General features: G+C 36.6%; 2 protein-coding genes and 2 long non-coding RNA genes across 5 annotated transcripts; 3 read left to right on the forward strand and 1 right to left on the reverse strand.

Moving 5' to 3' along the window:
* Positions 1 to 8,746: 8,746 nt before the first annotated feature.
* MRPL1 (mitochondrial ribosomal protein L1) lies at positions 8,747 to 109,841 on the reverse strand. 2 transcript variants are annotated; one of them, XM_027058944.2, is made up of 9 exons: positions 109,817 to 109,841; positions 95,150 to 95,261; positions 83,750 to 84,008; positions 80,417 to 80,500; positions 78,967 to 79,038; positions 76,184 to 76,295; positions 54,513 to 54,619; positions 22,695 to 22,776; positions 8,747 to 12,288 (listed from the first exon to the last, which is right to left on the reverse strand). In XM_027058944.2, exons 1-9 carry the CDS (start codon positions 109,824 to 109,826, stop codon positions 12,170 to 12,172), a joined length of 957 nt encoding a protein of 318 aa, XP_026914745.1. In that variant the 5' UTR covers positions 109,827 to 109,841; the 3' UTR covers positions 8,747 to 12,169. The 2 variants fall into 2 exon arrangements, with proteins under 2 accessions (XP_026914745.1, XP_014929866.1); XM_015074380.3 differs by lacking the exon at positions 109,817 to 109,841 and adding an exon at positions 109,359 to 109,568.
* On the forward strand, positions 26,782 to 44,697 carry LOC128314525 (uncharacterized). The gene is made up of 3 exons (XR_008296268.1): positions 26,782 to 27,178; positions 28,605 to 28,718; positions 42,288 to 44,697. It is a non-coding gene; the product is annotated as an uncharacterized LOC128314525 (long non-coding RNA).
* On the forward strand, positions 109,500 to 137,151 carry LOC128314526 (uncharacterized). Its single transcript, XR_008296269.1, has 3 exons — positions 109,500 to 109,636; positions 133,167 to 133,272; positions 136,791 to 137,151. It is a non-coding gene; the product is annotated as an uncharacterized LOC128314526 (long non-coding RNA).
* An 18,892-nt stretch (positions 137,152 to 156,043) lies between these two features.
* CNOT6L (CCR4-NOT transcription complex subunit 6 like) lies at positions 156,044 to 268,406 on the forward strand. Its single transcript, XM_027058911.2, has 12 exons — positions 156,044 to 156,177; positions 199,837 to 199,958; positions 202,975 to 203,161; positions 204,384 to 204,469; positions 226,352 to 226,441; positions 237,308 to 237,376; positions 239,899 to 240,056; positions 242,098 to 242,252; positions 254,511 to 254,662; positions 258,658 to 258,885; positions 261,040 to 261,242; positions 266,240 to 268,406. The coding sequence occupies exons 2-12, from the start codon at positions 199,847 to 199,849 to the stop codon at positions 266,450 to 266,452; spliced, it is 1,653 nt and encodes a 550-aa protein (XP_026914712.1). The 5' UTR covers positions 156,044 to 156,177; positions 199,837 to 199,846; the 3' UTR covers positions 266,453 to 268,406.
* The last annotated feature ends 19,952 nt before the right edge of the window (positions 268,407 to 288,358 follow it).

Genomic DNA, 288,358 nt, shown 5'->3' on the forward strand with positions numbered 1-288,358 from the left:
TGACCACTTTGTAGACCTATTTGGTTGTTTCTTGAGAAAGTTGTCACTTACCATATGACCTAGCAGTTCCATTATTTATCCAAGGGAAATGAAAGCAAATGTCCACAGAATAAGCTTATACATGAATATTCATAGAAGTTTTATTCAGAATAGCCCCAAATGGGGAACAATACAAATACCCATCTTTTGAATACATTTGGCATATCTAAATGAGAGAATACATTTCAGCAATAAAAAAAGAACAATGTATTTGATACACACAGCAACATGAATTTCAGTATTATTCTAAGCAAAAGAAGCCAAACATAAAATATATGCATCACATCATATGATCCATTTATATGAAAATCTAGAGCAAGCATAAATACGGTGACAGAACACAAAACTATAGCAACAGAACACAAAATTACTGTTGCTTGAGGCTGAGGCAGGAATTAGTAAAAACTGCACTAAGTAAACTCTGAGGTGATGAAAATGTTCTGCGTTTTTATTTTCATCATGGTCATATGGGTATAAACTTTTGTCATACTCTGAAATGTACAGTCAGTTCTACTATCATGCTTATTTTGACAATGCCAATTTGTTGTAACACAGCACAAAAAATTTTTAATGTAACTTAAATTTTATGTATGATTTCATCTGCTAAAAAACACCAGATGAACAGAGAAACTTGTACCCAACTAAAGTAAGACATGTATATACACCCTGCCAACCTTCATACTACTATTTTCATATATGATACTTCAAACTGTTATAAACCCCACCATACAGTGTTACTACATTTGTTTTTAAAAGGTAATTTTTTTAATGATAAAAATGACAAAACATCTTCCATATTTTCCCACATATTTACCATTTCTGGCCTTCTTCCTTCATTTATATGAAATTAGGTTTGTATCTGGTATCATTTTTCTTCCTCTAGAAGAACTTCTTTTAACATTTCTCATAATTCAGGTTTGCTGGAAATAAACTCTTTGCTTTTGTCTGCCCAAAAATGTCTTTATGTCACTCTCAGTTTTAAAGGATATTTTCACTTGACATAGAATCCTAGATGAATCTTTTTTTTAAATCATGTTAAACTTATCATTCTATTCCTTGTTTTGGCTTATTTCCTGACAAGAAATCAGTAGTAATTCTTATCTTGGTACCCCTATATTTAATATTTCTTTTTTTCTCTGACTGCTTTCAAGAGCTCCACTTTATCACTGGTTCTCAACAATTCAAATAAGATAATGCCTTAGAAGAGTTTTCCTTTCTATCATCCTGCATGGAATTGGTCGAGTTTCTTAGATTTAGGAATTCTTCTTTCCATCTTGTTTGAAAAAATTAATCTATTTTTCCTTCAAATATTTTCTCTGGCTCCTCTCTCCTGCACTTTTCAGGAACTCCAATTACACCTACATTAGACCACTTGGAATATTCCTCGAGTCACTGAGAAACTGTTCTATTACAATTTTTTTTTTCTGTTGCTCAATTTGAATAGTTTCTATTTCGGTATCTTCAAGTTCACAATTCATGTCTTCTACAGTGCCTAATCAGTTGATAATCCATAGGTGAATTTCCCAGACACTGCATTTCGTAGCTCTAAAGTTCTCTTTGCTTCATTTTAATATCTTTCACTTCTCTCCTCATAATGTTCATTTTTTTTCCATTACATACTTGAACATATGTATAGTAGTTACTTTAAAGTTCCATGTTACCTGCTACTTCATTCATCTCTGTCATTTATGTTTCTATTGACTGATTTTCTTCTCTGCATGTTCCTCCTTATTTGCATGTCATAATTTTTGGGGGTACCAGATATCATAAATCCATGTTCTTGAGATTTTAGATTTTTTATTTTATTCATTTCAAGTATTGACTTTGGCAGGCAGTTACTTGCTAATCAACTTGATCCTTCTGAAGTTGTTTTTAAGCTTTGCTAGTAGTGGTCTAGAGTAGCCTTTACTCACAGCCCTTAGCCCTATTGTAAGGCATGGCTCTGGGGTATCTACTGAATGCCCAAGATTTTTAATGAGGTCTTGTCACTCTGGTGGCGAAAATTCAAATGTCTCTCACCCACATGTAAGCTCTGGGAATTGTTCAATTTACAGATTCCCAAAAGCAGCTTTTTGTCTGATTTTGTGGCATTTTATTCTAGGTATGTGCTCTTTAGCAAACAGCAAAAGATCTTTTGACATCTCTGCAGATTCCTGGAGCTTCTCTACAGAGCATCTATATCTCTGGTGCTGTGCCCCACAAACTGAAGCTGCCACAGGCCTCCCACAATCTGATTTCAGTGTCCTCTCTAAGGAAACTGCCATGCTTTCCTTGGTTTCTCCCCTCCTGCACCTCATCTGGCAAGTGACTTAGGCAGACTTAATTTGACCTATGAAGCTGTAGCAACACACTCAGAAATTTTGCCAGTCTAAACGGGAAAATTTTGGGGGATTAAATATTAAAATAGAAAGGAAAAAGAAAATCTAAAAGTAATACTAAAAGTAAGCCAGCTCCTCAGTCACTATGATTAAGTAATAGATTTAAATTACAGCTAAGAATGAGTCTCATTTCTGTTAATCTAATAGAGCTGACAAACATAGCAATATTTGAGAAAAAATTAAGAGTCAGCAAATTACCTTGTATCATGAGGCACAAGAAGAAAAAAGTGTTTGAATGTTCTACCAAACTTCTAATCAACAGCGTGACTCTGTAGAGCACCGTATTGGGGGGGGGGGGGGGGGGGCGGGGCGCGGAATCTGAGACCATGTAGAAATCAGTGGGAATGAATTCTGTGATTCACACCATCTGTCACAATTTGCCTGGTTGGAGATGGGGGATGATAGAACATAAGCCATGAATTTACAGTCCCCATTCTAGGTTGAGTAGTAATTGACATTGCATAATGTACCAGAAACAATACCTGTAAAACTTTATAGGCCTAATTTTTTAAAATGTATATTTATTTTGAGAGAGAGAGCATGCGCATGCAAGTGGGGGAAAGGCAGAGGAAAAGGGAAAAAGAGAATCCCAAGAAGGTTCTATGCTCAGCCCAGAGCCCATCACAGGGCTCAATCTAATGACCATGAGATCATGACCTGAGCTGAAATCAAGAGTCAGATGCTTAACTAAGCCACCCAAACACCCCTTTATATGCCTAATTTTATTGAATATTCAGATTCAGATTTAAGAAGGGGGTAATGTTCAAAACCAGGTTCTAGAGTCTGACAGAGAACCGTTCATTATATAGGATAATTCGAAGAAAAATAATCCCTCCCAAGGAAGCCAGTAACTTGTTAGAATTAGAAAATGATTTCTTCCACCTTTTAATTTTTAAGAAAAATTTATTTTATAAATTATGTAAAACTCTAGATCACCATGTTACAACTTTAATCTATTTAAAGTGATATTCTAAATTCCATTTCCTCTACTAACAGAATTAAAAATTCTTCATATATTATTAAAGAATGTCACAGTCAGCAAAATGGTTAAAATGAAAAACATAAACCAATTATTGGCAAGGATATGGAGCAGGATGTGGAACTCCTACATGTTGGGAGTGTATATTGGTACTATGTTGAAAAGCTGCTGAGCATCATCAACTATAAATGAGCATATACCTCACTTACAATCCAGTAAATCCACTTCTTAGGTATTTATCCAACAGAAATGCATATATGTGTTCACCAAAAGAAACAGACAAGAATGTTAATAAGCAGCATTATTTGTAACCCTAAGACTTCACCAGATGTACAAGAATGTTCATATCAGCATTATTTGTAATACCTTAAATTGTAAACAATCCACGTTATCAATAGTAGAATGGAAAACTGATACATTCATACAGTGGAATATTCTACAGCAATTAGCATATGAGAAAAATTACAACTACACACAATAATATGAATTTCATAAACATAATGACTGAATGAACCCAGACCTCCCCCTAAAATACTTATGATAATTATTATTCTATTTACATAAAGTTTAAAAATAGGTAAAACAAGTATGTGGTCTTAGAAGTCGTATTGGTCACCTTGAATAGGAGTAGTTTCCAAGAAAGGAATGAAGGGGTTTCTGGGGTGCTGGTATTATCTATTTCTTGATCTATGTGCTACGTACATACTCACTTTGGGAAAATTCATCAAGGTGTTTATATATATTTTTTAGATTTTTTTTCTACAATTTATTTTTTATAATTTACATCCAAGTTAGCACACGGTGCAACAATGATTTCAGGAGTAGATTCCTTAATGCCCTGTGCCCATTTAGCCCACCCCCCCCTCCCACAACCCCTCCAGCAACCCTCTGTTTGTTCTCCATACTTGAGTCTCTTATGTTCTGTCCCCCTCCATGTTTTTTATATTATTTTTGCTTCCCTTCCCTTATGTTCATCTGTTTTGTACCTTAAAATCCTCATGAGTGAAGTCACATATTTGTCTTTATCTAATTTGGCTTAGCATAATACCCTCTAGTTCCATCCACGTAGTTCCAAGATTTCATTCTTTTTGATTGCCAAGTAATACTCCATTGTGTGTGTGTGTATATCCTATATATATATAAATACATATATATGTATATAAATACATATATATGTATATAAATACATATATATATATATACACACACACACACATATACATGGGGCATTAAGGAATCTACTCCTGAAATCATTGTTGCACCATGTGCTAACTTGGATGTAAATGTGTATGCATATATACATATATATATATACACACACATCTATTCATCCATTGATGGACATTTGGGCTCTTTCCACACTTTGGCTATTGTTGAGAGTGCTGCTATAAATATTAGGGTGCATGTGTCCCTTTGAAACAGCATACCTGTATCCCTTGGATAAATACCTAGTAGTGCAATTGCTGGGTCATAGGGTAGTTCTATTTTTAGTTTTTTGAGGAACCTCCATACTGTTTTCCAGAGTGGCTGCAACAGTTTGCATTCCCACCAGCAGTGCAGAAGAGATCCTCTTTCTCCGCATCCTTGCCAACATCTGTTGTTGCCTGAGTTGTTAATGTTAGCCATTCTGACAGGTGTGAGGTGGTATCTCATTGTAGTTTTGATTTGTATTTCCCAGATGATGAGTGATATTGAAGGGTGTTTATATTTCTGAATTAAGGTTGTAAGTGAATGAAACTTGCCTTAAAATTACTGGGCAATAACAAACAACAATGTACAGGTTTATAGCACAGTTCGAACTTGAATCCTTATAGTTTAACTCCAGGTTTGTGATCTTAATCACTATTATTTTACCAATCTAACTTACAGAAGTACTCACTCATACTTGCAAAAAGACACACATATGTGTTCATCAAAATGATATATGTGAAATAACCTAAATATCAACCAATAGGTAATATATATATTACCATACACCTGGTAATGAATGTACCCCGATATATATTACCAGATGTATGGTATTTATGTTAGGTAATGTATATATTACCATATACCTGGTAATATTTTTCTATGATACCATATACCTGGTAATATATACATTACCTAACATAAATACCATACATCTGGTAATATATACATTACCTAACATAAATACCATACACCTGGTAAAATATATCAGGGTACATTCATATTATGGAGAAATACAAAACCTTTTAAAAAATATAATAGTCATGGAATAATGCTTGATATTATTGAGTGAAAAGTTAATTGTGAAATATTAAATACAGTACAATACAATCCATATTTATCCACATGTCAATAGGCAGATGTAGGAACAGAATTTGTAAAAGTATAGAAGATTCACATGGAAGTTAGGTGGGGGAAATCAGAAGTTTGGCTCTGATTGAACCTTTTTACCACGGGAATCTGTTCATGTGTTTATATTTGTTTAACAAAATGAAATTGACAATTCTCCCCTCCAAAAAATAAATAAGCAACTTTTTTTGCATTCAAAGAATATTTCCTATTGTATATACTTTCAGATTAATAAATATTTTGAGTTCAAAGAAATATAGTTATTGATTTCACAGAAATCATAGGAAACATTTAATAAAAATTCAAGGAATGAATGGGCCTTAGAGATTTGTTAATCCTATCAGTGCTACTAATTCTTCCTAAATATCCATCCAAGCTATAGTGAGCTAATGTAGTGGGCATCTATTGGTTTTCCTCCCCAGCACTCAACAGCTATTTCTTTTGGTAAAAGCACTTCAATATTCTCCTGTGGAATTTCTTCTATCCTACTGCACACACCTTAGGTAAGATGATCAATTCTGTTTTCTTTCGACCAAAGAGTAGGTGTGTAAACTAAACTAGGCCAACCAGACTCTCTCCCTTGAGAACTTAAATCTTGAGTGGAATGACATAAAGTCAGAAAACAGAGCTGATTCAGTACCGGAAGAAACTGTCCATTGGTTCTTGCTACTTAGATTCCATTAGCTGCTTCCTAATATTTCCCAATACCAGTTGTTTGGCTTTTCCTTAGATTCTGTGAATCATCCCATTTCCTTAGAACACATTCCTTCTCTGGTTAAGTCAGTCAATTTCCATTGACAGCAACTGAAGAATGCTGTTGATACAGCTGAATGTAAATACACTCAGTAAGAAGAATCCACAGCATCTAAGTTTTGTTTATTAACTTTGTGCCAGAATTTCCTTCTTTATAAAACCTACATTAGTTCTAACTCTACTTCTGGAGCTTCATAGTATCCAAGCTCCATCTTGCAATGGCACATATTTAAAAACTACTATCAACTATTCCTAAATACTTTCGCAGCAAAAAACTCATTTTCTCAATTAAAATATGTGTGATTACTTTAACTCACTAGAAATGGCTATAATAAAAAAGACAGACAATTCCAAATGTTGATAAGGATGTGGAGAAACTGGAACCTTCATTCCTTGCTGGAGGGAATATAAAATGGGATAGCTACTTTGTTTTTGTTTTTTAAATATTTATTTATTTTTGAGACAAAGACAGAATGAGCAGGGGAGGGGCAGAGAGAGTGGGAGACAGAGGACCAGAAGCGGGCTCTGCACTGACAGCAGTGAGCCTGATGCAGGGCTCAAACTCACGAACCACAAGATTATGACCCGAACCGGAGTCAGACACTTACCTGACTGAGCCACCCAGGTGCCCCTGGGATAGCCACTTTGGAAAGCATTTTATATAATTAACATATTTATATGATTTAGTGTTTTTAAATTGAATTTACAAATAATCACCTATTGTAATGTCATCCTAGGCAATGATACCCATGAAATCATGGGTATCTTTATATGTTAGCTATATTTTTCTATGATACATTAAAGATTACTTAACTATTAATTTAAAATGTGGTTCACTTACCATTCAAATTCATTTCTTGTGCAACTAAGTATATACTTATTGCCCTTTGGGAACCACTGGGTTTTTTTCTATTTAGAAAAACATATAAATTAATTTTCATTAAAGCAATTGCCAACTTAGTAAACAATAATATAAAATTTATGTAACATATGATGAGATACAGAAAGTGTTAGACCTTTCATATAGCAAACACTTAGTGATTGCTTTTGGTTGCCTTTTCTCAAGAGTAAGTGACTGAAGAGCTGGGAATGTGGGAAACCTCCAGAGTCAAGAAGTCTCCTGTCTACTCTGTATTCATGATCACAGCCATGCTCTTACAGGAGCAAAGGCGACTTCCACATAGGTAGAAGGGAAAAAAGGAACTACAACAAAATGTTATTTAAAGAATTATGGGTCATTGTTTTCTTTAAACTTTTCATTGTTTTTCCTTTCTCTGCCAAATTTATTTATTGCTCTTCTATTTTTTTTAAATAAAACAATACAGTAAAACTTTTTGTTCCTCAGATGAAAACTGAATATTTCATCCTTCAGATGAAAACTGAATATTATTTCAACCTATTCCTTATAATAGTTACATTTCTAATTTGATCTTTTGATTCAAAAACAAAAATGTAAGTAAAGATACCAACTTCTTCCTTATTTTTTGAAGTATTGATAGTTACATACAACCTTTGGTGGCTAATTATGTTACTATGTACATGTACTAAGTTCTCAGAGCAATGGAAATAGATATTTGCCCATTTTTACATGAAAAATATAATACTAAAAACCTGAATTACAAAAAAAAAAAACAACCCAAACTGAATTCCCTAAATGGCCAAAGTAGAACACAAAAACAATGGGTTCTGAAAAATGGACCTAAAATCTTCTTATAATTATATCTTGATTATTCTTAAAACGCTATAGGTTAAGAGATATGATATATGGAATTTTTCAGAGAGCCATCTAGCCTAATGGATAAGGTGTTGGACTCTGGATATGTAGAATTTTCTTTTATTTTTTTTTAAGTTTATTTATTTATTTTTGAGAGAGATCACAAGTACGTGAGTGTGAGTGAGGAAAAGGCAGACAAACAGAATCCCAAGTAGGCTCCACACTGTCAGTGCAGAGCCCAATGTGGGGCTCGAACTCAGAACCATGAGATCATGACCTGAGCCAAAACCAAAAGTTGGATGCTTAACTAATGGAGCCACCCAGGCACCTCAAGGGATTTGCTTTTAATTACTCTAGCAGGGATAAGGATAAACTGGGGAGTTGTGGATAGATGAAAGGGATAGATGTAAATAGCACAACTGCATAGTGCTGATAATTGCTGAAGCTGGGCGGTGAGTAAATAGGTGAGTAAATTTTTCTGTATTTTTGAAAAATTTTATAATAAAACAGAAACAAAAAAACTCTACATATGCACCATTACAATGACAACTACAGCAAACGCCATAGTATGTTCAAAATAGAATAAAATTTATTAAAAACCCGTTATAAAACAAAGCTCCAAATGGTCTATATAGTAATTTTGCTTTTTTATCTGTATACGCAAATGAAAAAACAAGTATTTATCAATACGCACAAGGCTATTTAAAAGTTGTATGAAAGGTTATGATCGCCACCTACTGGACATTCTGCGTAACTGCTTGCTACAGGAAAAACACTACTGAATTCAGTGCCCCTATCCCACGCCAAGCATCTGGTCTTTCACAAGATAATCCTATTAATACCATTAAATTTAGGTTCACGTGTGTGTTTATATTAATAATGTTAGGTTACATAACTTTTAACAACGTGAAATGCCACCTTCAAAAAGATCATAAAATTTTTTCAGAAAGTACAGTGGTGACCATCTTATGATGTCCTTATATTACAGAAGAAAGATCCCAGATTTTGAAATGTTTTCTCATAGAGTGAGAGCCAGAATTTAAATTATTTACACACAGAGATAGACCAGAAACCTATAAATTAGTCCTGGCTCTTAAATTTGGCACATTATCTTTTAATCATCCCCGTCTTTTAAAATCTCAACTTTTAAGGGGCATTAAGGAATCTACTCCTGAAATCATTGTCGCACTATATGCTAACTAATTTGGATGTAAATTTTAAAAAACATTTTTTAAAATCTCAACTTTATTGCAAATTTTGCATTTTTTATGACCTAGCTAACTGCATATACCAGTGATTCTCAACCCTAGTGCATTAGAATTAACCTGTGGAATTTTTACATAAACTGTTGCTGTTACTACAGCCAGAGATTTTTTTATCTAGCCATGATTAAAAGAGCCATTAGTAAATAACAGCGGTTCTCAAAGTGTTGTCCATAGAACAGCAACATCATCATCACCTGGGAATTTGTTAGAAATGTGAAAAGGTCAAGGTCCACCCAAAATTGCTAGGCAGAGCCCAGAAATTTGTGAGTGTGAGCCCACCAGGTAATTTGGAATGAGGCTAAAGTTTGAATAGTACTAGTACTTAATATAAAATTTTTTAAGTTTTTAATTTCTTCAAATATAAGATTTATTGTTCTCTAAGAATATAATAATATAAAAGAGAAAGATATTTACGTTCAGAGTTATCTAGTACAATTCTGTTTTTCCAGAAACATACCATAATAAATACTCAACATTAGTTGTAGTTAGCCAAAAGGAAAAATGCATAATGGAAGGGTAGGGAATAATCTGTCCATAGGCCAGTTAATTAAACCCTGGAACGTTCCTGCCGGGAGTAAGTTTTCCAACCCTATTTCCTTGTTCAGGTTTGATCTGATCACAAAGGCACCTTTCTAAGACATAATTAAGACTCCTAGCCATACCATACTTTTTAACCCAGTAATGTCACTGCAAGGAATAGAGAGGAAAATAAATTACAAATCCAAAGCATTATAAATAATAGAGGAGGGGGATCTGAAAGTGAGTTAAATGCCCAACAATTAAGAAATAATTCCATAAGTTATAGCATCAACAGGATAGGGTATTATTCAACCATTAAAATGATGCTTTCCCTATAAGACTTTAATTAATATGGAAAAATGCTTACTTTATAGCATCATGTGTATGTTCTGTCTCTCTCTGCCAACTGAAAATGGAGAGCACCAAAATATTCATGCTGGTTATCTTTGAGCAGTAGGATTATGAGTAGATTTATTTTTTATGTTTATTAGTGTTTCTAAAACTTTTAATTATAAGAGCATACTTAATCTACTAATCAGAAGAAAATCTACAAACATAGTAATAGAGCTTCTACTCTGAATTAGGATCTCTAAATAATGATTAATCAGTAAGTTTTCAAAAGACAGTAATTGGGGAAAACAAGTAAATACCTTTTTCTCTCCATCCTAACACTACTCTTTTCTCACACCACTCCTTCTAACCCTTTTATTTCTACTTTCTCACATCCACTCTGCCATAACCCCATAACTAGAGATACCAAGACACTGAAGTATAATTCTTCAATATTTTTAAAATTTTAAAGTGTTCACATAAATAGGTTGATTTATCTTTTAAGATATATAAAAAGGAGGTACCATACCCCAATGGTTAAGAGAACAGGCTTTAAAATCACACAGATCTAGGTGTGAGTCTTAGGCTAGGGGAGCTCATATAGGTTTCAATTTCCTTACCTGTGAAGTGGGAGTACCAAACCCCCCTCACCGAACCGCTATGAGGATGAAATGAGACAGTGCAGTAAAGGCATAAGATGGTAGGTGGGCACTCAACAGAAGGTAACTGCTGTTACTATTTTGTAGTTACTGTTAACTTTTGTAGTTACTGTTTTTGGTAAACAGCCTTTACATTTTAATTTTCCTGTGGGGGGAAAAAAGCTTAATGGGGTACAGTGATTGCTCATGGTCATTTGGACTTCTCTGACAACTTCCACTTCAAAAACAATTTGGGAGACCTACATGAAGCTGCCAAAATATTCTTTACAAAGTGAAGATCCCACCAATGAATTTATCAATGCTACTATTTCATGAAAGAAGCAGCATTTGAACATCCGTTAAAAATAAATAAATAAAAAAGTAGAAGATAGTCTCTGAGTGAAGGAAATCATTCCAAAGAAAGGACAGTGGGCAACTGCATGCCAAAATTATCCTTATGTTTTTTATTTTTTCACCTACCAGTAAATACTTAGAGATCAACACCAGTTTGCAAACTGACACTTGGTGAAAGACACTTAACTTTCTAGCCTGATTCTCCATTAAATGAAATTGTTCTATCTACATCATGGGATGTTCAGTCAACAAACACTAACCAAACCTATTACTTGCTATTAAGCAAAGGAATTCAGGCTCAAATGAGATTAAGTGTATGAAAACACTATACACTGCATATACAGCACAAAGCACCATAAAATTATACACTACTGTTACTACAAAAAACCACAAATATTATAAATTAATTCCTAAAAGAAAAAAAGCTTTCCCACCTACATTTTAACGTCTTAGTCATTTTCTATATGCATGCTATCACAAATGATATTTAGAATTTTTAGAAATAACACCTTCCATACTTTTTCCATAGAAAATAGACGTATTTAGGATATAGCTCATGACTCTGCCATTCTCTGTCCTATGAAAATTGAGAATATTACTTTTCCCTCAGAATGGTATGACTCTCAAGGGAAAGTTATTAAGCTAGAAATTTCTGCTACAATTACCAGCGTGCAGAATCCAACTTCTAAGGAAGACAATTTAATATAGGTTCAGACAGAGAAAATTTTTTCTTATTTTTGAAAGTGTTGTAAGATTTTTCCAAGTGTTAAAATCAAGTATGATGATTAAGAAATAACAAGACACCAAATGTAGAAATTATACAGTTTTATAATTGTCTCCATTGCTTCTTAATCCACTGAAAATAATTTCATAATGTAACATTTTTAGGCATCTTCTTTGTTATTTTCTTTGGTTTCTACTTCTTTAGGCAACAATGGCTCGATCTTTAGTAACAAACCTTCACTTGTTGAAGTACGAAGGAAAGCTCGTACCACAAAAGGTCCTGGAAACAAAGACAAGAATCAACTTTTATTTTACTCCACAGATACATAATGAGCAGATATAAACATACAACAACAAACCTTATATAACTCATGTTATATTTTCCACTTGAAAAGTACTGATATTACTGAACTAAGATTTTGAATTATAAGGAACACAAGATCATTTGTTTTCTAGAGTAGAAGACAAACTAAAGAAACTCCAGCATATTAGAGATTTACCCTTGAAACTACATAATCTATAATAATTCATTTCTCTCTTCCAGAAGATGATCACCTAGAATTTATTTTACTGCAAAGTCGAAAGTGAAGGGAGCAGGTGGTGATATTTACATGTGATGGCAATATTCTAAATATTTATTTGAAATATCACAGATGCTATCTCTGTGTTACTAAACATTTAGTAAAATTCCCTAAAAATGAAAAAGCTTTTCATAAGAACAATTAAGAGACTTCATTTAAAATGGCAAAGAAAGATAGAGACAGTTCAAGATGGCAGCATAAGAAGATCCTTAACTCACCTCTTCCCACAGACACAGCATATCTACAGCTACATATGAAATAAATCCCTCGAAAAAGTCCTGAAAACCAGATGAGCAGTATCTCCACAACAAAGGATAAAAGGGCTGCATCAAGACAAGTAGGAATGGCAGAGACAACACTGTCTGCAAAAACCCCACTCCAGGCAAGGCGACCGAAAATCGGGAGGGATCTCAAAAATACAGAACTTTTCCCTGAGGACAAGGGCTTTGTTCCCCAAACTAGGCACCCCAACCACTGTGTCCTGTATCAGACAGATGAGCTCCCAAAACATATGGCTTTGAAAACCAACAGAGTGCATCCAAGAGAACCACAGAACTGGAAAGAACAGGGAACTCAGTGTTAAAGGGCTCACACATAAACTCATTCCACAACCTGGTGCAAAAGAAGCAGTGTGAAAAGCACTAGGCCATATGTGAAGGAAACCCACTTATTAATCTTAAAACAACTGCTGGAAAGAAGAAACCTGCTGAAACTTTCTTTGGGGATAAGAGTGCATTTTTGCAATCTCATTCAACCTTGCTAATGCCAGTGCTGGCAGGAACCATGCTGGCAATCCTACTCTAACCTATCAGCGCCACCGAGCATGCTCTGCCCCCCTTCCATGCCACATCCAGAGCACAGCTGGTGGGCAACCTTGCTGTGGGGCAGCCAAACTGCAACCAACCAGGTGAGCAACCCCACCCAATAAGGCAGCCTGTTGCACAGGCAGCCAGTTGAGACCCAACCCACCCCCTCATTCCTACCATACCTGTGCCATAGACAGACAAGTACCCCACACCCATCCCCACCCTCCCCGCACACAGCTGGCAGGTGCGTGAAGCCCACACAGGGGATACCTTGAGCACCAGGCTCTGGTGGCTGGGGGATTACACTTCTAAGCCCCACAGAAAATCTTGTATACAGGCCACTCCTGATTGGGAGAGGTAGCTGTTTCAATACATAGAAACACACAGAATCAGGCCAACTTAGGAGATAGAGGAATATGTTCCAAATGAAAGAACAAGGCAGAACCTGAGAAAAAGACCTTAATGAAATGATCATAAGTAACCTGCCTGACAAAGGGAGCAAAGTAACAGTCATAAAGATGCTCACTTGGGGGAAAGCATGGATGAACACAGGAGAACTTCAATAAAAAGACAGAAAATATATGAAAGTACCAAACAAAAATCACAGAACTGAAGAATAAAATAAGTGAACTGAAAAATACATTGGAGAAGCTCAACAGCAGACTGAATGAGAAACAGATCAGCAACCTGGAAGACAAAGCAATGGACTCTCTCAGAGAAGGAAACAAAAAGAAAAAAGAATTTTAAATAGTGAAAATAGCTTAAGGAACACAGAGGACAACTTCAAGCAGAGTAATATTCTCATTATAGGGGTCCCAGAAAGAGAAGAAAGGGGCAGAAAACTTATAAAAAAGAGAAAAATAACTGAAAACCCTAACTTGAGGAAGGGAATTGACATCCAGATCCAAGGTCAGAAAGTTCTAAATAAGATGAAACTGAAGAGATTCACACTAATTAAAATGTCACAAGTTAAAGACAGAATCTTAAAAGCAGCAGGAGAAAAACAACTTGATACATACAAAGGCAGCCCCATAAGGCTATCAGAAAATTTATCAGAAGAAACTTTGCAGGTAAAAGTGACTGATAGAACATATTCAAGGTGCTTAAAGGAAAATATCTACAACCAAGAACACTGTACCTAGCAAGGTTATCATTCAAAATAGGAAAAGGGATAAAAAGTTTTTCAGATAAGAAAAAGGTAAAGGAATTCATGATCATTTAATCAACCCTACAAGAAATGTCAAATGGAATTCTTTAAGCTGAAAGGAAGTAGTACTAATGAATGACAAGAAAACATACTTAGTAAAAATGTCACTGGAAAATGTAAGTATATTGTAAAAGTAATGCATTTACTCACTTATAAAACCAGTATAAAAGTCAAAAGACAAAAGTAATAAAATTAAGCCTATATTAATTAGTTAATGACATCAAAAAGTGTTAAAATGTACATCAAAACCATAAAACACAGGGGATGGAATAAAAATGTAGAGTTTTGGAATGAGTTTCAATTAAGTTGCTACCAGATGAAAACAGACTGTTATATACACAGAATGGTATATGTGAACCTCATGGTAACCACAAAGAAAAAAACTTATAGCAATATAAAAAGAAAATGAGAAAGGGATCTAAACATAACACTAAAGAAAATTATTAAGACCAGAAGGAAAGACAGAAAGAAAAGAACAGAGAGGAACAAGGAAAAAAGCCAGAAAACAATTAACAAAATGGCCATAAGTACATACCTATCAATAATTACTTTAAACATAAATGGTCTAAATCTTTCCTTTGTTATATATTTTTTTAATGTTTATTTATTTTTGAGAGAGAGAGAGAGACAGAGTGCGAGCAGGGCAGGGGCAGAGAGAGAGGGAGACACAGAATCTGGAGCAGGGTCCAGGCTCTGAGCTGCCAGCACAGAGCCCAATGCAGGGCCGAAACCCACAAACCATGAGATCATGACCTGAGCCCAAGTTGGACTCCCAACTGAGTGAGCCACCAGGCACCCCTAAATCTTTCAATCAAAAGACACAAAGTGGCTGAATGGATTTAAAAAAACAAACAAACAAAAACAAGACTCATCTATACACTGCCTATAAGAGACTCAGCTCAAAAGTAAGGACTGAAAGTAAAGGGATGGAAAAATATGTTCTATGCAAATGGAAACAAACTGACAAAAAGCTGATGTAGCTAAATGTATTCAACAAAAAATACTTTAAAACAGACTGTAATAAAAGACAAAGAAGGGTATTACATAATGATTAAAGGGTCAAACTGGCAGGAAAATATAGCATGTATAAATATCTATGCACCCAACATAGAAGCACCAAAATATATAAAGCAAATATTAATACACCTAAAAGGAGAGACAGCAATAGTAGGGGATTTTAACACTCCACTTACATCAATAGATAGATGATCTAAACAGATAATCAAGAAGGAAACATCACCCTTAAACAACACATTAGACCAGATGGACTTAATATATTTACACAGAAAATTCCATCCAAAACAAAAACAAAAAATAAAAACCACATTCTTGTCAAGTGCACATGGGACATTCTCCAGGACATATCACAGATTAGGCCACAAAGCAACTCTCAGAGTATTGAAATAGTATCAGGCATCTTTTCTGACCACAATGTTATGAAACTAGAAATCAGTTACAAGAAGACTGGAAAAAAACACAAAAACATTAGAAATTAAATAACATGCTACTGAACAACCAATGAGTCATCAAAGAAATAAAAAGGAAAAATCAAAAATACCTAGAGACATATGAAAACAGATACAACATACAAAAACCTATGGGATAAATCAGAAACGGTTAAAGGAGAGAAGTTCATAGCAATACAGGCCTACCTCAAGAAACAAGGAAAATCTTAAATAAACAATCTAACTTTAAACAGAAAGTAACTACAAAAAGAACAACAAATGAAATGCAAAGTTAGGAGAAGGAAAGAAATAGTAAATATCAGAGGGGAAATAAATGAAATAGAGAATAAAAGGACAATAGAAAAGATCAATGAAACTAAGAGCTTGTTATTTGAAAAGATAAACAAAATTAACAAACATTAATTAGACTCACCAAGAAAAAGAGAGGGTGGGCTCAAATAAATAAAATCAGAAATGAAAGAGAATTACAACTGATACCATAGAAATACGAAGGATCATAAGAGACTACTATCAACAATTACATACCAACAAACTGGACAACTTAGAAAAAATTATTAAATACCTAGAAACAAACAACTTCCAAGATTGAATCAGGAAGAACAGAAAAATCAGAATAGACTTATAATAGCAAACAGATTGAATCAGTAATCAAAAACCTCCCAACAGACAAAAACCCAAGATTAGCCAGCTTAGCTGGTGAATTCTAACAGACATTCAAAGATTTAGTATCTAGCCTTCTCAAACTCTCCCCAAAACACTGAAGAAGATGAGAGAATGCTTCCAAACTCATTTTATGAGGCCAGTATTACCCTGATACCAAAATTAGACAAGGACACAACAAAAAAAGAAGAAAATTACAGGCCAATAATCCTGGTGAACATGTATGTGAAAACCCTCAACAAAATATTAGCAAACCAAATTCTAAAATACATAAAAAGAATCACACACCATGATCAAGTGGAATTCATTCTAGGATGAAAGGATGGTTCAATATGTGCACATCAATGTAATACAGATTAACAAAATGAAAAACAAAAATCATACAATCACTTCAATAGATGCAGAAAAAGCATCCAACAAAAGTCACATCCATTTACAATAAAAACTTTCAACATAGTGCTTAAAGAGAGAACGTACATACCCCAACGTAATAAAGGTCATATACAAACCCACAAATAATATCATAATCAATGGTGAAAAGTTGAAAGCTTTTCCTCTAAGCTCAGGAACAAGACAAGGATGTCCACTCTCCCTACTATTATTCAACATAGTATTGGAAGTTCTAGTCATAGCATTCAGGCAAGACCAAAATAAGGCATCCAAATAGAAAAGGAAGATGTAAAATTGTCACTTTTTGCAGAAGATATGATATCATATATAGGAAGAGCCATAAGACTACACCAAAAGACTGTTTGAACCAGTGAACAAATTCAATGAAGTGTCAGGGTACAAAATCAATAAACAAAAATCAGTTGTTTGTATACACTAACAACAAACTATCAGAAAGAAATTAAGAAAGCAATCCCATATATTATTGCATCAAAAATAACAAAACACCTAGGAATAAATTTAATAAAGGAGGTGAAAACTTAATACATGGAACACTATAAGATGGTGATGAAAGGAACTGAAGATGATACAAAGAAATGGATATTCCATGTTCATGGATTAGAAGAATTAATATTGTTAGAATGTACATATTACCCAAAACAGTCTACAAATTCAAAGCAACCCCTATCAAAATTCTAGTGGTATTGCTCACAGAAACAGAACGAATGATTCTAAAATTTGTATGGAACCACAAAAGACCCTGAACAGCCAAAGCAATCTTGAGAAAGAACAAAGCCAGAGATACCAAGCTTCCTGATTTCAAAACTATACTACAAAGCCACAGTAAATTAAAACCATATGGAATTAACATAAAAGACATATGGATTCATGGAACAAAATAGAGAACCCAGAAATAAAGCCACACATATATGGCCAATTTACAACATAAAAGGATACACAACAGAGGAAGGGCGGCCTCTTTAATGAATGGGGTTGGGAAAACTGAACAGCTACATGCAGAAGAAGGAAATCAATACCTCCTACCACATACAAAAATTAATTCAAATAGATTAAAGAGTTGAAGGTAAAACCTGAAACCATAAAACACGAAAACACAAGTGGTAAGCCCCTCAACATCGGTCTTAGTAGGTTTTCTGGATGACTCCAGAGGGCAACAACAACAACAAAATAAACAAATGGGACTACATTACACTAAAAAGCTCTGCACAGCAAAGGAAAGCATTCAAAACAAAAAGGCAATCTAGTGAATGGAAGAAGGTATTGGCAAATCACATATTTGATAAGGGGTTAATATCCAAAATTTTATAAAGAACTCATATAACTCAATAAAAGAATAAATAAATCCAATTTAAAATTGGGCAGAGACACTCTCACCACTGTTGTTTAACATAGTGTTGGAAGTTCTAGCATCAGCAATCAGACAATAAAAGGAAATCAAAGGCATCAAAATTGGCAAAGATGAAGTTAAGTTTTCACTTTTTGCAGATGACATGATATTATACATGGAAAATCCAATAGACTCCACCAGAAGTCTGCTAGAACTTATACATGAATTTAGCAAAGTTGCAGGATACAAAATCAATGTACAGAAATCAGTTGCATTCTTATACACTAATAATGAAGCAACAAGAAGACAAATAAAGAAACTGATCCCATTCACAATTGCACCAAGAAGCATAAAATACCTAGGAATAAATCTAACCAAAGATGTAAAAGATCTGTATGCTGAAAACTATAGAAAGCTCATGAAGGAAATTGAAGAAGATATAAAGAAATGGAAAAACATTCCATGCTCATGGATTGGAAGAATAAATATTGTCAAAATGTCAATACTACCCAAAGCTATCTACACATTCAATGCAATCCCAATCAAAATTGCACCAGCATTCTTCTCGAAACTAGAACAAGCAATCCTAAAATTCATATGGAACCACAAAAGGCCCCGAATAGCCAAAGTAATTTGGAAGAAGAAGACCAAAGCAGGAGGCATCACAATCCCAGACTTTAGCCTCTACTACAAAGCTGTCATCATCAAGACAGCATGGTATTGGCACAAAAACAGACACATAGACCAATGGAATAGAATAGAAACCCCAGAACTAGACCCACAAACGTATGGCCAACTAATTTTGACAAAGCAGGAAAGAACATCCAATGGAAAAAAGACAGCCTCTTTAACAAATGGTGCTGGGAGAACTGGACAGCAACATGCAGAAGATTGAAACTAGACCACTTTTTCACACCATGCACAAAAATAAATTCAAAATGGATAAAGGACCTGAATGTGAGGCAGGAAACCATCAAAACCCTAGAGGAGAAAGCAGGAAAAGACCTCTCTGACCTCAGCCGTAGCAATTTCTTACTTGACACATCCCCAAAGGCAAGGGAATTAAAAGCAAAAATGAACTACTGGGACCTTATGAAGATAAAAAGCTTCTGCACAGCAAAGGAAACAACCAACAAAACTAAAAGGCAACCAACGGAATGGGAAAAGATATTTGCAAATGCCATATCGGACAAAGGGCTAGTATCCAAAATCTATAAAGAGCTCACCAAACTCCACACCCGAAAAACAAATAATCCAGTGAAGAAATGGGCAGAAAACACGAACAGACACTTCTCTAAAGAAGACATCCGGATGGCCAACAGGTACATGAAAAGATGCTCAACGTCGCTCCTCATCAGGGAAATACAAATCAAAACCACACTCAGATATCACCTCACACCAGTCAGAGTGGCCAAAATGAACAAATCAGGAGACTATAGATGCTGGAGAGGATGTGGAGAAACGGGAACCCTCTTGCACTGTTGGTGGGAATGCAAACTGGTGCAGCCTGTCTGGAAAACAGTGTGGAGGTTCCTCAAAAAATTAAAAATAGACCTACCCTATGACCCAGCAGTAGCACTGCTAGGAATTTACCCAAGAGATACAGGAGTACTGATGCATAGGGGCACTTGTACCCCAATGTTTATAGTAGCACTCTCAACAATAGCCAAATTGTGGAAAGAGCCTAAATGTCCATCAACTGATGAATGGATAAAGAAATTGTGGTTTATATACACAATGGAATACTACGTGGCAATGAGAAAGAATGAAATATGGCCCTTTGTAGCAACATGGATGGAACTGGAGAGTGTGATGCTAAGTAAAATAAGCCATACAGAGAAAGACAGATACCATATGTTTTCACTCTTATGTGGATCCTGAGAAACTTCACAGAAACCCATTGGGGAGGGGAAGGAAAAAAAAAAAAAAAGAGGTTAGAGTGGGAGAGAGCCAAAGCATAAGAGACTCTTAAAAACTGAGAACAAACTGAGGGTCGATGGCGGGTGGGAGGGAGGGGAGGGTGGGTGATGGGTATTGAGGAGGGCACCTTTTGGGATGAGCACTGGGTGTTGTATGGAAACCAATCTGACAATAAACTTCATATATTGAAAAAAAAAATAAAAATAAAATTGGGCAGAGAATCTAGACATTTTCCCATTTCATGGCAAATAGGCACCAAAGATGCTCAACATCATTAATCACCAGGGAAATGAAAATTAAAATCACAATGAGTTATGACCTCATACCTGTCAGAATGGCTATTATCAAAAATAACAAGTGTTGGCAAGGATGTGGAGAAAAAGGGAACTCTCATGCACTGTTGGTGGGAATGTAAATTTGTGCAGACCCTGGAAAACAGTATGGGGATTCCTCAAAAAATTAGAAACAGACAACCATATGATCTAGCAATTCAACTTTTCAGTATCAATCTGAAGAAAATGAACACACTAGTATCAAAAGATATATGCACCCCTATGTTCCTTGTGGCATTATGTACAATAGCCAAGATACGGAAACAACCTAAGTGACCATCTATACATGAATGAATAAAGATGGGGGGTACACACATACACACACACACCACAACGGAATACTACAATACTATTCAGACATATTAAAGAATGAAATCTTACTATTTATGACATTAATGGACTTGAGAGTATTATGCTAAGTGAAATGAGTCAGAAAGACAAATATCAATGATTTCACTTATAAGTAAACTCTGAAAAAACAAAACAAACTGACAAAACCAAACCAAACCCAGTCTCATAGATACAGAGAACAGAGTGGTGGTTGCCAGGAGGGGAAGGGTATGAGGGGAGGGGGCAAAGTGGGTGAAGGGGATCAAGAGATACAAACATTCAATTATGAAATAAATAAGTCATGGGGATGTAATGTACAGCACAAGGGATACAATCAATAATGGTCTATTAACCTTGTATGGTGACAGATGGTAACTAGACTTATGTGGTGATCAATTTGCAACATATACAAATGTTGAATCACTACGTTGTACACATGAAACTAAAACAATATTGTAGGTCAATTACACTTCAATTAAAAAAATGACAAAAGAGTATACATTGGTTTTTGAGATTTACTGTCCATCATTCCACTCCTGTGACAGCCTCAGAAGATCCTATACTGAAATCAAACTGCTCCGTGCAATATAAGAATGCGTACACATACAATTACTAAGTACTATGGCCATATCTATGACAGCAGAATTAACAAATGAGGTATTTATTCACCAGTGTGTGTAACTCCCAAAGAGATAAAAAAATAGCTTAAGATTGTGTTTTAATTATACACTTGGTTATAAAACTAAACCTGACAGAGTCCTATAAGGCTAAGTCTATAAATGAAGAGTCTATAGTGTAATGAACCCTTTTTTTGGCTGCAACCAGCCAGGAGAGAAATATGCACAGACTATGCACAGCACATAATGGAATAATAAGGACACTGTAGGTGTTCCTAGCCTATTAAACAGCTTCCATATCTCAACCAAGTTTCACTGCTCTCCATGAATCACTGTTTGTAAGAAATGTCTCTCAGGACATAATTAAAAACTTTGTTCTTTTCTAATGTAAGTAAGATTAAGAAAGACAATTGCTAATGCCAGTGACAAAGTGAATGGTCTGGACTCAAAATATTTCATAAATGATTTTAGTTTCTATTTAACACTACTGTAAGTTTAAGGTGATCAGTTACAGTTTTCTTTCAAAGTTTATTACATTTAATGATAGAAATAATGTGGGAATTTACAAAGATTTCATGATATGTTTCTTATTCATGTTAAAGAGGTCTCTTATCCAAACAACTACAGCAACATGTTAATAAGGTAATTAGGAATCCTTTGGAGAATTAAATTTTATTTATTTAATCCCTGAAAATACTACTGCTGTTGTATATTGTACTTGTATATCAGCTTGATTGTTTTCTTAGTATTTTACACTTTTTTAAAGTTTATTTATCTATTTATTTTTAGAGAGAGAGAGAGAGGCAGGGGGTGGGGGCGGCGGGGTGGGGGGGGGAGAATCCCAAACAGGCTCCATGCTGTCAGTACAGAGCTCGATGAAAGGTTCAATCCCATGAACCATGAAATCATGACTTATGCCAAAATCAAGAGTCGGATGCTTAAACAACTGAGCCACCCAGGCACCCCAATATTTTACATTTCTAAAGAAACACAGAGCTATAGGGAAATCTACCCAAGCAAACCACTCACCCAAACTGAGTGGTCTGTGCTTACAAACTTCACTGATAACTGCTTGCAGATTTGCCACTATCTGGTCACTTGGCATATCGAGCTGAAAGAAAAGGATATATAACGTTAATAATGTGAAAGTGAGAAGACAATACAACTTTTAGTAACTGCATCAGTATTTATTTTAGGCAGTGTCTTTCAAATATTCAACTAATGCGAACTATCTATTAAAAGACCTTACTCTGGAAGAAAAAGTTTCTGTAACTCTTCTTTTAGAATGCTACATTCACATGTCCTTACATGTCAAGACTTAATTATCTTATGGAACATGTCATAGTAAAGTATTTTGAAGTTGTTCTACTTGAGACTCCTTAATTTCCAAGTAATTTCCCCAAAGCACATCCTGAGACAGAATATACCATCCCCTGATCCCTACTCCCAAGGAATTAGTGATATTTCCTCTTGAAGTTTTTTTATTAATTTACTTTTACAGGAAACTAAGAAAATGTTTAGAAATTCATGCTTTCAGGAATACAAAGTAAAACTACTTAACACACACACTCACACATCACATATCTGATACAGAGACATTTTCAGTATGCTATGGTAACACTCTATGCGGTAATAATTACCCCACTACTCAACAAAAATTACAGTAAGTAAATATATACTGAACAAGCACTACTCATAAAACTCCAAAACCTAGCTCCTAAATTTGTAAAGTCCCTGTGTTTATCATTCAAATTCAATGCATGTTACTCTTCTAAAATACACTACTTAAATTAGTTATATTCCATCCCAGTGTTTAAAGGATTTTAAGCTTTGTCAAATGAATCAATTTTTTAAAATTCGTGTAAAACTCATAATAGCATAACTGGCAAAAATCACATGGTAACAGTTCAAGTTCAAGCAAGGTTTCTGTTTTCCAACGACTCTGAGACCATTGCAAGAAATGTGCTGGGTAATAAGCATAAAGAGAATTCCTCATGAAAAAATTATTCTCATTACCAACAGACATTTATTTGACACTCACTTGAACATGATGCAATACCAAACTCTAAATGAGAAGGTTTGGACATTATTGGAGGAATTTTCTACTTTATGCCAATCCTTAAGTGGGAGTTCTAATAGGAAAAAAAAAATCAAGCAATGCTTAATTCACCTTCTGAAGTCCACAGAACTTGCAGATTTTAATCTGCAGTGAATCAAGTAGTTCACTGGCAGAAAGGCACCTTACATTTGCTATGTTAAAAATCAAATCAGTCATTGAAAAAAAATTAAAAGAAATGGGGTGCCTGGGTGGGTCAGTCGGTTAGGCATCTGATTTCGGCTCAGGTCATGATCTCGCCGTTCGTGAGTTCAAGCTGTGCATCTGGCTCTGTGCTGACAGCTCAGAGCCTAGAGCCTGCTTCCAATTCTGTCTCTCCCTCACTCTCTGACCCTCCCCCGCTTGTACTCTGTCTCTCTCTCTCTCAAAAATAAACATTAAAAAAAAATTTTAATCAAAACAAAAACCTTATTCTCCACATTAATCAAATTGTCCTTTTTATCATCCACTGAAGTAACAGTTACGGCTCTAGTAAGTTCGTTCACCCTTTGTTAAAGACCTACAGCTACCTTAAATTTGGGAAAGTGATACAAGAAAAAGCAAGATGTCCAACATATTTTTTTTACTATTTAATAACTATTAAGTTATGCTCTACATTGTTATACTATCTATAATACACTAAACTCAACTATACTTTCTGTAGACTTATACTGCCTACAGTAAGCTAAAATAAAATGCTACACAAATGCAACATGTGCTTTAGAAATACAAAACAAAGACTTCCTCAGCAACTTTCAGAACTAGGATACCTTCAATGATTTCATTAAGTTCTAAAATATGTAAAAAAGTTTTTAAACATAGTTTACATTTTTGTCCAAATTTTAGCACCTCTAATCTTTAGTACTGTATCCTCTGTGGAATTTTAAAATATATTTATAACCATAATACTTCATTTTACCTTTTCTTTTAGATATTACACAAAATTATGAAAAATTATATATATATTATGAAATATATATTATATATTATATATATGACTTACATAATAACTTATTTTTTTAATTTCTTTAATGTTTATTTATTTTTGAGAGAGAGACAGAGAGACAGAGCATGAGTGGGGGAGGGGCAGAGAGACCAGGGAGACACAGAATCCAAAGCAGGCTCCTGTCTTTGAGCTGTCAGCACAGAGCCCGACAAAGGGCTCGAACCCACAAACCGCAAGATCATGACCTGAACTGAAGTCAGCTTAACCAACTGAGCCACCCACGCATCCCTAACTATGATTACTTAATTGGCTACTGATGCTAAGATAATTATGGACCAAAAAAAAAAAAAAAGTATGCATGCATGAATTTTATCAAAACTTGCACAGGAAATGTACTTGGGCTGACAGTAATCTAGAGAGAACTCAGGAAAGCAACATTTGCAAGCTTCTCTACCAATATCTCAGTTACTCTGCACTTCCATGGTGCTCTCATACAGTATTCTCATGCAAAAAGGCAAGGATGAACCATTTTGAGGAGATGGTATTATCTGTTAGATTCTCAGTATCAGAGCATAAGACTTGGTACAGCAGGAAAGAAAAAAAAATGGGACTGGTGGACCTTGACTATGGTAAGCACTGTATTTGCATATGTGCATATGTGTGTATTTGAATATCTAATAGTCACAATACTATCTATGTTTAGCTAAAGACTGTTTACTATAGGGCAAGACAGTTATTCCTCATTCTGTAGCACACATGGTGTCAAGAAATGAAAATTCTGAATCCTACTTCTGCTTAACATCCCTCCCTTATTATGTCAGAAATAATTCCCTAAGCAGACTAGAAGGAAGATTTACCAAAGATGTTTGGGTGGAGGTGAACTCTGTGACTCTCTTTGCTTTAACTATCAGATTTTCATCTTTCCATGCAATTCCTAACCTGTCTTCATGAGTTTCTACAATTATGAGAAACTAAAAATCTGCTGTTCCTGACCATTTTTTAATCCCTTTGAGATGCAGATGTATGCAAGGCAAACTGTATTCATGAAAGTGTCTAAGGCAACGATTTTTTTTCCAGGTTTTTAAATTCCAATTGGTTAACATCAGTGTAATACTAGTTTCAGGTGTAGAACTTAGTGATTCATCACTTACATATAACACCCAGTGCTCATCTCAACAAGTGCCCTCACTTAATGCCCATCACTCATTTAGCCCATCCCCCCCCAACTCCAGTCCAGCAGTCCTCAGTTTGTTCTCCATAGTTAACAGTCTGTTTTCTGCATTGCCTCTCTTTTTCTTTCCCCTATGCTCATCTGTTGTTGTTCTTTTTAAATTTTTTTTTTAACATTTATTTTTGAGAAACAGGGCATGAGCAGGAAAGGGGCAGCGAGAGGGAAACACAGCATTAGCAGCAGGCTCCAGGCTCTGAGCATTCTCTACAGAGCTCAAAGTGGGGCTCGAACCCATGAACCATGAGGTCATGACCTGAGCTGAAGTCAGACACTCGACCTACTGAGCCACACAGCTGCCCCACCTGTTTTAAGTTCCACAAATGAGTGAAATCACATGTGACTGACTTATTTCACTTGGCATAATACTCTCCAGCTCCATCCACATCCTTACAAATGGCAAGATTCCATTCTTTTTGATGGCTGAGTAGTATCCCATTGAGTGTGTGTGTGTGTGTGTGTGTGTGTGTGTGTGTGTGTGTGTGTGTGTCTGTATATGTACACATCTTCTTTATCCATTCACCAGTCAATAGACATTTGGGCTCTTTCCATAACTTGGCTATTGTTGATATGCTGCTGTAAATATCCAGGTGCATGTATCCCTTCAAATCAGTATTTTTGTATCCTCTGGGTAAAACCGGCTAGTGCAATTGCTGGATCAAAGGGTAGTTCTATTTTTAACTTTCTGAGGAACCTCCATGTGTTTTTCAGAGTAGCTGCACCAGTTTGCATTCCCACCAACGGTGCAAGAGGGTTCCCCTTTTTCAGCATCCTTGTCAACATCTATTTCCTGTGTTGTTAATTTTAGCCATTCTGACAGGTGTGAGGTGATATTTCATTGTGGTATTGATTTGCATTTCCCCGACGATGAGTGATGTTGAGCATCTTTTCATGTGTCTGTTAGCCACCTGTATGTCTTCTTTGGAAAAATGTCTATTCATGTCTTCTGCTCATTTTTTAAAAAAATATTTAATTTTGAAAAAGAGAGAGAGAGAGAGAGAGTAGGGAAGGGGCAGAGAGAGAGGGAGACAGAGTATCTGAAGCGGACATCGTGCTGACAGCAGAGAGCCCAATACAGGGCTCAAACTCACAAACTGCAAGATCATGACCTAAGCCGAAGTCAGGCTTTTAACTGACTGAACCACCCAGGCACCCCATCCTCTGCCCATTTTTTAATTGGATTGTTTTTTGGATGTTGAGTTTGAGAAGTTCTTTACAGATCTTGGATACTAACCCCTTACCAGGTATATCATTTGCAAATATCTTTTTCCATTCCAAAGTTTGCCTTTTGGTTTTGTTCACAGTTTTCCTTCCTGTGCAGAAGCTTTTCATCTTGATGTAAGTCCCAGTAGTCTGTTTTTGCTTTTGTTTCCCTGGCCTCGGGAGATGTATTAGATCCCTGGCTGTGACCTTTTCTTGTTTTTTCTTTTGAAACAAATTCCTCCATCTTGGCATTTCGTCTCTGTCTTCTGTGTATTATGAAAGCCTGTAATGTTTCCTGATCCTGAGAGTAATGGCTTTATGAAGAAGAGGGAATCTAATTTTCAGGGCCTAGCACTTCAAGAAGTGTCTCTGGCGTGTGCTGCGTGCACTCTGCTGCTGTGTTATGGCTGCTCTATTCCTCAGGTCAGTCCTCTCTCTGCAGAGTTTCTCGTTGGCTGCAGTGGGGAGCATTTGGACCTTAGCCAGAAATGTGGCAAGTTTTAACTAGGTGTGCTCTAGTCAGCTTGCTAAAAGAGACCTGATGCCATTTCTACTAGACTTGAAGTTTTGCAGAACTCTATGGTCAGCAGACATAGTGGGTGTGGGGGCTTGTGCTGGTCTTCTCGGGGAGGGGTCCCGCTGGCACCAGTCGTTAGGCAAACTTACCCCAGCAGAGCACAGGGTGGGCGGGACTTGGTGTTCAACAGGTTAGGCAGCCAATGTTGGCACTGTGCTGTTTACTGAAGTTGGTTTATGCTGAGGGGTTGGGGGAGTGAAATGGTGCCCACCAGTTCTTTTGTCCCTGGACAGGCAATGCCACCTCTCACAGATGCGCTCCAAAATGTACTCACAGTCCCTCCCCACTCCTTAGGTGATCTTCAGATTGCACAGCTTGCCCTGGGTTGTTTGCCTGCCTCCACTCCAGGAGTAGGACAGCATCCTCAGGTCTTTATTACAGCCAAGCCTGGGGACCTTTGAAAACTCCAGTCTTGGAGCCCCAGTGGCTGCAAAAACTCAAAATTCAGCCCCTCTCCTTTTCCCAGCCAATGGCTTTGGGGAAGTGTTCTTGTATTTATCCCTGTGTGTTCCACTCTCTCTCTCTGGCCTTTCTCCACAACCAGGACTCCCTCCCCTCTGCAGCACCCTTGATCAGATACATTTCTCTCCTAAACCAGGTCTCCACACTTCCTACCTTCCTCCAAGCAGCCTCTTCTCTCCCTCGAATTGTGGAGTTTGTTCTATCAGTCCTCAGGTCAATTTCTTGAGTATTCAGAATGATTTCAGAATTACCTAGCTGTGTGCAAGGAGGACAAGGCAAGCCTAGGGTCCTCCTACGATGCAACCATCTTAGCTCCATCTTAACTCTGCCCCGCCCAAGCAATGACTCTTAAACTTTTTTGGGTCATGAAACCTCACTCCAGAAAACTGCACACAAGCACACAAAAAAATTACCCTATGCTTTCACAGGCTTCATGGATTATCTGATTAAAAGAAAGGGGAAGAGAGAAGAAAGGCTTCTGAAAAAAGTGTGTCAGCTAAAAGGGATCCCTAGTCACACTTTTGAGAACTGCTAGCCAAAAGGTAAGTCTTAAAATATTTTGGAAGACTAAGGACTACAGTGTAGGAAAATAATCTGACTGAATTTTTTACCTTTTACAGAGGATAAAAAGAAAATACACACACAAGCAAAATACATATACATGATTTTTAAACAATCACATGATCCTCCTAAAGTGGCCAACTACTGTCACTATAAATGTTCTGACAGCCTCTAAATGTATGATCATCTCTAAGTGGAAACTGTAAAGAGGACTGCTCCTTTGGAAAGCACTTGTTAGAACATCTGGCCTCCCAAATCTCTTCCAAATGCAATGTTCTAAGATTCTGCAGATGGGCCAATCCTCTTAATCACCATGACTCCTTACAGTCTAAACCAACGAAAGGAAGATAATCTGTGTGTCCTCTTTACAACATTAAGGAAAGTAATAATAATAATAATTGATTGATTGAGCAGCTCTATTTATTGAGTAAATTCTCTGAGCCAAGCTCTATTCTAAGCATTAAACATTCTCATTCATTTCTCCTAAGAATCCTTTTAAATAGGAACTACTGCAATTGCTCTCTTACCATTAGAAACTGAGACCTAGGGGGCTCCTGGGGAGCTCAGTCAGTGGAGTGTCTGACTCTTGACTTACGCTCAGGTCATGATCTCGTGGTTGGTGGGACTGAGTTCCACATCAGGTCTGTGCTATCAGCCTGCTTGGGATTCTCTCTCTCTCTCTCTCTCTCTCTCTCTCTCTCTCTCTCTCTCCCAAAATAAATAAAAACTTTAAGAAAAAGAAAAGAAAAGAAACAGACTTGGAAAACTTTGTTAACTTATCCAAGTGCACACACCCTGGTAAGAAGTGGCTCAGCAGCTATGTTCATGAGCTCTAAAGGCAGAGAAATGTAAATCTGAACCCCATTTCCTCTACCTTGTGACCATGGACACAGTTTTTAAGTGTTGGTAATTCTTACGAAAGATGAAGTATAAGTTTTGGGAAAATACAAAAGGAGTTTGTTATAAACTAAGAGCTGAAAAAGAGGAAACTAAGTGAAATACTTAATGGAAAAGAATATGCATTTAAGTGGGAAAAATATGAATTTTTCTTTCTGCCAAATGAATCCTTTACTACCCTCCAAGCTTTTAGGTGGTTACACCCTATCATTCAGCAACCCTTTCTTGGCCCCCACTCTGTCCATCATCATTCTGGAAGCTAGAAACAGTAAGATGAGTAAGAATCAAAACTTGCCCTCAGGGAGCTTAGAATCTGGTCACTAAAATACAACATCACAGGTGACGCTCTAACTATATGAACAACGTTCTACAAGGGCACAGAGGAAGAAGTGATGGACTTTGACAGAGAAGGCTACCCAAAGAAGGTGATACATGGGCTTAAAGATTAAGTTAGTCTTAAAAGATGAAAAGTTTTGAGGAACAATGAGGATCTTCCAGGCAGAAGGAGCAGCATGAGCTAATGTGATAACAAGGTAGAACAGGTTACCATTAAGTGACTCATTATATCTAGGCCTAGGGTTGCAAACTCAAACTCAAATGCCTACAGTGGCCAGACCAGGTAATGTGCAGGATTGAAGAGGCCTAGGTTTGAGTGCATATGTCTACAACACCTGTGTGACACAGGCTGTGCAGAGGTGGATAGCAACACTCCATATGGAGGAGATAGTAAGCTACTCGACACTAATAAACTGTTACACTGAGGGCTGTGGGTCCACTGTTACCAGAATCCCTGACTTGTCAAGAACCAGAAACCTGAAGTTCTTTGTGATATCATCTAGTTTTTAAATGCTGATTCAAGAAAACAAAACAAAACCACTATCCAGGCCCAATAAAATAAGTTTGGGGACCTAATTCAGCCTGTAAGCTGCCAATTGGTAACTCCAGACTTTAGCCTGCCTCCCTGAAAATAGCAAGAAATGCTAAATTTGAAATTGATGTAGTGATTCGAGACTACAAAGAGATGTGAATATAAAGACTTTATTTAGAACTGCGAGCAGTGAGAAGCTATACAATGTTTCTTAGCAGACAAATGGTATATCTGATCAGTCTTACAAAGAATTCTAGAGGAAGGGTATGCGTAAAACAGTTGGCAAACTTTCTCTATGAATGGTCAGATGGTAAATATTTGGGGCTTTGCAGGCCAAACAGTCTGTGTTGCAACTACTCAATTCTGCTATTTTAGCAAGAAAGAAGCCATAGACAATACACAAATGAATGACTGCACCTGTGTTCCAACAAAACGCTACTTACAAAGACACGTGGAGAGCTAGAAATGGTCCCCAGGCCAGTTTGCAAACCCCTGATGTGGAAGACAGACTGAAGGATGTTTGAGGAAGTGAATGGGCAAAAAAAGCCATTAATTTTTGTGCGATGAAAAAGATTTTTGTTTTGTTTGGTTAACAGAAAGCTTTGTTGGGTGCTGAGAGATTTTTGGTATCCTACTATGTATCCATCTACTATGCAGATGAAGCAAAAAAAAAAATGTTTTGTCAGGCTAAGAATTGCATTGCCATTTAAAGTAACAGTAGGGAAAATGCTTAGCAACTGTTTTAACAGCTGTTGTAAGCTTAGATATGTGTTTGGAAGAAGATGTTGCATGGGGCTTTTCTGGAAGTTTCTTCAGGACTGATTATCAGGTCCTAAATATGAAAGCAAAAAAAGGCATTTAATACCCTATATTCTAAAGAAAGATACCAACAATTAAGGCCGCCAAAAAGGTGCTATTATAATCAACACCTACCTAGTAGAAGCAGGCCAAGTGAGGGGAGGCAAGGCTCCAAGAAGCTACTCTGTGGAGATGGGGGGGCACCTGTCAGAAGGGGAGACTAGTGGGCTGAACATGTGGTATTAAAGACCTCAAACCAATAAGGGCTGGCCAGAGAAGCAGCAATGATCAAGTGGGGGCAACAAATTCAGGCAGATAAGCAGAGGCATGTGCCTTTCCTGCCTTAATACCCCAGGGTAGTCAGGCCTGAGAAACAGATTGGGGCAAAGTATCTCACAAGTGAATCAAGTCATTGCAGAACTCTAAGGTCTAGAGTGGGAGGTTTTGTGAGTGAAGACTTCATAAGCCCTCCTCACATCAGATCACATGAACAATAAAAACCTAGTTCCAAACTGAGCAAGGGAAATCTTTGCATGGGAGATTAGAGTTCTGAACTGCATCAGACTGCACTTGTAATTACTGACAGTCACTGGAAACTATGAGATCTATCTAATGTGCCAGGGAAGGGAACACAGAAAGGAAATCATACTCATGGCACAATAAGAAAATGGAGGAAACTATTCCATGTTTGTATTCCACTAAATTCAGACTTCAATAGTTATAAATTTATACATACTACTTCTATACATATGAAAGACATGTCAAGATTAAAAAGCAGTTAAATTGGCCTTTTTTAGGTGTACAGTTGCACACATTGTAACTCACACATACAATTGAGTAACCACCATAATACAGGATACAGAAAAAACTTCCTGATGTGATCTCTTAGCTACTGCTACCCTCGCAAACCCTGATATGTCACTATATAGTTTTGTCTTCTCAAAAATGTCATACAAATAAATAACAGTATGTAACCTTTCCTCTTTTCTTTCCTCTGTAATGTTTTAAAAACTGTGCTGAAAATACAAAAAATTTACCACTGTAATTATTTTGAAGTATACAGTTCAGTGGTATTAAGTACATTCTCATTTTTGTGCAACTCTCACCACCATCTACCTCCAGAACTTTTTCCATCTTTCTTGTCTAAAAGTAGGGCACCTGTCGATGGATGAATGGATAAAGAAGATGTGGTGTGTGTGTGTATATATATATATACACACACACACAATGGAGTATTACTTGGCAATCAAAAAGAATGAAATCTTGCCATCTGCAACTACGTGGATGCAACTAGAGGGTACTACGCTAAATGAAATTAGTCAGAGAAAGACAAAAATCATATGACTTCACTCATATGACTTTAAGATGCAAAACAGATGAACATAAGGGAAAGGAAGCAAAAATAATATAAAAACAGGGAGGGGGACAAAAACATAAGAGACTCCTAAATATGGAGAACAAACAGAGGGTTACTGGAGGGGTTGTGGGAGGGGGGATGGGCTAAATGGGAAAGGGGCATTAAGGAATCTACTCCTGAAATCATTGTTGTACTATATGCTAACTAACTTGGATTTTAAATAAATACATACATACATAGATACATACATACATAGATACATACATACATACATACATACATACATACATACATGAATAAGGGGCGCCTGTGTGGCTCAGTCAGTTGAGCAGCTAACTCTTGATTTTAGTTCAGGTCATAATCTGACAGTCGTGAGATCAAGCCCCGCGGCGGGGTCCACATTAGGCGTGGAGCCTGCTTGAGATTCTCTCTCTCCCTCTGCCCCTCTCCCACTCACGCTCTCTTTCTCTCAAAAAATTAAAACTGTGCACCCATTAAACACTATTTTCCCCATTCTCCCTTTCCCCATCCCCTGGCACACTTTAGAGACTTTGCATGTTCAGTTCCAGAACCACCACAATAAAGTGGAATATTGCAATCAAGTGAATCACCGTTCTACTGTCTGTCTCTATGAACAGGGTGGCTCTTGGTACCTCAAATAAGTGGGATCATAGAGTATCCTTTGTCAACTGGTTTACTTCACTTAGCATAATGTCTTCAAGGTTCATACATGTTACACATAGCATGTGTCAAATTTCCTTCCTTCTTAAGACTGAATAACATTCCATGGTACATACAGACATACCTCATTTTCTTAAGCTTCACTTTATTGTACTTTACAGACACTACATTTTGAAAGTTTGTGGCAACCCTATGTCGAACAAGTTAATTGGCACCATTTTTCCAACAGCATTTACTCAATTCATACCTCAGTCATATTCTGGTAATTCTCACAATAGTTCAAACTTTTTCATTATTATATTTGTTATGGAGTCAATCGATGCAGGAAACTGCATTATTGACTTGTTTTAAGAAACTGCCACAGCCATCTCAACCTTTGGCAATCACTGCCCTGATCAGTCAGCACCCATCAGCATCAAAGCAGAATGTCTTGATATCAACAGAAAGATTACAACTCGCTGAAAGCTCAGATGATGGTTAGGATTTTTTAGCAATGAACTATTTTTTAATTGTTCTTTTAGACATAATGCTGTTTCACACCTTAACAGACCACGTATAGTATAAAAATAACTTTCATATGCAGTGAGAAACCAAAAAATTCATTTGATTCACTTGATTGCAATATTCCACTTTATTGTGGTGGTTCTGGAACTGAACATGCAAAATCTCTAAAGTGTGCCTGAATATACGTTTTGTTTATCCATTCGTCTGTCATGGACACTTGGGTTGCTTCCACTTTTTGGCTATTTGAATAATGCTCTTATGAACATGGCTCTACATACACCTGAGTTCCTGCTTTCAATTCTTTTGGGTATATATAAGTAGAATCTATGGATCTACTGTAATTCTATGTTTAATTTTTTGAGGAACTGTCATGTCATTTTCCATGGCAACTGCACTATTTTATATCCCTACCAGCAATGCACAAGGGTCCCGATTTCTCTGTATCCTTGCCAACACTTATTTCTGGGGTTTTTTTGATAACAGCTATCTCAATAGGTGTGAAGTAGTATCTCACTTTGGTTTTAATTTGCATTTTCCTGTTGGTTAATGATGCCGAGCATCTTTTCATGTCTTTATTGGCCATTTGTATATCTTATTTGGAAAAATGTGTATTCAGATCGTTTGCTCACTTTTTGAATTATTTATCATTTTATTACTGAGTTACAGTGGCCCCCCTTTATCCATGGGAAACAAGACCCCCAGTGAATGCCTCAAACTGAAGATAATACCAAACCTCTAAATTATGTTTTTTCCTATACATTCATATCTGTGATAAAGTTTAACTTACAAATTAAGCACAGTTAAGAGATGAACAATAATAAAATAGAACAATTATAACAATATTCTGTAATAAAAGTTATGTGAATGTGGTCTCTCTCAAAACATGTTATTGTACTATGCTCACCCTGGTGATGATAGGGGATGATAAAATGCCTACATGATAAGGTGAAGTGAGGTGAGTGACACAGGTGTTGTGATATAGTGTTAGGCTGTCAGTGATCTCCTGACAGTGCATCAAGGGACCATCTGCCTCCAGACTGCAGTTGACCATGGAGAATTGAAACTGTGGAAAGATAAACCACGGATAAGGGGGGACTACTGTACAAGAGTTCTTCATGTATTCTAGATACAAGTCTCTTACCATATATACATGATTTGCAGATATTTTCTGCTATTCATTTGGCTGCCTTTTCACTCTGATATTGTCCTTAGATGTACAAAACTTTTAAATTTTGATGAAGTCCAATTTATCTCTTTTGTCGCCTGTGCTTTTGGTGTCAGTATATATAATCTTTTGAGACTACTTTCACTTGGGTTATAGAATGTAACCTTCTGGGATTCATTTAGGTGGTTCCATCAACAGCTCACACCCTTTTTTTTTTTTTTTCCAACGTTTATTTATTTTTGGGACAGAGAGAGACAGAGCATGAACGGGGGAGGGGCAGAGAGAGAGGGAGACACAGAATCGGAAACAGGCTCCAGGCTCTGAGCCATCAGCCCAGAGCCTGACACGGGGCTCGAACTCACGGACTGCGAGATCGTGACCTGGCTGAAGTCGGACACTTAACTGACTGCACCACCCAGGCGCCCCAAGCTCACACCCTTTTTATCACTGAGTAGTAGTCCACTGTACGATGTACCAGACAGGTTTTTTTTAATCCATTCACATATAGAAGGACAACTGAGTTTTTCCCAGCTTTTGATGATTATCAATAACAGTTCCTATAAACATGTGTTCAGATATTTGTGTGAACTTAAGTTTTGATTTTACTTTAAATGCTTCAACTCTATGGGATAAAACCCCAGAAAATTTGTGGGCTATACAATATATGTTTAGCTTTATAAGATACTACCAAACTGTTTCACAGAGTGGCTATACCACTTTGTACTTCTACCAGAGAAGTGTGAGAGTTTGTCCATAATTATATCATTATTTAAGTAATTTTCTGCATGACACTTCCTTCTTTTTGGGACACCAATAATATGAAAGTTAGATCTTTGTTACTGGCCTCTAGGACTCTAAGGCTTTATCTTTTTTTCCAATCTTTTGTCTTTGTTTCTCAGATTGGATAATTCCTATGATCTATTTTCAAGTTATATCCTCTGTCATCTCTATTAATTTCATCTCCAGTAGTTCATAAACAATTTTCATCAGGTCCCTTTCCCAGGTTGATCTTCCCAGTACTTTCTGGTTCCCTGAGGCTCTCCTTTTGGAATCCTGCCCAGAAAGCTGGGGCTTTATTTACCCCATTTTGCTACTTATTCTCTGTAACTGTTCCTGCATTGGGAGCCAACTGACAGAACAGAAAGAGAAAAAAAGCAAAGACAGTGTGCCCTATCCTCTTGTGACCTCAGATCCTCCAGTCAGAAAGGAAGGTTCCCCTGTCTCAAATTTTAGGTACCTGTATCCTCTTCGGCACCAACTGTCCTCATTAGGATGCATTATCTCTATTTCTCAAGCCTGAGGTAAAGGGCTTCTCCCGAAGCTCTGTCTGCACCAATGTCCACTTCTCAGTTTCAAACTATGTTGAGAACAGGTCATGTGACAACACAAGAGAAACATGGCAAACTCACCACCAGTAGTGAGTGGTGGTACTTCAAATTCTAGTCTTCCCTAATACACCTGCTACTATTTACTTTTCAGAGTCTTCAAATAGCTACTCCATGCATTCTGTCCAGGTTTTATGATAGTTGCATTCAGTGCGAGACAGGTTGTCATGTGATTACATCATCTCACCTGGAACCACAACTTCAGGCTTATGTATTATGTATTTATATTTTAGGGTTGGCAAACTTTTTCTGCAAAGAACCAGATGGCAAATATTTTAGGCTTTTAAGGCCACATATGATTTTTGCTGCATATTCCTTTTTTTTGACACCCCTTTTTTAAAAGACCATTCTAAGCTCACAAGTAGTACAAAAACAGACCAAAGAGCCACTGTTTGCCAACTCCTGTATTAGAATACATTATTTGTCTCCAAATATATACAAATTCATGCAAAGACAAGTTGTGATATGAGTTATGCTTTACATCACTTTAACAAATTCCTTATCTTTGCCAAAATCTAAATGGGGGAAGGAGGGTGCTCTCAGGCAAAAGCAACTTTCATCATTGCTTATAATAAAGCTACTTAGAAAATGCTTAATTTTGTCCTTCTTTCTTTCTTTTTTTTTTAAACGAGGCTCCACACCCAATGGGGGAGGTGAATTCATGACCTTGGAATCAAGAGTCAGAGGCTCTACCAACTGAGCCAGCCAGGTCCTCTTTATGTTTCTATTTAATATATTTGATAATTCACAATAGGGTCTTATTGGTGTTTTATTATTTACTGCAAATACTATATTAGTGAATGTTATTTGTTTGAAAGTAACACTAATGAAACTCACAAGGAATTATCTTTCAAATCTATTCAATTTCTTCTCCCAACATTTGAATAAAGACAGAATTCAGTAAAAGCTATCAAACTTATCACTGGCTTTTGAAATAAAGTTAACAGGGGCACCTGGGTGGCTCAGTCAGTTAAGTGTCCAACTTCAGCTAGGTCATGATCTCGTCGTTTGCACGTTCGAGCCCCCTGTCAGGCTCTGTGCTGACAGCTCAGAGCCTTGAGTCTGCTTCGGATTCTGTTCCTTCCTCTCTCTCTGTCCCTCCCCTGCTTGTGCTCTGTCTCCCTCGGTCTCAAAAATAAATAAACATAAAAAAAATTTTTTTAATGAAATAAAGTTAACAAAAGAAAGCTGTTTATGCAATATACTGACAACTACTTATTAAAAAATGAATTAACAAACAAAGGGAAGCAAGTTAGTTTACTCCCCTTTTACACGTTATCACACAAATATTTTTCAGCATGTTATTCTATTAATCAGTGATCACTACATTATTGCGTTAATACAATGAATTAAAAAGAAAAGTTAGCTATTTCTCTCAAATGTTATGGTTTTTCTTATGCTACAATTTATATCTGGTAAAAGGTGAAACTCACACTTTGAATTCCCAAAAGTTCTAGGAAATTATCTAATTTCATAACAGTATATAGGTAAGAAAACTAGAAGTGATAATAAACAATTTTTGATTTAATACTCCTACTGGGAAGAACACTGATAAATATCCATCCAAAAGATATAATGTAAAAAATACTATAAGGATTATTCATCCCAGTTAAATATGCATAGCTCTCACAATAAGGGATCAAGCAGAATGCTGGCACATATTGGGTTCTGGATAAATAGTTTCTCTTTCCTCTTTTTTAGCCTCATACGCTTGGAAATCTAAGATCTATTGCCAATCTACTTCCTTCACTTTTTTTTTTAATGTTTATTTATTTTTGAGAGACAGAAACAGAGCACGAGTGAGGAAGGAGCAGAGAGAGAGGGAGACACAGAATCCAAAGCAGGCTCCAGGCTCTGAGCTGTCAGCACAGAGCCCGATGCAGGGCTTGAACCCATGAACCTCGAGATCATGACCTGAGCTGAAGTCGGCACTTAACTGACTGAGCCACCCAGGCACCACCCCCCACCCCGACCCCGACTTCTTTCACTTTTAATATGAACAAGCACAGAATTTGACTTTACGTTCTATATTTTCTTCTCTTTTTAATTCCCTTATCTATGACACAGCATGCTGTAGTATACCACCAATAATGTAACAAAAGAGAAGTTAATTATCAACTGGAAGGAATGGAAAAAAAGGAGAGGGGAAGTAGCATTGAGCTATGAACCAATGGCCTACCACCTTTTATCCAACTGTTGCTTGTATCTAACTGCTTTAAGCAATATTCCGAGCTTGCCACTTTCTCAACTTACAGGCCTCACTGCTGTAAAACAACCCTTCAATTTCCAGGTACTATGTTATCCACACCTTGCTGTTCAACTGAACTTCAGCACATTCACTTTTCCTGTTGTAACATGTTTGCTAAAACTGGAGGCTCTGATTTCAACATAAGATTTCACTATGTTTACATTCCCTTGCCCTGAACTTGTTTATTTTTGTTATAATATACTTCAGCTTTTATCAGCTGCCACATTAACAATATTCTTGCCACAAAACAATTCACTATTACATAAGCAAAGCATAGTGATACATGCCTATGAATGAACCATGTCCACAACCTTAAAAAGGAGAGAAAAGCACATCAAAGTCATTGCCTTTATATTAAGTGTGTCAAAGATCCAAGTATTTTTGAAATCTGAACAAGAAACACCAGTTAAATCAGGTCTTGGCATGATACAGTATAAATGTAAATCTGAGCTGTCTTGCCCTGTTTTTTTCCTTTTAGAAAATGAGTATAGGTTTTATCTGCCAATACCATTAACATTTACAAGTCTTCAAAATCTGGTTATTTATGTGATTGTAAAAGGGCTACAGCTGTTTGTATTTATTTATTTATTTTTTGAATGTTTACTTATTTTTGAGAGACATAGAAAGACAGAGTGCGAGCTGGGGAGGGACAGAGAGAAAAGGAGACAGAGAATCTGAAGCAGGCTCCAGGCTCTGAACTGTCAGCACAGAGCCTGAAGCAGGCCTTGAATTCAAGCCGTGAGATCATGCACGACCTGAGCCGAAGTCAGACACTTAATTGACTGAGCCACCCAGGGGTGCCCCTACAGCTGTTTTTCTTTAATGTTATGATAACTGTGCATGTCAAAGCTGGTCTATGACATAATGTATATTTTAAAGATAGTCTTCAAATTTTCGATCATATTCAGAGAAGTTTTTAGAAGTCTTCCTCATTGCAATTTATTCAAGGTTTTATGTTCTAAGTATATATTAATTAAAAGAATAGAGGGGTGCCTGGGTGGCTCAGTTGGTTAAACCTTGGACTTCTACTCAGGTCATGATCTCACAGTTCATGAGTTCAAGCCCTGAATCGGGCTCTGTGCTGACAGCTCAGAGCCTGGAGCCTGCTTTGGATTCTGGAGTCTCTTCTGGAGTCTGCTGGAGTCTCCTTCTCTCTCTGCCCCTCTCCCACTTGTACTCTCTCTCTCTCTCTCTCTCAAAAATAACATTAAAACAAAATAAAAAAAAAAGAATAGAAATAGTTTCTAAACAGAAAAAGAGCAAATGACATACATATTTTTAAAGTACATAGTTGCTTTAGAATACTCTCCTTTTTTTACTTGATTTTTTTTTACTTGATACTAGTGGAATCTTGTCCTGTGATATAAGAAAATAAATAGGAAAAGTAGGACTCCATTCACTTAAAGGAGGAATCAGTATTTCATAATAAACTTACTAATGCCACTAACTTGGAATTAGTAATAATTCAGAGACTGTCAAATATGTTTTTAAAAAATTTATAATGTAACAATTTAACAATATAAGATTACAGAAAAACACTTAAACATCTTTAGAGAACAAACTTTTATATTAAAAGTTGTTTTTAAATAAATAATTAATTAAAGATATAGCATTATTAACTCAGGCAACATCTACCAGACAGCTTTTGATTAGATACCGTATGTAATCAAAGTTAATTAACTCACATGTCACTGAGAAACTATTCTGTGGTATTCATTTCCCACTAATTCATACTAATTTTCCCATAAATTTAATTATATTTTCATCTTCCCAACATGTAGGTGGATAGCCAAAGAGAGAGGGAAGACTAGAAATGAGGTAAGAAAAGCAAAAATAAAGACAGGGAAGAAGAAAATAAAAAAGAAAAACTTCAAAGAGCTATTAAAAGAAAAAAATAAATAAAAAAGTAAAGAGAGGGTATGGAAGAAAGAAGGGAAAGGGGAACCTGAAAATAAATCTGACTGCTAAACAGTACTACCACTACTGCTATTATTATTATTACTACTATTATTGTTGTTGTTGTTGTTGTTATTATTGAACCAAGACTCATCTAATCTCCTCCTGCCAGAGTTCTGAAAGCCAAGTCAAGGGAGAAGAGGGCAGGGGATGGGGGGAAGAATTTCTCAGCATTCGATATACATAGATTCACTTATCTCCATTTTCAATTTTAACTCCTGATCTCCCCCAGCTTAGAAACTCTCTCTTTTAATCTTTCCAACCATCTGCCAGCATGGGAAAGGGCAGTCAGCCAGTGTCATGAAGTATGTAAGAATCTTCAATAGTTTTCAACGAATCTCCCTTATTTCAGAGGTCTCTTGCCCCATTCCCAGACATGCCACTAATACCTGGTTCCAGAAGTATCTAAAGCCAGATCCTGAGCCTTTTTAAAGATTCTAAAATTTAGACTGTACTAATTTTTTGACTTTCTCCATTGTTGACTTACATTTGGCATCTTCTAATCAGTTATCACTGTGGTGTTCAATCCACTATCTTTACCTGGAAGGCTCATAATACATGCTATTTTCAAGTGTCATTGGTATACTTGAAAACAGACTATTAATGTTATGCCACAGGCCACAATGAAAGACTCAAGAAATTTTTAAAAGTAGAAACTACAAAGGGTGCATTCTTCAACAAGAAGGCAGTCAAACTAGAGTACAACAAAAAGTTAAACAAGCTAAAAAAATTTCCAAATTTTAAAATATTCTGCCAAATAAGTTTAAAAAGTACCATGACACATTATTTTAAAAATGACAAAAAAAACCCTAAATATAAAAACATATAGAGAGGCAAATTCATATTTAAACTCTTTCATTAATAAAAATAAAAACTCAAATCTCATACAAAATTTAGAAAATTAAAAAACCAACAAGAGCAAAAATCTCAGGATAACAGGATAAAGAAAAACAACAAATCAATAAATTATAAATAGAAAAAGTACCGATAAATAAATTCTAAAAGCCATATTAAAAAATAAAACTACTTTGGGGGCACCTGGGTGGCTTAGTCAGTTAAGCATCCAACTTCAGCTCACGTCATGATCTCACAGTTTGTGGGTTTGAGGCCCCCGTCGGACTCTGTGCTGACAGCTCAGAGCCTGGAGCCTGCTTTGGATTCTGTGTCTCCCTCTCCCTCTGACCCTCTCCTTGCACTCTGTCTCTCTCCCTCTGTCTCTCTCTCAAAAAACTAAATAAACATTAAAATAAAATTAAAAAAAATTACTTTGGAAAGCATATACACATAGGAGAATGTTCTAAGGTTCTACATGAGAAAATAGGGGTGAAGTGTTACGATGTCTGCAACTTAATTTTATGTGTTTCAGAAAATAAAAAGGTTATCTACTACGTTCGCTAAGCAAACTACTTTTACTACTTTTTCTAAGCAAATGCAACAAAAGTGGTGAATTTAGGTGATGAGAATATAGTATGTAGGTGTTCATGGTACTATTCTTTCAACTTTTCCATTCATTTAAATTTTTTCAAAATAAAAAACTGAAGAAAAGTATGAAGACATTGGGGGTATTTACAAATAAGAGCTTAACTAGAAGTAAGAATTTCTAAAGCAATAAATTCCAAGAAAATGTGTGGTATTTAATTTCTTTACTTTCTTACCAGAAATATAATGAATATGGTTTAATTTCCTTTCAGATTTTCTTTTCTAAAGTGCTATGAACCCAAGGAGCCTGCAGTGTTCTCCGATAAAATGAAGATAAAACACCAAGATTCCTGATTTTATGGTTTTTCATAAAATATTATAATGAAAAATCACTTTATTTTAACATTTATTTATTTATGAAAGACAGAGAGAGAGAGACAGAGCGTGAGCAGGAAAGGGGCAAAGAGAGAGGGAAACACATAATCCGAAGCAGGCTCCAGGCTCTGAGCTATCAGTACAGAGCCCAACACAGGGCTCCAACTCAGGAAAGGCAAGATCACGACCTGAGCCTAAGTTGGATGCTCAACCGACTGAGCCGCCCAGATCCCCCTGAAAAGTCATTTTAAAAATCCTCACTTTAGGGGTGACTGGGTAGCTCAGTCGGTGAGGTATATGACTCTTGATTTCGGCTGAGGTCATGTTTTCACTGTTGACAAGATTGAACCCTGTGCTGGGCTCTGTGCTGACAGCATGGGGCTTGCTTGGGATTCTCTCTCTCCCTATCTCTGCCACTCCCCAGCTCACGCTCTCTCTCTCAAAATAAATAAATAAACATTTTTTAAAAAAATCCTCACTTTAGGGGTGCTTGGGTGGCTTAGTCAATTAAGCATCTGACTCTTGATTTCAGCTCAGGTCATGATCCTGGGTCATGGGATCCTGCGTCAGTCCTGCGTCAGGCTCCACACTAAGCTTCATGAAGCCTGCTTGGGATTCTCTCTCTCACTCTCTCTCCTTTGCCCCTCTTCCCCACTAACATGCTTGCATTCTCTCTAAAATTAAAAATTTTTTTTAAATCCTCACCTTATGTACCTGTATACTAGAAAATAATTCCTTTGAAAAGTTAGAAAAAGTTAACTGAAAATATATAGTAGGCCCTCACTAACCATTCTTTTGAAGGTCAAACACATTTTATAATGTATGGAAAATTCTGACAAGTTGCTGTGCTGACAGCAAAACACTTAAGAAGCCAAAACTACAAAAACAAATTAATCTGAAACTAAGTAGATTCACAGCACACTGCACCCTTTAAAAGGTCCAGTGCTCACTACAATGCAAATCTATGTCTTTATCCTTAAACTTGATCCAACTTTGTTAATCACAAAAGATTTTTCAACTAGAATTCATTTGAAAATCAAAGCCTAAAACCTATGAAAACTATAATAAGTACTTTTACATATGTAAGATACTAATAAACTGGACTTAGACATAAAAGTTAGCTTAGTTGCTATTTGAAAACATATATACAGAAACACGGGTCTGATTTTATAGGCTCTTTTAGGAGTATGTATAATAGGCCATGAGAGGCATATAATTCATTATGATATTAAATTGTATGATAGGTTAAATACACCAAGTAAGCAACTACAAATTTTCCTTTAAACTATAGTACATGTCCTCTCTTCTGGATAAATGCTTTCTACTACAAGTCTTAATGTGCCATATTTTATAGCTCTAGTAATTTCTTCCTAATGAAAAGTTCTGTCCCTTGATCTGCACCCGTTCTCAGCACTACAACATTACCATGCTTGTTTCTGAAATATGTGAGACAGTCAACATTAATCAAAGTGAAAGGAGACAGAGAACATTTTAGTATTTGATAAATATAAAAATACTCTATGTATCTCTGTAAGATGGAAAATCCAATATTAATAGAAAATTAGAAAGAATTTTCACCTTAAAATGAGGGAAAATAAGAAATAAAGGAAAATAATAAGAGAGCATATCAACAAGGCAGCTGTCCTATAATTACACTTAGAAGTGTTCTGAAAAAGTAGGCTAGAGGCCAAGTATGTTAAATCACACAAGAAATCTATCAGTGAGAAAAAAATAAGGCATGTTCTGAAAGCCTCACAGCTAACATAAAATGGATTTGTGGTATGTTATAAAATACTAATAGGCACCCTGTGAAAAGTACTTCAAAGTCTTTATTCTGGCAGGTTTATGCTTTAATATCTGGACACAGTTTAATTTTGTTGTGTAATGTCAAAATATACACTAGGCTAAGCATTCATATAAATAGAGGACAGGATTCTTAACTCTGACTCTCATTCTGAGAAATTTGACAAATTACACTTTTTACTTTCAATATTACTCCATTAAGATTGTTTGAAAAGTTAGGTCTAAATCAGTCAAATTTTTATAATAGAAGACACTGATTCACTATCTATACATTTAAAATGGCTTTTAATTACTTCCAACTGATCTTCAATTGGCAGCAGCTTTTGTTATTCATACATTTGTACATTCATTCAACAATTACTTATTGAGCACCTATGATCTACTGGGGATACAGCAACAAACAAAATGAACAAAAATTCCTTTCATTTTCTTATTCTTTAAGGTTTCTTGGCTCCTCCTTGGCTGTACCAAAACCTTAATTGTTTCCCAAATCCAGCCAGTCTTTTTTTAAATAAAGTTTTTTCTGGGCACATGGCCACTCAGCTAGCACAGACCTTCGGCTAAAGCCATGTGAATTAGTTCTGAAGCACGGTATGCGGGCAGAACTGACGAGGTCAGTGGTTCACATGCTTGAAAGAAAGATGCTTTCTCTCCACCTCCTTCTTGCCTCCTTCACACAGGCGACACATGTTATTGGCAAGATTCAACCACACAGAATAAAAAATGCTGGGAGATGGGAAAACAGCAACAACAACAACAACAAGGGCGGGGGGGGGGGGGGGTGTGGTGCGGAAAGGGAAAGAACCTTGACCCCTGGATGACTCTGGGACAGAACAACCCTAAGCTACCCACCAACTAGCTCAAACCTGGGAGAAAAGTAAGTTTCTACAGTGGTTAAGTCACTGTTATTTGGTCCCTTAAAACAGCTGAACCAATAGAGATGTATAGCAGTCCACTTGTCATTTTGTGTATTATTATGAAAAACGATCCTTAATTTACCTGGTATATATTTTCAAACTCCTCATAGAAGCCATCCTTGACCTACTTGCTGCTATGATTACATAAATCACTGCTCTTTTTTTTTTTAATGCAACTTCTTCACATTTTATACATATTTCTATTTTTACACTTATCACACTTTCCTATAATTTATTTCCATACTTATCTCACTACTAGGTACCTTTCTTAAGAAAAAAGGTATTATTCTTTTTTTGTATCACATTGTGTCTGGCACAGAGTCAGTACTTAATATTTGTTAAATAAAATTTATACATTAAATTGGTTGTTTCTTGTTTTTATTTTTTTTATTTTTTAAATTAGGTTGTAAATGAACTAATTTTTCCTATTCAGAGATACAGTTTAAGAAAAATCAATAAATGAGGATTTTTTTTATGTACGAAGCAGTGAAAATCTCTAGTTCTTTATGGGTCAGAAAAATCAGTCCCAAACACTGGATAGAAAAGACCTTATTTTCAATAATTAGCAAATGCCAGGCAATCTCAGTGTTTGTAAACGCTTCAATTTCACAAGCAGTCAACCTTTAATGACCATAGGTCTTGTCAATTTCATTTAGTAGGCACTAGCAAGTCATGGTAGAGGTGAGTCAGACAGGGTCCACAGCAAAGGGAGCCATAGGAGCCCACACACACAAAAAGAAAGTGGTGGAGAATCAGGGCAGGCCTAGAAAAGTGAGAAAAAAGGAGCAAGAATGGGGAGGGGAGGTACATGAGGAAACTCAGAATCTTAACAAGTAGAACAGAAGACTGGAACCCAAGAAGAAACCAATGGTAATGTTTACCTTGGAATTTTTAAGCTGTTAAAAGTACACACAGACTCACACACACACCAGTAATGTATCACCTAACAAACTGATAAAGTGATTACATTTGATAATATCTAATGCTGGTGCGTGAGGCACCATAACACACCATTTGATGAATTATAGACTAGTGTAAACACTTTGGAGGGTAATTTAGCAATACTTACAATAAATTTTTGAATATACATTCTATTTCTAGAAATTTATCTTATGGGTATACTTGGCAAAAACCAGCAATATATATTTGTAAGAATGTCATTAAAGTATTAATTTGTAATAGCAAAAAATTGGACATGATCTAAATGTCCATCAATAGCAAACTGATTCTTGTACATGCACACCAGGGAATACAACTCTACACAACCATTAAAAAAAAAAAAAAACATAGCAGATCTCTTTGCATCTTTGAAGATATCCATGCTATTTTAAGTGGAAAAGAAAGGTATGGAACAGTGTGTGTGGTATAATACCTTGTACATAAGTAAATTTTTCTAAGGGTGTTTATGCTATGCTTTAACATTTCTAGAATGATAAAAAGCTATTCTTTTAAAGTTTATTTATTTTTAGTAATCTCCACACCCAACATAGGGCTCAAACTCATGACCCCGAGATCAAGAATTGCATGCTCTTCCAATTGAGCCAGACAGGTGCCCCAACAAAAAACTATTAATAAAAGTTCTAGAAGAAAACATTGCAGGGAGAGGGGCTTTAGTGTTTCCTTTTTGTAAACTGATTAAATTTAACCAAGTGTATATATTAATTTGAAAATTGTTAACTGTCAACAGAGTTGACAGAGTCCAGGCAGCAGAATTATGACTATTATGTACTGTTTTTCTATATTATAAACACATACAAATCCTTTTAAAATGATCTAATTAGTACCTGAAATCAAACTACTACTATTTAGAATATATACACTAGCCAGGTATATAATTATGTCTCAACATTTTAAAGACTCTACATTAGTTTCATTTCTTTTTCATGAAAAGAACCATAATTTTTAAAACTTAGGGCTCAGTTAAAGAAATGTGCTTTTTCTCCCCTGTGAATCTTTACTTTTAGTTTTATGCTTTAAAATCTTTCCCTTGAATTTGATCACTTAGCAGCTTACTTTTACCCCAACCAACATATTCTTCACACTATGAGAAAAGGTGACTACATGACAGTGATATAACTGACTGAAAAATTAAATATTCCAGTGATGACCTGTTGTGTTTGCATGATGTTTAACATATCATTTAAAAGGCATTGTCATTGATAGGAGCACATGATCTGATAGCACGCAGTCACAACCAATTTCATGAATATGTAAATTATAGGTACAAATGGTAGGAAAGATTAGGAAAGAAACTAATTTACCTGTAAGTAACATTGCTGACAAGTGTTAGATATTGGCTGGCTAGAAGAGCATTTGCAGTTTTGATATACAAAGGCATTAGTGTTGAGTTCTAATACCCAAGATACTAATCTTCACGTCAGATAACTAAGAAAGATCATTCAATTGATTATACTTATCACATTAATACAGAAGGAAAACCAGCTTAAACTAATCAAGATCAATTTCATGTTCCATCAATACTAGAACTGGATCTTAAAGCAATGTGGCAGTATAGACCCTTTGAGAATTGTAACAAGGGATATCAAAATGATTTAACTAATGTAAGATAATCTTTCCTCTACAGGCAAATAGAAACACAAAATTAATACATGTCACTCTTCCAAAAACACCTTTCTAGATCAAGGGTCAGCAAATCTCTTTCTCTAAAGATCCAGAATTTAAATATGTCAGGCTTTGTGGGCCACATACAATCTCTGTAGCAAATTTTTTGTTTTCTTTTTTACAACGCCTTGAAGTTGTAAAGAGCATTCTTAATCACAGGCTGTACAAAAACAATCATCAACTGTATTTGTCCCATGGGCTATAGCTTGTTGACGACCTCTGCTCTAGACACCTTCCTTCCTTCTAGATACCACATGAGGAACCCTAATAGGCATGTGATGCTGTCTGTGCTCTTTCATCTGCATACTGCATCTGAATCTAGTCCTCATATCACACAGGGGGCAAAAACGAACAAAAACCTTCACATCTTCAATATTTCCAACTATATTTCCAACATCACTCATGGAAATCTCAAACTTTTAAGGAAGATACATTACTTTGCTTAAAATCTTTTTATCTCTGATAATAGATAAAATTCATATAATAGTTATATTACATACAATTGTAAACACATTTCTATTCCTTTTTAAGTAACTATAATGAGGTATACCTGACATACTCTACATTTATTAACTTGATTGAGTTGTATTTTGCATATCATATTATTCACCATTTTCTAATTTATGTTTCCAATGACTTTTTAGTAAGCTCATCAAGTTGTGCAACAATCACCATAAATCAGTTTTAAAACATCTTCACCATCCCAATGTCACCCTCATGCACATTACTGTTAATGCCTATACTTACTGCTCCTGCCCCTGCCCAAGGCAACCCCTCATCTACTTTTCATCTTTTCATATAAATGGTATCACATAGTATGTGGTTTCTATGTCTGATTTCTTTCACCAAGCATGTTTTTGTGATTCATCCACATCAGAGCATGTATCCATAATTCATTCCTTTTTATTGCTAAACAGTATTCCTCAGGATATGTTGCACATTCTTAAAGTATCAATTAATTAAGTTTTGACATATGTATATACTCATGAACACATCACCAGTCAGGATAACAAACATGTCAATCATCCCCCAAATTCCTTGTGGTCCTTTGTAATCCCGCCTTCCCATCCTTCCCCATTTACCTATGCCCAGAGAAACTACTGGTCTGCTTTCTGTCACTACACAAATTCACATTTGCGAGCATCTTACATAAATAGAATCATACAGTGTGTACTCTTTTTGTCTGGCTTCTTTCACTCAGTATCATCTTTTCTAAATTCATCCATGTTAAAGTATGTATCAATCATGTGTTTTTTGCTAAAGAATATTCTATTCTATTGTTTATACATTCACCTATTGAGGGACATGTAGAATGTTTCCAGTTTTTAGCTATTACAAATAAATCTGTTATAAGCATTTGTTCAAAAGCCTTTGTATGGGGGTGCCTGGGTGGCTTAGTCAGTTGAGCTTTGGCTCAAGTCATGATCTCACAGTTCATGGGTTCGAACCTTGTTTGGGGCTCTGTGCCGACAGCTCGGAGCCTGGAGCCTGGAGCCTGGTTCGGATTCTGTGTCTCCCTCTCCCTCTCTGCCCCTCCCCTGCTCATGCTCTGTCGCTCTCTCAAAACTAAATAAACATTAAAAAAAAAAAGTCTTTGTATGCACATATGTTTTCATTTGTCCTGGGTAAATATCTAAAAGTGGATCATCTAGCAGGTGGATGTTAAACTTCTTAAACTGCCAAGCTGCCAAACTGTTTGCCAAAGAGGCTATATCATTTTACACTGACACAGCAGTATAGTGTTCCAATCTCTCCATACCCTTACCAATACTTGCCATGGTCAGTCTTTTTAAATTTAATGATTCCAGTAGACGTATAGTGATACCTCATTGTGGTTTTAATTTGTATTTCCATAACAACTAATAATGTGAAGCATCTTTTAGTTTGTTTGTCATCTGTTTGCCATGTGTTTGTCACACCTTGATGAGGTATGTTCAAATTTTTGCTGATTTTTATTTTTCTAAACGTTTATGTATTTATTTGAGAGACAGTACAAGCGAGGGAGGGGCAGAGAGAGAGGTAGAGAGAGAATCCCAAGCAGACTCCGCACTGAGAGTGCTACACGAGGCTCAATCCTACAACCGTGAGATCAGGACCTGAACAGAAATCAAAGAGTCGGACGCTTAACTTACTGAGCCACCCAGGTACCCTTTTTTATTGATTTTTAAAACTGGATTGTTTTATTATTGAGTTTTGAGAACTCTTTATAAATTGTGGATTTATCAGTTATATGATTTGTAAATATTTTATCCTGGTCTGTGATTTATCTTTGAATTCTCTTAACAGTGTCTTTTCAAGAGCAAACACTTAATTTTTATACAGTGCAATTTATCAATTTCTTTTATGGATCATGCTTTTCATGTCACATCTAAAAAAAAAAAAAAAACAACATTCCCTAACTCAACTTTTTCTTCCAGAAATTTTATGGTTTTAGGCTTTACATTTAAGTCTTTGATACATTCTGAGTTAATTATACATGGAACAAAGTTATAGGTCAAAATTCATTTTACTGTATACAGATACACAATTGTTCTGGTACCATTTCTTGAAAAGACTAATGTTTCTCCATTAAAAATGGCTTTGCAACTTGTTTTAAATCAGGTGTTCATATGTATGTTGTTTTGGGTTTCTTGGCACTCTGGTCTATCCCATTATCATTTTGTGTTTTTTGACATCAATATCACACTATCTTAAATACTATAGCTTTATAAATCTTGAAATCAGGTAGAACGCTAACTTTGTTCTTTGTCAAAGTTGTTTTGGCTTTTCTAGATCCTTTGTATTTCCATATGCATTTAAATCAACTTGCTAGTTTCTACAAAAATAAAAAAAAAAAGGCTAAATAGAATTTTAATGGAGAATGTGCTGAATCCATACATTACTTTGGGGACCTGATATCTTAACAATATTGGATTTACTGATCCATAAACATGGTATACCTCATCATTTATTAGATCTCCTTTAATTTCCCTCAACTATGTTTTGAAACTTGCAGTATATGGATCTTTCACATCTTTTGTCAGATTTATCCCTAAGTATTTCCTAGTTTTTGGTATTAGTATAAACTGTATTATTTTGAATTTTAATTTAAAAAAATTTTTTTTAATGTTTATTTATTTTTGAGAAAGAGAGAGAGAGCGAGAGAGAGAGAGCGAGCACAAGTCAGGGAAGGCAGACAGAGAGGGAGACACAGAATCCGAAGCAGGCTCCAGGTTCCAAACTGTCAGCACACAGCCTGACATGGGGCTTGAACCCACAAACTTTGAGATCATGACCTGAGCCGAAGCCGGTCGCTTAACCGACTGAGCTACCCAGGTAGCCTGAATTTTAATTTCTAATTGTTACTGTTATGTAGAAGCAAAATTGATTTTTGTGTATTTGTATTCTATAACCTTTCTTAACCTACTTATTTGTTTTAGTAGCTAGATCATATCATCTGCAAATAATAACTAATTTACTTTTTCCTTTCTAGTGAGGATGCCTCTTTTTTTGCCTGATTGCACTGCCTAGAATCCTTAGGTCAATGCTGAACTGAAGTAGTGACAGTGGATATCCTTGTCTTGTTCCTGATCTTAGGAGGAGAGTATTCAGTTTTTCACCACTAAGTATAATGTTAGCTGTTGTATTTTCATAGATGCCCTTTATCAGGTTGAGAACATTAACTTCTCTTCCTAGTTTGCTGAGACTTTTTAATCAGGAATGAATGTTGGATTCTGTCAAATGCTTTCTCTGTATCTACTGAGATGATCAGATGACTTTTGATTTACAGTTTGTTAATACAGTGAATTTTAATGACTGATCATCGAGTTAAACATTGAATGTTATCATTCTTAGGGTAAACCCTACATGGTGATGACATGATATCCATTCTATATTGCTAGGCCCTACTAGCTAAAATTTAGTTTATAATTTTGATATCTATGTTTATGAATGATATTAGACTGTTATTTTCTTTGCCTGGTTTTGGTATTAAGGTAATGGTGATTGTCTTAGGTGAAAAAGTAAATCAGGTCCCTGTTACTCTATGTTGGCCAAAAGCAGAAGTCTGCTTTATAGTTATTATGTCATTATTTCATCCATCCCTTCCTATTTTAAAAAGTACGTGTTATTATTAACTTCTTTTTGCATTTAGGAGAAATGGAGAATGGGGAAAAACTGAGGCTCAGAGAGCAAGGTAACATGATTCTAATCTGGAATTAGGATTCTGATTCCAGACAGTATGAATTTAAAACCCACTCTCTTAATCTTCTACTATAACATTCATGTAGTATCCAAAAAAATTCTTTTTAAACACAGAAATTAATTTCTTTTTCATTAAGAAAAAGCATTCTATCTCTAAATGATACAAGTAGTCTGACCTGGAGCTCATGTAATCACTTAATCACTATGGTATTTGTTGAGAAGAATGAATGCCAAGGTTTCTTATACACTGAGTCAGGATCCATATAAAGTATTAACTACTGAATATACTGAAAACCTTACTTAAGAAAAAGAACGGATCCAGATGGAAAGAAATAATCTTATAGATGTCCTATAGTCTCCAAAAGTCCAACCAATACAGGAAAAATAATTACTGCTACCATTTCAAGTTTTTATTTAATCTTCAAAACCACATTGTAAAATAAACATTGCTACGCAAATTCTATAGGTCAGGAAATCCAGACACAACAACATTAAGAAACTTGTTTAAAGTCTGCTATCCTGTAAGTAGTAAGACAGGTATTCAAACCTAAGTCTCTATAGCTCTAGAAAATCCTCGTAAAATTGGCATTTTTTGTTTTTTACGTTACGATGTTGTCATCCCAAACAAATATTGACAAGGGCTTTTTGGAAATACGGAAAGTGCAACATCAGATTCTAGCAGACCACAATGCCATACAAACTGGTACTAGGCTTTGATGGTAATAATGGCAATGAGGGGTTTCCCAATCCCTGATGAGATTAAACCTGTTTTGTCCTCTTTCTAAAGCAAGTTCTCCTTCCATAAAACAAGTTGAGTGCCTTTTCTCTACTTCTGATGATCTATAGTGGGCATAGCTTAATTAGCTAGACTACTAGCTTAGATTACTAGCTATAATGCAGAATTCCTCTTTTTTTTTTTTTAAGTTTATTTATTTATTTTGAGAGAGAGAATGAGAGAGCAAGCAAGCAGGGGAGGGGCAGAGAGAGAGAAAGAGAAAGGGGGAGAGAGAGAATCCCAAGCAGGCTCCACACTGCCAGTGCAGAGCCCAGTGTGGGGCTCAATCCATGAACTCTAAGATCATCACCTACACCAAAATCAAGAGTCCAACATTTAACCATCTGAGCCACCCAGGCACCCCCTAACACAGAATTCCTCTTAAGAGCAGGATGAGCAGAGGAATAACAGCTATTCAAATAATTCCAGGCATGAGGCAAGATGATTCTGGATAAAAAGCCTGGACTGAAAAGACTGCCAGTGTTCAAATATCTATTCTGCCTCATACTAGACCTTGGAAAACTTACTTGACTTCTTGGGGCTTCCATGCCTTCATCTATAAAATGGGGATGATAATTTTTCCTCTCATAGTATAGAAGATTAAAAGAAAGAATATATGAAGAGTGTTTAGAATAGTGCCTGGCACTTGCTAGGCACTTTTAAATTTTTACTTTCAATATCACCATTATTCCTATGGTTACTGAACAGGAAAAAAAATATTGAGATTCTTTAGCATAAAATAAGATATTATCAGGGCACCTGGGTGGCTCAGTCAGTTGAGAGTCCAACTCTTGGTTTTGGCTCAGGTCACAACCTCATGGTTTGTTAGTTCATGGAGCACCGGGCTCCATGCTATCGCCTGCTTGGGATTCTCTCTCTCTCTCCCTCTCTCTCTCTCTCTCTCTGCCCCTGCCACCTCCCACTTCAGCCCACACACACATTCTCTCTCTCTCAAAATAAATAAACTTAAAAATAAAGAAGATTTGAAGAAATAACTACATATCTAAAAACATAGTCCTATAAACTGGATATTATCTATAACAATGTCCTTGGGGCACCTGGGTGGCTCAGTCAGTTAAGTGTCCAACTTCGGCTCAGGTCATAATCTCATAGTCTGTGAGCTCAAGCCCCATGTCAGGCTCTGTGCTGATAGCTAGGAGCCTGGAGCCTGCTTCAGATTCTGTGTCCCCACTTTCTCTCTGCCCCTCCCCCACTCATGCTCTGTCTCACCCTCTCTCAAAAATAAATAAATGCTAAAATTTTTTTAAATAAACTTCACATGAATCCTTAATTATTTCAAAATAAAAGAAATCTTGCAGAATGTTCCCTTCAAAAAAAAAAAGCGTCCTAAAAACAGCTTTGGAAATTGAGTTCCAGGATCTTCTATAAGTAGGCAAACAGTTTTTAAAACACAAGCGGGGATAATGAAAACAATTCATAAAAATAAAGCAAATTACTCAATTCCATTAAAGTAGTATTAAATACCTACAATGCGCTCAGCATTATGCAATGTCCCACAAGGGATATATAAGATCTAACTATACTCTCAATAAGCTTAGAATGTTAGAGAGCAAAAAATACATATATAGAATAATCAAATAAGACAAAGTACAAGTAATTACCATTGAAGGGCACATGAAAGAATTCTCAAGTACTATTCAAATTTATAAGTTCAACCTATAGAATAAAAAATTATCCATCTGTATATTTAATGCTATTCTTGATACTAGTGCTAAGAACAAGTTTGAAAGACTTGTCACTTAACAGTCACATTTTAAACAATTAAAAAAAATGGTTATTTAGTAATTTCCATTGTAACTTACTGTTGCTATTTTGGTCTTGAGAAAGTTCTCCCTTTCTTCATCTACCTTAATTTCATGTCCAGTTTTAAATAATTCAAGCATTTTGGGGATGTCACGGCCAATGGACTCTGGTTAGAAAAATTAAAAATCCAAAGTTATCACTACATATAAACAAGTAACAAAAACTACTCAATAAGAGAAACATTCATCAGGTATTAAGATATAGCAAACAAGTTGTGGCAGACAGGCTTTAGAGTGGCCCCCAAGATGCCCATTTCCTGGTGTTTATGCCCTTTCATGATCTCCACCCCTGAGTGTAGATGGGTGCTGCAGCTTGCTTCTAAACCAAGAGACAGAATGCTTATATGTATTTGATTATATTACGTAAAACTGTAATGCCCATCTTGGAGGAGACTCTCTTCTTTACTAGCTTTGAAGAAACAAGCTGCAATGTTGTAAGTAGACATATGAAAAGGGCCACAAGACAAGAAAAGGAAGCCCTCAATCTAGCAACCTGCAAGGAACTGAATCCTGCCAACAATCCACATGAGTCCAAAAGCAGATCCTTCCACAGTCAAGTCTCAGATGAAACCACAGCCCTGATACTTTGAAGCTTTATGAGACACAGAAACAGAGGACCCAGCTTAGCTGTACACACATTCCTAGCAGACAGAAACCACGAGATAGAAAATGTGTGCTGTTTTAAACCATTAAATTTGTGATAATATTGTTGCACAGTAATAACCAATAGATAAGTATATGCAAGGATGATACTTATCATACTTTAAAAACATTATGGACAGGGGCACGTGGGTGGCTCAGTCAGTTGAGCATCCAACTTTGGCTCAGGTCATGATCTCTTTGTGAATTTGAGCCCCGCATTGGGCTCTGTGCTGACAACTCAGAGCCTGGAGCCTGCTTCAGATCCGGTGTCTCCCTCTCTCTCTGCCCCTCCCCCACTTATGCTTTGTCTCTCTCTCTCTCTCTCAAAAATAAAAAAAATTTTAAAGTTAAAAAAAATTATAAAAAAAAATTAAGGACAAATTAAAATCTGTAAGATTTTTTATGATAAAAAACTAACAGCAAAGTCTTGAAATCTTCTAAGAACTTTTTACTTACTGGTGCACCTAAGTGGCTCCTCTCTCCTTTCTCTCTCTCTGCCTCTCCCCAACTTGGGTTTTCTCTCTCTCTCAAAATAAATAAACTTAAAAAAAAAAAGATGGGAGATTTTATACCAAGTTTGTAAGCTGACAACAATGATTTAGGAAAGTGTCTAAGAAAACTGACAATGTAGCAGAGAGAAAGGAGAGGGGAATCCAGTGCACAAATGAAGAGGGTTGGCCTCTGGTATGAAGATAGACTCTTCATTTATAGTGACAGGAAGGAAGGTGTTGTGGTCATAGACTCAGGGTAGTCAAAATAACTCTTGAGCTCTCACTATGTGTAAGGCACTACTCTTAAGAAAGAAATGTAAGTAGAGATACAGATGATTTAACCAGGTACCTGTTTTTTTGTACACCACTATTAGCATCTTGCTGTTTATATTACACTAGTGGTCATATGGTTTAGTACTAGTTACATCAGAATGTTATATTAAAAAAGTAGCATTTTATACTAGTTTTTCCATCTGCCTGTCCCTTTTCTATCAATTACAATTAGATTGTAAGTTCCTTGTGGATAACTGCTTTCATTCACAGTGAAGTGCTCCTGAACAATTCCCCAGATGATCCTTGGAAGTTATATATGCTGAAGATATACTGTGCTCTCTATAGAATGAGATCTTCATGTTGACTTATCATGGGGAGAATTTCTGGAGACATATATGATTGGTGTGTTTTTTGGTAGTCACACATTTCTCATAATATTTATTGTTCTTAAAATAATTCACATTTTCTATGTAGAAAATTGAAAATTTTTCAAGTTATCGTGTCATGAAACATAAAAAACATGTATTTTTATATATTAAATTTGAGTTAAATGTTAATGACTAAACAGTAGGAAGGTGGAGTTTATTTTTGAAGTCTTCAGTGTGACCCTTTGAAAATTCTTAATTTTTAACTTGATTTTTTTCTCCTTTCTACATCCAGTTCTTTGTCTTTCTACCATAATGGAGGACAAAGTGACATTAGAATCCAATAAATTTAGTTTCAATTCTTAGCTCTTTTTTCATGTCAGCTTCTGTAGCCATTTGAGTAATAATGAGCTGCCTCTAGACTGTGATTATTATTTCTACTGATAAATCTTGAGATTTTCCTAGTTCCTTTCCCTTTTTTATGGTAAAGCAGGTTAAGTGAATTTCACATGAAAGCAGGTAAAAAGTGTGGGGTCCTGGGTAAGAGTCTACCTTCATTTTTGGGGGCTAGAGTAAAACCTTATTTAGGAGGCGATCCAACATGGCGGAAAAGTAGGGGGACCCAAAGTTCCCTCATCCCTCAAACACAGCAGTATTGAGGCCAAAGGACTTTGAATTCCAAAAGTCCAAGCTGCAGAGTGACAAAGATGTTTCCAGGGACCCATGGGGAGAACCCGGCAGGCCATAGGTGCAAGATTGCAAACTGGGAGAGATAAAAAGGGCAACTTAGGCACAGATAGGAGGGATCCCCTTCTGTGGAGACACAAAGGGATAAGAGAGGATGAGGAAGCATAGGACTGTATCTGGACAAGAGAAAAACAACAGACCAGGACACACAAGGATCCAGTCTCTAATTGCAGGGCTTTCTCCGCACCAGGGCCGGCTGCCATGTTCAGGCACCTGAGGAGGAGGTGAGTCAGCTCCGGGCTCGGTAACTAGTTCAGAGGCACAGTCCACAGTGGGAGAAAGCAATACATTCCCTGGAGTGCTGTGGGAAGAAGGCATATGACCTTTGAAAGGACAATGACTGCCTGTGCCCGCCAGCCAGAGGCCATATATCGGGGCACAGAGCAGCACTTCCCTGGAACTGGGGTGCACGGAGCGGGGCCCTTTAAGACAGCGGGGTTTAAATCCCAGCCAAGCGCCAGGGAGGCAAGAGAGTCAGTGGAGCAGGACAAACCGTGTGCCCAGCACTGTGAGGCAGCACAGAAGCGGCTCTTTCCCAGGATTGGGGCTCACAGGGCAGGATCCTTTAAGACATCAAGGTTTAAATTCCAGCCAAGTGCCAGGGAGGTGCGGGATTAGCAGAATGGGACAAACTGCCTCATTCACACCAGTGGCACTGTGAGGATGGCCTGTACAGAGTGATTTGGGACACCAGGTCTGTGGCGGTGAGACTGGGGTGTCGTCATTTCTCACCCCATCACCAACAAGGTGGAGCTTCAGGGAACAGACAGCGGGCCCACAGGACCGGCCTACACCAAACCACACCCCTCTGTGCCTGAGAACTGCATATGTAGTGGAGGAGGACTGACGCTGACAAACCAGACAGCCCCTTCTCCAGACCTACAAGGGTAGACACATGAGGGTAGTAGCAGACCTATCTAATGAAACTTGGCAGGCCAGAAAGGAATGGCAGGAAATTATCAATGTACTGAATAGTAAAAATGTACTGAATCGTTTATCCAGCAAACCTGTCATCCAGATAGAGGAGAGATAAAGGTTTTCCCAGACAAACAAAAACTGAAGGAGTTCATCACCACTAAATCAGCCCTACTGATTTAGGGGGAATCTGTGAGTGGAATGTTGCAAAGATCACAAAGGACCAGAGACATCACTACAAGCATGAAGCCTACAGATCACACAGTGACTCTAAATTCATACCTTTCAATAATAACACTGAATTTAAATGGACTAAATGCTCCAATCAAAAGACACAGGGTGTCAGAATGGATAAAAAAAAAAAAACGAGACCCATCTATTTGCTGTCTACAAGAGACCCATTTTAGACGTGAGGACACCTTCAGATTGAAAGTGAGGGGATGGAGAACTATCTATCATGCTACTAGAAGTCAAAAGAAAGCTGGAGTAGCCATACTTACATCAGACACACTAGATTTTACACTGAAGGTTGTAAGAAGAGACGAAGAAGGACATTATATCATAATTACAGGGTCTATTCACCAAGAAGAGCTAACAATTATAAATGTTTATGCACCGAATTCAGGGATACCCAAATATATAAAACAATTAATCACAAACATAAGCAATCTTATTGTAAGAATGTGGTAACTGCAGGGGACTTTAATATTCCACTTACAACAATGGACAGATCATCTAGACAGAAAAATCAATAAAGAAACAACAGCTCTAAATGATACACTGGACCAGATGGACTTGACAAATATATTTAGAACTTTTCATCCTAAAGCAGTAGAATACACATTCTTCTTGAGCTCACATGGAGCATTCTCCAAGACAGATCACATACTGGGTCACAAAATAGCCCTCAATAAATATAAAAGAACTGAGATCATACCATGCACACGTTCAGATCAAAATGCTATAAAACTTGAAATCGACCACAGGAAAAAGTTTGGAAAACCTCCAAATGCATGGAGGTTAAAGAACATCCTACTAAAGAATATATGGGTCAACCAGGCAATTAAAGAAGAAATTTAAAAATATATGGAAACAAATGAAAATGAAAACACAACAATCCAAAACCTTTGGGATGCAGCAAAGACAGTCCTAAGAGGAAAATACACTGCAATCCAAGCCTATCTCAAGAAACAAGAAAAATCCCAAGTATAAAGTCTAACAGCACACCTAAAGGAACTAGAAGCAGAACAGCAAAGAAACCCCAAGGCCAGCAGAGGAAGAAAAATAATAAAGATCAGAGCACAAATAAACAATATAGAATGCAAAAACACAGTAGAACAGATCAATGAAACTAAGAGCTGTTTTTTAAAAAAAAATAAACAAAACTGATAAACCCCTAGCCAGACTTCTCAAAAAGAAAAGAGAGAAGACCCAAACAGATAAAATCATGAATGAAAATGGAATTATTACAACCAATCCCTCAGAAATACAAGCAATTATCAGTGAATACTATGAAAAATTATATGCCAACAAAATGGACAACCTGGAAGAAACGGACAAATCCCTAAACTCCCACACACTTCCAAAACTCAAACGGGAAGAAATAGAAAATTTGAATAGACCCATAACTAGTGAAGAAATTGAATCAGTTATCAAAAATCACCTAACAAATAAGAATCCTTGGCCAGATGGCTTCCCAAGGTAATTCTACCAGACACTTAAAGCAGAGTTAATACTTATTATTCTCAAGCTGTTCCAAAAAATAGAAATGGAAGGAAAACTTCTGGACTCATTCTATGAAGCCAGCACTACCTTGATTCCCCAACCAGACAGAGACCCCTCAAAAAAGGAGACTTAAAGGCCAATATCCCTAGTGAACATGGATGTAAAAATTCTCAACAAGATACTAGCAAATCGAAATCAACAGCATATAAAAAGAATTATTCACCATGATCAAGTGGGATCCATTCCTAGGCTACAGGGTTGGTTCAATATTTACAAATCAATGTGATACATCACATTAATAAAAGAAAGGATAAGAACAATATGATCCTCTCAATGGATGCAGAAAAAGCATTTGACAAAATACAGCATCCTTTCTTAATAAAAACCCTCAAGAAAGTTGGGATAGAAGGAACATAACTAAACATCATAAAAGCCATATATGAAAAGCCCACAGCTAATACCATCCTCAATGGGGAAAGACTGAGAGCTTTCCCCCTGAGATCAGGAATATGACAGGGATGTCCACTCACACTACTGTTGTTTAACATAGTGTTGGAAGTCCTAGCATCAGACAACAAAATGAAATTAAAGGTATGAAAATGGGCAAAGAAGTCAAACTTTCAGTTTTCACGGACGACATGATACTCTACATATAAAACCTGAAAGACTCCACCAAAAGGCTGCTAGAACTGATATGTGAATTCAGCAATGTCACAAGGTAAAAAATCAATGTACAGAAATGGGTTGCATTTCTATACACGAATAAGAAGGAACAGAAAGAGAAATCAAGAAACTGATCCCATTTACAATTGCACCAAGAACCATAAAATACCTAGGAATAAACCTAACCAAAGATGTAAAAGTTCTATGTGCTGAAAACTATAGAAAACTTATGAAGGAAATTGAAGAAGACACAAAGAAATGGAAAAACATTCCATGCTCACGGATTGGAAGAAGAAATATTGTTAAAATGTCAATACTACCCAAAGCTATCTACACATTCAATGCAATACCAATCAAAATTGCACCAGCATTCTTCCTGAAGGTAGAACAAACAATCCTAAAATTTGTATGGAACCACAAAAGACCCCGAATAGCCAAAGTAATACTGAAGAAGAAAACCAATGCAGGAGGCATCACAATCCCAGACTTTAGCCTCTACTACAAAGCTGTAATCATCAAGACAGTGTGGTATTGGCACAAAAACAGACACACAGACCAAAGGAATAGAATAGAGAATCCAGAATTGGACCCACAAATGTATGGCCAACTAATCTTTGACAAAGCAGGAAAGAGTATCCAATGGAAAAAAGACAGTCTCTTAAGCAAATGGTGCTGGGAGAAATGAAGAGCAACATGCAGAAGAATGAAACTAGACTGCTTTCTTACACCATGCTCAAAATGGATGAAAAACCTGAATGTGAGACAGGAAACCATCAAAACCCTAGAGGAGAAAGCAGGCAACAACCTCTTTGACCTCAGCCGCAGCAATTTCTTACTTGACACATCTCCAAAGGCAAGAAAATTAAAAGCAAAAATGAACTATTGGGACCTCATCAAGATAAAAAGCTTCTGCACAGCAAAGGAAACCATCAACAAAACTCAAAGGCAACCGACTGATTGGGAAAAGATATTTCCAAATGATGTATCGGATAAAGGGTTGGTATCCAAAATCTATAAAGAACTTACCAAACTCAACACCTGAAAAACAAATGATCCAGTGAAGAAATGGGCAGAAGACATGAATACACACTTTTCCAAAGAAGACATCCAGATGGCCAACAGACACAGGAAAAGATGCACAATGTCATTCATCATCAGGGAAATACAAATCCAAGTCACACTAAGATACCACCTCACACCAGTCAGAGTGGCTAACATCAATAACTCATGAAACAGCAGATGCCAGCCAATGCTAGCCAGGATGTAGAGAAACGGGAACCACTTGCACTATTGGTGGGAATGCAAACTGGTACAGCCGCTCTGGAAAACAGTGTGGAGGATCCTCAAAAAATTAAAAATAGAACTACCCTATGACCCAGCAATAGCACTACTAGGAATTTATCCAAGGGATTCATAGGTGCACGTTTACCCCAATGTTTACAGCAGCACTTTCAACAAGTCAAATTATGGAAAGAGCTTAAATGTCCATCAACTGATGAATGGATAAAGAAGATGTGGTTTATATATACAATGGAATACTACTTAGCAATGAGAAAGAATGAAATCATGCCATTTGTAGCAACATGGATGGAACTGGAAGGCATTACGCTGAGTGAAATCAGTCAGTTAGAGAAGGACAGATATCATGTTTTCACTCATATGTGGGTCTTGAGAAACTTAACAGAAGACCATGATGGAAGGGAAGGGGAAAAAAAAATTAGTTACAAAAAGAGAGGTAGGGAGGCAAACCAAAAGAGACTCTTAAATACAGAAGACAATTTGAGGATTGTTGGCGGGGGGGAGGGGGAGAGGGGATGAGGAGAGGTGATGGGCATTGAGAAGGGCACTTGTTGGGATGAGCACTGGGTGTTATAGGTAAGCAATGAACCATGGGAATCTACCCCAAAAACCAAGGGCCCACTTTACACACTGTATATTAGCCAATTTGACAATCAATTATATTTAAAAAACAAAAACAGAAAGAAAATAGATAAAAAGTTTTTATTTTAATTTTTTTTAACATGTATTTATCTTTGAGAGACAGAGAGATAGAGCATGAGCAGGGGAGGGGCAGAGAGCGAGAGGGAGACAAAGAATGTGAAGCAAGCTCCAGGCTCTTAGCTGTCGGCACAGACACGGGGCTTGAACCCACGGACCACGAGATCATGACCTGAGCCAAAGTCACACACTTAACCGACTGAGCCACCCAGGCGCCCCTGTTCTTTTTGTTTTGTTATGTTTTTAAGTTTATTTATTTCTGAGAGAAAGAGAACGAGCATCAGCGGGGGAGAGGGGGAGAGAGACAGAGGGAAACACACAATCTGAAGCATGCTCCAGGCTCCACACACTGTCAGCACAGAGCCCAATGCAGGGCTAGAATTCATGAACTGTGAGATCATTACCTGAGTCAAAGTCAGATGTTCAACTGACTGAGCCACCAAGGCACCCCTAAGATGTCCCATCTTAAAATAAAACAAGTCTCCAACTTCATAGTACCTTCCAGCAACCATTCAATGCTTCCCTTAAAAGTTTTCCTAATAATCCAGTGAAGAAATGAGCAAAAGACATGAATAGACACTTTTCCAAAAAGATATCTACATGGTTAACAGAAACATGAAGAAATGCTCAACATCACTCACCATCAGGGAAATACAAATCAAAACCACAATGAGATACCACCTCACACTAGTCAGACTGGTTAAAATTAACAACTCAGGCAACCACAGATGTTAGCAAGAATGCGGACAAAGAGGAACCCTTTTGCACTGCTGGTGGGAATATAAACTGGTACAGCCACTCTGGGAAACAGTATGGAGGTTCCTCAAAAAATTAAAAATAGAACTACCGTATGACCCAGCAATTGCACTACTAGGTATTTATCCAAAGGATGCAGGTGTGCTGTTTCGAAGGGACACATGCACCCCAATGATTATAGCAGCACTATCAACAATAGCCAAAGTATGGAAAGAGCCCAAATGTCCATCGACAAACAAATGGATAAAGATGTGGCATACACATATACACAATGGAGTATTATTTGGCAATCAGAAAGAATGAAAACTTGCCATTTGCAACAACGTGGATATAACTAGAGTGTGTTATGCTAAGTGAAATTAGTCAGAGAAAGACAAATACCATATGACTTCACTCATATGTGGAATTTAAGATACAAAACAGACTAACATAAGGGATGGGAAGAAAAAATAATATAAAAACAAGGAGGAAGACAAAACATAAGAGATTCTTCAATATAGGGAACAAACTGAGCATTGGAAGGGTTGTGAGAGGTGGGATGGGCTAAATGGGCAAGAGGCATTAAGGAGGACACTTGTTAGGATGAGCACTGGGTGTTATATGTAGGGGATGAATCACCAGATTCTAGTCCTTAAATCATTATTGCACTATATGTTAACTAACTTGGATATAAATTAAAAAAAAAAGTATAACTTTTTGAAACAGCTGTCTCTCCTTTCTCTATTTCCTCTCCTTCTATTTTCTCTTAAACCTACTTCAATCAGGTTATCATCCACTGAAAATAGTACCGTCAAGGTCACCAATGATCTTCACAATGACAAATCCAATTATTATTTCTCAGTGCTCCTCTGACTTGACCTGTCAAGAGCATTTCACAGTATATCTCTACTTTTCCTAAAATACTCTGACTTGTTGTCTGAAACATACTCTCACTGGCTATTCCACTCAATATTGTTGGCCGAGCCACCACCCTCACCTAGGTGATATACAAAGATTAAATTACCTCAGGGCTCAGTCATTTGACTTCTCTTTCTATTCAATCACATGTGGCTTTAAAGACCATTTATCCTCTGATAACTGCCAAACTTATATATCCAGACACAACTTTTCTCATGATCTCCAATCACCTACTCGATATCTCTATCTAAATGTAGGTAGGTAATTCGTAAGGAGTACAAAAGGACAAATGTTTGCTGAAGGAATGAACAAAGGGGCTCCTGGGTGGCTCAGTCGGTTAAGCGTATGACTTTGGCTCAGTCATGATCTCATGGCTCATGGATTCAAGCCCCATGTCAGGCTCTGTGCTGACAGTTCAGAGCCTAGAGCCTGCTTTGGATTCTGTGTCTCCCTCTCTCTCTGCCCCTCCCCCATTCATGCTCTGTCTCTGTCTCTCAAAAATGAATAATTTTTTTAAAAGTTAAAAAAATGAACAAATGACTTCATAATTTTGAGTCTGATATCATAGTGATGTTTAATGATGGATGTGAAAGAATACAGCTTGAGAAGAAAACAGAAATAGTTCTGCGTTAAAACATACTGAAGTAAAGGTTCTGACAGAATATTGAAAACATATAGTGTACAGTTAGAATCAGAAACAAGAACAGAGTGATAGATTGAGGGTAATGATGCAGATTTTAGTTTTTAGGCCAATTCCATCCCAAAACAAATAAAATCTTCTTCCTTTGACCTTACATATTCCTTTTTCTCTATCTTTATCTTCTACCAAAGCTTGTTAATGTTAATTTGCATTTACCCAATGACCAAGATGTTGAGCATCATCTCAAATGAATGGCCATTTGAAGATCTTATTTTATAAGCTGCCTGTTCAGTTCTTTTGTCCCTTTTTGAAAAGGTGGGTTGATAGTCTTCTTACTGAGTTATAAGAATTCTCTGTATATTCTGGATATAAATCCTTTGTCTGATATATGCATGGCAAATATTTTACCCTCATCTGTGGCTTTTTGTTTTCTTAGTGGTGTCTTTTCATGAGCAAAGTTTTTAATTTTTATAGTCCAATTTAGCAATTTCTTCTTCTGTGGCTTATGCTTTTTGTGTCCTAAGAAATCTTTGCCTAATCCAAGACCATAAAAATTTTCTTCTAGAAATTTTTCTTCTAGAATTTCATGGCTTTAGCCCTTACAATTAGATCTATGTCCATTTTTAATTAATTTTTGTGTTTGATGTGAGGAAAAGGATTCTAGTATTTCAGAAACATTCATTGAAAACTATTCTTTCCCCATATAACCTTGGTACCTTTACCAAAAATCAGTTCTCCCTTAGGCTTGGGTCTATTTTTTTTAACTTTCAATATTTGATCTATCCTTATGCCATACCACACTTTCCTGATTACAGCAGCACTAAAAGGCAGTGCAAGTAATGCAAGTCCTCCAATTCTGTTCTTCCTTTTTAAAATCATTTTTTATTCCAAGTCCTTTGTATTTCCACTTACATATTAGAAAAAGTTTGTCAATTTCCAAAAAAAAGAAATAAAAAAGTTTTTTAAGCTTCCTGGGAGCTTGATTAGGACTGCACTAAATTTATAGAAAATCTAGGGAAAATTCCCTCTTAACAGTATCATCCTTCAAATCCATGGCAATGCCATGTCCCTTTCCTGATACTTTCAGCAACATTTAGCAGTTTTCTGTGAGAAGGGCTTGTACATCTTTTGCTAAATTTATTCCTAAGTATTTTATTTGACTTTTTTATGCTCTTATGAAAGAAGCTCTTTTATAAATTTCACTTTGACTAGCTATTGCTAATATAGAAATACAGTTGACTTTGTGTATTTATCTTATATATTGTAACCTCAACTAAATTCATTTAGTATTCACTCACTTAAGATCATAACTTCTGGGCATAAAGACAGTTTTATTTCCTCCTTTCCCATATGTAGGCCCTTTATTTCACTGATCTTCAGTACAATGTTGAACATAAGTGATGAGAGTAGAAATCTTTACCATTCCTGATTTTAGATAGAAAGCATTCAGTCTTAAAATGATCGCATCACTAAGAATGATATGAGCTGTTTGTTTTTCATAGATGTGCTTTTTCAAGTTGAAGTTCTCATCTATTCCTAATATTCTGAGTTCTTAGCATGAATGGCTGTTAGATGTTGTTAAATATTTTCCTTGCATCTACTGAGATGATCTTAAGGTCTATGTCCTTTATTAGCATGATATATATTGATGTTCAGGTGCTAAACCAACTTTGTAATCCTAGAATAAACCTTATTAGTTAATATTCACTAACCTTTATAGACATTCATACATACATACATAATACTGGACTCAATTTGCTAATATTTTGTTAAGAATTTGTGCTTCTGGGGCACCTGGATGGCTCAGTTGGTTAAGCATCCAACTCTTGATTTCAGCTCAGGTCAGATCTCACAGTCGGGGATCAAGCCCTGCATCAGGTTCCATGTTGAGTGTGGAGCCTGCTTGGTCTTTCTCCCTCCCTCTCCCTCTTTCTCTCTAAAAAAAATAAATAAATAAATACGTTTAAAAAAAAAATTGTGCTTCTATGCTCATGAGAGATATTGGTCTATAGTTTTCTTTTCTTGTGATGTCCTTGTCTACTTTTGATATCAGGGTAATGCTGAGCTCATTAGAGTTGGTTAAGTGTTCCTTCCCCACTATTTTCTTAAAAAGGTTGTGAAGGATTGGTGTTATTTTTGCATTAAATGTTGGATAGAATTCACTGGTAAGAAGTCATGTGACCCTGAACTTTTCACTGTGGGAAGCTGTAAATTACTACATGAATTTTTTTAGTTGATATAGATCTATGTAACTTTTCTATTATCTTCTCAACACTTTGGTGATTTGGGTCTTAAAAAGAATTTGCCCATTTCATTGGCATAAGGTTGTTCCTAACAGTCCTTGTCTTAAAAGTCTATTTTGTCTGGTATTAATATAGTTAATCAAAGTCACTAACGCTTAACTGTTTTCACGGTATATTTTTACCTATCATTTTACTTTCAGTCTATGTGTATGTTTGAATATAGTGTGTCTCCTGTACACACCATATAACTGAATTGTTTCTTCTTTGTTTTATAATCTCTGCCTTTTGGTTGGAGTGTTCATTCACCCTGTTTCCAATTAACAAAACTATAGGTATGGCTGGATTTGGGTCTTTATTTGGATGTGTTTTCTATTTCTCTCATCTCATATGTTCCTCTATTCTTCCTGTACTGCCTTTCCTTCTTTAAGCAAAAATATTTTAGTGTAAGTTTTTAATTTTTTATTCCTCTACTTAGTTTTAATCTTCTCTCTTTGTGTATGTTTTTTACTTGCTATAGATATTACAATGTGCACATTTATCTACCACAACCTACTTCATCTTAATAGTGACTTCCAGGAAAACAGAATAAATTTGTGCCAACCTATCTTCATCTTCCCTCTGTGACCTGATATTATGATCATACTCAAACCTGTTTCACCTCCTGTATATTTCATAATATACACTGGGCTAGTCAAGACAGAAATTAGGGAATCATTATAGATTCCTCTCTCTCCTTTACCCCCTGCATCTAATCAGTAATTCCTGTTGACTCTACCTCCTCAATATCTCACAACAGCCTTCCTCTTCTCCATCTTCATTGCCACTGCTCAGATTCTGTCCTTACTCATCTTGTACTTAGCCTACTGCATTAGCCTCCTACTGGTCTCTGTTCTTTGAGTTTCATCATTTTCCCATTCCCACATTATCACTTACACAGCTTCTACATACAGTCATTCTTATATGCAAATCTTAGACTATTCTTCTGAACAATATTTTTCAATGGCTCCCAACTGCAAAAACGATAAAATCTAATCTCCACAGTACATCACACAAAGCCTTCCAAGATCTGGTCCACTGCCTATCATTGTCTAACACCACTGACCATCGCTATCTGATAAAACATTATGTACCAAATGACAGAAAGGTATTTATAATTTCCTGAACACAACTGAATTTCTCATTCTTCTGTGCATTAGTACAAGCCATTTTCTCTACCTGGAATGTCCTCCAGGTAGAAAATACTTATTCATGCTTAACCTCTCAATTTAACTGCTATCTTCCTTATATAATTTGATTCTACAAAGTAGTCCCTCACTTCTCTCAGCACTTTGAAGAATGTGCCCTAGTACACTTTCTGCATTTTAGTGCAGCAGTTTGTTCTCGTCTCTCTCACCTCTCAATTTTTATCTCCTTCAAAATGGGAACTATCTTTTTGCTTTCAACCCTCAGTACTAAGTGCACTGCGTGGCACATAGTAGGTACTCAATTATTATGTGCTTATTCAATAAATGAGCTATGAAGGTAGAAATGATTTATGAAGGCATGAAAAATAATGAATACCCCCTAAAGTAATTACAGAGAAAAAACAACTACCTTAGGAACTGTAGGGAGCCAATTATTGAGGTTCATTTATATTACTTCTCACGGGGTACTTCTCACGGGGCCTGTGCTAAACTTGCATACATTATAACAAAAACACTACAGAAAGATGTTATCATGAAACCCATTATGCAGATGAACAGAGGCACAAAAATGTTAGGTAAACTGGTTCAAGGTCACAGCAAGTGATAAATCCAAGACTGAGAGAAGTTTATGTTAACCACTATCCTATTTTGCTTTTCAGTATAGCCCAATGTTAAATCTTCACTGCTGTTTCTAGGGCTCTGCTATCCCTTATTGCTATGTAATTGCTCTCCTCTTTTTTCATTTTCTCTTTTCTTTGTAATTTTATGTTCTTTACTTCTCTCTTTTTTCTGTCTTCTTTTCCCTTTCTCTTCCTCTAATTCTATCAATTTCCATAATGACATAATCAGAACTAAACTATATGATCAGATATTTTACCCTAATATTCTCTTTTCTTCCTGAAGAACATTATAGGGAAGAAGCAAGTAGAATAAAAGAAGACAGGGAGGACAAAGAAGGAATAGCTAGTGAGAAAGGAGGCAAGTTAAGATTGTACAGTATAAAAGAAAGTTTCAAGAAGCAAAAAAATAAAAACAGATCTGTGAATGTGGCAAAAGAAAGAATGATGATTATTATTGGCAGCAACATTTTAGCTGAATCACTGAAATCAATATTACACTGTATGTTAACTAAAATTTATATAATAAAAAATAAATAAATGTGAGACCTAAAACCATTAAACTCCCAGAAGAAAACATAGGCAGTAATCTCTTTGACATCAATCTTTGCCACATTTTTCTAGATATTTCTCCTCAGGCAAGGGAAACAAAGAAAAATAATCTAAGGGAACCACCCCCAAAAATAATAACCTTTTGCACAGTGAAGAAAATCATCAACAAAACAAAAAGGCAACCTATTGAATAGGAGAAGATATTTGCAAATGATGTAACTGCTGGTGGGTTAACATACAAAATCTATAAAGATCTTATACAAGTGAACACCAGAAAAACAACCCAATTAAAAAATGGGCAGAGGGGGTGTCTGGGTAGCTCAGTCAATTGAGCGCCAGACTCTTGATTTCAGCTCAGATCATGATCTCACAATTTGTGGGTTCGAGTCCCGCATCGGGTTCTGCACTGACAATGCAGAGCCTACCTGGGATTCTCTCTCTCCCTCCCTCCCTCTGCCCTTCCCCCTCTTGCTCTCTCTGTCACTCTCTTAAAATAAATAAACTTTAAAAAAGTAAATAAGAATAAAACTAAATTTTTAAAAAATGGGCAGAGGACCTGAGTAGACATTTTTCCAAAGAAGACATGCAGAAGGCCAAAAGATACATGAAAAGATGCTCAACATCACTAATTATAGGGAAATGCAAATCAATACCACAATGAGATATCACCTTAAACCATAAGAATGGCTAGAATCAAAAACACAGGAAATAACAAGTGCTGGGGAGGATGTGGTGAAAAAAGAACCTTTGTGCACCGTTTGTAGGAATGTGAATTGGTGCAGCCCTGTGGAAAACAGTATGGGGGTTCCTCAAAAAAACTAAAGATACAAATACCATACAATTCAGTAATTCCACTGCTGGGTATTTACCCAAAGAAAATGAAAATGCTAATTTAAAGAAATATATATGGACCTCTATGTTTACTGCCGCGTTATTTACAATAGCCAAGATATAGAAGCAACCCAAGTGTCCACCAATAGATGAATGGATAAAGAAGGTGTGGTATATAGATACAATGGAATGTTACTCAGCCATAAAAAATTATGAGATCTTGCCATTTGTGACAACATGGATGGACTAAGGGGGTATTATGCTAAGTGAAATAAGTCAAATAAAGAAAGGCAAATACCATATGATTTCATTTGTATGTGTAATCTAAAAAAACAAAACAAACAAAAAAGCAGAAACAACCCATAAATAGAGAGAACAATATGGTGGTTGCCAGAGGGGAGGAGGGAGATGGGTAAAGGGGGGGAGTGGGAGGTACAGGCTTTCAGGTGTGGAATGAGTAAGTCATAAGGATGAAAGGCACGGCATAGAGAATACAGTCAATGATACTGTAACAGAAAAAACAAAACAAAACTAAAAATGCTACTAACAGTGATGCTCTAAAAAATATAAAAACCTGTAATAATTAAAAATCCAGTGATAATGGGAAGTGGGAGGTAATAGTTTCTCTAGGATAGTCATGGAAGGCCTCTCTATTTAGGTGATATTTGAATGAGAAAGTGAGCCAGGCAAATAAGCAAAGAGCATTATAGACAGATGGGCCAGTAAGTAGTCCAAAGACCAGAGAAGAGAGAACATTCAGTGTGTGTGAGGAAGAGCAAGGAGGCTAGAGTAACGTAAATGAAAGAAAGAGTAATAGAATCAGCTGTAATATATCCAGAATTCATCTATAATTATAATTATTCCTAATCATCACTGGAGTCTTTCATACATAAATAGTTTTTAAAGTAATACGTGAGGGGGGAAATTCTGAAAAATTTCAAATTCATTACTGTGCAAAAATTTTCTATGTCTTAGCATTTTTAAAAATATAACCAAAGAGTTCTAAGTGTTTTGACAATGCAAGCAATATTCTTAAGTACAGCATGTCACTCAATGAGTTAAAAATACTTCACATTAGGTTTCAATATATTTACATCCACTATTCTCAAATATGATGCAACACCAACTTCCATACAGAAAGCAGTGTCCTACTCAGTAATATGTGAATACTCTTTGGACAAGTCTGCTGCAACATTCTTTTGTCAAGACTCCAACTGGAGCACTGATGTTCAATTCTAAGAGCAATGTGTTAAGAGGAACACACATTAGTGAGTCCAATTTCCTAATCATGTCCCTTTTCCATCTACCTGCCAATAACTTAGCATGGTTTAAAAGAACTCAACTATTTCCAATCCTCTCTCCCTCTCTCTCTGCCCCTTCCTCCTCCAGTCATGTGAGCTCAGTCTCTCAAAAATAAATTTTTAAAAAATTAAAAAAAAAAACTCAACTATTTCTATATATGCCATAATACCCCCAATGCATTAATATGTGTAATAAAAAACTAATTCCATTAAGTCAAGATATTTTTCATACTCAAATTTTTTTGTTTAGTAAGTGCTAAAAAATTGGTTAGCAATAAAAAATTTATAATATCAACAAAACAGATCTTTATTAGAGAAAGAATTCAGAGGACACTTACATTGGGGGGGGGAAGCTAGTATACAAGCAAACTGAAACCCAATTTCTTCAAGAAATTTAAAAAGCAAGTTTTAGATGTCTTTTTTTTTTTTAAATAAAAAAGAATACTAGGAATAAAAGCCAAATATGCATTTGAAAAACAGAGAACTTGCCTACAGTTACGTAAGCAATTAAAATAAAATGAATAAAAATGCAGCATTAAACATGCTGCAAAATGTGCACACTCAATCCAGCCAAGACAGTTACACCCACTCCCATTAGTAAAACAAAATGTAAGACAAAATGGGAAACTAATGAGCTCAGCTGCAGGGGCTTGTTTGTTTGTTTTTTAATTTCATCCATTTGCTCAAAACATAGTTTCTATTTTACCCTAAAGTCTTTTGTTGGATATAAGGGGAATCAAATGTTCCTAAACAAAAATAGGAATAAGCTCTGAAAATGCATAATACAAGCCTCATTTGTTCTAATGCACATCTGGTGTATTCTGTCTTAACATCTTTGACAGGTTAATCATTTGTCTTCATGTTTAAAGAACACAAGTGCTTTGCCAGTGCTGTTAAACAGATCCTGAGGGGGGCAGGGATGAAAAGAAAATGTTAGAGAAAGGTCTATTTTTTCAAGATGCTTTGTTTAAGTAAGTGGCAGTGGGGCTACATATCTAGAAAACTTGAGCGTGGTATACAGAAGCTGTAAGTCATTATGAAAGTAGGAAATAAAGTCAATTAATAAAAATAAACATTTTATAATGTTTTTATTTATTTTTGAGAGAGAGAGAGAGAGACAGAGCGTGAATGGGGGAGGGGCAGAGAAAGAGGGAGACACAGAATCTGAAGCAGGCTCTAGGCTCTGAGCTATCAGTACAGAGCCCAACGCAGGGCTCGGACCCACAAACCACAAGATCATGACCTGAGCCAAAGTGGGGTGCTCTAACCGACTGAGCCCACTCAGGTGCCCAAAAATAAACATTAGGGACGCTTTTCTTATTTGAAATAAAGAAGGTATTTGAAAACCTTCCAGGCTACAAAACAATAGTCTCAAGCTTTATGATGCAAATGGTAATATAAAAACTCAAGGCTAAAGAATAAAGAAAATAGGGGCCAAAAGGATTATTCAGAAAATGGATAAAGTAGCAAAGGTGACAAAATTAATTTCTGTGAAAAATCAGTTCACTGCCCAAAGCAAGGAGATGGCTGGATACTGATATATTTGGTATCCAGTTTCAGTTTGAATTGACTATATTTAGTATGTTTGGTTTTAGTGAGCTTGAATTAAATTAGAAACTACAAAAAAATATGAGAAATATTTTCATCCAATTCAACTATGATTCTGGTTTAAATTTTAAAATAACATTCAGTTTCAAGTCTTACTTAGGAAAGAACAGAAGTCTGATTCCATGACAACAAACACTACTGTAATGGATATCCCTAATAAAAACAACCAAATTCAGTCCGATATCTAACAAGGATGTGTTATTCAATGCAAGTTAACAAACATAAACAAACAAAACTCTAGGACAAGAAAAGAATTGGACAGTCCACTTGAATTTGCTTAAAGTACTGAACATGATCTATAATTCAGGTGTTAGTGGTTCATGTATGATGACTTTTGGAATTTTTTTTTTTAGCTCAACTTGAGTTGAAATTTGAATACAGTCTACTCAAACAATTTTAAAATATTTGTTCTATTTACACTATAAAATTTTATCCAAACTTCAGCACACCTAAAACGAACCATGTCAGAAAATGAACTCAATTTTCTTCCCAAAACTATTGTTTCCATTAATATCAACTTAGAAGATCCCAAGGCTTCAACATTTCACCATTTGACTCCTCCCTTTCTCCCCCTCAAACTGCTCATTCCTAACTATTAGCACGAAGACCTAGTGTCTTTGACATTTATCTCCTTACTCCAGGCTCATTATGAAGACTTTAAATATTACCTTTATTAGTCTCTGGCAATTGTGCCTAAACTTGTCTCCCAACTTCTAGTTTTGATTCATGCCAATACATCTTACAAACTCTTGTTAGATTATTAAAGCTCTAAGGAACTCCCCATGTTAAAAACTTCTAAGGGATTCTTGCTATATACAGAATAAAAGTCCAAGCTTATTAGGATCTTATTCAAGATCCTTCTCAGGGCTTCTGGCTGGCTCAGTCAAAACAGCGTGCAACTACTCTTGACCTTAGGGTCGTGAGTTTGAGCCTCATGTTTGGTGTAGGGATTACTGAAAACTCTAAAATAAAAAAAGATCCTTCTCAATATGGTATCAGTCTTCCTTTCCAATATAATTTCCCATTATTCTCTTTCATTTCAATGTATGGGTACTATTCACTATAAGCCAAAGAGAATTAACTGGCTTTTCATGTACATGGCCTATATAATATCTGACTTACAATGTATATGACTAATAGATTCTTTTTATTTAAAATAATATTCCCCTCGGGGTGCCTGCGTGGCTCAGTCGGTTAAGTGTCCGACTTTGGCTCAGGTCATGATCTTGCTGTTTGTGAGTTCAAGCCCTGCATGGATTTCTGTGCTGACAGCACAGAGCCTGGAGCCTGCTTTGGATTCTGTGTTTCCCTCTCTCTCTACCCCTCCCCGCTCATGGTCTGTCTCTCTCTCTTTCTCTCAAAAATAAATAAACAATTGGGAATGTAAGCTGGTGCAGCCACTCTGGAAAACAGTATGGAGGTTCCTCAAAAAACTAAAAATACAACTACCCTATGACCCAGCAATTGCACTAGTAGGCATTTATCCATGGGATACTGCTGTTTCAAAGGGACACGTGCACCCCCAAGTTTATAGCAGCACTATCAACAATAGCCAAAGTATGGAAAGAGCCCAAATGTCCATTGATGGATGTATGGATAAAGAAGATATGGTGTGTGTGTGTGTGTGTGTGTGTGTATATATATATATATATATATATATATATATATATATACACACACATACATACATACATACAATGGAGTATTACTCAGCAATCAAAAAGAATGAAATCTTGCCATTTGCAACTACGTGGATGGAACTAGAGGGTATTATGCTAAGTAAAATTAGTCAGTCAGAGAAAGACAAATATCATATGACTTCACTCATATGAGGACTTTAAGAGACAAAACAGATGAACATAAGGGAAGGGAAACAAAAATAATATAAAAACAGGGAGGGGGACAAAACATAAGAGACTCATAAATACGGAGAACAAATAGAGGGTTACTGGAAGGGGTATGGGAGGGGGGATGGGCTAAATGGGTAAGAGGCATTAAGGAATCTACTCCTGAAATCATTGTTGCACTATATGCTAATTTGGATGTAAATTTTAAAAAATAAAATTTAAAAAAAATTAAAATTTTTATTAAAACTAAAATTAAAAAAAATTAAAAAATTAAAAAATAAAATTAAAAAAATTAAAAAAATAAAATGAAAAAAAATAAATAAATATTTTAAAAAATTAAATAATATTCCCCTTAATCTACTCATCCAATTATGCAAGGTACAGTTTTTTGTTTATTTAAGTAGGCACCATGTCCAAGGTGGGGCCCGATTCACAAGCTCACGATCAAGAATCCCACACACTTTACCAACAGAGCCAGCGAGGCGCCTCTCAAGTCACAGGGTTTTTTGTTTTTTGTTTTTGTTTTTCAAGTTTATTTATTTTGAGAGACAGAGAGGGAGAGCACAAGTGGGAAAGGGGCAGACAGAGAGCGAGAGAGAACTCCAAGCAGGCTCCACACTATCAGTGCAGAGCCCGACGTGGGGCTTGAACTCATGAACTGTGAGATCATGACCAGAGCTGAGATCAAGAGTTGGACACTTAATTGACTCAGCTACCCAGACACCCCTCAAGTTACAGTTTAAATGTTACCTCCCTCAGCATGTCTTCTCTGATTTCCCTACTCCTGTATAAATTTCTCCTGTACTGAACACCTTTGGCACCTTGCAAATTTTTCATACAATACTTCACGATATGGCTATCTATGTAGCAACATTACCTCTTACTAGATTTCGTAAGAGGGAAACATCCATGAGGGGAAAGTTCTTTAAGGGAAATATCTGCAGAGTCATGCACAAAGTAAGCATTTATATATATACATATATACATATACATATATATGTATATATATATAAATGGAGAAAGAGAGAGAATGCTGAAATAAATAAGCATACATATTACATTGATAAAGAGGTATAAAATAGTATAATGAGAACATACCCAGGGGGTAATATGTGCCATTAATTTCAAACTTGAATATGGCCTAAATTTAAAGAACTGGTATTATAAAGTAACTAGGTTTTTAAATTATTAGATTACCGATATTAATGCCAAAGGAAAAAAAAGAATCAAATCTACATGTTCTTATATAACACGAAATTCAAACACCAGAACATATTATTAATTCTATGTATATATTAGGAATTTTGTTTTATAACTAAACATACATATTAGAAAGTTATTGACAGCATAAAATAACAAAAAGAATTCTCCCTTACTTCTAGTTAGTTTTGGAAATCTTTTTTTCAGTTTCTTCTTTAATGGATTAAGCTCAGGCATTATTTCTGGAACAGCTACATAAAAGTCTGATTGAATTTCATCATCCAAAATCTGAAATTCAGGGGAAAAAGATAACCTTAAATTATATGAAAAGCTTTCTCCTTCTAAAAATAAAAGTATAATGTAGTAATTTCCCTTATACTTTCCCTTAGAAAGCAGACATTAAGCAAAATTATTTTCTTCAAACACAAAGATCCTACAGACACATTTACCAATTATGAAAAACATGAGAACCAAAACATTTTCTGATGTTCTTTTAAAAACAGCCACATCCTTTAAAAGAAAGAGAAAGAAAGAAAGAAAGAAAGAAAGAAAGAAAGAAAGAAAGAAAGAAAGGTTTCTAAACATTACTAGGTTTAATGTTTCCATGGGGTTATGTTAGGCGAAAGTGTAATAAAGTAGAAGACAGGACTAATGTGTACGTGGCGCATACAATCCTACAAAGTTGAATTCATATGTCCATTAAAACTAAAGAAACAATGTTGAAAATTTTGCAATATATCACATGTAAAATTAATACCACTCAAATAACCACTAGCAACCAAATCACTAGCAACCACACTGCTTTCCTAAATTTAGAGCATCAAAAAAACTAATGTATAATTATTTTCACAAAGAACTGAAACTAAAATTCTATTTGCCTCCAATAACTAAAAATAAAAGAGGAGTAATGGTTGAAGACAAATTCACTTATAATTTATTTACCCATATTGTAATTCATTTTAATAGCAAAAAGAATAATACTTAATTTTTAAAAGAGTTTTTAATTAATTCAGGCAAACATCCAAATTAATTAGTAGACTACTACAATTAGTTGATTACAAAATGAAGCAACTTTTTAGAATAATACTGCCTAGACAATAAATATTTTACCAATGATTCTTTTTCCATGTAATATTTCACCACAATATGTCATTCCATGACTTGGTTTGGGGTTATACAGTAAACCCTAAAATCTTGAACCATGGCAAAATTAAGCAGATTCTGGCATTTTATCTTCCTATTACTATTCTTATTTTTACAAATTCTTTACTCCCTAAATAACTTACTATGGTCCCCTTAACAATAATATTTGCATTAAACAAGCACTTACCACATTTGCCAAGCATTCTGCTAAATATGTCACATGATTTAGTTCATCTAGTCTTTACAATATCCCTAAAAGGCCAGTACTAATATTGACCACACATCCCAGATCAGGAAACAGAGGGCTTAGGGAGGATTAGTCAGTCTATGCAGTCATAAAGAGCAGACCCAGATTTTAAGCACATGTAATGTGGTTCCAGAATCCAGGGCTCTCATTCATAGAAATATGAAAGCAGAGGCAATTTTGAAATGTCAAAGAACTGCATATGAAATCTCTACTCTAAGACCTTCCATACTGGAAACTAAGCTCTACTCTCTAATTCCAAAGAATTTCTGATATTGTTTATTTTTTAAAAATTAAGAGAATGTTAAAATTTTATTAAGTTAAAGTTTATGATGCATCAGAAAGAACTGGGTACCACCCTCTGACTTTGACTCAGATTATGAAAACATAATCTCTTTGTATTTTCCATTAGTGCTACTCCCAAAAATCATTCTGGAGACTCTTCCTTAAAAATCCAGAATCCTAGGGGTGCCTGGGTGGCTCAGTCAGTTGAGCGTCTGACTTCTGCTCAGATCGAGATCTCATGGTTCGAGCCTCACGTCTGACTCTGGGCTAAGAGCTCAGAGCCTGGAGCCTGCTTCAGATTCTGTCTCTCTCTCTCTCTCTGCCCCTACCTTGCTCGCACTCTCACTCTCTCTCTCTCTCTCTCTCAAAAATAAAACATTGAAAACAAAAAAAATTTTTTTTAAAAAATCCAGAATCCCTACCACATTTAGAGTACTGTTGGGGTGGGGAAAAAAACAAACTACAAGGACATCCCAAAGGAAAGGCCCAGTTCAAACTTTCCTGAAATCAAAATCTGGATATGGAACAAAGATAAGTTTTCAAATCACTTTCTCCTGTTCTAAAACCAAAAAATGTTAAATGATTAAATTTAGAAGATTTTAGAAACTGTTAAGGAAAATCGCTTGTATTTTCAGAAATAATTCCCAAAATTCAATAGACATGCCTCTTCTTCTCACCTCTTAAAAAAAAACAAAAAAAAACAAAAACAAGTTGTTCTGGTTTCAAGCCTTCTCCACAAATGCTTTACTTTCTCCAGGCAGGCTACAGAGCCACTTGGTGTCTCGTGCTGAGCCTATGCCACTCTGAAGCGGTTGAGGAGTACAAGTCAAGAGTAATGAGAAGTATCATATTACTACAGAGGTCAGATACTATTCCTTGTGATCTGTAAATTTAATCACACTTTTCACTCTAAGAAGGCAAAACAAATATCTGATCTTCAAATCATGAATAATTTAAATTTCATTTTAAATCTTGCATTCAAAATCACAGAGTCATAGCACCCTTTCCAGTCTACCCACAAAACTCTCACAAACATACAGGAAGCAAGGAAAAAAAAATCACAATATAAATCAAGCATAATTAATATCAGACTGTCTGAATAGTTTTTTCTTAGCTTGATTATGAGACTCAAAAGAGTAAGAAAATTTTTCACTGCTTTACAAAGCTTTACTAACCATTTATCAAAAGATATAAGCACAGTGGTTCTGTTCCACATGCAATAAATCAATGGATGGCAAAGATAACAGAACAATTTCTATAACTAATGAACATGAAACAACACTGTACCTTCTGAATCAGACTAGTTCCTCCGGCAAATGCAGCTCCATTTTCTTCTGCTATTTTAATCTCTGATGCATTCTATCAAAATACAATAGCTTGAACATCAATCTTTAAATAAATTCAGTCTGCTTTCAAGTATTTTGTCAGAAAAAATATCACATTTCAAAGTAAAAATTGTGGCTTTTACTCTTAATTAAAAATGTATCAACTGTGTATTAGTTGCATCAGAAATATTATATCTGGAACAAGTTTACTTTGTAGGTGATGAAGGTGTTTCTTGACTACGACATGACGAAATACATTGAAATGACATATTAGGAACCTACCAAGCCCAATCTAACTCTCCAATGCCTTCAATACATCTTATTTCAATAATAAAAGATTAAAATACATTTAGTTTTGCTAATTTAAATGGAGACATCAAACCAATATAGAAGAGGAAAAATTACGTTAAAAATGATAGTATCAAAACTATATTGTACACCTAAAACTAACATAACACTGTATGTTAACTAAGTGGAATTAAAATAAAAACTTAAAAAAATTTAGCCAGTTGTCTGAAAATCCAGAAGAAAAATATACAGTATTAGTTATTTTCTTTCTGTATGTTCCGTTTATGTCATTTGGTTTTACTTTGAAAATATATCACTGCCTTAAGTTACTCAAGTTTTGTAGCATTCCAACAGCTCTTGGCTCCACTTTGCTGGAAAGAAGTTAAAGAATCTCTTCCTTGAAAGTAAGGCACATACAGAATAATCAAAACACTCTACAAGACAAATTCATAAATACATTACAAATAAATGTTTATAACACAAGATTGACAAAGAGCCATATGACTATTTGTTACAAGCTCGACTTTCCTGTCTTTCCAGAGTAGATATTTTTAAAAGTGTGGTCTCTTGGGATGCCTGGGTGTCTCAGTTGGTTAAGCGTTCGACTTTGGCTCAGGTCATGATCTCATGGTTTGTGAGTTTGAGCCCCACATAGGGCTCTGTGCTGACAGCTTGGAGCCTACAGCCTGTTTCAGATTCTGTGTCTCCCTCTCTCCCTGCCCCTCCCCTGCTTGTGCTCTCTCTCTCAAAAAAAAAAAAAAATAAACATTAAAAAAAAATAAAAATTAAAAAAAAGTGTGGTTTCTGTGTCTACATAGGACTAAGTGGGCCTACTTTAAAATAATTTTATTGTTTTTGTTTGAGGAGAGGACTTAGTGCAAATAGCAGGAGCTAGTAGGATGGACGAATTCTCTATTTCTCTTTAGTTTCTTGTGAGAAACATAATGTGATAGATTAATAATGATAAAATTAATGTTCTAATTTAGCTCTTTCTGAAACTAATAACATAACCTCAAATGGAAAAAATGACTACATGAATAGTCTCATTCAGCTGATCTAAGCACTGATTAATGTTATATGTAAAGAAAATTAAATTATATAAAAAGTTAACAAAGGTTACTCACCCCTGTAAATACAGCAACTTTATTGATTTCTGAAACGAACGGGTATGGAAAACTAAGAACACTGGCAAATGGCTCCACTTTTTTCTAAATACACAACAATGGAAAAATAATTATGAAAAATTCATTTATATTTTCTATGTCTCGCATCTATAAAAAACAAAACTGACATTTTATTTTCAACATTTTTATTTTACCATATGTCCTTTAATTAATCCAGAACTATTCACAGATTATAATTTAAAGCATAAAGACTATATTTCAGGGTGCCTGGGTGGCTCAGTCAATTGAGTGTTTGACCTCTTGATTTTAGCTCAGGTCATGACCTCATGGTTTGTGAGTTCAAGACCTATGTCGGGCTCTGTGCTGACAGTGCAGTGCCTGCTTGGGATTCTTTCTCCCTCTGTCTCTGGCCCTCTCCCACTCTCTCTCTCTCTCAAAATAAATAAACATTTAAAAAAATAAAATAACAGACTATATTTCTTTCATAAGAAACCATAAAGTAAGTCTAAATCTCTTCACCTCCATACTACCACAGCACTTGGCTTCTATCTCTGTATCATTCATCACAGCCACTCATATATTAAGAGATGTACTTGCATATCCATATCTTCCTGAGCACCTAGTACAATGATTTCTACATAATGGTTATCAATAAATGTTTACTGCCTTGAAGTAAATTCAAAAGAACATGCAATTTTTGTCACCATCAAAGAGGACAGGAGTGTAGCTATGCATACTGGACAACAAAAAATATCCAGCTAATCTGCTCAGTAGGAGATCCCTAGTTTCCACCATTGGCTCTAAATAATTATGTGATATTAACCCTAAATCTAAGACAGGCTGCCAAGCCTGAACGGCTCTTCTGTGTGGGACTATTTTGAAACAACATGGACTGCCCCCCCACTTCCAGAGATATTTGAGAAGACAGTTGGAAAATCCAAAATATATAATGGCATGCATTGAGGCACCCAAATATGGGTGGAGATTCTACAGGACCTCAGAACTAATTTGTTCAGTTTCCTAGCCAAGGACCTGTCTAGCCCTGTGGCTCATATCACTCAGAAAGAATTCAAATGGAAACAAGTTGTAGGCCCACAGTTTTGGTGCAGTTTTAAGGTCTAGAAGAAAGAGAAAATGTGTTGTTCCCTAAATAAAACTGAAAGGTTATCTTTTTAGCAAAACTTTGAGTAGAGATAACCACCTGAGAATTTTTGGGGGGTGGGGGGATTTTTTTTTTTCAGAGGGCACAAACTCTTACACATATTTTAGTATCAGACTCAGTTTTATTGACTGGCATTCCTTTGCCATTAACATGTCACAACTGGGTTTCAGTAAATTTTTTAATGGCAAGTAATCACAATAAAAGCATCCCCTGGGGGAATATTGGCTTGTTGTACAAGCACTCTATCAAAAACAAAAAAATGTCTTAGGAAGACAACAGTATCCTTTCAATGTTATTAGTTTACAAGTGGTTTTCACTTATGAAATGAAGTCTGTCATCCTACAATGTCTTCATCATAAACTACAGTTAACCTTTGAAGAACTCAGGGGTTCGGGGCACTGACCTCCAACACAACTGAAAATCTGCATATAAACTTGACTCCCCAAAACTTAACTACTAATAGCCTACGATTGACCAAAAGCCTTACTGATAACATAAACAGTCAACTAACACACATTTGGTATGTTATATGTATTATATACTGCATTCTTATAACAAAGAAAACTAGAGAAAAGAAAATGTTATTAGGAAAATAAGGAATAGAAAATATATTTACAGTACTGTACTGTACTTATCAAAAAAACTCTGCATGTAAGTAGATACTCACAGTTCAAACCTATGTTGTTTAAGGGTCAACTATACATTAATGGCTGACTGAGAAAATGACCATCTTGGATACTACAACATTTTTAAAATAAAAGGACAGTAACACTATAGTATAAAATAAAATTACAGCATGGTCAGTATAAACTGTTTCTAATAAATAAGAACTAAGAAATGAGAAAGACCTTGATTCAAATCCTAATTCTACCCTCTACCCTGTGACCTAGAAGAAGTTACTTCAGTTTCTATGTTTCAGCTTCCTCTTTTGAGATTATTATAGGATTAAGTGAGAAAATGCATGCAAAGCACTTAGCATTGTGGCTGGCACACAGGAAGTTTCCATAAATGTTGGTTGTGATAATTAAACACTTACCAAGTCCTTTACATGCATTATTTCATTTAAACCTCTGAAAAACCGCATGAACTAAGCATTTTATCTCCCTTTATCAAGAGAGAAAAATCGGGGGCACCTGGGTGGCTCAGTTGGTTAAGCATCCGACTTCGGCTCAGGTAATGATCTCACAGTTCGTGGGTTCAAGCCCCACATTGGGCTCTGTGCTGACAGCTCGGAGCCTGGAGCCTGCTTCTGATTCTGTCTCCCTCTCTCTCTGCCCATCCCCTGCTCACGCTGTCTCTCTCTCTCAAAAATAAATAAATGTAAAAAAGAAAAAAAGTTAAAGAGGTAGAAATATAGATCTGAGGAGGTTAAACTGTAAGCCTAAAGTCAAAGAGCAAGTAAGTGGTGACATCAAGCTTCTGACCTATACTGTAATCTGATTCCAGAGCCCATTCTCTTAAGCACTACACTGTACTCCTCCTCCTAAGTGTTCAACTATTGTTGCTGTTGAGGTTGTTCAATTATATTCAAAACCTGTACCTTTCAGTTTGACCAAAAAAAGACATCCTTGGAATAAAAATTAAAACACTGCTTCCAAGAAAATTAGATTTCTTAAGACAGTTAAAAAATTTAGAGCTGTAATGGACCTCAGCTCTAACTCAGCATTTTTACTACTTTTAGAGTTTTATAAACAAAAGTCTTCCATGGAACTGCATATAAAGAGTGCAGAAAGGTTTTGGCTAAAGAATTACGGGCATGGCACCCCATCCATGCAAACTTAGTCTCAACGCAGGACTCTAAGGAACACACCTGAAGCAACTGAGCTAATCCCAAACTCTCATTTACAGAAAAGGAATAGGACACCCAGGCAGCTTAAGTCATTTTTCAAAGTTACAGCAATACCTCAATTAATTTTAACACCAATTTGCTGACATTTGTACCAGTGATTTTCAGGTGAATAGGAGATACATGTTCATCAACTCTGCAGAATATGTTCAACATTCTACTTTATATTTTGAAAGTAAAGACAAACATTTTTCATCCTGAAGTACAGAAAAAGCATAAGATTTTCTAAAAATTGTTATATGGAACAGGAACTTGAAAAATTAAGAAACAGCAATTCATGTAGCCACTGTTCACAAATAAATTTTTTTTAATTGAGTCTACATACCTTCTTCCCCAGTGCCATATCCAGTGTCAAATCAAGATAAACACCTTGCTTTGGATTAGTAAAGTCTAGAATTTGAAATTTCTTAAGTAACTGAATAGCCTTCTCCACCTCGTGTATCTGTCTTGGATATAAGCGTTTTAAGTAGACATCATCATCAGGTTCGCCTTCCATAAAGGAATATGACTTTATTTTTTCTGTTTCATCTGTTTTCTCATCTGATGTTTTGTCTTTTACACCTTTTTTTGTGCTCTTTGCAGGCCTTAAAAAAAGATAAATTCAAGATCAGTTACTCAATACATAGTCCAAGAAACTGTTTTTTTAATATTTCTTTCTTATTTTTGAGACAGTGAGAGCATGGGTAGGGGAGGGGCAGAGAGAGACAGGGAGAGAAGATCAGAAGCAGGCTCCGCACTGACAGACAGAGCCCGATGTGGGGCTTGAACCCACAAACCGTGAGATCATGACCTGAGCAGAAGTTGGATGCTCAACCAACTGAGCCACCCAGGCGTCCCAAGAAACTTTTTTCAAAAAAGCCAATGAATGTAAGACAGAAAAAATAATGAAATATAAATTTTATTTTATTTTAATTTTTTTAAAGTGTATTTTAATTCAAAAGCATAGACTGTTTTACAGTTTTTCTAATTCAACGAATATCAAGTGAACTTTTGTACTGTTTGCAGGTGATACAAAGTTAGATAAGGCATTGATGCTGCTCTCCAGAAATTTAGAGGAGTAGAGGAGACAGACATGCAAACAGATAATTTCAATACAGTGGGGTAAGTACTCTGACAGTGTTAGCAGAGCCAGGCCAAAGCTATAAGGACTTTTAAGTCCTTAGGCTGACTTTTAAGCCAGCCTAGTAAATTAAGGAAAGGTTTTAGAAGAGATGACCCTAACATCGATTCTTGAAGGATAAGAATCAGCCCAAGTATATACCCAAAAAGACCTATGACCACATGAAAAAGTGTACACAAATGTTCATAGCAGCATTACTAATGGCCAAAATGTAAAAACAACCCAGATGTCCAATAACCCAGATGGATGGATACATAAATGTGGTATATCCAGACAATAAAATATCAATCAGCAGTGAAAAGGAATGAAGTACTGATACAAGCTACAAAAAGCATGAACTTGAAAAACATTATGCCAGTGAAAAGAAGCCAGTCACAAAAGACCACATATTGTATGGTTCCATCTATATGAAAGAACAAGAATGGGTAAATCCATAGAGACTGAAAGTAGATTTAGTGTTTGTCCGAGCCTGGAGGAGGGGGTTGGAGAAATGGGGCATAACTGACAATGGGCATTGGGTTTTGGGGTAAGTTAACAAAAATGTTCTAAAAATGACACTGTTGGTGACAGCAAAAGTGTGAATACACTAAAGACCACTGAATTGTACACTTTAAATAGGTGAATTTTACGGTATGTAAATTATATCTCAATAAAGCTACTATTTTAAAAAGTAGAGTGGGGCACCTAGGTGGTTCAGTCAGATAAGCATCCAACTCTGGATTTCCACTCAGGTCATGATCTCCTGGTTCATGAGTTCAAGCTCTGCATCTGGCTCTGTGCTGACAGTGTGGAGCCTGCTTGGGATTCTCTCTCCCTGCCCCTCCCCTGCTTGTGTGTGCTTTCTCTTTCTTTCTTTCTCTCTCTCTCTCTCTCAAAATAAATAAATAAACTTTAAAAAAAATCACTAAAATTAGCAAGAGAAAAATTAAATTAAAAAAATAAAAAAATAAAGAGTTAGCCAGGCAAAGAAACACATAATAAAAGTACTGAGTCATCAAATAGAATATGAATACATACAGAGAGCCATTATAAATTCTAACTGACTAGAGAAAAGTGGGCACAATTTTTCTGCAAGGGACCAGACAGCAAATAATTGATGGTCACTTATCTCAATAGCTCAATTCTGCCACTATGTGAAAGCAGCCATAGACACTGAAGAATGAATGAGTGTAGATGTGTTCCAATAAAGCTTTATTTATGAACAATGGCTTCAATTTCATAATTTTCATGTGTCACTAAAAAATGTAAGAACCATTCCTAGTTCATGAACCATACCAAAACAGATGGCAGACCAGATTTTTTGGCCCACTGGCCATATTTTAGTGACTCCTGAACCAAAGGGTAAAACAGAGGGCACAAAACATCAAAAGATGAGGCTGGAGAATCTACATCATAGAGGGCCTTCACTAGAAACAATGAGAAGCCACAGCACAGGAGTGACATCTGTATTTTCGTACAGACTATTCCCACTATAAGAGATGGATTTGAAGGAAGCTGGATTGGACACAATATAAAGACTATTCCTTCCCTTGCTTCCCAAGGAGATATGACAGCCTCCAGAGCAGTGATGGTAATAGGCTGAAGAAGATAAGACATTAGATATTCACAAAGAAAATACCGCAGGAAAAGAAGAGGGGAAAGACTCTAGAATACTTCCTAGGCTTCTGGCTTGTGTGACTAGGCATAGAGCTGTATCATTAAGACCAGAAATGAAAGCAAAACAGGTTTCTTGAGAGGAAAGTAGTCACAGAGATGAGTTCGGTTTGAGGCAATAGAGAATTTGGTGTGGGGTTGGTTACATCATTAACTTCAATTCTTTATCCCCTCTCTCAAGTCCCTTTGCTGAGTAACTTTGCAATTCCTCCCACTTAATGGGGTACAGCATGTTTCCTAGCACCTTGATTGGCCATGTGACTAGTGTGGCCAATATAATAAGCAAAAGTGACAGTTTTTCTGTTCTAAGTTTAGCCCAAAAAGAGGCTTCATATGTTTCCACTTGTATGTTTGTATTTCTGTCATTTTCATAAGAACATGCCTGGGCTAGCCCAAAGGCAGGAGAAGGAGAGATACATGAAAGAGACCTGCCCCCACAGAACCCCAGGCTAGATTGGACAATTCTCAGCTGACCTACAGACTCACAGATGTGCAGCAAGCTCAGCCAAGGTCGTAAGAAACACCCATCCAAAGCTTAAATCAGCTGAGCCATAGATGTGTGGGCAATGATAAGTAACTCTTGAGTGGTCTGGTATATAACAAAAGCTAACAAGGTGTTTACAAAATATCTAGGAAAATATGTTCAACAGGTAATTGCAGGTAAGAGTTTGAAGCTAAAAAAAAAGAAAAAAACAAGACAGCTAGAGATAATATATTTTCTCAGCATTAATTCAAATCATACCTATAATCTTTTAACCATAAAGTTTTAAATTAGTTAAATAATATTCTAGAAAAAGGTTTGGGTTCTGTGGTAGGCAAAATAATGGCTTTCCAAAAAGGCAATATCTACATGGCAAAAAGGACTTTGCAGATGTGCTTCGGGCTAAAGACTTCCAGATAGGGAGATTATTTGGATAATCCAGGGAGTACAATCTAATCACACAAGTCCCTGAAAGCAGAGAAACTTTCCCCTTTCACCTGCATCTGACAGAGGTGGGAAGTGACAAAAGAAATTTGAGCATGAAAGGGAATCTGCCATTCTTGGCTTTGAAGATGGAGGAAGGGGCCCTCAAGCTGGGGAATGTGGGTAGCCTCTCAAAAATGGGAATGGACAGGATACAGATTTTCCCCTCCAGTCTGGAAAGAAGCCCTGCTGACACCTTGATTTTAGCCCAGTGAGATCCATGGCTGACTTGACCCACAGAACTGCAAGATAATAAATTTGGGATGTTTTAAACCACAAAGTTTGTGGTAATTTATTATGGCAGCAACAGAAAACTAACATGGGGTCCTATAAAATTTATGTGCAAGAAATAGATGATGGCAAAATAATTTTTTTTTAAAGAAACTAGGGGTGCCTGAGTGGCTCAGTCAGTTAAGCCTCCAACTCTTGATTTCGACTCAGATCATGATCTCACAGTTCATGTGTTCAAGCCCTGCATCAGTCTCCACGCTGTCAGTGCAGATCAGAGCCTGCTTGGGATTCTCTCTCTCCCATTCTTTTAGCACTCAACGAATCCTAACTACCACAATTAACAGCATCCTCCCAGCTAACAAGCAATTCAATAGAATAGCAGATAATGACAATGCTCATTTTTAATGGGACACAGGTGTCCTTCTGGACTGATGACAAGTCTAAGCAGGTGCCCCAGTGGATGGATACAACACACCTCAACAGCTACTTTGGAAGTAGTCCACAAAATTCTGAACCTTCCAAAGTGGAGAAATCACATTTTTTATTTTATATTTAGTAAAAGAACAGGGAGGCCAATAAAAGAAGGAGCCTGGAGAACATGCTTTTTTTTTTTTTTTTTTTTTTTTAGTTTATTTTGAGAGAGAGAGAGAAGCAGAGAGAGAAGGAGAGAGGGAATCCCAACCAGGCTTGATGCTGCCAGCTCAGAGCCCGACTGGGGCCCAATCCCACAAACCATGTGACCACAATCTGAGCCAAGATCAAAAGTAGGACGTTTAACCAACTGAGCCACCCAGGCATCCTGAGAGTGCCTGTTTTGGTAATAAAATCTCCATCTAAAATAAAACAAATAAATGTCCTAGCTGTAACCTATAGATTTACTTTAGATAAATGCTGACTTTACCAATAAATTTGTAATCATGGCTGAACCTGTCCATTCAAATTGCAATTAATATCAAATTCCCAAGGACTGAAATGTGATTTTTATGTTAATAAATATTTGCAAAACTCAAAAGAAGTCTGATACATAAAGAGACTGAATTGAGATATACAGCAATTTACTTATTTATACTTTTTTAAATTTTTTAATGTTTATTTATTTTTGAGAGAGAGAGAGTGCGTGTGTGTGCACGCGTGCGAGGGAGGGGCAGAGAGGGAGGGAGACACAGAATCCAAAGCAGGTTCCAATTTGTCAGCACAGAGACCAATGCAGGGCTGGAATCCACGAACTGTGAGATCATGACCTGAGCCGAAGTCAGATGTTTAACCAACTGAGACACCCAGGCACCCCTACTTACTTCTACTTTGATCTCTGTTTCACAAAATATTTGAGGTGATTCAAGAAAAATATTTTTAAGTTACAAACGGAAACACAGGTTTGTTTTTTTTTTTTTTAATGTTCGTTTATTTATTTTGAGACAAAGAGAGAGAGAGAGAGAGCACATGCATGACCTGGAGAGGGGCAGAGAGAGGAGAGAGAGAATCCCAAGCAGGCTCCACACTGACAGCACAGAGCCGGATGAGATCTTGACCTGAGCCAAAATCAAGTTAGATGATTAACTTACTGAGACACCCAGACGCCCCTATTGTTTTTTAAGATTTATTTTATTTTAGAGAGAGAGAGAGCACAAGCGGAGGAGAGGGGCAGAGGGGGAGAGAGAGAGAGACAGAGAGAGAGAGAGAATATCACATTCTGAGCGTGGAGCCTAACACGGGGCTCAATTCCACAACCCTGGGATCATAACCTGAACTGAAATCAAGAGTTGGATGCTCAATGTACTGAGCTACCCAGGTGCCCCAGAACACTGTTTTGGATAAAGAAAAAAAAAAAAAAGCATAATACATTATAACACAGATCAAATAGGACTCTAAAAAAACACTTTCTTCCAAAATTAAAAAAACACACAATAAAATCTGTCAATAATTAATTTTGTAGACTGACAGCCTATTTTCCATGACCCTTCAAAAAATGGCTATCTTTATTCATTAGAATCGCATCCAGAAGAACTCTGTTGCTCATGCAAATGTAAGGCCCTATCAGGAGAGTTTAAATACTGTGAATCTTGGGGAATAAAAATCGTACTAAAAAGGGGTTTGCCAACATGAGGGAGAAATACCTGGCAGTCTGAATCAAAGAGAATTTTGCTGCAGTTACCTTGGTACCTCAACCACATACATTAAATGAGTAATAAGAGACTACTCAAGTAGTAACTCTCCCCTTGCCTCATCTGTCCCTTAACACCCAAAGTGTAAAAGAAAAAATAATTCCATAGTCATACTCAAATGAGAAAAAAATCAGTGCTGTAATAATTTTTTTAATGTTTATTTATTTTTGAGAGAGAGAGACAGAAACAGAATGTGAGTGGAGGAGGGGCAGAGAGAGAGGGAGGCACAGAATCCAAAGCAGGCTCCAGGCTCTGAGCTGTCAGCACAAAGCCCGACACAGGGCTCGAACCCTGAACCGTGAGATCATGACCTCAGCCGGTTGGACACCCAACCAACTGAGCCACCCAGGTGCCCCAAAATCAATGCTGTAATAAAGCTCACTTCAAGACCTCTGAAGATCTGTGACCCCAGAGATCCAAGGCCCTTCAAGGCTGAAAAACCCTTTACACAGAGGAACTGGGGGATAGGATCCGGGCAGCACGGTGATACACAACTTCTGTCAAATTACACTGAGCTAAACAGAACTAAAGACAAAATGCCTAGGGCATGTAATTATTAATGGAATGCAAATATCTGGACATCTTATTTCTTAGTGTAATCCTGAAAATAAATTCACTAATATCTCTGACACTGGTTTATTCATGAAACTAAATGCAGAAGTTCTGCTTATGCTTACAATGTGAAAGCCAAAAGAATAAAACAGTCAATAATAATATAAACAAATGAAAATTAAAAAATAAAAACTGGAAAGAGCACTAACAATAAGAGAGTTGGATAAAATCATGACTTTTCTTGAATGCATCACAAAGCTGAGATCACAGGGCAACTAAGTAGCCTTAAATCCAAGGAGAATCAGTCCACATTCTCCATGCCCCCTCCATATGCATACTCAGGACACTCTCACCCATGGCAGAGTATAGAAGGCAAGCAGGTAAGAAGAAAAAAAAATCAGCTACAATTTTAGGACTACTAGAAACTCCCTGGGAAATCCACACACAAGGGGAGTTCACACTCAATTTACAGGCCCTTTCCACAGACCTCCACCAGATGCTCCTGGGAAAGACTGGAGCAGGCCAGGAGACTAGAAAACCTTCCTGAAGAGTGCAGGCACAGAGTTAGCCACTGCTGCCAGAAAGGCATCTAACCCTGAAAACATGTAGGGCACAGGTGTAGGGAAAAGAAAGAAAAAAACACCAAAACTTCTACCCTTAGGGGTAGGTCAGGAAATAGTCCTGAGCACAGTATCCTCACCAGTACAGTAAAGCAGGGGAAGGGCCTGGACACTGGCACAAGACCTGCAATAAATAAATACCAAAAGGAGAAGGGACAGAAATACTGAGAAAACCCCATTCCCAAGGTCCAGCCACACTGCATCTACTTAAGAAAAAGGCTGGACTTGGAAAACAGAATATCCCTCCTCCACCCATCACCAGCCTAGCAGACACTAATAAGCAACAGCAATCTATACCAGGGGAGGGGAAAGAGTATGCAGAGAGACCCCCCTCTGAGGCACAGCTGCACAGGCAAGGCAGAAAATAGAGCATAAAACAGAAACGCTGAGAAAAACCTTCTAGCAACCCAGCCCCCACCCTAAGCACAACGTAAAGTACAGAAATGTGAAGCTGGTGGTAACCATAGCAACAACAAAACCAAAACCTAGCTCAACTTCTGACTGGACTGATTGAACACTGTGACAAGAAGAGGCATGTGCATTCCCAGGCATAAATACTAGGTACTTCGGTCTCAACTGTTCTACACAAGATGTTCAACAGTCAAAAAATTTGAGATACATGAAAAAAGAGCCTATTATCAACAGAGAAACAGAACCAGAGTCAGAGATGATCAAGTGGCCTTTCTTTATTAGGATCTGCCACTGGCAAACCATGGGTATATGCACATACATGGAGGAGTGAAGAGATTCAAGATGACGAGAGAAGAGAGAAGCAAGCACAAGCCTCTCCAACCTGTCTCAGCTCTGATTTAAAAAAAAAAAAATTTCCATACAAAACTATTTCTTACTATATTATAAAATCGGTACCTTAAAAAATTAAAACCACCACTAAAATTACAAATACTATGATTCTCATCAAGCTATTGAATAATTCTCATTTGTCAGACATGAAAGAAATCATCTGCTAATAATTTACCAGTTTTATTTTACATTGCATATTTCTCACGCTATAGTTTTTAGATGAGTGAAAATTGTTTTTAAAGTTGCACTGGAAGAGAATATGGGGAAGACATAAAATGAAAATTTTCTATAGGATAAAAGCAAACATTTAAAGATAAAATATTCTAACAGTAATTAATATCCCTAATAAATATTTTCAAAAAGCAGAAAAGAAGACAAACTGCTCAAAAGAAAAATAAGCAAAAGATATAAATTAGAATACAATGAAGAAACAGAAATAAAGACTGATGATATCAAGAGAGGTTAAGAATGCAGGCACTCATTCACTGCTGGAGGGATAGGGATGTAACCAGGTAGAACCCAATACTCCTCTAACTTAACAACAAAAAAGAATCCACTGGGTACTATGCACACTGAAAAGGAAGGCTCCTTTCTAGTTATATTTCTGCCACCTCCCTCTTCATCCTGTATTAAGCCATAGCAGACAGTATTCGTCCATATCATTCACTTTCATGCTTCTGTACCACTGAAATACTTTTTTCTCAACCCCCCTGCAAAATTCTTTCAGGACCCAGTTCAAATACTTCTTGCCATACCCTTTTCCAGGTAGAATTAATTTACCTTATATCTGTGATCCCATAGAACTTGGTCCATTTCTCTTCCACAGCAATTAAAATAAAAGGTTATATATAGTACAAAATATGTACTAATTTATTTTATGTAATTTTATGTAATTTTATTTTATTAGCTCCTACTAATCAAAGAATTGGAATAGAACATGAAGAAAATCCATAATAAACAATATAAATGGTTTTTTAACACATGAAGATATACAACCTCAATAATAATAAACATAAATTAAAACTTGATTATACCATTCATTACCCAGCAAATTGTCAGAGTTCAAAAATTTTAACTACACTGTATATGGAAAAAGAGGCATTCTAATACTATTTACTGGCAAGAACATAAATTGTCAATATCTCTATGAAGGCAATTTGGCATTACCTATCAAAATTATAAATGCACATATCTTTTGATTCAAAAATTCTATTTCTCAGAGTTTATACTACAAATGTATTCATAATCTTTGACAAGATCTATGTACATGATTATTCACTGCAGGATCATTTGTATTAGCAAAAGATTAAAAAGATAAATGTGTATCATAGAGGGAAATAGGGAAATGGTTAAATAAATTATGGTATATTCACATGATGAAATATTATATGCAGGTCATTATAGCACTATTTTACAAGAGCCAAAACATGGAAACAACCTAAGTGTCCATCAACAGATGAATGGATAAAGAAAATACGGCACATGTATACAATGAAATATTTATCATTCAGTCATAAGAAAAGAATGAAATCTTGCCATTTGAGACAACATGGATGGACCTTCAGGGCATTATGCTGATAAAAGTTAGACAAAAAATAATAAATACCATATGATCTCACTTATACATGAAATCTTTAAAAAAAAAAAATGAACTCACAGATGCAGAGAACTAATTGGTGGTTACCAAAGGCAAGGCGGGGGTGGTGAAATGGGCCAAGGTGGTCAAAAGTACAAACTCCCTCTTATAAAATCAATAATCATGGAAATGTAATGTGTAGCAAGGTGACTACAGTTAATAATACTGTATGGTCTGTTTGAAAGTTGCTAAGAGGGTAAATCTTCGAAAGCTCTCATCACAAGAAAAGAAAGTACACCTCTATATAGTGACAGATATTAACAAGACTTACTCTTATGGGGATTTCCCAAAATATATAAATATTGAATCATTATGTTGTACACCTGACACTAATATATTATGTGTCAATTATATCTCATTAAAAAAAATAACTAGACAGCTCCATCTAAAACTATCTCCAAGATATATCATTTTTTTAAGTTTATTTCTTTATTTTGAGAGAGAAAGAGAGAGCAAGTGCAGAAGAGAGGCAGAGAGAGAAGATCTCAAGCACGATCTATGCTGTTTAGTGTGGAGGAGCCCGATGTGGCTCTAGAACCCACGAACAGTGACATCATGACCTGAGCTGAAATCAGGAGTTGGATGCTTAACAGACTGAGTCACCCAGGCACGCCTATGATACGCTGTTAAGTTAAAAGCAAGCAAGATGCAAAACGAGGAATACAGTTAAATAAGAAACAATTCTGACATTAAATGTATGTGTTTTTTTTTTCCTACACCAACCAATCATCTGACATCAGCCAAGTATCCAACACTTGAACACAATTCTGATACTATCTACCTGGATTTTGCATCAGATCCCACAAGTTAAGGATTCAATCCCACAAGACTGCCCCCACTTCGGATGCCAACTGCAATTCAGGGCCTCTGGTATTTCTGGCCAAATGGCTAGAAATCAAGGCGTCCTGTGAGCCCCTCCACAGACTTCATAATTTACTAGAATAGTTCACAGAGCACAAAGAAACACTTACTTAACATTTACCAGTTTATTATACAATAAAAAATATGATAAAGGATACAGACGAACAGGGACATAGGGGAAGGTCCAAAAGAGTCTAGAGTGTAAGAGTTTCTCTCCCCAGTGGGTCTGGGTGAGTCACCTTTCTGGCACACGTATATATTCACCAATCCAGAAACTCTTAGAACCCCCCACAGTACTGGGATTTTTATGGAGGCATAATCAATTATGAACTCAATCTCTAGCCTCTCTCCCTGGCAGGGCTGAAAGATTATTCTTTTTTTTTTTTTTAATTTGTTTAGTGTTTTATTCATTTTCTGAGAGAGAGAGAGAGAGAGAGAGAGAGAGAGCGAGCGAGCAGGGGACAGGCAGAGAGAGGGAGACACTGAACCCGAAGCAGGCTCCATCAGAGCCTGATGTGGGGCTCAGACTCAAGAACCATGAGATTATGACCTGAGCTGTAGTCTGACATTTAACTGAATGAGCCACCCAGGCACCCCAGGGCTGAAAGAGTCTAATCATGGCTTGCTCTTTCTGGTGACCAGCCCTCACCTAAGAGTCTACCAAGATTTGCCTTATTAGAACAAAAGATGCTCCTATCACCCAGAAAATTACAAGAGGTTTTAAGAGCTCTGTATCAAGCACTGGGGGCAGAGACCAATATAAATATTTCTTATCATATCACAAAATCTTAGCTCCAACACTTACTAGCTCTGTGACCCTAGGCAAGTTATCTAATCTATCAGTGCCTTACTTTTCAACTCAAAAACATAACATTATAACAACAGCTTGCACATAAAGTTGCTGTGGAAAATAAATTAATTATTGAATGCCAGTGTTCAATATATGTTAAGTATTACTATAATAAGTCATATTTTTTTCTTTAGAACTATAAAAGGTCAAAGAAGCAGAGATGATAAACTTTTACAACTATATGTCCCTGTACATATTTATGGGACAAAGCATAATGTTTTTTAATCAAAATTTTAAATGAATGCAAACAAAATGAATTAAAAAAAAATACTTACTTTGTAGCAGCAGCAAAATATCTGCTGGGCACCCAAACATTTACAGAACAAGGATAAAGAGATGTCTGACAAGTCGTCTTGGAAAGACCATGCTTTTGACGATGTATCAAGACTTGAAAGAAAAAAAATACATTAATCATTACATCCATACTTTTTATATTCTTAATGTTTCCAAAACAAAAAAACAAAAACATTAAATATTTTATGAGTCTCAACCATTCTTTAAAAAGTGTAATAGTGGAGCACCTCAGTGGCTCAGTCAGTTAAGTGTCTGACTTCAGCTCAGGTCATGATCTCCGGGTTGGTGAGTTTGGGCCCCATGTTAGGCTCTGTGCTAACAGCTGGAGCCTGGGGCCTGCTTTGGATTCTGTGTCTCCCTCTGTTACTGCCCCTCCCCTGCTTGCACTCTGTCTCTCTTTCTCTCTCTCAAAAATACATAAACATCAAAAAAAATTTTTTAAGTATAATAATAGAACCTACAATATGTGAAACTAAAGCCAAGTAAACATCTAATTCAACAATTGTCTTCATTTTTTGTTTAAGATTTTGTTTTTAAGTAATCTGTACACCCAATGTAGAGCTCAAACTTACAACCATGAAATCTACAATTGTATGTTCTACTGACTGAGCCAGCCAGGTGCCCCCTGTCTTCATTTATTTTTAACTTAATGTAGTTCAGGTTCAACAGAATATGTTAGCTCTGCTATTATGGAATATATATCCTGAATTTCTTAATAATTTAATTTTTTCTCTTTTTATATGTATAATACATTCACAGAGTTGCCCAATGTACATCTGAAGAATAACAGCTAAGTGGAGGGAACTGCCTTACCAGAGATCAATGTGTTATGAAGTTATGGTAATTAAGACACTTTGCTATTGGCACAAGTATAGAAAGACAAATTAATAAAACAAAAATAGCCTAGCAACAGACCCATACACATGTGGATATTTGAAATATGACAAATGTTATTGTAGATCATTGTGCAAATAATTCAATTAGGTGGTGTTAAGAAAAGAGATTATTCATAGGGAAAAGAATAGATTTAGATCCCTATCTCATAACACACACACACACACACACACACACACACACACACCACACACCAATCAAATTTAGATGGACCAAGGATTTACATTTGAATGGCAAAACTAAAAGCTTTCAGAATACAGGAAAGTATCTTTTTGATCATTTAGGAGGGACCAATTTCACAAACAAAACGCAAAAGCACTGGCCAAAAATGACTTATTAGTGTTAAGCCTATCTGTTTATTAAAGAAAGTGAAAGACAAGCCAAAATTGAGAGAATAACAACATATATAACAAAGAATTAATATCCAGAATATGTAAGATCAACCTAATTAAAAAAATAAAAGAGACGAACAGGTTTCTAACTGAAAAGGCAACATAAATGATGCATGAAATGCATGGAAAAATGCACAATCTCATTTGTAGTCACATAAATATTAATTTAAACCACAATAAAATACCATTTGACATTGCTGTTTAAAGTAGGCCTCTAAATTAACATTACACCAGCATGTAAAATAAACCACATCCCTAAGTATTTTGCTGCAGCTGACAATATTTTTTTCATAAGACTTCTTCAATGAACAGTGCTTTGATTTCATTGTGGACAGGTAACAGTTTCTAGATGACAGCATTTAAGCAGCAATGTTTTACATACATCAGACTGGCCAAACTTTTTTTAAAAAGTTTTTTTAAAATGTTAAGGATAAATTTTACACATAGCAGAGAAGAGTATGAATTGGAATACCATTATGGAAAACAATATGACGTAACTCAATGAGTCTAGGCATACACATATCAATGATGCAGTTATTCCACTTCCAGGAATATATCCTAGAGGAACTCCTGTCCACGTATACTAAGAGACATGCACAAAAATAACATCATCATAACATCAGGAGACTTCTGGGGAAGATGGCAAAGTATGAGGACCATAAGCTCATCTCGTCCCAGAGACACAATTAGATATCGGCCAATTCAGTGTAAGTAACCCAGAAAATAACCCAAAGATTGGCAGAACAGACTCTCCACAGCTAAACGTAGAGAAGAGGCCACTTTGAAGAGGGTTGGAAGGACAGGGATGCGGTTGGGAGCCACATGGAACTGCAAGACTGTCCACAAGAGGAAGGAACACCATGGGCATAGAGAAAGCAGAGAAATAAACCCTCACACCAAGACAGCCCAGAGGAGGAAGACCAGTCCTCGTGACATTTGGCTTTGAAACCAGAGGGACTGAATTTCCAGAGTTCTTACAATCAGCGAGGCTTAATATTTGGAACTTTAAAAGAAATCAGCAAGCTCAAGGGACAGACAGGTGGCAGAGCCAGGAGGGCGAAAGGAAACTGAGCCCTTGCCCTTAAAGAGACAGCACAACAAACAGCCCCATGGAGATAGGGCACAGAAACAGCAGGTTGAACAATGCCTCAGGTATATGAGAGGGAGATATGTTTATACAAATCTCATTGTGTACTGGAGAGCCAGGGTCCTTGACAGACTTCTCCAGGAACAAAATTGCTGGTGAGTGCCATTTCCATGCTTCACCCCCAGCATAAACACACCAACACCTTTGGGAACCAGCGCAATGCCAACACTTGCTAACTTGCTAACAGTGCACCCTGCCCCCAGTTCTCCTGCTGACATGCCCCTTCCAGCCAGGCCTCCAATCCAGGTCTCCTCCCACAGCAGATTCACATAAACATTTACCATGCATCGCTACCCCAAGCACTTCTGCAGATCTGCTGCCTCCAACACAACCTGACTCAGTCCCTAGTTCTGGAGGTCCTGCCCTGCTAACTCAGGGCCTTGCTGGCACCAAGCACGCTGCCCCCATGTTCACCTGAAGTTAGATGCTCCTGGATCTCTGACAAACACCTGACCTGACTCAATTAGAGCCCAAGGGGGCCCCAGACTGGCCCACTGACACCACAGAGACCAGATCCTGCCCATAAAAGACAAAGAGAGCCACTGCAGATGACTGGACTGAAGGCAAACATGGCTCAGCCACAACAGCAGGGCACATTCAACACTCACGGGAGACACACCTGAAGTTCCAGGTTCTGGTGAATAGGGGACACTGACATTGCATTGCAGGGCACTACAGAACCTATTCCTCATAAGGTCCTACTTTCAAGAGCAGGAGACATAGCTAACTTTTCTAACATGCAAAAACAGACACAGAGAGTTAGACAAAATGAGAAGACAGATGAGTTTGTCCCAAATGAAAGAACAGGACAAAATGACAAGAGACTTAAACAAAATGGAGATATATAATATGCCTGATAGAGAATTTAAAAAATTTTTTAATGTGTATTTATTTTTGAGAGAGAGACAGAGCATGAGTATGGGAGGGACAGAAAGAGAGGGAGACATAGAATCTGAAGCAGGCTCCAGACTTTGAGCTGTCAGCACAGAGCCCAATGTGGAGCTCAAACCCACAGACCATGAGATCATGACCTGAGCTGAAGTCAGATGCTTAACCAACTGAGCAACCCAGGAGCCCAAAGAATTTAAAGTAATGGTCATAAAGATACTCATTAGGCTTGAGAAAAGAGTAAAGAATCTCAGCAAGACCTTTAACAAAGAGATAGAAAACATAAAAAAAAAAAAGATGAAAAACTCAATAACTGAAGTTAAAAATACACTAGATGGAAAACAGGAGCAACCTGGAGAACAGAGTAATGGAAAGCAATAAAGCTAAACAAGAGAAAAAATAATAATAATAAATGTGAAAGTAGACTTAGGGAACTCAGCAACACCATCAAGCGTAGTAACATTCACATTATAGGAATCGCAGAAGAAGAAAAAGAAAAGGGGGTAGAAGAAATTTACTTGAAGAAATAATAGCTGAAAATTTCTAAATCTAGGGGAAAAAAAACAAAAATCCAGATCCAGGAGGTAGAGATCCCCAAACAAAATCAAACTAAGGAAGTCCACCTCAAGACCAACTAAAATGGCAGAAAATAGTTATTAAGAAAAAAATTTAAAAGCAACAACAGAAAAGTTACATCCAAGGGAAACTCCATAAGGCTATCAGCATATTTTTCAGCACAAACTTTGCAGGTCAGAAGGGAGTGCTAGATATATTCAAAGTGCTATGGGAAAAACAAACAAACAAACAAACTGCAGCCAAGAATACTGTGTCCAGCAAAGTTATCATTCAAATAGAGGGAGACAGTTTCCCAAACAAAAATTAAAGGAAGTCATGATCAGTAAATCAGCCTTATAAGAATGTTAAAGGGGACTCTTTGAGTGGACGGTAAAGACCACCAGTAGGAATAAGAAAAGTAGGAAACACAAAAGAAGTAAAAATAAGTTCACCTATAAAAATCAGTCAAGGGATTTACAAAAATAAAAGCATATAAAGTAGGGCACCGTATACCTATAAAGTGGGAGGAGAGGAATAAAGAATGGGTTCTAATTGAAATAATAATCAAATTAGACTGCTGTATGCATATTATATATAAACCTAATGGAAACCACAAATCAAAGACCAGTAATAAATATGCAAAAATAAAGAGAAAGGAATCCAAGTATATCACTAAAGAAAGACAACAAACCATAGAAGAAGCAAAGAACAACTCCAAAAAGAACCATAAAACAAGTAACAAAATGGCAGTAAGTACATACCTACCAACAATTACTTTGAATACTCCAGTCAAAAGACAGCACAACAAAATGGATGAAAAAGCAACACCCATCTATATATGGCTACAAAAGACTCACTTCAGACCTAAAGATGTGCAGATTGCAGTGCCATGTCTAGCTCAGTCAACATGAGACTCTTGATCTCAAGGTCATGAGTTCACACCCCACATTGGGGTAGGGTTTATTTAAAAAAAAAAAAAAAGTACATGAAGATTGAAAATAAAGGAATGGAAAAGCATTTATCATGCAAATGGAAGTGAAAAGAAAGCCAGGGTAGCAATACTTATATTGGACAAAATTGACTTTAAAACAAGGACTGTAACAAGAAAGAAAGAAAGAAAGAAAGAAAGGAAAGAAAGAAAGAAAGAAAGAAAGAAAGAAAGAAAGAAAGAAAGAAAGAAAGACCCTATACAATCATAAAGCATAAAACAGAACAAGAAGATATAACAACTGTAAATATTTATGCAACAAGCACCCAATACATAAAGCAGATAATAAGAAACATAAAGGGAGTAATCAATAGCAATAATAACAGTAGGGGACTTTAAAACCCACTTACATCAATGGATATCATCCAAACAGCACATCAACAAGGAAACCATGGTTTTGAAAGACACATTGGACAAGATGGGTCTAACAGATATATTCAGAACATGGTACATTCTACAGAATAGGTCACATATTAGGCCACAAAAGCAAGTCTCAACAAATTCAAAAAGATCAAAGTCATACCATGTATCTTTTCTGACTGCAACACTATGAAAGTAGAAATCAAGAAAAAATCTGGAAAAAACACTAATACATGAAGGCTAAATAACATGCTACTAAACAATGAATGGGTCAACCAAGAAATCAAAGAGGAAGTCAAAGAATACATGCAAGCAAATGGAAATGAAAACACAGTGGTCCAAAATCTCTGGGAGGCAGCAAAAACTGTTCTAAGAGGACAGCTTATAGCAATACAAGTCTATCTCAAGAAGCAAGAAAAATCTCAAATCAAGAACCTAACCATATACCTAAAGGAGCTAAAGAAAGAGGAACAAGCAAAATCCCAAAACAGCAAAAGGAATAAAATAATGAAGATTAGAGCAGAAATATATAGAAAAAACAAAACAAAACAATAGATCAATGAAACAAGGAGGTAGTTCTCTGAAAGATCAACAAAACCAATAAACCTGGAGCCAGACTCATCAGAGAGAGAGAAGACTCAAATAACCAAAATGAGAAATGAAAGAGGAAAAATGACAACTGATACCACAGAAATACAAAGGATTATAAGAGAGCATTATGAAAAATCATATACCAACAAATTGGACAACCTAGAAAAATGGGTAAATTCCTAAAAATATATAATATACCAAAACTGAAGTAGAAAGAAACAGAAAATAAACAGATCGATTACTGGCTATGAAATTGAATCAGTAATCAAAATTCCAACCAACAAACAAACAAAAGCCCAGGACCTGGTGGCCTCACAGATAAATTCTATCAAACACTTAAAAAAGAGTTACCTAATTTTCCCAAACTATTCCAAAAAATTGAAAAGGAAGGAAAGCTTCCAAATTCATTCTATGAGGCCAGCATTACCCTGATGTTGAAATGAGATAAAGGCACTAACAAGAAAGGGAACTAAAGGTTAATGTCCCCGATGAATATAGATGTAAAAATCTTCAATAAAACATTAGTAAAATGAATCCAACAATACATTAAAAAACTCATTTACCACGATCAAGTGGGCTTTATTCCTGTGATGCAAGGTAGTTCAATATTCTCAAATCAATCAACATGTATATCACATCAATAAGGGATAAAAAACATAGTATCATTTCAACAGACGCAGAAAAAGCAACAAACTACAATATCCTTTCAAGATAAAAACCCTCCACAAAGTAGGTTTAGAGGGAACATACCTCAACATAATAAATGTCATGTATGAAAAACCCATAGCTAACATCATCCTCAATGGGGAAAAACTGAGAGCTTTTCCCCTAAGGTCAGGAAAACGACAAAGATGTCTACTCTCACCACTTTTATTCAACATAGTACTGGAAGTCCTGGTCACAGAAATCAGACAACAATAAGAAATAAAAGGATCCAAATCAGTAAGGAAGAAGTCAAACTTTCACTATTTGCAGATGATATGACACTTTATACAGAAAACCCAAAAGACTCCTCTAAAAATCTACTATAACTGATAAATGAATTCAGTAAGCTCACAGGACACAAAATCAATATACAGAAATCCACTGCATGTCTATACATTAATAATGAAGTAGCAAAAAGAGAAATTAAGAAAGCAGTCCCATTTACAACTGCAACAAAAATAATAAAATACATAGGAATAAATTTAAACAAAGAGGTGAAAGACCTATACTCTAAAAACTATAGAACACTGATGAAAGAAACTGAAGAGGACACAAATGGAAATATATTCCATGCTCATGTACTGAAGAACAAATGTTGTTAATATGTCCATACTACCAAAAGCGACCTACAGACTTAATGCAATCCCTATCAAAATACCAACAGCATTTTTCACAGAACTAGAATAATCCTAAAAATTGGATGGAACCACAAAAGACCGTGAATAGCCAAAGCAATCTTGAAAAAGAAAAACAAAACTAAATGTATGACAAAGCAAGATTTCAAAATATCCTACAAATCTTCAATCAAAACAGTGTGGTACTTGAGTATCCGACCCTTGATAGCGGGTTCGTGAGTTCAAGCCTCACGTTGTGCATGGAAGCCTACTTAAAAAATAATAAAAGGGCACCTGGGTGGCTCAGTCAGTTGAGCATCCAACTCTTGATTTCAGCTGAGGTCATGATTCCAGGGTCATGGGATCGAGCCCCACATTGGACTCTGCACTGAGCACGGAGCCTGCTTGGGATTCTCTCTCTCCCCCTCTGCCCCTCTCCTTCTCACTCAAATAAAATTAAAAAAAAAAAAGAAAAGAAATATTATTCAGCCATAAAGAATGAAATCTTGGGGCGCCTGGGTGGCTCAGTTGATTAAGCGTCTGACTTCGGCTCAGGTCATGATCTTGCGGTCCGTGAGTTCCAGCCCCGCATCAGGCTCTGTGCTGACCGCTCAGAGCCTGGAGCCTATTTCAGATTCTGTGTCTCCCTCTCTCTGACCCTCCCCCGTTCATGCTCTGTCTCTCTCTGTCTCAAAAATAAATAAACATAAAAAAAAGTTTAAAAAAAAAAAAAAAGAATGAAATCTTGGGGCGCCTGGGTGGCTCAGTCAGTTAGCGTCTGACTTCGGCTCAGGTCATGATCTTGCAGTCCGTGGGTTCGAGCCCCATGTCGGGCTCTGTGCTGACAGCTCAGAGCCTGGAGCCTGTTTCAAATTCTGTGTCTCCCTCTTTCTCTGACCCTCCCCTGTTCATGCTCTCTCTCTGTCTCAAAAATAAATAAATGTTAAAAAAAAAAATTAAAAAAAAAAAAAGAATGAAATCTTGCCATTTGCAACAACATAGATGGATTTAGAAATTATAATGGCGGGGTGCCTGAGTGACTCAGTCAGTTAGGCAGCAGACTCTTGATTTCGTCTCAGGTCATGATCTCACAGTTTGTGAGACCATGCCCCACATGGAGCTCACACTGCTAGTGCATGGAGCCTGCTAAAAAAGTAAAAAAAAAAAAAAAAAAAAAATTATAATGGTATGTGAAGTCAGTCAGTCAGAAAAAGACTAATAACATAGGATTTCACCCACATGTGGAATTTAAGAAACAAAACAAAGAGATAAACCAAAAAAAAAAAAAAAACCACACAAAAAAAAACAAAACAAAACAAAACAAAAAAAACAGACTTAACTATAGAGAAGAAACTGATGGTTACCAGAGGGGAGGTGGGTAGGAGGATAGGTGATACAGGTGAACGGGAGGGATTAAAGAGAACACTTACCATGATGAGCACTGAGCAGTGTACAGAATTGCTGACTTACTATATCATACAACTGGAACTAATATAACACTGTATGTCAACTATAATGGAATTTAAATAGATCATCATTATCATCATAACATTTTTATAATGGCAAAACTGCAGAAACAAACCCAAACATTTACCTACAGTAGAACAGATAAATTATGGTATATTCCTATAATGGAAAGCTAGAGAAGTATAAAAATGACTATATTATATGGATGAATTTCACAAACATAATTTTGAGCAAGAAAAGTAATTGGCAGGGGCACCTGAGTGGCTCAGTGGGTTAAGCATCTCACTTCAGCTCAGGTCATGATCTCTCACTTTGTGAGTTTGAGCCCCACGTGGGGCTCTGTGCTGACAGCCCAGAGCCTGGAGCCTGCTTCAGATTGTGTCTTCTCTCTCTGTCCCTCCCATGCTCGCCCTCTGTCTCTCTCTCTCAAAAATAAATAAACATTAAAAAAAAATTTTTTTTATTTTTTTTTTAATTTTTTTTTTCTTCTTTTCAACGTTTTTATTTATTTTGGGGACAGAGAGAGACAGAGCATGAACGAGGGAGGGGCAGAGAGAGAGAGAGAGAGACACAGAATCGGAAACAGGCTCCAGGCTCCGAGCCATCAGCCCAGAGCCTGACGCGGGGCTCGAACTCACGGCCCGCGAGATCGTGACCTGGCTGAAGTCGGACGCTTAACCGACTGCGCCACCCAGGCGCCCCAAAAAAAAATTTTTTTTTTTTTAAATCACACATGGTAGGAGTGCCTGAGTGGCTCAGTCAGTTGAGTGGCCGCCTTCAGCTCAGATCACCATCTCGGAGTTCGTGAATTCAAACCCCACATCAGGCTCACTGCTGTCAGCGTGGCGGCTGCTTTGGATCCTCTGTCCAAGACTACACGCACTCACTCTCTCTCAAAAATAAATGTTAAAAATATCACACATGGTAAACGAAGGAACAGCAATTATCCATTCAAGGTTTGGCAAACACTTCCAAATAATAATTCTAATTGTACTAAACAAGAAGCCAATAACCTTGGCAAGATCCGCAAAATAATAATTCTCTTGAATATAGTAATTCCAACCTACTATAAAACAATCTACCACCATTATTTGGAATCCCAAGTCAGGACAACCAGAGATTAACTTTTCAACAGAAATCTATGAAACTGTGATGGACTAATAAAAAACAAATTGCAAAAATACCGCTATGTTGACCCTTGAACAACACAAGTTTAAACTACGTGCATCCACTTATATGCAGATTTTCAATAAATACAGTATAGTACTGTAAATGTATTTTCGCTTCCTCATGATTTGCTTAATAACTTTTCCAGCTTACTTTATTGTAATAATACAATATATAATACATATAACATACAAAATACATGTTAATCAACTGTTATCAGTAAGACTTCCAGTCAACATTAGGCTATTAGCAGTTCCATTTTTGAGTTAGGGGGAAGCGAGGTGGGGGGGGAGAGGGTGTGTGACAGTTACCATGGTCTGTCCCTGTTCCACTAGCTGGGGGTAGACTCAATAAAGAAAGAAACTAAAAAAAATAAGAAACTAAAAAAATGTTATATGCATATTAGCAACTGCATGGGAATGGGGGGGCGGGGCACACTCCTAATCCCTACACTGTTCAAGGGTCAGCTAGATTTAAATAGCACTGTTAGATCATCATACCTGTGTTTTTAATCCCTCTGTAGTCAATTTGTCTATGTGTATTATTACATGCCATTAACACATTTCTTCTCCCCTCACTCTTAGCAGAGAACCTTGCTTGCTACTTCAGAGAAAATAGAATTATCTCAACTACTTATGAACCTACCTGAATCTGTACTCTCAAGTCACTCCCACACCCACCCCTTGGAAAAGAGAAATTATTCCCTCTCCTTTGCTAGTTTATTCTTTTTTTTTTTTTAAACATTTATTTATCTTCAGAGAGAGAGAATCTCAAGCAGGCTCCACACTATCAGTGCAGAACCCAACGTGGTGCTTGAATCATGAACAGTGAGATCATGACCTGAGCCAAAATCAAGAGTAGGCTTAACCAACAGACACCCAGGCACCCCTCCTTTGCCAGTTTATTCTTATACCTGAAACTGAAAGGTTAGAGTTCTGTAATCCTCAGTTTCCCTAGGAGATCTTATCCATCTAGTCTTTGCCTTCCCACTACACCCACCACACTCTGGGCCACCGTCATCTACCATATGGATTACTGCAACAAATTCAAAACTATTCTATCTTCTACCCTTGGTCTTCTCTATTTCTTTTCTACCTACCAGTAAGACGGATCATTTAAAAGTGAAAATATCATGATATCCCTAAAATGCTTGGATGACTTGATCATTGAATAAAGTAAATTCCTAACAAGGTCCTCCATGAGCTACTTCTAACCTACTGTGATCTTCATCTAACAGGACTCTCTTTCATACTTGCCCTACTTCAAATACACCGGCCTCCTTTCAGTTTCTAAGACACACCCTGTTTTTTAACCACTTTAGTATTTTCAAATATAAAATTAATCTTCCCTCCATCTGTAACATTCTCCCCTACGCCCCCCCATTCCCTTTCCACAGCTAATTCCTAAATATCCTATGATCTTTGAGGGACATTTCAGGGACTCTATTAAACTACTACTTCAGAAAAGTCTTCCCTGAAGATTCAGAATAGGCTAGGCCTCCTCACATACACTCCTATAGCACCTTGTACTTTCCCCTCACATCACTTAGGACAATTGTAATTAAAGAAAATAGCCAATTAATGTCTGCTCCTCATAAATGATAAGCATCATGGGGAGGGAACGTGTATAGCTTATCCACCATTTCTGTCCCTATCACATAGCACAGTTTTTGTTTAAACACACACACACACACACACACACACACACACACACATTAAACATCTGTTGAATAAAGGAAGTAAATTCGAACAAATGAAAGCACAAAGTGGATTTAAATTACTTTAAATATTATTCATTACAACACATGGAAGAGGGGTGGCATTTTGTTGAAGATCCATTGATTTTTTCATTTATTCAACAATGAATATGCCAACAAAACATGTGCTAGTACTTCTTTAAGCATTTAGTGAACAAACCAAACAAAAATCCCTGTCCTCATGGAGCTTACATCCTAGCGGGGGGAGATAACACTATTAAACACAAAATGGTAGTGATGGAGAAGGGGAAACCCAGTGGGTGAAAGTGACTGAGTCAAGAGGACAGTGGGTTGCAACTTTAAGTTAAAGTAGGCCTCATCAAAAAGGTGACATGTGAGCAAAGACTTGAAAGAAATGAGAAAATTACTCATACAAGTATCTAGAAAAAGTGTTTGAGACTCACCCCAGCTGGGAGAAAAAGTTCTCCCAAGGCAGAAATGTTCTTGGGGTTGATGAGGGAACAAGGAAGCTAGTGTGGCTAGAGCACAATGAGTGAGGGAACAGGGTAACTGTGAACAGGTCAGAGGGTAAGCTGGGTAAATGGGGGTGGGACTAAGCAGGAACAAGATGATGTGGAATACCCTTGGGCAGTGCTATCCAATGGAAGTATAATGTAAACTACATGTATAATTTTAAATTTTCCAGTAGCCACAATAAAAAAGGTAAAAAAGAAACCAGTGAAATAAAAATTAACATATTTTATTACAGCTAATACCACAAAATATTATTTCAACGTGTTATCAGTATAAAAATTTCAGGTGTTCTACTGTTTTTGGTACTAAGTCCTCAAAATCTAATGTGTATTTGACACACTCAATTCAAATTAGCTTTGTCTGAAGTGCTCAATAGTGGATAACAACATGGACAGAACAACTGCAGGCCATTCTAAGGACTTTAGATTTAGAAAAATGGGGAGACTTTCAGAATTTTGAGCATAAGAGTAAGTTATAGGACCGATTTCACTACTTGTTGAGAATATAGAGAAATCCAGGTGAGGAATGGTAACAGCATGCAAGGTAGTTGCTATAGAGTTGTGAGAAGTTAGATTTTGGATTTTATTTCGAGGGTAAAATCAACAAGATTTGTCAACTATTTATTTAACGTGAAGTATGGGGAAAAGGGGGAGTTGAGGATATTCTGAGGTTTGGGCCCAGACAACTGAAACATTGAAGTTATCATCAAATGACATGAGAAAGACCACAGAATATGAAGAGCTTGATTTTAGACAAGTGTTAAGTGCTAATAAGATATACAAGTGGAGATCTAGAACTGGCAGATGAGTTTAAGAATCTAAAGTTCAGGAGATGTCCCAACTGTAGATATAAATTTGAGAACCATTAGATATGGACAACAAACATAAATTTGAGAGCCATTAAGATATAGACAATAGTCAAAGCCAGGAGACTTAAATGAGATCACCCAAGGAGTGAAGAATTTATATACAAAAGACATGAAGATGAAAGATGGGATCTTGGCCCCTGAGACATCCCAAGGTAAGAGGAGGAGGAACCAGCAACGTAATGTGAGAAATGACAGTGAGATAAAATTAAAAAAAAAAAAAAATTATGAGAGCAAGGAATTTTAGAAGACAAGAGAAGAAAATGTGACAAGCAGAGAATAACTTTTAGTTCTCTTTTTGGTTTGTCTAATGTAATGTTATTTCTGTCATACACGAAGATAATGTTATTAGTCTCTTTTGCTCACTTAGTAATCAGGCGCTGTGATCTCTTGCCACCACTCTTTTAAGCAACAACTATCCCAAATAGAGAATGCTGGTCTTGACACTAAACGTTCAAGAAGCTCAAAGAAAAACATAGGAGGCAGTTAAAAAAAAAAAAATCACTGGCCTATGAGTGAAGCTTCAGTTCTTCCTCCAGCTACTGACTAGTTATATGAACTGCGACATACCTTAACAGGATGTTTCTTCCTCTGTAAAATGCGAGTGATGCTGGGGGCTGCCTCCACTTAAAGAGCTACCTTAATTAAGTAACAAAAAGTATCAGTGCCTCAAAAACACAAAACAAAAATTAAAAAGCACTGTACAAAAAAAAAAAAAAAGCATTGTACCAAAAATGGGCTGTCCTCCTAGACAATTGGAGCTTCCTAAGTGCTGAAAAGATCTGCTACCAAGAAGTACTACACAATTAGTCTCCAAATGATAAATGTTGGTGCAAATTAGGCAAGGTCTAGACGTTAAAGAATTGCCTGCAACAACGTACTCCCAAAAGCACCCACGGGTATTTTGCAAAGTGTTCAAGTTTACAGATGTAGGTCACTCAAATATAACACCTCTTCCATACCAGAACTCACTTCTCTTAATCAAATTCCTTTCCCGCGCAGCCCACACCCCCAGTAACGCAGACAGAACATTGTCTTGGCCTCCGTCCCTACGGGTGACTGCCGGGGGCGGGGGGGCCGGGGGCAGTGTGCATCCCTCCCCCCACCCCCCACTCCACCCCTAAGGTGGACGGCTCCAGAAAGGAGTGAAACCTCTGATAAGGTCGCTTTTAAGTAGCAATAACCCTCTGGAGGACTTAGAACCCCAAAACAGCAGGAAACTTTTCGAGCCCCAGTGCAGACCCCTGCTTAGGAGAGTCCGGCTTACAACTGGAGTCTCCATGCCAGAGCTATTTTCCCCCTAAGCGCAGACAACTGCTTGCTTTACCTCTACCGAGGTGTCTTATGGTCGCCGCCATGTCGACGATTCCGGATTGTGTTGACGAAATGGTCCTACGCGTCAACTTGGAAGAAACTTAAAAAGGGTTCCTCTCCGGAATTGGCAGAGGGGGAAGGATTAGAAAGAGCAAGAGGAAAAGGGGCGGGAACCTAAACAGGCTCTCTAGCCTGCAGGGAAGGGCCAACAACGCCTGTGCCCCGTGGCGGTGTTACACTTAGTCTCCCGTGCTAGTCTTCCGTGCTAGGACCCTATGTTTCGTGGTTCCGGTAAGGCAACTTAAACTATCTTCAGAGAAATCTCCTCGTGGAAAATACGGTCCTGTTGGCATTGCCCTGTTTTATTTCTTTTTTTCCTCTTTGATTCTGCATATGAACTCAGAACGATAATTTTAATATATTGTGAGAATACCCAGGAAAGCATGAAAAACAAAATCTGAAGAATCTCACCAGCTTCCATCGCTCCATTTCCAGCCTGAAAAAACTTTAAAATTCGCCGGGTTTTCCACTACCACCCAAGGCGGGTGTCCCACTCACTTTCTTTTTATCTCAACCCAAGATCAACGTGGTTCTAAATTAATCTTAATCTAAGTTAGAATCAATTGAATAATACTTGAAAATTTTGTATAACACTTCTAGTTTTAAAATGGCAGGTTTGAGACCTACGCACTGGTTATTATGACTGAAAAAAAAAATCAGTATCCTTTCCATTACGTCACAGCTGTTGGCGGTGTCGTTTAATCTAAAATGAATTTGATCAGATTATATCACTTCCCAGTTTAATTTAAAACCCTCCAGTAACTCTCTATCCCTACACACACACACAGACACACACACTCTCTCTCACACTCACACACTGGAGCTCCCCTCTGGTCTTTGTTATCTCCCCAGCCTCAAATAGCTGCCAACATCCTTCTTCCGCCCAAACACACATATACACGCACACTTCATTCCCCCCTCTCTTTAGAATGAATATTTTGCACCAGCTCCCTAAATAACTTTTTAAACATTTTGGCTCAAGCTTTACTCACTGATGAAGGCTCCCTCCTCCCTCAGTTATGGCCACCTCTTCCTGGTTTTGAACACTACCCAGGCATATCTGCTTATATTTGTTGAAACAGTTTAATTGAGGGGTTCCTGGGTGTCTCAATCAGTTGAGTGCCCGACTTTGGCTCAGGTCATGATTGCATGGTTCATGGGTTCAAGCCCCACATTGGGCTTTGTGGTGACAGCACAGAGCCTATTTCAGAATCTCTGTCTATCTCTCTCTCTCTCTCTCTCTCTCTCTTTCACTGTCTCAAAAATAAACATCAAAAAAATAAAGTTTTATTGATATATATTTAATATACCATGCAATTCACCAATCTAAATTGTACAATTCAATGGTTTTTAGTAACCATCACTACAATATATCTTTTGCCACCAATCTGAGCTTTTTGTGGGCAGAAATCATATCTTATTCATTTTTATAACTTCAATGCACTACAGTACTGTGAGAAGTGAGATGATTCATTTTCAGAAATACCAAATAAAAACTGTGCTGTCTAGTTAACAATAGGTTTACAACATATTGGAAATATGTACAACCCCTTCCCCCAACAATGGAGTCCCAAACCCTTAGACCCTTCACTTCCTCTCCATATCTTGAGCTTTGCAATGAGCATGCACCAAAGAACTGAAGTCTGTGTCACTTCAAGGAATGTACATTTGTTCCAATCAGACTTCTTGTTGCCTTACATGGGCATAGACAACTTCTGGGTAAGGCTGTAACCTCTGGAATACTCAGCCAATGAAGAATCAGGGGAGGGACTTGCTTGCTAGGAGGTAAATTGTCTGCTGTCACTGCCCGGAGTGTGCCTGTCCATCAGACACCTGCTCTTGCAAGAATGTTGATTAAAGCCTTGCTTCACTATGCTCTGAGGCTCTGCATCCCTCCTTTGACTGGGTCAGTGGGTTTATTTCTCACAAGTATCTGGCACATAAGAAGCCATCAATAAATGTTTGATAGTAAAGGAATATATACCTGCATGAATGAGTGACTCCATTAGAATGGCAAGCCTGCAAAATTAACTTGCTTCCATGAAGCTGCCCACAAGAAGTTGGACTGAATCAAAGTAAGAATTTTCATGCTTTATTTCATATTTATATATTGTACCCATCTACATGAAGGATAAGATTTCTAATTTATTTCCCTGTCTTATTAATACCTAAGCAGTTACTTCAAAGGTTCCACACCCATTTATGACTGTTACATACACACACAAAAAAATTCAGGGGCTCCTGAGTGTCTCAGTTGGTTAAGTGTCCAACTCGTGATTTGGCTCAGGTCATGATCTCATGGTTCATGGGTTTGAGCCCTGCAGTGCATCGGGCAGTGCAGAGCCTGCTTGGGACTCTCTCTCCCTCTGTCTCTGCCCCTGCCCAGCCTGTGATCTCTCTCTTTGAAAAAAATTCCAAGAACTTGAATCTACTTTTATAACTTCCTTCCCTTTCTCCCTGCTTCTTTTCTTTTCTCCTTTCTTTTCACAAATATGCTACTATTTGCCATGTGACAAGTAGTGTGCTTGGTTATGCACAGATGTGGCAAAAAAACCCAACACAGCCATTAATCCCATGATCCTTAAAAATTAATTTTTTAATGTTTATTTTTGAGAGAGAGCATGAGCAGGAGAGGGGCAGATTGAGAGGGGGACAGAGGACCCGAAGCGGGCTCTCCACTAACATCAGTGAGCCAGATGTGGGACTCAAACCCACAAACCATGAGGTCATGACCTGAGCTAAAGTTAGATACTCAACTGACTGAGCCACCCAGGCAACCCCAGAATTAATTTCATTTGAGGATAAGTTTAAGGGTTTGGGCAAGTTCACCAAATCCATTTCCAGACAAAAACACTTAGATTAAAAATGCTTTTCCTTAGCCTCTACAATTCCCCTTTTCCATAACTAAGATCAGTTAGCCTCCATCCGTGCACATCTTTATGTCTCCTGTTATAACAAGATAATTTAAACACTCAATATTGGGACTCAGAGTAACATGTAGTATGCTTGTAGTAGTAGCCTTATTAAAGCTGTGTCCTGTAGAAGTGAAACTTATCTAACTGTCCACTTTGACCATCAGAACTTGATGGGATTAGTCAGATGAAATCCAAAGTCCAGTTATCTATATATAATAACACATAAAGAGGTTATTTAACTTGAGACTAAAAACAACAAAAATCCACACTCTGAAATGGGAACTCCGAGCCTCTAAATATTGAGTATGTAATGAGGGTCTCGCTGAAGAGGGGCAGTAGAAGTTTTGGTTAAGCAGTGGTGCTCTGGAGCCAAACATTCTGGGTTTGAATCCCAGTATCAATACTTACCAGCTATGTGACTGGGGGCATGTTGCTATACCTCTTTGGGTCTCGGTTTCCTGGGATACGGGGCTGATGAGATAGTTTATTGAGGTACTTACTACAGTACCTGGCACAGAGTAAACACTCATTCAGTGTTACAACTTGTCAGTATTAAGGAACCAGTGAGAGCTCTTAACCAGAAAGGCAAAATGAATAAGCTATCCTAGTACTTTTTCTTCCATTATCTGCTTATTTCTTAATATGATACATGCTGTTTGTGTCTCTACATGTGCTAGGATGTCACGTTCTGTATTTCAGAGCTTTTATTAGTATTTGCAGAAAGTCTTTAGGCTGGGTTTATAACATCCTCAAAGTTCACTCTAAACGCAACTTTTCCCAGTTGATTTCTAGGAAGGTTTATACTCTCCAGGAGTCTTGGCAATATGCCAGTTGTCTGCCTGCTTGGCTAACTTCCCTGGGGAAAGCTTTTAAATATTTGCCTAGCCCTGTAGCTTCTTCAACCATCTTTCAATTGTGCTGGAAACTCCTCTGCAAGAAGAGTCACTTCCCTTTTTGGGTTCAAGTTGAAAATGAATTCTCTTATTGGATAAAAATAAGGAACTCCATGACATATCCTACTTCCAATAGTATGCATCAGAATCGCCCAGAAGGCTTGTTAAAACAGATTACTGGGCTCTACCCCCCAGAGTTTCTGATCCAATAAGTTTCTGATCCATGGGCATGGCCCATGAATTTGTATTTATAATAGGTTCTCAGGTGATAGTGAGAACTGTGTACTGGTCCAGAGACCACACTTTAAAAACCACTCCCTATGGAATACCATGAAAGATTTGCATCCATACCTATCATTAACTTAGGGAGGAGTTGTTTCATTTAACAATTTTATACTCGATATAATACAGGCAATAAAAGTATTAATTCCCATGTGTGGTATGTCTCTAGGACGAGAATCTACCCACTCTTATCTTCTCTTCTATATAGAAACTGCTATTCCATACCTGGGTTTCAGCTCCAAAACAGTTCAGCTGCCAGATGGGAGAATTTCTGGTCTTTGCCTGTCTAGATTTTAAGTATCACCAACTCCTAGACCTCCTTCTTTGTGCTTACTGAAGACTCAGGTTATTTTTTCATGAAGAAATGTCTACTTAGAATGATTGCTTAGTCATAGAGTAGAAAATTTGAGGAATTGGAACTCGTTTCATCTTGTCCACACCCCACCTCCAATATGGGACCTTCTTTGTCCCACCACCCCTAGCTGACTACTTTAATTCCAGATTGAATTAGGAGATTTAGAACTGTCTAGTGGAATGCTGGTAAATGTTTAACTGGCTCTCCAGTACAAAAGAAACAAGTTTAGTATTTACCAATCTCTTTGGTATCAATATTCCTACAGTAACTGGTTTCAAGCTCTGAAACATAAGATCAACCAATTCACAAAATTCTGACAACTTAGCACTTGGCTCTTACATGACTATCGCGTACTACTGGAAGTTTCCTAGTAAAAGCCCTTGTTAACTTTTAAAAGACCTAAACCAAACCAATTCATCCTAGAGCACACTTCTCAAACCTCAATCTGAATACAAATTATTTGGGAATCTTATTAAAATGTAGATTCTAGGAACGCCTGGGTGGCTCAGTGGGTTAAGCATCCAATTCTTGATTTTGGCTCAGGTCATGATCTCATGGTTCATGGGATGAAGCCCCGCATTGGGCTTTGCACGGACAGTGTGGAGTCTGATTGGGATCCTCTCTCTCCCTCGCTTTCTGCCCCTCCCTGACACTCATGCACATGAACACATGCTCTAAATAAGTAAATAAATAAATAAACAAATAAATAAATACATAAATAAAATATGGATTCTAATTTAGTAGGTATGGGGTGGACCCTGAGTTTCTAATTTCTAGCAAGCCCCTAAGTGATGTTGATGCTACTGGTTCATGAACCACACTTTGAATAACAAGTTGCTAGAACACATCCTAGAATGAAATTCATATTTCTATCATTAGTCGCAGACCAGAACCTTTTGAATAGCCTCTATCTTCTTAATACATAGAATATAAACTGATGTAGATTCCCAAATTTCTGGGTATAAACTCCATGACCTCCATCTTTCAGTTGTGGTACCAGAAATATCAGTAAGTGACTGCCCCACCCACATCTGTTTCTGGTGAAAACTTCCCCATCCCACATAAATAAAATTCCCCAGCCCCAGCTATCAGGACCACTTGAAGCCATCTGACCCAAGGAAAGTCCACCCATACTGTAACCAGTGATCTGGCTTGAAAAACCTAGGCTGACCCTTCTTCTCATAAAACTGGAATTGGAGAAGTGAAAAGCTGAAACATTTAGGTGGGAGAATTCAAGCTATTAGATCATAAGTAGATTCAAGGCAAAAGAAGCTTTGAAAGACAAGCTGAAATTATTAGTGAGCAGAAATGGTGTATGAACAGAGTTACATGAAGCTAGTCACTTTCAAGAATAGAATAGAATGAGGATGCTGGGGAAAGCAGAGATATCATGAGGAAGAGATCAGCCAGCCCCTGAGAGGAAGATAGCAGATGTAGTCACAGTTCCTGTTACAGTTTCCGTCACGTCTGCTGTATCACTCTATCCCTCTCCCTGCATTCTTTTGAGATCCCTATCTGCCATATATATCCCCACAATAACCCCTGGTTTCTTGACTAGTACCAGTGAGTTTCTGTATCTTCTAAACAAACAAACAAACAAGCAAAAAACCTTATTAAAATTGTGGATCTCTAGCTATTCTGGTCATGATGCATGAATTGGCAATGCTCTACCAGAATTAGTAGCAAAACCTTAATTGCAGAATCTCAGAGTTTGAAAAACTTTGGAAGTCTTCTATCTATCTGAAGTATAAACCCTGTCTATAATTCTCTGCTTAAATTTACAGTGGCAAAGTCTTGAATATTCCATAAGGTAGTTCATCCTTTTTTTTTTTTTTTTTTTTTTTTTTTTTTTTTTTTTTGGACAATTCTAATTGTTAAAGCTGTTCCCTATGTTAAAGCTGAAATAATCTTCCTTCTAACTTGGACCCAATTGAACCCTTTGGGTCAATTCCATTTCCATAGGGCAAATCCACATTCCTGGTATTGGATAACAGCTGTCATGCCTCTTATGTCTTCTCCTCACTTAGCTGAGGACGTTCACATTCTTACCCACCCCAGTTCCTCTCTTCCATGGCATGGTGGTGAACTTTTCATTTTCCCAGGAGCCTTATCAAGGATATACTGGATATACTCTAGATTGCCGGTGTCTCTTTTAAAAAGTAATCCCCAAATTGAACAAAACACTCCAGAGGAGAAAGGGGTATTGCTCCTGGAAGAATTAACACAATGTAGATTGTAGCAACTTTTTTTAAAAAATTTTTTTTAATGTTTATTTGATTTTGAAGGAGAGAGAGACAGAGCATGAATGGGGAAGTGTAAAGAGAGAGGGAGACATAGAATCCGAAGGGGGTGCAGGCTCTGAGCTGTCAGCGCAGAGCCCAATGTGGGGCTCGAACTCACAAACGACATGATCATGACCTGAGCTGAAGCTGGACGCCTAAACAATTGAGCCACCCAGGTATCCCAGATTGTAGCAACTTCTAATGGCTTGTAGTACATTGTAATTCCTTTGTTTTTCTTTAGTACTTCTTTATGACTAAAGGCATACCACAAGTATCCCAGATTTGAACTAAACCAAAAGTTTCCTCTAATGAACTTCTTGCTTTAAGATTTCTATATTTTAGAATACCTCTGTCCGATACAAATATAGTGCAAATCACATATATACTTTTAAGTTTTCTAGTATCTATGTTAAAAAAGTAACACAAAATCCACACAATTATTTAAAATTAATTAAAATTAAAATTAATGCTAATAATTTAACTCAATTTGCCTGTAATATCAGTTCAACATGTAATATTAAAAATATTGAGATATTTTACATTCTTTTTTTATACTGTCTTTGAAGTTCTATATGTATTTTACACTTACAGCCTATCACAATTAAGGCTGAGTCCATTTTGGATGCTCAACAGCCACATGTGGCTACCATATTAGCACAATTTTAGAAAAAAACAGAACAGCTACTTATTGAACTTTTGAACACTTACTTATTGAACACTTATTGAACACTTACCATGTGCAAGGCACTTTTCTAAAGTGTTAACATATTTTAACTGTTTAAATCTTCACAACAACTCTATAAGATGGGCACTATAATTATTCCAATTTTCAGATGAAGGAATAGAGGCACTGGGAAGTTAAGTAACTTGCCCAATTAATAAGTAGTTGAATTGAGATTTCAACCCAAGATGCCTGGCTCAAGAGACTATATTTTTAACCACTATTAGACATGTATCACACACATACTTCATGCTGGACACTGTGCCAAGCACCATGCATATAGTATCTTGCTTAATCCTCATTTTATAGATGAAGAAACAGAGGCTCCAAAAAGTTAGTGACTTGCCAAAGCCCATGCAGATAGTGTTAGAGCCTAATAACAGCTCATTATATCTGACTGCTGCACCCTCCTCCTGCTTCACTGCCCAAAGTCTGGTGTTTAAACATACATACACCCATGACTCAATATTTTTGATGCTGATGTCTTAAATTAGAAAATGGCCAGATGATATCAGAGTCTGTGGGAGGAAATAAATAACACACAAGCACATATGTATTATTTTTTGATCTTCAAAGCCAAGCATGTAAATCACAAGCACCAACAAAACACTAATTAGAGTTAATTTTTATCTTCAATGCATGTAGAGGTAAAACTTGCTTGAAATATTTATCTAGATATGGAAATGTATGTTTATTTTTTCATTTAGTTTTTTAAGAGTCTCTCTTATACCTGAGGTGTCTGGGTAGCTCAGTTGGTTAAGCATCCAACTCTTGATCTTGGCTCAGGTCATGATATCACAGTTTGTGGGATTGGGCCCCATGTTGGGTTCTGTGCTATCAGCTTGGGATTCTCTCTCTCCCTCTCTCTGCCCCTCCCCATCACTTGTGCTCTCTTTCTTTCTCTCTCTCTCACTGCCTCTCAAAAATAAATAATTTTTTTAAAAAAAAGAGCCCCTCTTACCCAATTTTTGTTTTATTATTTTTGTTTAAAGTTTAATTTTTTTTTTTTTAAGTCATCTCTACACCCAGTGTGGAGCAGGAACCCATGACCAAAGATGAAGAGTCACATGCTCTACTTAGCCATCCAGGTGCCCCTGGAAATGGATTTTTTTTTAACATTTTATAAGGTCTGAGAAAAATAACAATACCAACAAAGCAATTCTCCGGGAAACGTTTTGTTTTTATAGAAGAGTGTGCCCAACCCACAAGAGGAGGCTGTAAGTAACTGAAAGGATGTGACTCTCTTCCTCCCTTTTGTGCTGTGTGGCTTTATTGTTTTGTAGACTTAGAAGTGAACTTGACATTTTGTTGTTGCACTTTTTTTCAGGTCTTTCTTTTAGACAAGGTCAAACTGAGGCTGAGTCCAAGCCCCAGTGTTAGTTTGGGGTTAAGAAGCTCTTTCTCTCTTTCTGGATATCTCCTTTTATCTGCTTCAGGAAATAAGCTCAAGGTTTTTAGGGAATCTTGGGAATTATTTCTTAGTCATTTTATCTGAAAAGTATTTGGTGTAAATACTCTAATATACACCTGTGAACAGTAGCATCTCATCTTTGTCTAAATTATCTTATCCTGTCAAACAAAGTTTCTGTTGCTGCAACTGGGTTAGCATTTGTCTTTTTCCTATAGTCATCGGGTGGTAGAGGGAGAAGAGTAGTGGTATTGGAGGAAATGGTGGGAGACGGTGGGGAGAAAGGCGACTCAGAGTAGAGGAGCCTTTAACAATCAAGAAGCCAGAGGTTCAGGTCAGGCTTTCCTGGCCTCAGCTTCCGTGATATCTTGTTAATTTATGCTAAACAACCATGAATAACTGTTAGGGGTTAATTTTTAAATTAAAAATAAAAGATCATTTTCTGGCTCCTCTGGGAGAGATGACAGAGATCTAACCCAAGTAAACAATAAAACAAGTGCAGATTAAAGGGATATACAGGGGCCCAAGTTAAGACAGTAATGAGCATCCTTATCCATCAGGAAAAATAGATTGTAATTAGAAAATTTAATAAATTTCTCCAAAGGTTAAAGGTCAAATAATGGCTGGGAATAGAAATAAGGATGGAAGCGTTACTAACTAAAATCTATTTTCAACTGCAATAATCTAGGTTCTAAAATAGGTACTGATAATGATCTTTCTTTAGTTTGTACCATCAAAACTGATATAAAGCATGTCATTCTTTTCAAGAAAACACAAGAATGCATTGCTTTTCTGAACTCTCTCTAGAAGGAGGGCTACAGAAATTTACAGAGTAAGATGCCCTTGTTCCCAATGTCCCACTATACGAAGAGGCCCGACAAGCCTTCCGTGGTTGACAGTGAGTGGGGATTTTTGCAGTGTTACCACAAGTCACCACTTCTACAGCACACAGACAGATCCAGGAAGTAGCAGCTGTGTAATAGGAGGGCTCCACTTAACCCAAGCTGTGTGCGTCTTGAGGTTCAGACACCTGTTGGGACAGACAGCAGAGCAGCAGAGTGTCTGTGCTTGGCTCTGAGGAGCTGTTCATTCCAAGGGAGGTGAGAGTATTTGAAGGACACAGAACCAGGGTGGAAGAGAAGGCAATTCTGAGCATGTTCCTCGGGGCCCTGCTCTGCCGAGTGCCTTCCAAGCATGAGTGTTGGAACCTGAGAATGGAGGCAAAAGAAAAACATGTAAAAGAGACAGTTCACTGAAACCACTTTAGGGACCCATGAGCACAGACCTTGTTGTTTAGGGGAACCAGGTAACAAAGAGGACTTGAGAGAAATTCTTGAATGCAGCATGCTGTAGTCTGTGACTCGCTTGGGACAGTGATAGCTCTGGTGGCTTTGATATCTTTCTTACAGACAGAAAGTAACCAAAAGCAGCAGGAAAGGACAAAAGGAACTGACATAATGCAGTAGCAAACATGTTTGGGAACACTCAGTGCAACACTCCCTTGCAACAACCAGTACATCCGTGCAGAGTTTGGGAGCACTGGTGGGTAAAGTGTAGAGCCAATCATTATCAGCAGGGTCCTAAGTTTCTAGTTGACCCCTGGTGTGGAAAACACCAGCTGCAGGTAGAGAGCCATCTCAATATAACACAAGCAACTATGATTATTTTTTACAAGAATGTTGCCCAGTTATGAAGTTTGTTAGGTCTCATCCAATGTTTGATTTTCCTAGATTTTAGCAGGCTTTTTTTTCTTGCATCTTTTTATAAAATATCTAATTCCAGTTTACACATTGAAATATGGCACACTGTACCCTAGATCTCAACCTAATATTAGTCGAATTACAGTTGACCCTTGAATAACATGGGGGTTATGGTTCCAACGCGCGGTAGAGTCAAAAGTCCGTAACTCTTGACTCCCCAAAAACTTAACTATTAACAGCCTGCTGTTGACTGGAAGCCTTATGGATAACATAGTAGTCATTTAACACCTTTTTTGTAGTTGTATATATGATATACTGTATACTTACAATAAAGTAGAGAAAAGAAAATGTCATTAAAAAATCATATAGAAGAGAAAATCCAAAACAAATACATTTTTAGTACAATGCTTTGTTGAAAAAATATTGCATATCAGTGAAACCATGTAGTTCAAACCTGTGTTGTCAAGGGTCTACTGTAATATGAAATACTCATCTAATTTGCTAAATCTTTTTTATTATTTTAAATCCAGTATAGTTAACACACAGTGTTATAGTAGTTTCAGATGTACAGCATAGTGATTCAACAATTCTATATATTATTCATAAGTGTACTTAAAAAAATTTTTTTTTTAACATTTATTTTTTATTGAGAGACAGAAACAGAGCATGAGCATGGGAAGGACAGAGAGAGAGGAGGAGACACAGAATCCGAAGCAGGCTCCAAGCTCGGAGCAGCCAGCACAGAGCCTGACGCGGGGCTTGAACTCACAAACTGTGAGATCATGACTGGAGCAGAAGTCTGACGCTTAACCGGCTGGGCCACACAGGTGCCCCATGATAAGTGTACTTTTAATCCTCTTTACCTATTTCACCCATCCCCTCACCCACTCTCCTCTGGTAATCACTAGTTCTCTATAGTTAAGAGTCTAGTTTTCGGTTTGTCTCTTTTATTTGTTTGTTTGTCTGTTTGTTTGTTTGTTTGTTTACTAATTTGCTAAATCTTACCAAGTAACCTATGACTATTTACCTTAGCCCTTATTCCGTGAGAATTAAGTATTTTTCATAGTCTACAAGAAGGCATTATCACAATTCACTGCAAAATATGAATAAATCATATTTACTGGCTAACCCTTCTTTGTCACTGATGTTACCTCTTTCAAATAATTTAGTAGATTAGAAAGACATTACTTAGTTTTACAAAACTCTCCTTATCACATTGACATAAATCCACCTGCTACAAAAATGTTTCATTGTCTGGTCATTTTTCCTAACAGATTGTTTTTCTCCTTGCTATAGTCTGTTAAGTTACTGACAATTTCTTATTTTAACAGAACATTGTTCTGGTTATACTCCATTTGCTCACATTTATTCTTCACTTTTGTCTGCCCGTCTGGGCATACCCTTAAAGACTGACCTTTTTTTTTTTTTTTTTTTTTTAATGTTTGTTTGTCACTTTCAGGAGAGACAGAGGGAGAGCACGAGCAGGTGAGAAGCAGAGAGAGAGAGGGAGACAGAGGATCTGAAGTGGGCTTTGTGCTGACAGCAGACAGCCCGATGTGGGGCTCGAACTCTGGAACCGTTAAGATCACCTGAACCAAAGCTGGATGCTTAACCAACTGAGCCATCCAGGCGCCCCAAGATTGACCCTTTTAAACTGTACCACCTGGGCTCCCTTGTCTCTGGCTTTTCATCAGGTTTGGCAGTAGGCAGCTCCAGCAAGAGACAGAGTACAGGACGAAAGAAGCCAAGGTGTTGCCTTGCTCCTGTCTGGCTGTTGTCCCGGAGGTGGCTGCATTTATCTACAGCCACTGCTTCTTCCAGACAGCTCTCCTTCCATGGCTCTAGCTCTCAGCTCATTCTAATAACACCACATTTCCCCTTGTTCCTTCAGGCCTGGCGTGGAAGCTCCCTCCCTTTCACATCCATGTTTATTTCAACATCGTTTGTCAGTGCCCTTAACCTTGCCCACACCTATGTCAATAGTCCCCCCTTTTAAACTCTCTTTGGTTAAACTCTGAATTTGCCATCTGTTTCCTGCCAGGCCCCTGACTAATACAGACATCTGGTCAATATATTGTTAGATCAGACTTTAACTGAACTGGTGGGATAAACAAAAAGAATTACATGTGTTGGCAAAAAATTTTTAACACCATGCTAACAATAACAATTTCCACAGTTCAAAGGAAACACAGGCAAGAAGTCATAGCAGTTGTCTTATGGTTGACTTCAGTTCTTAACTCTGTCCTGAGGTTTATGTTTTATGGTAAGAACACCACCTTTGTCTTATTTCCGATGTGCAATGCTACAGAAGAATGCTGAATACCCTTCTGTACCTACAAAGTTTCCGACACAATACATATCCAATATCGGAGCTGTTCAGTCAAGAATATTGCCCTGGAGGCTCCAACAAGATCGTTCTTTATGTTCTTTAGCATGCTCCGGGGCTCAAAGAACAGCTGGAGGTGTAGCCACTAGAGTATGATCCTTTTTAACTTTTCCCTCTAGTGTGAGTTACAAAAACGTCACATTGTTCTTTCAATTTATCTCGCAGAAAACTATTAGGTCATTCATACACTCATATACAGACATACACATGCATCTCCTAAGGAGAAATATGAATTCTCAGAGACAATATGCTTTGGTTTTCTTTTTTTAGTGTTCATTTATTTTTGAGAGAGACAGAGAGCACACAAGCAGGGGAGGGGAACAGAGTGAGAAAGAAAGGGAATCTCAAGCAGGCTCCATGCTGTCAGCACACAGCCCAACTTGGGGCTCAACTCTCACCAACCATGAGATCACAACCTGAGCCAAAATCAAGAGCCACGCGCTTAACTGCCCAAGCCACCCAGGCACCCCAAACAATATGCTTTGTTACTACCGTATTGGCCCACAAACTTTTTTAAATTACACTGACAACTAATTGGGCTGAAATTTAAAATTTCTGTCTTCTTTTGAAAATAATCAGCAGCAGTCGGAGAAAGACAAATTCATTGGATTTCACACATATGTGGAATTTAAGAAACAAAACAGATGCACCCAGGGGAAGGGAAGGAAAAGTAAGAAAAAACAGAGAGGGAGGCAAACCATAAGAGATTGCTAAATACAGAGAACAAACTGAGGGTTGCTGGAGGGGTTGTGGATGGGGGGGATGGGTGATGGGCATTAAGGAGGGCACTGGTTGGGATGAGCACTGGGTGTTACAAGTAAGTGATGAATCACTGGATTCCACTCCTGAAACCAATAATACTACAATGTATATTAACTAACTTGGATTTAAATTTTTAAATGAATGAATGAATGAATGAATGAAAAAGAAAATAATCACCAGACCAAGCCATACCAGACCCATATTTGTACATGGCCTTGACCCACTGGAGCTCAATAGGCATTGCACTTTTTTTTTTTTAGTTTTTTTTTTTTTAATTTTTTTTAACATTTATTTATTATTGAGAGACAGAGAGACACAGAGAATGAGCAGGGGAGGGATAGAGAGAAGGGAAAACATAGAATCTGAAGTAGGCTCCAGGCTCTGAGCTGTCAGCACAGAGCCCGACATGGGGCTCAAACTCACGAACTGAGAGATCATGACCTGAGCCGAAGTCGGTTGCTTAACCAACTGAACCACCCAGGCGCCCCAGGCATTGCACTTTGTGGATGGTACATCAGCTCCACTTACACCACAATCATCATTGTTGACTCTCTAGGCATTTCACAAAGTCAGCCCAGACCCTGCAGACACCTAAGTTTCCATCCTTTATCCCACTCCTTTTCAAATGTTCTGCTCTGATGTGTCTATCAGAATAAGACATAGGCTTATTTCTTTTGCTGAAGAATAAACCTCTTTTTTTCTGTTTATTTATTTATTTTTTAATGTTTATTTATTTTTTAGAGAAAGAGAGAGAAACAATACAAGCAGGAAACGGGCAGAGAGAGAGGGAGACACAGAATCAGAAATAGGCTCCGGGCTCTGAGTTGTCAGCACAGAGCCTGATGCAAGGCTCAAACCCCGAACTGTGAGATCATGACCCGAGCTAAAGTCTGATGCTTAACTGACTGAGCCCCCCAGGCGCCCCTGAAGAATAAACCTCTTAATGGTAATTCCATTAGCAAAACACGAGGCCAAAGCTGTGAAATGACCACTAGTAAGGGTCAGACTAAATTCTTAGAGTCCTTACGCCTTCCATATTTTAAGTGATTCACTTAAGGGTCTTTCCATCTGAACCTTATTATAATTTGGCAATTATTTGTACAATTTGCTACTCTTTGTAAGTAGGTGGATATTTTGTATACTGATGGTATCTTTTTCTATTTCATATACTTTGAGACATTAGAAACTTTTAGTCAAAGTGGTTTAGATAAACTGGCTTTTAGTAAATCAGTCTGAGCTCCCCTCAATTATGCTTTTTTAAATGGATGAATTATTAAATGCTTTTTCAATTTTTTTTTTTAATTTTTAAGATAGAGACAGAGCACGAGTGGGGGAGGGGTAGAGAGAGAGGGAGACACAGAATCGGAAGCAGGCTCCAGGCTCTGCGCTGTTAACACAGAGCCCATGAGAGCGTGACCTGAGCTTAAGTCAGAGGCTTAACCAACTGAGCCACCCAGACATCCCTTAAATGTTTTTGTTTGTTGGTTGGTTTGTTGGTTGGTTTTGTTTGTTTGAATCCTGGGTCGGTTTTGTCCAGTTTGAGTCAGTTTTATATGCTGTAGAATATAATATAGTACTGACACAGGGAAACTGAAGGGACCCCTTGAAGGACTGCTTTTTGCTCCTTTTCCTGCTGCCATTCTTGTTGGGACCTGCACACCTGCCCTACATATGCCTTATCACACAGATTATGTATGTCCTCCTCCTTATAAGGGTTAAAGAGTTAATGATTTCTCTGGAGTCTTCCAACACAACAGATAACATCTAAGGAGTGACTGGGAAAGGACAGCATGTACATTTTCTACGACCACTGACGCACCAAGACCCCTGACTCCAGGGCAAAAGTAACCTATAGAAGACAAAAGAGCATTTGGCTTTGTTTTAACCAGCTCCTGGATACATGCGAAGACATATACACCAGACCACAATCCTCAATAAAAACCCCAGACCCCAAGCAAAGACAAAAGAGTCATTCTCCTTTCTTTTTTGAATCTCCCAAATACTCTGTATTTGCTCCAGGTCTTCAATAAATTCTGCTTTCACTTTCTTCCAGCTTGCATTTGAGTTCAATCCACAGACCCTCTTGGTTGGTCCTGTGGGACTTAGGTCCTTGGACCCAGCCAGCCTGAATCAGTACTAGCTGAGACATTTTCTTATCTCCGGTCCAGAATTCTTTGAAGCCTATCCACTATCATCTCAAACCATTATTTAAAACTTGACTTCTTGCATTACATATGGAAATATAATGGAACGCTTTACTTTATTAGGTTTGTATCGTACTGAGGTTGTAATGCTCAAAATGGAATTTCCGTTGTCAAGAAAATGTTATACTTATCTTTTAAAGTCCTAAAACTTTTAAGACTACTTTGTTCACTAGGAAATCTCACAGAGCCCATTTAAACTTTGCCATGGTCTAGTCACTGCAGGCTTAAAAATAATGATAAAGAAAAGATGGTCTTGTTGCATTTGTACACCCTATTAGCCAACTGCCAAGTAATCAGTTAACCAAATTAACTGAAACTTTCCAGTGCCTCTGTAAACCTATTGACTGATTTCCATAGCACCCTTGAAAAGCTGGCTAGTAATCTTGTAGCCAGAGCACAGGGGTGCAAGAGCTCCTGGCCCCGGGGTACCAAACAGACCATGTTTAGTTGCTTGCAGCTGATAAAATCCAAAGGCAGAGAGAGGAGTGATGGTGAAACAAGAAAAGAATTTAGCTCAGTGAGGCAACACCAGGAAGATGATGGACTAGCATCTCATAGACTGTATACAAAGTGCCAAAAATACTTTCAGGTTTATATAAGGAAAAGGTGGGGCACAGATGCGTGAGTATGTACAAGCAAGCAGGGAAAGTCAAATGGATTATTGTCTTGGAGTCAATCACAGGTGGGGTCTTGCTGGCTCAGGGCAGCCTTTAGTGCTTGAGGGAGTAGTTTCAGTTTCCTTCTGGGCACGCTTTGCCCTCTGGGTTTTCTGCCTGAGCCCAGAGACCAGCTAGAAGAAGAACTCAACTAGAAAATCTGAGGTCAAAATAGAGGCAACTGAAGTCCTCTTCCAATCTCTTCTGTAGTCTGCCCACTATTTATTGCCTTAGTGAAGTTTTATACCTAAGAGTTCATTGTTTTCCCAGATCTCCTATGCTTGTTGATGAAATGTGTGTACAAGAAAGTTATTTTTTTAAGTTTATTTTTATTTATTGAGAGAGATAGAGAGCAAGCAAGAGAGGGACAGAGAGAGAGGAAGACAGAATCCCAAGCAGGCTCTGCACCATCAGCGCAAAGCCAGATGCGGGGTTCGAACTCATGAATTGTGAGATCATGACCTGAGCCAAAATCAAGAGCTGATGCTTAACCGACTGAGTCACCCAGGTTTCCCTAGAAAGGTATTTTTAATATTGAAATGAATGAGTGCTTTAGAATTTTGATAGAGCTGCTAAAAGCTGCCAAATTGGGGGTAACAAGGCAACTGTAAACATATGGAAAAAAGAATAAAAATCTAGAATTCTTCCTTCAGATTGTGCCACAAGGTCTTGTTCCATTTTAATGCAAATACCTCACTCTCTATGTGCTAGACCAATGTTCTAACGATTAACATATATTAACTCATTCTTTTATGAGATAAGTATTATTATTACTCTCATTTTACAGGTGAGAAAATTGAAGCCCAGAAAGGTTAGGTAAGATACTCTAGATAATTACATGGTGGAGCCCACTTTTTTAACCTAAGAAGTCTGAGCTCTAGGTGAAAACACTGGATATCATAGGCGATGCATTTTATGTGTGTTTTATTAAAAAAAAAAAAAAGAATTTAGAACAACAATCAGCAGATCCATACTCAAAGAAAAGTTTAGCAAATGAATGAGTTCTATACATTTTAAATTTTTAAAAAATGCTTATTCATTTATTTAAAGAGAGAGAGTGTTCAAGACTGCAAGATCAATACCTGAGCCAATATCAAGAGTAGGATGCTTAACTGATTGAGCCACCCAGGCACCCCTATATATTTTAAATTTTAAAAAATCTTTAAGGTATGAAGTTATCATTTATTCTATTTTAAAAATTGTTTATTTATTTTTGAGAGAGAGAGAGACAGCACGAGCTGAGGAGGGGCAGAGACGGGGGCGGGGGGGGGGGGGGAACACAAGAACCTGAAGCAGTCTCCAGGCTCCACAAAGCCCAGTGTGGGACTCAAACTCAGGAACTGTGAGATCACGACCTGATCCAGAGTCGGATGCTTAACCAACTCAGCCACCCAGGTACCCCGAAGTTTATCATTTTATGTGATTAACTAGCAACTCATTTCAAATGAGTTAAATAAGAAGCTTTCTTCTATTAAAAGAGTAAAACATTGGGACGCCTGGGTGGCTCAGTCAGTTAAGCATCTGACTTCCTCTCAGATCATGATCTCAAGGTTCACGAGTTCCAGCCCCACATCAGGCTCTATGCTGACAACTCAGAGCCTGGAGCCTGCTTCCTTCAGATCTTGTCTCCCTCTCTCTCTGCCCCTCTCTCACTTGCATTCTCTCTCTCTGTCTCTGTCAAAAATAAACGTTAAAAAAAAATTTTTTAATAAAAAAAATAAAACAAGTAAAACATTGAGTCACATGTTTAAAAGTTATTAAAGAAGACAATTTAGGTTATGCAAACAAAATGAACACTTCATGAAGTCTTCTCTGGAGAACTGTAAAACGGGGTGGAAGACAAGAAGCTTTTATAGGATAAGGAAGAAAGAACAAAAAAAAAAAATGAAAAATAGAAAATATCTGATCAGCTGGGGCCAAATAGTCAACCTTGTTTGGGGTGAGAAGGCCCAAACTGGTTTGGCATTTGTTGACCAACTAACTGATATAGTATGCTGCTGGCTGTGAGAAATAAGCCAACTGCCCCAATCAAAGGAGGGTCACGGAGACTCGGAGCACAGTGAAGAGTAGCTTTAATCAACCTTCTTGCAAGAGCAGGTGTATGACAGACAGGCACACTTGGGGCAGTTTCAGCAGGCAATTTCTTTCCTAGTAAGCAAGTTCCTTCCCTGATTCCTCATTGGCTGAGTACTACAGCTATTACAGCCTTACCCAGAAGTCGCCTATGCCCACGTAGGGAAAAAAAGTACATTCATTGAGGTGACACAGAGACTTCAGTGTTTTGGCAAGTGCTCATTGCAAAGCCCGTGAAAATAAGCCTGTGAAATGGAGAGGGGAAGAACCAGGAAGTGAAGTGTCTAAGGGTTTGGGAACTTCACTGTAGGGGGGCGGTGCTTGTACATATTTCCAATAGGTTGTAAACCTATTTTTAACTAGACAGCACAGCTTTTATTTGGTACTTCTGAAAATGAATCATCTCACTTACTTCTCACATGGCCAAGTGGAGCAATTACAGGGACACAAAAGTTAATTGTTATTTCACTTTGCTGACATGGCATCCCATGTAGTAGCTGCTGCATCTTGGGTCTAGGAATCTCTTTCACCACACACTAAAAAATAGAATGTTTTCTCCTGAGAGAAAGAATAGAATTTGGCATTTAAAACAACAGAATAGCCTTTTCAACAAATGATGTTAGGATGATTGAACATCTAAATGCAGAAGAAATGAACCTTAACACCTATCTTACACCTTACACAAATTACTCAAAATGGAACATGTCTCTAAATATGAAACACAAAACTAAAACTTCTAGAAGTGTAGGACAAACTCTAGGTGATCTTAGGTTTGGCCACAAGATGTTAGATAGAAACACCAAGGGCACAATCCATGAAAGGAAAAAACCTGACAAATTAGACTTTATTAAAATTTTAAAATTGTGTTCTGTGGAAGATATATTAATAGAATGAGAAGACAAGCCACTCACTGGGAGAAAGTATTTGCAAGCCATGTAGCTGTTAAAAGACATATCCCAAACTCAAGTATTGTTAATAAAGCCAAATGGACAATTTGTCCATAAATTTTTGCTAAGTGTTTGACCATGGAAAAAAAAGGTAGAGTTCTGGAACGACAATTACTGGTTAGAGAATAATAACAATTTAAAATTTATCTCTTATTTTATTTATTAAAAAAATTTTTTTACTGTTTGTTTGTTTTTGAGAGAGAGACAGAGTGTGAGCAGGGGAGGGCAGAGAGAGAGGGAGTCACAGAATCTGAGGCAGGCTCCAGGCTCTGAGCCATCAGTTCAGAGCCCGACCTGGGGCTTGAACCCATGAACAGTGAGATCATGACCTGAGCCACCCAGGTGCCCTGAAAGCATGCATCTTAACTTTTAAAAAGTGGTAATATTTTATCTTTTGTGGCAAAATTAATTATTCTATGAAATCCAAATGAGGCAGAGGCATTAAAATAAGAATGAAAGAGGACCTTCAGCTGCCTATATTTCGACCTCAAATTTTCTAGTTGGGTTCTCCCTCCAGCTGGTCTCTTGGGTCAGGCAGAAAACCCTGAAGGCAAAGCATCCCCAGAGGGGAACCTAAACTACCCCCTCAAGCACTAAGGACTGCCCTGAGCCAGCAAGACCCCACCCATGATTGACTCTAAGACAATGAACTTTTGACCTTCACTGCCTACCTGCACATACCCACCCATCTTTGCCCCACCTTTTCCTCATATAAACCTGGAAGTATTTTCTAGCACTTTGAGACTAGTCTCACTAGCACTTTGAGACTAGTCTTCCTGATGTTGGCCTCACTGAGCTAAATTTCTTTCTTGTTTCACCACTACTGGTTTCTCTGTCTTTGGGTTTTGTCAGTGGTGAGTGGCCCAACATGGTCTGCTTCAGACCCCGGGAGCCAGGTACTCTTGCACCCCTGCACCCCAGCTACAAGAAACATTGAAAAGGAAATGAATATAATTGAATCAAACACATAGTTGAATAAAAGCAGAACTAGGATTTGAATACTAAAGAAATATTAATAATGAACTCGTATGTAATGCTTGTTATTTGCTAGTACTGCTCGACACATTTCACATATTTAAACTCCTTTTATTCTATGACAACCCTGTGACTTGAGTACTATTGTATATTATGCCCATTTTATAGATTAGGAGATTGAGGCATAGAGAGGTCTAAAAAAACTTGCCCAAAGTTACATGGCTAGTAAATAAAGAAGTGCCATTTAAGCACAAGGCTTGGCTCCAGTGTGTTTCACTGTATATGGTCATTGAAGTCAGCAACCATCCCTCAAATATCTACTATACACAAGGCATTGTATAAGACATTACAAGAAAAATAAAAGAGTTTTACTCATGAGAAATTCATAAGGTTATGGGAGAAACCTGCAGCTAACTCACTTTGGTAACAAGAGAGAACGCCTTAGCCCAGGTAGGGAAAATCTCAGGTTTCTAATGAAAGTTGAGAAATCATTACTGGCTTGAAGAATGTGTATGTGTGGAAACTGATAAGGATGTAAAAAACACTCAAAGGAGGCTGAACTTTAGGTATAAACTGTTGATTGAAAGCCCTGATCATTAAGTAAATAACATTTGAAAAAATTGGCTTTAGGCTAATTTATTTTAGTTAACCCATTTTAGGCAACTGCTTTTGTTTTTATTTGCTTGCTTAGAAGGATTGGTCTTACATGAAAGTCTTCTTGAGCACCAACTACAAAAACAAGTGAGAGTCTGGAGATATATGTATGGCTATAATTTGATACCCTAAGGCTGTGGGTCAGAATCCTGACAAGGGCTTGTGAAAACACATAATGGGTCCCACCCCTAGATTTTCTTTCTTTCTTTCTTTCTTTCTTTCTTTCTTTCTTTCTTTCTTTCTTTCTTTCTTTCTTTCTTTCTTTCTCTTTCTTTCTTTCTTTCTCTTTCTCTTTCTCTTTCTTTCTTTCTTTCTTTCTCTTTCTTTCTTTCTTTCTTTACTGATTTCTAATTCCTTCTTTAAAAATTTTTTTTAATATTTACTTATTTTTGAGAGAGAGAGAGACAGAGTGTGAGCAGAGGAGAGGCAGAAGACAAAATCGAAAGCAGACTCCAGGTTCCAGGCTCCAAGCTGTCAGCACAGAGCCTGACGTGGGGCTCCAATCCATGAACTGCGAGATCATGACCTGAGCCGAAGGCAGAAGCTCAACTGACTGAGCCACCTAGGGACCCCTGATTTCTGATTTCTTTTGATGATCATTTTATATCTAGGAAGGTATAGTTAACATACTAGTAATAGATTATATTTATTGAGAACTTACTTTGACCTAGACATTATTTTAAACACTTTACTTTTTTTTAAGCTCATGTAATCCTTACCACATCTCTGAGCCAGATAATGATTTTTTTAAATTTATTTTTTAAATATAATTTATTGTCAAATTCATTAGGTGCAGAGCTCACCGGAGAACTTCCAATTCTAACAAGTTTCCAGGGTGTTGAAGTAACTCGGATGCTGCCTGTAGAAAACCACACCTAGAGAACCACTGCCGGGGCGGGGGGGGGGGGGGGGGGGGGGGGGGGTAGGGATCCCTAACTGGGAGGAAGGTTGGTATTTGGGAGGCTTTCACAGCTGACTTTGTAATGAAAGGCATTTGTAATGAAAAACAGGGAGTAGTGGATTTGGGAAGGGGTTGGGCATTTACAAAAGCAGGGACTATCAGAAAGGATTCTGGGAAGGCAAGTGGTGTAGGATGTTTGAAAGTTAGGAAAGATGGGTGGGGCACCAGATGGAAAATGCAGCCCTTGCCTGCTAGGCTATGCAGCTTGGCTTGTTACTGAGTTCTTGGGAATTAAAGGTTTTTAATAAAGACAAGGGAGAAACAGTAATAACTTAATCCCCAAACTCCTTTGACACCCATAAAAGTTAGGGATACTGGTCACATTCCTTAAAAAATGAGAAAAATAAAACCTAATAATGCAAAACTACTAAAAGCAATTATTTCTAAGTGATCTCTTCCTGAACAAAAGTCTGGAAGGGGGTTGCATCTTCCAAACAGAGGGTCTTACTTCTATTAGGCTTTTTATATTAGAAACTCGAGACAAATTTATTTAATGTTGTAACAACATTTAAATAAAAGTATTTCATTTTTTCCTTCCTTTCCAGTTGTAGCTAACTACCTGGGAGGGGAATATAGTTGATTTTTTCTAGGCAGATTTTGACATTTAAAATAATGCATAAGCCCAAGGGGTAGGAATTTTCATTACTTAGGTTTACTTTCAGGAAATCAAATTGCTGTTTGTATAATGTTATCCAGCAGGATTTGTTCCATATTAAAAATCAAAAGGACATTGTAAATGGATATTAATAATGCCTCAAATATATTTAAATCTTAGTGGGGAATTAAAGCCAGCACAATGATAATGTACATTTGTCAGTGATTATACTGAGACATAATGCTAGTCAATACGTCAAAGAGGCAGGTAAAGCTAAGAACAAGAGTTTGGATTTGAAAAAAAATAAAGCACTCAGAAATCACTCATAGAATTCATGTTTGAAATACGACTATGAGACAAAAGGGATTTTGTGCCTATTAGTCAAAAGCTTTAGTTCAACACTGATGTCCCCCAATCACTTGTACTGGTGCTTAGCCTAGAAAAGGTCCAGGCATTAACTGGCAGGAGCCAAGGGTGGATTGTGTTCTAAGAGTCTCATTCTACAAAGGAAAACTTTTAATTTCCAGAACAGTTTGTAAATGCAACTGTGAATGCCTCATTCACACGAACAGTAAGTGGAAGGGAAAATGCTACTCAGAACACAGAAGGTGAAGAGAGGTAAATATCCAAAGCCAAAGAAATTGAATAAAAACTCATGTGAACATGAAATGAAGCGAGGGGGAAAAAAACCTCACTTCTGCATGCAAACACATTTCCCCCTCGAGAAATTTGGTTAATTCCAAAAAACTGTGGGAAAACACTCGATAAAAATGTAACAAGGAAAGGCAAAGAAAGGAAAACAAATTTACTCAAAGCTGATCTCTCTTCAAAGTATAGCTATCAAAACCAATACTTTTTTTTTTTCAGGAAGAACCATTCCATCAATCTTAAAATGTGAAATTCAGTAAAATATAGCAAAGAAATCTCAGTAACTCAGATCCATTTAAACTTTGCTCATATTCTCTGTCTCTCCTCTGTTTCTCTCTTTGTAGGCATAGGTCAGAAGGAAATTATATTTTGGCACTGGAGAAGAAATGTGAGTTTGTACATTTAAAGAGTGCAGAGCCTAGAAAATAGTGATCACAATATTTACTGTAGGTAAGTTGTAAGCCAAGATGCTAACCCATACCTGTAGCAAGCAGACATTTCTTATCTGGCTTAGTCTTTCACGTTTTCCTACCAAGCATTTACAAATGACCCATTACTCCTGCCATGGAAAAGAGCACTGCAGTTTTATTCCTTTGTTCTGGGGAGGCAACAGGGCTAGGGGGGACAGTCAAGGGAGACAGGACCAGTGACCACCAACTTGTCTTTGCCACTCCTTACTTTTAGCATCTTGAGCAAAGCAATTATTCATTCATACATTCATTCCCTTAATCACTCACTTTGAACTCAAATAATGGCACCAGAGAAGTAGTTGTGAGGAATGACTAACTGGATAACATTCAAGTGCTTTGCCAACAGAAAATGCTTTATTTAATCATTTCTTTAGAAACTGAGATATCATCTACAACTCATTTGTCAAGTCAGATTTTTTTTCACAATCAACTTATTTGTTAACTCACATTTCCCTGAAAATAAGTAGAAAAAATTTAAGGATAACTTTTAGAGAATACTGTAAAATCTTTTAAGTTACTAGGAATCTTTACCCAGGAATCCCAATCCCTGGGACTTACCACTGGTAACATGTTTACTCATCCAGACTTTGTTTTTCTGCACACTAAATTATAATAGATGACCCAAGAAAGTAGAAATTTCCAAAGTACTCGGAAATCTGACAATCAAACCTCTTATATAATTGAAGAGAACCAAAGAGAATCTTAAGCTACCAAAGATTGCCAACAGTGTATTTCCAGTGTTGTAGGCTTCTCCAAGATGTCTGGTGGTCTATTGTGCTTCCTTGCCACACTAGTATATGAGTAGCATGGTACAGAGAAAATCTCTCTTCAACTCCTTCCTAGTCCTGTTGATGACCATAAAAGAATTGAAAACTTCAAAATAATCACAGGGTGAACCTTTGATCATCATTCTTCACAGGGCTTTAGCTGGTCCTTAACGATTCCTAGACTTGAGTCATAACACCACATGTTGGGTACTTCCATCAGGGAGGCCTCTAATATGCCCCCTTTCCTGGGCAGCCCTCTCATTCTATTGGTATCTGAGAGACCTTCATAATTCTGGCCAAACACATATATGAAAAACAGGCTGATATTCCTTCCTTCAAGGAGTGTTTCTGAACACTTGCTTTCTGTCAAAGAATATTTAAGAAGGAATACCCTGAAAGGATCTTAAGGCCAAGTTTCTTATTTTATAGATAAGAAAATTGAGGTCCCAGAAGTGAAGAGATTTTTCCAAAATTATACAGCAGCCTGTTAAGCAAAGTCAACTCAGGACCTGGGTCTATATCCAGGTTAGAGAAGTAGAGCAGTGAAAGAAGCTTCCAGAAGGTGAAAGCTTCCCAAGACAATAAAACAAGACTTGAAAAAAAAAGGGCAATATTATAAGATAAATATACAAAATAGAGCATGAGTAGGTGCTTACCAATCCTGTATGACTTCCACAAAATTGCTACTGAGAGCAGAAAAATAGAGCAGTGTACAAGAAACATCAAAGGCAAGATTAACCATTTAGTCTCCTGAGTAAAATATGCTTTGTGCCCCCATGTAAACTGCTTATAAGATATTTTAGATCAAAAGATTTTCCAACAGGCAGAACAAAACCCAGCGCTAAATTCCAGGAGTACATGAAGATCCTATTAACGTCTACCAAGCATCTTAAATCGGGTTCTCTTCTCAATTATAAGGATTAAATTCATGCTGACATATTTCTATTCTAAGACTCTCTTTGCCTTATGCCACATCTTAGTCTACAAATATATAATCTTAGGAATATGATAGAAAAACATGATAAAAAATATAGCTGGTAGAGATTTTAACTCACATTTTAAATGACCTTACTGAATTTTCTTAATTGATTTTGATTGTCATACTCCTTGAGTGACAAATATCCAACTCACAGACACCCAGGATACAAAAATAGGCTGTTAGACCACTATTTTATTATTTTATTTTATTTATTTAAAGATTTTTTTAAATTTATTTTTGAGAGAGAAAGGCAGAACGTGAGTGGGGGAGGGACAGAGAGAGGGAGACACAGAATCTGTAGTAGGCTTCGGGCTCTGAACTGTCAGCACAGAGCCTGATGTGGGGCTCAAACTCATGAACTGTGAGATCATGACCTGAGCTGAGGTCAGACACTTAACCACCTGAGCCACCCAGGAAACTCTTTTATTTTTTAAAGTAAGCTCTACACTGTGGAGCCCAATGCAGGCTTAGACTCACAACCCTGAGATCAAGACTTGAGATGAGATTGCAAGTCAGATGCTTAACCAACTGTGCCACCCAGGCACCCCTGGACCACTATTTTAAAACTAAACTTTGGGAGCCCCTGGGTGGCTCAGTCGTTCAAGCGACCCACTCTTGGTTTCAGCTCAGGTCATGATTTTGTGGTTTGTAAGATCAAGCCCCTCATGGAGCTCTGTGCTGACTGCACAGAATCTGCTTGGGATTCTGTCTTTCCTACTCTCTCTGTCCCTCCCCTGCTCGTGCACACACGTGCTCTCTTGCTCTTGCTCTCAACATAAGTAAACTTTATATAAAGTCTTTCATTTTTACTTCATTTTCAGTTTGTCATTTCTACCTAATCCTTCTATTTAAAAACTCTGATGATTTCTATTCATTTACCTTGACTTCAAGAAATTGTCAAGGTGCCCCATGCTTTTTCACTGAGACAAATACCTAATTCTACAGAATTTCATTTGAATGAAGAGCCAGATCATTATTATATTCATTTAATAATGTAATAGCCCCTTAATTCTCCAATATTTTCATATTTGGTGTTAATTCATTGACATAGACAATGGGTGTTTTCATTTTAAGCAGTCTTAAACAGACCTCATTAGAAAGCACTCTTTGGGTCCAATGCGATTATGCAGTTATTTGGGTCCATGGAGTTCATCTCCTGGGTTTCTCTAGCTTCTATGCTTCAAACAGCACTCTCCTTCAGTAGTTACTAAAGTCTAGATTCTACATGGTGAAAAAGTCTAGTCTTAATGGTTAAACATATAAATAATCTATACTAATTTTCTATCCTAAGAGTTTAGTGAAAAATATTTATACAATAGAGGTTATGGTTCAGAAACTTCAAAATAAGTAAAACCACACTTAAATTTAAATATAAATGACTGGGTAAAATAATGTATAGCATTATTATTGTTATTATTATTTATTAATTATTATTATTATTAGAAGCAGAAGAATCATGTCCTTAGGGTAATAATACCTGAATTTGAGACCTATGTGTACCACATACAAGCAGAGCTTGTGAATTTGGAGATGTCATTGGCATCTCTGAATTTTCTTATCTGCTAAAAATGACAGGATGATATAACTCTGATTTCTTCAAAACAATGTTGTTGTAAAGATCAAATGAGCTGATTGTTCATTAAAAAGTTTTGAAAATTGTAAAGTGCTATGCAAAATCAGAAATATAGTAACAAAATATTTGTTAAAAAATGCAAAGTAATATCTCATATTCTTTCTTTCACCAAACTGGAGAAAACTGGAGGGATTTGGAATGACATTATCCTTTCTTGCCTCAATTCTCTTTGTTGGACCTTTGCTGCACAACTCAGATTTCAGGTAACTATGCTTATTGTTTCTGACTTTAATGAAGCAATATTGATTATATGATAGTGTGCCTATGTCCACCCTTAAGAATTTTAACCAGCTTCTGTAATATATTATGTGTTAAAGGGAAAAAACACATTAGGCACAGATTCTTCTTTTTTTTAAAATTAATTTTATTTAAATCCAAGTTAGTTAACATATAGTGTAATAATAGTTTCACGATGGGATGCCTGGGTGGCTCAGTTGGTTAAGCGTCAGACTTTGGTTCGGGTTATGATCTCATTGTTTGTGGGTTTGAGCCCCATGTCTCTGTGCTGACAGCTCAGAGTCTGGGGCCTGCATCAGATTCTGTGTCTCCCTCTGTCTCTGTTCCTCCCCTACTCGCACTTTGTGTCTCTCTCTCTCTCTCTCAAAAATAGATAAACGTTAAAAAAAATTTTAATAAAAATAAAATGGTTTCAGGAATATAATTCAGTGATTCATCACTTACATATAACACCCAGTGCTCATCCCAACAACTGCCCTCTGTAATGCCCATTACCTATTTAGCTCATCCCCTCCCCTCCAGCAACCCTGTTTTTTCTCTGCATTTAAGTTTCTTATGGTTTGCCTCCCTCTCTGTTTTTATCTTCTTTTTCCTTCCCTCCCCCTATGTTCATCTGTTTTGTTTCTTAAATTCCACATATGAGTGAAATCATATGATATTTATCTTTTTCTGACCAACTTATTTCACTTAGCATAATACATTCTAGTTCCATCCACATTGTTGTAAATGGCAATATTTCATTATTTTTGTTTGCCAAGTAATATTCTAGTGTGTGTGTGTGTGTGTGTGTGTGTGTGTGTGTGTGTGTGTGTGTATACACACCACATCTTCTTTATCCCTTTATCCATTCATCAGCCAATGGATGTTTGGGCTTTTTCCATAATTTGGCTATTGTTGATAATTCTGCTATCAACATTGGGTGCATGTGCCTCTTCAAATCAGGTCTTTTGTATTCTTTGGATAAATACCTAGTGATTGGGCACAGACTTTTTCACTTTACTAATAAAACATTTTCTTAATATCCCCTGGGGAAAATATAGAGAGGGCTATTAAAAGTTAAGAATGGCCAACCTAAAGTACAGAAAACTTTTTAAAAAATGAAAAGCAACCAAATTTGAGAGATAATCAAAGAAAAGCCTCCAGGTGAGTCTTCTCTCCAGTCAAGAAGGATGTATTTAAAGCTTACTGAAAAGAGAGAGGAAAGAGCTATTAGAACAATAAGAATTGTTGATAAGAAAGAATATAAGAATGGTGTCAAGGGAGCGAATCAGGCAAGGAAGATGAAGCACAAAAGCACAAGTGTTCTTAAGGGACAGAGAAATTGAGAAATGCTTACAAAAAGAGAGAAAGGTAATGAGATAGGGAACTTCAGATATCCCTGAGGTTACACATTAAAGAAATAGTTATTTATGTCTGTGTCTATCTCAGCCACTAAATTTTTAGCTCCTTGAAGCAATTCATAGATGTGTCTCCCAGAGCCACTAGCTTAGTTCCTTGTTCATAGAAGGTACTCAATAGGTACTGAGTTGAACCTGAATAAAATTTACCTATATGGTATGTTGGATGCTGGCTATGAAACACAGTGTGGTAAGTACAAAGCAAGACAAAACTCATTAAGTGAATACTGGCTCATTTATTCATTCTACCAATTCTTCGTGAGCACCATGTGCTAGGAAGGCTCTGAGGATGAAGCAATGAATCACATGTGTTAGGATTCTGTTTTCTTTACAAAAATATAACCCAGATCTTCCAAGTTTAGTATTAGAAGAATTTCCAGATGATCAGGAGATAGTTGGATCACATGGCCATGGTTTTTTCCTCTGGCCTTCCCTTGTCATGGAGTCTTTAAATTCGCTGCCATTGAGACAATCATACTGGGGAGGGGCTGAAGATCTCCTTTTTGGCACTCTGGTGCAAGCATGGGCAAATGACCCTCTCCTGGTTTCCTGTAATGCACTTAAATAGTCTATTAAAGATTGGGGGATACAAAAGATAACCTAAATAATAACTAAATAATAGCATGAATTTCAATAATCTGGGTTGAAGTTATACCATGACTCCAAAGCTCCTGTGCTTCCATGAAGGGGGGGAAAAAAAAGACAAAAAACAAATAGATTTTGGGGTGCCTGGGTGGCTCAGTCTATTGAGCGTCCAACTCTGGATTTCTCAGGTCACGATCAACTCTGGATTTCAGCTCAAGTCATGATCTCACAGTTTGTGGGATCCAGTTCTTGCTTAGTGTGGAGCCTGTTTGGGATTCTCTCTCCAGTCTCTCTCTCTGCCCCTCCCCCTCTCTCAAAAAATAAAGAAATAAACATTTAAAAAATAACTTAAAAAAAAAGAAATCAAACAAATCTTATCGGTGTTCTTCCTTCTTGGCTCTCCTTTTGCTAATATATGGTGGATCATGGGAGACATCCTTAATAGGAATCACTCAAGAGTACGCTTACAAACATTCTGACTCCTTGACCTTGGAAGTCAAATGTTACTTCATAACAATTTTGGGCCCACTCTCTCAGAAAAACTTTCCTGCCTGAGGAGTAGCCCCTTTCCTTGGCAAGGATCAACAAGAAGACTTAGTTCTTTAGACTGCATCACAACACAATAAACGGAACATTCTCTCAAGAGATACATACTTACAGTAATAGTAGAGGTGGGAAAGTTAGTTCTGTATTATAGAGTACTACACTGTAATTTCCTCTTTCGTTTATATTTAGGGAAATGTGCTCTGTGTTTATTAAAATAATAAGAATAATGGGCACCTGTGTGGCTCAGTTGGTTAAGTGTCTGACTTCAGCTCAGGTCACGATCTCATGGTTCGTGGGTTCAAGCCCCGTGTCGGGCTCTGTGCTGACAGCTCAGAGCCTGGAACCTGCTTCAGATTCTGTGTCTCCCTCTCTCTATGCCCCTCTCCTACTTGCTCTCTCTCTCTCTCTCCCCCTCAAAAATAAATAATAAAAACATTTAAAAATTAAAAAAAATAAAATAATAAGAATAATATAAAATGAAGTTTGTAGGTTGAGTCTAGATATCCCACCAAGTTCTGTACGCATAGCATATAGAAAGGAAAAAGACCTGTACATACACAGGTTCAAAATTTGAACCTTCATTACTTTGTCTCAAAGCACTCTGTGAAGGGGAAAATGTTGTGGAGAAAGGATTGATGGGAAGAAAAGCTACCCTTTAAATGTCTCCTATGTGCTAATATAGTTGTAGCAACACTCACAAATACCTCATTGTGTCTTCCTGACAACACTGTGAATTCAGCTCATTTTATATGTGTGGAAAACAAAACACAAAGGATCTAAGTGAAGAAGTCTGTTCATGTTTAGCTTATAATTATTGTGTTAAATTAGATTGAACTCAGCTTCATGCAGTCACTCAGTGGATATTTACTGTGAATTTACTATGTACAAGCATTACAATATATTGTAGGGGAAACAAAGTGATGTGCATTTTCTGTCCTCAAATTACTTCCATTTTAGTAATGAAGGAAAAAAAGCACTCCACTAATGAGGATGTTATTCATAACCACTGAAATAATATTTTCAGATAATAATAGTGAGATTAAAGTAACCATCCATCAGTTTTTTTAAAAAGCTAATGGCTAGGGAGGGAAAAGAGGCAATGAACATGTAATAGGATACTCCCTGGACATGTTGGTTCAGGTTAAAAATTCTCAAGCTCCTTTAAATATGAAATTTGCTCAGTTATATTGAGTCACTCATTCCGAGACTGCCTGGGGGTAGGGACATTAATTAGAACCAATTGTAGCAGATCCAAATAATCTAACACAGATCTCCACTTTAAAAGGCAGGGGGGAGGAGGGAGTGGCAAACAGACTTATATTTCCAAAAAAGAATTGTTCTAGAAAGATCAAAAAGGAAAGGCAATTATGAAGGGAAGCTGCATCAGGAAGTAAGAAAAGCACTGAACAGAAAGAGAATGGCTGCTCTAAGAAGTAATAAAAACGATATCTGGCAATATATTGTAGCTAAGCACTTGGATCTAAACATCAAAAACACCTGGATTTGGATCCTGGCTCTCTTGAAGAAGGTTATTTGACATCTTTGAGTCTCAGGTTTCTTATCTGTAAAATAGGGAAAGACAATACTATTACTTACCTTGATATGGTTGTTGTAAAGGTTAAATAAGCAAATACAAATAGAAAGTCTGGGACATCGTAAGCTCTCCGTGAATGGTTTCTATTACAATTTTTCAGTGATTTAAAGAGATCGTGTCCTTGAATTTGGTGAATCGATAGTGATCTACTAGTGCCATACTAATTCAATGGAATGCTAAGCAATTTTAAAATATATTTTATAACTGCAGTTCTTAATTGGTATGTCTCCACTCATGGATAGGGGCATTTTGAGAACTTGTAGGAAAGGTTTTTGGACAACACAAACATGAGAGTGGCAATGGGGAGTGATTCTTGGGATTAGTGGACAGCAACTAAGGACACTATCTGTCCTATAATTCTCAGGAAAGTCCTCCACATAGAAAGGTGATGCCCATGCATCCTACATGATTTTCAAATGTCCCTTTAGACGTTAGGGTAGGTAAAAAAGAAAGAAACCCTGAAATTCTGTATAATGACCTAAACCTAGAACTGAACTCCATTTTTTCTCCCATGGTTAATATGAATTTTCTAGAAATGCAGCTACTATTTAAATGTAAGGAAAAATGTGTGTTGTTTTCCTTGGAATTTTACCAAGGATAGTTCATCATTTTGGGAATATTCTGTCACTTGACAATGTTACTCCTATGACAAATCAATACATCTAAATATCAGTCTGCTTTTTTGGCTATGATATTTGCATTAATGCTACATATAAGTACAAGCATCTAACTTCTTCATTATGCCTTCTAAAAAACTCATGTCTAAGCACTTCATTATATTATTTCATTATAAATTGCCTTGCTTTTATTTTATTATCCTATATTTTATGGCTAATGCATTATATTGGTTTTTAAAACTTGCTTATGTTCATTGAATATATTACTTATGAATTTCATCTCAGGATAATAAGGAAGGCAAAATAAAATATTTGCTATTAGAAGGGAGTGTTGGGTCTAAATGGGGTGGAGAACCATGCTCTAGGATTTAATGGCAAGAAAATGTATTAATAACATAAGGTCACCCCAAGAGACCCAGATTAGCTAAAGCAATCTTGAAAAAGCAAAGCAAAGCTGGAGTCATCATCTAGACTTCAAGTTATATTACAAAGCAGTAGTGATCAAAACAGCATGGCACAAAAATAGACACGTAGATTAATGAAACAGAATAGAGAGCTCAGAAATAAACCTATAAATATATGGTCAGTGAATCTTCCACAAAGCAAGAAAGAATATCTAATGGGAAAAAGACAATGTTTTCAACAAATGATGTTGGGGAAACTGTACAGCAACATGCAAAAGAATAAAATGGAACCATTTTCTTATACCATACACAGAAATGAATTCAAAATGGATTAAAGACCTAAATATGAGACCTGAGTCCATAAAAATCCTAGAAGAGAGCAAGACAGTAACTTCTTTAACATCAGCCGTAGCTACTTTTCTCTAGATAGGTATCCTGAGGCAAGGGAAACAAAAGCAAAAATAAAGTATTGGGACCTCAGCAAAATAAAAAGCTTCTGCACAGCAAAGGAAACAATCAACAAAACTAACAGGTAACCTACAGAATGTGAGAAGATATTTGCAAATGACATATTTGACAAAGAGTTAGTATCCAAAATACATGAAGAATTTATATAACTCAAGATTCAAAAAACAAATAATCCAATTTAAAAATGGGCAGAAGACATGAACAGGTATTTTTCCAAAAAAGACATACAGCTGGCCAACAGACATGTAACAAAGATGTTCAACATCACTTATCATCAGGAAAATGCAAATCAAAACTACAATGAGATATTACTTCATATATGATGTCAGAATGGCTAAAATCAACAACACAAGAAACAACAGGTGTTGGCAAGGATGTGGAAGAAGTAGAACCCTCCTGCACTGTTGGTGGGAATGTAAACTGGTGCAGCCCATGTGGAAAACAGTGCGGAAGTTCCTTAAAAAGTTAAAAATAGAACTACTCTATGATCCAGCAATCGCACTACTGGGTATTTACCCAAAGAATACAAAAACACGAATTTGAAGGATACATGCATCCTTATGTTTATAGGAGCATTATTTACAATAACCAAATTATGGAAACAGTGCAAGTGTCCGCTGACTGACAAATGGATAAGGAAGATGTGATACACACACACATACAAAATGGTATATTATCCATGTAAAAGAATGAAATCTTGCCATTTGCAATGACATGGATGGAGCTAGAGTATAATGCTAAATGAAATAAACCAGTCAGAAAAAGGCAAAGACATTTTAGAAGTAGAGAGTGAAATAGAGGCTCTTTTCACATGAAAAGATTGTTCTTTTTCATAAAATCAGTAACAAAAAACAGATTTGGCTGCTCTGTTCAGTTTAAAATATCTTATCTGAAAGTTATTTATAGAAAACCAACACAATGCCAATATAGAGCACAGTGTAGATATACACAGAATGTAATATTATAGAAGGAAAATAAATTTAAAAATTAGATGATTTGAAAGGCTAGATACATTGTGCTTTCCTGGTTATTTTGAGGATTGGGCCACCAATAGAGAGAAGCTAAATAAAAAAGTGGCGTATAATTCTGGAAAGAACACAAGTAACAAATTTCCCTCTGTTGCAGAAAATAGCATAATCTCTTTAATGATTATTTTAGAGGTCAACTGCTAGAAGTTTGCCAAAAATTGTTTTGCGTAGGTGTATCAGCAGTTGGTATTAGTTAAAAAAAACCCAAACCAAAAATCTAAGGTTTAACACTTAAGGAGTTATTCTAGACTACCTAAATCTCAAATTTCAAAATGTAAATTATTTAATGTGTGGAATATCTGTTGCAAAATTTTAACATCTAGTTTATTTGCCCTGCCATACGATGCACTTCTGGGCCACAGTTTTCCACATGAGATGATGTAAACTAATTTTAATAACATATGAAGTAAAAATCATAAAGGTAACTCTACCATCAAAATAAAAACAAAACAAAACAGTCAGATAATGGATTATAAAACCAAATTAATTATTAACATATAAAATTCTTAAGAAAAAAACAATACTGAAGTCTGTGTTTTACCAAATAGTTATTATTTGTACAAGTCATTGAGCTACATTTCTGGGTGAGGGGAATGTCATCACTCTAAGCCAGGGTCCAAATCAGTATTATTTATTGTGAGTCAACCAGATAATAAGTGTCTTCTAACAAGAAGCAATGTGATGTTCAGAGTATACCTATGAAGTATTCTAGCCAAAAATATTTAATTTGAATTCATTAAAATGTTATATATAATAGCCAAGTTACAGAAAACACAGGGGAGAGTGGAATAAACCAAATGATAACACAAGGAAGAAATTAGACAAACCAGAGAGTGTGATATTCTCCAGGACAATTGTACCAGTTTCTTCAACAAGTCAAGGTCATAAAAAAAGGGACAGTACTAGGTAAAGAGAGACTTGGCCGTATTAACTGGATGCAAAAGACATTTTTGTTTCATTAAGAAAATTTTAAGACTATATTCTATGTATTATGCAAAATAAACATTTACTAAAATAGTTGGACATCATTGGCTGATAAAAGCATACTACAAAACAGCATATATGGTCTGAGTTCATTAGTTTAAAAAAATATACAGAAAGAGAAAATTAGGAAGCACACATCACTGTTAAATGAAGTGGAAATGTAATGTTTTTACTTTGTCATGGAAATACCAGGCTGTATATTGGGAAGGGAATATTACAAAAGCTAAGTTTTTCTGAGTCCTGATTTCACAAGTGAATGTTGGACTTATAGTCTCCTACAAAACGTTTCTCTCCCACCCCATTCCTATCCCGCTTCTTCTACCAATTATTTCTGGGAGTCTTTCACAGTTTAAGAGTAAACTCTTCTTGTCTCCCAGAGACACACAGAAAAAAGGATTTAGGCTTCATTCTCCATTCTAGGAAATGTTGGGTGGAACCTTTTCTCTGTTGGGCCCCTTTCTCACTAGCGCCCCAAGGACAGAGGTGTGGCAAACCAACCAGATGGGCTAGAGCTTGATATTCACTAGAGCACAGTTCACTGGTGGGTAGGGCTGCTGGGTCTAAAGTGCAACTCTGCATTTTTAGTTTTTAATTAATTAATTAAATAATTAAATATCAGATGGAGGAGATCATGTTTCTAGATCCAATATGTTATGTTAGCAGGACATCTGGGCAGAGCCTCCTTAGCACCACACACCATGAGGATGCAGCCCGTCAGCCTCTGTTCCACCTGTAGTTGCCTATCCACCATACTCTCTCTTGCTGTCCAGCTTATATGCAATGGGGCAAGTCAGCCAACTAGCCATCTTCCTTTCTGTGGAAGGAAACTTCAGCCCAATAATATAGCTAGTTCAGCAATCTCTTCAGCACAGTATGGGACATATTTTTTGAGGCTATACTAAATGTACTTTGTTGACAGGAAAAAATCCCAGAAAAATGTAATTGGTTTCTGAAAGAAATATAAAAATGCTTCATAGAAATTCCATAGAAATTTTAGAGCACATGAGATATCCACTCCTCACAACACTTTAGGAAAATTATGGTACTATGCGTGCTCTCAGAATAACATGCCAAGTAGTTTAATTTTGATAAAATGTACCTGTCTTTCTACCTCTTTGTTTCTTTATATACTCCTACCTGTCTGTGTTAATTAAAAAGCACATAATCAGAATAAAAACAAAAGTAAATCCAGAGGCTGCATATCTACATTTTTGGGAAATTTGGAAGTTCATGGAAATTTTTTATCTGAAAAATCATCCCTGTAGCAACTGACTACAACTTTATTAACAGATTCACATGTCAGTGTGAGGCCTGGATTGACGTCATGTAATCTCTCTATGATTTCGATCTCTGGCTCACGCTTGCCACACAGAATTGCAGGTTGCCCTGAAAAATGAGAATAAGAAAAACAAAAAGGCATATCCTCCTCAATGTGGTTAGCATGAGAACACAGTGACATTTGGTATTTTTGGTAAAGTAGTTATATGGGTCAACCCATGTATTAGCATATAGTTTCTTCTATCCACCAAAAGAGTTGGTCAGGTGAAAATATTAACTTAATTGATTGGACAATTGCACATCCTGTACTATCAAAGGAAAGAAGGAAGGAAGAAAAAATTAAGGTAGGTGAGTAGGTTTGTTCTGGGGAATTGATTCGGATGTGCTATCAGAAAATAAGGCATTCTAGGGGCGCCTGGGTGGCTTAGTTGGTTGAGTGTCCAACTTCAGCTCAGGTCATGATCTCACAGTCTGTGAGTTCGAGCCCCGCTTTGGGCTCTGTGCTGACAGCTTGGAGCCTGCTTCAGATTCTGTGTCTCCCTCTCTCTCTGCCCCTCCCCTGCTCATGCTCTATCTCTCTCTGTCTCAAAAATAAATAATAATAATAATAATAATAATAATAATAAAAACAAGGCATTGTAGTTCATAACTAAGAAATTCATTGCAGGAAGAGAGCCAAAATAGACATAACTTCTTTTGACCATTTATTTGTCTTATTGTAATAACATAATTACAAGGCATAATAATATATAGCATTTTTTGTTGTTTATTATGCCTCATAATATTTATACTTGGTATCTTAAAGGTGAAGATAAGTTGTTGATAACTTGAAGATAAGTTGTTTAGGGTATGTAATGTCTTGATTTTATTCCACCATTTTTGATAGATGAAGAAGCTGGGAAATGATAATCCTGACAAATTGCCAAAGGTAGCAAAGGTATTTAATGACAGAATTGGAAGTAAAGCACAGCATTCCTGCCTCCTAATTCAGTGCAAACAGATGTGTCTATTTCCACAAATTTTTTCAGGATATGGTTATTTGGAGATTTCTGGTGAAGAAACTTATTGAATTAAACACATACTTTAAGTATTTTCTACTTGTAATTATGTCTTTTAATTACATCAATGTGTTTTGCTTTTATGATTTTTTACTTCTGATAAAATCTTATGGAAGAAAGTACAGTAACTGCTCCTTGAAGGTATCTTTGAAAAAAAATCATATTATGACTCAAAATAATATAACTCAGCACAAGCCTATATACTATATTAATTAATTTAGTCAAGAAACCTTGAATGTCTACTATTGTCAGGCCTAAGAGTTACAGTTTCAGTTGTTTTCATGCCAACCTTGCAAGTACTTATTATACTTGTATTTCAGATGAAGTTAAGCAATTTGTCTGGTATAGTGAGTGGCAGAGCCAGACTTTGTACCTTGTCTTGGCCCATATCTATCTTACTCCAAAAGCCATAGGATTTCTGTACCAAATTAATATGTTAGGGCCTTTCTCTCAAAGTGCTTTGGGTATTCAGATGGGGAGGAAGACATATCTGGTTTACATCGTGTAGAGCTTTACAAAGGAAGGAACATTGGAACTGGTGCTTGAAAGATACTCATGTTTTGATTGTGTAGAGATAAGACATTGAGAAGTGAAAGTCAAGAACAATGTCAAACAAAGGAACAGAGTGGGAGTCAGGGTATATGTAGGGAACAAGTTTGGATAGAATTTAGGGTAAGTGAAGGAAAAATGTGCTAAGTTTGAAAAGGTGTCTGAATCCAGGTTCTTTTTTTTTTTTTTAATTTTTTTTTTCAACGTTTATTTATTTTTGAGACAGAGAGAGACAGAGCGTGAAGGGGGGAGGGGCAGAGAGAGAGGGAGACACAGAATCGGAAACAGGCTCCAGGCTCTGAGCCATCAGCCCAGAGCCCGACGCGGGGCTCGACGCGGGGCTCGAACTCACGGACCGCAAGATCGTGACCTGGCTGAAGTCGGACGCTTAACCGACTGCGCCACCCAGGCACCCCTGAATCCAGGTTCTAAAGATCCTTGAACAAAAAGGCACTGCGGTGCCTTTACTAATTACCATTGACTTAGAAATATAGGTAGGAGGGGCGCCTGGGTGGCTCAGTCGGTTAGGCGGCCGACTTCGGCTCAGGTCATGATCTCGGGGTCCGTGAGTTTGAGCCCGGCGTCGGGCTCTGTGCTGACAGCTCAGAGCCTGAAGCCTGTTTCGGATTCTGTGTCTCCCTCTCTCTGACCCTCCCCTGTTCATGCTCTGTCTCTCTGTCTCAAAAATAAACAAACAAACAAACAAACAAATATAGGTAGGAAAACAAAACACACAGTCCTAAAATTTTAACGGTAACAGGGTTAGGAGTATCACCCTCTTCTTAAGGGAACTTTTTTTTTTTTTAATAAAGCATAAGAGAATCTTTCTACTTGATAGAATTTACGTAAGAGTATTCAGCATACTAAAAATAAACTCTACTGATCTTCTAGAGAGAGAAAGAAAGAGAGAGAGATTTTTGGTTTCAAAAAGCAGACCATGGAAGTTTTATTCAAAGTGTCTTGTTTTAATTTAGATAAACATAATCTTAAGTTTGCTTTGTTAGAGTTTAAACTTTTAGTTATGAAACTTAGTACAAAGCCTTAACGCTATTTCTTTGGACTCATCAACCATCCAATGTTGAAATGATGGATTGTATGTATGCTGCACCTATAGTGAAGCTGCCCAGTGTTTGTATTTATGGTGGCAGTGTGTTTAACTGAAACACTCTTTGCCAGCTTCCCTTTCAACTAGTTGTGTCTTGTCATTAAGTGTGGGCCAATGAAATCTAAGGAAGTATTTTTAAAGTGGGTCTTCTAGGAAAGTGCTTAGAGATCACGGTAATTTTTGCCCTTCTAGGAAGATGGATGGAATAGCTGAAATCCCAATGACCATAATATCTTAGATAACCTGTTTGGTACCTGTGAACAGAATATAAACACCTGTCTTTGCAGATGAATTAGAAAAATTCCTCTTCTGGGCAACTGCATTCCCTTGCAGTATATAGATCCCACTCACTTCTTGGTTAAGTGCCTTTGCACTGGCAAACTACACAACCATATGAAGTGGCCCTGACAGCTTTATTGATTGGACACTGAGGCAGGAAATGAAGCCATGTTTAAGGATAGCAGAGAGGAGACTGATCCCTGCTGACCATGGATGTGCCACATCAGCCCTGAATTGACTACTACTAGATTTATTTTATGTGAGAAAAAAATAAAATTTAGTTTAAGTTATGGTTATTTCTGATTTCTTGTATAGCAGCTAATTGCTAGTAAATTCAGACCACATGGTATATTTAAGTGCTACCAGTAATTAATTAATTATAAAGATGTTCCTTGAGCATTATATATCATTCTTTGCTGTGCTAGAAACAAAAACAGGGCTTAAAATTGAAGATGTGAAGGACAGTTACCTTCTTACATATATAATTACAGTATACCATGATATGGTTGCTCGATTTGCATATTGCACGTAGTAATCTGGCCAAGAAGTGAGTGTGGGCTGGGCTTTGATAGACTGCATTCATACAGATGAGGAATCTTTTCTAGTTCATCTCCACAAACGAGATTCAACCTATAATAATGCCTTATTGTACTTTAGTCCAGTGATTTCCAAACTTATTTTGCAGCAGTTAGCCTTCTTTGAAAGAACCCATATGCAGAAACAATGTGTTAGTCTGGATGTTTTGGTTGTAGAGGTCTAGCTCAAATTAGTTTGGATGTGGAAGAGAATTTACTGGTTAATTAACCACATACATTGTAATAGAAGCGGGCCCAGTGTGCTAAGGAAACACACAGTAGGGCTTTTAAAAACGGCTTTTAAAGAAAGTGATGCTTGAGCTAAATCTTGAAGGATGATTTCAAGAGGAGGACAAAATGGGAAAGAGCATACTATGCTGAGTAAGCAGGTTGTGTGAAGATATCTAAGAGAGCATGTCCTGTTTTGGAAATAAGTGGTTCATTAGAAGCAGGGGTGAGTGGGGCGCCTGGGTGGCTCAGTCGGTTAAGCGGTCGACTTCAGCTCAGGTCATGATCTCGCCCGTGAGTTCGAGCCCCGCGTCGGGCTCTGTGCTGACAGCTCAGAGCCTGGAGCCTGTTTCAGATTCTGTGTCTCCCTCTCTCTGACCCTCCCCCGTTCATGCTCTGTCTCTCTCTGTCTCAAAAATAAATAAACGTTAAAAAAAATTTTTTTTAAAAAAGAAGTAGGGGTGAGAGAGAGAGGCTGATAGTTAGAGGCAGCATGTGGGGATGGGGTGGTAAGAGAGAGGTAGATCATAAAGGGATGTATATGCTTATGAAATTGGCTTTTAGTTTATAAATTCTGAGAAGTCACCGAAATATTTTAAAGAGCAGAGTATTATGAATAGAATATGTTTTAGAAGGATGTTGGGATGATACTTAGTAGGGAGGTATTAATAGTCAAAATGCAAAAACTCAGGCAAGAGGAAAACAGGCTGACTTAAGACATTAGTTCACTAGGATGGAGGGAATAGATTAATGAAAATATTTAGTAGGTCAAAGTGATAGATTGTGGTGATGATGAGGGAGAAAAGTTAAAGATGATTCCTAGGATTCTGCATTGGGGAGTAATTCACATGATTATATTAGCATGGTGGTACCATTTTTAATGAGAGAGGGTCACACAGATCAGAAATAGATTTTGGAGGAAAGACAATGAGCTCAGTTGTAGGCATACTGATTTTGAAATATGTACACACTGTCTGAGTGGAGATAACCAGAAGGAAATTGACAATGTAGGTCTGAATGTGTGGAGAGGACTCTGGATTGGAGATGTAGATTTGGAAATTATAAGTGTAGAGATGGTAGTTAAAACTTGTGGATCTGACCATCTTAGGTGCAGAGTTTGGGGTCCAATATGAACAACACATGAGAGGCTTAAAGAGGAAAAGGTGTCTGTTATGGCCTCCATGCAGCTGAATATCTTCCCACTAAACAGTCAGTAAGTGAAATTGCTACTGTTGTGATTTATTCTTTAAGATTAAGTTTGTATCTCTAAATAATTGCCTTTTAAAAATACCATTGGGAGGAATTAAACAGGCGAGAGGATAGTGTAATGAAAAGAACAACTGAGCAAGGTAGAAATCAGTTTCTAATACTGACTTTGCCATTGACTGCCTGTATAATGTTTAGCAAGTCACTTTGCCTTCGGTTGTTCATGTGGAAAATGAGGAATTAGGACAAGGTGACCTTCAACATTGGTAGACTGTGATTCAACCAATAATAGTGCCTTATTATAGTTCAGTTCAGTGACTTTCAAATTTATTTAGCAGCAGTTAGCCTTCTTTGAACGAACTTTCATTCAGAAACACAATGTATTAGGGTGTTTTGGTTGTAGAGGTCTAAGTCAAGTTAGTGTAGAAGAGAATTTACTAGTTAACTACACCATGTGAAAAGGTGCAGCTGGACCTCATGGGTGACTGGAAACCCAGACTGGTGCACCACCAGGACTTGCTCTCTTGAAATACTGTTAACTCTGTGTAATGGCTTCATGCTACAGAAAGCAGTATGTGGCCACTTGCATTATCAAGACTTCCTTCTTTTCTCAGGCTATCACTATGGTGGAATAACCCTTCTTCCCTTAGCTCCACCTGAACACATCCTGGGGAAGAGCTCTGCTTCCTTTGGCTTGAGTCATATACCTAACCTCTAGCCATGAAGTTGGGGACTGAGCTGGCAGCTGCCACTAGAGTCACCTGTTTATATAGTATAGGCAGGAACAGTTTCCCCAAAAGAAAGCAGCACTGTTTGTAGGAAAAGGAAACTTACCAGGGAGACGATCAGAAGGTCATTATGTAAAACAGTACAAGCTTTCCAGTTGAAGTCCCACCTGTCTGGTTCCCTAGGTGGCTTCTGAAGTATACTTTTGAAGACCACATGAGGTTCCTTGGGATATAGCATTAAATAATTGATTTTATTAATTGCATAGCATGCCAGGTGCCTGTAAATCCTTGACAAACTGAAGCACTAGGTATTTATTGATAGTGGTAGTGCTAAACTAGAAAATTTCTGGAATAAGAGAAGTAGAAAGAGTGGTACTGATGTTGATGGGGTGGAGGTGGTGATTCTGAATATTCAGGGATCAAGGGACTTGAGATGGGAAGTATAGGAAGAGGAGGCAGGAGCACACCAAGATGAACTTTGCCTACTTTGCCATTTTATCTAGAGCTAACATACGATATGGCACACTGTTTAATGGGGAAAGCTGTTCATCTTTGGCTAAGGTGGTGGGATGGTCTTTGGTGTCATCCATGGTCATTTTAGAGAAAGGAAAGGGGAGGTTGATGGAAAGAGAGAGTTGATGGACCTGGAGAGGGGCAGAGGCAATGAGTAAAGCTACCTTTCTTGGATGAATATACCCATGGCAGATGGTACCTAAAAATATTAAAAGTAAAGTGATGAGGATAGAAGGAGACAAAAGAGGAATAAGGTGAGTAAGAGATAAGATGGAGAAGAGTGTTGTTCAGTAAAAGGTGTAATATGTCACTGGAATATAGTTTGGATGCCCTGTCAGGAGGTATGGGAAGTAAAAATTCAAGATCATCTTGATTAATACTTGTTTAAAACTTGTACTAATGAGTATGAGGCAAATTATATTTAATTATTTTACTAATTATATCTTAATAATTTAAATGTGATACTTTTCTTGAAAAATTATGTACTATTAATATAAAAGTGTGTACTGAAATCAGTAAAATCAAATTTAGTTGATTCTTTACCAAATAGTGATAATGTTCTTGAATAAAAAATTTCATTCTTTGCCTTTTGAGCAAGCCGTTCAACAGAATTTCAGAAACCAGATAAGAGAACATAGTTCTCAAGGATTTTATAGGTCCAGCTAGCTACTGGCAGCAAAAACAGAGAGAGATCAGATATACTGAGATCAAATATTAATTGCTAATTTGGAAAAGACACAGGTGGTCACTAGAACATCAAGTACCTTTTTTTTTTTTAATTTAATTTTTATTTTTTTTGTATTGAGAAGGAATGAACAGTTCTGTAACAATGCAAGTAAACTTAAGGTTTGTTTCAGAACAAATTGTACCTATGCAGTGCTGCTAGTACTAACTTGGTCAAAAGGCCTTACTTAAGCCAGAAACTTTCAATTGGATAAATGACTTTTCTTTAAAAACTTTCTTACTGTGTTCTTATTTTTAATCTTAATAAAAAATTGTAAAAAATTGTAATATCTTACAAACATCAAAAGTTCCCATGAAATGAGACCTCAAAAACAGGTTACTATTCTGTTGCAAACTTTGATCTACTATAAAGCTGCTTTTTAAAAATGGCTTAAGTGCTAATCTTTTGTTGTTGTTGGAATGTCTTTTGAATTGGAATCTTAGTTTTTTAGTATCAATGAAGATTTAATTTCTCAGCATCTATACAATGCCAACTATTTGAAAACGATTTCTCTGATCTCAATCTCATAGCAAATGAGAAAAACAATCTTGTTTTTGGGTGATATGGTTATACTTATTAATATGTAAAAGTTTTGCTTTCCTTTTGTTTTCAGTGAGTCAATACATTTGCTATGGTATAAAGAGAACATTCCTGAGGGTAGAGATTATTTAAACTTAATCTGCATCCAATTGACTTTTAAATTAAAAAACCCAACAACCTATTATTCTTAATTCTGTATGTCACAATTATGATTATTCAGTGGATTGTGATCATTTACTATGTAAAAATTAGAGACCAACAATGAATATCCCTCATATAAATCTGAGCTTCAGGACCAGCAAACCTTTGCACCGTTTATTATTGCTTCCTTAATGTCCACAAAGGTTTTCCCATCTTCAGTCATTACTGCTAATCAGCCTAAGAGTGACAGATATTATATGGCTCAATTAAAAATACCAGTGCCATCGGCCTTAGCCTCCTGGGTATCGTGACTATTTGTGTTACGTTTCATAATTTTATTTCTGGTTGTTCTGTGAGAATTTCCTGTTTAGAGACAGTTTCCCTTACAACGATTGTGAGCTACTTAATAGGGCCTACATATGCATACCTTTGTGTTTCTGAGGCTAAATATATATATATATATATATATATATAATGTCTGGAACATAATACCCCTCCATAGATCTTTGTTTATTATATATAAATGAGTATCTAGAAATTTATATATCTATATGTATTTGAAGCATAAACCTTTGAGGATATGCCATCATTACATTTTTATTTTTCAGGTGTTTACTTCCCTCTTTTCTTCAACAGTTGGTAGTATTTCTCCTTGGGGAAGAGTGTGTGCCAAGGAGAAATGCTGTGGCAAAGTGCCATTCAGGCAGGTTTACTATTCTGGGCTCCTGAAGTGATTTGTTTCTTTGTTGCTTACAAAGTCAGAGATAACTATCCATATATATCAGCCTAGACTGAAGATGGTTGGCAATGAGTGAGGTTTCTTCCAGGATTAAGGCCATTTTGACATCTATCAAGAAGATGGAATGGGAGTGCTAGAGGGAAATAGAAACTTAACACAGGTGGAAAACAAGAGTAGCCCACAGTCTTCTATGTCTTAAGGGGCTTCTTCAATCACTTTCCGGTGACAAAAATGAAAGTGGTGCAATTGTTCTTTTGCAAAGGTGGACTCTTTTGATGTCTGATCACTTCTGGCTAAATGATTATTTGTATTTACCACATCTTTCCCCCAGGAGATGGAGGCCTTTGGCATTCAATAATAAGGCCTAATTGATTGCAATCAATACAACATGCTTAGTATGCTAAACAACACATATTTTTTCTTTTATTTTTCTGGAAATAACACACATTTATTGGGAAAAATATACTCTACACAGCTAATATACCCTTATGCTGCTTAAGTACACAAGTCTGGAGCCTGCATTGAAAGATCGTGCAAAACTGCAATAGCACTATTCTGCCTCTAGAGTTGGTATAATTTTTGGACTACCGGTGGTAAAAGCAGAAGCTGACCCACAAAAACATAATTAAACCCCAGAAATTTAAAATGTCAAGGCCACATTCACCAAGTAAACATTCATCTTTCTAGTTTACATTTGATGTTTTCATACCGTAGGGGGCACTGCCAAACAAACGTAATTCTATCGCGAGAAGGGAGAATTAGAAAATAAATACAACGGGGGTTATCGCAGAGCGTCACACGTTCTTTTATTTACTTTTCGCGACACAACTTAACAGATGTTTTACTTTAAAAACAAACAAACAAACAAACATCGAAGAGGTCAGGAACCCTTTCCTTCCGTCACTTCATCTCACCTGGAGTCTCATTAGCTCCCCAGACCAGCGCTCGGCCCCGCGGTCAGGCAGCCTCTGGAGAGCATTCAGTAAACGGCGCGGAGTCCAGGCACGAACACAGGGTGAGGAGGGTTCGCCAGTCTCTTCCCCACCATGGTTTGTGGACGTGGATTTTTGATACCTTACCAGTCTTCCCAGCTCGTCACTCAAGCCAAGAAAAGAGAGTAAAAAAGCAATAAGGGTAAAGAAGAAAACGGACAAGACTCCTGGCAGCCGCGCGCGCACGCGCGCCAGGACGAAACGCGGAGACTAGGAGGCGGGGCCGAGGCGCCGGGCTGGAGCTCCGCCTCCTTCCCCCTCACCCCACCCCCCCCCCCCCCAGCGCAGGGGAGTGACTGACTCTCGCCAGCCCCTCCACGTCAATCAACCCTCCTCCTTCTCGCACTCTCTGCACCTTGTTATTAATCTCAATACCGATATCGCGCGGACGCCTCTCCCCCGGCCCTCGGGGGTGTGAACGTGTGTGAGCGAGAGCGAAGGCACCGAAAGCTAGCGTCTCTGTGCAGCAGCCTCGGGCCCGGCAGCAGCAGGCGCAGCAGCAACCCCCGCAGCGGCGACAGCCCCAGCGCCAGGAGGCCAAGGCCAAGGCCAGGCTCTGCGCCGCTCTCGGAGTAATTGCCGCGGCTTCAGAGGCTGCGGGGGCGCAGCTTCCTCCGGCGGGGGGCCTTCGCGTCGGCGGCCGCGGCCGCGGGGCCTCTCCTGAGTGCCCAGGGTCACCGTCCCCGAAACCCGGCGGCGCGGCCCTTCGTCCCCCTCCCCGCCCCCAGTCCGTCTCCTCGCTCCGGTCAGCAGCAGTCTTCTTCGCCGCCGCCTCTGCGGTTCCTCCGGCGGCCCGGCCCGGCCCGCCCGCCCCGCGTCCCCTCCGGCCGGTGCCTCTCCCCCCGGCGGGCTGCCTGCATGTCTTTGCTGCCCTCAGCCCCGCCGCCACCGCCGCCGCCGCCTCCCCCGCCGCCGCAGCACCAGCACCAGCAGCAGCCGCCCCGCCGCCGCCGCCGCCGTCGCCGCCCGGACCCCGGCGCGCTGAATGCAGGTGAGGAGGGGGCAAAGGCCCTCCGCGACCCCAGGCCCAGTCGCCTTTGCTTGCCCACCCGCCCGCGAGCCAGGTCCGGGCCCTGCCTGTCGCGGCCGCTTCCCTTCGGGGCGGGCGGGAGTGAGGCCCGCCCGTGGGTGTTTGTGTTTGCGTCTGCGGCCGCGGCTTCGGAGGGGAAGCATCTGTGGGGGCCTGGTGCGCGCGCGCGCGTGTTTGTGTGTGTGTCTGTTTCCCCTGCCGCGGGGAAATGGCTGCTGTTGCTCCTTCTGGGCCAGAGGAAGAGAATGAGGTAGAGTGTTTTTGTGCCTCCGAGTAGAATCGAGAGTGTTGGGAAGAGGAGCGCGTCCCCGGGGAAATGAGGTGGGAGAGGGACAAATGTGCGTGTGGGTGTGCGAGTTGGGACCCTGGCCGGCGGGGAGGCTGCCTGAGGACCCGGAGCGAGTGGGTGTGTGTCGGGTGTGGAGCTGACCCGTATCGCTGTCGGAGACGGCGAAGGTTCCGGGGTGTGTGTTGGGGGTGGGGGGCGGGGGTCAGCGCCCAGGGCCCTGGACTCTGGGGGTGGATTTCGTGTGTCTGGGACCCTCGAGTGGCGTGCCTCCCCCTACCCCCATTTTGTGGCTGAGGCTCCGGTGCCTCGCAGGTGAGCGCTGCTCGGGCTTCGACCCGGCCGGGGAGGGTGAGTGTGTGTGCGGCACACGGACTGCAGCCAGGCCGGGAGAGCTGCGGGTCGGGGCCGCGCCGCTGTTCCCGGGCCCGGCAGGAAGCGCGCCGGCCTGCAGCGCGGCCTAACCGCCTCGGCGCCCGCCCGCCAGCGCGCCAGCCTCCCGCCAGCCTTCTCGGACGCCTCCCGGGACGCCGGGCCCGCGGGGGCCCAGGGCGCTGCCTCGGGCCTGGGCAGGTGAGGGTCGGAGGCGGGACGCGCGGATTGCCGTCGCCTCGGCCGCCTCCGCGTCTGCTGAAGGGAGGCGAAGGCATATTTTGGCGTTCGAACTGCAAGCTCTTCCCCTAGCCGACGGTGGGACCCGAGGGAAAGTGAATCAAAGCAGTAAATCTGGTGAATACGCGGTGTCCAGATCCCTTCTCTTCATCTTTCCCTGAAGGCTGGGTGGAGGGACTAAGTGCACATTTTCAGTCTTCGTTGCCTGTTTTTTCGTGGATAAGATATATGCATCTTTTTAAGATAAGAATTTTCTTGAGAGGCCGGGGCAGAAATGGAAGCTGGCTTCCCTGTTCTGTGGTGTTGGTGAGATTGGATCGATTTTGTACGTTTGAAATTGTTTTATCCTGCCTCCTAGGGGGAAAGGCGTGTACACGCCGAGCCGTGGAGGTCGGTGAGGAAGAGGAAGTTACTGTAGCTGTCATCGTCCTATTTAGCTTATAGGCTGTTTAGGTGGGTTGTTTTCAGGGAGTTTAGCTAAGCAGTTTGCACACGTTGGAAGCACAGTACTACATTTTAGGAGATACTACCTTATTGTCTCTACTTATCTTAATTGCCAATCAAGATAGTCGCTTACAAACAAGTTTTCGCTCAGTCTCCCAAACCTAGATCAAACAGCCTTTATTTGCTTACCCAGTGGGTGTTTCTGGAAGGCTGTTTTGCAGAATGGAACTGTAAAGCTCAACCTGCAAAGAGGTACACAGTGCATTTTAGACCCAAATATAAATCCGTATTTGGATAATTACTTGCTGATTTATTTTACTGCACCCTCTTTTCGTTTGCAATTAGTTAGCTCATCTAGTTAAAGCCCTATAGATAAAGTCATGATATAGATTTGATCCTTGCAGACCATGCTGTATATAATGGCCAGATAGCTCCATTTCTAAACCTGGTTTCACAAAGAAATGTTCAGGCTGTTCACTGGGAGGGAAGAAAAGGAGTGAAGGAGAGCTGTTTTCTAAGACCATTGCAGGAAAAACAACACTTGTAGTTAAATGGAAAAAAGGACTTGTTTTACAGACCTCAGAACTCTGGCTGTGCCCTATTTCTTAGCAGTTTGACCTTAGCAAGTTACCTAATGTCTGTCAGCCTCTGTTTTCTCATTTGTAACAGGGAGATAATACATTTATAGTAAGGTTGTCCTGAGGGTAGGATGAGAAAACTTGTTGGGCACATAGTAGATGCTTAGTTAAATATTCTTCTTCCTGCAGCCCTGATTCTGGGCATTGAAACACATGTTTAAGTACAAATACCCATTTGGTAACTGAGAACAATATTATGTAACTGTAAGTTAAAAAATCACAGTAGAACATTTCGGAGTCCTTCGATATACATAAGGTATATATAAACAACTCTTGATGTTGTATTTTGTCTTTTTCCTAGAAATAAGACTTATCATTAAAGTAGCCTACTACATTAGTTTATAGAGGCTATCTAGTCATACTTTTTTTCCCTAGTATTTTTGAATAGGCCATTGCAGTTTCATTACTTTTTATGAATTCTTACTGTGTAGCCCTGGAAATAGTGCCTTAAGCTGTATACAGCACATACATGCTCCCTTACAGTCAAGCATTAAAATGGATCAAGGAATCAGAGTTTACCTTTATACAAAAGTGTAAGTGCCAAAAAAATTGCTGTGTAATTCTTTTGGTTCATGTTGACTGATTTGGTAAACAAAACCCTCTTGGAATATTTTCCTGAATAGCTTAAGGAAAAATCCTCAATCAACTTTTAATAGCTTTCCATTTTTATTATTTTGTTTGGAGTCGTAAATGTGTTTTTCATTTCATTTTAATTGTATTTTGGTGGGAAAAAATGATTTGCAATTTAAGGTAAAGGCAATGGAGAAGTTGAAAGGATTTTTTTTTCTTTTCTTCTTTTTTTTTTTTTTTTGGTGAGGGCAGGGTGAAGAGGATGTTGAGAGAAGTTTCATTGGTTTAAGTTTGTAATATCTATTTACTAATGCAGGGCTCCCAGTTAGGCCTTATTTATATTTATATCAGCAATGCTAAGATTAAAAAAAAACAAACTAGTTCCAAAATTTCGACACTTTTGTGAAGGAGAGTAGAATGCAAAATATCATGGTTTTGTTAAAGTGTGTCTTTGGTTGTGTGTGCATTTACAATGAACAGAATTAATCTGCCATATGGTTATATTTAAAGGAAGAATTAATTCTTCCTTAAGCATTATGAATGATAATAAAATGAGTAAATATACTAAAACTATAATTTTTAATACTTTAAAAACAATGAAATAGAAATTAATTTTGTCCTTAACTAGGGCAAACATCTGATATTGCAAATTAAACGTTATGAATTACAGTGTTTTAAAACACTTCATAATTTTTTAATTTGAGAAAATTGAGGAAAACCTTTTTTGTTTTGGCTTTTATATTTTTAATGTTTTAAAATTTATCTATTAGATTTGAATCAGTTAACATACATTATAGTATTGGTTTCAGGAGTAGAATTTAGTGATTCATCACTTACATATAACACCCAGTGCTCATCCTGACCAGTGCCCTCCTTAATGCCCATCACCCATTTAGCCCATTCCCCCCAGCAACCTCCCCTCAAGCAACCCTCAGTTTCTTCTCTTTATTTTAGAGTCTCTTATGGTTTGCCTCCCTCTCTGTTTTTATCTTATTTTTCTTCCCTTCTCCTATGTTCATTTGTTGTGAGGAAAACATTTCTTGGTAATCATGAAAGTACTGAATATTAAGACGTGGACAGTAAAATTTATTAACAGTGGAACTGCTAATTCTATCGTTGTTTAAAGTAATTATGTTACAACAAAACCAAGGTGGAAAATTGTTTTAAAATTTAATGTTACTTAAATGGGCTTTTAAACCGTCTTGCACATATTACTTTGGATAATGTTAAGTAGAGTAATAAATACACCAGAATTTCAGTGGCTTCACACATGTAAGTTTGTATTTTGCTCACGTGTAACAGTTCTGTGCAGGTGCTCCTGGTTAGCAGACTTGTTGCTTTCCTCTGTGTGGTATTTGAGGGACCCTGACTCCTTATATCTATGTATGGTTCCACCATTCTTTAGGGCCTTGGAGCCCTGCGTGTTGCTTACTGACCATTTAAGAACTCCCAGACTTAAGTGACCAACATCTGCCCACATTTGATTGGTGAGAAGTTGTCACAGAGCCTTATTGGAATGCAAGGGAGATGGGAATATAGTCCCCAGATGGTGGACAGCTTGGGGCATTTCATGATGTTGTTTTAAATGGTAGCATATATTTATGAAATTCTGTCAAAAAGGTGAGTTATAATACTTAAAAATTGCTTTCCATCTTCAAAGAGTAAAATTGGGCCCGGTGGGGTGAGAAGGAAGGAGTTAAAGCCACAAGAGGAGGAAGAGCTCTTTTCTATGAGGACTTTGAATGACAAGTGAAATCATGCTATTTAAAGAGAGAAATTTCACAGAGAACATAACAATTGGATTTTATAACCTTTAGTAGGTCTCTCCTTTACTGTCTAGTTATCTACTCTCATTGTGGTCTACTGGGTTCTGGCTGTTGGAGCTTTTTTCTCTTTGTACTTTGAAATCCGTTGAATTTCAGTTTCTGGGTTATAGTTTCTTGGCAAACAGAGTTTTGAATTTTTACTTTCTATTAGGATAAAATATTATTATTAACTTTAAGGAAATTTTGTGGACCTTACTATGTTTTACTGTTTGCTGTTGCTGTTTTTGTAATTCTAAAGTCATCTTAATATATGTGAGACTTCACCCTGAAAGAACAATAAAATCATCAAATAAACAACAAAGATTTAATTATTAACTTTGTGCTTATGTTTCATGATGAAGATATTACAATTTTCTTTGATTAACTGCACTAACACTGAGCCTGTTAAGGGAATTTTATCTCTGGACAACTTTAATTTTAATCGAATTACAAGTTACTCTTTCATTACTTAGGATTATTGTAATGTGAAAACTTAGTGCTGTGTTCTCCTTCACTTATTTTTATTTTGAACAGTTTGGTTAGGGATCTATAGGAGTTTTGGAAGGAAGGAAGACTTTTGAGTAGTCTTGTTAACTTCTCCCTGGTACATATTTTTAATATTTTGCATTTTGAAAATTTAAGCCCTTATTTGAGGGCCCATTCTGTATCCATTATTATACTTGATTCTAAAGAGAAGTATGAAAGAACTAGAAGAAACCCTTGCAAAACTTGTAGGTTATGAGTAAAGGAGATAAAACATAGGATTTAGTTATTTCAAAACATTTAATGAACAAGCCCAAGTCACTACAGTATAAACTGTTTGCAGACATTCTGTGAAGGAGTAACGTGAAATGGAATGGTGGGTGGGTCAGGGACTACTTAAATTGAGAGAATTTTTTTGGTAACAGCTTTTTTGAAATAGAATTCACTTACCATAGAAATAGCCCATTTAAAATATATAACTAGTAGTGTATAGTATATTCACGGTAGTGCAGCCATCACCACAGTTTTAGAACATTTTAATCACCTGAAATACAAATCCTGTATCCTTTAAGAGTACCCCCCCCCCCCCGCCGTTCTCCCATATGCTTACTTCTAGGCAATCACTCATCTGCTTTCTGACTATATTCGCCTATTCTGAACATTTCATACAAATGTAACTGTAGTGTAATATGTGGTCTTTATTTTTTTTAACGTTTATTTATTTTTGAGACAGAGAGAGACACAGCATGAACGGGAGAGGGGCAGAGAGAGAGGGAGACACAGAATCAGAAGCAGGCTCCAGGCTCTGAGCCATCAGCCCAGAGCCGGTGCGGGGCTCGAACTCGCGGACTGCGAGATCATGACCTGAGCTGAAGTCGTACGCTTAACCGACTGAGCCACCCAGGTGCCCCAGTATGTGGTCTTTTATTACAGGCTTGTTTCACTTTGTTTTCAAGGTTTCATTCATGTTATAGTACTCATTCTTTTTATGGTTGCATAATATGCCTTCATATGGATAAATACTACATTTTGTTTATCAGCTAATGGACATTTGGTTTGTTTTTAGTTTTTGGCTATTATATAAGTAATTCAGGTATGAACATTCATATACAAGTTTTTGTGTATATAGTTTTTAGCCCTCTTGAATATATGCCAAGGAATGGAATTGCTGGATCATATGGTACCTCTGTGTTTGCTTGCTTTTAAGTTTTTAAAAAATGTTTATTTTGATAAAGAGCACAACAAGCAGGGGAGGCAGAGAGAGAGAATCCCAGCAGGAACCGTGTTGTCAGCACAGAGCCCGATGCCAGGCTGGAATTCACAAACTATGAGATCATGACCTGAGCCAAAATTAAGAGTCGGATGCTTACCCAACTGAGCCAATCTTGCACCCCTTGTTTTTTTTAAAAATTTTACTTTTTAAGTAATCTGTACACTCACTGTGGGGCTCGAACTCACAACCCCGAAATAAAAAGTTGCATGCTCCACTAACCAAGCCAGCCAGGCACCCCATGGTGCCTTTATGTTTACACTTTTGAAGAACTTCTGTTTTCCAAAGCACCCTTACTGTTTCACATCCCTACCAGCAGTGTAGGAGGGCTCCAGTTTCTCCACATTCTTGCCAACGTTTGTTATATCTGTCTTTTTGATCATAGCTTTCCTAGTGGGTGTTAAGTAGTATTTCATTGTGGTTTTGATTTGCATTTCCCTAAGGATGCTGTGTCTTTTCATTTGCTTATTGGCCATTTGTATAGCTCTACCTATCATCTATCATTTATCTATGTACTTATATTTGAGAGATGTGTATTCAAATCCCTTGCACATTTTTAAATTGTTATTTATCTTTTGATCACTGAGTTGTAAGAGTCCTTTGTATGTATAGAAAGTAGTCCTTTATCACATACATGATTTGCAAAAATTTCCCCCATTCAGTGAGTTGTCGTTTCACTTTCCTGATGATGTCTTTTGAAGAATAAAATTTTTAAGTTTTGATGAAGTCTAGTCTAAGTTTTTGTTGCTTGTGCTTTTGGTGTCCTATCTAAGAAACCATTTACTAATCTGAGGTCATGGAGATTTATCCTTCTGTTTTGTCCTAGGAGTTTTTTTTAGTTTCGGCACTTATATTTGATTTTTTGATCCATTTTGAGTTGATTTCTGCATATGACCTGATGTAGGGAGTCTAACGTGGATATCCAGTTGTCCCGGTACCATTTTTTTTGCCCATTTAATTGTCTTGTTGTTCCTCTCAGATCAGTTAACTATAAATATGAGGGTTTATTTCTGGACTTAAAATTTTATTCCGTTGATCTATTTGATTTTCCTTATACCAAAGTACTGTCTTGACTGCTATATCTTTGTTCTTGGGAAGTGTGAGAACTTTGTTCTTCTTTTTCAAGTTTGTTTTGGCTATTTAAAGAAGTCAGCTGGAATTTTGACGGAATTTTGTCAAATCTGTAGATCGATTTGGGGAGCATTGCCTTAACAATACTGTCTTCCTGTTCACAAACATGACATCTTTCCATTTATTTAGATCTACTTTGATTTCTTTCAATAATATTTTGCAGTTTTTAGAGTCTAGGTTTTATACTTATTTTGCTGCCTTTATTCCTGAATATTTTGTTCTTTTAGATGCTGTTGTAAATGTAAATGTTTTATCTTTGGGTTCATTGCAAGTGTATAAAAATACAATTGATTTTTGTCTATTGATCTTGTATCTTGTAACCTTGCTGAACTTTATAGGTCTAATACTGTTTTAGTTCATTACATAGGATTTTCTGTATAACAAAGGTCATATCACCTGTAGAGATAGTTTTTACTTCTTTTTTAATCTGGATGTGCTTGGTTTCATTTTCTTGTCTAATTATCTCGGCTGAAACCTGCAGGACCTTGTTGAAAAGAAGTGTCAAGAACAGATACCTTGTCTTGTTCCTGATCTTGGGGGAGAGCATTCAGTCTTCCACTATTAAGTATGGTGTTAGCTGTGGGGTTTTAATAGATGCTGTTTGCTAGGTTAAGGAAGTTCTGTAACTAGTTTGTTGAATGTTTTTCTCATGAAGGGATCTTGGGGCATTGGGGTTGTTTTTGAGGGAAATACGGAATATGAATTACAAAAGTGAAGATACTGTGTCCAGTAATGAGGGCCTAGCTTTCCCTACCCTCTTTGTCCTTCTCCCTTATTTCCTCCCCTCCCTACTCCTTTATGTTCTCTAATGTCTTCCCATTGACCCATATGCACATTTGGAGGGTTCTTAATCCTTTTCTGAAGATTTTCTGAATAACTTACATCCTTGAGGAGCAGTGGAGAATATTGTTTCTTTTGAAAAACATTCAATAAAAATGGGATGTTTCCCCCTGATTACATTAGTAGCTAGTTTGGTGGGGGATACAAGAAGCAGAGAGAATACTGAATCATAAATGAAGAACTAATCATAGAATTAAAAAGATGGGAATAAACTTTTGTGATATCAAGGGTATGGTGTTTTTTGTTTTTAAGTTTAAGAGAGAGCGAGCATCCCAAGCAGGCTCTATTTTATCAGCACAGAGCCTGACATGGGGCTTGAACTCACAAACTGCCAGATCATGACCTGAGTCGAAATCGAGAGTTGGATGCTTAACCGACTGAGGCACTCCAGCATCCCAAGGGCATGGTTAATGAAGAATTCCATGTTTACTTTGAACCTGGTTGTTACCAGACTTTTCCCCCAAATATTTCAGCATGAATAGTTTTGTTTTTGTAAGTTTTCTAAAAAACTTGATAGCTTTCTTAGGAAATTTTACTCTGCAAAGTAAGGTTATGTTTCAGTGATGTGATTACCCTTTAATTTTTGGAACTTTAATTGTATTTATATGCAGTTAAATTCTGATTCGGTAAATACTTTTTATTTTATCTATTTAGTTTAAAATTTTAATGTTTATTTATTTTTGAGAGAGAGAGAGCGCAAGCTAGCAGGGGAGGGACAGAGAGAGAGCGAGAGAGAGACAGAGAGACAGAATCTGAAGCAGGCTCCAGGCTCTGAGCTGTCAGCACAGAGCCCAACATGGAGCTCAAACTCACAAGCCATGAGATCATGGCCTGAGCTGAAGTTGGCCGCTTAAGCACCTGAGCCATCCAGGTGCCCATCAATAAGTATTTTTTAAAAATGTTATTTCTCTGCATGTTATAAGTCTCAGAAGTTAAGTAACTTTGGGTTTAGCCAAGAATCTTCCTGTTTACAAGTCAGAATTGCAAAGTGGTGATAGATTTTTTGTTTTGTATTCTCTTTTATAGTAGGATACATTTCATTTTTTTTAGATCATGTTAAAATCTCATTGTAGATAAAAATTTATTTTTAAGTTTTTTGAAGAAATAAGTGGTTTACTTTGTTGTGAGAGACTCATTCATACTGAATAGATACCAGGTAATTTGAGGCTGTTCATATGTATTTATTAATAATAGAAATTGGTGACACCAAGTAGAAGTTATAGCACTTTATCTTTTATCTTTTTCCCCCAAATTACTTAGAGTCTCTAAATGAGTAGTGTAGATCAGAGTTCTATAATACTAATAACTATTAAGAGAATAGAACTAAATTTAGGGTATACCAACTGTAAATGTCTCTTTATACAAAAGACTTTCTTGAGATCTTTATATATTTATGGCTGTGTGACCATAATGCTTATATTTAAAGGAAAACCAAAAAAACTGGCATGAATATGTTCTGTTATAGGTTCATATTATTAGTTCAGTCTTCTGCAACTTATGAAATAATCTATTGTGAATAATGTACCAAATGATAATGTTGAAACAGTGTAAAAATTTTAATCACTTTAAAGTATAACTTACTAATAAATAAGAAGCTTCTACTGGCTATCAGCTATTGTATTCAGGGTTCTGGGTAATAGAAAGTTTGGAATAGTCTCTTCTAGGAAATGGAACAGATATTTATTGAGCTACTGAGTACTAAGGTTTGTGAAAGCCATCTGCTTTAAGAATGTCATCTAAATTCGTTTTCGTGAAAATTTTGTGTATTAGAGTATGATTCTTATTCTACAGGTGGTTAATAATGTGAACCCTTGGATCCTTTACTTCCTAGCTCTTGGGAAACTTACTTCTCCATGCTTCAGTTTTCTCATCTGTAATGAGGAGATAATAATAGCTCTTATCTTACAGGGTTGTGAGAATTAAATCAAGTAATACCTATAAATTTTTTTTTAATGTTTATTTACTTTTGAAGGAGAGAGAGAAAGAGTGTGAGCAAGGGAGGGGCAGAGAGAGAGGGAGACACAGAATCCGAAGCAGGCTCCAGGCTCTGAGCTCTCAGCACAGAGCCTAGTGTAGGGCTTGAACCCACAAACCGTGAGATCATGACCTGAGCCTAAGTTGGATGCTTTACTGACTGAGCCACCCAGGCTCCCCCCCACCCCCCGCCAAGTAATACCTATAAAGTGCTTATAATAGTATGTGGCACATCTGTAGTAACAAAACAAAACTAAAAACAATATATGTTAGCCATTACTTTTTTTTTTTTAATCGGGAGCCATACAAGTTAAATAACTTGACTCCAAAATGCTCCAAAATAAAATTCCTCTTTTATTACTTACACATATAAGGGATTTACTAAGCAATTTATTTACGCCCAGATGAATAGTGAGTATAAGCAGTATATGCTGACTGACAAAAACTATTAAGTGCTATAACATACAGAGTACATATGGGTTGGTAATCTACAGGGATAAGGAGGAGATAGAAGTTGATCTCACCTTTATGGCTAGGATAAGGAAGGAAAGGAAAATGTAGTAGAACACTGCAGCATCCATTTTTGTTCTTTAACTTCTATTCCTTTGTATACGTCATCACTAGAGAAATCCTTGAAAAATTCATTTGGCATTGCTTAAATCCCGTTCCTAAAATCCTTTAGTAACAGTAATAGTTACTATTTTTTGGTTGCATACTATGTGCTAAGGGACTTATATAGTGAATATCTTGGCTTTGTGGGTCACATTAAGATCTCTGTCCTATATTCTTTTTTTTTGTCGTAGTTCTTTATTCTTTCAACAGTCCTTAAGAATGTAAAACCATTTACTGCTTGCAAACCAAGCTGTAGTTTGCTGACCTCGCTGCTGGGAGATTTACATGATTTCTTGTTAGAATCTTGGCAAAATTGATATTATTAATCCCTATTTTATAGTTGAGGAAACTGAAGCTTAGCGAGGCAAATTTGATGAAATTCATTTAGCAAGGAAATGACAGAGCTCAAATTCAGATTTAGGTCACTGGAATTCCTAAACCTGTGTGCTTTCCAGGATATCCTGCTGCTGCTTATTTCTTTTAGAAGAAAGTGGAGATTTCATAGGATTATATGTAAGACCCATTATGATCTTATCCTTGTGTACTTCTTCAGTTTTATCATTTATTACTCCTCTCTCCTGAACATATTACCTAGACTTGCCATGTTGAGTGACTGATAGCCCAGTTTATGGTTTGCATGTGCCTATAGTATCGTACACTTTATGACTTTTTTGATAATTCACCTTAGATAGTTTCTACTCTAGGAAACCTTGCCTGATGATTGTTCTAATCCTTGGTTTAGGCCCTTTCTGTGCTTCCGTAGCATCCTGTGCATTCCTTTTTCATAATAATTTACTGGGTTGTCTTGTATTTACCTGGTTTCTGTTTCTACTTTTCTATTAAACTGTTGAGTTTTTAAGGGCAGAAATACTTCACTTTGTAGCCCATGTGTTTATAAGGGTTAAATTCCTCCTACTGTGTATCAGTGTACTGAGTGTTTAGTATATATTAGGGGCTTAGTAACTGTTTACTAAATAAATGAATAATGGCATTGCAAATGTAGAAATTACATCAACAAATACATAGTAGCAGAAAGACAAGTCCAGGTTCAAGTAGGAAAGAGAAATTTAGTTAATTTCTGGTTAATTTCCCTAGCTTCAGTAGAAACAAGGAGGCTGATAAGGCAAATTGGAACATGATTATTAGGGAGGGGTTTGAATGCCTAGGTAAGGGATTTTAGTTTTATCCTAGGTTCAACTCTGGAGCAACCAAGGGGTTTTTACATCTGTAAATTGAGATTCTCTTATTAATGACTGAATTTTGTTATAACGTTGTTTTAGATAATACTTCTAGGGCATAGCTATATATTACTTTCGATTACTCATAATTATCAATACCACTGTTAAACACATTCAGAGCATTGGGTGTTTTGAGCAGGTTGGTGGCAGGTTGAAATTATTCAAGAAGTTATCTGGTTGAGGTATGCAGAATCATTTGAAGTCAGAATGGGAGGAGGGAGGCTCTTTTTTAAAAGAGTTAAAATGCAAAGTGATTAAGTCAAGAAATAGATCTGTGTCAGTTGGGATAACTAGAGCTTTTAATAAAATGACACTGGTGATTGAATATGAAGGAAGAAGTCAGATGACTGAGAAACCAGAAGGAGGAGACAATTTCGGGAAGAAAATTATGAATTCAGTGTTAGACAAATTGATTAAAATTGGAATGATTTCTATTTTTGCCTGGATTTAGGCCCTAATTGCTTTATGCCTGAGTAATTAGAATAGCCTCATGATTGTTGTCCCTTTCTGCCTCTAATGGATGAGTGGTATATTTGGATACAGGTGGATGTTTTTGGTATAGACCGTTTTGCAGAAGGCTGTAGAGCCTTTTTAGAACAATGATTTTAAGCGAATAAAAGAAAATAAGATGAAAAAGGAACATGTTATATTAAAATACTAAAATATATAAAAACATTTGTGATATTGATATTGTGCCTTTTTGTCAATACATTTAAATTACAAGATCTAAATAACTACTATAATTTTGAAGTAGTGATATATATAGGTGATATCTCAAGATATTTGTAATAACTAATAACTTACGTTAGTGACCAAAATTACAGGTACTGCTAATATCATGGTAGGTGTTTTAGCTCCTAATTGAAAGAGGTACTAAATTTTCATTAGAGATGAGTAGAAGTGGTGATGTAATTTTTTTTCCAGACACCAGGTTAGTAATCTTTGCTTGTATTATGTTCTGGTTTCAAGCTATTTGTGTATTTTTGTCATAGTACTATGCTATTTTTTTTTTTCAGGTGGCAACATTTTTTCATGTCTGCTTTTGGAAATAATATGTGCTCCCTAGATAAAAAAAATGATACTGAAGACCATAATTTCCTGGTCATCTTATCTCATAGGAGATCAAAGACTGTTGGTAGTATGAACTGTTTTCTGTTTCTAGGCAATATGTACAATATATAACCACATAAACGTCCATAACTTACATGATTTTTAAATTTGCTTTCTGATTTAACAACATATTATGACCATTTTTTTGATCAGTAGATCTGCCCCATGCTTTTAAAAAAAAATACAGCATTTTTAAAAAAGTGAGATACTACCATATTGCAAAAATCACTATTTTACAGTGTATGCTTCAGTGGTTTTAGTATTTTCACTGTGTTGTGAACCACCACTGCTGTCTAATTTCAAAACATTTCCATCACCCTCAGAAGAAAACCTTATCCTTGTTAGCTATTCCTGTTTTCCTATTTTTTCATCTGTTGGCAATTACTAGTCTGCTTTTTCTCTTATGGATTTGCTAGGCATTAAATGTAAATGGAATCATACAATATGTGAATTTTTGTGTCTGGCTTCTTTCACTTAGTGTAATGTTTTAAAGATGATTTCATGTAGTAGCATGTAATAGTACTTCATTACTTTAAAAAAATTTTTTTTAAATGTTTATTTTTGAGAGAGAGAGAGAGAGAGAGAGAGAGACAGAGACAGAGTGTGAGCATGGGAAGGGCAGAGAGAGAGGGAGACACAGAGTCTGAAGCAGGCTCCAGACTCTGAGCCGGCAGCACAGAGCCTGATGCGGGACTTGAACTCACGAACTGTGAGATCATGACCTGAGCCTAAGCCAGACGCTTAACCGACTGAGCCACCCAGGCGCCCAGTACTTCATTACTTTTTATGGCTGAATAATATGCTGTTATATGGGCATATCATATTTGGCTCATTCATCTATCAACTGATAGACATTTGGGTTGTTTCCACATATTATATTATATTACATTACATTACATTACATTATATTATATTATACTATACTATACTATATTATTTCAACTATTATAAATAATTCTGCTCTAAGCATTTATTAACACATTTTTGTGTGGACATAGGTTTGCACTTCTCTTGGGTATATACCTAAGGGTGGAATTACTGGATCACATGGCAGTTTGATTTTAGTTTTTTGAAGACTGACAAACTTTTTCACAGCAGCTGTGTCATTTTACGTTTCCACACATATGCTTTCTGATGGATGAATTGTAATCCATTTTATTGATGTGCTATAATTCAGTCCCCTATTGACTGGTAAATTAATTGATTTCCTTATTTTTGACAATTACCAACACTAATGCAGAGAAAAGACACATAAATGTACCTTCACACTTTTTTAAAGGATAAATTTCTAGAAGTGAACTTGCTGGATTACAATGATTACACATTTAAAATTTTGAAATATCTTGTTGGGTTACCTTTTAGAGATGTATAAAATTATATTCCCATCAGTTGTGTAATGGGATGCCTGTTTCCCCAAACTCTTATTCATGTTATTAATCTTTGCTATTCTAATAATAAAGTCATACACTTTTTAAAAAAATGTTATATTTACGTTTACCTTTCTTTTGGCCAATCTTTTGTGATTTGCCTGATTATGACCTTTACTTCCAATTTATCTGTTGGGGTGTTGACATTTTTTTCTTATTGATTTGTAAAAGCTGTTTATATTTTAGAAACATTGCCTCATTATCCATTATAAATGTTAGAGATTTTGCTCCAGTTTCCTCTTGATCTTTTGACTTTATGACTTAGCTCTTTGCCTTACAGACATTAGATTTTTTTATATTGTTTAATCTGCCATTTTTTAATAGTCTTTACTTTGTTTAGAAAAGTCTTCTGCACTCCAAGATTATAAGATTATTCTGCATTTCCCTGCAGAAATGTTTTACTTATTTATTTATTTATTCCTCCATAAATGTTTAGAATTAAATTTGTCATGTTTTAGTAGAGGAATCTTGGATTTTGTGGTTGGAGTCATCCATATTCAGATTTCAGTCTAGTCACTTACTCAGGTGTTGGATGTTTCACAACTTCTCTGTACTTCAGCTTTCTCATAGGCAAAATGGGAATTAATATGTAGTTTTAATTTTAGTAAAGTTAAATGTGATAATGTGTACAAATAGTCTAGCACAGTATCTGGACACAAACTGGCATTCAGTGCATGTTTTCTTATCTCTCCCACTCAAGTCTGTCTTCTTCAGCCTATTTATAATCTGATTCAGAAGATGAGGGAAAAGTTTCAGGAAGTAGAGGGTGGTCCTCAGTTTGTAAAACCAGAGAAATCATATAGGATGAGCTGACTGAAAAGAGGGTTGAAAATTGATTTAGTAATTTTGAAGTCATTTTAATAAAGAACATTTTTCATTTGAGTGATGAGAGACAGCCATATTTTAATAGAATGAAGGCTAAAGCCATTCAACATACACTAAGGATGATTAAGAGTGTATGCATTATCCTCATTATATCTTTGAGAAATAGTTGTAACTCTTGTTTCTTTCATTGTTAGAATGCTGGTAAGAGGACGGGGATAGCAATACTAATACATATATAGTATATATAAATTGTAGACAAATTTAGGCCATTTTTACTATTAGTTGGAATTACAGTACTTGTAGCACATTTCACAGTGAATTCATCAAACCAGTCAAGAACTACCTCTCTATTTGGATTTTATTCTTAGTACCCCTTTTTGGAATTTACACACATTCTTTCATTACAGTTATTTGTAGGGACGCCTGGGTGGCTCAGTTGGTTAAGTGTCCAACTTCTGCTCAGGCCATGATCTCATGGCTCAGGAGTTTGAGCCCTGCATCGGGCTCTGTGCTGACAGTTCAGAGCCTGGAGCCTGCTTCGGATTCTGTGTCTCCCTCTCTTTCTGCCCCTCCCCTGCTTGCACACCGTGTCTCTCTCTCTGTCTCTCTGTCTCTCAAATATAAGTAAACATTTAAAAAATTGCAATTATTTGTAAACAATGTTATATATCCTTTGTGCAGTGCAACTTTAAGTGCATTTTAGAAAGAGATGGGAAATAAATGTTTACAGTAATCATTGTTTACATTTTCTTCATCTTTCCTAGACTATAAGATTTTTAGGGCAATGAACACAGTTCTAATAATTAAAAATAATGGATTTTTGACAGTTGTTTATAATGCAGGAGTTTTGACAAATGTTTATAAAGCATTATACTGTTTTTTTTTTATAAAACAGCTTCAAAATAAAGTTTTAAAAAATTGCTAATAAAAATGTTCATTTAGATTTTTCTCGAATGGAGAAATAATAGGTGTGCATTATGTGTAATTGGGTTTTAGAAAGTGGTTATCAAATTCTATTCCTTGACTCTGGGGTAACTGCCTGTTCCTAGTATGTTGCAAGTATACGGTCCTCATTTTGTTAGCCTCAAAACAAGAAGGAAATTCTGTATTGGTTAGCTTAGGAGGAAGGTAATGAGTTTAAGTAACAAAACAGGAAATTTGTTTCTCTGTGACCTTTAATGAGTTTGTGAGGTTGGCATTTTGACTACAGGATTGAAATTCAGAAGAGTTTTATATTTAGTTTGCTTTGTTGCTTTTGCAGTTATCTACTTGTCAAGGAGAAAAGTAGGAATCCAAGTTAAAGACTGCTACCTTTGTGGGGAAATGATGAACAGTACTCTTCCTTCTGCTGACAAAATCTGGGTATCTGTATTTTATAATGGCTGGTTTTTGCTTTTACATAGGGAGGGCCAAAGTATCCTTTCCTGGAATCAAGCTTGACTCAAAGCCTTTGTAAGTTCTCTTATTTTTTATCCTTTTAAGCAACTATTTTAGGAACTGTTTTAAAGCTGACACCCCTTCCCTTCTGACCTTTTCCGCTCAGTACAAAGCACCACTTTCTTGGCAGTAATTTATATGAGTGGAGTGGGTACTCTCCTTAGGCATTTTTTCCTGCCAAAAAGTTAAGGATTAGCTCTATTGTTTGATGCTATCTGTTTTGGATCAATGTGAGTCAGCGTTGGCCCTGCCTTTTAAATTCTTTCATAATAAGGTGCTGGCACTTTGGAACCCTTTCCTTGATGGAGCTTTTCTTTGTGCCTTATCAAGTTTTAGAGTTTGGTTACTAAGGCTTTTCTGTTTTATTCCACTATTTTTAATGGATTCTTGTATTTACATATGGCTTTTCTAAATTATACACCCTGGTTTTCAGGTATGTTAAACTAGTTTTAACACCTTTAAGTGTGTATCTTGCTGAGTATATCTAATGACGAAGCATTGTATTATTTGATTCAGGTCAAAAGTGTGAGATAGTTTGATTACTCCCAGACTTTCATTGTTAGTCAAGATTTAATTAAGTTATTTTCTAAAGAAATAGAAAAGCTAAAATAATTAGAAGAGCTATTCAATATGAAGAGACATTCGTTAGTTAAATTTTTATTGATACTATCAGGTTTAGTTTTCTAGTAACAGAAACCAGTTTCTTGAATAAGTGTTTATATTTTCTTGATGCAATGCAGCATTCTTAGTTCTACACAGATGATTTTTTGCTTACATACACTCAAGACATTACATTTGTGAAACATTAAATTCTTTGGTTTTACATACCACTAGAGAGGCAGAGCCTGATATTGGAAGGTAGGAGAAGGAAAAAGGTGATTTTATTTCCTATGAAGTATTAGAATGTTACTTGAGGCTTCCCCCACCCCCCACTTTTAAACATGTTGGCTGAGTACAGTTTTTCTAATGGATTTGTCAACTTTGATAAGAACTCTCAATCGTTGATATGCTCACTTTTTAACAGTGTGGCTTATCTAGGTGATCTATAATCTTTTTACAGATTACGGATGCCCTTGCATCTTGTCTCAGAGTCTGAACATATTTACTCTTTGTTTTTAGCAGCAAACATGTTTTCATTTCTGGTAGGTTTGAAGACACAGACTGTGTTGTGGATTCTTGTTTACTCACTTTCAGATTACACAGTCAATTGATTTAGGAGAATACTTTGGGCAGTACTTGTTATTGATTGGCAATTTTAGGAGAATGCTTGAAGTAAATTTTCTGATATTGTAGGCATCCTTGTGAATATAATACTCTTGCTTTTGTTTTTTCTCTCTCCCGCTTAACTTTGGTAGGTATACTGTAATGAAAAAGAGAAATTCAAATGAGAATTTGCACCAGTCAGATACAGTGACCTTTGATGATCAGTATGCTAAGGAGCATGCTGGAGAATAGACAAATGACTTTGCATGTTTATCCTTGAATACATGCCAGATATATTGGATAGATCTATCTTGACTACATAATAGCATCTTAAGTACGTAACAGGGTGGAAACTTTGTTCTCCATCTGTGGCTTTTTTCTTGCTTATCTGGATATCTTACAGCTTCTAAGAGGGATGTGAGTACTATTGGAGTTAGGCTGACAGTGAATTTAGAGGATAAGACTACAAATAAAAAAATTCCAAGCCATTTATTTATTTATTTTGTATCTGTGTTAGTGACAAAGTAGGAAATGAAATAAAGAACTGCTAGCGTGAGAATTTGTTAGAGAAATGGGAACATGGTTTCTCTTGTGTTATCTCTAAGTTTGTTGAATGGTCAACTGCACAGTAATAGGTGTTAAGTTTGTTGTTCCCATGCCAGAAAAACAAACTGTTCTGAGTCACTATGTAGTCCATTCAGGTTACGTGGATTTAGGGTGTTAAGAGTATGATAGTAATAGGATTTCGGTATTCCTGGGTCTCTAGCCATAATATCATCTATCCATCTATCTTTGGGGTTTCCGAGGGGGCTATTCATATGAAAAAAATGAGAATTGAATTCTCAACTTTTTAATGTAGAAATTGTGCTGGACTATTTTAAAATCAGGACCTGTTTGGACCTCCTATGCTTCTATCCTCCCTGCTTCTAGATCAGTTTTTTAAAAAATCAGTTTGCCTAAAGAATCAGTTTGCTTAAATTATTAAAATTGTTTTCTTTTTTTTTTTTAACAAAATTTAAATCTGGTGTAGTTAACATACATTATGTTATGTTTCCAGTATGCGAAATGGTGATTCAATAAAAACTGTCTTCTTTCACTCAGCAAAATTATTTTGAAAGTTTTTCATGTTGTCATGTGTATCATCAGTAGGTCATTCCTTTTTATTGCTGAGTGATATTTCATTCTTGTATTTACTACATTTTATTTATCTGTCAGCCTGTTGGTAGACATTTGGGTTGTTTACAGTTTTTGGCTATCATAGGTAAGAACATTGGAGATCAGTTGAGTCTTTGGACATATGTTCTTATTTTTCTTGGGTAAGTATTTAGTACTGGGATGTCTGGGTCTTACAGGTATATATTTAACTATTAAAGAAGCTGCCAAACTGCTTTCCAAAGTTTTACTGTTTTTCCTTATCTTCATTGTATGAGAGTTCCTGTTGCTCCACATTCTTACCTGTCAGCCATTGTAATATTAACCATTCTAGCAGGGGTGTAGTGGTACCTCACATTTTCTGTTTTATGGATCATGCTTTTCTGTTATTTAAGAAATTGCTGCCAGACTTACAGTCATAAAGATTTTCACCTGTGTTTTCTTCAGGATGTTTTATAATTTTAGCTTTTACTTTTACAGCCCTCCTGTTTCTCTAAAACAGACATAAGGAAAACTCCTACAATCTAGAATAGTTGTGATTACTAGTGAATTAATAATACATGTAAATTAATACATGTTACATATTTTGAGTTAATTTTTGAATGTGGTGTGAGGTAAAGGTTGAGGCTTATTTGCCTGAATATGGCAATCTGATGGCTCTAGCCCTATTTATTAAATATTATCCTTTCCCTTTAGAATTGTGTTGGCAACTCTGTTGAAAATTAATTGACCTTATACCTATGAATTTACTTCTAGATTCTCTTTTTGTTCTCAAATTGATCTGTTTACCTTTATGCTAACTTGCTGCCATGATTATTGTGGCTTTGTAATAACTCTTGAAATCATGTAGTATAAGCTTCTAATTTTATTTTTCCTTTTCAAAGTTGTTTGTTCTAGGTCCTTTGTAGTTCTATGTAAATTTTATAAATTAAGAAAAAAATTTTTTAACGTTATTTATTTTTGAGGGAGAGACAGAGACAGAGCATGAGCAGGGGAGGAACAGAGAGAGGGAGACACAGAATCTGAAACAGGCTCTAGGCTCTGAGCTGTCAGCACAGAGCCCCACGAGGGGCTCAAACTCATGAACTGTGAGATCATGACCTGAGCTGAAGTCTGACACTTAACCCGCTGAGGTACCCAGGCGCCCCTATAAATTTTTTGTAATGTTTATTTTTGAGAGAGAGAGAGACAGAGAGTGCGAGTGAGCAGGGGAAGGGGCAGAGAGGGATAGAGAGAGAGGGAGACAAAGAATCTGAAGCAGGCTTCAGGCTCCAAGCTGTCAGCACAGAACCCCATGCAGGGCTTGAACCCACAAACCCTGAGATCATGACCTGAGGCAAAGTCAGATGCTTAACGACTGAGCCACCCAGGTACCCCTCCATGTAAATTTTAGAATGTCTTGTCAATTTCCTTTTTTTTTTTTTACCTTTTTTTGTTTTTAATTTATTTTTGAGAGACAGAGCGTGAGTGGGGGAGGGGCAGAGAGCAAGGGAGACACAGAATCCAAAGTAGGCTCCAGGCTCTGAGCTGTCAGCACAGAGCCTGACATGGAGCTTGAACCCACGAACTGCGAGATCAGGATCTGAGCTGAAGTCAGATGCTTAAGCCACCCAGGCACCCCTGAGCTTGTCAGTTTCTATAAAAACTACCTGCTTGGATTTGATTGAAATTTCATTGAATGTATAGATCGATTGGGGGAGAATTAACATCTTAACACTGTTGAATCTTCTGTTCTTTGAAGATGATGTATGTCTCCATTTATTTAGCTCTTTACTTTTTGTCAGTGTTGTAGTTTTCAATGTCCAGATTTTGCACATCTTTTTTTTAATTTGAATATAATTGACACATGATGTACATTAGTTTCACGTGTACAGCGTAGTGAATTAACGAGTTTTATGTTAACGAGTTTTCACGTGTACAGCCTAGTGAGTTAACGGGTTTTATACTATGTTTGCACATCTTTTTTCCAGTATTGTATAACTTTTTAAAATTAATAAAACATTTTTAATGTTTATTTGTTTTTGAGAGGGAGAGAGAGCGAGCACGGGCTGGGGAGGGGCAGAGAGAGAGAAGCACAGAATCCGAAGCAGTTTCCAGGCTCCCCAGCTGTCAGCACAGAGCCCGACACTGGGCTCCAACTCATGAACTGTGAGACCATGACCTGAACCGAAGTCAGATAGTTAACTGACTAAGCCACCCAGGCGCCCCTGCAGTATTGTATAATTTTTGATGTTATTATAAGTATTAAAAAAAAATTCAGCTTCTGATTGCTTGTTGTTTGTATCTAGAAATAAAATAGATTTTGGGGGTAATTCTGTCTTGTTTCCTGCAACCTTGCTGAATTTATTAATTCTAGTATCTTTTTTTTGTAGATTTTGTAGCATTTTCTGCATATACGCAGTCATGTTGCCTGAGACCAAAGATGCTTTTGATTCCTTCTTCCAATCTCAGTGCCTGTTACATCTTTTTCTTGTCTGATTGTGTGGGCTACAGTATTCAGAACAAAGTTGAATAGAAATGAGAGCAGTCATCTTTGCCTTATTCTTGATGTTGGCAGGAAAGCATTTAGAACTTAACTATGAAGTATGATATCTGTAGCTTTTTAATAGATGCCATTTATCAGACTGAGTATGTTCCCTTTTATTTTTTATTATTATTTTTTATTTTTTAAAAATTTACGTCCCAGTTAGTTAGCATATAGTGCCACAATGATTTCAGGGGCAGATTCCTTAATGCCCCTTTCCCATTTAGCCCATCCCCCTCCCACAACCCCTGTAGTAACCAACCCTCTGTTTATTGTCCATATTTAAGAGTCTCTTATGTTTTGTCCCCCTCCCTGTTTTTATATTATTTTTGTTTCCCTTATGTTCATCTGTTTTGTCTCTTAAAGTCCTCATATGAGTGAAGTCATATAATATTTATCTTTCTTTGACTGACTAGTTTCACTTAGTGTAATACACTCCAGTTCCATCTACATAGTTGCAAATGGCAAGATTTCATTCTTTTTGATTGCTGAGTAATTCCATTGTGTATATATATACCACATCTTCTTTATCCATTCCTCCATCGATGGACATTTGGGCTCTTTCCATACTTTGGCTATTGTTGATAGTGCTGCTATAAACATTGGGGGGCATGTGTCCCTTTGGAACAGCACACCTGTATCCTTTGGATAAATACCTAGTAGTACAATTGCTGGGTCATAGGATAGTTCTATTTTTAGTTTTTTGAGGACCCTCCATACTGTTTTCCAGAGTGGCTGCACCAGCTTGAATTCCCATCCATTTTATTTTTTAAAAGAGAATTCTTTGATCTTAAATAGGAATGCTGCTTGGATTTTTCCAAATGCTTTTTAATCTAAATGTAGGTGGATTGTATTGATTTTTTGGAATGTTAGCCCTTGTATTCCTGAGATAAGCACCACTTGGTATGATGTATCATCCTTTTATATATTACTAGATTTGATTTGCTAAAATTAAAAAAAAAACATTTTATGTGCTGTCTGGTTTTGATATTAGATAACATTCACCTCAACTTTATGGAAGAGCTTGTAGAGAATCATACTGTTCCTTCTCTAAAGGCTATCCAAGGTTGAGAACCACTGGACTATAGATGATCATCCATTTCCTTCTATTTCCAAAATTTTAAGTCTGTTCTCGTATAATAGGAGGTATACATGCTCATAAAGAACAGCTTCTATGTCTTATTATTTAATGAATGAACCTCTTTGGAGATGGATTAGAAGTAAGTTAAGTTTTACACAGAGCGAGTTGGATGCTTGATTTGAATTTTTTAGTGAAGCAGAATTAACTCCAAGGAACTGAACATCTATAGGAGAGGGAAGTCAGGATTTACGATACTTAGTGGAATGCTAGAGTTGGCTTGAGCTGGTTTGAAAGAACCAGTTGTTACTATTTTGTTGTTAATTTTTCAGGAATTTTGCAAGCCAGTTACTGAATCCAACCTATTAAAAAGTTATTTACATAACAAAATTAAACCATATTAGAAGCAAATGCTGAAAACTCATAATTTCCTACTTATTTACTACTAATAATAATTTTGAGGTTATTTCCTTCTGAAATACAATATAATGATATGTTACTGGGCATCCTGTTGACAGCTTGAAATCTGGCTTTCAAAATTTGGAAATTTTGTACCACAAATACACATGGGGGTGTATGCACCACAGAAATAGGAACATGCTACAAATAGGGTTTAATTTGTTGTTTCGGAGCATGAGGAAATATTAATAGTCCAGCTTATCTTTTTTCTCATGTACCATTACAAAATCAGTTATCTATTTGGGAATGAAGTAAATCTCTGCAAATTATAAACTAAACATTTTACACTACACATTCTTTCTTTTTTTCTTTTTTAAATTTAAATTCCAGTTAGGTAGCATACAGTTTAATATAGCTTCAGTGTGCAATTTATTTTTTTTCAAATTTTTATTTAAATTTCAGTTAGGTAACATACAGTGTAATATTAGTTTCAAGCATAGAATTTAGTGGTTCATCACTTACTGACAACATTCCGTGCTCAACACAGCAAGTACCCAGCTTAAACTTTAATATGCTCTGAGTCTGTTGTGAATAGCACAAAAAATTAGGTAAACATTCTTGCAGTAATAGACAACCGTTACCAGCAAAGAGAGTGCTCATATTTAGCAGCACCCATGACCTCTACTTACTAGGTGCCATTAACACCATTCCCCCAAGTTGTGACAACCAGAACACCAGACATTGACAAATATCCTTTAATGAACAAAATCACCGCTAGTTGAGAACCACATTTTTAGACAGGATTTCAGTGTGTGCTATGAGACTGCAGTTTGTCATTTTAGTATTTCTTAGAGTCATGATAGTTGCATTAATCAGTATTTTTTAGACTGCCATGAGTTTTATGCAGTAGATCTTTCTTACTTTCATGTTAGTACAGCTGCTTGATTTAGTTTGCCTTCTAGATTGGTCAATTGGTGACTGCTCAAAATGATGGCTAAAAAAACATTCTTTCTTGCCTGTATATGGGCCGGGGGGGGGCGGGGGGGGGAGGGGTAGAGAGAGGGAGACAAAGAATCCCAAGCAGGCTCAGCACTGTCAGCACAGAGCCTGACTCCGGGCTCGAACTCACAAACCTTGAGATCATGACCTGAGCCCAGATCAAGAGTTGGACACTTAACCCGCTGAGCTACCCAGAGCCCCTTTTCTTGCCTGTATAGATGCCATGGATTTATGGATTTAGGCATTTAGGGACATTTTCAGTGGATAACACCAGGCCTCAAGGTTTTGGTCATTACACTTTGGTTTCAAGGAGGAGAGACAGGGAAACACACACTGATGATTTTACTTCTTAATAGCGTGCTCAGAGGTGGTTGGGGAAACAAATATTTTCAATCTCAGGAAAGAAAATTATTATATATGTTTTCTTTAATGTTTATATTTGAGAGAGAGCGAGTGAGCAGGGGAGGGGCAAAGAGAGAGTGAGACACAGAATCCAAAGTAGGCTCCAGGCTCCCAGCTGTCAGCACAGATCCCGACGTGGGGCCAGAACTCAGGGACTGTGAGATCATGAACTGAGCTGAAGTCAGTTATTTTATTTGAGGAGTATTTTATTTGAATTAAAATTATTGAACTGAAGAATAAATACAATGTGAAGTGTTATTGGTAGTATGTTTTTAAAACATGCTTTTAGATACAGGTTTATGATTCAGATGTCTATATTCTGGGAAGAATATGGTTTTGAATCTCTAAATTAAAAACATCTAGTATTTCCTTTAGATGCAGTTTGCTATATCAACATTTTTCATATTATTTTTTTTAATGTTTATTTACTTTTGAGAGACAGAGCATGAGCAGGGGAGGGGCAGAGAGAGAGGGAGATACAGAATTTGAAGCAGACTCCAGACTCTGAGCTGTCAGCACAGAGCCCGATGTGGGGTAGGGAGTCTTGAACCCATGAACTGTGCCAAACCCATGACCTGAGCCGAATTTGGATGCTCAACCTACTGAGCCACCTAGGCGCCCCTCATAATAACATTTAAAAAAATACTCTCACCCTCTCTCTGCTCCTCCTTCATTCATGCTCTGTCTCTCTATGTCTCTCAAAAATAAGTAAAAGTTAAAAAAATAAAATAAAACAGGCCGCCTCGGTCGCTCAGTTGGTTAAGCGTCCAACTTTGCTTCAGGTCATGATCTCATAGTCCGTGGGTTCGAGCCCCACATTGGGCTCTGTGCTGACAGCTCAGAGCCTGGAGCCTGCTTTGGATTCTGTGTCTCCCCCTCTCTCGGCTCCTTCCTCATTCATGCTCTGTCTCTCAAAAATAAGTAAAAGTTAAAAAAATTTTTAAAAATAAAATAAAAATACTGTTACGCATGTATATGAGTGATTTATAGATGAAAAATATCCTTCATTCATAGCTTAAATAATGCTCAAGGAAAATCAGGTTAATTTCTGTAATCAAAATATTGGAAAAAGCTTCAGGAAAATATTATGAGTGCAACAGATGAATAAACCTTAGAGAAATTATATGCCACAGTATTACTTCTACGGTTTTAGGCTTTTAGTAACTATACATTTTGCAAAAATGCTTAAATATACTGCCTTTGATCAAGGAAAATATGGATGTTTAAATGGACAGTGATCTCTTTATGTAACTCATTTTGTGACTGTAAGTTTAAAATTACCTTCTTTTTTTTAATATGAAATTTATTTCAAATTGATTTCCATGCAACACCTAGTGCTCATCCCAACAGGTACCCTCCTCAGTGCCCATCGCCCACCCCCCCCAACCATCCCCCATCAACCATCAGTTGATTCTCAGTTTTTTAAAATTACCTTTCTTAATTGGTAGAATTTCTTTTATTCATCTTTGCGTTTTTTAGAGTACAAAATTGTTATTTATCTTCATATTTTGCAGGTGTCTATAGGTAATATATAACTTTCTCAGTATTGATAACATGCTAGATTATTAGAATTATGTCAGTTTTTTTTTTTAAGTGCCACGTGTGCATGATAGGGGGAGTGGCAGAGAGAGGGAGAGAGGATCCCAAGCAGGTTCCTTGCCGTTTGCACAGAGCCCAATTCTGGGCTCCCACAAACTGTGAGATCATTACCTGAGCTGAAATCAAGAGTTGGGCACTTAACTGACTGAGCCACCCATGCACACCTGTCAAAGATTATTTTTAAAAATGTGAAAGTTTCACGTGTATCTTCAAATATGTCAAAACCTTTTTAGTTTTTAATTAAAAATAATAATGAAATACTGCACACCTATTAGAATGGCCACAAGCCATTTGCAGCACCAAATGCTGGAGAAGGTGTGGAGCAACAGGAGCTCTTTCATTGCTGGTTGGAATGCAAAATGGTGCAGTCACTTTAGAAGACTGACAGTTTCTTATAGAACTAAACATAGTCTTACCATATGATCCAGCCAGCAGTCATGCTCATTTGGTATTACACAAAGGAACTGTAAACTTATGTCCACACAAAAGTTTGCATACAGATGTATATAGCAGCTTTATTCATAATTGCCAAAACTTGGAAGCAATCAAGATGTCCTTTAGTAGGTGAGTGGATAAATAAACTCTGGATAAATAAACTCTGGCACATTCAGGTAGTGAAATGTTATTCATTGCTAAAAAGAAATGAGCTATCAAGGCACAAGAAGCCATGGAAGAACCTGAAATGCGTATTACTAAGTGGAAAAAAAGTCAGTCTGATAAGGCTATATAATGTATGATTCCCAACTGTGTAACATTTCTGGAAAGGACAAAACAGTGAATGCAGTCAAAGGATCAGTGATTGCTGGTTGTTAGAGAGGAGGGAGGGATGAGTAGGCAGAGCACAGAGGATTTTTAGGATAGTGACATTATTCTGTACAGTGCTACAATGGTAGATACTTATCATTATAGATAGGTCAAAGCCCACTGGATGTAAAATAGCAAGAGTGAACCCTATTGTAAACTATGAACTTTGGGTGGTGATGTGTCAGCAAAGGTTTATTGATTGTGACAGATGTACCGCTCTAGTGGTGAATGTTGATAGTGGGGGTCGGGGGGAGGATACTGTGTGGGGGACAAGGAGTATACGGGAACCCTATTTGCTGCTGAATTTTGCTGTCAACCTGAAACCTCTCAAAAGTAGTTTATTAAAAAGTCCTTTCTTCCTATTATAATAACAATATATTGTCAGCATAGAAAAGTTAAAGAATATAGCTAAATAAGAAAAATAAATATTACCCACAATTCTATCCTTTTTTTTTTTCATTCAAGTTGGTACACATTTTGTGTATACAGGTTGTTTTTGTTACAAAGATGGGATTATGGTATATGTAATTAGTTTTTGTTTTCAGTTAGCAATACATCTTGTATGCTTTCCCACATACATTAGTGTTCAACAATTTTTAAAAATTGAATTAGTACCCATCTACAAGTGGAGAACAGATTGTTCTGGTTTTTAGAGAGATGCTTTTTAACTAAAAATAGATTACCAGTTTTCTGGTTAGGCTACAAAAAGTAAATATCCACACTATTACCAATCTAACATAGTGTTTCTATTTGGCATTATTGTAGAACTGTAGATTGGCACAAATGCTGGGCATATTAGAACCAACTGACAGATTTGGGGTAAACCTTATTTCTGTAGTATTTTATATCTTATGTAACTTTGAAAAACTGTCATTTAATGATTTAAATAATTCTATATTCTATTTAAATAATTCTATATGTTTAAGTAAATAATAGAATTTTAAGGTAGTTGTTAAAGGAAACTTATAATAGGGTGTTACCAATATAAAAGTTACTGGTTTTATTATAGGCTAGTTCTTTTAAAAATTTTTTCTAATTTTTTTATTTTTAATATAATTTTAATATTGTTTTTTTTATTTTTAATTTACATCCAAGTTAGTTAGCATATAGTGCTGTGATGATGTCAGGAATAGATTCCAGTGATTCATCCCCTATGTATAATACCCAATACTCATCCCAACAAGTGTCTTCTCTAATGCCCTTTACCCATGTAGCCCATCCCCCCCCCACCCACAACCCCTCCTGCAACCCTCAGTTTGTTCTCTGTGTTTAAGAATCTCTTAATGTTTTGTCCCCCACCTGTTTATATATTATTTTTGCTTCCCTTTCTTATGGTCATCTGTTTTGTATCTTAAATTCCTCATATGTGTGAAGACATACGATATTTGTCTTTCTCTGACTGGCTAATTTCACTTAGCATAATACCCTCTAGTTCTATTCACATAGTTGCAAATGGTAAGATTTCATTCTTTTTGATTGCTGAGTAATATTCCATTGTGTGTGTGTGTGTGTGTGTGTGTGTGTATAGTACATGTACACACATACATATGTATACAACCACATCTTTATCCGTTCATCCATTGATGGACATTTGGGCTCTTTCCATACTTTGGCTATTGTCGGTAGCACCATTATAAACATTGGGGTGTATGTGTCCCTTTGAAACAACATACCTGTATCCCTTGGATAAATATCTAGTAGTGCAATTGCTGGGTCATAGGGTTGTTCTATTTTTAAAGTTTTTTTTTTTTTAATGCTTATTTGTTTCTGAGACAGACAGAGCATGAGTGGGGGAGGGGCAGAGAGAGAGGGAGACACAGAATCCAAAGCAGGCTCCAGGGTCTGAGCTGTCAGCACAGAGTCTGACACGGGGCTCCACCTCACAAACTGTGAGATCGTGACCTGAGCCAAAGTTGGTTGCTAAACCGCCCCTATTTTTAATTTTTTGAGGAACCTGCATACTGTTTCCCAGAGTGGCTGCACCAATTTGCATTCCCAACAATAGTGCAAAAGAGATCCTGTTTCTCTGAATCCTCACCAACATCTATTGTTGCCTGAGTTGTTTATTTTAGCCATTCTGACTGGTGTGAGGTGGTATCTCATTGTAGTTTCAATTTGTATTTCCTTGATGATGAATGATATTGAGCATTTTTTCCATGTGTCTGTCAGCCATCGGAATGTCTTCTTTGGAGAAGTGTCTATTCATGTCTTTTGCCCATTTCTTCACTGGATATTCTTTAAAGCAAGGATATACAATAATTTGGTTACAGTTGGGGCACCTTATGTGGCTTAGTCAGTTAAGCGTCCGACTCTTGATTTCAGCTCGGGTCATGATCTCAAGATTTGTGAGCTCCCCTGTCGTAGGGCTCTGCACTGACAGAGCCTGCTTGGGATTATCTGTCTGTCTCTCTCTCTGTCCTTCCCCCACTCATATTTTTTCTCTCTCTTTCTCTGTCTCAAAAATAAGTATTAAAAAATTATGGTTAAGGTTGATTTTACTAACATTGTAAAGAATATATAGCTTCTTAGTTACTATTGTACATATTTTTGTCACCATTCTGGAATGACTGGCATCACTTCCTAACCATCACTAGAGAGTGCTTTCTCATTTATTCGTTTCAGAACTGTCCCCTGAGACGTAGGGCTTTATTATTTGGTATATTTCTTGCACTCTAATTCCCCCCCCCCCCCTTCAAAGAGAATCATGAGGAAACTGAATTTTACAATATTTTTTCCCCTTAAGGTAATTCATTTGTCTATCTTAATTTTATGGAACTGAATTGGTATAGCTCTTTTGCTTGCTATATTTGATGTATCCATGTATAAAAATTAGTGTCTTTCACTGAATAAGTATTAATTTAGACATTTTATGCTTTTAATGTAGCGATTTATGTGTCAATGCAACTATAGTGTTTTTCAGTAAAAATGTGTTAATTCTGAAATATTTGAATAGAAATTTGGGATGGCCTAATAAACATTTCTAAAACTATAGCCAAGTATCACTGAGTAGGAATTTTAAATGAACTCTCAGAAGCATAAATTTTGGAGTTTGTTGCATTTCTTAGGTATAAAATCATTCTTTCAGATGGAATAATCTTAAGTCTAGATTTCTACTTACATGTATTTCATGTATCTCATATTTGCATTTCACATGTTTTTTAAAATCTGATAGAAGGGATTTATTTTAAACTTAAAAGAATGTATTTGTTTTGAGAGAGACAGAGCACGCAAGCAGGGAAGGGGCAGAGAGAGAGAGAGAGACAGAGCACGACCCAAGCAGGGTCTGCACTGTGAGCGCATAGTCCTACACGGGGCTCGCTCTCATAAACCATTAGACCACGACCTGAGCCGAAACCAATAGTTGGATGCTTAACCAACTGAGGCACCCACGCGCCCCTAGAAGGGATTTATTTTAGAGCTAGAAGCTAAGCTAGTTGCCGACTCTAAAGAGTCCTCTACTTAGAGATAGTTTAAGTGGATTCTCTTAATTTCAAAGAAGACTATGAGTACACATTTTAGAATTGGATCTTATGCTAATTGGATCTGTTCACCAGTAATTATAGCTGTGGTTGCTGGAAAGCTTGGGTTAAATGTGATGGCAGTCAGTGCTGTGCTATAGTTTGCTTTTATGCTGGGAAGTGACAATATTTTTATTTATTTTTTAAAAATTATTTAAATCCAAGTTAGTTAACATATAGTGTAATAATGGTTTCAGGAGTAGAATTTAGTGATTCATCACTTACATATAATACCCAGTGATCATCCCAGCAAGTGCCCTGCCCTCCTTAATGCCCATCACCCATTTAGTCCATCCCAACACCCCCACCCCCACCCCAGCAACCCTCAGTTTGTTGTCTGTATTTAAGAGTCTCTTATGGTTTGCCTCTCTGTTTTCATCTTATTTTTCCTTCCCTTCCCCTGTGTCAATCTGACTTGTCTTTTTCTGATTTATTTCACTTAGCATAATACATTCTAATTCCATCCACATTGTTGCAAATGGCAAGATTTCATTCTTTTTGATCGCAGGAAGTGAAAATATTTTTGTATTTTCTATAAGTACAGAGCTGTTAAGGCATTTATAATGCCTTATATTATCAGACTCTGTAGAATACATGGGCCCATTTGGAAGTGTGACTAGAAGAAATGCTACTGAGCAGAAGAAAGTAAAGAGGAATGAAAGAAGGAGGCAACCAAGACTGGTAGTATCATGTTTATTATTAGACTGTCTTATGGCTGACAGATTTATATTAGGAAAATGATCTATAGGAAAGAGTCAGGAAAGCAAAACAGAATTTTGAACTTTCCATGGTCTTTCCTCTGCCCTCCTATATACAACACCATATCTCCATACTTAGCATGATAATTTTTAGCAACCCTGAACTGCTTATAATCCCCCTCTCTTGTGCGTGTTTGAGACAGGGGGAGGAGGGAGGGAGGGAGGGGTTTAACGTTTCAAATGGCCCAGGTCACATAAGCTCTAATTGGCATTTATTAGTCAATAATAAAGTTGACTTATTGTGACTCTTTGATATTAAATTACCAAGAGTCTGCAAAATGCTATGGATTTGTGTGATTTTACTTGCTAGTCAATTGATGCTATTTTTAGGCTAACATATTTATAAATGCCTTGAGAAGTTAGGGATAGGGAAATCCTACATTCCTGTTAGTTTATTTTCCTTTTTTACTCTCTTAGTGGTTTTGGGATGGGAAAGGAGTTTTCCCCCCCAACTTCTGTTTTACCAAGAGACAAGAAAGCTTAAGTTACTGTGTTTCCTGAGTGTATTTCTGATGGCAATATTTTTAGTAATTATAAATTAACAGGTATATATCTAGTACATAAGAAAAAAATTCCCTTATTCCTTTTTCACTCTACCCTCCTTCCACCCTAGCCCCTCGCAGCCATTTACCAGTGTTGTGTCCCATTAGTTTTGATTATTCTGAAATGTCCTATAAATGGATTCATACAGTATATAGTCTTGAATGAGTTGAGATGCAATTGACATTTAACATTATATTAGTTTTGTATGGCATAATGATTTTATATATGTGTATATTGTGAAATGATTACCATAATAAGTCTGGTTACCATCCATCACCACACATACTTAGATGGTTTTTTTCTTGTGATGATAACTTTAAAGATCTAGATCTTTAAAGAAAAAAATATATTTTTTAAAGTAGGTTCCATGCCCAACATGGGGCTACAACTCCTGACTCTAGAAGCTCAAGAGTCTCATGTTCTACTGATTGATCCAGCCAGGTGTCTCTAAAGATCTATTCTCTCAGCAACGTTAACATATGTAGCATAGTATTTAAACTTTTTTTTTTTAATGTTTATTTTTGAGAGAGTATGTGCTCGTGCACACAGAGGGGCAAAGAGAGAAGGACACACAGAATCCGAAACAGGCTCCAAGCTCTGAGCAGTCAGCACAGAGCCCGAAATGGGGCTGAGATCATGGGCTGTGAGATCATGACCTGGTGCTGGATCACCTGAGCCACCCAGGCACCCCTATATAGTACAATATTAAGTCTAAGGTACCATGTTGTACCTTATCCCCAAGACTTATTTTTTTAACTGGAACGTTATACCTTCTGACCCCCTTTATTCATTTTCCCTATCAGTCTGTTCTGTCTACAGTTCATTTTTAGTTTTTTTAGATTCCATTTATAAGATCATACAGTCTTTGCCTGACTTACTTCGCTTAGCATAATGCCTTTAAAGTACATCCATGTTGTTGCAAATGAGAAGGTTTTCCTTTTTATGGCTAAATAATATTTCAGTGTGTGTGTGTGTGTGTGTGTGTGTGTGTGTGTGTGTGTGTATATTTTACCACATTTTCTTCATTCGCTCATCTGCCAGTGGATACATAGGTTGTTTGCATGTTTTGGCTATTATAAATAATGCTACAGTGAACATGGAGGTGCAGATATCTTGTTGAGATAGTGATTTTGCTTCTTTGGATACACACCCAGAAGTGGAATTGCTGGATCATGTGGTAGTTCTATTTTTAATTTTTGAAGAATGTCTGTCTATACTGTTTTCTATAGTGGCTGCATCAGTTTACATTTCTACCAGTAGTACACAGGGTTCCCTTTTCTCTGAATCCTTGCTAACACTTGTTATTCCTTGTCTTTTTGATGAGAGCCATTGTGGTTTTGATTTGCATTTCCCTGATGATTAGTGATGTTGAGCCCCTTGTCATATATCTGTTGATGCTTCTTGGAAAAATATCTTCAGATCTCCTACCCATTTTTTAACTGAATTGTTTTACCTATTGAGCTGTATGGATTCTTTACATATATGTTGGGTATTAATCCCTTATCAGGTACATGATTTGCAAATATTTTCTCCCATTCTATAGGACATCTTTTCATTTTGTTGGTTTCCTTTACTGAGCAGAAGGTTTTTAGTTTGATGTAGTCCCACATGTTTTTTGTTGCCTTTGATTGTGGTGTCAAATCCAAAAATCATTGCTAAGACTTGTGTCAAGGAGCTTCCAGGAATTTTATGGTTTCAAGCCTTACATTCAAGTCCTTAATCCATTTTGAGTTGATTTTTGTATATAGTGTAAGATGCACATCCAGTTTCATTTTTTTGCATGTGACTATTCACTTTTTCCAACACAGTTTGTTGAAGAGGCTCTCCTTTTCCCATTGTATATTCTTGGCTCCTTTGTTGTAAATTGATTATATATGTGGGTTTATCTCTGGACTGTAGTCTGTTCCACTGATTTACATATCTTTTTATGCCAGTACCATGCTGTGTTGACTGCTAAAGCTTTGTAATATAGTTCAAAGTCAAAGATCGTGGTGCCTCTAGCTTTGTCCTTCTTTCTCAAAATTGCCTTGACCATTCAGGGTCTTTTGTGGTTGCATACAGATTTTAGAATTACTTGTTTTATTTCTCTGGAAAAGTGGCCGTTGGAATTTTCATAGCGATTATATTGAATCTGTAGATTGCTTTGGGATAGTATGGACATTTTAGCAATATTCTTCCAAACCATGATTGTAGACTATCTTTCTGTTTCTTTGTGTCATCAATGTCATAAAGTGTTTGTTGTACTCATCTTTCATCTCCTTGGTTAAATTTATTCCTAGGTATTTTATTCTTTTTGATGCAGTTGTAAATGGGATTGTTTTCTTAATTTCTCTTTCTCATACTTATTAATAAAATATATAGAAATGAAATAGTTTTTTTGTGTGTTTTGTGTCTTGCAACTTCCCTGAATTTATTAGTTTGACAGTTTTTTGGTGGAGTCTTCAGGGTTTTCTATGTATAATGTCATGTCATCTGCAAACAGAATTTTACTTCTTGTAAAGTTTGGATACCTTTTATTTTTCTTGCCTAATTGCTCTGGTTATGACCACGAGTACTATGTTGAATTAAAGTGGCAAGGGTGGGCATCCTGTCTTATTCCTGATCATAGAGAAAAAGCTTTCGGCTTTCACCATTGAGTATATTTGCTGTGGTCTTGTCATACAGCCTTTATTATGGTGAGGTACATTGTACTTACTTTGAGTATTGTAATGATATTTTTAATTTCTCCCAATGCATTTGACATTCACCTATGTTGTGTTTATCATTAGTTTGGTCCTTTTTCTAACTGAGTAGTATTTCGTTGTATGACTGTACCACAGTTTATGTAATTGTCAGTTGAAGATCATTTGATTTTTTTTCAAGTTTGGGGGGCTTATGAATAAAGTTGCTGCAAACATTTACATATAGTTTTTTGTGTGAACATAAATTTTTCTTTTGCTTGGGTATATACCTAGAGATGAAATTGAAGGTTGTATAAAAGTATGTTTAGCTTGATGAGGAACAACCAAACTCTTTCACAGTGGCAGTACTGTTTTGCTTTCCACTAGCGAAATGTGAGGGTATGTATGGTGTATGTATGTATGCATGAATATGTGTGTATATATATAAATATGTGTTTGTGTATATAAACATAAACACAAAGACAGGTATGTGTGTGTGATATCCTTGTTGGCCCTAGTATTGTATGTGTGTAGTGATACCTCATTGTCACTTGAGGTTGAATTTCCAAAATGTATCTAGTTGAGTATTTTTCATGTGCTTATTTTGTATTTGAGTATCTTTGGTGAAGTGCCTGTTGAAATCTTTTGCCAATTTTTTTATTAGGTTGTTTTTCTTAAGATTTTGTTTTGAGAGTTCCTTTTATATACTGGAGTGCTTTTACAGATTTGTGTTTTGCAAATAATTATTCTCAATCCTGGGCATGTCTTTTCATTCATCTTTCTTTTTTTTAATTTTAATTTTTTATTTTTTAATACTACATCCAAATTAGTTAACATATAGTGCAACAATGATTTCAGGAGTAGATTCCTTAGTGCCCCTTACCCATTTAGCCCATCCCCCCTCCCACAACCCCTCCCGTAAACCTCAGTTTGTTCTCCATATTTATGAGACTCTTATGTTTTGTCCCCCTCCCTGTTTTGATATTATTTTTGTTTCCTTTCCCTTATGTTCATCTGTTTTGTCTCTTAAAGTCCTCATATGAGTGAAGTCATGTGATATTTGTCTTTCTCTGACTAATTTCACTTAGCATAATACCCTCTAGTTCCATCCACGTAGTTGCAAATGGCAAGATTTCATTCATTTTGATTTCCGAGTAATACTCCATTTTATATGTATATGTGTGTGTGCGTGTGTGTGTGTATATGTGTGTGTGTGTGTGTATATACACACACACATATACACACACACACACCACATCTTCTTTATCCATTCCTCCATCAATGGACATTTGGGCTCTTTCCATACTTTGGCTATTATTGATAGTGTTGCTATAAACATTGGGGTGCATGTGTCTCTTTGAAACAGCACACCTGTATCCCTTGGATAAATACCTAATAGTGCAATTGCTGGGTCGTAGGGTAGTTCTGTTTTTAGTTTTTTGAGGAACCTCCATACTGTTTTCTAGCGTGGCTGCACCAGCTTGCATTCTCATCATTCATCTTTCAAAGAGGAAAAGTTTTAAATTTTCATGATATTCAGTTTATCAGTATTTTTCTTATATGGATCATACTTTGTGTTTTATCTTAGAAATATTTGCCTAATCCAAGGTCTTAATTTTTCTCTTATGTTTTCTTCTCAAGTTTTATGGTTTTTGGTTTTACACTTAAATTTACTATCCTTGTAAGTTTGTTTATGGTACACGGTTGGATTAATGCCTATTTATTTATTTTTGCATGTGGATGTCTAATTGTTCTAGCAGCATATTTTTAAAAATCTATCTCTATTACACATTTGTGGAAAATCTATTGGCTGTGTGGTTCTATTTCTAGTTTCTCAGTTCTGTTCCTTTGAACTATATGTGTCTATCCCTTTTCATCCATACAAAACTGTCTGGATTACTATATCTTTATAGTAAGTCTTGATATTAGATAGTGGGTGCACCCAAGTGTATATATTTTTTTCAAAAGTATTTTGGCTATTCTAGATTTCTGTATATAAATTTGAGAATTAGCTTGTTGATTTTTACGTGGGGAAATATTTTGAAGAGGTAAAAGATGACTTAAACCATGAAGGGTGGATAGAATTGGACATCCACTGAAAGACATGAAAATGTATATATCAGAGGAACTAGAAAACACAAGCTACACCAAAAAAGTGAAAGGATAAAAAGGGTTAGGGGGAAGAAATCATAGTCCTGGAAATACTGATGTGAAAATTTTGGTCTAATTATCTCCCATTTTCTGCAGGATAATTAGATTGTGTTCGATATATTTAGATAAGTGAGAGGCAGTAAGTAAATACAAGAGGCATTAAAGCATAGTGATTATTAGCTAGAGACTAAGACCTAATTTGGAATGTAAGAGAAGAATTGTAAGCTTTTGTTGTCCAAATCAATTACTGATGAAATAAAATGAAATGTGCTAATTATTTTGAAATTTTGAAGTGATTGGTAGATTTATAATCTCAGGTCTCCATTTTTCCTTTTATTATTTATGTTTTATGTTGCTTTTGCCGTGTTCTGGTATTCCACATATGAGGGAAAATTTCAAATGTGCAGAAAAGTTCTATTCTGATTCCCCCCCCCCGCATAGTGCTTTCTTTAGCTGACAAGTAGACTATGCCCTCACTGCTTTATGGAGTTAGAAGCTTCTTTTAGTTATCATTGTGGATTAACATAAAGCTACCTTTGGATTACCTTTAGAAAGAAGTATAGTAACCATTATGACATCTCATTTTCATCCATGTATGCCTATGCATTTTGTTTGGGTAGGTAACTAGTTTGGCTTGGAATTTGAAGTAGATCCCGAAGAATAAACTGAATAGAATGAAGACACATTGAATTCAAATATTTTTATTATTATTATTATTTTTAGTAATGTCTACACCCAATGTGGGGCTTGAACTCATGACTCTGAGATCAAGAGTTGCATGCTCATCTGATTGAGCCAGCCAGGCGTCCTGAGTCTAAATATTTTTAAAGACCAAAAGAATCCTTGTTACTGTCATCTAATTATTTGGTTTCTCAGTAAGGATCATAGAATAAATAATGTCGCAGTGTTAGAAGAGTATTTGCTATCACCTTAAATTAAACGTACTTATAAGTGTTTAGCCTCATTATCTTTGGTCCATTCCCCAATATTAAAACTTGGGGCACCTGGATGGCTCAGTTGGTTAAGCATCCAACTTCTGCTCAGGTCATGATCTCACAGTTCCCATGTGTTTGAGCCCTGCATCAGATTCTGTGCTAACAGTGTGGAGCCTGCTTGGGAGTCTCTCTTTCTCTCTGCTCCTCCTTCACTTGTGCTTTCTCTCTCTCTCTCTCAAAAATAAACCTTAAAAAAAAAGTAAATGCTTCCCTGTATTTCTTTGAAAAAACAATAAAACAAAAACTTGCCATTCTTGTCCTGGGGAGCTGTAGTCTCTCTACTTGTCGTTGACCATTCTGTGGATTACCTATTACATTTGGCCCTTGAACACCTCAGAGGTTAGGAACACCAATCCCCCCATGCATTTGAAAATTCATGTACGACTTTATATTACCCTAATAATGGCCTACTGTTGACTGGAAGCTTTACTGATAACATGAAGCGTTGATTAACACATACTTTGCGTGTTATATATATTGTATTATATATTCTTATAATAAAGTAAGCTAGAGAAAAGAAAACGGTATTAAGAAAATCGTAAGAAACAGAAAATACATTTTCCGTAGTGTAAAAGATCTGCTTATAAGTAGACCTAAGCAGTTTTTTAAGGGTCAGCTTCATTACCCTTTAGTTGTACTCTTTCAGAATAGTGACAAGAGGGAACAATGCAACTACCTGATAAGGGGGGTGGTGGGGGGAAGGTAGTAACAAGAAGTGCCAAATTCTTTATAGCACTATTTGGAAGTAAACTATATATTCTATAACTTTATTTTAAAGCAGTGCTATGAAAATGGTATAAGCTACGTGAAGGCAGGGATGTTGTTTGTCTTGTTTACTTTAGAAGTCCTAGTGCTTGGTGTAATACATGATGGTAGTAGGTCTACAGTAAGTATTTGTTGAATAAATGTTAAACTGGTCAGAAACATGAAATTCCAAAAACCTGAGGTTATTATTTTTTTTTAAATAAAATGACTTTACCATCATAAAACATGGGTTTTTGCTTTGTTTTGTTTAGTGTTTAGTTTAGAGTGAGAGAGGGTCATGAAAACTTTGAGATTCTTTTTGAGTAGGCTCCACACCCAGTGTTGGGCTTGAACTTACAACCCTGAGATCAAAAGTCGGATGCTCCACCAACTGAGCCACTCAGGTGTCCCAAACTTTGGGGTTCTTTTTGAATGTTTGCGTTATTACCATATATGGACATTAGCTAAATATGTCATTGCAGATAAATGCCACCAGAGAGGCACCTGTAGTGGGAAATGCTGATGAAATCATTATCTCAGGGTATGTTTTAAGCTCTTAAGTGTCATCAGTCTTTATCACTATGATCCTGCTGTATGCAGTGTGATTTGCTAAGGCACTTTTTTTTTTTTTAGCATCTGCTGGTGAGCCCATTCAGGGAAGGTATAAATTTTATATGGCAGTTATAATGACTAAGAGTTCTGTATAGTTAAATATTGATGAAGAAATAAAAACTTCAGAAATGCTGCAGCACAAGGGTTAGTTTGCTTTATTAAAAAAAGTTGAACTTAGATTTATTTTCTCAGAAAGCAAAATGGCCTTAATGCTTAAGACCAGATGGGAAGGGTGGATATTAGGTAGGTAGGTATTCAATAAATAACAAATAATGTGTTATTTGGGAATAACCTTTGGGAATAAATGTCAATATAATACAGATTTATCTGAGAATGTGTAAAATATAATAAATCATAGACATCTTGCTCTAAAAGTTAAGCAGAAAGATCTAGTGTGGGCTTAATTTTGTCTTCCTCTAACTTTGGGAACCCTGCCAGCATCTGTATTTCTGCCAAAGATTACTTTGCAGACTACAGTTGAGATGACCAGTTAATATTTGTATGGAAATAAATGTATGTTTAATGATTTTTATTTTAGAGTTGAGTTAGAAGTCTCTGATTCATTATGAAACATTCTTTGGTGCTTGTAGCATTCTTTCTTTCTTAGACTGAGTTCTAAGTAATAGTAATTGTGCTGTACTATAAACTTGGATAAAATGACCTTAAATTTGGACAGGATGTGAGAGGGAAACTTTGGTTTAATACCACAAGAACTTACATCTTTATATGTACTATACAGGCTGCTCTTTTTTTAAGTTGTTCCAGATGACCACCTATTAACAGAAGTCCAGTTCTAGCTTTAAAAGTTTGCTCTGATTTGGCTCAGATTAGATTTTGTTCTGTTTGGGAGCAGGGAGCAGTTGTGTTATTTTATTAGCTTTAGATATAAAATTTGAGATTTGGGATTCTTTAGCAATAGTGTATTTGGATGTATTTCATAAATATTTTGTAATATGCTGTTCATGGAAACGACATGATATACAGGTATGTTACATTTTTTTGTTTTGGAAGCTCCATTTAAAATTTTTCTAGGGCAGGGGGCACCTGGGTGGCTCAGTCGGTTTAGCATCCAACTTTGGCTAAAGCCATGATCTCACAGCTCCTTAGTTTGAACCCTGCATTGGGCTCTGTGCTGACAGCTAAAAACCTGGAGCCTGCTTTGGATTCTGTCTCCCTCTCTCTCTGCCCTTCTCCTGCTCTCCCACTCTCTCTCAAAAATAAACAAACATTAAAAAAATAAAATACAAATTTCTAGGTCAAAGTAGCTCTAGTGTTATATATAATATTGCTTGTAATTGAAAAAAATTGAAATACATTTTCTATGAAGTTCATATTTTATAAGTTTACGTGAGGTTTTTCCTGTGGAACAGAAGGGAAACTAATGAAAATCTTCACTATGTGGTAGTGATTAATCAGCTTTCAATGGTGGAGATTAAAACTAGTTTACTTTTAGGATAGTTCATGTAGGCACTAAGAAGTCGGACATAATTCGGTTCTTTGGCCAGGACTGATGGTAACTCTCAGAAATTTTGCACTATGATCTGGGAAGGTCATGTAGGTGCTATGCTAAGATCGAATGGATGGAAAGTGGGTGGCAGGTTTAAAGAAGTTTATGTAGTTAGCATTTGGGGAGCTATGTGGAGTATTTTTTATAGTGTTGAAATAGGGTCGAAGACTGGAAAGTTAGACAGGTTGTGTTGCCAAAGGGGCTTTTATTGTACTCTGTTACAAGATAAGGATACCCAGTATAAATTAGGTTGATGTAATGGGAGGATCCTCTGGGAACTGATGTAAGATGTTGTAAAAATTAGAAAGTCATGGAAAAACCAATTCAAAAGCTTCCTGTTTGATCAATTTGAAAAAGAATATAGGGAAAGGAATTAGCTGTTAGGCTTTCCAAAATAAAACATTTCTATTTTTTAGATAAAATGTATTCATCACTCAGTATTTAAGTCTTGGAATGACCTGTATATGAGGCTGTTAGAAACCACACTATTGGTGTCACATTTAAAGAGTTAAATACATTTGAATTAGTATTTTATATTTTAATTTATTTTGAAATAGGTTTTTGAGGTATGTCTCCAATGTGCAAAGTTGGTGATGAGGAACTGAGAGGGAAAAAATAAAGCTGAATAAGAGGCTTTAATATTACCAATTTCCCAAATTTGAATTCTCTAAGTCTTTAGTAGCAATTTTGAAAACCTGATGTTTGAGACAGTAGTGATCACCAGAACTGAAGACTCTACTAAGTTGCTCGTTAATCAACCCAAAAGTAAAATGTTACCACTTTAATCAGACTATTGAAATCTATGTTCATTTTTAATTAAGTGCTTGTATTTTCATTGGCTTCCTAATCAAATCTGGAAGAGATCTCTGACCCCTAATATGGCAGTATTAATATTACTTTGGTTTTACATGTAAACACTGGTAAACGTTTCATGGATTTGTTTTGCAGGAACAGATTTTATAAATTTTAGTGGATTTAGGAAGATGGAAACTTGTGAAAAATTAAAGAAAATCATTTTATATAGTAGCTGATTTCAAGATTAGAATTAGAGGGCCAAAAGAGATGGCAATTATTGACCTATATAGATTTTTAAAAATATTTAGGGAAATTGAACATGTCGATTAATTAGCATTTCCTGGGAATAATTTTTAGAAAAGCATTGACTGAAAATTGGCTGTGAGATGGAAAAAGCAGGAGGAAGGTGGCAGATTTTAGTATTACAAAGCATATATTCATTCCACAAATACATATTAAGGGCCTACTATGTGAAAGGAACTATATAGCAATATAAAAATGATATGCCTCCACACAGAAATGACTGATAGTCCCCTTAAGGAGCATACCATCCAGTGGGAGCCATTATTAAAAACCACATTAAGTTGACCTCTATGTTTTATGAAAACGAATTAGAATTTTGAAACATTTGTTTTGCATATTTTGCAGTCTTTATTTTTTACCCATCCGCAATGTAGTTCATGGATTTTGTAGCATGTTGTTTGTGTGTTTTGGCTTTCCTTAATCTTGTGTTTTTGCAGATTTTCATATTAGTATGCAGAAGTACTCACAGAGGTACACATTCCTCATGCACGGTAGAAATTCTGAAAATCTTGTTATCTAAAAATTTTATTTTTTGAAGTATTTTACATAGGCCGAATGTGGTATAAATCAAGTTTTTTTCCCATGGAAAATTATCATATTCTTTGTGCTGTATGAAGATCCTGGGGATATGTATGGGAAATAAAAGGGTCAGTATGAACCAACTTGTATGATAAGATTAAAGCAGAAGGAAGGGCTTAACCTGGAAAGTTGGAAGCAGACTACTGCTAAACAGATTAATAAATCTGGAAAACTTTCTCTTTACCCCTTTTAAAAGAGGAAAGTGACTGTTTTACCTTCAGAAATATGAGTAGATTATGGTGTAGGAAATTTTGATTCTGTTCTTATAAACTAGCTTTGATTTTTTTTGAAACATAGAATAGCACTAATTTTTCTTTATTCTCTGTATATAACAAATTTCAGACCATGTGAAAGTAAATTAATTGAATTATAAATTCTAAACTTTAGTTGGAAACACTCTCAGATCGAGACACTTGGTTTTGGGGTGTGTGTGTGTATGTGTATGAAATATGAACAAAGAGAACCAATATACTAATAACAAGGCAACTTACAGATAGCATGTAGGATTTTAATTAGGTTCAGGGCTTTGTCATTTGCTATTATTGCTATATCTAAACTGGATTTTATTTTCTGCCAGTTACCAAGCAGTAATTCTTGTGTTGGGACTCCTTGAATGGTTACTTTCAGTGCCATTTGTCATATGCTTCATACATTGCACACTTGAGGATTTTTATATCTAGTTTTTACCATTCGTGATCACTCAGTGATTATTTTGGCAGTTACATGAAGAAGAGTATATAATAATACTAGTTTCAATTCGGTGGCATGGACACTTCTGAGAGTGAAAAGGAATGATGCTGCCTAAGAACAACAGGTTAAACCAAGACAGGCTCATACTAAGATACCATTCTGTGTGATGCTTTTGACTGCAAGTGATGAAAAACACAAGCTAAACTAGTTTAAACAGTAAGTAATATATATTGGTTTGTGTATGCAAAAAGCCCAGTGTTCGGGAGTCCTACAGGTATGATTTGGTGAGGACTCTGGCTTTGTCTATTTTCTAGACTCTGACTTCTGTGGCTGGTTTCCCTTATAATCGTTGGATGGTTACCAGTAGCAATCTGGGCTATATTCTTCTATGATTAGCAGGATAGAGAAGCCTGAATAGAATGCGTCTTAAGCTTCATGGTTATTAGATACATCTGAGCTAATCTCTGTGACAAGAGGAATGTCATGTGCTGATTGTCTTAAATACAAGATATTTGAATATCACCGAGGCAAGGAGGACAGGATTACTTTGATATTGTTAGACTAGTCAAAATCCATTCAGAAAACTGGTGTAGGGTCTGTCTGTTTGGGAAAGCAAGACTGCTAAAGCAAGAACGGGTGGAAGTTCGGGAAGCAACTACAAAGTTCAATGTGAAATGCAATGTCTTTGCTTATTCGCATTTTCCCTTATGCATCTGTTACTGAGTTCCTGCAAGAGCCTAACATACTGCAGACATGTTTTCTTCTAGTGAGAATTTCTAGCATGAAATGACTTAGCCTGGCAAGGGGAAAGGAAAAGAAAATTTACATCCCATTTTTCTTTTTTTCTGTGAGACTGTGGTAATTGTTGATTATCCTTTTTTTTTTTTTTTTTTTTTAAAACAGACTAATAGGGATGCCAAAGGAAAAATATGATCCTCCAGATCCTCGCAGAATTTATACCATCATGTCAGCAGAGGAGGTAGCCAATGGGAAAAAATCTCACTGGGCAGAATTAGAAATCTCGGGTGAGTGGAATCTGAAGCATTTAATCCAGGATATAATAGCAATAATGAGCAAGAATTGAGTATTGTATTTATTCCTATGTTGTACATTTGTAATTAGATGAACTAATTGAGAAAATAAAAGATTCTGAGTACTGGTGTTTAATTTACCTGTGACTAAATATCTTTTTCCTGTTCTTTCTTTTGAAATAATACCTTGAGCCAGAGTTGGCATCTGAAATTGAGGACATTGGGAGTTTAGTTTCTGAGTAACCAGGTTCTTTGATATAATAGATTTAATTTTGGCTATTGCAGAGTAATTATTTTTGGAAATTGAAATCTTTGCCATTTTCCTATCATCCTAGTGTTGGCATAGTAGGAAGCTTAGAAGCTGTTGATTCCAAAAAATAACTATATTACATGACCTTTCATGTTTAGGATTTGTTCAGATAGAATATGATTCCTAAAAACTTACAGTCCTAGTGTACTAGTGAGAAAAAAATCAGACAAACTCAAGCTGAAAAACTCAAACTGCAAAATACCTAACCTAGTAATCCTCAAAAGTGTCAAGGTCATAAAAAACAAGGAAAGACTGAGAAACTGTCACAGACCATAAGAGACTAGGGAGACATGATGACTAAATGCAAAATGGTATCTTGAATTGGATCTTAAAAAGACGGAAAAACTGGTGAAATCCAATATAAAACCTGTACATTAGTAATGTACCAATAATGTACAAAAGTAATGTACTAATATTAGTTTCCTGGTTTTGACAAATGTATCATGATAATATAAGAAACTAACGGGAACTGGATGAGAGGTATACAGGAACTCTATATTATCTTGGTAGCTTTTCTATAAATCTAAAATTATTATAAAGTTAAAAGTTTATTAAAAATAGAATATAATTACTGTTTTTTGTTTATTAATTGGTATAATACAGATAATGTAGAATGTGATACCCCTGTGTCTCCCTCCCCCCCCCCCCCCCCACAGGCTTTCATTGGGAAGCATTAAACCCACATTATAGTGTTAATAGCAAGAATTACCCGTATATTTAGCTTAAATGTAATCTGGTGGGTAAATGTTGGTAATCAGAAGAGTGAATATCAGCAGATCCTATTGGGCTAACCCAGGGTTTCTCAGTTAGGCACTGCTAACACTTATGGCCAGACAGTTCTTTGTGGTTGGGGGCTGTTGTGTGCACTGTAGGTGATTTAGCAGCATTCCTGGTCTTTACCCGCTAGATGCCAGTAGCACTCCTCTTTTTTTTTTTTTAAAGGACATTAATTTTAACTTCATTGTAGACATGATAATTGGAATTTTGAAATTTTTTAATGTTTATTTTTGAGAGAGACAGTGTGAGTGGGGGAGAGGCAGAGAGAGAGCTGTCAGTACAAATTCCCACATGGGGCTTGAACTCACAAACGGTGATATTATGACCTGAGCTGAAGTCGGATGCTTAACTGACTGAGCCACCTAGGCGCCTCATGATATTGGAATTTTGATAATGAAGATAGTTCTCCAGCAGTTTGGGTCCTTAATATGATAGTTAGCCACATATATGTTTAAATATAAGTTAATATTAACATGTTAATATATTAAGTATATATTAAGTTAAAATACATATGAATATTAACATGAGATATTACCATTTTGTAAATAATTCCATTAAAACACACATGGGATAAAAGGTCACTGTAATACATATCAGTGGACATCTTAGGGACTAATTTACATAAATTATAATTTTTTAAGCTGAAGTATAGTTAACACACATCGATACATTAGTTTCAGTTATACAGCATAGTGTTTAGCAGTATTCCCGGCCTCTACCCACTAGATGCCACTAGCACTCCTCTGGTTTTGACAACGAAGAATGTCTCCGGAGCCCCAAAGTCCCTTGGGGAATAAAATCAAAATTGCCCCTGGTTGAGAACCACCTGATTAAATCCCAGGTAAGACTTAAATAAGTTTCTTTTACCACAGCCTCTCTTCACTTGAACACTTTCTTTCCTATTAAAATACAAAATCCTAGCTGGCACCTGAGCCTGATAATAGATAGCATGAAGGAACCTGTGACAGAACCCTGGACAGATCTGAGCTTGAGTTGACCACTTGATAGCTATGTGAAAAGTAGCATTGACCATTTGACATTTTGTGGCCTCTATACACCTTCCACTGCTCTTTTAATCAAGATCTGTTGTTTCAAATGTGATATGTAATTAAATTCTATTTTACTTCTGTAAAGTTTATAAAATAATCTTCATATAAATTATTAAGATAATATCCCACTTTACAGCAGCTGCGGTTAGGTGATTTGCCCAGATCTATATAGCTAGTAAGCGGTAAAAATCAGGATTCTGAGATAGGTTTCCTGAATCTTTTCTAGTCCGTGTGCTACAATAGCTGTCAGATGCTGACTGACTGATAAAGCTTAATGTGTGACCATTTCACTTGAGTATGTTGCACTTAATGCAAAATCTTAAACCAGAGTTGTTGATTGTAGCATCGAAAGCTGGGAATGATATCTCTTTTATGGGTAAAATGGTTTTCCTAATGGTCAATCTGATATTGGTTCTAAATCATCGTAATTACTCTTGGTAATTTAAAGTTTGTAGAAGAATCCAGGCCCAAAATATGGACAAACCTTGCACTATTATTTTTTGTGGAGTATGTAAGAAATACTTTCGTTAGGACTGTGCCTTAAAATAAAATTCAAGACTGTTCTGTCACAAAAGCTTAAGTCAGCCTGATGTTTTCCTTGAGAACTCACCATCACCCTGACTCCAGGGGTCTCCTTATTATGCCACATCTCATTTAATACATGGGGAGTTCATGAGAAATAATGGTTGTTAGGCAAAAGTGACATGAAATTAAAGAACAGGTAGGTTTGGAAGCAGTCAAATGGCATTAATAGAAAACTAACCTCAAAGATGCAGTATCTGTATATTGCAGTCTCTTCTACCACTTTGTAGTCCTTGGAGGTTAGTCTTCATCCTGGGCCTAGAATTTAATGCTTCAATATTTTGCCTTTTAGGTAGAGTGCGGAGCTTAAGTACGTCACTTTGGTCATTGACACACTTGACAGCACTGCACCTAAATGACAATTACCTTAGTCGCATTCCACCTGATATTGCCAAGCTTCATAATCTGGTTTACCTGGATCTGTCATCCAATAAACTCAGAAGTTTACCAGCAGAACTAGGAAACATGGTGTCTCTCAGGTAAGGAAATATTACTGATATGACTCACTTTATAGAATTCTAAATTTACCAAATAAGAAAATTATGAGATATTACTCCTCTTACAGTAGGATTTTGGTATGCATTTGAAGATCAAATGATAAAAATTGTCTAAACAAGGCTCGAGGTGGCATCCGTTGAACATTTCCTTTCTTTCAATTTGAAGCTTTCTAAGTAGAAGTGTGCTTGTCTTACCAATTTCTTTTAACAGCCTTGAGGTGGGTTGGGATTAAAATATTAGGTCTCGCTTTAGGCTCAAGCATGTGATAAGATAATCATAAATAATTGAGAAAATACTCTGATCTTGTAAGTAAACTTCTGGGAACATACCTGTTTTATAAGGTGAAGTATACTTAAATGTCACAAGTCCTTAAGGAAACCTTAGAACTTGATAGTAAATGGATTTATTTCTTGTCCTTTAGGGTTCTTTAAGAATTTTTTCATAGGAAAAAATTTTGTAGGTCCCTTAAGACCTTGTATAAATGTTTTCAGTGTAGGCAGGTATTGCTTTTCTATGTTTATTTGCTAAGTGGTAATTTTTTTTTCTGGCTAAGTAGTGATATTTAAAATTGCTGTCATGTGTTTAAAATTAAACATTTATATTGTTTTAGAATCTTATTCCTTATTTTCTTAAAATACTTTTTAGTCATCTAATAATATGGCTGTTTATTTTTTCTGTAATCTGGCCAAAATTTCAAAATTATAAGCTTGGATCTTACCTATATTATCCTATTATCTGTATTATGCTTTATTTTCTGTGGTTATGTCCTATGTCAGTGATTGTTCATCATAGTATCTTAATGTGATTACAGTGTAATCAGTTATAAGAATTGATAAAGGTGATTGGTTGTTACATTTTTCTGTGGAGTATACTGGATTCAAGGATACTGGTTGTCTTTGGATACAAAGAATATCTGTCACTTTGATTTGGGTAGGCATTTGAGTGAGAGAGAAAAGGGAATGGAGTTAGCCTGCGAATGATATGTAGTTCTTGCAGCTTTAGTAATCTGTACTGGAGAATGAATAAATTATAGAAACATTGTTAACAGTTGTGGTAGTTACACATTTTGTACATTTTTTGGATTGAATGTGTCTTGCAAGTAAATATAACTCATGGTATGTTAGGGAAGGCTAAGAAAGTAATTGTAGATATTAATAAAGTTTGATATATTAAACTTTTTTCTTTTCTTTTTTTTTTGAACAGGGAATTGCTTTTAAATAACAATCTGTTACGGGTTTTGCCTTATGAACTTGGTCGGCTCTTCCAGCTACAAACTCTAGGTTTGAAAGGTGAGTGATGTTAGAAGATGACAGCGTTAACACTCACTGAGTATTGAGGTGTTGTGAGCCTTTTAAAGACAATTTTGGTTACAATATAGGTAAGGTTTTCGCATAATTTTGAGAATGTAATTATACTTTCTCTTGAAAGTAAAGTGGTTCTTCAGTATCAAATTGAGCTTCAGCATTTCATCATACTGCCATCATTTTAACAAATTTGTATGGGGAAAAATTTTAAATATATTTTATATTTAATTTTCTGTAAAATTCTTACATTTCTTAGAGGAGGTATTTTAAATTGACACTGTAGTTCCGCCTGCCACCCCACCTATAAAAGAATGACTTAATAGGGTAAACCCCAGGCAGAATATTCCATATCAGATTTTGATAGAGTAGATAAAATCGCAGTGACATATTGTTTGTTATAAGAGAGAAAACAACAGTAAAGATGAACTATACCTAATGAGAATGATTGTTCTGAATAAAGTATATCAATCCAAGATAGATGTTCCTTTGATAATCTCATCTCAGGCAGTTTGGGATGAAAGTCATTCTCAATTCATATTAATACTGAAATTTGTTATAATAATCTCTTATGGCATAGCATAGGAGGAAGGGTTTATTTTGATTTTAGAGGACTAAATACAGATGTACTATATTGGTTAAATATTTTACTCTGTGCTCATTAGGAATGGACATTAATCAAAGCCTTATAAAGCAAACACTTCCTTATTTTATTTTCCTTCTTCAAAGACAATTTGAATCTCTGAGAACATGTTCTATTTGCATTTGCTTATGTCATATAATGGAGTATTAAGAAAGAAGCTTGAATATGAATTGAAAGAATCCTGATATTATTGGTTGACATGACAGAAATAGTATTAGATTTCCTTGTGTAGTTAATCTTTTGTAAATTAGACAATTATATGAATGGTATGTCTTGTGTTTTTACTCTCTGTAGGACTTTTTTTTTTGGTATTTTTTATCCTATATGAAGAACCAGGGGATACTTATATCTAAAATATTTTCTTGAAGATTAACCCCAAGGCATTTCATATTTAACTGTTGGGACATTTCACCTTAATCTCTGTATGCTGAATCTTATTCTTATATGTTAGACTTGAAACAGCCATCCAGCTAGAATTGGAATGAGTGCAGGTCTGTTCTTCTCTATTAAAAAATATTATGAGGGCACTTGGGTGGCTAGTTGGTTAAGCATCCAACTCTTGATTTCGGCTCAGGACATGATCTCATGGTTTAAGATTAACAGCATGGAGCCTGCTTGGGATCCTGTCCCTCCCTCTCTTTGTTCCTCTCCCATTTGTGCTTGTGTGCTCTCTTGGTCTCTCTCTCTCTCTCTCAAAATAAATAAACATTTAAAAAAAATTACAGAATGACTGTCATTTTTTATAATCTTATTAGACTCATGAAGTATGAAATTCACACTTTTGTACTGACCGTAGTAATTTTTTTGTCTCTAAGAATAACCATTGCTTCTTTTAACATCAATTAGAACAGCCATTTTTGGGGTACCTGGTGGCTCAGTCGGTTAAGCGTCTGACTTTGGCTCAGGTCATTGATCTCATGGTTCATGGGTTCGAGCCCTGCATCAGGTTCTGTGTTGATAGCTCAGAGCCTGGAGTCTGCTTCGGATTCTTCCTCCTTTCCTTTCTGTTCCGTTCCGTTCTTTTTTCTGCCCCCCCCCCCCCCCCCCCCGCTCATGCTCTCTCAAAAATAAACAAACATTAAAAAAACTAAAACAAAACAAAACAAAGCCCAAAGCAGCCATTCTCCTCCTGCTAATATTGATGGAGAGCACATCAGTGACAAATGAATAATTTACTGTTGAACTCAGTGGATTTACCCTTTGTACAATGTGATGTTCCTGAAAACGCAAATATTCCCTATCTTACTGTTTCATACCCCATTCCATATTATCTCATGTAGAGACCTATTCCCATAAAATTTATACTAAGCATCAACTGAATGAATCATTCTGAATATCTGTTATCCCCTTTGTCCTTCATCCATTTTACTAGTTAAAATCTTAGTCTTCCAAACTACTGTTTTTGGCTGGCCTTTGATCCTAGTATCCTTTTGTTTACTGATTCGCATTTGTTAAAGTCTCTTCTTAGACCTCTAGTCCTTCAAATTGGGTACCAGCTCTGCCTCGTGAACGATCACTTAGCTTTGTTCATTCCTATGAATACGTATCTTTTTATTAAACTTCAGTTTGTTCTAAGGTAAATACCTATCTGCATTCCTTTTCTCTTTGAAAATCTATTATTCTGGTAGAGTACCACTTTCTCTTCAGGTGATCCAATACAGAAAAGCCAAGGACGTTTATTATGCTAAGGAAAATAGAAATAAGTCAGTCAAAGAAAGACAGATACCACTTGATTTCACTCATATCTGGGATTTGACAAACTTAACAGATGATCATAGGGGAAGAGAAGGAAAAATAAGATAAAAACAGAGAGAGGCAAACCATAAGAGGCTCTTAAATGCAGAGAACAAGGGCACCTGGGTGACTCAGTCGGTTGAGCATCTGATTTCGGCTCAGGTCATGATCTCCTGGTTTGTGTGTTCGAGCCCCACGTCCAGCTCTGTGCTGACAGCTCAGGGCCTGGAACCTGCTTCAGATTCTGTGTCTCTTTCTCTGTCTGCCCCTCCTCCACTCACACTCTGTCTCTCTCAAAAGTAAAGAAACATAAAAAAAAAAAAAATTTAAATGCAGAGAACCAAGTGAGAGTTGATGGGGGTGGGGTAAACAGGTGATGAGCATTAAGGAGGGGACTTGTCCAGATGAGCACTGAGTGTTATATGTAAGTGATGAATCACTAAATCCTACTCCTGAAGTCAAGACTACATTGTATGTTAACTGAGAATAAAAAAAGAAAAGAAACCCAGAGCCATTTCTGCTATCTTTCCAAAGTTTGAGATGGTAGAAACAGGATTGGTTTAGAAACAGGAATAAAATGTCCCTAATGAATGGTAGCTTTACATTCTTAGGAAGGTAAGACTTGAAATTTCCTAATCTGTTTTAGTACTCATAAAATGGCACTGTGTTTCCAGAAAAGGGAAGGGAGTGGAATGGAGCATTTATTTCACTTAGGGTAATACCCTCTAGGCCCATCCATGTTTTCACAAATGGCAAGATTTCATTCTTTTTTATGGCTGAATACTGTTTCTGTATGTATATGCCACATCTTCTTTATCCATTTACCTGTCAGTTCTCAACAGAGGTTATTTCCAGATCTTGGCTGTTGTAAGTAATGCTGCAGTAAACATAGGGTTGCACATATCTTTAAGGTCAGTTGATTTTTTTTTTAGTAGACAAACAACGTTGCATTAGTTTAAGGTGTACAACATATTAATTCAACTCTATATATTAAGTTGTGCTCACCTCAGTGTAGCTAGCATCTGTTACCATGTAACACTATTACAATACCATTGACGGTATTCCCTGTGATGAACTTTTCATTCTCCTGACTTACCTGTTCTATGACTAGGAGCCTTTCCTCTTCACTCATTTTGTCCATTGGCAGTTATCTGGCAGCCATCACTTTGGTCTCTGTATTTATAGGTCTGATTCTGCTTTTTGTTTATTCATTTGTTTTCTTTTTCTGTATATAAGTGAAATCATGTGGTATTTGTATTTCTGACTTACCTAGGATAATACTTTCTATGCCTGTCACGTCACAAATGGCAAGATCTCTTATTTTTATTGGTTTAGTAATACTCTGTTTTATACACACACACACACACACACACACACACACACACACAGCCCGTCTTCTTTATCCATTCATCTATGGATGGATATTTGGGTTGCTTCCATATCTTGGCTATTTTAAATAATGTTGCAGTAAACATAGGGGTGTGTATATCTTTTTGAATTAGTGTTTTCATTTTCTGGTAAATGTGTAGAGATGGAATTATTGGATTGTACTAGATTTCTATGTAACTTTTTGAGGAACCTCTGTACTATTTTCCTGTTTAAAATTTTTAAAAATTTAAATCCAAGTTAGTTAACATATATGTAATAATGATTTCAGGAATAGAATTTAGTGATTGATTACTTACATATAACACCCAGTGCTCATCGCAGCGTGTCCTCCCTAATGCCCCTTGTCCATTTGTCCACCCAACACCCCATCGGTAACCCTCAGGTTGTTGTCTGTATTTTAGAGGGTTTGTTTCCCTCTCTGTTTTTATATTATTTTTTGCTTCCCTTCCCTTATGTTCATCTATTTTGTGTCTTAAATTCCACATGAGTGAAATCACATATTTGTTTTTCTCCAACTTACTTCACTTAGCGTAATACACTCTAGTTCCATCTATGTTGTTGTAAATGGCAACATTTCATTCTTTTTCATTGCCAAGTAATATTCCAGTGTGTGTATACATGTATGTATACACACACACACACACACACACACACACACCACACCACACCACACCACACCACACCACACATCTTTATCCATTCATTAGTCGATAGACATTTGGGCTCTTTCCATAATTTGGCTATTATTGATAGTTCTGCTATAAACATTGGGGTGCATTTGCCCCTCCAAATCAGCACTCTTGTACCCTTGGATAAGTACCTAGTCATGCAGTTGCTGGGTGTAGGATAGTTCTATTTTTAATTTTTTGAGGAACCTCTATATTGTTTTCCAGAGTAGTGGCACCAGTTAGCATTCCCACCAGCAGTGCAAAAGCTTTCCTCTTTTTCTGCATCCTCACCAACATCTGTTGCTGCCTGAATTGTTCATTTTAGCCATTATGACAGGTGTGAAGCAGTATCTCATTTTGGTTTTGATTATTTCCCTGATGATGAGTGATGTTGAGCACCTTTTCATGTGTGTCTTAGCCGTCTGGATATCTTCTTTGGAAATGTGTCTATGTCTTTTGTCCATTTCTTCACTGGATTATTTGTTTCTTGGGTGTTGAGTTTATGTTCTTTATAGATTTTGGATACTAACCCTTTATCTGATACGTGATTTGCAAATAATCTTCGTTCATTTGGTTGGTTGCCTTTTAGTTTTGCTGATGGTTTCCTTTGCTGTGCAGAAGCTTTTTTTTTTTTTTTAAATCATCTTGATGAGGTCCCAATAGTTCATTTTTGCTTTTGTTTCCCTTGCCTCCAGAGACATGTCAAGAAGTTGCTGTGGCCAAGGTCAAAGAGGTTGTTGCCTGTCTTCTCTACGGTTTTGATGACTTTCTGTGTTTCATTTAAGTCTTATCTATTTTGAGTTTATTTTGTGTATGGTGTAAGAAAGTAGTCCATACATGTCTTCTGCTTGTTGCTGTCCCATTTTCCCAGCACCATTTGCTGAAGAGATGGTCTTTTTTCCATTGAATATTCTTTCCTGCTTTGTTAAAGATTAGTTGGACATACATTTGTGGGTGTATTTCTTTGTTCTCTATTCTGTTCCATTGACCTATATATCTGTTTTTGTGCCTGTACCATACTGTCTCAATGATTACAGCTTTGTAATAATATAGCTTGTAGTCTGGAATTCTGATACCTCCAGCTTCGGTTTTCTTTTTTAGGATTGCTTTGGCTATTCAGGGTCTTTTCTGGTTCCATACAAACTTTAGGATTGTTTGTTCTAGCTATATGTAGAATGTTGGTGTTATTTTGATAGGGATTGCTCTGTACTGTGTTCCATAGTGGATGCACTAATTTACATTCCCACCAACAGTGTAAAAGGGTTCTCTTTTCTCCACATCCTTGCCAAAACTGGTTATTTCTTGTCTTTAGATACCAGCCATGCTGACTGGTGTGATGTGATAGCTCATTGTGGTTTTGATATGCATTTCTTTGATGACTATTGATGTTGAGCATCTTTTCATGTGTCTGTTGGCCTTCTGTATGTCTTTGGGAAAATGTCTTTTCACGTCCCCTGCCCATTTTTAATCAGTTTTTTTTTTTTTTTGGGGGGGGTGTGACTTGCAGAGTACTTTATATATTTTGGATATGAAGCCTTCGTAGATACAGCATTTACACATCTTCTCCCATTCATTAGATTGCTTTTTTGTTTCGTTGATGGTTTCCTTCACTTTGCAAAAGCTTTTTAGTTTGATATAGTCCAGTTACTTAATTTTGCTTTTGTTTACGTTGCCTGAGGAGAGAGATTCAGAAAGATATTAAAACCAGTGCCCAGGACTTGACTGCCTTTGTTTTTCCTTTAGGCATGCTATGGCTTCTGGTCTTACATTGAGGTTATTAAACCATTTTGAGTTTATTTTTGTGTGTGGTGTGAGAAAGTGGACCAGTTTTATTCTTTTGCATGTACCTGTCCAGTACTTCTAATACCATTTTGGAACTGATTTTTTTTTTTAATATTTATTTATTTTTGAGAGAGAGAGCCCGAGCAGGGGAGGAGTAGAGACAGAAGGAGACAGAATCCGAAGCAGGCTCCAGGCTCTGAGTTTATTTTTTGTGTGTGGTGTGAGAAAGTGGACCAGTTTTATTCTTTTGCATGTACCTGTCCAGTACTTCTAATACCATTTTGGAACTGATTTTTTTTTTTAATGTTTATTTATTTTTGAGAGAGAGAGCCCGAGCAGGGGAGGAGCAGAGACAGAAGGAGACAGAATCCGAAGCAGGCTCCAGGCTCTGAACTGTCAGCAGAGAGTCCATGTGGGGTTCGAACTCACAAACCGCCAGATCATGACCTGAGTTGAAGTCGGATGCTTTAGCGACTGAGCCACCCAGGCGTCCCGGAACTGATGTTTTAATGTAGTATGAGGGGGTCTCATTTAGAGACTGATGTAATCCTGTTTTTGTTCTATGTATATAACCAACCATCTCACTATCATTGAGATGTGAATGGTTTTCCCTTTTCTCACTGATCGTCAAGAAAGTCACCTATCAGCTATGGTAGGGTCTGTTTTTGGATCTCCATTTTGTATATCCAGAAGTCAGTTTGTCTAACCTTGCACTAATTACTACATTGTCATAATCATTTTTATGGCTTTATATTAAGACTTTATATATGGTTTGGGAATTCCCTTATGTTTTCCTTTCACAGTGTGGTGGTAGTGTGGCTGTCTTCAATCCCTCATACATAAGAAATAATTTGTTATAGTTCACCAAAAATGTTGTTAGAACTTTGGGGCTGCATTGAATGTGTAGGTCAATTCAGGAAGAATTGACTTTGTTTTTATTATAATTATTTTTTATCATTATATTTTAAAATATAATTTATTGTCAAATTGGCTTCCATACAATAATACCCAGTGCTCCTCCCAACAAGTGCCCTTCCTCAATGCCCATCACCCACTTTCCCCTCTCCCCCACCCCCCATCAACCCTCAGTTTGTGCTCTGCATTTTTAAGAGTCTCTTATGGTTTGTCTCTCTCCCTCTGTGTTTGTAACTATTTTTTTCCCCTTTCCTTCCCCTATGGTCTTTTTTTTAAGTTTCTCAAGATCCACATATGAGTGAAAACTTATGATATCTTTCTCTGACTGATTTCACTTAGATCAATATCCTCTAGTCCCATCCACGTTGCTGCAAATGGCAGGATTTCATTCTTTCTCATTGCCAAGTAGTATTCCATCGTATATATATAAAGCACATCTTCTTTATCCATTCATCAGTTGGACATTTAAGCTCTTTTTCCATAATTTGGCTGTTGTTGAAAGTGCTGCTATAAACATTGGGATACATGTGCCCCTATTAATCAGCACTCTTATATCCCTTGGATAAATTCCTAGTAGTGCTATTGCTGGATCATAAAGTAGTTCTATTTTTAATTTTTTGAGAATCCTCCACACTGTTTTCCAGAGCAGCTGTACCAGTTTGCATTCCCACCAACAGTGCAAGAGGGTTTCCCATTTCTCCACATCATCGCCAGCATCTATAGTTTCCTGAGTTGTTCATTTTAGCCACTCTGACCAGTGTGAGGTGGTATCTGAGTGTGGCTTTGATTTATATTTCCCTGATGATGAGTGACATTGAGCATCTTTTTATGTGTCTGTTGGCCATCTGGATGTCTTCTTTGGAAAAGTGTCTATCATGTCTTCTGCTCATTTTTCACTGGATTTATTTATTTTTCGGGTGTGGAGTTTGGTGAGTTCTTTATAGATTTTGGATACCAGCCCTTTATCTGATATGTTCTTTGCAAGTATCTTTTCCCATTCTGTACGTTGCCTTTTAGTTTTGTTGATTGTTTCCTTTGCAGTGCAGAAGCTTTTTATCTTGATGAGGTCCCAGTAGTTCATTTTTGCTTTTAATTTCCTTGCCTTTGGAGATGTGTTAAGTAAGAAATTGCTGTGGTTGAGGTCAAAGAGGTTGTTGCCTGCTTTCTCCTCTAGGGTTTTGATGGTTTCCTGTCTCACATTCAGGTTTTTCATCCATTTTGAGTACAGTGTAAGAAAGCAGTCCAGTTTCATTCTTCTGCATGTTGCTATCCATTTCTCCCAGCACTATTTGCTCTTTTCCGTTGGATAGTCTTTCCTGCTTTGTCAAAGATTAGTTGGCCATGCATTTGTGGGTCCAATTCTCGATTCTCTATTCTATTCCATTGGTCTGTGTGTCTGTTTTTGTGCCAATACCACACTGTCTTGATGATTACTGCTTTGTAGTAGAGGCTAAAGTCTGGGATTGTGATGCCTCCTGCATTGGTTTTCTTCTTCAGTATTACTGTGGCTATTCGGGGTCTTTTGTGGTTCCATACACGTTTTAGGATTGTTTGTTCTAGCTTTGAGAAGAATGCTGGTGCAGTTTTTTTTTTATTTTAATGTTTATTTATTTTTGAGAGAGAGAGAGAGACAGAGCATGAGTAGGGGAGGAGCGGAGCGAGAGGGAGACACAGAATCCAAAGCAGAGTCCAGGCTCTGAGCTGTCAGCGCAGAGCCTGATGCGGGGCTTGAACCCACAAACCAGCGAGATCATGACCTGAGCCGAAGTCGGACACTTAACCGACTGAGCCACCCAGGCACCCCTGCCGGTGCAATTTTGATTGGGATTGCATTGAATGTGTAGATTGCTTTGGCTAGTATTGACATTTTGACAATATTTATTCTTCCAATCCATGAGCATGAAATGTTTTTCCATTTCTTTGTGTCTTCTTCAATTTCCTTCGTAAGTTTTCTAAGGTTTTCAGCATACGGGTCTTTTAAAGCTTTGGTTAGGTTTATTCCTAGGTATTTTATTGTTTTTGGTGCAGTTGTAAATGGGATCAGTTTCTTGATTTCTGTAAGAATTGACATCTTAATATATTGAGTCTTCCTATCTATGAATTTTGGCATCTTGTCCATTTATTTAGATCTTAGTTAATGTCTTCAAATAAAATTTTATAATTTTCTGCACATCTTTTGTATAGAAATACAAGTACAAGAAATACTTGTATAGAAATACAAGTAAGAAAAACTGATTTATAGTAAGTAAAGTTTTTGCCTAATTCTCATCCTTCTTAAAATTTGCCTGCAGATTCCTTTGGGTTTTGTATGCAGGTAATCTTTTAATGTGCTGATGGTGGTTTTGTTTCAAAATCTTATGTGCTTATTTCTGGGTATTTTACTATAATGTTGAGTAGAAGTGTTAATACTGGGTGGGTATGTTTCTATTCCAAATTTTAAAATAAATGCTTCTAATATTTTTCCATTAATAATGATATTTGCTTTATAATTTTTAGTTTTTAGGTTTTTTTTAGAAGTTTTCCTTTTTAAAAAAAAAATTTTTTTTTAACTTCTATTTATTATTGAGAGACAGAGAAGACAGCATGAGTGTGAGCGGGGGGCAGAGAGAGGGAGACACAGAATGCAAAGCAGGCTCCAGGCTCCAAGCTGTCAGCACAGAGCCCAACGCGGGGCTTGAAATCACAGATCGCGAGATCACAACCTGAGCCAAAGGCGGACGCTTAACCAGCTGAGCCACCCAGGCGCCCCAAGTTTTCCTTTTTTTAACAAAAAGGTTTATTATTCATTTTTGAGAGGGAGAGAGACAAGCTGGGGAGGGGCAGAGAGAGAGAGAGAGAGGGAGACACAGAATCTGAAGCAGGCTCCAGGCTCTGAGCTGTCAGCACAGAGCTCGAAGTGGGTCTTGAACCTACAACCTGTAAGATCATGACCTGAGCCAAAATCAGACACTAAACTGACTGAACCAACCAGGTGCTCTGAAGCTTTCTTCTGTTTCTATTTATGCAAGTGCTGAATTTTATTAAATATTTTTTTCATCGATTATGAAATGATTATTTTTCTCATTTCATAGGTTGAGTTAATTATATCTGTACAGTTTTTACTTTTTATTCCTTTTAAATGTTTTGTTGTGTAATCTCTACACCCTCTTTTGGGCTCAAACTTACTACGGTGTGATCAAGAGTCACATGCTTTTCTGACTGAGCCAGCCAGGTGCCCCCATCATTTCCAATTTAACTACCCTTGTCTTACTGTGATAAATCCACCCTGGTGCTTTCATATGCTGGATTTATTTTGATAATATATGTCAAGGACTGTGAAAGCTTGGAGATTTTTACTCTTATAAGCTAATAAGTTAGCCAATTATTGTTTCATGGATAGTGGCAGAAGACAGTGAGACTCCTGGGTCAGAGACAAAGAACATTATGACTTCAAACAATAAGATGGGCCCAACCAGCCACATGCTGTGTACACAGTGAGTTTGCACTGCACCTGCGTAGTTCAAGTCTATCACTCCAGCACTTTGGAAGGAAGAAGCAAATACTGTAGCAAGCAGCAAAAAGCTAGTCCTGATTCCCCACAGGGCAAAGAGTTACATGGAAATATTACTATGGTTGCCTTAACCTATCTAGTTTCCAGTATAGCTAGCTATAGAAACTGCTCAGTATCAGACTCATAGGCCTCAGCATCTGTCATACTCACCAAGAATGAAGAGGGCAGTACAGGGTCCCTGGTGGACTGCCTCTCTCCAAAAAATTTCTGTTAGGAATTTTAAACATATGCTCATGAGCAAAATAGACCTGAATAAGATTCTTCCTCTGTCCTCTTTAAAAAGTTTGTATAAGATTCAACTAACATGTTCCTTGAGATAATTCTATAAATTATTCTATAGAGAATAATTGTATAAAGCTATCACTGCTAGGTGTTTCTTTATGAAACATATTTAATTACCACCCCAATATATTTGTAGTTAGAAGGATCATTGAGGATTTCTAATTGTTAATGAGTCAGTTTTGTTGGACCATATGTGTAGTATTGGAATTTGTTTGCTTTTTAATTTTTCAAATCTATTTGTATGAAAGTGGTCATAATATATATTTTGTCCACTAGATCAAATTTATTGCTCAGATTTTTTGTCTTTACAAATTTTTGGCTATTTACTCTTTTAGTAATTAAGGTACTTAATGCTAAAATTTCCACTAAAATTGTGGATTTGTTCATTCCCCCATTAGTTCACCCAGCTTTTGCTTTATAGCTTTTGAGATTATTTTATTATGTATACTGTATACTACTATACCTTTTGGTGAACAGAACCTGATATTAGGTAGTGAGCCTCTTCCTCCTTTGTTAGTATTTTCATCTTAGTCTTTTTTTGTCTAATATTACAGCTGGGCAAGTTTTCTTTTGGTTAATGTTTGTCTAATATATCTTTTTTCATCTGTTTACTTTTAACCTTTCTGTGTACTTATGCTTAGGTGTATCTCTTGCAAATAGTATATAGCTGAACTTTGTTGTTAATACATTCTGGCTTTATGTTGTTTTTAATGTGGGTTCAGATCAGTTGCCTCACCTGTATTGTAATTATGAATATTTTTGTGTTATACTATTCTACCTTTTGATATCACCCCCCCCTTTTGCCTTTCTAGAAATATTTTTTCCTTTTGCCTATATACTTTTATTGCTTTGGAGTTAGTATGTTCTATTTTTAGATGTAGCGATTACTCTTGAAATTATTCCTTAAGTATATTTTTGAAAAAATTAAATTTTTAGCAACTTTTTTTCTAAGTTACAATTTATAGTAGTGAAATTCACCCCTTTGGTGAATGTTTTGGTGGATGTTGTTTGTTTATAGTTTCATAACCCTCACCACAATTGAGAAATGGAAGTGTTCTGTCACCCCTCACTTCATTTGTGTTGCTGAAGTCAACACCTACTTTCATCTACTTTCTATACTACATGGGAACACACACTGTGTAGCCTTTTGAGTCTGGATTCTTTCCTTTAGCATAATGCATTAGAGATTCATCCATGTTGTTGTCTATAACAGTAATTCATTTCTGTTGCTGAGTAGTATTCCATTGTGTGGATGTACAACAGATTTTTATTCACAAATTGAAGGACTTTTGGGTTTCCAGTTAGGGGTGATGAGAAATAAAAGCCCTGTGTAAACATTTAAAGACAAATTTTTGTGTGAAACAAGTTTTTATTTTCCTTGGGTAAATACTTGGGGTGGGATTGCCAGGTTGTATGGTAGATGTATGCTAAACTTCATAAAAAAAACGGTTTTCTGTAAGCAGCTGTATCATTTTGCTTCCTCACCAAAAGTATGGGAGAATTTTAGTTGCTGTGCATCATTGTCAGCACTTGGTATTATCAATCTCTTAATTTTTGCCATTTTAATAGAATGCAGGGATATTTTATTTATTTCTTTAATAATGATACAATGTGTCTTTTCATGTGTTTATATATCTTGATTCAAGTGTCTATTAACATTGTTTGCTTAGTTTTATTATTGAGTTGCTTTTTTCTAATTACTGATATTTAAGAGTTTATTATATATTCTGGATTCAGATCCTTTTTTAAAATAAGTGTTTTGCAAATATTTTCTCCTAATCTGTGGTTTGTGTTTTCTGTTTCTTTATAGGGCCACTCTCCAACTTTGTGATTATTTTTCACGTTTGCTTTTATACTTCTAGATGCTATACATTTCTACATAAATTATAGAATCAGCTTATTTTTGCAAAATATCCTGCTGAAATCTTTTTTGGGATTGTGATGAACATGTAGATCAGTTTGAGGAGATTCAGTATCTTAATCTTGAGATTATGTTTTCCAATCTGTGAATACAGTGTATCTCTTGCGTTTATGTAGGTCTTCTTTACTCTATTTCTTTAATGTTATAGTTTTCAGCATGAATATCTTACAAACACTTTGCTATATTTGTACTTATTTGATATTTTTGGTGCTGTTGTAAATGATACTGCTTTCTAAATTTCCAGTTACTCATTGATATTGTAGAATTAAAATGCAACTGATTTTTAAATATGTTGCCCTGTCTCTTGCAACATTTGTAAACACCTACAAAATTCTGTAAATAGACACTGTTTCATTTCTTTCTTTCCCATACAAAGTCTTAATTTGTTCCCTTGTTTTGGCTAGGACAGTATAAATACATGTGATGATAGTGCACATCCTTGCCTTGTTCTCAATTTTAGGGAAAAGCACTCAGTCTCTCACCATTAATTATATCAGTAAAAAGTTTTCAGGTGCATAGGTGCTTTTTAAATTTCCTTCTATTTTGCATTTGCTTGAAAGTTTTTATCATTGATGGAAGTTGAATATGGTCAAATACTTTGTGTACAACTTTTGAGATGATCATATAATTTTTCTTTAATTTGTTTATGTGTTGAATTATACTAATGATTTTCAGATGTTGAGCCAACCTCTATTCCCATTTTAAAAACCACTTGAAAAAAAAACCACTTGGTCTTTATGTATTCTTTTTAATATATTGTTGGATTTTATTTGCTAGTATTTTGTTCAGGATTTATACATTAATGATCGTAAGACATATGCTGTAATGCCTTTCTTACAATGTTTTTTATTGATTTCGGAATACTGGTGACCTCATAAGATGGGTTGGAGAGTGTTACTAACACTTCTAAAGTGTATTTTATTTGTTTATTTTGAGAGAGAGCGTGCACAAGTGGGAGAGGGGCAGAGAAAGAAGGAGAGAGAGAGTCCCAAGCAGGCACTGCACTACCAGTGGGGAGCCTGATGCGTGGGACTTGATCCTTCAAATTGTGAGATCGTGACCTAAGCTAGAATTAAGAGTGAGATGCTTAAAGGACTGAGCCACCCAGGTGCCCCAAGTGTTACTAACACTTCTATTTTCTGGAATAGTTTGCATAATAACATTTGTATACTGCTTTCTTAAATTATTGGTAGAATTTTCCAGTAAAACCATATGGTCCTGGAATTTTCTTTGTTGAAAGTTTTTAACTATTAATTCAATTTCTTTCATTGATAAAGGACATTGAGATTATCCCTTTCTTAGTATAACTACTCCAGCTCTCTTTTCTGTTTGCATGGCATACTCTTTTCTATTCTTTTACTTTCATTCTATTTGTATCTTTGAATATATAGTATGTCTTTTATGGACAGCATATAATGGATTATTTTTTTATTATTCATTCTGCTAATCTCTGCATTTTAACCAGAGATTAATCCAGTTACATTTAATGTGTTTGCTGATAAGGTAGGATTTTTGTCTGTCATTTTACTGTTTTCTATGTGTTAGGTTCTTCTTGTTCCTCTGTTCCCCAATTAATGCCTTTTTGGTTAAATGAGTATTTTCCAGTGTACCAATTTAATTCCCTTGTTTCTTTTGCCTATATTATTTTGAGTTATTTTCTTAATGGTTACCTTAGGGATTACAATAAAAATCTTAGTTATAGTAGTCTAATTTGGATTAATAGCATCTTAATTTCAATAATATAAAAAACTTTGCACCTATAGCTCCATTTGCTTCTCATTTATTCTATTATTGTCATAAATATTATCTTTACATATTATATGCCCATCAACATAGATTTATTATTATTGCTGTATGCAGTTGTCTCTTAGGTAGATTAAAAACACTAATTGTATTTATGCTATCTTCATTTATACTTATTTAATTATCTTTATTGGCATTCTTTATTTAATCATATGAATTCAAGTTTCATTTCAGCCTAAAGAAATCCCTTTAGTATTTTCTATAGGACTGATCTAGCCACAAACTCATTCAGTTTTGGTTTATCTGGCAATGTCTTAATTTCTCCCGTATCTAAGAAAGATATTTTTGCTAGATGTAAAGTTCTTAGTTGACATTTTTTTTCTTTCATCACTTTGAATATGTCATTCTTCTGCCTTTTGACCTCCACAGTTTCTGAGAAAATACAGTGTTAATATTATTGATTGTCTGTACATGATGTGTTGCTATTTTCCTGTTAAGATTGTTTTTGATTTTCTGTAGTTTTATTATAATTTGTTTAAGTGTGGATCTCTTTCACTTTATTCTACCTAGAGTTTGTTAAGTTTATTAGATGTGTATATTAATACTTTTCATCAAATTTGGGATGCTCCTGATTATTTTTTCAAATTTTTTTGTTCTTTGCTTGCTTCCTCTTCTGGGTTTCCCATCCTACATAATGTTGGTATACTTCTTGTATGCTGGTATATCTTTAATATCTGTTCATTTATTTTTCCTTTCTCCCCCCCCCCCCCATTTCTCCCAGACTGTTATAACCTTAGCTGGCCTGTCTTTAAGTTCACAGGTCCTTTCTTCTGCCTATCCACTTCTACTCTTGAGTCCTTCTAGTAATTATTTTCATTGTACTTTTCAACTTAATAATTTCTGTTTGGTTTCTTTTTTAATTATTTTGATTTTTTTTAATGTTTTTATTTTTTTCTGGATTTATTGAGATGTAATTGAGATATAACAGTGTAAGTTTAAGGTATACAGTGTATTGATACACTTACATATTGCAAAATGATTATCAGCATACTTGTAGCTAACACCTCCATCTCATCACATAATTACCATGTATTTTTTGTGTTGAGAACTTTTTAAGTTTAACTCTCTTAGCAAGTATATACTACAGTGTAATTAACTATAGTCACCATGCTGTATATTAGGCTCCCAAAACTTGTTAATCTCCTAACTGGACCTTTGTAACCTTTGACCATTATCTCCCCTGCTTCCCTCCCCCCTAGCCACTGGAATCCGCCAGTATACTTGCTATTTCTCTGAGTTTGGCTTTTATCCAGGTGTTTGCTTAATGTGATTCTTAATGATTTTACTAGTTTGAATCACTGAGATCTGCCCATCTTCAGAAGAATAACAGTCTGTATTATCAGGGTAGACAGTGCTTATAGGAAAATGTAGCAGTAACCAAGAGAAGAGATGAGGTTGCTTCATTCTTTTTATCTTCCTGATTCTGTTTCCCTGTGCTTACTCTTTTCTCAGCTGGAGGTGACTGTCCCTGAAAATTCCTCAATTGTTCTTATGCTGTCAGAAGTGGTTTTTTTGTTTTGTTTTTCCTGAAAGATTTTCTTAATGCATTGTGGTTCTTTAAGTGGCTGGCTATCTTGGTAACACCAAATGTTGTATGTCAACTGAATGATCTTACATGAGTATCCACATTTATTGTCAGAAGAGATGTGAACTTTGTTTTGGCCTAAATTTTAGGAAAGTCAGTCCCAAAGCTGATATAACAAACATGAAACCTGTCCTATTTCCTTCCTGTTCCTGCACTTTGCTGAAAAATAATAGAAATTATTGCTTTTTAAAATTTGTGTTTATTTACCTAGTTTTAGAAGAGCTACTTATTTTTTTGAGGTATAATTGACATACAGTAATACTGTTAGTTTCAGGTATACATCATAGTGATCTGAAATCTTTATACATTATGAAATGATCCCCATGATAAGTCATTACCATTGATTGCCATACAAGGTATTATATTATTGGCTGTATTCTCTTTGATGTACATTACATTCCCATGACTTATTTTGTAACTGGAAATTTGCTCCTTTTAATCCCCTTCATCTATTCTGCCTGCCCTTAATCCCTCCCACCTCTGGTAACCAATAGTTTCTTTCTGATATCTGCGTGTTTCTGTTTTTTCTTTAAGTTTTATTATCCAAGTATACTTGACATACAATGTTATATTAGTTTCAGGTGTACAGCTTGGGGATTTGGCAATTGTGCACATTACATGATACTCACCACAGTAAATGTGACTCTCTGTCACCATACAAGGTTATTGCAGTGTTATTGACTACATTCCCTATAGTGTACTTTTCATCTCTGTGATCTCCTTGTTTTATAACGAGAGGTGTAACCTCTGAATCTCCTTCATTGATGTTTCCTACCACTCACCCAGCTCCCCTCTGGAAACCAGCAGTTCTTTGTATATAAAGGTCTGTTTTTGTTTGTGTGTTCTTCATTTTTTTCAGATTCCACATATAAGTTAAATCATATGGTATTTTTATTTTTGTCTGACTTCACTTAGCATAATGCTCTCTAGATCCTTCCATGTTGTCTTAAATGGGAAACTTTCATTTTTAATGGGTAAATAATATTTCATTGCCTACGCATACCAATTTTTTTTATTTGTAGATGGATAGTTTGTTTCCATATCTCAGCTATTATAAATAATGCTACAGTGAACATATAGGTGCATATATCTTGTTGATGTTTTTGTTTTCTATTTGGTTACTTTTTGTGATTTTGATTTCTTTTTTGATATTCTTTGTTGAGACATCATTGTCATACTTTCTTTAGATATGGTTTTCTTTAGCTCTTTGAACATATTAAACTAGGTTTTGAAAGACTTGTAGTATAGTCCTCAGGTACAGTTTTTATTATCCTCAGAGATAGTTTCTATCCATTGTTTCCGCCCCCCCGTTATAAGGCATACTCTTGTTTCTTTGCATCCTTTGTAATTGCATTAAGAACTGGGACATTTTAAATAATGTGGCAACTCTGAAATTATGATACCTCCTATTCCCAGGGTTATTTGTTGTTTGTTCCTTTAGTGACTTTCAGAACTAATTCTGTAAATTTCATATTTTTTTTTATCATGTAATTATATTGAAATCTCTCTTCAGTTTAGTGTTCAGTTAATGCTTAGGCATAGATCTTTTAAAGTTCCTGGAACCAGTGAATCTTCCAATCTTGGCCACGTAGCTCTTTGTGTGTTTTGGGAAATGCTTTCAATAATCAGCCAAGAAGTATACCACTCTGCCTTAGCCTTTACTTCTTACTTGTGCACAGCTTCAAGATCAGGAAAAGGTGAAAGTACACTATTTTTTGGTCTTTCATAAGCATATGCAGAGCCCCCCACAGTTATGGTCTCCTAGAGTACCTGGAATATGTCAGAGCTTTTCAAACTCTTTTTTTTTATTTTTAATGTTTGTTTATTTTTGAGCAAGAGACAGAGTGTGAGCCGGGAAGGGGCAGAGAGAGAGAGAGAGAGAGGGAGACACAGAATCCGAAACAGGCTCTAGGCTCTGAGCTGTCAGCACAGAGTCTGATGTGGGGCTTGAATATACGAACTGTGAGACATGACCTGAGCCGGAAGTTGGAAGCTTGACAGATTGAGCCACCCAGGTGCCCCTGTCAGAGCCTTTCAGAACCCTTATTGAGCTCTTATCCCAAGCTTTTCTTAAGCATTTAGGTTAGTCTGTTGTTTGCCTTACCTGTTTCTATGACCTCAGGCAGCCATAAGTTAGCATAAGTAAGCATTTACCAGTAATGGTTTCCTCAAACATGCCTTAACACTCTCCACTACCCTTCATTCAAGTTGAAGGCTTTTAGCACTTGGCAAGAGTCGAGGAACCACTACCAAAGAAGTCAGAGATAAATGACTAGTCATTCCAGGCTTTGAAAGGCTGGAGTTCAATTTTGGTTGCTTCAGGGGTTGCCAAGCTGCCCTGGCAGTGAGGGACCAGAAGTTATCTAAACCCCAAAAATTACTGTCTTCACTGCTATTCTGCCCTTTTGTTCTTACGAAGGGGCAAATTTTTGGAAGTTCTTAGTCTGCCATTTTTGGCTTCATTTTCTATCCATTTCTGTTTTCAGTGAGGGGTGGTATTTTCTGTCTTTCAAGGAATTTGTCATTTTTTTTCTAAGTTGTTGAACCTAAGGACCTAAAGTTTTCTTAATATTCCTTATCCTCCTAATGCCTCAAGGCATTAAAGAGGGCTGTTTCCTAATCTTTAATTCTTGATATTGGTGAGTTGTGTCTTTTTTTTTTCTTCTGATCAAATGTAGGTTTATCAAAAATTTTTTGCCTCTTTTTCAAAGTATCATGCCTTAGATTTGGTAGTAGTCTCTTGTTTTTCTGTTATAAATTTTATTGATGTCTCCTCTTTGTTGTTCCTTCTTTCTGTTTTCTTTGGCATTCATTTGCTCATTTTTTAGATTCTTAATTTGGAAGTTAAGTCATTGCTTTTAGATCTTATTTTCTAAAATAAAGCTTAATCCTATAAATTTCCCTCTAGACACTAACTTAGGTACATCATACAAATTTTGGTGATGTATTTTCATTTTAGTTCAGTTAAATTTCCTTGTGACTTTCTCTTTGACCCATAGATTACTTAGAAGTGTATAATGTTTAATTTCTTTTTTTTTAATTCTTTTAATGTTTATTTTTGAGAGAGAGAGAACGATAGCGAGCAGGGGAGGGCAGAGAGAGGGAGATTCAGAATCTGAAGTAGGCTCCAGGCTCTGAGCTGTCCACACAAAGCCATTGAGGGACTTGAACTCACAAATCATGAGATCATGACCTGAGCTGAAATTGGCTTAACCAACTGAGCCACCCAGGTGCCCCATTTTGTGTGTGTGTGTGTGTGTGTGTGTGTGTGTGTGTGTGTGTGTGTGTTGTCTAATTTCAAAATACCTGGAGTTTTTTTAGTTCTCTGTTGTTGATTCTAGTTTTATTATGGTCAGTATGCTTTGGTTTTACTTCCTTTATTCATGTCACAGTTTGTTTTCTAGCCCAGAAAATGGTGTCTTGGTAAATGTTTGTGTACACTCGAAAAGATCATGTATTTTCCTCTGTATGAGTATAGTATTATATAAATATCATCATATCGGTTGACAGGTTTTTCTCATTTCCATCTCTACTGACTTTCTGTTTACTTTTTCTGTTGATAACTAGTGGAGGAGTGTTGAAGTCTTAAATACCATTTTGCAGTCTTGGGAGATACTATTCCACTCTATTCCAGCTTCCATTCTTGCAAATGAATTTTATTACCATTACCGTCTTTGTTTTGTTTTGTTTTTAAGTAGCTGGTTATTTTCCCCAAAGGGTTTTAAAGCTTTCTATTTACAATTGTCCTTCACAAGTTTGCCGTACAATGTAAAATGAAATCCTTTCATGTACTTCTTTCTATACGTTGTGCTTCTTCTGTCAGTTTATTCATTCTTTAAAAATTATCTTGTGAAAGTTTGCAGCCTTTTTCTATTTAAGTAATGTGTCTTCTCACTTCTCTTTAAACTGTCTTTCCAACAGGACTTGTTTCCTGTTGGCTGTCGTATGTCAGAATCTAAATTTTTTTTCCAGTTTTCTTGTTTGTATCTCCTGTTGCCTTTGGGTTTTCCCAAAGGACTCCGAGCTTCTAGTTCTGTTTACCATAATCATCTGTTATTATACAGAAACAATACTGATGTGATTGCATGATGTGGAAGGGGAGGAAGAGTCCTATAGTTTTATGATTAGGTCTCAGTCCCATTAAAAATGGGCCTGAATTAGATCTCCTTCCTGCTCTCTCCACCCCAAATTAGGCTAGAGAGGGCTGGAGTGTTGGGTATTTACTTAACATTAAATGATAAAACTTCACCTGATTATACTCGTAAAATAGTTTGCCTTGCATGCAGGACTTGTTAAGGAGAGCATTACTCTTCCTACCAGAAGCATAAGGGGAATTTTTATCCAGTCTTTATATTAAAAACCTGGTCGGTCTTCTGGAAGTAAAACTCAGAGAATGTTGGATATTCCTAAGACTGTGTTCCTTCTTGAGTTTTTAATTCTCTAGTTAATGTCTTCCAAGCCTCTGACAATTTGTCGATTATGATTTAACCTGTTTCAGCTATTACTAGTTCCATTTCTGGGCTTCTTTATCTGGACTTTAGCTGCCACTAGGCTGTGATTCTCTGTATGTGCCTGTTTGTGTTTAGGGCAGCAGTTTGCCTTATGATCTTAACTGTGGGGACAGAGTGACAACTTCCAGCTTCTTTCTTTAGATGTTGAGCTAGAGACCCAAGTCCTATTCTCCGTTTCTAGAGCTCCAACTTAATATATGTTAAGATTTTTTATTTTTATTTTTTTTAAGTTTATTTACTTAATTTGAGAGAGAGCAGCAAGCATGACCAGGGAGAAGGTCAGAGAGAGAGAGAGAGAAAGAAGAGAATCCCAAGCAGGCTCTGAGCTGTCAGTGTGCAGCCTGGTGAAGGGCTCAATCTCACAAACCATGAGATCATGATCTGACTGGAAATCACAAGTTGGACACTCAACTGACTGAGATACCCACGCACCCCAAGATTTCTTATTCTAACTCACATATTTTTACTGTTTCGTATTTTATATCTTTCTCTTATTGATGCATTTTGGGTAGTTTCTTTGAATGTATTTTTTCTGTTCAACAATTTTATTTTTAGCTATAATCTACTGCCTAACTCATTGACCATGATTTTTTTTGCTAGTACTTTGAGTATATGTACTAAACTACCCAAATATTTTAGTATGCACCTTGACTGACTGATTCATTCATTCGAATGAATGAATGAATACATTCATTCGAATGAATACAGGACTATTTGTCTTTCAGTTAGAATATTGTCTTCAAAGATAAACAGAACTTATAAAGGTTAATTCATTGTGCTGATTTGTGATAGTACTTCAGAATTGACTAAGTTTAGTATATATGTTTACATATATAGGTGGTTTTGGCAAACAAATTGTAGGTAGCTAGTATAAACAGTGAAATCTGGAAAGAAATAACTTTTCTGAAATTTTTCTTTAGGACTGTCTTAAAGTATTTCTTTAAATTCACATAATTTCTTAAAATTAATGTAACATTAAATACTGTAACATTCACTTTAGAAAATTAGTATTTTGTTTTATTGCATACATTTGTCTGGTCCTAACAATTGCAAGTCTTACAGATTTTATTTTTGTATTCTGATTTAGGCAATCCTTTATCACAGGATATTCTCAATTTATACCAGGACCCAGATGGAACCCGAAAGCTACTGAACTTCATGCTTGACAATCTTGCAGGTAAGTCTTAATGACAAAATAATGAACTCAGCATGTATTACTGCTAGCTTATATGTCACATGTTGCTTAAGAGCATCTGACCTTTTTTTTTTTTTATAATTTTTAAAATTTTGGAGTTATTATATTTCATGGTAGTGGGACAATCTTTACATATACCGAGTCCTTCCTATTTACCAAGCAATATGTTACGAGCTTTAGTTATATTATTTAATCTCTCTAAAGAACCTAGGAGGTAGGAATTTTTACTGGTTGCACAGATGCAAGTTCTGAGATTCAGAGAATAAAATGTGATTTTCCCAAATTACACAGCTGGTTAATGCTGGAGCTGTGAACACAAGATTCTCTTGATCACAGGTACATAGTTATTAATTGTAAGCAGATTACATGGATCCCACACACTGTACACATTTTTTTGTGAACAAAATTACTAGTTTGTTTCACTACACATTCGGGGAAATTTTGCAAGCAGGATTTTGATTAAGAACACCAAATGTATCTGACTAAAATAGTTGTATTCCAAATAGAAATTTTTTTAATATAAGAAGTCTATTAAGTATTTGACTTAAAACTTGTTTTTGCTTAAGCACTCAAAATATGAGTAAATGTATAGATGCTTGAATTCAGATATTTTTCTTGGAATAATGTCTTTCTAAAATACAGAATCCCAAACAGAGACATCTAGATTCCAGCATCAGGCCATCATCACAATATGTTGTCTATACTTTTTTTAATTATCTCCATCATAGAAGACACCTACGTAAAAATTTTTTAAAAATGGTGATATTTACAATAATGTAAAACCAAATTAATATCATCGCAAATATTTTTGGCTTATAAAAACTAAAGTCGATTGATGAGAGATAATAAACTTGAGAGGTTCTTTCAGTAACAAATTAAGACTATCTAGCTAAAAGTTTAATTCAGCTGTATATATAGTATGTGTACACTAATTCCTTTTTGCTTTAAAAACACAATTCTCCTTTGTCAATATAGATGTAGCCACTTGACCCAGTCATATGGTATGTGTTGGGGTTTGTGTGTATATAATTTTTTAGGAGGTCTTCAGTGCTTTAGATACGAGTCATTGTTGGCATATATGTTGCAGACATCTTCTCCCATGCTCTTGTTTGCCTTTCCACTTTCTTAATTTGTTTTTTGATGAACAGAAAACATTTTAACATAATTGAATTTATTGAGCTTTTCTATTATGGTATTGCTTTTGTGTCCTTTTTAAGAATTTTTCCCTACCCCAAGCTCAAGAATATATTTTCCTATATCTAAAAACTTCATTTTTTACTTGTAACATTTAGAGCTATCATCTTCCTATAATTGAAATTTGTATATCGTAGGAGTCTATATTCATAACTTTTCCATTTGACTTTGAGCCTTTTTTGGGAAAGACTGTCCTTTCATTACTGTATTTTAGTGCCATCTTTGTGATAAATTGTCATTGTATGTATGGGTTTATTTCTGGGGTTTTGTATTCTCTATTTAATTCTGTCTTTATGATAATATAACAGTGTCTTTAATTATGGTATTTTTATAAGATATCTTAAGATTCAATAGAGTAAGCCTTCCATCTTGATTTGATTCTAAAGTCTAAGCTAGTTTTGCCCCCATCCTTCTTTACCCTGTATTTTCATTAAAATTATTAGAATTGGCTTTTCAGGTTTCTCCCCTCCCCCAAAATATAGGAATTTAGGTTGAGATTATACTGAATCTATAGATTGCTTTGGAAAAAATTGACGTGTTTACAACACTGGATCTTCTAATCTAGCAGTGTTGAATATTCTTTCATTTATTGTGCTTTCTCTAATTTCTCTTGATAGAGTTTTAGGTTTCTGTGTAGTATTCTTTACATTTCTTATTACATTTATTCTAGGTATTGAGTTTTTTGATGCTCTCATAAATGGTCTTTTTTTTTTTTTTTAACATTTATTTTTGAGACAGAGAGAGACAGAGCATGAATGGGGGAGGGTCAGAGAGAGGGAGACACAGAATCTGAAACAGGCTCCAGGCTCTGAGCTGTCAGCACAGAGCCCGACGTGAGGCTCAGACTCACGGACCGCGAGATCATGACCTGAGCCAAAGTCGGCCGCTTAACCAACTGAGCCACCCAGGCACCCCATAAATGGTCTTTTTGAAAATGAATCTCAGTAAGATGATTATTGCTCATTTATGGAATACAGTTGGGTTTTGTATATTTATTGGTATTCAGACACCTTGCTAAACACTTGAAAGTGCCTTTGATAAATACATATTCAGCCATTTCACTAAAATCTTTTTAATCCTAAGGTATTTTTATTTTAATTCTACAATTGTGTCATTGCACATAACAACACTTTCATTACTCTCTAATTCTTATCTTTTATTTCTTTTTCTTGCCTTATTGTACTTGCTAAGATCTTTAGTAGGTGCTAACAGTAGTGATAATTTGTCTAATTTCAAAATTTATTAGCTTTTTGAAATTATGATTAAGTATGGCATTCACTGTAGTTTTTATATATATCAGATTAAGGAAGTTCTATTCCTATTTAGAGTTTTTCATGTTTTAATATGAACAAATGTTAAATACTATCAAATGCTTTTTTTTCTTAAGATGAGAATATGTTTTCTGGCCTTTATGCTGTTAATTTGGTAAATGCATTGATTTTAATGCTATACCACCTTTGTATTAAATTCAAGTAGGTTGCAGTATAGTATTATCCTTTTTATATATCCCTTTATTCAGTTAGCTAATATTTTACCTAGGATTTTTTGCATGTAAGTTTAAGTGAGATCGATCAATAATTTTCCTTTCTTCAATATTCTTGTCAGGTTTTAGTATAAAGATTATACAGGCATCACAAAATTTATTTTCTGTTAATTGGAAGAGAATATTTATGATTGGTGTTTCTTAAATTATGGTAGAATACATCAGAGTCTGGGGTTTCTTTGTAGGAATTGCTGATTTAGTTTCTTTAATAACTATAGTACTGTTCTGATACTCCATTTATCAGTTTCTGAAAGTTGTATTTTTTGGTAATTTTCCCATTTTATCTAAATCTTAATTTTTTAAAAAAATCTTCAAATTTATTTACCTGAAGTTCAGAATATCTTTTAATGTTTATTTGATAGTGTTGTCTCTTTTTCATATTCCAGATATTAGTTATTTGTGTTGCTTTTATTTACTTCATGCATAGTCTTGCCTGCAGGTATTTAGCAATATTTCTTTGGGGGGAAAAAAAAGAGCCAATTTTTAGTTTTAGTAATACTCTTTTATTATTTTTTTTAACATCAGTGATTAAAAAATTTTTTTTAATGTTTATTTTCGGGAGAGGGAGAGAGAGAGAGAGAGAGAGAGACAGGGAGATGGGAAGAGAGAGACAGAGACAGAGAGAGAGAGAGAGAGAGAGAATGAGCCAACGAGCGAGCAGGGGAGGGGCAGAGCCTGAGGGAGACAGAATCCAAAGCAGGCTCCAGGTTCTGAGCTGTCAGCACAGAGCCCAATGCAGGGCTCCAACTTGACCTGAGCCAAAGTTGGATACTTGATGAGCCATCTAGGCGCCCCTGATATCAGTGTTTTTTTAAATCTTTATTCCTTGGACTTTCATCTACTGTTATTTTTTCTAACCTTTTAACATCTAAATCATTAACTTTTATACTTTGTTTTTTTCCCCAAGTATTTATTTATAAATCTCTCTTTAAATCTGGCTTTTAGCTGCATTCTTCAGGTTTCAATTTGTATTGATTTTTTATCATTCAGTTCCGTATATTATCTAATAGCTCTCATCATTGTTTCTTAGATTGATCACTTAGAAATTTCCTTATTTCTAGGAGATGTTTTATTTGTCATTGGTTCCTACCTTAATTCCATTGTGGTCAGAGAGTAATTTATTTAAAAAAATTTAAAGATTTTATTTATTAGGCAGCATATGCTTAATTTTTCTAAGTGTTATGGATGCACTTAAACAGAATGTACATTCTGTACTTATTTGGTGCTGCATTCTATATATATAGTTTATTAATTGCCTGAATATGTCATACTTGATAATTACTGATTTTTATTCATTAGTGACAGCTGTGTTAAGATCTCCCGTTTTGATTATAGATTTGTTTATTTTTTATGTCTCTTGCAGGGATCGAAAGGATTGATTCTTTTATCATGTAATGGCCTTCTTTGTTCCTAGTATTTCTTTTTTTTTTTTTTAACTTTTTTTTTTTTAACGTTTATTTATTTTTGAGACAGAGACAGAGCATGAACAGGGGAGGGGCAGAGAGAGAGGGAGACACAGAATCTGAAACAGGCTCCAGGCTCTGAGCTGTCAGCACAGAGCCTGACGCGGGGCTCGAACTCACAGACTGTGAGATCATGACCTGAGCCGAAGTCGGACGCTTAACCGACCAAGCCACCCAGGCGCCCCTGTTCCTAGTAGTTCTTATTAATTACATATAGTGAGGGTTTATTTTCATATATCTTATCTTTTTGGTTATGTTTACCAGCTCATTATGTACTTCTCATTACTTTATTAATATAGCTATATGAAAATAGCTATGCAAATTCTTTTTGGTTAAAATTTGCACAGTATATCTTTTTCTCTTATGTTTAATGTTCTGTTTCCTTATATCTTAGTAATTCTGTCTTATTTTGGGTTTATTTTTTTTCTTGTTTTTGAAGTGAAAACTTAGATTTTTTATTTTAAATCCTTTCTATTTATAAATCCAAGTATGTAGCATTATGTATTTCCCTCTCAGAACTACTTTAGCTGCACCCCGCAAATTTTGATATGTTGTATTTTCATTTTCATTCTGTTTAATGTGTTTTTTTTAATTTCCTTTGAGACTTCCTCTTTCATTCATGGGTTACTTAGAATGTGTTGTTAAATTTTCTGTTCTTTTTGTTACTCTTCTTTGATTCCAGTTTGGGACCAGTTGGAAAACATATTCTGCATTATTTCAGTTCTTTTAAGTTTACTGGTGTTTGTTTCATTGTCTTGGCTAATGTTACATGAGTGCTTGAAAAAGCAAATATTCTGTAGTTGTTGGTGGATTGTTCTATAAATGTAAACTATGTTAGTTGGTGGTGATGTTCCACTCTTCTATATCTTTTCTAAATTTTCTATCTAGTATTCTTATTATCAAATACTGACATTATAGTGTTGAACTCCCCAACTGTAATTGTAGAGATGTCTGTTTCTACTTTCAGCCCTGGCAGTATTTGCTATATGTATTTGAAGGCACATTGTTTGGTGTATACATATTTAGAATTACTACATAGTCTTGCTGAATTGAACCTTTTATTATTAAGTAACAACCTTCTTTTTCTAGTATTTTCTTTGCTCTTAAGTCTGTGTGTCCGATGTAAACGTAACCACCTACTTTTTTTGTTGTTGTTTCTTCCTAGCATGGTGTTTCTTTTTCCATTGTCTTTCAACTTTACTATGTTGTTGTATTTGACATAAGTTTCTTATAGACAACATATAGTTGAGTCATGTGTCTGCCCCACAAGAGTCTGCTGTTTTAATTTGTATATTTAGATCATTGCATTTTAAATAATTAGCAATAGAGGTCCCTGGGTGACTCAGTCCCTTAAGCATCTGGCTCTTAATCTTGATTTAGGTCATGATCTTGCATTTCCTGAGATTGAGCCCCCAGTCATGAGGCTCTGCACTGATAGCACGCAGCTTATTGGGATTCTCTCTCTCCCTTCCTCTCTCTGTACCTTCCTGTGCACGTTCTCTCTCTCTCTTTCTCAAAATAAATGAACTTAAAAAAAAATTATTGATATGTAGCATTTAATTGTGCCATTTTTAAAAATTGTTTTCTGTTTCCTGTATGTACTTCCTTTGTTTATCTTTTTTTGGTTTCCTGTGGGTTACTTAAATATTTTTTAGGATTCTCCCTTGTTTTATTTGTGCTATTTTTGAGTATATTGTCTTCTATAATTTTCTTAATGTTTGCTCTAGAATCACAGTATACATAGTGTAGTCAACTGATAAAGGTACTTTATCACTTTAAGTGCATTATCGATGCCTTCCACTTGTGTGCCTCACACTCCCCACTTTTATTAAAATATGTATTTTTTTTCTTCTACCTGCACAGAGTATCACACAGATGTTATGATTTTTGCTTCAGCCATCAGCTATGACTTAAGAAGCTCATGTGGAGAAACATAATCCATTATGTTTACCCCTGATTTTACTCATTGCTTGTTCTTTCCTTTTTGATGTTCTGGGTCTTCTGTTACCATTTCCTTTCTGTTTAGAGAACTTCCATTACCCATTTTTTAAGGGCAGTTCTGTTAGCAACAAAGTCTCTTGGTTTTTCTTTTATAACATCTTTATTTCCCCTTGATTTCTGAAGGGTGGTTTTGCTGGATACGGAATTTGTGGCTTGACCGTTCTTTCTTTCAGCACTTGAAAATGTGCCACTTCCTCTGACTACCGTGGTTTCAGAAAAGAAACCCATTGTTCCGATAGGTAATGTGTCCTTTCTCTTTGATGTTTTTGAGATTTTTTTTTTTCTGTCTTTAGTTTTCAGTCCATGATAGGTCTTGGTGTGAATTTCTTTGGGTTTATTCTACTAGAAGTTTGCTCACCTTCTTGAATTTGTAGGTTTATGTCATTTACTAAATTTGAGACATTTTCACCATTGTCTCTTAGAATACTTTTAAGCCTATGTTGTTTCTCTTTTCTTCTTGACTCTGATGATGTGAATTTTAGAGGTTTTGTCTCTCAAGCTCTGTTCATTGTTTTCCCACAGTTTATTTTCCTTTAATTGTTCAGATGGAAGAAATCTCAAATTACAAATTTTCTTGTTTTTTTTTATTTTTCTTGCCCTTTCAGTGAGTTTTGTTATTTTTTATTATATTTTTAAGTTCAGTAATTTCATTTTGGTCATTTTTTAAAAAGTTGAACTTCTTTGGACTTTTTATTTTTTCATTTGTTTCAACAGAATTTGTAATTACTTCTTGAAGCAGCTTTATGATAGCTGCTCTAAAATCTCTGTCAGATAATTTCAGCATCTAAATCATCTCTGTGTTGATCTCTGATGGTAGTCTTTTCTGCCTTAATTTGTGATAATCCTGGTCTTTGGTGTGACCAGTGATTTTCAGTTGTACTCTGGTTATCTTGAATGTTATGTTTGGAGACTCTTGAAGCTTTTATTATTAAAAAAAATTTTTTTTTTATGTTATTTTTTGAGAGAAGGAGACAGCAAGGGAGCAAGGGAGGGGCAGAGAGAGAGAGAGACAGAGACAGAGACAGAGAGAGGAAGGGAGGGAGAGAGACAGAATCCTAAGCAGGCTCCAGGCTCTGAACTGTCAGCACACAGCCTAATGAGGGGCTTGAACTCACTGACTGCCAGATCATGACCCGAGCCGAAGCTGTTCGCTTAACCAGATGAGTCACCCAGGTGCTCTTTGTTCCTTTTAAAATCAAATGTCAATTTTAACAGGCAGTTGCCCAGTTTAGGTTTAGCATATGGGTTCTGTTAGCCCTTCCAGGCTCAGCTGACACCCTCAGTGTGGGCAAACTAGGCCCATTGCTGCTGGTCCCTGGAGGGGTGGGATGTGTTGGCTCTCTTGGGCTCTGGTAGAGAGATTGCCATGAGCACTTTGAATTACCACCGCCACTGAGTGTGAGTTTCTCATGTAATACTTGTTGCATTTCTCCTTTTTGGCTTCACTGGCCAGAGGAATCAGGATTTTTTTGCTGCCCTTACCCAGCTGTCTACCACCCATTGTGGCATGTATGGGAGATAAAAATGGGAGGATTACTGTTTTATCACATTTTAAGTATAATTCTGAGAGATTACTATGTTAACTCCTGTCTCTTGTATTCATGAGGACACTTATCTTCCATATTGATCTAAATTCTGGTACTGTTATATCTATTAAACAGTGTTTTTTTTTTTTTGATGGTAGCCCATATAATTATATTTCTGTTCTTTGTCATATCACTGACATTGCAGTTTCATCTTAGAAATTAATTTTAAGTATATGTCCATATGAGTATATCATTCTCCTTGTAAGAAATGTTAAAAATTCCTATTAAGACTAGAATGGTTTTTGACCATTACCTTTAATTCCATGTTCCCTCCATGTAAGTAAACACACTTGTAAATTGGGTGTGTATTTGTGTAGATATTTTTCTAGACATTGATATGTAAAAATTACACCAGTAGAAATGTTATGGTATTACTTTTCATGTGTGTTTTTAAAATGTTTTTTAATAAAACATTTTATCATTGCATATTTTCTAATTGTTTTCATTCAGTTTTTCTTATATATTTTTCTATTTTAGCACACATGTATCTATCCCTTTTTTCTTAAACTATACCATAGATTTCTCTAAAATGAATATTAGCCATTTACCCATGTTTTTGCTGCTATAAACAGCAGTGTAATGAGTATCTATTTGAATGCTTTCTTAAAAATTTTTTAAATGTTTATTTATTTTTGAGAGACAGAGACAGCATGAGTGGGGGAGGGGCAGAGAGAGAGGGAGACACAGAACATGAAGCAGGCTCCAGGCTCTGAGCTGTCAGCACAGAGCCTGATGCGGGGCTCGAACTCACGAGCCGCGAGATCATGACCTGAGCCAAAGTCAGATGCTCAACCGACTGAGCCACCCAGATGCCCCTAATGCTTTTGTTTTTTTTAACTTGTTTTATTTTTTATTTTTTTTAATTTACATCCAAATTAGTTAGCTTATAGTGCAACAATGATTTCAGGAGTAGATTCCTTAGTGCCCCTTACCCATTTAGCCCATCGCCCCTCCCACAACCCCTCCAGTAACCCTCAGTTTGTTCTCCATATTTATGAGTCTCTTCTGTTTTGTCCCCCTCCCTGTTTTTATATTATTTTCATTTCCCTTCCCTTATGTTCATCTGTTTTGTCTCTTAAAGTCCTTATGTGAGTGAAGTTCTATGATTTTTGTCTTTCTCTGACTAATTTCACTTAGCGTAATACCCTCCAGTTCCATCCACATAGTGCAAATGGCAAGATTTCATTCTTTTTGATTGCTGAGTAATACTTCATTATATATATCATACCACATCTTCTTTATCCATTCATCCATCGATGGACATTTGGGCTCTTTCCATACTTTGGCTATTGTTGATAATGCTGCTATAATCATTGGGGTGCATGTGTCCCTTTGAAACAGCACACCTGTATCCCGTGGATAAATGCCTAGTAGTGCAATTGCTGGGTCGTAGGGTAGTTCTATTTTTAGTTTTTTGAGGAACCTCCATACTGTTTTCCAGAGTGGCTGCACCCCTTGCATTCCCATGAATGCTTCTTTAGTAGATAGGGCTGAATCCAAGAAATAGCATTGCTGGGTCATAGGGGATATGGATGTTTAAAATTTTAAAAGATGTCCTCCCAGATAGCCCTACCAATTTATATTCTTACCAGCCACATATGCAAGTATTCATTTCTTATCACCATCACCAACTCTGGATATAAAAAAATTTTTTTTGTCAACCTGGATAAAAACATGCTGTCTCATCTTTTTCCTGATTACTGGTGAGATATAGTGTCTTTTCATGTTTTTGACTCTTTGGATGTTGTTGGTGAATACTATGTATTTTACTTATACTGATACACTGTGATACATTAATTAAAATAGATTAGTAATGTTTTGGGAAGCACCAAAATGTCAACATCACCATACATGTTTTATTTTGAGGATTCTTTGATTTCTGAATTTTTAACCATTTGCTGATAAGGAACCCCAACAACTAGAAAGTTCCTTGTTTACACTGCACTGTATTTATATATCGGGCTTTCCATTTTTTACATAGTTGCCATGATTGTGGCATGGCACTCCTGGCAGGCATGATTGTTTTCCAGGATTCAGTATGTTGATCCAGCTGCCTGGTTTGTTTGCCATCTTATGATAAGCTTCATTTCTTTCCTGGCAAGATATGGAATATGCAAACTAATGTTTGTTCCACTCTGTGAAAAGTATGGAAGCTAAAGCAGGCATCGTTTAGGTAGATGTTGGAATACCAAAATGCTCAGTAAGGTGAAACTTTAAAAAAACTTTTTATAGATGTTTATTTATTTTTGAGAGAGATAGACACAGAGGCAGGGAGAGAGACAGAGCATGAGTGGGGGAAGGACAGAGAGAGAGGGAGACACAGAATCCCAAGCAGGCTCCAGGCTCCGAGCTGTCACTACAGAGCCCGACCCAGGGCTTGAACGCACGAACCGTGAGGTCATGACCTGAGCTGAAGTTAAACACTTAACCAACTGAGCCGTCCAGGCACCCCTTTAAAGTGAAACTTTCAAGATCTTAGATATTCTGGGCAAAATTACTGTGGCTGGGTGAAGATAAGAGTGTTTTGTTTTAAAGGAACATATTTCTCAGTCACTAAATACCCTGGGAAATCCACAAACTTGAATCCAATTATCCTGTAATTGTGAATGTTCTTAAAAGGAAGAAGTAAAAGCGGTAGTTAAATCTTGGTGAATTTTCTCTCATCTGGTACTTGGGTAGCTTTTAGTTCCATGGTATTGATAATCATATCTGAGTAATTAATGTTTAACCAATGCCTTCCTTTTTTCTCTATAATGTAGTTCTAATCTCTTGCTTTGCATGGATGTTCTAAAAGCGAAAGTTTAAAATCAAGAAATGAAGGCTGTGTAAGTGGAAATGCCAATTAGGAGTTTCCTAATGTTCTTTTCACATTTTCATTTGTGTATTTTCTTCATAGGTCTCCTTAAACTTCTTTTGGCTTCTTTATATTTCAGTATTAGAATTTTAAGTCAGTTTGTGGGGCATTAAAACTGAAGAGACAACAGAAGTTGATTTGACATTTTTAAGTAAATACTGATTTTAGAAGACATGAAATTAATATTTAAAATTTTTTTCCCTTCAGTTCATCCAGAGCAGCTTCCTCCGAGGCCATGGATTACATTAAAAGAACGAGACCAAATTCTGCCATCAGGTAATTTTTTTTATTCTTCCTTGTAATAAAGCCTTCCAATTGAGTAAATAAATAAATAAGTAAATCAGGCCTTCCAAATGACATCTTCACACAGGGTATTGGATAACTTAAAAAAAAAATGAATTTTCCTCTGAAATTTTAAACTGGTTCAGTACTTTATCTTTCTTGAGTGGGTAGAGTGGCAGCACTTGGGAGAGAATAATTTAGACTGAGTTTATACTTGCTATATTGGAAACAAAATATGATAGCAGTCCAGTGGTGTAGTGATGATAGAAGGTAAGTATTTGAGCAATTCAAGGATATGGTTTAGCATTTTTCGAACTGCAGTATTGTAGAAAATATAAATTTTTTATGTCTTTGTAGAGACCAATAATGATTTGACATCATTTATAGTGGTTCTTACTGCTTATTAGACATTTTATAATTGGGAATTCTACTTACAATAAGTTATGAATTATTATTTACCCAAATGCCTTCTTTTTAACCATAAGAGTATACCTAATTTTTCATTATATCTAATTTCATTTTTTAAATTAACAAATGAAAACTTTATTGTTTTAATACCAAGGTTGAACCAATCACTGAATACCAACACTTTAATAATTTTTTAAGGCTAAACCAGGGAACTTATTGTGTACTTTTTAAGGCCTTCTGTTTGTGTTGTGTGTTCTTTTTTAAAGTCAAAAGTATTTAGAAAAAATTATATGCTTTGGTATTGAGAAACATCTTCATGGTTCTGTTTGCATTTTAGTAACACTGAGAAATAGCAGATCTACAGTACATTTCTGTGTCTTCCAGAGTGCCTCTTTAAAATTTTAAAATCTTTCTGTGCCTCTTCAAAAGTGCAGAGGCAGTAATTTTAAAACTACCACACTCTAGAGCCACAGTGTCAGCCTATTCTAGGAGCCACTGTATCAGGTGTTATCATGAGTAACACTTCTATTAACAGGATACACATAGATGATCTGAGTAAAAGGAAAACTTTAGGTTTTCTACAGACCCTTAACTTAGGTGGATTTATTTTGTTTAGCCTTCCTTAATGCATAATTAATTGTTCCCTTTATGATACTAAAAACACCATTTTTCTGGTTCTTCAAAGTAATCCCTTTTTGAGTATGAGTGAACATAATCTTGAAGTGAAGCTTTCCTACTACTGCATACCTACTTTTCCATTAAGAAAAAGAACAACAGAAACATGTTTTTTGTCAGTTACTGAATTTTAAAAGTAATGCATTCTTGGGTTTTCCTTATTAAAAAATGAGTATGAATTTTTCTTGGGATGTATTGTACTTTTCTGAGTAGAATCTGAGTGCTAAAATGTGCCTTTTACTTCTGGTGAGTAGGGAGATGTGCATAACAACTTCTGACAGTTAAGGGTGATTTATAGGCACAAAACTATAATGATAGTTTTGGAAGAATGAGTCCCAGATAGTTAAAAAGGTAACAGTGTACAAAATGGCCACCAGTCAGATGCCCAGGGGTCCATTGAACTAAGTTTCTCTTAATCCTTTTCTCATCATCTGAATCTTTACCAGCTTCAGTCAAGTAGTATTACTCATTAATTGGATTCCTCATCTTTTATTTAAGTGTGTCATTCTCAAGAATATGGACTTCCCATTATAATCACCTGGGATGCTTTTTAAAAATATGAATATCCAGACCCTATTATACTAACTTAATTAGTCTTGAGTAGGATCTTGGGTACGAACACTTTTCAAAGAAAACGCTGGACAAAGTGATTCTAATGGACTGCCTGGATAGAGAATTACTGATAAAAATCAGGGCTTTTCATACTAATGTATATGTGAATCATCTGGGGATTTTGTCAGCTTATAGGTTCTGACCTAGTAGGGTCTTTGTGGTACCAAAGATTCTGCGTTTTTGAGTTCCTAGGTGATGACTGATACTCTTGCTCCTCAGAACACATTTTTGAGTAGCAAGGATTTAAACCTTGGTCTCCTATTAGTTTGCTCACAGTCCTTTTATATATAGTTCAAGGGCATTTTAAATTGAAAATTCAATTTTGGAAATGAATTCGGAAAGGATTCTCACAACTAAATTTTGTCCATATATTTCTGGCTTAGAGCAATATGAATAGTAAGAGGCCCCCAAACATATTAAATAATGGGTATTTTGTTAATAAAAATTAATGAAGTTAGAGCCTTTTAATGAACAGAACTAAAATTTACTTTTGTTCTACTTGTACAGAGCTTTGCTCAAAAAATGTCAAAAAATTAGCATTCTGATTTAGAATTTGAATTTTTATTAAAATACATTTCCTAAAAATCTAAAATATGAACGATACGTCTAATTCTAGTAAAAGCTCTTTGATGTGATGGACTGCAATGACGTTTTAGTAGGTCCAGTGTAACAGAATTTTGCCCAGGGCATCTCACAGTGCTGCCATTGGGGCAGGTTTGTGTGCCATGTGTGCTTGTGCAGGGACGCATATGACACCTCTCTGGAAAAAGTTGCCTAATTTTCTCCCTTTTCTCTTTTGTTTTTTTCCTCCCACTTCTTAGCATCATTCACGGTTATGTGTTACAATGTGTTATGTGATAAATACGCCACCCGGCAGCTATATGGCTATTGCCCGTCCTGGGCATTAAACTGGGAATACAGGAAAAAGGGAATTATGGAAGAAATTGTTAACTGTGATGCAGATATCATTAGTCTTCAGGTAATACTATAGAAATTAAATTTTCTGGGCGCACGTGGGTGGCTCAGTCAGTGAAACGTGTGGCTCGTGATCTTGGGGTTGTGAGTTGGAGCCCCACGTTGGGTGTAGAAAAAAGAAAATAATGAAATAATAAAATAAAAAAATTTTTTCTTAAAAGATTGAAACTTAAAGGTGAACTTAATCTTATTTCTGGGAGAGAGCCTGTGTTCAAAACAAAACTCAAATTATTTTTTCTCTTCTCTTAAAAAAAAAAAAAGGATAATTTTAATAAGCACATAAGACATTTCCACAGAGGAACTGTTTTGCTAAAGGCCAGTCTTAAGCGAAAATTGCATCCATTATTCATGTTAATAGTTCATCTTATGAACACATCACTGGTATTGCTGAAAGAGAAAACTGCAGAAGGTTGTGTCTTTTTAGACACAGATTCTGATGGAATCTGTAAAAAAAAAAAAAAATTGTCCACTGTTCCTTAATGACAAATATTATAAACATTAAAAAATATTGTGCTGTAAATAATGCATTTTTGTCTTATTTTAAAAACCTTCTCTGAGATTTAGACTTTCCTGTTTTATAACATTTTATTATGATGAATTTAATTGAAGAAACACCTTTCTGTTGAGATGTGTTTTATCACTTCTTTTCAACAGTCAGCTAATGAATAGCCAAGGTTTATAGGTAGTGTTTAGTAATTTTTTCTTAGCAACTTTCGAAAGAATATTAAATGTTTATGAAGTATTTAAAAATTATAAGTGTTATAATTTCATGGCTACTTTTCAGCGTAGCCTGAGAAGAAAGGTATTACTTTTTAAATACTTGTTTTTTTTTTAAACTAGAATAGCTTGATAATTTATCTTTATGTTGTTTATGGTTTATATGACTTCCTGGGAAATAATAAAAATCTTCAAAAATTAAGTTTTCTTGTAAACACTGAAAACTGACATAGAATTGGGGAAGGAAGCAATAGACAAAGTTGGCTTTGTTGTGGTTACTTAATTGTCCTCTTTTTATTTAGTATTTATAGTAATAATAGCCTCACATTCCTCTAAGTATAGTTTGAAAAATAAAAACATCATAATTTTAAAAAGTATTTTTATATTGTAATAATAATTCCATAGTCTAAAATCTTTATCCTAGAGAAATTGAATATTTTGAAAAAATAAATAGAATGATGGGAGAAAACACCTAATCTCATAATCCAGAAATCATTGCTGTGTTAAAACTTATGAAGTGTTTGTTGTACACAGATATTAAATTTGCTTTCCTATTTATTTACAGATATATTTTCAAAAATAAAGTTGAGATCATGCTATTGTATTTAATGCACTTTCCATGGTAATAAAATTCTTCAAAACCAATTCATTATATGAGTATACATTTATTGAGTAAGCATTTGTTCTCTTGTTGAACATTTAGGCTATTTGTAAGTTTTTATTATAAAGTCATGTTATAAGCATTATAGATAAATCATTGTGTTCACATATTATTTAATTTGGAAAGATTTGTTAAAAATATTTTATGGGTCAAAGAATAAAATTGTGTAGCTTTATATAATATTGGATTAGCAGAGACAATTGGGTGATTGGTATTCAGTTACCTAAAAATTCCTTAAAGTAGAGCTTTTGGTTGATAGATCTTAATCTTCTCACTTCTAAGTATCATTCCTTTCTACCACAGTTGGGAAAGATAAAATTACCTCTCTATATAAAATTTACTATTCCCTCCTGCTTAATTTATAATATGCCCCGTTTTGCCAGATTTGAGGAATTAAAATATAGTAGAATGAACTCTAAATTGGGACTAAAGAGACTTGGAACCAACTAGCTGTGTGAACAAGAGAATCATGCAAGCATTTCGAGTGCTTTCAGGTTTAAAAGCTGCCATTGTCAAATGGCTCCTGCTAGCTGTAAGGGAAGATAGATAATATTTGTTATGTGAATTATGCTAACTTAGTCACATCTCACTCATAATGCTAAACATTTTTATATCTTGATTAGAGTTTTCCTCTGTCATGTCGATGACAACTTTTCTTTCACCTCAGGAAGTGGAAACAGAGCAATACTTCACTCTCTTTCTGCCAGCATTGAAGGAGCGTGGATATGATGGGTTTTTTTCTCCAAAGTCACGTGCCAAAATCATGTCTGAGCAGGAGAGAAAGCATGTGGACGGTTGTGCAATATTCTTCAAAACAGAAAAGTGAGTTAAGGAAACAAATAATAATAGTATATACTTACTTTAATTATCACAATTTGAAATTGTCTTTGATTTAATGCTATAAAATGAACAAAAAGCTAGAAAGCAAGTGATGTAAAAATTAAAGCTGTTACATTTCTTAGGCTGTGTCTTGGAAATAAGAGTCTTTATTGTATTCTTTATTTTTTATTACCAAATTACACTAAAAATTTTGAGAGTTATGCTTGAATATGGGGTTATCATGTTTCTAAATATATTTTTATGAAGTAGTTTTCATGTAAATAAAAGGTAGTGTAGTGCCTTTTAAGATTTGAAATGAGTGATGTGATTTTCTTTCTGTGATTTTTGTTTTGACAGTTGGCTTTCTCAGAATCATTAGTTTTATTAACCTTTTTCATCTTTCCCAGTTAACATTTCGTGTATTTAATCATTTACTAAATGTTTACTGAATATTTGCTTTGTGACAAGTGCTGTGCTAGTCAAATTAGGCACAAAGATAGACATGACATAGTTCCTAATGTCACTCAGAGCTCTAGTAGGAAAAGTAATCATATAAGAAAATAAAAATAAGATATATATACAATAGAGATCTGCATAGGTAGTTAGTTAAGAGAGGATGGAAGGGAGACAGCTTATTTAAGGATTGATGGAGATAGGACAGTGGAAAGCAGTCATTATCAAACACACAGAAAACATGATTTGTGTTTTTTCAGAGCTGTTAATGTCATTGATTAAGTCAAAAGGTGAGAATGTTATGAATGTGCTTATTAAAATACATAAATGATCTTGTAGAAGCTTCTGGTTGTGAAGTTGTATGCATTAGATGTACGACACTGCATTCCCTACTTGAGGGTGCAGAGCCACAATCTGTCATCTTTTGAGTGCTGGCTGAGCGGCTTGATGGTTAGAGGCACATTCTTTAGTTATCATCTTAAGGAAAAGAGAAAAGCACATTTTTTGCCTCAGAAAGGCTGCTAATTTTAGAGCGGAAAATTGAAGGAATATCCAATAGAAGACTGAAATATGTAAAGTCTGATAGAGGTTGAATCCCTTGTTTAATAATTTGGGTTTGATACATTGGATAGGGAATCATCTACTTACAGGATAAGCATATAGATGTTTGTTACTATTTTCCAGTGTTGTCCCCCTTTTAATACCAGTTATAACAAAGCCAGTTACATGTTTTTATTGATACAGGCATACTTACTAGCATATTATGTTATTTTAAGTGAGTTAAGCGAATTTGAAGATACTTGCCTACTTTTTCTCATTTGTACCTACTTTCCTGTCTTTTCTGTGAATTTTTGTTTTTTTTCTGTGAATTTTTAATATATCTCATTTTGGCTAATCATTAGTGCAGAGGCCTGCAGTATTTGACTGAGGTGAGAATATACTAAATTCTTCTAGTTGGCTGGTGATTTTTTTTTTAAAACAAATTATAGAATAACAATAGATATTACTTCAATAATAATGCTAGGCCTTTTACTTTATTTTCTTATTTAATTTTTTTTTTAAGTTTATTTATTTTGGGTGGGGGGCGGGGGTGGTTAGAAATGGAGACAGATGGAGAGAGAGAATCCCAAGCAGGATCCACGTTGCCAACTCAGAGACCGATGCTGGGCTCAGACTCAAGAACCATGAGATCATGACCTGAACTGAAATCAAGAGTCAGAGCCTTAACTAACTGAGCCACCCAGGCACCCTTCTTTATTTACTTTTTAAAGCACCCCTCAGAACTAGGAGTAGAGCTATATCATCATTTTTATAGGTGAGGAAACCAAAGTACAGAGAGTAGCCTGGCTTGATAATCAAAGCTTTTAACCATGGTGCTAAACTGAATCTTTAGGTTGCTTGTTGAGCTTCCGGTATTACTTGTACCTCTTATACAGTTACCTTATTTGGAAAAATTGCCTTGAATTTGATGTTTGTTATCTGTGTTCATATACACATTTCCTTGAGACACCATAATTGAAAAAAGAATACTGATAATATTGAGATAAAACATCAGGTTCTTTTTCCATTTGCCATTGTTTCTTCTGGAAGGAAGATAATATAATTTTTATTATACCCTTCATAGTTTGAGAGGAAAATCTAAAATGCCTTGATAATTTACTAGAGGTAGTTAAGATTTGAACTAACAATTCTAACTATTATCTAGGAAATGTTAAACAGTTAAGTATTTTAAAAATTGATGTTTGAATTATTAAAAATGCTGCAAATTAGTTAAGAGATGAACACATAGGGAATACTTAGGTGCAGCATTTGGTTTTCTTCCCTACTTCAACTCTTTTTGTCTGAATAGTAAGTAACATGGATTCAGTAACAGATGAATACTTTGAGTATAATACCTTATTATATTCTCTTCTGAGCAGTACCAAATACTGTTGATGTCAAATGAGCTAACTATCCAATGCCAAACTATCTGAAATTTAACACAAAGTATACTACCATGCTTTTATTCTATTCTTTCTTCAGATTGGAGAGATAGTACAGTGCTAAAAGAATTTTTAAGTCAGGTGGTTCTCCTATTTATGTAGCTATATAATCTTGAATGAGCCACTTGCCCTTTCTGGGCTTTTCTCCTTTGTATATATTTGTATATTGCCAGGTGAGATAATTTCTTTATATAGTTAACAAAACTTAAAAGTTAAATGGTAGTTGTAGGAAGAGTAGTTCCAAATCTCATTCTCAAAGTATCATTCTTCTAAAACCAGAGTATCTCATAATGTTTAACCTTCATAGATGACAGCTTATCTCTTCATGGGAAATGGTGGAAGGTAGGTAACAATAAATAGAAACTATAGTTACTGTTTTTTACAAAATACTGTAATAAAAATTTGTTAACCCATTTTGATGAAATTGTATTTTCTGAGAATTGTAATACAATAAAATAGTCCTTGTGTCATATTCATTGCAGTTTAATTTAATCATTGGGGCTTCAGAAGGCACGTCAAGATTTGGCAGGACCTTTTGGTCAACATTATGAATGTTTTTCAGGTAGTTAGATGCATGGGGATACCAGAAAAGAGAAATTTCGATTCATAAAAATGCCAAAAGTCAGCTTTTGGTTTGTCCTTTATCTCAGTAAATATTATCTTCAGCCCAAAGGATTTTATAAAACATATATACATATATGTGTGTATTTTGTTGTGTGTGTATGGAAAGACTGTTAATACAGATAAGTTTTTAGACACAGAAACTTAAATTTCCTTTTGCCATATTTTGTCCTCTAGCCTTAACAGTTAGTAGAAATGGGCTTGGAACCAGATACATAATTTGAAGAAATTGAAAATGCAGAAAAATGGAGATGAAACAAGATCCAGATAATGACTTACTTGCTGTTCTCGAAGTTAGCAGTTCTGATCTGAACAGTTTAGCTTTGTTTCACATCAGTGAGAAAGGGAAATATGAGAACAGCCATTTTAGAACAAGTGACCATTACTGTGAAGAGACAGTCTCTTCCAGTAGGATTTAGAACTAGGTTGTCATGGTGCTCACTCAGTCCTTGCTGTATTGTCTGTGCTTTCTAACCTGCTTCCAGTCTCAGAGGTACCAGGTAAGGCCAAGTCTTCGCTTTTCCTTCCTATGTTAATACATTAGTTTTGTGCTTGAGAAGAAGGCACCCAGAGGTTATAGTTTCATTCCAAAATGACCAATCATGATAATTCTATCTCACTGGTTTCTCATATACTGATTTCCTCTGTCCTAGGTGGTGGTTGCCTTAGAATTTGTCTGTGTGATTTTAAAAAAACAGATTGTGATTTCTAGTTTATAATGTTAACTCTCTCATAAATTTAGTCTGGAACATAAAATTACTGCTTGGTGCCACAAATGCCACAATAGAGATAATATAATAACTGCTTCACCTAACTTGAGAGATTTCTTTCTTTCTTTCTTTTAAATGTTTATTTTTGAGAGAGAGACAGAGACAGAGGCAGAGTGTGAGTGGGGGAAGGGCAGAGAGAGAGAGAGGGAGACACAGAAGCTGAAGAAAGCTCCAGGCTCTGAGCTGTCAGCACAGAGCCCGATGCAGGTCTTAAACTCACAGACTGCGAGATTATGACCGGAGCTGAAGTCGGACACTTAACTGGCTAAGCCACCCAGGCACCCCTAACTTGAATGATTTCTTATATGGCTAAAATGATCAAGAATGTGAAAGTGGTTTCAGTGTTTCAAAGAGTTGTACAGAGTTATGTAGGATAGTACATAATCTACTTTTCTTCTCTATTTATCCTGGTCTCTAAGCTTACCTTTTTTAGCAAGTTATTTTCTGGCACTCCCATGATTATTTAAAGGGACCCAAGAACATATTTTATAGCATCTTATATTGAATACACAGTAAAAACTTCCATTTGGTTTAGGTTTAGGAGTGCTGGAATATGATCCAGAAAGGGTCATAGTTTACCTTGCTGTGGTTATACTTTTGACTATGTACCTTTTGTTCCTTTTGGCTTGTAAATGAATTCAGGGAGGGAATATTACTCAGGTCTTACAGATTGTTTTGTTTGCTCATAGTTGGCATTCACTGTCTCTCTCTACCATTGAATTAATTACATCACAGCCTATAAAATTACTTCTAGATCACAGGCTAGTAAGAAATTGAGTTATCTCTTTGTTCTGTTTGAAGGGCTGTTTTGGACATGTTCTTCCTGTATTTGAAACATTCATCTTAATAATCTATCTCAAATCATGTGAAAAGGTGGGGTCTTTGTTTTTTTTATTATATCAGTCTTTATTGTATATGATCTCTCTTATGCCCATTTGACTTTCTGTAAAATAACACTTTCAGAAAGGTAAATAGAAGACTTCTTAGACTAAAATAAAGAAAATAGCATCAGGAATAATGCTTATAGCATATGTGTACTAGGTATAGAATAGGAGTACTAAAATGAATTGAAATAGAGGCACATTTAAAAGTTTTTACTCATTACCAAGGCCTGATGGTTTGGATTAGTGAGTGGAAAGCAGCTATAAACCAGTATGTTTTTTTCAAAACATTTAATAGAAGGAATGAGGAAGACCTCTCTGTATGTCAAAATGTCACCTGTATGTAAATCTGTGAGACAAAAAGTAGAAGCAGAGTGGAGTGCACTGGCTGTGTGTAGGGGGGAAATTAAGAAGTAAGGTAACCAATTAAATTGGTAAGGTAATTTGGATGGAAAATGGAGAATAATTTCTTACTATATTATAAATGCATTATAAATGTAGTATAAAATATGAAAAGAAGACAAGCTGTAGGAGACTATGGCTATCTTCACTAGTGTTGGAAATGTTCTTAAGGAAGGTTACCTAAAAAAAGTTCTTGAGCTACAAGAGGCACATCTTACTTAATTCTCACTGTGAAGAAGGAACTTTCTTTGGTTCCTTAGTTCTCAACTATCTCTTTGGATCTTCAGCTATTGGTGAAGTAGAAATGACAAAACTTGAGCATGACTCTGTCCTCTTTAGTATTTATAAGTGCCAAGGAAAGGAGTATTAGTTAGAAGGACATATATACTCTGTTTAGGAAAACTGGTTTTGTTTTTCTGAACTTTTTGAAACCAAAGACATTAAAAAGTTGATACTCCAAGAAGACTGGGAAGTTATAAAAGTCAAAAGTGAGGCAATACAATAATTAATTATACCAGTTGGGAAGAAAGTTTGGAGAGGTGGTTGGAAGCACGTAATAAACTAAATAATTGTTCAGGATTCACTTTTATTTATTTATTTTTAAAAATTTTTAATTTTTATTTTTGAGAGTCAGAGTGAGCGAGGGAGGGGCAGAGAGAGAGAGAGAGAGAGAGAGAGAGGGAGACAAAATCTGAAGCAGGTTCTAAGATCTAAGCTGTCAACACAGAGCCTGATGTGGGGCTTAAACTCACGAACTGTGAGATCACAACCTGAGCTGAAGTTGGACACTTAACTGACTGAGCCACTCAGGTATCCTGTGGGATTCATTTTTAAATGATGTGGTTTTTTTTCCCCCCAATGGAGAAAAGTCAGTAACTAAGCATGTATTTTTATTTCTTTATTTAAATACTTAAAAATTTTTTTAATGTTTGTTTATTTTTGAGATGGGGGGGAGGGCAGAGAGAAAGGGAGACACAGAATCCAAAGCAGGCTCCAGGCTCTGAGCTGTCAGCACAGAGCCCGATTTGGGGTTTGAACTCACGAACCAAGAGATCATGACCTGAACTGAAGTCGGACACTTTTAACCGACTGAGCCACCCAAGTGCCCCCATTAAAAAAATTTTTTAATGTTTATTTTATTTTTGAGAGAGAGAGTGGGGGAGGGGCATAGGAGGGGGAGACAGAATCAGAAGCCCTGATAGCAGAGAGCCCAATGTGGGGCTCGAACTCATGAACTGCGACATCATGACATGAGCTGAAATCAGATGCTCAAACGACTGAGCCATCCAGGTGCCCCTCAAATGTGTATTTAAAAAAATTGTTTTTAACATTTATTCATTTTTGAGAGGGAGAGAGACAGAGAATGAGCGGGGGGGAGGGGCAGAGAGAGAGGGAGACACAGAATCCGAAGCAGGCTCCAGGCTCCGAGCTGTCAGCACAGGTCCTGAAGGGGGGCTCGAATGCACGGACTGGGAGATCATTACCTGAGCCGAAGCCGGATGCTCAACCACCATTTGAGCCACCCAGGCGCCCCTCAAGCGCATATTTTAAAAAGAAGTTGATTGAGAGGCGTCTGGGTGGCTCAGTTGGTTAACCGTCAGATTCCTGATTTCAGCTCAGGTCACGGTATCACAGTGAGTTTGAGCCCTGTGTTTGGCTCTGCACTGACAGTGCAAAGCCTGCTTGGGATTCTCTCTCTCCCTCTCTTTCTGCTGCTCTCCCACTCACATGCATGCATGTGTGTGCACACATGCATTCTCTCTCCCTCCTTCCCTCAAAATAAATAAATTTAAAAAAATTGATTGAACCTGTGATCTTTGCCAAGAAGGTTAAGAAAAAGCAGAGGCTTCGTTAAAGCGTTAAGGCAACAAGGATGTTTTAAATACCATGTACTGTAAAGAAGGGCTATTACCCATTGTAGGTTGTGTAATCACTAATTGAGGATCAAGACAAAAAAGAAAAAAAACACCGGGTTTACAACTTCTGTTTTGCTTTCATGATCTCTATTGAGAATTATCTTCAAAGTGGAAAGACCAAAGTAGGACAAGTGAAGAGGAGATTGGTAAGACAGGAGAGTCAGTATACTGACTGAACTAGTTAGGTTTCCATATCAAGATAATTACACCTTTTGGTACTAAAAGATCTTGCAAAAGTATGACTACAGAACTGGCATGGGTAATCTATTATGAATGTTGCAGTATAGAAGTTCTAGGATGTTGAAGATGAATAAACCATCTCATTTTTCTAAAAGGTAAGGTAGTTTGGTGTTCCCCTGTGGAAAGGAACAGAGAAGAAATAGAATTGGGCATAGAGAACAGAGTTGTGTTGCAGGCCTGAACAGCCTCAGAGGACTCCGCCAGCTGTAGCTTTGGAGCTGAAATGACCTGTGAGAGTTAACCCAGGAAGGACCCAAATCCCCAAACCTTTATCTTTTGCTTTTGATATATAACTGTATGAGGGCCGCTCCTAGAAGTACTTGACCTTGGATGAAGTAGCTCTTTGCAGCTGGAGCAATTCCTGGACAATTGATGAGGAAACTGGGCAGTGTGTTTCCACAATCACTCCTTTGCAAAGTCTTTGCAAAGTTTAGGATCAATAGGTGTGAAGTACCTGTAAAAAGTCTTGATACAATGTTGATCCTCAGTAATGGGCAGCATGTATTATTTTTATTGCTGGTTCTGTCTTATTGAGAATTTCGATTATTTCAGAGAAGACCAATACATACACATAAGATGTGTGAAAACCAAAAGATGGCAGGGATATTTAATCTTCTGGAAAAAAAAGAATGAAGTTTTAAAGGGCCCTTAAACAGTAACTTCTTGGACATCAGCCATAGCAACTTTTTTCTAGATAGGTCTCCTGAATCAAGGGAAATAAAAGCAAAACAAGCAAACAAACAAAAGCAAACCTGGGACTACATCAAAATAAAAAGCTTCTGCACAGCAAACGAAACAGTCAATAGAACTAAAAAGCAACCTATGGAATGAGAGAAGATATTTGCAAATAGCATATCTGATAAAGGGTTAGTATTTAAAATATGTAAAGAACTTGTACAGCTCAACACCCAAAAAACCAAATAATCCAATTTAAAAAATGGCAGAAGACAAGAACAGACATTTCTCCAAAGAAGACCTACAGATGGCCAACAAGCACATGAAATGATGCTCATTATCACCTATCAGAGAAATACAAATCAAAACTACAATCAGATATCACCTCACACCTGTCAGAATAGTTAAAACCAACAACACGAGAAACAACAGGTTTTGGCAAGGATGTGGAGAAAAAGGAACCTTTTGCACTGTTGGTGGAAATGAATACTGGAGTATCCAATGTGGGAAGTAGTATGGAGGTTCCTCAAAAAGTTAAAAATAGAACTACCCTATGATCCAGCAATTGTACTACTGGGTATTTACCAAAGAATACAAAAACACTGATTCAAAGAGATGTATGCACCCCTATGTTTGGAGAAGCATTATTTATAATAGCTAAGATAGGGATGTCTGGGTGACTCAGTTGGTTAAGCGTCCGACTTTAGCTCAGGTCATGATCTTGCGGTTCGTGGGTTCAAGCCTGCTTTGGATTCTGTGTCTGTCTGTCTCTCTCCCTCTCCCTCTCTCCCTCTCTCTCTCTTTCTCTCTCCCTCTCCCTCCCCTTTCCCTGCTCATGTGCTCACGCTTGCACTCTATCAAAAGTAAGCAAACATTACAATAGCCACTATATGGAAGCAGCCCAAGGTGTCCATTGATTGATGAATGGATAAAGAAGATACACACACACATTGGACTATTAGTCATGAAAAAGAACAAGATCATGCTATTTGCAATGACATGGATGGAGCTAGAGAGTATAATGCTAAGTAAAATAAGTCCGAGAAAGACAAATACCATATGATTTCACTCATATGTCAAATTTAAGAAACTAGCAAAGGGGAAGAAAAAGAGACAAACCAAGAAACAGGCTCTTTACTGTAGAGAACAAACTGATGGTTACTAGAGGGGAGGTGGGTGAAATAGGTGATGCGGATTAAGGAGTGCACTTGTGATGAGTACTGGGTGATGTATGCAATTGTTGAATCACTATATCATATACCTGAGACTTAACACTGTATGTTAACTAACGGGAATTAAAATAAAAATTAAAAAAGTCAAGTTCCTTTAATATGTGAGTGGGTGTACTAATGAACAGAAATTCAAGAAAGGGTACTCAATAGAAATGAAGTCTGCTACTCTTAGATTCTTAAGGGAAAAGAAAGAGGAAGGGATAAAATCATTTGAGGGTACAGAAAAATATTTATATGCAAAAATGTTCAATAGCATTGGTTATAATAGCTCAAGTCAGAAATAATTTAAATGTCCACCACAAATCAGTTAAATAAATTATGGTGAATCTGTAAAGTGGCTTATATAATATAATCATACGTATTGATTTTGAATAATAATTTATAGGGAAGTATCCCTGATAGAATGTTTACTAATAAGCCAAAATACAAAATTAGAGAGTATTATCTTAATTATATAAAAATATTTGTATGCAAATGCATGGAGAAAAGTCTAGGGAATTATATTGACTTGTTAATGGGGATGTTTGGTTGCAGATAACTTTGAATTTTCTTTATATTTTTTCTTGCTCCCAAATCTGTACAATAAACATATGTAACATAATAAAGTAATGTTTTCCCATTTGTTTTTAAGCACCTATAATATGCAGGACTGAAGAGACCTGGTTTAAGATCAGAAAAGACCAAAATTAGTTCTTATTTGGCTTATAATTAATACGGCTCTCCCCAAAGTGCAGTTTCTGTCTTTATTAACAAAAATAACAATCGCAAATGAAGAAGGCACTAGTTCATTGAGTTGTTCAGGTGAACAGCCATCTCACACCATATGTCATATAAGGAGTTGGCCATTTCTTTTATTAGAAAAAACATAATGGTGTGATACTTAAAGTAGTGTCAAGTAGAAGAGATTCTAGGTTTTAATCTATATTCTTTTAAAGAACATATCTAGATCGAGCTTTATTGGGTGAAAGATAGAGGGAAACAAATTTTAGTTGATGAGGGCATTTCTAATTGTTACATACCCTCCCTCTCTCACAAGTACCTGACTTCAGTAGAAGTAAAGTATTCCAGCACTAAAAATATTACTGTTAAAACAGGATTTTCACACTTTCCTACAGAGCCTTGGATTCCTATAAATAAATCTTAAGAGTTCTGTAAATATTTAGAAGGTACTGCAAAAACTTAGTACAAATAATTAAACTTAATTTAAAAATAACGTATTCACCCAAATATTTCAAATATCAAATTTTAACACAATGCAAATTAATAACATGTTTTGGATATGCTGCTTGACAGACTTGTTTTGGTGCAGACCTGAATCAAATTTTCACCTGCTTGCTTAGGTTTTCTGAGTTCAAGGTCAATTATTTACCACTTATATCTGTGTGTCTCCGTGAATCAGGATGTTTCTTAATACTCTGCAACCAAACAAAATACAGAAATAAGTTGGATACAGAGACTTATACAAGACTATAATCATCAGTACCCTCTGATTTAAAATTTTTATATTTGTCAAAACAGATTCATTGTTTTCAGTGATTGATTTATTCAAACACAGTACTACTTTAATTTGTTTTATCTATGGGAATATTGCCAGAAATTGTTTGAAAAAGTCTGATATGGAGGATGGTACCTATAGAACATATTTTGAATCTGCCTTCTTCTCTTTATTTCTCTTGCCTTAGTCCAAGCCACCATCACCTGTCATTTATACACAACCTCAAAAACTTTGTTTGGTCTCATAATTCCCACTTTAGCTCCTGTAATTCATTCTCTACTAAGCATCTGGAATGATCTTAAAACATATAAATTAAGTAATATGTCCTTGCTTAGAACCTTCCATTATTCCCTTTCCTCTCTAACATCATTTCATAGCCTTCCATTATTTCTTCCTTCATGTTTTAGGTAAAGATCACCTCCTTAAAGTAGAGGATGCAAACTATGCTCCCTTCTATCACTCTGGGTTAGAAAATAAATATGATCTGACTTTTTATTCTTCTCCATGCGTGAGACCTTCAGAATTGGATCAGGGAGTGGAGTATCGTTTGTCTAGCAAAGTGTCCTGCAGCATAGTAAGACTTTAGTCAATATTTTTAAAGAGATAATTGCATATTTCTGTTTCAAAGCTAGGAGGAAAATGGGGTGGTATAGGCCTGTTAAAAGGGCAGAGGTGTCTACTCCACGTAATACTTAGCAAAAAATAGTATATTTAGTAGGTTTTGGCCATTTATAAGATATTTTACAAAACTGATAAAACTAGGCTTAAAGAGTTTAAATGGCTTGACCCAAAATCATACTGCTATTAAATTTCAGTGCTAGACTCAATTCTATTAAATACTATAAGTCTACAATACTTAATTTGTAAGTAAAGAAAGAAAATACTATTAGTGCAGAAACTGTAGTCCCAGAGGGAGCCATTTTTTACCTTATAGAAGCTGTTAACCCTGAACCCTTACATAATGTAACTCCAGCTTTCTGGGAAAGGCGAGATAGTAAAGTTGGCTTCTCCTTAGTTGAGATAAGGGTGTGACCCTGCATTTTCTTGACAAATCTCTTGATGTGGTAAGAATAAAACTGCAAACAGGGTACATAGATTTTACTCTGTTCTTTCTCCTTAATTTGCTGATTCAGTTAAGGTTGTGTTCACCTTTAAATACCAGAAAGTTCTAACAATAACTTAAAGAAACAGAAGAAGGGCAGTTTTCTCACACAAGTCCAGATATGGCAGTCCAGAACTGGTTCAGCTACTTCCCAGTCCATAGTGGGCTGGCTTTTGCCTTCCTGCTTCTCACCACATGGATAAAGGTATAAAGGGCAAAGGGTGTGTGTGTGTGTGTGTGTGTGTGTGTGTGTGTGTGTGTGTGTGTGTATATATATATATATATGCCTTCTTTGCTACACGGCACTTCTAAGAAAGTTCTTAATCTGACTTCTTATGTTTCACAGGCCAGAGCTGATTGCATGGCCCTTTGCTGATGGAAGATGACTAGGGAGACAGTAAATTGTATCTGTGTCTTGTGCTCCCTCATTTAATGCCTTTTAGCATGATAGTCCAAGTATCTAATATCATAATAATGTGTTGTGCCTTTTAGATTTACTTTGGTGCAGAAGCATACAGTGGAATTTAACCAAGTGGCAATGGCTAATTCAGATGGATCCGAAGCTATGCTGAACAGAGTGATGACAAAAGATAATATTGGTGTCGCTGTGGTATTAGAGGTCCACAAAGAACTATTTGGAACAGGTGAGTGCAGTTTAAAACGTTCTTACTAAAAATAAATACCATCCCATGCTTTCCCATCTTAAACAAGTGCACAGACTCTTTATTTATTGCACAGTTATTTTCTTGTCTTTAAGGAGAGTTAAGGGAGATGGGTGGGAAAATAACACTATTATGTAAACCATCATATATTTCTAGAGATATTACTTAATAGGTAATTTCTAAAAAGGAAAGTCTTTAATATTGCAATTAATTCCAAAAGGTTATTTGAAGTAGGAAATGCTTTAGTTAGGCTGAATTTGGAAATTATGATGAGTTGGTTCTATTTCGCCATATTTTTAGCTTCTTGAGTGTGAAATCTTTTGTCTTTAAGGTTAAGCACTTGGCAAGTTTTCTCTAATTTCTTTGTTACATCTCAGTCATTGTCAGGATAAAAGCAGGATCTTTTATCTACCTGGTACTTATCTTTTACATTTTAGATTATTTATAGCTTCCTTCAAAGTCAGAAACTCAATATGTACTTTGCATATCCAAACCTTTTTCCCCCTTTCTGCTGCCTGCCTTTGAGCATTTCATTGTTTACTTAACTATTATATTTTAGGCAAGAGCACAGAAAAGATGTAAGACCACATTAGGGCTTTATTTTTAAACTTTTTCATGTACTTACTGTAGAAGAAAAGATTTTTGCTTTGGGTATTGATTTGTATTATTCCGACCATGCTTGTCAGACCTCCTTTTCTCTCTGTTCTTCAGTTTATCCCTCATCATACAATCTTTGATACAGAATTAAAATTTTTTTCTTCTTTTTTTTAGCCTTTCCATTTTTACCTACTTATATGTCCTTTCCAGTCCCATTCTTTCAAAAGTTTTGGTACCTCTTTGTCTGGTAATGTGAAAATTGAGTTTCTTTGGAGTTTTATTCTCCTTTTACTTTTCAGAAGAGTAATTATAAATTATACCGTAGACACTTTTCACATTTTGAAATATGTCTCATAGTCCTATGAGAGGAATTTAATATTATAGAAGGTGTTCATGGCCCCTTTGTTTTTAATAGTTTTTAATTTTTAATATAGTGAACATTTAGTCTACAGCCAGAAGTGACACTATAAAACTTCCAGGAAAGAATGGAGCTTAGAGAATTTTTGCCACAAATTTTTATATTATGATCAAATTGCATTAAAAATGACTATTTCTATGTTTGTAAATCATGTATCTGATAAGGGGTTACTCTCCAAAATATATAAATGTCTCATAAAGCTTAGTAGCAAAACAAAAAAACAAAAAACAATCAGGTTAAAATATAGGCAGAGGGTCTGAATAGACATTTTTTCAAAGACAGAGATGGCCATCAGGCATATGAAAAGATATTCACCATCACTAATAATGAGAGAAATGGAAATCAAAACCACAATGAGATAGTTATAGTAGTTAGTGTGTCTATTATCAAAAGGACAAGAAATAACAGGTCTTGTTGAGGATGTGGAGAAAAGAGAACCCTTATGCACCATTGGTGGGAATATAAACTGGTGCAACTACTATAGAAAACAGTATGGAGGTTCCACAAAAATTAAAAACATAACTACCATATGATTCAGCAATTCCACTTCTGGATATTTATCCAAAGAAAATGAAAATACTAACTTGACAAGATATATGCACCTTCATGTGTATTGCAGCATTATTTACAATAGCCATGACATGGAAGCAACCTAAATGTCCATAAACAGATGAATGGATACAGAAAAGGTAGTATATATGCACAATGAAATACTATTCAGCTATAAAAAGAATATCTGCCATTTGTAATGATGAGTTGACCTTGAGGGCATTATTTTAAATGGAATAAGTCAGAGAAAGAAATATTGTACAATCTCACTTATCTATGGAATTTAAAGAACAAAACAAATGAGCAGAGAAAACAAAACCAAAATGTCAATTGTACCTCAATTTTTTTTTTTAATTTTTAATGTTAATTCACTTTTGAGAGAGAGAGAGAGCACAAGCAGGGGAGAGGCATAGAGAGAGAGAGAGGGAGGGAAGGAGACACAGAATGTGAAGCAGGCTCCAGGCTCTGAGCTGTCAGCACAGAGCCTGATGTGGGGATGCAACTCACGAACCGCCCCCCCCCCAGATCATGACCTGAGCCAACTGACTGAGCCACCCAGGGTGCCCTCAAATTTTAAAAAATGACTACTTCTGCCACATATAACAGACACTTCAGTTACTTATTACTCAGCATTGAAGATAATTATACCTTGGTGTAAGGTGAAAGGAAACTATCAAAATAGTAGACTAGAAAGTTAGGTCTTTTTCTGCAGAGTTTATATTTTCAATAGAAAAATTTAAGAGACATTTGTATAGAATTTTTTTTCGTAGTTTCAAGTTTTTATTTAAATTCCAGTTAGTTAACATACAGTGTAATGTTAGTTTCAGGTATAGAATTAAATGGTTCAGCACTTACATATAACACCTACTTCTCATCACAATAATCGCCCTCCTTAATACCCATCACCCATTTACCCATCCCCCCATCTCCCTTCTAGCAATCCTCAGGTTGTTCTCTTTATTTAAGAGTCTTTTTTATGGTTTGTCCCCCGACCCCCGCCTGTATTCATCTCTTTGGTTTCTTAAATTTGGTGTCTGTCTTTCTCTGATTGACTTATTTCACTTAGCATAATACTCTCTAGTTCCATCCATGTCATTTCAGATGGCAAGATTTCATTCTTTTTTGATGGATGAGTAGTGCAACTGCTGTATCATAGGGTAGTAATATAGAAATTTTAATAGAAAAATTAATTTTGCATGTTGACTAATATTACATTAGTATAAAAATATATAAAGTGAAAAGTTCCATATCTCATTCATACTCTCTTGTTAATTTCTTTACTCATTACTACATAGAGACTGTATGTGTATAGTTATATTTAAATGTATCATGTCACACAAATTGAGCTTTGTGTTTTAAATATTTTATGGATGTCTTTATTAACTGTTGTTTGTGAATGTTAATTGAGTTTAATTTTCACAATTTTTAATGTATTATCTATCTTGTCTCCCATTTCAAAAGCTAATGCTTTGACAACATTTAAAAAATTTTAGGTGGTGGGGAAGAACCTTAAAGTTTTCTGGTTGAATATCTCACTTTCCAAATGAACCTGAGTACCAAAAAAGTTATGTGACTGGCCTAACACCAAAGTAAATAGTAAAAAAAAAAAACCCAAGTCAAATACCCAAGTGTCCAGATTTTGAAAGCACATTACTCTCTAAGTCTCCTTTTTAAAATTTATTTGGGTGTGTGATATGAATTTGTTTTGGTAGGAAACTTCCTTCCTTACGTAATTTGTATGATATATATATATATATATGGTGTTACTGCCTTTTATTATGACCTATCACTGATGTGCTCAGGGAATGCATGGTGAAGGAGTACTGGACAGTGGGAAGAATTTAAATTTAAGGTTTAGGTCATTCAAATAACTGAAAAGCTGCCTCATTAGGTAATTGTGATCTTTAAATGACAGAGATATTTAAAGTACTTCTTTACAGCAAGAACTCATCAAATGAAGTACTAGAATCAAATATTGATTATATCATGATACAATTCTTAACTTGGGCATATAGAGCAGAAGTTGGCAAACTTTTTCTGTAAAGGGCCAGATAATTAATATTTGGACTACATGTAGTCTCTGTCACAGTCTTTCCAAGAAATTTTTGTAGAAATTTTTAAAAATGTAAAACCAGGCTTAGCTCATACAGGCTGTATAAAAACAGGTGGTGGGCCAGATTTAGCCCATGGCTGCAGTTTGTCTACCCTGATCTAGAGGAGTAATTCCTATGTAGGGATTGCCAGAATCTTAGCACATCAGCTTCTAAAAACTACATTTTGCGATAAAGGGGAAGATATACATTAATGGGGAAAAAAATAAGGAAGAGGCTATGGATTTGAGGGAGAAAACCTTAAGATGCTGCTCTTTTGATACATAAAACAATCTTCTCCTTTTTCTAATGTTTAAATTTAGGTATGAAGCCTATTCATGCTGCAGACAAACAGCTGCTTATAGTGGCAAATGCCCACATGCATTGGGACCCAGAGTATTCTGATGTGAAACTTATCCAGACCATGATGTTTGTCTCAGAGGTTAAAAACATTCTGGAGAAAGCCTCTAGTAGGCCTGGCAGCCCAACTGCAGATCCCAATTCCATCCCGCTGGTGCTATGTGCAGATCTTAACTCATTGCCAGATTCAGGTATTTATAACATCATTTCCTCATTGCTTTCAGTTTTACTCTAACTTCTCTTTGGAGGACCAGCCACCTCCCAACTTTTGAGTGGAGAATTTCTCTGCTAAATTAGAGAGTGTATTAATAAGACTCCTGGGAAGATAGGGCATGGGGTTAATTGAGAGTTTAGTAAAGAAGCTATTTCTAAAGATGTGTACAGGGTTAAGGGACACAAAACCATGGGCGATGCAGTACTCTACCACTTGGGGAATTTGAGGCCCTTTACCACACCTTCACCTAAAGGTTTGGAAAGTGGTGGGAACTGCTGTCACAACTTGGAAAATGTAGTTCTAAGGAGAGGGTTATGTAATAGGAGCAATGGCTTTAAGTTATAACTGATGCTGTCAATCTCTGGCATCAACAGAAAATGAGTCAGGGGGAAATATATATCCCTACCTCACTCTACTCTCCTGCCAGTGCTGCCCATTGACCAAATGCAGCTAAGCTAGAGTTGGAGGGGGTTTGTAGTTGTTGCAAGTAAAAATCAGCCTCCTGGAGCATAGAGTGTAATGGGGAAGAGGCAACCAGGAAATATTCAGCAGCAGGAGCTATCTAAGTTTAGTAAGGTTGGCCACATTTTAGTGAATTCATTAAGTGATATATGAATGCTGATAATAGGTGCAGAAGACTGACCAACATTCTCCTTGGATTTGACATTACTTCTTGAGCTCCACTAAACTACTTTATGTCCTAACTAATTTTAGATCTTTGCAAAAAACTAGTTCTGCATTTTAGATATTCAAGTTCAAATGTAAAATGTTCAGTTATTACTATTTTGCTATTACTGAAGCATATTCTAAATTTTATACATTTTCAGTAAGCTATTTTAAATTGTTTAGATAATCCCTCAACAATAAATGTGAAAAAACCCAAATGCTTGCAATTGGAAATTCATAAAAGTCACAAATCTAGAAAATATCTACTTTTTCCTTAGTAAATAAATGCTGAAATCATCCTCTTACAAATGTTTGTCTTTAGCCCCTAACCCAATTGACACCTTAACCATGCCTTCTTTGCTAAGTTCTGTTTTTTTGAGTTGAAATGCTCTCAAGTATAAGTTTCTCCCATCTCAGTTAAGCCAGTGAGCTGTCATTTGAAAGCACAGCACGATGAGCTGATTCTGGAGCCAGACTGTTAGAGTTGGATTCGGTTCTACCACTTAGAAGTGCAATCTATGACTAAGTTCTTTATTTTTAAATAAGAGGGGAATAATTTTATCCACCGCATAAAGCTGCTTGTGAGGTTTAAGTGTATAAAGCAGTGCCTGGCGTGTAATAAATGCTAGATAAATGATCACTCCTTTTCACCTCTTCACAGTACTGATACTGTGTTTCATCATTTATTCATTATATGTTGTTATCATTCCTGATCACAAATAGAAAGAGATGGCTGACCGTGTTCACTGATCATCATCATCATTAGGGTTGTGATATATTTTTCATTTTACTTATTAAATGGAAGCAATGTATTTTTGAATGCTTCTACTCTCTTTAGCTTTTTAGACACATCTAATATTTTTGACCAAGTAGTGTATCTGGAGTATATGATGTTCTTTATAGTATCAGACTGAAAGAACTCCCTGTAGCTCAAAATAAAGAATGTTTCATAGCTGAAACTATAAATATTGAAATGTTGAAGATGTAAGATCTATTTTTGTTATAAATGATTTTTTATTATGTATGCTATATTTTACATACTCCGAAAGTTGATTGCATGGAACAGTTAAATACTAAAGAAGTAGTGGTTTAGGATAATATTCTAAAAGCCTTCAGAGTCAAAACCTTCTTAGTGAATGCCACCTTGGGCCCAGGAATCATCTTTAGCTTGAAGTACCATTAAGAAAACTGAAGATATTTCTGGGTGACCCTGATGCTTTGCTCCGAAGTAGGCAAATACCCTTCAGTTTGATTTAACCATAAGAAATTGTTGGTGTTTGTTTATTTTATTGTTTCTTGTTTTGTTTTGTTTTGAACTGTCACAAAAAGGCAGTTGCATATGGGTCAACCTAATAAAACCACTCTGAACCTGGTACATCCACCTGACCACAAAATTTTGGTCATAAAGTCTTACATAACGTCTAAATGCTAAATGATAGTATTTCTTCCTTCTTTATTCTGCTAGGTGTCGTGGAATATTTAAGCAATGGAGGAGTAGCTGACAACCATAAAGACTTCAAGGAACTAAGGTACAATGAGTGTCTTATGAACTTCAGCTGCAATGGAAAGAATGGAAGCTCAGAAGGGAGAATCACACATGGCTTCCAACTGAAGAGCGCCTATGAAAATAACTTGATGCCTTACACCAATTACACCTTTGATTTCAAAGTGAGTGACTGCCTCTGAGCTGGTATAGAAATTATTTCAAATACAAACATAGGGCAAGGAAGGTCTATATTATTATATGCCTAATTGTATAATATTCAGGAGTTTTTATATTCTCTGTTTTGGCTAACTTTGTCCCTAAATGTAAGGAGGTTTGTTATTTTTCTTTTTTGTTATTGCTGACTTGAGAATTTTTTGAACCCTGATTTTTTCAAATTTCAAGTAATATTGGTAAATAGCAAAAACTTCCAAAATGCTCACTTTGTGCCAGGCACCGTTAAAAGCACTTTGTTTAAAAAAAAATTTTTTTATGTTTGTTTGAGAGCAGGGGAGGGGCAGAGAGAGACGGAGACACAGAATCTGAAGCAGGCTCCAGGCTCTGAGCTGTCAGCACAGAGCCGGATATGCTTGAACTGATGGACCATGAGGTCATGACCTCTGAGCTGAAGTCAGATGCTTAACCGACTGAGCCACTCAGGCGCCCCAAAGCACATTATATTTTTTAATATCGTTAATCTTCACCTGTCTATACCATCCTTAAATTTCAGTAAGAATCTAAATATTAAGCATCCTGATTAGTTAAGTTCATCTTGAATGAATATATAATATTCTCTTAAAAATTTCTTAGTACATTCCTTCGATGTCTTGGTTACCTTTAAATTTTCCAAGTTTCTTTGGAAGATGAGGTTACAGAGGGTTGTACTTAGGGTCTGATATATATCCATGTAGTCAAACTATTACATTCCCAGGCAGGAGAGCAAACGAAAGATACCTTTGCAGAATAAGAAAAAAAAAATTTAGAGGGCCCATTGTACAAGACAAATTGTTCTTTAGAAAACGATTGATTGTAGTGGTTTTCTGTAATCAGGTTTACTTTCCCTTTGCCAATTTATCTGATCACTGCCTGTAGCTGTTTTATTGTTTGACTTTCTGGCATTTCAGACCATCTATACCAAAATCTCATACTATCGTGAAAAAAATGCAGATTTCAGAAAGTCGTTTGGTATTAGAAGCCTAGAGGGAATATAATAAAAATACCAAAGGAAATTTTCAAAATGGGCTCTTCACACCTCCAATAACTTTTTTTTATATTTTCAGTGCTTGTTATCCCCTTTCTAAGGAACAAATAGTAGGAAAAAGAAAGGAAATTTGTGTGCTGATGGTATTAGTCTGCTTTTGTAATCATGGAGACAAAAATTGCTTAGAAGAAAGTGAATCTAATTTTAGTATTTTTGTGTTAGAGCAGATAATACTATCTCTAGCGATAGTTGCTTTTGTTCAAATCACTCATATGCAGTAATGTGCTGGTAGATATTTAATAACCAGATTTCTGTAAATTAGAAGCCCTAACTTGTGGTGTTTGTTGATTTCTGTGGTGTAAGTATTCCCACTATGGTAGATTTCAAGCTCCCAAATAATACCATTGAATTCAGAGTTGAGATGAAGCACTAAGAAAGCGGGAACTAGCCTACTATAGCACACCGCTGGTCTTCCATAAGCTTAAAGGAAACCTCTAGATTTAATGATACACAGTTTGTTATAAGTTAATTGTCATCTTTTTGACTGTATTGATATATGATACATCTCTGCCAGCACAAGCCAGAAAACCTAAATTAAAGTTCCCTAAAATAAGTGTTTAATAATTCCACAGCTTGTTTTGGCAAGTGTGTGGTTAAAAAGACCAAATCATTTCTAAGTCATCTAGACTTTGATAGAAGTTATTTTTTCCTTGTCCACAAAGTGAAAATTTGGGTTATTAAACTAAACCATCTTTCTTAATCTTCTGAATTGTTTTAAAATCCTTTGTTGATATTTCTTCAAAAGATTTTACGTTTTTAATAATTGTATCAAAAATCTTATTGGGGCACCTGGGTGGCTCAGTCGGTTGAGCGCCCGACTTCAGCTCAGGTTATGATCTTGCGGTCCGTGAGTTCAAGCCCCGCGTTGGGCTCTGTGCTGACCGCTCAGAGCCTGGAGCCTGTTTCAGATTTGTGTCTCCCTCTCTCTGACCCTCCCCCGTTCATGCTCTGTCTCTCTCTGTCTCAAAAATAAATAAACGTTAAAAAAAAAAATTAAAAAAAAAAAAATCTTATTGAACCATTTACACTGTCCAAAGACGTACAGGTAAAGAACCAAAGGTACATTACTCAGAGTGTTTGATGTTTGAATATGTAGGATAGGATGAGATGGAAGGACAGTTATAAATCTCTGAGAGACAGGCGTGTATGGGAAGATAAATATTCTGGCTGGTTGGCTAGATCAATGGATGGGATGAGGGGGTGGGATAGGATGACCAGAGAACAAACTGTAAGGGCATTCCTAACAGAGAATGAAGCTTTTATCCAAGTAACAATGAATGTTTCAATTTTATACAAAGCATTTTATACCATCCCAGTATTAAAGGCAGTCAGTAAAAATAGGTAATATCAAATATAAAAATGTTATGTAATTAGTATTATATACAGATCCAAATACAGTATTCTGTCATCCCATCAGTGGATTGTTGTTATTATCATAATTTTTTACTTGGCTTAGCATTTGTTTACTTTCTTGGTCCTTGATGAATTAGAAATGTAGAAAAGTGATATTTAGAACTCAGATTCATTTAATCTAGAACTTACTTGCAACATACCAAAGGGTGGGTAAGCAGTTAGGAAAATTACTTGTAGAACAGGTGTCTTAGTGATAGCTAACAATACGCACCACAGACTGTGTGACTTAGACTGGACGTGTAAGATCAGGGTACTGGCATGGTTGGGTTCAGATGAGGGCCCTCTTCCAGGTTGCAGACAGCTGTTTTCTTATATCCTCACGTGACAGAGAGGCTGAAAGAGCTCTCTCTGGGGTCTCTTTTTATAGAGCAACTAATCCCATTCATGAGAGTACCACCTTCATGACCTAATTACCTCCCTAAAGTTTGTACCTCTTACTGCCATCACATTAGGAGTTAGGATTTTTGTGAATTTGGGGGGAACAGAAACATTCAGACCATAACACCAGATTCATTGAATTAACAGCTTAATTCAGACTTTCTACTGCTGCTGCTCTTTCCCCATCAATCTAAGGGTGTGCCTGAACCAGTTAATGAAAAGAGGAAGGACAATTTTCATATTTTGTCAAGTAGTAAGTCTGAAGTCTTTCTCTGTTACATTATGAAATTTATAATATACAATTTTCTCTTTTATAAGACAATACTTAGCATAATGCTAGCTCATAAATTATTTTCATCATTTTTACTTTTTTTCCAAATATAGTTTTATAGACTTACTATAGTTTTTCCTAATACAGACTTTTTTCCCACATTGTAGCCTTTTTTAAAAACAAGTTTGAGTCAAAAAAAGATTAAAAATCATTAGTTTAGTAACCTACTTTGTAGATATAACAATGTGTAAATGTGCATACATATGTACAAATATTTGGGTGAGTTTGTAGATATGATCTTGCTAATAAGGGTTTTGATAAGAGCTTTTCCTCTGGATGTTTCAAACTAAGAAAATAGGTACAAGTGATACCTCCAATTAAATGCATCTGACTTTCTGGAGTGTTTAACATCTTTCTTGGGGCCTATGTTTGCAAAGGATTCTGCAAGTGTAGCAGCTGATGTGCATAATGACACTCTAATAAAGTGATGTGGGAGGTTTATGGAACATAAGTGACAGAATATTTCATTTGTGTTTTGTTTAGTTTATAGTTGAAGGAAAGGATGGTCTCATAAATGCTAGTAAATCTACCCTGACCCTTGTTAACCTTTTTCCTAAAATGCCACTGCAAAATTAGGCATTAGCCAAAATGAAAGGATAATACCTTGTACTCACATAATTTCTTAACTATTCGACTTGGAGTGTTAATGGCAGAAAATCCTTGGATTCAAGTAGGTACCTTAATTTGTGGCAAGGTTAAGGTTTGTAAATGTTCAGCAAAGCCCTCTTCCTCAAAAGAACTATCTCCTTAATTTGGTCATGGTCATGTCAAAATCAACCTGAGGTAATTATTTCCAAATTTCATAATAAATTTTTTTCACCAAAAGTTTTTTCTTTCTTTCTTCTTTTTTTTCTTAAGTAGCCCATTTCACTGTGATAACCATTTAAAATATTGCTGGAACTCATTATGTATAGCATTTGTAAGTAGATACTTCCAGATCTGGAAATATTTCTTCATACTTGGGCTCAGGCTCTCTTGATGTGGATAGGAAGAAATTTGACTTTACTGTCTTGTCTCCACAGCCTGGGGCAATAAAAAGCACTTCAGTTTTAAAGCTTAATGATCAGACAAACCAAATAAATCATCTAGTTCTCAGAGACAAAACTGATATAAATATATAGGGCCCTGCTGAATATTTTTTGCTAAGGAATCCAAAATTTACAGTATATTTATAGTTGTGAAAATGAGTATTCTAAAGAACACATTAGAAATGTTAACTGTAGGTAGTATTTTGTAAGTATGTAGCATATCTGGGAAAGCTGAACTAGAACTGGCAAATCTGAAAACATGCTTTACCATGGCTTTGTGTGTTTGGATATCTTGATGTGTAGATAATGGAAAATAATGCCAATTAACATTAAAAGAATTAATTTGAGTCCTACCTTGTCATTATGCATCTATATTAAAACAGCTTATTGTAAATGATTTAGTGTAGTTCCCATAATGTTTATACTGATGGATTTAATTTCACTAACCTAAGCAAGACATTTTTAAAGATGCCTAGACATAATTTGGTGTGTTTAGCTTCTCAGTTTGCTTACCACTTACACACAAATGCAAGGCTTTATGACTCCAGTAGGGCCCTGTATTTCCCTATTTAGCCGTCTTTATTTCATGTCCTACCCACTGAAGATTTGAGCCTTACATGACCCCATTGTCAAGACAACAGGTACTACAAGTACAAGTTACTCACGTATTTGGCTTTTACAAATTATGGATTGTTTTTTATATATCTTGAGTTACTCTTTTTTTTCTAAGCATATTTTTTTCTTTTTTCTCAATCCCCAATCTCTTTCCAGGGCGTGATTGACTACATTTTCTATTCCAAGACTCATATGAACGTGCTTGGTGTCCTGGGGCCTTTAGATCCTCAATGGCTGGTTGAGAACAACATCACTGGGTGTCCACACCCTCACATCCCTTCAGACCACTTCTCACTGTTAACACAACTTGAACTCCACCCTCCACTTCTGCCTCTTGTCAATGGTGTTCACTTGCCTAATCGGAGGTAGTGGAGTACTGCCCCGCAAAGACGGGGGGATCTGTTGCTATGGACCTGTACAGTTGTAAATCAAAGTATGTAGGAGTGAAGTATGGCCATCCTTAAGCTGCTTCTTCAGGTTCCTTTCATTATGTGTTTGCTCTAAGATTTTGTACATTTTTGTGCATATTGGTATCATTTGGCACTAGGGCTGGAACCAAAGTATTACTTCCAAATTTTTAATTTAACATGTTTTTAAATTGGACCTTTTCATATTATCTTAGAGTCAGCATTTGTAATTAATAAATCACCAATTCAAGGCCCAACAAGTGTATTTGTTTTTCCAAAACAAATACTTTCTTTTGAATGGTTTCAAATCAACCATTTTTGTAAAAGGCAATTAAAAAGAACTATATAAATACATTTTAAACTGAATGATGGCATGCCTTGCAGGAAAAATTTCTTGGATTTCTGTTTTCCATTATAACAAACTGGTTTTTGACTCCCCAAGTCTTTTGCACATTAACAAAGCACTTAAATTTGCTAGATCTGTACATAAACGATGATATAGCCTTTAACCATAATAAGAAAAATTGAGAAATTAAAGGTGGTTGCACAATATGCTTTCAAAATCAAGCATTTAACAGTACATGACAGTTGGGCAAGTGCTGGTTATTTTTTTTGTTTTGTTTTGAAGAATCACTCTGTATTTTGTTCCTCTATTAGTTGTAACCTTATTAGAAGTATTAATTTTAAGCCTTTCTCTCCAGTTTATTTATTGGGGAACAGTGGGTAATTTCTACTGCCACACATCTTGAAAATAGAATTTTTTTACATTTAGGATGCCCACAAAATTAGTGTCCAGTATTTTTAATTATTCCCATCCACCTTTTTCTGCCTGGTTGTGCTAAAGAAACAGATACACGATTTTTGCAGTTATAGTCAAATGTTAAAAAACAAAAAAAAACCAGAACAACTGCTGAATGAAAAGACCCTGATCAAAGTTTTAAAAGGGAAAAGTGATACAAATATTACATGTGTTTCCCAAAGTAGGGCAAGTGTCTGCTGGTTTTGGCTTTTTGAGGTGGAAAAGATTTTGGAGGGAGAGAGAACAGGGAGTAGTTGAAAACCTCAGATCATTTTTCCTGACTCTAGTTGCCAAATGGCCATTATATGCTTTTAATCTTTGTTTCTGTTGTCTGTCAGGGTTGAATTAAGAAGCTACTGGTTTATTCCCAACTGTTGATGCTCTTTAGAAACTTTGGAATCCTTTTTTTGCCCAGGAGGGGCCAGTTGAAAATCTGTGACTCAAGAGGCAGTGAACGTAATAACCGTTTTCTGGGGGAAAAAATTGGTTGGCTACTTGATGTTAATTATGGCACAGTAACAGGAAAAGGTTGTGTCTGTGTTTTTAAGTTTTTCTTTATTCTGCTTTTTTGCTGCTATAAGAGTTTTCTGAAATTTATATTTTAAACTTTTCATGCACTTTACTGTTTCTAGTCTCAAAATGTGATATTTTTAATAAACAAGAAATTTTCCATTATGTGAATGAAATTTTAAAAGAAAATAGCCTATATTTGTGTCTCACTAATATATAAAGTACAGGTCAAATTTAAATTATTTAATTAGTTTTAAATATATACAATTTGTCTCCTCTTTCAAACCTGACATCGTAGGCTGTTTTATTAGTCTTAAATGATGCATTTCCTTTGGTCATTTAATTTCTTCCATAGTAAATTAATCAGGCTATATGATAGTTCCCCTGGAGGGTAATTTTAGTGGGACGAGGGTGGTGGGATGATGTAATGTCGTATATGGGATCGCATCAGAAGGGTTCTGTAAAGCCTAAACTCCCTTTTAAAAGTGCCTAGTGATAGAGGCGTTGTTTGTCATCTTTTATAATTGGAATGTAATTGTAGTTGAGTGAAGTTTGATGTAAATAAAATATTCTTTTAAAAATGGTAAAGTACCAGAATAAACAAACAGAAACAAAGAAACAACCCTTAAGGTGACAGATTTTCCTCAATGTGCAGGTACCCCTTCTTATATACCTCAAACATTCAACATCTAGCCATGCAAATTGATTACCTGAACCATAGTACTGGAAAGTAGAATAGCATGAAAAACTTAATTTTGTGGACATTACCTTTTTTTGTAATCAGCTACTGTATGTTTTATTTTAAATCTTTTGTTTTGGGTGGATTTTCTGCTCTGGAGGTATATGCACTAACAAAACATTTTCCTCCTTTCATATACGCATGTTAATTAGCAATGTGAGCAATATTTCCTACCATACTTCACTCCCGATATTTTTTGAGATGTTTGTATAAAATGGAATTTAAAGTTCACTTATGATTGTATATGAACCACAGAGGAGCCCATTTATTAATAAAAAAAAACTTTTTTAATAGTTAAATGTAGAGGGAAAAAATAAAAAAAAATTGGGAAACATTGTAAACAGCTTAAGTTTATTTTGTGTATGATCGAGGCACTCTGTTGCAGGAAGGTGTGTAATTGGGTTCTCTCTGCTTCCAAATGCACTCTTTCAAACCATTCATTATCCTGTGTATTTTTAATGTGGTTTTAGTAAATGTTGGTAGTAGCTCTGTTGAAGTAGGTAATTGTGTTATGTTTTGGGTGGCACACACACTTGGGGCATGGTAACCCAAATTTCATGTGCACGGTTTCCCTTTAGCCCACTGCCCAGATTTCACACACTTTCACCCTTTGTTCCCTTTGTAAAAGGAGTGGTATCTGTTTTGAGCTGCCAATTCAGATGATCAGAAATGCTGCTCTCCTCAGTATTGTCTTGTTAAAACGCATGCCATTTGGAACTTTGGCAGTGAGAAGCCAAAAGGAAGAGGTGAATGACATAGGGTATATATTCAATGAAAGTAAAATATTTATGCTTATATACTTTCTAGTTCTCAGAATAAGTTTAATAAGCTTTATGCCATGGGGCTGCTGCATATTTTATGTGAAGTTAAGAGAAAATTTGGGCATTTTTAGGTTGTGATAATGTGTTGTGTTTTTTTTTTTTAACTGTTAAATATGATTTCTGATCTTTGTGTAAGAACTGGAGTGTTCTTTAAATTTATTGAAACAGTGTTTGAGGAAGGGAAAACTGCACTGTTTGCTATTACAACAGTCCTACAAGTGCATGTCAAGTCACCCACTCTCTCAGGCATCAGTATCCGCCTCATAGCTTTACACATTTCGATGGGGAATATTGCAGCATCCTCAGGACTGACATCTGAGAAAGGCTCAAATCCACTTACTGCTCCTTGCTTGTTGACTTTGTTTTAAAATATTGTGCCTGGTGTCAACTTTTAAGCAACAGCACTGCCTAAAAGCAAGCAGAGAACAGAATCCCAGCACCATTCTATAGGCAACTTTTTAGAATTCAGATATAGTAAATCTGTTCGAGATTTATGATGTTTTATGTAAAAAAAATTTTGTACAACGTAGCTGAATATTTTTGTTTCATTTCTTTGATGTAAGGCGTGTGAACGTTCGTTTGAATATCACATGTTAAAGTCAGGTAATGGCACAATGGGTTCTGAGACCAGCTTCCCCCCCCCCCCCCCTTCCTCCCATTTGCCTTGTTCCAAGCTCTTTCTTTTCAAATTACTTTTCAATATTCATAGGCAGATATTTAATTTTACTAATAAGCATCCTGTGTGAATGTATTAAAGAAGCCACTGTGTTTTAGTGTTATAGTTTGCAGAAGTATAAAGCTTTGTTCTTCTTTGTCCCTCTTATTTGGTATGTTACAGTTATGTATTGAATCACAGAGATGGGAGAAAGTTGAAAGATATCTAAGGCTCATATCACTTGATTCTACGGTGGGTTGTATTAGAATTGAGGATGTGGCACATTAAAACTGGAACATGGGCAAACATAACTATGTTCCATTTAAAAATTGTATCTTCTAATTAAGTGGGTGAAAAATTAAGTTTGCATTTGTATTCCCAAGAGTTTCTAAAAATCACAAATGCCATCTATACTTTCAAATCAAATAGCAAGAAGTAGAATAGCACAAGACAAAATAGGTTAAATGTGTTCTTTGATGGAATCAGAGGCATATTGTTTTCATTCCTAATATAGGGCTAGATTTTCTAGCGAATTGGCTGTGTCCCAGTACTTACAGTACTTACTTGTTTCTAAGTCTTCTATTCTGAGAGATTTTAATAGCTTTGTAAAATGCACTGACTGATCAGTAGCTTTGGCCACAGAAAACATAATCAATTTCTGATACATTTGGCAGGCCATAGAATAATGGTTATATAGCAAGCAATGACTTTATGGCTCGTTTTAAAAATAGCGTTCAAATATACTTTTTGACAGAAATGTGAATTCTCACATTTATAAGGTATTCTCTTTCCTACCTGCTCTCCCCTTTAAACAAAAATCAACTTTCTAATATGTAGATTTGTTTAATCTTTTCCTTCTGAATTGTATCATGTTTATAGAACTGTGAGAATTCTAGGTAAACAAATTAGGAAAATCAGAGTATTTTTCTAAGCCAGGAACTTCAAATAAAGTTTTCAATTTGTAGGCTGAGAGAACTTTTGTAGTTACGATTGCTTTGAGTGATTTTAATTTTTTTATGGCATCATGATCATCAATTTCAAATCCAAGTAAATTAGTACACCTTTAACCTGGCTTATTTACCAAAGTTGTAATCTGTTTAAGAACAGGATGCCAAAAGCATCTTTCATTTTACAGAACGATTTGGATATCTCTGTTGTATAAGCGTCACCTTAAAGTTTAAGGGTAAGAAGAAAAAAGGAAGCACTAACACTGCAGGGTGTTCTGAATACGAGCCACGAAAAGAAAAAAAGTTTTTTTTCAGGAAGGTGGTAAGGGAGAGCATGCATATTTCTTGTTTTAACCAAATACCTTCTTTATGTAAGGTTCTCTGTTGAATTACATAAGTCCTACGGCAAGAAATAGGGAGATACTAGGAAAAGCAAGCTTTGTTAACCTACTTAGTAATTTCTTTTGGCGTAGGTTTGTTTGGTTATTCTTGGAACCAAAGGAAAACAGGCATGTTGAGGTTTTATTCGATGTATATTATGACATTGAAGTAATGGAATGTTTTTAAGTAAAATAGATTTTACTTTCAAAGCATATGAAATAAGGACATTTCTGCCTATTAAATGTTCATTTTTTATGGCACTTACTATAAATTCAGTAGCATTGTACTGAAATTAGAAATTGTGTTATCAGAAATAAATCATATTTTGAAAAAGGTATGTAAATGCCAAGTGATATGACTCTTTTGGCATAGTAGCTTGGTACATTCAGCTTTCAGAAACTTTGAGAAGGCATAGTTTGGCACCTATTAGTAGTTATTTTTCTTATAATCTCCCCAGATTTAGATAATTTCCCTACTTGTATGTGTGTCACTTTTAATTCTAAAGGCATAAGAATCATGGTAACTTTTAGAAGTGGTCCTTTCTTGCTCATTTCAGTTTTGTGTTAATTTCTAGTTACTGACCTATGACTGTATTTCCTTTCAAACTATCAGTGGTTATATGTACCACATTTGTTGAATTAGTTATCTTAAAACTCACACAATTGGCTCAGCGTTGATGTGTCAAACAATGGCTTTGCTTCTTAACAGGCTTAGTTTCCTGCTACTTGTTTCAGTGTTGATACAATAAGTGATGCAGTAGTCTGGGTGTGTATGTATTAAGAAGCTGTACTGTTCTTTCTCTGTGCTTAACTTGCTAAAAATATATTCCCTTACCTATGAAATTCCTGAGCGGTGCTCTGCCAACTTTTTTTGGGGGGGAGGAGTTTGGATGGCTGTATTACTGCACACTGGATCTGGAATTGTTCAGTGTTGTGAGTGGCAAATTTCTTAAACACCAGCAGCACTGAGAAGTGCACTATGGGCATTCGTACAGTTGTCCAAATGCAAGCAATTCTTTCATCTAGGAGAAGTTGAGGAATAGAGTTCATTGGAGTACTTGGAATATTTTGAGGAGGATGAACGTTTCAAATTTGGCTTTTTTACCTCTGGATGGGGTGGTATGGAGGGAGATTTTTTTTTTTTTTTTTTTTTTAAAGAGAAAGCATGTTTGTACCTTCTCTTTCGGAAAGGCCAGGGTGTTGGTCATATTCACTATAGGTTAATTTATATCTTCCTTTGTGATTTCTTTCAACCATAAAACAAGTGCCAACTAATTGTCCACGAGACGATCTACTCTTCAACTCAATTTACCATTTGAATAGGGAAGGATTCATTTATTCTCATTATTTGGCATTAAACTAATTTATTATTTTGCATAAATTTGAGTAATTATGTGGCCTATAAAGTGTTTTTGTAGCAAATTTAATGGTTGGAAAGAAAAGCACTTGAGTTTAAAACTGAGCAAGATATTTTGGTAATTTTTCCCCTGAATACATAGTAGTTTCTATTGATGTCCCAAAACAAATTCTCCTGTTTTAGGTTGTATATTTACTTTGCTTTTGTCCTAAGAAAATGCCAAGCACTAAATCAATTTGTTACTGTGTTCCAATAATCAGTTTAAAATCTAAGATCTTTCTTTTTTCTTTTCTTTTTTCTTTTCTTTTTCTTCTTTCTTTCTTTCTTTCTTTCTTTCTTTCTTTCTTTCTTTCTTTCTTTCGAAGATTTAATGAAGTGCCATGTAATTGTAGCTAGTAGTGTTTAATGTTTAATAGACTGGTTCTGTGGTGTTCTAATCATTTAACACTCTGTCATCCTTGAGAAAGTGGTTCTTTCTTATTGAACACATTCTCTCTGACAAAATCACCAGCTGCTTTATTTTTCTATTTATTACAGTTAAACAGTTGATGAGGTCTGAAACTTGACCAAACTGCTCAGCTGAGATGTTTTTCCACAATAGACACTGTACAAATGTGCGTGTATAAGGACACAGTTGGGTGGTAGTATTTTTTCGTTAATGTGAACATTGATTAAACAAAGCAGTCCTGCCTTTTAAATCTTGTGGCAGCTCAGAAGGGAGGTGCTTAAGAACCTTAACTACTATGTCAGATGACAAAATACTTTTTTCCATTTTGGAGATTGGGTACTGCTCACACATGATGTATAGGGCTAAATATATGCTTGTTTCCTTGCACCTGTGTACTTCCTCTTCTCTCCCTCCCTTTCCTTCCCCTGTAGGCAATAAATGGCCATTTTGCAACTGCATACCTTTGTCTTGGTTTTTTACTCTTTATCTGTGCAGTATGTGTCTACTTTTAGGTGAGTATATCTCTTGGAAAGTTGAAGTAGGAAGCCAAGGTAATTCAGGCAAAAAGTTACAAATTTATGCTACATTTTTTTTCTCTGATGAACTGCTTAAACAGTACTTTGTTTATAATAGATTTGGAAGTTAGCTATATTTATGACTTGCTTTGGCTGAAGAAATCTAAGCAGAGAGGGACATGTATCACTTCTGAGTGAAGCTCTAAGACCCAGTGTGCAATTTGCCATATTCCCTTCTCTTGCCTTGGTGATAATGTGGAAGCCTGAGTTGAGATCCACCTTCCCATCCTAGATCCTTGAGTGACTTTGATGAGCAGAGCTCCCCTGCCGCCATGCACAGAGCATGTAGGTTGAGTGAGAACTGCCAAATCTCAATGTCTTCACAAACTGAAGTTTTGTTATTGCAGTATGAGCTAGCCCATCCTGATCTACAGTCATCAGATCTTCCCAGTTACTGACATAAACCACTCTTAATTAATAGGTGGACCTCTCAAGACCCAGAGTAAACTCATTCAATAAATATTCAAGTATCTACTATGAACAAGCTGCTTTGGGGATATAAAGTTGGACAGGTTCCCTGTCTAAGTTCCATTTATGACACAGAAAATATCAATGTATTTTAGTCATAGTAAAGGTATCTAAAATCTTAGAATCTTGGAAGGGGGGAGGGAAAGGGCACACAGTGAAATAATTAGTAATTTTGAAACTATGTTTGGGGATATTCAGTAGAAAATTGATTTTAAGACACGGTGTGATTGAGACCAGATTGTTCTTGAAGAGCATGAAACAAACTGAGCTATCCAGTTTAACAAGGGCTTAGGGAAGATAATGGCAGATTCTCCTGGAACAGATTGCGAACATTGACAAATCTCTAGGCTAAAAGCTCAGTACCTATGAATTGGTCCTTTTTACCCAGGATCCAATACAAGCCTGTCACTGACCCAAGAACCCTCTCTTTTTAGAGGCCTTGATGTTGGCCAGCCTTTAGGAAGTACTCCAAAAGTAGAGTCACTTGAAGTGTGTCTTGAAGGGACCAGGTGTTGAGACACTGGCTTATGAAGCAGATACTCCTAAAATAGTGCAATCAAGACACTCACCAAGTGTCCTTGCATTCCACCACGTGACCTTGATCAAAATGTACCCTTCTTGGTAAAATAGGTGTAAGAAATGATTCAAAAAGCAGACACCAAGACCAGCTTGCATACGGATCATTTATTTGGAGAAGTGATCCCAGCAAAGAGTAGGGTAGGAATAATGGAATAGGGAAAACCAAGTCAAGGGTACAATTTTGAGCTGAGCACCTCTGTGGGCAACTGGGGCGTAACCTTGCTATTGACTCTTTGGGAGCTGACTAGAATGCACCTCAAAATTGTCTTCATGAGGGATGGGAGAGGAGAGTATTTATGGGCTCCCATGAGAAAAGGGTGTTCATTCTTTTTCCTATGTTTGTGCATCTGTTGTGCTGAATCCAATATAATAGTGGATAAATGGGGCGGTGCAGAAAGCAAAAGGTAAAGTGCTGTTAAACTTGTCTGACATTGGTTGCCAAGCTGTGATGTGGGTAAGGAATGAGCTGAGAGGATGTGAGGCAGAGCACAAGAGGAGTCTGACACAACGCACTCATCTCAACAAAATATGGAGTAGGAGAACAAGGTACAGTCCATTGTTGCAACTGACTCAGAGGCGATGATTAGTATTTGTCACCTTCTCTCTTGCAGATTTTACTCAGCTTTGCACCAGCACACCATTGGGTCTAGATTGCTTTTCTAAGGTTTGGTAATCCAGACCTTCATCCCAATGAGATGTTTTGTGCTTGTTGGGCATGTTTATGGAGTTTGCCCAGTCATCCCTACACATGAAAGAACCAAGAGCTGCCCCATGAATCCCTTGGATTCTAGATATGCTCATTCCTGCCTCCCATTGTGTAGCAGCAACCCTACCTTCTCATGTTAATATGATGTATCTTTTTTTTTAATGTTTATTTTTGAGAGAGAGACAGTGTGAGTGGGGGAGGAGGAGAGAGAGAGAGGGAGCCACAGAATCCAAACTAGGCTCCAGGCTCCCAGCTGTCAGCACAGAGCCTGATGTGGGGCTCAAACCCACAATCCATGAGATCGACCTGAGTCGAAGTCGGCCGCCCAACTGACTGAGCCACCCAGGCGCCCCTATGATGAATTTTCTATACCAGCATTGTGAGCCCCAAATGACCCCTTCCTGGGGACAGCCTACATCCAATGCCTGGGAAGTTAATGAGTATTATTAAGGTTCAGTCTTAGTCCACCTCAGCACCTCTGAAGTGCCATCCCATCCTCAGAGTTTTCAACTAATTGCACATTAATCTCTATTTTAAAATATGCTTCCCAAGGAACACAACCTGCCACATCAAATTTCAAGGAATCATGCCAGCAGCAGGTTTTGACTGCCTCCAGGACTTCTTGCTAAGACTTAGATCTTGAATCACAGTAGAGTGCCACTGTGCCAATAAATTGTTCCTTATGCAGTCTTCCTTAGGTCTCTCAGATATAACACTTTCAAGATCCACTTCCATGTGTTTCTTTAGTCCTTGGTCATAATGTTAGCCCAGGCCTTGGAATTCTCTGGATGTGGAAGCTAGTTTCTTCTGGCTTAAGTGTTGTATACCTCTGTTCAGGCAGTGCTGTGATGTCACCAGTTACTGATCTCAAGTTCAAAGAGGGGAGGCATGTGTGGATCTTAAGGAGGACAAGCAGTCTTTTGGGGCACCTTCTGCAAGTAAGAACTTTGCAAGTCATGCAGGCAAAGCGAGATTTCTTTGTTCTAGCAAGAGACAGGACTGTAAGGGTTCAAGGACATCTGGGAATTTGAACTTCTCTGGCTTTTCTACCAAATGTTCCCATCCCAGATTTCTGAGTTTCACTTTGACAACCTTGAAGATTATGCTCATATTCATTGTGGCTCTGCTACTATTATATAAATCATGGGCCTGATTTTTAGCACTGTTTGCCCCATGGCTACTGAAATAATTATTAAGCACTGCCCTGGATTCACAGCATATCTTGAGTTATAGCTGGGTAATCTGAGCCTGTCATTTTATTTTTTCAAGATGTCTGAAGTCAGTTTTGAGAACCAGACAGCCCCGCAATTCTTATACTTAAAATTGTGCCATGCTATGTAAATGCTACTGCTTCTCATGTAGCCAGTGCTTCTCTTCCAACTGTACTTCAGATCTATCACCAGTGAAAGCATACTGGGGTCATCAACCAACAATGGAGTGACTACAGAGTGATCCAGGTCCAGAAGCATTTGCCTTGTTGGGCTACCTCTGTTAATTTTTGTCTTGGCCTAAGTTTCTCCAAAAGACAGCCTGGAAGATCTTGCAGGTAGTTGATGTTGGGATGTGATCTTAAGAAACGAGAGGACACTAGGAAGAGTTGAACAGGGAAAGAGGGAAAGCCAGTTCAGTGGTGAGTTCTTGAGCTGATCACTTCTGTGAGCAGCTGAGGCTTGATCCTACCAGGAACCCTCTGAAGAGCCAAGTAACATGCGCCTGTAAGTGTCTATCTGAGGAGTGGAAGGGGAGATTTATCCATTGGATCCTAGGCTCTCTTGGTCAAAGTTCACTTACCTAGATGTTAACTCTCACATATGTTCAGGCTCAGCTTTTATCCTCAAATATGACTTGGGGGATCTTGAACTTCTGTTAAAACAAGCCAAGGCAATGTACTTAAAGTTACAATAGCAAACGATAAAGTTCTTATTAAAATAAATTTAGAGAACCCCTGTGTTTTCTAAGCATATTATATATACTTGTATCCCTTTATTGTAGATCATGGAAAATATGTAAATTAATATAAAAACTAGAATTTACTCATATAGAGTTTATTTTGTGCCAGGCAATATTTATATGCTTTATATATAAGAAATCATTTAATCTTCACAGCAACCCAGTAATATATGTACTGTAATTCTCTTAATTTTTTCAGGTGAGGAAACAGGCTCAGAGAGGTTAGTACTCAATAGCTATGTAATCTTGGTCATGAGTTGGTGTAGGAAACAGAAAAGGGCTCTGCAGCAGGTCAAGACTAGAGTGCAAGTGGCCCCTCCTATTGGGCCATGCAGAACTATGGCATTAGAGGTCCAGCTGCTGCTACACGGAGCAGGGAGGAATATATTTGGCATCTAGGTGAACATTTGAGTGACTCTTGGTATTTCCTTGCTCCATTTTGCTGTTAAATTGACAAGTGTAAGAATCATGGCCTGAAAAGGGCATGGTAACCAGGTTCTAGGTTACTCTACTAGATCAGCTACCAAGAGCAGTAGAGATGCTAGTTGAGAATGAGAGGAAGCTTAGGGTGAGTGGCTAGTGGAGGAGGGAGATGGTGAGTATCATTTGTAGCCCCTGAAGAGCTGCAGCACAAAACTAGTTCTTCTTACTAATCTTTCCCTTGTAAGTTTGGGGGGGGCAGAAGATGCAGATGCTTTCAAAATGTATTATATAAAACAAGTGACTGAGTGGCTCAAGGTGGTGTTGTGGTGTTCCCTCTTCAGGACTGAAACACTCTTTCATCTGAGAGGACTCTCCACTGAGAATGCTTCTGATAAGTCCTCTAGGCTGAGGAGGGACAACTGCCTTACCCAACATTATGCCCCATTCTGGGAGGAGTTACCCATCTGTGGCCAATGGCTGGTAAACGTAGGCTTAATAAGTTAATAAGCCTTCATATCAACATGTGACAATTCTGAATGGACATGGCCATCTCTAGAGTCCCCATGGCAGTGGTTGAGGTCTTTGTTGTGACTGCATTGATTTCTTTACTTCCCAGGTTTGATCCTGGCACTCTCCAAAAAACTTTCTGAATGCCAGTCTCCATCTCAAAATCTGTTTCCTGGAATATCCACATGGTAGGTAATTACAGTAGGCCTCTCACATTGTTAGAATCTTAACTAAAGAAAACTATAGTACTTGACATATATGATAAGTTCCTAGTATGTATATGTGTATCTATTTCATATATACGGGATATATTACATATATAAGTATATAAAACACTTAAAGAGGGGCAAAACATAGAAATAAACATGTAGCCCTTATTTAAAAGATATGAACGTTAAATGGTGCAACTTATGGGGATTTATGGTCTCTCTATATGGATTTGGTTTAGAAGTGTCTATAATAAGAGATTGCATTAGTTAGGATTCAGTTGAAAAAACAGAAACGACTCTATTTTAGTCAAGATGAGTATAATGTAGGGAATGAGTTAAATGGGGAGAAAAAAATGAAGTCAAACAGTGGATAGTAAGGCAAACCCGAGATTAGCAGCATCCAATAGCCACTATAGCCTTTAAGCCACTGGAAATCAGGAGAAGATGGGATTACTAGCTCCAAGAAAGTGGGTTTACCTGTCAGGAGCTAGAACCAAGGCAGGCACCGCCTGTGGGAGGTGGTGTCACAAAGGGAGGTTTATGTTTTGGGGCTGGGATCACAGAGAAGACTCAGGAGTCTGCTGGAAATGCTACCTGTAGCAGAAAGGCCCTGGCTTTCTTTCCCTTCTTCCTTACAGTTTTCTACCATGTCTCTCATTGGCTAAACCTAGCCAGAAGTGACTGGCAAAGAAGCCTGAAAAATATTGCTAGCAGGGGTATATTCAGAATAGAGGAAAGACTGAGGAATGCATGTGGGAGCAAGCAAGAAAATATTTAGCACACACTTTTTTATTCTGTATCTGTTCTCATGCTTCTAGCCAATTTTTTTCTTATACTTTACCTGCATTGTCTTTTTTTATTTAGTGTGGTAAAAAACATAACATTTGTTGTCTTAACCATTTTTAACTGTTCAGTAGTGTTAAGTATAGTGTTAAGAAATCATTGCTAAATCCAATGGCTTCCTATGTTTTCTTTTAAACGTTTTGTAGTTTAGATCTTACATTTCGGTCTTTGGTCCATTTTAAGTTAATTTTTGTAAATTAAGTAAAGTTTATTAACCTTAAGTAAAGGTCTAACTTCATTCTTTTGCATCAGATATTTATTTTTCCTTGCACTATTGAAAAGACTGTCCTTTCCATTGAGTGGTCTTGGCACCCTTACCAAAAATCATTTGGCTGTTTACATGAAAGTTTATTTCTGGGCTGGCTCTCTATTCTGTTCCATTGGTCTAAATGTCTGTCTTTGTGCCAATACCACAATGTTTTGATTACTGCACCTTTGTAGTAAGGTTTGAAATCAGGAAGAGTGCATCTTCCAACTTTGTTCTTTTTTTTTTTTTTCAACATTGTTTTGGCCATTTAGAATCCCTTGAGATTCCTTATAAATTTTAACATAGGCTTTTCTATTTTTTTTAATGTAATTGAGATTTTATAAGGATTGCATTGAATCTGTAGATCACTTTGTGTATGGACATCTTAACAACATTAAGTCTTCTAATCCATGAACATAGAATATCTTTCCATATATTTATATCTTCTTTTATTTCTTTTGACAATGTTTTGTAGTTTTCATCGTGTCTCTTACTTCCTTAGTCAACTCCTAAGGATTTTATCCTTTTTGATGCTATTGTAAATGGAATTCTTTTCATAATTTCCTTTTCAGATTGTTCACGGTGAATGTACAGAGGTGCAACTGATTTCTGTGTGTCAACTTTATATACTGTTGATTTTCTGACTTCATTTATTGGTTCTAACAATCTTTTACTTTTGTAGAATTTCTAGGGTTTTCTACGTATAAGATTATCATCTGCAAATAGAAATAATTTTATTTTCTCCTTTCAAATTTAAATGCCTTTTATTTATTTTCCTTGCCTAATTTCTCTGGCTGGAACTTATATTACTATATTGAACAGAATTGGTAAAATTGAACATCTTTCCCTTGTTTTTAATCTTAGAGTAAAAGCTTTCAGTCTTTTACCTTTGAATATGGTGTTTACTGTTGGTTTTCATATATGGCTTTTATTATGTTGAGTAGTTTCCTTCTATTCCTAGCCTTTTCAGTATTTATATCATGAAAGGATGTTAAAATTTGTCTTCCTTAAGTTGTAAAGTTAGGTTGTTGTTTTGAGCTTTACAAAAAAAGAGAAATCATAGCTATAAATGTCTCCCTTAGTACTGCTTTTATCACATTCCATAAGCTTTGGGGTGTTGTGTTTTTATTTTCATTTGTCTCTAAATATTTTCTAATTTCCCTTGTGATTTCTTCTTTGTTCCATTAGTGGTTAAAAATGTGTTGTTTAATTTCCACAAATTTGTGAATTTTCCAGTTTCACTTATTGATTTTCTAAGTTTGTCCTGTTGTCTGAGAAGATAGTTCATATGGCATCTATATTGACCTACTGCCTCTGGCCTCCTAAGTTTCTGATGAGAAATCTCTTGATAGTCTTAAGAGTTTCTCTTTGTGTTTGGCTTTTGAAAGTTCATTGAGCTTCTTGGATGTTTATATTTATGTCTTTATTTTATTTTTAATTTTTCAAAATATTTTTGAGAGAGAGAGAGAAAAAACGAGTGCAAGTGGGGGAGGGGAGGGGCAGAAAGAGAGGGAGACACAGAATCTGAAGCAGGCTCCAGGCTCTGAGCTGTCAGCACACAGAGCCCAACATGGGGCTCGAACTCAAGAACCATAAGATCATGACCTGAATTGAAGTAGGATTGTTAACGAACTGAGCCACCCAGGTGCCCCTTTGTCTTTCATCTAATTTGGGAAGTTTTCACCCATTATTTTATCCAAATATTATATGTTCCCCTTTCTCTTTTTTTCTGGGACTCCTACAAAGTGGATATGTTAATCTGCTTGATGGTATCCCACAGGTCCCACAGGCTTTTTTTTTTTTCCCTTTAATTTTTTTTACCTTCCTCAGCCTTATAGTTTCCATTGTCCTATCTTCAAGTTCATTAATTCTTTCTTCTGCCTGCTCAAATATGCCTTTGAATTCTTATAGTGAACTTTTCATTCCAGTTATTGAATTTTTCAGCTCCATAATTTCATTTTAGTTTCTTTTTTGGTTTTCTATCTATTTATTGATATTTCCAATTTGTATGTACATTTTTTCTTTGCTTTATTCACATTTCTCTTTGTTCTTTTAGCATCTTTAAGACAATTGTTTTAAAGCTCTTTATAATAGATCTGCCAACAGGGCTTTTTCATTTCTGTGGTGTTGGTTGTGATCTCTCCTCTTTCATTTGTGATTTTATCAATTTGGGTCCTCTCTCTTTTCTTTTTGAGAAGTCTGGATAGGGGTTTATTCTTTCAAAAAAACAGTCCTTAGTTTCATTGAACTGTTCTACTGTTGTGTTTTTTTTTTTTTATTCTATGTTGTTTATTTCTGCTCTAATCTTTATTATTTCCCTTCTTCTGCTGGCTTTAGGCTTTATTTGCCATTGCTTTTCTTGCTTTTCTAGCCCCTTTAGGTGTAAGGTTAAGTTGTGTATTTGGGAGCTTTCGTGCTTCTTCAGATAGGCCTGAATTACAATGTATTTTCCTCTTAGGACTGCCTTTGCTGCATCCCAAAGGGTTTGAACTGTCATGTTTTTATTTTCATTTTTTTCCGCATATTTTTAAATTTTTTCCTTAATTTCCTGGCTAACCCATTCATTCTTTAGTAGAATGTTCTTTAACCTCCATGTATTTGAGGGCTTTCCAACTTTTTTCTCATGGTCAATTTCAAGTTTCATAGTGTCATGATCTGAAAATATGCATGGTATGATCTTGATATTTTTGTACCTTTTACGGGCTTTCAATATGCAGATATCTTTAGGTCTAAATGAGTCTCTTTTTTAAAAAATATATTTTAAGTTATATTTATTTATTTTGAGAGACAGAGAGAGAGAGTGGGGTAGGGGCAGAGAGAGAGAGAATCCCAAGCAGGCGCCGTACTATCAGTGCAAAGCCCAATGTGGGGCTCAAACCCATGAACTGTGAGATCATGACCTGGGCCAAAATCAAGGGTTGGACGCTTAACCAACTGAGCCACCCAGGCACCACTAAAATGAGTCTCTTACAGGCAGCATATAAATGGTCTTTTTTTTTTTTTTTTTTTAAGTCTATTCCAATACCCTATGTCTTGATTGGGGCACTTAGTCTATTTACATTCAGAATGATTATTGAAAGATATGAATTTAGTGCCATTGTGTTTGTTATCTATAGATTTTGTGTTTCTGGTGATGTTTTCTGGTCCTTTGCAGTCTTTGCTGTTTTCCACTTAGAGTCCCTCTTAGAGTTTCTTGCAGAGCTGGTTTAGTGGTCACAAACTCCTTAAGTTTTTGTTTGTCTGGGGAAGTCTTTATCTCTCCTTCTATTCTGAATCCCAGCCTTGCTGGATAAAGGATTCTTGGCCGCATATTTTTCCTATTCAGCACATTGACTGTTTCATGCCACTCCCTTCAGGCCTGCCAAGTTTCAGTGGACAGGTTTGCTACTACCCTTATGTGTCTACCCTTGTAGGTTAAGGACCTTTTGTCCTTAGCTGCTTTCAGAATTCTCTCTTTACCTTTGTATTTTGCAAGTTTCACTATGGTATGTCATGGTGTTGACCTGTTTTTGTTGATTTTGAAGTGAGTTCTCTGTGCCTCTTGGACTTGGATGCGTGTTTCCTTCCCCAGATTAGGAAAGTTGTCAGCTATAATTTGTTCAAATAAACCTTCTGCCCCTTTTTCTCACTCTTCTTCTTCTGGGACTCCTATGATGTGGATATTGTTTCATTTCACAGAATCACTTAGTTCTCTAATTCTCCCCTCGTGATCTAGTAATTTCCTTTCCCTCTTTTTTTCAGCTTCATCATTTTCCATAATTTTATCTTCTATTTCATCTATTCTTTCCTCTGCTTCTTCAATCCTTGCTGTCACTGTATCTAGTTTATTTTGCTTGGCATTTTTTTTTTCATTTTTTAATTTATCCTGACTAGTTCTTGGGGTCTTTGATCTCTGCAGCAAGAGTTTCTTTGCTGTCTTCTATGATTTTTTCAAGTCCAGCTATTAGTCTTATGACTGTTACTCTAAATTCTTGTTCAGATACATTGTTTATATCTTTTTTTGAGCAAGTCTCTGGTTGTGATTTCTTCTTGACCTTTATTTTGGGGAGAATTCCTCAACTTGTCATTTTGGCTAAGTTTCTGTCTTTTGGTGTTTTAAAAGCTTGTTATGTGTTCTGCACCTGAGAGTACTACTGTATTAAAAAGGGCCTGGGACAGGGCCTGACACTCCTAGAAGTGTTTCTGGTGTATGCTGTGTGCACTCTGCTGTTGTGTTTTGGCTGCTCTTTCCCACTTGTCAGTCCTCTGCAGAGCTCTTCCTTGCTTGCCGTGGTGGAGTGTTTGGACCTTTAACTAGGTGCACTTTGATTTGTCTGTTGAAGTAACTCTGGGGGGAAAAAAAGGTGGGGGGAGCCTGATCCTAGAAAAAGAAAAATGAAAGGAGAGAAAAGAAAACCAAATATAGAATTAAAAAACTATAACGCTGATTCCAAGGAAAGAGAAAGGGAAAAAAAAGGAAAGAAAAGAATAAGAAAAAAAAAAAAAGAAAAGAATAAGAAAAAAAAGAAAGAGAAAAGAAGGGAAAAGAATAGAATAAAAAAGCCTGATTCAAAGAAAAAAATATATATATAATAAGAGATGACAAAAAAAAATCAGAAACTATGAGCCTGATTCCAAAAGAAAAACAGAAGGAGGAGGAAAGAAAGAAAAAAAGAATTGTCTGTTGGTGCCTGGGGGTGGTGATTGTGCTGGTCTGGAGGAGAGGCTGGCTACGTATTGGGTCAGTAAGTCTTGCTCCAGTAAATAAGCAGTTGTCAGGCATGGAGGGAGCAGGGTTTGGGGTAAGTGGGTCCCACCTCCACTGGGGGCCACTTCACTGCTCTCTGAAGTCCAACCATGTTGGTGATGGTGGGAAAATGGTGTCACCCCAATCTCTCCTTCCTGGACTGGGGATCTCAACCCATGCTATTCAGGTAGCCCTCACAGAATAGCGAGGGCAGCTCGGCCAGGTCCTTTAAGACTAACGGTTTTGAATCTCAGCCATGCACCACGGAGAAGGCGCAGGCGAATTGTGGTGCGGGGCAAACTGGGTCTTTTTCAGAAAGTTTCTGTTTATTTCTTTCCCGTTGAATGAGCCATACTTTCCTGTTTCTTTGTATGCTTTGTGATTCATTTGTTGTTGCTTTTGAAAACTGGATATTTAAATGTATAATGTGGTAATTCTGAAATCAGATTCTCCCCTTCTCCGGGGTTTGCTGGGTTTTGTTTTGTTTTTGTTTTTTGACGGTTGTAGGCTATTTCTGTGCCACAGATCAGCCTGAGGTCTTGATGTGTTATTAGATCTTTTGTGAGCCTGTGCCTTTCCCTAGGCATGCAGGGTCATTTTATAATTTTAGCTGTAGATATGGTTTTTTTGAATGTCGTAGTCTTTAATGTTCTGGAGGCTCCCAGAAGGAGAAAAAGAGAAAAATGAAAGGGGGGAGGGGATGCTACTGGCCCTTTAAATACCTTGGAAGTCCCTTCAGCCAGAGCAGGAGGGCTTGCAACTATGAGGGGAGTTACCATAGCATTGGCTATGTTACTTTGTTTCTTTGCACTGCTGTGATCAGAAGCAGCACTCAAAGCACAGATCACCAATATTTGAAGGACGGGATTCTTTTTGCTCACCCTGGTTCCAGAGAGCTGTGTGTACTGCTGCCTGCCATATAGCTGGGGCGAGGCAGCAGCTACTGTGCTAGGACCTGACATTGACCAAAATTAATCACACTTTGTCTTCCAAAGCCTCTCCCGGAAGTTGCAATAGTCTTCAATAGGCTCCAGAGTTCTAAAAACTTACATCAGACAATTTTCTGCCAGTGCAATTGTTGTCTAGGTGGGGAGACAGATTCCTGGTGTTTTCTACTCCACCCTTTTCCCAGGATCCTCCTCCACTTCTAACTATTTTTAACATCAATGTGACCACAATCTATTGCTGATACATAACAGGATGCAACTATCCTTTATATGAATATGCTCCCTTCACCAAAGAACTTCTTAATACTGTGGTGAAAGGAATGTCTTCTGGACGATTCAAATTGAGGGTATGGTTGGGAGTGGCTAAGCAGTTTGTATGTTATGAATCTACTCCAAATTCCCATCTCTAGGATTCTCTAGACTCCTTAGCCTATGCTATGCTACCCAGTATGGTATCTACTAGCCTCATGTGGTTATTGAACACTTGAAATAATGATTTTAAATATATATATTGGATTCAGGTATGGGTACTAGAAAATTAGAAAACATGTATGTGGCTCACATTATATTTCTGTCTGGTAACAGTGTTCTTCAGTGTTCCAGGAAAGTTCTTCCATCTCTACTTTATACCTTTTTAGCTTTATTTTACTAAGCTAATAGGTGGTTAATGCTATCCCTAGTGCTTGAGCCAACACATTGAATCCTGAATTCCAGGTAACTATAGCTTTGTCAATAAGTTCAATGTGATCCAATCTTTATTTCATTCTAAATACTCTTAGAATATATTTTTCTATGGTCTGAATGATTGTGTCACTCCAAAATTTATGTTTAAATTCTAACCCCCCAAAGATGATGATATTAGGAAGTGATGCCTTTGGGAGGTAGTTAAGCCATGAGGGTGGATCCTTCATGAATGGTACTAGTGGCTTATAAAAGAATATCCAGAGAGATTCTATGCCCCTTCTACAATGTGGGGACACCTTAAGAAGGTGCCATCTATGAATTAGGAAGGGGGCCTTCACCAGAAGGTGACCATATTGATACCTTGATCTCGGACTTCCCACCTCCAGAACTGTAAGAAATAAATGTCTGTTGTTTATAAGCCATCCAGTCTGTGGTACTTTGTTATAGCAGCCCAAACAGACATTTTCTCATACATGTTCCCCATATTTCTTTCAATACAAATTGACAGAATTCTGCAACCCCTTTTGTGTATTTTCTATCTTTTATTGGAGCAGGTCCTCACTTTTCCATCTGGGCTGTGTTGGGTGGAACTCTTGTGAGACTAGAGAAAATGATGGGTGGTTAGCATGGCTTCTGCAGAGATTAAGCATTCTCTTCTCAGGCAATTGCCACAAGTGAAGTCATGTAAATGTTTTTATGCAAGTGAAAATTGGGGTGTTGACTTGGCCAGTTGACAAGAGGGGAACTGCTTCTGCTAAGTAGGAAGGTCCAAGGAGTTGGAGAGTTCACAGGCTCTACTGTCTACCCAAATGTCACCATCCAAAGTCACAGTGAAACACTCTTTTCTATCCAGGGCCCTTAACTTAGCATAAAATACTTTTTTTCCTAATGTCTTATTTATTTTTTGAGCGATAGCATGAACAGGGGAGGGGCAAAGAGAGGGGGATCCTTCAGAGGGAGGATCCGAAGCGGGTTCCTCACTGATAGTGCAGAGCCTGATGCAGAGCTCAAACTCATGAACTGTGAGATCATGACTAGGGCTGAAGTTGGATGCTCAACCAAGTGAGCCACACAGATGCCCCTTAGCATAAAATACTTGATAAGAAATTTAACTAATGTTGCGGCAACTTTGAATCCTGTATTATTAAGACTTGGGCCTGATTTTCAGCCATGTCTGTCCTATGGCTATAGGACTATAGAATGTGACTACATAGTTTAGGATTTTGTCTTAAAACTTCAAGGTGTTAGGGTTATCTTTGTGAATACTCTTAATAATTCTTGTTAATCAAGATTATTATAATGGTTGAGTGTATCAGTTACTTAAAGCCTCGTCTTTACCCTGTACTTTGTCTCAAGAAAACACAGCTTATAGTTGAAGTAACTATGATGTCACTAATGCCACAAATTACTAGTGTAAGGTCTTCCCTGCATTTGTGAAACAGATGATAACTCAATCCCAGTTCCATGTTGAGTATCAGTCTCCTGTGACCATTCCCGGTATGAAGACTGTATCAGTAAGGAGCCATTCAGGGAAGTAGAAACCACTCTGGATATAACAAACAGAAGAGATTCAGTGCAAGGTATTCATTACACAGGTAATGGAAAAACTGAGAAGCCAAATAAGTAAATACTGAGGCAATCCTGAAGTTGGGAAAAGCAGGGAACTGCTACCATCATTTTGGTGGATGGAGTGTAGGGGGGACAGAGTGCTACCAAAGCTCAGAAACTGGGCTATATAGTAGGAGCTGGAACCTCTCAGTGGCAACCTTGTAAGCTATGAAATACATAGGAATGATTGTCCCATGGGAGCTGATGTCATGGAGGAAATAGCCACTGCCAGGGATGCCACCAAAGCAAAGAAAGAGAGGGCAAGATACCCTGGCTTTTTCTCTTCTCCCACCTGCGTATATCCCAGCAAGGCTTCCCATTTGCCAGGTCTAGTAAGATGCCACTTGTCAAGAGAGCCTGGGCAATGTAGACCCTGAGATATAGGCAGAACTAGGGAAGATTGGGAATGGATCTGAGAGCAAGCAGGCAGATGACCAGTTCAAGAAGCATATCCCTTTCCTTTAACTGTGTACACACTCAGTGGGGTGGTGGCTTCATAAAGATGATATGGTACAGACCTTGCTTCAGAAAAGCTTGCAAATATATGGCTGTATTTATGTCATTAGTATTAACAGCATGAATAGTAGATGGATTTTGTAGCATTATTTCCTGGTAGGACTGCCTACATATTTTTTATATATAGAAGAAATTATCATAGGTATCTTATGGGAGGCATGAAATTACTTAAAAGAGCAAGCTTGTAAATAAGATTCTATCTAAGCAGTCTCCTTATTCTGACT

This window comes from Acinonyx jubatus, chromosome B1, assembly GCF_027475565.1.
Source record: "Acinonyx jubatus isolate Ajub_Pintada_27869175 chromosome B1, VMU_Ajub_asm_v1.0, whole genome shotgun sequence".
Classification (NCBI taxonomy): domain Eukaryota; kingdom Metazoa; phylum Chordata; class Mammalia; order Carnivora; family Felidae; genus Acinonyx; species Acinonyx jubatus.

Excerpts from the sequence above, each read along its gene's own strand:
- CNOT6L (XM_027058911.2), top strand. The coding sequence starts at position 199,847 with ATGCCAAAGGAAAAATATGATCCTCCAGATCCTCGCAGAATTTATACC. Across the intron at positions 199,959-202,974 it reads GGCAGAATTAGAAATCTCGG|GTAGAGTGCGGAGCTTAAGT; the intron begins GTGAGTGGAATC and ends TTTGCCTTTTAG. Across the intron at positions 240,057-242,097 it reads CAGATATCATTAGTCTTCAG|GAAGTGGAAACAGAGCAATA; the intron begins GTAATACTATAG and ends CTTTCACCTCAG.
- MRPL1 (XM_015074380.3), bottom strand. The coding sequence starts at position 109,389 with ATGGCGGCGACCATAAGACACCTCGGTAGAG. Across the intron at positions 95,262-109,358 it reads CATAAGACACCTCGGTAGAG|TCTTGATACATCGTCAAAAG; the intron begins GTAAAGCAAGCA and ends TTTTCTTTCAAG. Across the intron at positions 22,777-54,512 it reads TCAAGACCAAAATAGCAACA|CTCGATATGCCAAGTGACCA; the intron begins GTAAGTTACAAT and ends CTTTTCTTTCAG.